At 39.5% G+C, this 288,358-nt stretch overlaps 2 protein-coding genes across 2 annotated transcripts; one reads left to right on the top strand and one right to left on the bottom strand.

Annotated features, from left to right (window-relative positions):
- Window positions 1-15,608: 15,608 nt before the first annotated feature.
- Window positions 15,609-26,728, bottom strand: qdpra (quinoid dihydropteridine reductase a). Its single transcript, XM_085469314.1, has 7 exons — window positions 26,572-26,728; window positions 26,395-26,487; window positions 25,484-25,580; window positions 24,575-24,715; window positions 20,785-20,893; window positions 18,702-18,785; window positions 15,609-16,810 (listed from the first exon to the last, which is right to left on the bottom strand). Exons 1-7 carry the CDS (start codon window positions 26,653-26,655, stop codon window positions 16,708-16,710), a joined length of 711 nt encoding a protein of 236 aa, XP_085325440.1. The 5' UTR covers window positions 26,656-26,728; the 3' UTR covers window positions 15,609-16,707.
- Window positions 26,729-67,902: 41,174 nt separating this feature from the next.
- fstl5 (follistatin-like 5) lies at window positions 67,903-268,825 on the top strand. Its single transcript, XM_085469313.1, has 17 exons — window positions 67,903-68,450; window positions 105,015-105,156; window positions 112,129-112,159; window positions 138,124-138,372; window positions 174,383-174,579; window positions 180,391-180,511; window positions 201,570-201,736; window positions 206,150-206,164; window positions 209,633-209,753; window positions 227,602-227,763; window positions 228,413-228,547; window positions 246,204-246,230; window positions 246,451-246,569; window positions 252,423-252,572; window positions 256,933-257,040; window positions 258,764-258,888; window positions 266,408-268,825. The coding sequence occupies exons 1-17, from the start codon at window positions 68,428-68,430 to the stop codon at window positions 267,108-267,110; spliced, it is 2,595 nt and encodes an 864-aa protein (XP_085325439.1). The 5' UTR covers window positions 67,903-68,427; the 3' UTR covers window positions 267,111-268,825.
- The last annotated feature ends 19,533 nt before the right edge of the window (window positions 268,826-288,358 follow it).

Here is a 288,358-nt window from a genome sequence, read left to right as displayed (position 1 = left end):
CCTGTGTTCAAACCCACTGGTCTTTGTATGAGGACTTTGCATGTTCTCCCTGTGTCTCTAAGTACTCCAGCTTCCTTAAGCAGTCTGAAAACATCCATGTTATTTAATTGGTTATTCTGAAATTGGCTGCAGGTATGAATGTAGAATGAATGGTTGTATGTCTCTCTGTGTTAGTCCTGCGCACCCCGCCTCTTGACCAGTGACAGCTGGAATAGGCTTCAACCCAACCATGAGCCTGAACTGGATAAGCAAAAAAAAGGAAAAGGATGGCTAGAAAAAAATTGCAGTTGCTGGATGTAACCCCAGTTCAATGAGTAATGATGATAGGGTTTCATGGCAGTGAGAACTGTGGCCACCACTTGGATCTGCTCTGAGTATTGTTCATAGGAAAAATAGTGTGAGCTAATAAGAACTGATCTGATGTGTTGCAAACACGTCCTGTCATTTTGTTGTGTCTCATGCTCCTTATCACTAGAATGGGTTTGCTGGGAAATTTAGTGAATTCATTTTCTTATATGTAATCTATGAACATGTATGCAGTTTTACAGCTGCTTTGCAAATGTATAATGGGTTAAGTTTAGATTATTACATCAAAGTAGTTTGTAACTTTCCTTCACCTCCAACCAGTCGTGCCAGATGGCTGCCTTTCCCAGAGCCTGGTTCTGCTGGAGATTTCCCTTCCCAGTGCTGCCTAGTGCTTGCTCATAAGGGATCATCTGATTGTTTGGGATTTTCTCTCTAATACTGTGGGGTCTTTACCTTACAGTATGAAGCACCCTGAGGCAGCTGCTGTTGTTTATTTGGCAGTACATAATTAAAACGGAATTGAATTGAATACATTTATACGATTTCGATGCCAAACTTATTTAAACTTTAAATTATTTTAGAGATCTGTTCTGATCCCAAATCACAAAAATAGTTCTTATTGAAAGTCAAAATCTTATTAATAATGGTCTCAACAGCAGTACCCAAGTGGTTTTAGCTATTACCTACCCATACCTGACATTGAGTGTATGCATAATTTTGCAGATAATGGTTTCAGCACTAACATCATAATGTTTTTTCTTTTTCTATTTGGCACATCTGTATTATTTTATTATTGAACATAAGCATAAATAACCTCTTTAACTTGGATTGTGTCTGTAGTAGGATGGAGGGATTACTTGTTGAACTCAGGAAAAATTATTTTAAACTGCCATTTAACTCTTTGTACACATGTATCATTTCCCATAGGATCATGTCACAGTTTTTCATGTAGTGTTCTAAAGACCTGTGGTGATCCTTTTTTCTTTTTTTTTTTTGGAAAACAAATGCTCCACTTGCTTTCTAACAGTGTCAGAGCTGTTAGGAACAAGAACCTATCAGGTATTCCTGGTCCCAGAAGTGACAGCTGTGATTAGATGGATCATATGTAATGCCAGGCCTCTTTAGCTTCACCCCATCATTGCTGCAGGCCTAATAATGAGGTTATTGCCTGTAATGGTAGCCTGCCTTTGTCCCCTCTGTTTGTTATCACTTTAGCTGTGTCTGGCCAGGGGCATTTACATTTTGGGTGTTATCCAAAGACACTCCAACAAAGTGCAACAGTACAAGAAACCTCCATTACTAGATTATCAACAATGCAAGCAACCAACAACTCAGAATACAGAAGGTCCCAGCATCAGTAGCTCAAATGTGTGACAAAGGAAACCTTGTTTGGCAATAACAGCTGCAGAAGAAAACAGAGAGCTGGTGTTAGCTCAGATACCCCGAGGCCCTGATTCTCAGACTCTGGACCTGCTCCTCCTTCATCTCCCCGAGTAACACATGGGGTCAAAGTGTTAGAGGGGAGGGGATGTGTGTACTAGAGAACATATGTACCAAATGGTTCATTCATTCACGGGTTTGACCTTTTCTTTTTTTTTTTTTTTATTAATTATGTGTCAGTTTTAATTAAGAGTGCAGGGTGACATGTTCATGTTGTCTGATTTACTGGCAATAATAAAAATAAAGCTATTTAAATTAGATGCATATATAATAGATAATTAGTGTGGGGCTGATGTTTAGTATGAATATTGTCAAAACAACCAATGGGGGTAACTCAACACCCACCACTGATGGCGGTCATGAAAGCAAGCAGAGAAGGCAGAATAGGCAGCGCATTCAATAAATGCTTAAAAATGCTTGAAATGTCACGAGGTAATATGAATTCAAATGTAACTAAACTCTACTGAAAAAGCGACTCAGTCTTATAGAAATGTAACTGTTATTAAGAACATTGGTGGTGTTAACTCATTGTGAAGCACTAGTTTAGGCCATATAGTGTCCAGTTTTTAAACAATTAACCAATAATCAAATCTTTCCTTTCTTTCTATTGTTGTACAATGATGTACAAACTGTAACGCCATCTGAGGAAAAGTCATTGTTTTTGGATATATGTATGTATATATATATAAAAACACCCAGCACGCCCCTGCGGGCGGTTTATCCTTCAAGCTCGGGTCCTCTACCAGAGGCCTGGGAGCTTGAGGGTCCTGCGCAGTATCTTAGCTGTTCCCAGGACTGCGCTCTTCTGGACAGAGATCTCCGATGTTGTTCCTGGGATCTGCTGGAGCCACTCGCCTAGCTTGGGAGTCACCGCACCTAGTGCTCCGATTACCACGGGGACCACCGTTACCTTCACCCTCCACATCCTCTCGAGCTCTTCTCTGAGCCCTTGGTATTTCTCCAGCTTCTCGTGTTCCTTCTTCCTGATATTGCTGTCATTCGGAACCGCTACATCGATCACTACGGCCGTCTTCTTCTGTTTGTCTACCACCACTATGTCCGGTTGGTTAGCCACCACCATTTTGTCCGTCTGTATCTGGAAGTCCCACAGGATCTTAGCTCGGTCATTCTCCACCACCCTTGGGGGCATCTCCCATTTTGACCTCGGGACTTCTAGGTTATACTCGGCACAGATGTTCCTGTACACTATGCCGGCCACTTGGTTATGGCGTTCCATGTATGCCTTGCCTGCTAGCATCTTGCACCCTGCTGTTATGTGCTGGATTGTCTCTGGGGCATCTTTACACAGCCTGCACCTGGGGTCTTGCCTGGTGTGATAGACCCCAGCCTCTATGGATCTTGTACTCAGAGCTTGTTCTTGTGCTGCCATGATTAGTGCCTCTGTGCTGTCTTTCAGTCCAGCTTTGTCCAGCCACTGGTAGGATTTCTGGATATCAGCCACCTCCTCTATCTGCCGGTGGTACATACCGTGCAGGGGCCTGTCCTTCCATGATGGTTCCTCGTCTCCCTCCTCTTTCTTGGGTTTCTGCTGCCTGAGGTATTCACTGAGCACTCGGTCAGTTGGGGCCATCTTCCCAATGTATTCTTGGATGTTCCTTGTCTCATCCTGGACTGTGGTGCTGACACTCACCAGTCCCCGGCCCCCTTCCTTCCGCTTAGCGTACAGCCTCAGGGTGCTGGACTTGGGGTGAAACCCTCCATGCATGGTCAGGAGCTTTCTTGTCTTTATGTCAGTGGCTTCTATCTCCTCCTTTGGCCAGCCTATTACCCCAGCAGGGTACCTGATCACGGGCAGGGCGTATGTGTTGATGGCCCGGATCTTGTTCTTACCATTCAGCTGACTCCTCAGGACTTGCCTGACCCTCTGCAGGTACTTGGTGGTTGCAGCCTTTCTAGCGGCCTCTTCATGGTTCCCATTTGCCTGCGGGATCCCCAGGTACTTGTAACTGTCCTCTATGTCTGCAATGTTGCCTTCTGGTAGTTCAATCCCCTCAGTTCTGACTACCTTCCCTCTCTTTGTTACCATCCGACTACACTTCTCCAGTCCGAACGACATTCAGCTGGATAGCGTAGTGGTTAAACTACACGCCTTTGGAACAGAGGATCGCAAGTTCGATTCCTGCCTGGGGCGTCTGTATCCAGTAAGGGTCCTAAGGCTAGACCCCCTATGCTAAGCAAGCCTACCGCAGACATGAGCGAGACAGATAAATATGAAGGCATGCCGGCTCGGACGTCGCCCGGATCAACAAGGTCCGCGTCAGGTGTTGAGGAACCAGGGCACCCTGACGAAAAGTGGGCTACTGGAACAAGAAGGCATCGGTGGGCAAGGGACGAAAACAGGGCGTTGTTGGAATGCTACTACGCAAGTAACCCCGGCGGAAGGGGCTACATGAATAGGATGAGGGACCTATGGATTCTTCGATACCCAACATCCACAATGACGGCGAAACAACTAGTAGCTCAGTGTTCCAACATTCGAAAGAAGGGACTGCTCTCACAGCTAGAGATTGACGAGGTACAACACAAATGCTACGGCAAGGAGGAGTCAGGACGCCAGGTCAGGGGGGAGATATCATCACCCCCACCCGAGATTGGGTACATAGCCCCAAGTGCGATAGGAGAAGGATCGTTGAGTGCGAGAGGAACTGACCTGAAAAATAGGATCATGGCCAAGCTTGAAACCTGGATCCCCCGTAGCCGGTTACCAAGATTACGTGAAGTACCCTCAGAAGGTCTGCTAGATGATGTTAATGCAGCACTACGGGCAATACCTACAACCACGATTACCGACACTAACAAGCTGATCTACAATACGGCAGCAGTGATCAGTGAGATGCTTGGCTACAAGTTGGCTACAAGTTGAACAGCCACAAGGGGCAGTACCCTCCATATATATATATATATATATATATATATATATATATATATAACTGGCTGCACTCAACCAGCTGCTAGTTGACGAGAGACACCCGGAATGGCTAACCAAAGGCCAGACAGTCCTGATCCCCAAGGACCCCAAGAAGGGACCGGTCCCATCCAACTACCGACCAATAACCTGCCTCAGTACTACATGGAAGCTCCTGTCAGGCATCATATCGGCTAAGATGAACAGGCACATGGGTCAATACATGAGCGGGGCACAGAAAGGGATTGGCAAGAATACCAGAGGCGCAAAACACCAGCTACTGGTAGACAGAACAGTCAGCCGGGACTGCAAGACCAGACTGACCAACCTGTGCACTGCCTGGATTGATTACAAGAAGGCCTATGACTCATTGCCCCACAGCTGGATACTGGAATGCCTAGAATTGTACAAGATCAACAGGACCCTAAGAGCCTTCATCAGGAACTCAATGGGGATGTGGCGTACAAAACTAGAGGCCAACTCCAAGCCCATAACACAAGTCACAATCAAGTGCGGGATCTACCAAGGAGATGCTCTGTCCCCACTGCTGTTCTGCATAGGCCCGAACCCGCCTCAGTGAGATCATTAACAAGACTGGCTACGGATACCGACTACGGAACGGAGCAGTTGTCAGCCACCTCCTGTACATGGATGACATCAAGCTGTATGCCAAGAGTGAACGAGACATCGATTCACTGATCCACACTACCAGGATATACAGCAATGACATTGGAATGTCGTTCGGACTGGAGAAGTGTAGTTGGATGATAACAAAGAGAGGGAAGGTAGTCAGAACTGAGGGGATCAAGCTACCAGAAGGCAACATTGCAGACATAGAGGACAGTTACAAGTACCTGGGGATCCCGCAGGCGAATGGGAACCATGAAGAGGCCGCTAGGAAAGCTGCAACCACCAAGTACCTGCAGAGGGTCAGGCAAGTCCTGAGGAGTCAGCTGAACGGTAAGAACAAGATCCGGGCCATCAACACGTACGCCCTGCCCGTGATCAGGTACCCAGCTGGTATAATAAGTTGGCCAAAGGAGGAGATAGAAGCCACTGAGATAAAGACAAGAAAGCTCCTTACCATGCATGGAGGGTTTCACCCCAAGTCCAGCACCCTGAGGCTGTACGCTAAGTGGAAGGAAGGGGGCCGGGGACTGGTGAGTGTCAGCACCACAGTCCAGGATGAGACAACGGACATCCAAGAATACATTGGGAAGATGGCCCCAACTGACCGAGTGCTCAGTGAATACCTCAGGCAGCAGAAACCCAAGAAAGAGGAGGGAGACGAGGAACCATCATGGAAGGACAGGCCCCTGCACGGTATGTACCACCGGCAGATAGAGGAGGTGGCTGATATCCAGAAATCCTACCAGTGGCTGGACAAAGCTGGACTGAAAGACAGCACAGAGGCACTAATCATGGCAGTACAGTACAAGATCCATTGAGGCTGGGGTCTATCACACCAGGCAAGACCCCAGGTGCAAGCTGTGTAAAGATGCCCCAGAGACAATCCAGCACATAACAGCAGGGTGCAAGATGCTAGCAGGCAGGGCATACATGGAACGCCATAACCAAGTGGCCGGCATAGTGTACAGGAACATCTGTGCTGAATATTGCCTGGAAGTTCCAAGGTCAAAATGGGAGACGCCCACAAGGGTGGTGGAGAATGACCGAGCTAAGATCCTGCGGGACTTCCAGATACAGACGGACAAAATGGTGGTGGCTAACCAACCGGACATAGTGGTGGTAGACAAACAGAAGAAGACGGCCGTAGTGATCGACGCAGCGGTTCCGAATGACAGCAACATCAGGAAGAAGGAACACGAGAAGCTGGAGAAATACCAAGGGCTCAGAGAAGAGCTCGAGAGGATGTGGAGGGTGAAGGTAACGGTGGTCCCCGTGGTAATCGGAGCACTAGGTGCGGTGACTCCCAAGCTAGGCGAGTGGCTCCAGCAGATCCCGGGAATAACATCTGAGATCTCTGTCCAGAAGAGCGCAGTCCTGGGAAGATAATGCGCAGGACCCTCAAGTTCCCAGGCCTCTGGTAGAGGACCCGAGCTTGAAGGATAAACCACCTGCAGGGGCAAGCTGGGTGTTTTTTATATATAGGAAATAGTCCACACTTTATTAGGTACACCTGCTTACAACCACATGTAAGCAACTCAGTGCATTTAGACACATAGGCTACGTTCACACTGCAGGTCTTAATGCTCAATTCCGATTTTTTGATCAAATCCGATTTTTTTTGTCTGCGTGTTCACACTACAAATAAAATGCGACAGCAAAGGCGCTCTAGTGTGAACGCTCAAAGCGGCCTGCATGCGCAAAAGAAGACTTCACACACAACGCGCTCTGTTTAGACCCAGAGCAAACAGTATTGTTTGACAGATGGCCCTTAATATAAAAACTTCGGACTTCACGTTTCCCAATTTTTGCTTTGAGTTATTTTGTTATTTACATAATAATGTAGATAACCTAATAATGATCCTTATTGCTGTTTTAGAGAGGAGCGGTGCTTCAAAGGATAGTTGCAGATTTCTGTCAGAATCTGCAGATTATACAGTACAAATAAAATGTTCACGTTTCTCCAACGTTGTCTTCCCAACAGTTTCACTGACATCTACACGGGATGGCCAGGAAGCGTTCGCGATGTCTTATCGGGCGCTGATAATTGGCTTCTGTCTTGTGTTGGTGACGTAAAAGACGGATTTAATGCGACATGACCGTTCAAACAGCAGTCGCTTTCTAAAACATCGGATATGTATCGGATTCAGTACCACATACGAAAGTGACCCAGATCGGATTTGAAAATATCGGATTTGCGCCGTTCACACTGTCATAGCATGATCGGATATGGGTCGCATAGGGTCAGAAAAATCGGATTTGATGCGCTTTCGCCTGCAGTTTCTTGAATGTAACAGTGAGTTCGCTGTACTTAAATGATCTCCAGTCCAACCTCCAATCCAACAGAGAACCTTTGGGATGTGGTGGAACGGGAGATTCAGTTCATGGATGTGCAGCCAAAAAAACCTGCAGCAACGTTGTGATGTGATCATATCAGTATGAACCAAAATCCCAAAATAATACTTCTAGTACCTTGTAGAATCTATGACATGAATATTAAAGTTAGTTCTTGAAGAATTAAAGGAGGGTCCACCCTGGTACTACCAAGGTATAGGCTATCTAATAAAATGAGCAGTAAGTATACTTAAGCTGAACACTGCATACTGAATAAATTTTAGCTTAGAAAATAGTTTCAAGATTATATAAAACTTGCTTTGTTAATATGACACCCACGGAGATGAATTGTAAAAAGGAGAAGAAAAGCAGCAGGTTGGTGTGTATGTAGGAGCCAGATAACAGCAACATGTGTGAACAGAAAACCATAAAACACAGCAAAACTAAGACGACAAGTAATGGCGTGTAGCGTATGTACAGATTTAGCAGCAGGTTTTACTTTCCTCGGTCCCATATGTCTCCAAAAATATCGCCTCCAAATCCTGATCATTCTGCTCTTGTAAATACAGATTTCCTAACATACAGTAGCCCTCCGAAAAGAAAGTTGGATACAATTTGTCAAATACTGTCAGGAAATATTCAGAGACAGAAAATAGTAGTATAATACGAAGTAGAGGTTTGACAGAAAGTATGTGCAAAGCAAGCCATCCCTGTCAGCCTGTCATTCCTACGAAAGTGACATCGCTGACAGGCCAGGAAAACATGTTCCCACATAACTTCAGAGTAATCACAAATCAAAGCTTCTGTTGTTCCTGTCTGTGTGCTTGTTTGTGTGCACGTGCGTGTGTGATTACTTCTGCTTTTATGTTGAGTAATTCAGAGATTTCATTATTGTGTGCATTGAAAGAATATCTGGAGCAGGTCTTCATTCAGCCTATCATTTATTCATTGACATGGATTTTTCAAGCAGTGGCTCACCTCTCACTGAGCAGGTGTTGAGTACCATCTCGAGCTGCCTTGATCTTAAAAGACAGAGGACCTGATGTTGAAAAATAAATTCTCTATCCACGTCGACCCTATGTTGTGAGTTACTGGCTTGAGGGGCATTTAATTAAATCAAAAACTTATCACTCACGTTTTAATTATTCTGCCATACATCTCAGGTTCACTTATGACTTAGTGCCATCTAGAGGCTAAGTTGGGTGAAACTATAACACTGATTTTAGAAGAGCGAGCAACATTTGTCTTCAGTACGTACCACACAGCTTTTTCAGACTGACTATATTGGATGATTGTAAATTTCTTTATGCAGTAACACAAAAAGACTGACAGCTTAAAAACCAAGTGAAGAGTATTGAGAGAAAACACTGACTCATTCTACTTAAAAAATATGGCCAAGTATGATAAGATGCATTTGTGGGAATATTTATTGGGGTAATTAAATGTTGGAGTGGGAAAGCCATGCCAGAAACATACCATTATATCACTGCATTTAAGTTTTCTGCCATTTTTTTTTCCTTATTCTGTACTCATTTTATTAACCTTAGTGCAGTTTCATCTTACTCTTATTTTTAAAGACTGGTCTTTGCATATGCAGTATGCACAGTGTCCTGAACTGCCACAACATCAAAACCAGGTGAAGCGAAAACTGCTGCAAATCCCAGTTCTCCTGGGAATCACTGTGTCTTGGCATTCATGTGGATGCTCCTTTAACGCTCACCCTAACTGCAGACCAAGCAGATCCCCGATCTCCCAGCCAGTAGCCCCACCCCCCCACGAATAGGACAATATGGCCATCTACACTGTAAAAACTGCCCTGGAATAGCTTAAGGACCAGCCCTAGGCTTTGACCTGGCCTCCAGACTCCCAAGATCCCAATCCAATCAAGGATCCATGGGATGTGGAAGAACAAGCCCGATGTATGGATGCCTCGACCCCATAAACCCAAATGACTCAATGTGAGCCAATGACACCACTAGGACATCACCAGAGATTCTGTGTCCCACTGTGGTGGCTCGGATCTGTGCACGAGAGAGACCTACTCAGCAGTGGGCATGTGGTTGTAATAATGTGGCTGATCGGTATATGAATACCTTTGTTGAAAATGTGGGGGAAAAAACAAACAAATAAATAAATAAGAAATAACAACATAAAAACAAGCATACAAAAAACCCATATAAATGTATTGTGACATATATGTGAATATATCATATATGTCTATATGATATATTATTATGCTAGTCATTATTAATACTGCATTGTCAGTGAAATGTAGCAGTAGTAGCACAAATACATCTAAACGATACTTCTTTCCAGAACCTGCGAGACAGACATTTTGGTGTGGTTCTACTTTGTAGTGTTCTCTTTACAATTGCATGTATTTTGTTAAAGATGACTCTCATATAATGGGTTAATGCAGGTATACTGTATACAGGATAAAAACATGAATCAGACTCTTAATAACATTGCCATCAGACCTCTAGATCCTCCCTGATCCTGTCTCTGAACTGTTTCTGTCTGATCCCATTTCTAGTTTGTTGTTTTAGATCCTCAGTTAAAGAAAACATCCCCGGACTGCTGAGAACAGGCAGTCAGGAAGCTGCGAGGCGGTTTCCTGGTTTTTGGGTGACTTATTCTCACGCAACACATGTGGCGGCTGGTCCTCGTGAGGCAGAGGGGTCCTCCCCTGCAGGTCAGGTTACCCAGAGCAGCCAAGGACTAACCACTACCATCTGGCCTTACCTTCCATGTTCACTGCCGCTCCAGCTCTCAATGGCTTCCACATGGCGCCCCGTCATCTCAGACATAACCTCTACAACAAGCAAACACACAGAAATACACATTTATATAACCAGTGCACATAAAAACACACAAACCCAGGCACATATGGTACAGCGACATGTAAACACACAAACACATAAAAAAGCCCTAGTGCCTTACAGAAAGTAGAAGCAACACTTTTTATGTAAAAATACACTAATAAGTTGACAATAAAGACAAATATGCATGAATTTAGCCTTATAAATCCATGCATACACTATGCAAACACGCATGTGCACACACTACACCGTGTGCAATTCTTTGGCATGTATCCAAAAACTGCGTACGCAGACATGTTATGTCACATGCACTACCCACAGACACACGCAGACATGTGCATATAACCCACATACAGCACATGTAGGTGTGCACGCTTGCACAGGCACAAAAACGTTCAGATAGGCTCACACGACTGCAGGGGTTTGGGGGAGGGGGATGGGTAGTGAGGGGCTTTAATCAGGAAATTCACCTCGAGGGGTTTCATCTAAGCAGGACTGGACGCTGCTCTTCTCCCTGCTTCAACACAATGAATTGAATCACCGAGACAGCCAGTGCTTGAAAGCCTCAATCCGCTGTCAATAACGCTAATGCTATCACAGGTTTTCTGTGAGCACTGTAATCTATTATATGGTTTCATATGCAGCATGTGGACCTGAATTCAGCCGCATATGAGACAGACACAACCATTATTCCCTGTTTGAATGAATCAAAGCATGTAGTCATTTAGACTTTTTAGAGGCATTTTGTTGGAATTAAAAGATTCTACATTAGATTTAATGAGACGCAAGTTTTAATTCACACACAGAAAATATAAACACTCAAAAATTCGGCCTACTATTGACAATTATGTGTTTTAACTGGTAATAAATTGTGTGCCTGTTTGGATCACATAATAGAACAAAGTAATAAACTTTACAAATGAAACCAGTTAGTATTTAATTCTTGTAGTACTAATAAATCCACAATGCTATGTTTATGTTTATTATTAGTGCTTATTTATTTCTTTATTTTGAGACACAGACATAACATTATGTTAAAATTATCTAATCCAAATGAACTGAATATTTCTCTTTGTAATTAAAATACATAACCATAACCAAAAATACATATTAGAGCAGAAGATGTCACTTCAGTCACTAATTTCACTCGCTGATTTGACAAATTGTGCCCACTTTCCTTTCATTTCACGCCAAACTTCCTGATATCAAAGCTTGCTTCACACGTTCTGCTTACGTAGCATGATTTTTGTTTGTGATCATTAAAACGTCAGTGTTTTTGTAATACACTTTAGGAAACTCTTCAGCCGACACATTTCTTTTTGACCATTTAGTTGGTAGTTTGGTTTCTGGATTTTTTTCTTCATCCGTTCAAATACGCAGGTTGTCTCTGCTCATGTTACAAATACCGGTTCTATATTAGTCATGGCGATTAAAGCTTTTCAGTGTTCAGTTTCCATACTACACACTACAGCCATTGTGGTCTCAAGAAACTGCACCTGGTTTCCTCCCGGTGAACAGAAACTCTCCCTCTTTTAATATCACATAAGTATAGCATTAAGCACGGTGAACAGTGAGTGGTAATAGAGACATTCATAATTAAGGAGGAAAAATACTTCCTTTGAGTACTTTGGCGGATGATTTTATGGCTGTCTGTGGACTTCATTTGTCAGTGAATTATTTTCACAATAATGCATATGCCGTCACAAAACTTAGCAGGTGTAAAGTTGAGGTCAAAATGAAGGTTGGGTTCAAAGATGGACGTTTGGGGCTGGTGTGATCCTATTGCCAGATGATATCTACAGTTATATTAACCCAGAATAACTGCCATTGATGTTTAAAAACTTGATTTGCGACAGAAGGATACGGGCAAGAGTGAAAAGGAAGGCTTATAAGATGGTAGCGAGACCAGCTTTGATGTATGATTTCGAAACTGTGGCACTGACAGGAGAGAAAAGACAGGAGGCTGAACTGAAGATGTTAAGATTTTAATTGGCAGTGATTGGGAGGGACAGGATTAGAAATTAGTGTATTAGAGAACAGCTGAGGTTTAGAGTTTTGGAGAGAAAGCTAGAGAGGTGAAGCTGGGATGGTTTGGATGGGTGCAGAGGGATAGTGGTTATGTTGGGACAAAGGCTGATGAATGTTGAGCTGCCAGGCGGCAAGAAAAGAAGACCACAAAGAAGATTCATAGATGTAGTGAAGAATGATACGAAGAGGGTTGGCTTGACAGATAAGGTCGCGAGGGACAGGGTAACATGGAGGCAGATGATCTGCCGTGGCAACCCCTAAAGCAGAAGCAACAGAAGAAGATGATGATATAGTGCATTCTTCTACAACATCGAAACCATCTTCCTAATGTCATGTAGGTCCCTCGCGTGCTGCAGATTAGGGGTGTTCAGGGACGCTCAGTCTGACTGGGCTCTGAGGAGTTTGGAAACTGGATCAATGCCTTGGGCTCTCTGTTTTCTTGAGCAGCTTTTAGCCTGCTGGGAGAGGTTGCTGCTGTTGGAGAGCGTTGTTGCCATGAAGGGGTGTGCTGGGTTCCCAACAATAGTTCAAAGTATCACCCACATGAATGTGAGGATCAAAGATTTGCCAGCGCAACACTGGATTGTAATGGCACATTATTTACTTCACCTGTCAGTTGAATTGTTGTATACTGATAGTAAAAAGTGATGGAAGATGCATATTTCCATTTCACTACGTTGCTTTGCCCCATTCCACTGTATGGTCGTGCTGACCTTATTAGAATTTGTTTGCTGTTTATGTGAACAAGACCTTTCTTAAATCACATTGGTCAACCTACATTTACACGCGCTATCAGATGGGATGTGAAAAGCGTGCCGCCGCAGCTTAGAGGAAGAGCACCGCGGATAAATTCGCTTTAGAGCACCGCGGCACCTGTGACATACAAATAATTTGCTTCTCAGAGGTTTACACTGCGCAAAACAATAGCACCTGTAGCGCTGGGTGACAACTTATCTGCCCCAGCTGAAACAGGAACAACATGCTCTGTCTCAGCGGTAATCTTTGATCAGCTGAAACGCTTTCTGTGATAAACATTGACTCGATCCCCATGGGCAATCACTCTATAGTACTGGCATCATGGGAGGTAATGTATGCATAGACGTGTTGAATTCGCCTTGGGCCCCTCGCACAAACACTCACACACACGCACGGACACACACCGTGCACAGTGAGATGAATTGCTACGCCACCTAGAATAAATACATATCAGCTACAGTGAGCTGGGGCGCTTTGCTCTTTCCTATTAATCCTCAGCATGGTGATTTATTGCAGCGTGCTTGTCAACAGCCATATAGTCCCCTGGAACTGTGGCCATCCGGGAGAAATAGTAGAGTTTAAGACTAAGGCCCAGCAGCTGCCCCATAGTCTATTTATGTGCATTCTGGTCTGGTCCACGCTGAGGGTGAATATATGGGTTGGTTGAACAACAACATTTTGCGCTAAGAGGAATGGGGCTGTAAAATAATCTATTTGCCATAATCCAAGTTTTAAATTGATGCCTTCCCAGATGTCACTGTTGTAGAGATTTGCATTTGCCAAGGTGAAAGGCCTGGATGCTCAGAAATCAGTTGTGCGCAGGAGAGTGAATGCTAAAGGGTCCTTCTGTAAGTTATTTTTATACTGTGTATGCATGGCACTGCATATTCAGCTCTGGGTGTTAACTCATCCGTTTGATTAATATGACTTCCACTGAAAAACACAAGAGTGGCAGTAAAGCAGTGGGACTCTTTATTTAACAGCACCATCTAGTGGGCATCTCTGTGGCAAATAATTCATAATTCAAATGACAAATGAGAAATCTAAAACTGCGAATTGATCCTGACACTAAAGACTTGATCAGACTTTATACATTGATCAATTTTATGTTCACTTATTTATTTGAAGACAAGAGTCCTGCATGTAAAAGGAGAGCAAGAATTGTCCTCATATAACCATGAGATTTGATTTCTGCCTTAGAATTTTAGTGAACAGGGTAGTGAAGGACTTATAATCCTGCTTTTAATATGTATATGAATAAGTAATAAGAAGGAATCCACCTTGGAAGTTGGTACAGTGCAAATTTATTAGACCACATGTCCCAGTGTAATGTTTATGACACAGTTGCTCTAACTTAAAAGCACTGGCAATAAAGTCAGTTTTTCTGCTTCTGTAATTGTTACTCCACCAATACGCAACAGCTCTTTAATGGAAATCACACTTTTTCATGCTAAAATATAATTGGTGTTATCAATCATTATCACAAGCGCCTTGAGGCGACTGTTGTTGTGATTTGGCACCGTATAAATAAAATTGAATTGAATCAATGAATTTACTTTTCTAAAAAGGCAAAAATTGCAGTTATTTTCTTACTTCCTGAAAAGAAAAATAAATTTTAGTGGTTGAATGTTAACCTTGATTAATTTTTGACTTCTCAGAGAAGTTCAGTATGCTGGCTCAAATTTGAAATGAATAAAGTTTGTGGTTTATGACATAATACATATTAATATAACTGTTAGTTTTAAACAAGTTTTTGGCAGATTTCTACAATATTTGTGTTTTGTTTTTGTTACATTTTAATACGTTTGTTCACCACTGTGTTTGCACACTTCTAAGAAGGCCCGATACATGCTCACTCGCTAAAATAAAGGCTTTTTGGTACTTTTCTAAACCTACCACGAAAGCCTTGCATAGATTCATTTAGTGGAAGGTTTTTGGGCATTGTTTTTAATTTTCTTTGCTACAATTATTCCCCATACATGAGTGCCACTGGTTTGAGGGACACCAATAACTCTATTATCTTCTTTTCTTTTTTTTAAAGAAGTTCCCCACTAATTAAAAGCCAAACAATTTATTTTAGACTTTTATCACTAATGAGTTTCCCCAGATCTGTGAAGAGTGGTGTATAGCTTACCTTATCTTACCAAATGTCACTTAAAAAATAATCCACAGCTACTTGAAGGAAAGAAATCAAGTAAATAAATTTTTTACTCTAACTTGTCTCTTTTCTGCCAAACACGTTACACTCACATATGACTTTAGGGCAGGATGTGAAAGTCTATATATCTGTAACTGATAAGACAAAGAACCAGAGAAACTACTGTGAAACTACTCGAGTGGGCCTCACATCTGAAAATACAGTATCAACTGTAATTATTGCAACATGAGCTTTATTATTTGTGTCTCACTAGATTTAAAAAAAAAAAACAAATATAATTTTACAAACACCAAAGCATCTTAAACTTCAACTGCTGTTTTCAAACAGGATGACAATTTTTTTTGGATTGATTTAATGTGAATATTGACAGTTACAACACATGACTCAGAAAACCCACAACAGGAACAGAGCACCTTTTTCATACTGCAGACGGCAAGGACACTTTGACTTGATAGCTACATACAAAAAGCAAATAAGGCCACTCCACTTTAAAGCGTTATTGTCCGTTTGAGAGAAGACAGCGGCTTTCTTTGACTGAGTTTCCGCAGTGGTAGAGGACCTAAACAGTGGAAACTAAAAAGGTCTACGGAGCTCACACATTTCACTGGTCACTGTCACATGTTACATTTTAGAGGGAACTGCTATGGCTAATGTAGGTGATTATGAAGTTTCCAATGTGCTTTTCAGAAGAATGAACTTTAAAATGTGGTAAAAAACAAAAAACCACAGGGTAGATAAGCCACTGCTCATTAATTTTCAGCAATTACCCGTATTAAAAATGTTATGACAATGAAATGGAAGGACATCACTTTAGTTTGAGTTTAAAGCTACATTAGTATATTTTATTACCTCTTGTTTGCATCCGATGAAATAAGCCTAAAATATTTATAACACTGTTTACTCTGAATGTTCAGTTACCACAATTTCACATCACTGTTCAGTGAGATTAAATCAAATATGCTAGGTAAGCCTTGATGGTCCATCCGTGAAGAATATTTCAGTTACTAGAGATTGAACAAAGTTGGATTGGCTGTTACAGTCAGATAGTTACAATGATTGACAGCTAGATGGCGCTGTGAGGCTGTATTTGCAAAGAAAGCCCCCCTCCTCCAAAACAAACCCATCTGGTCATCTCTGCTCCACCTACCCATTTTATTTAGCTCCTCTCTGTCTCCAGCTCTGTTCTTCACCTCTACACCTCATCACTCCTTCCATCTATCTCTCACCCTTCTCTCCTCAAGCCTCTGTATCCGTTTCCATCCATCTTTATCGCTTCCTCCCTACTAACCCCCACCCCCCACCTGCTCTGTCCTCTACTGAGCAGCAACAGCCTGGGTTTCGCCTCCGGAGGTCACCAGCTCCATGAGGCTTCCTGAAGATGGTCGGTTCACCCCGGTGGCCCAGCTGAAGAACATTCTGAGGAGGGAAAAAAAAGAAAGGAGGAAGAACTTTTTGAGTAGTTGAATAAAACCTTCAATACCTTTTCATGTTCATTCTTATATATATTATATATGTACAATGTGCTGAACCTTTTGGTTCTTAGTAAGTGTGTTTGCTTTTTCCAGTTTATTTGTTGGAGTCAAGGAGGCACAGATGTGTCTGGAAGATGAGCCACACCTCAATCATATTCCCCTGATTGTTTTATAAGATGCTGGCAGCGTCAGTTCTCTTTTGCTTTCCCTCTGGTGGGCTGGTTTTATTCCCTGGGCGACATCCTGCTCTATGACTGCAAATTCACAGCCTAAAATGGTACTGTTAACTAGGGCTGCCACAAACGATTATTTTGATAGTCGACGTAATCGTGACTAGTCGACTAATCGTGGCAGCCCTACTGTTAACTGCAGTTAAATACAACGCAATGGTCACAGAGTTAGTTTCTCACTCAGATCTGCCACTCGCTCAATACATGTGCATCTTATGTTGAAAACAGTCAGCTTAGAGCTTCATTACAGGATATCGCTGATCAGTGGTCGATGTCAAAGCTATATTTTTCTTTAATATACTGTCTGTAGTTGTAACCTTATTCTTTGCATACATTTACAACTCTTTCCGTTTATCCCCCGTTACACGCCAAATAACTGATCAGCATACCTAAATTTGTGGGTTTTTTTTAGTTAAATAAACCGGTAACTCAACACCAAAGATGCCTTCAAATACCACGTGAGCTAGTCTGTTAACTTAAAACAGTAACATAAAATCTAAGTAAAAATAGCTTATACTGGAAATCAGTTTGGTTTAATAGATGAACAGTGGCCAGAAAGGTAAGCACAGAATAACAATAGGTGCTAAAACAAACTAACCGCCACCTTCATTAATTTCGGGTCACATAGACTGTTTCTATTTCTGTCTCCAGACCCTCATCTGTTTCCTACGGGATTATCAAAGTGGATCAAATCCCATCTAATCTTCACTGGCCGACACAGACATAAACGCAGCCAAAGCCAAAGCCAAAGCATTCATTCAGTTGTACACCAAGGATTAAAAGAAATTAACAAATTTATCAAAGCTTTAAGTAAAGGCAGAGTGGCTCATGTAGCTCAAAGTTCTATTTGTTAATAGAAGTTTAATTGTCTCATTGCTGTTTAAAACCCCCCAGAAGAAGTCTATTTTGCCATCTTGTGGTGCAATTCTATATTTTAAATTTTATTTCTTTTTGGGTTAATGATATTCATATGCATCCAAACCTTCAGATCCTCAAAAGAAACCAATTCCAGTTCATGAAGATGTCAGAATACATAATATACATATAAACAAAACAAATCTGTCCTAACAGATTTTTTAAGCAGCTACTTGCAAAACACTTTGTATTCTGTGTTCATGCCTCCTCATTCTTGTGCATAATTAGACATCCTCAGGTATTTCCAGTCACTTTAATGTAACGTAGTTTGATAGCTGGAAGTGTTTCTGTGATCCCAAGCATCAAAGGTAAATGTGACGATTACAGTGTCAGTCCCTGAGAATCAAAGAGCTTCTTAGTCCAATGCTGAACAATCAGAAAGAAATTCTGTTTCTTTGCCCACACCATCTTAATAACAGTGTGAACAATTGAGAGTCAGCAGGGGGGCCGTTGTGAACAGAAACACGCAGAGGAGCTGTACAGCAGTTGAACGATATCAAAGCATTTAAGAAGTATATTAATTTAAAATGTGAATGCCCTAATAGAGTGCAGTTGGAATTTTGCATAATAGGGCTCCTATAAAACTGAACATCTTGAACATTTCACCATTTGAAAATTGATAAAAACATATACACACACCCCCAATCTAAATAAAAACAAAGAAGAGAAAAAGACTGCTTTGGCACTCACTCTGCAATATACTCCAGCGGTGTCCAGGTACTGAAATCTGCTTTAGGCATGAACTTCCTGTTCATCGGCGTATCCAAGGTAACGCTGCCAAATGAAGCCAGATGACAATCAGGGTGAGTAGCTGCGTCTGAGCAGCACAGAGGAAGCAGAGTGTGCAGACTGCAGCATCTCCACACATACTATATATCACATGCAGTTTCTGAGGGGTTGAAGTCATTTTATAAGCATACTAAAACTGCATTTTACAGGAAAATCGATTATTCCGTATAAGTTAGACATCAACATTCAGCTTAAAGAAAAAAAATGTTTAGGAATTATGGCAAAAGGCACAGGAGGCTTATTTTAAACTTGAAACAGCCATCGCTCAGACAATAAGGCTTGCAGTTTATGTGCTTGAGTGAGGACATTTGCATTGGGCGTGTTATCATCTGCCAGGGCAATCCTGTATTGTCAGACTGTGTATTCCTGCAAAAGCCATACAATGGGTAAACAACATTTTTATTCTATACTGTGCTTTGCAGAAATGTTCGGGTTACTATATGGTGGTGCCACAGCATCAGAGACCTGCATGCAGCAGGAATGCAAGTCATGGGGCTAATGTTAAACAGATGTGACAGAATGCTGGAGAGGCAGCCTGGCCCCATACTGGAGGAAAATGCAGCCAAACAGAGCGCGAGGGATGGATACACCCCCTAACAAGACATTTCTTTCTTCTCATGATGACAGTGCAAAAGCTGCTTTTATATCCAATAACTAAAGAGAGAGCGCAATGATGCAAATACAGCTGTGTGTCATTCATCTAAAGCATTCATGTGCAGATCCACCGCGTGGAACGGGCACCCTTATTCATCTTTTATTCCTGCATCTTATCCTCACCTCGTACTTATCTATCCAACATAATAAAGAATACGTGGCACAGCTAATTTTATAGCTTTCATCTTCAGTCCTTTCACCGACTGCTTGCCGTGCTGGTGTATTTAAAGCAGCTCTATACATGACTTTTATGTTATGGTGAATACAGAACACATTTTTAAACCTGCGTCTGTAGCACAAAAAAATGACTTGAATTCATCCTACCGGTTTGTCAGTCCTGTTTTATTAATAAAAGTCTGCTGCTGGATATGGATTAGAGACAAATCTGTTCCCTAAAAATATTAAAAACACACTAGAAGAAGCAATATACAGTATTACCCTGCAAGCGGAACACCAGCACACTATCCAAGGAAATCTTTTTTGTCATAACATACAGTACATGCTTTTGCTAATACAGGAAATCTAGGGGTTTCTGTGTTACCATAAAATCAACTATTTTTACCCCATAAAAACAATTCAGGTGGGATCTGAAAGGTTAGTCCATGTCAGCAGGACGAACAGGAGTGCAGAGGCACCTGCAGACAATTCCTTGGTAAAACCCAGTGTGGAAAAAGAAGACATGTAAGACATGCAAGTGTAAGATTTATTTCTGAGTAAAACCCAGGGAGCCACGTTTCCCTTTTCATTTCCATTTAAATTCTAATTACAAACTCACTACACACAGTAATGAACAGTAACTGTATAATATAATTAAAGCCACTTGTTTTCTCATAATAAAAAGAGCAACTTGTGTTTTGAGGAAAACACATTTGTGTGAATTGTACAGTCAAAAAAGCTTAAAAATATATTAAAAACTATTGTAGCTTCTTATTTTAAAAGGTTAATAAAATCATGCTAGGCCATATAAAGCTATTAAATTCTATTAGCTTCAGTTTGTTGCTTTTTGCTAGCAGGGATAAACCAGAGATTTTACACATAAAGTGTGCTCAGGATCATCTCGTTTTAAAATCTTTGAAAAACAGACTGGGGATGAAAGTTGGTAAGGACTGCTTTTAATTATTCAATACTGATAACTTTGTTTCCTGTAAGTCTGGCTTTCCAGTTGTATCTGCTGTAAATACAACTAATCTAATCTGAGGGTGAGAAGAGAGCAATAGACTTTTCTAGTTTTAATCTAGCAGAGAAGACTTTTTGTTGATTGTTCCTTTAAGGACAGCACATGCTAGAGCTGCTTTTGTACACCTTGATTGTGTTTTATTTCAGTACTCACGGTAGTATAGCGACAGCAGTAGTGTCGGCAGGCATCCCACTGTTTTTTGCTGCGAGACTCTGACACAGCTGGTGGACGGCTGCTTTGGCCATGCCATATCCTATCATGCCTGGGGGTTGCAGTGGAAACATTATTATTTTAGTATCCTGGAGAAAATTCAGCTTGCAAAAGGCAACGCACAACACAATATAATCGTTACACAGAAAGTGGACGGTACTGATTTGTTGAGAGGGGTCAAGTGGACAGACCAGACGTCTGTGAATCTATGTGAGGAACATCTTGAGACTTTCAAATGCTTCCCTGTCTTTTACATGGTTTGTAAATGTTAATATCGACTTAAGGCTTGACAGTCTGCTTACTTGCATACTGAATCTGTACATGAGCCCAGCCTGGGAGAACGAATTTTCTGACTCTTCAGCATCTGGAAACAGTAAGCGTCTCTTCCCCCTAAATGATCTTATGAGAGGCTTATAAATCCCCAACCAATAGAAACGAGGGGTGGTGGCATGACTTTGCTCTCAAGCTTTTGTTTTTCCTGCAAGAGCAAACACTAGTAAGGAATACCAGTCTTGCAAATGCATCCACTCACTGTATACTGACCAGATTAGAATGCGAATTTAGACAACCAGACATGTTCAGCCCATCATTAAAAAACAAAAATCTGATTTCTGGCTCTGTTGCATGAATACATATACATTCACCTGAAAACATTTTGGAAAGAAGGGAAAAAATAGAATTTACACTATGCAGACTCACATTATTATCTGCAATATAATAGTTCCAAAACATGTTGCGAATTTGCAATTTTGAGTTGTTATAGTTTGCATTAGACGTTTGATAACCGCTGCGCCATCATGCTGATCACCTCTCTCATCTGCTTTATTCTTCAATAACTAAGCTTAATTATTTAGTCTTGTAACAGACACACTCAATAGTTACCAAATGATTAAACTCCAAATCTCATGCTGATAATTTAGTGATTCTATCTAACAGCAGCTGCAACTGGTTGCAGAAAAACAAATGCAATAGGTGCCAACTAAGGTTTTTCCAGTTATATACTGACTCTAGGATTACCACTGCATCCACTGGAAGTCTCTTCATAGTGTCTTCATCTCTGTTCTGTATGAGAGACTGCTTTGACTACTGACTTATCATCTAGTGAATGTTAAATGAGGCCAGAATGGAGTTCTCCAAGGAATTTAAAAGGCTACAAGTTGCATATCTGGGAGGATAATCACAAACCATGAAAATTTCACGAGGCCAAGCAAAGAGCTCTGCATTCCTTTTGAACTGTCTGGGGTTCAAACTCTGCTCTTAAGCTTAACTGTGGGGTCAAATTCTCAAAAAGGGCAGTCATAAAATTTCCAACCTTTTCTTCACCTGCTGGCTTTTTGTTTTTTCTTTCAGATTTCTAGTAAATTGGGTTTGCTCCTCAGAGAAAGAAGCTAAGAAACAAGATTGATGTGCTACTGGGGTATGTTGAGCCTAAACCCAACTTTGGTAACTTACGCTGAACACAGAACCAAGTCGTGAGCAGGTTTGTTTTTTTTTTACCAAGTTTTGGGTTGAAATTGGCCGAAAGTGCCACATTTTTAGTTTCTTTTCACAACTTGCCCCAAATGCAGTATATATTCTTTACTGAAGGAAAACACTTTACACATGTTGGACCTTACTAACACCACCAAAATGAAGCTCTAAAGTAAAGTTACAGAAATGCAAACTACACAAACTGGAAATGTACAAAAAGGGAATTTTCATGTAGATGATGCAGAAAATGCATATTTTTTTGTGGTCCCTGTTATGAGGGTCATGCCCGTTATCTCTGACTGGGTTTTAGGTTTTGTCAAGACAGCAAACACAAAGAAAGCCTGGGTTTGTAAAATCTGCTGCATCGTAAATCCCTCTGAAAGACAACGAGTATGACAAAAACTTTTGACTACTTTAAACATTTGGCCAACCCAAAATCAACGTACATTTTCAGTGTATTAAACGATTCCCTTCATTTGGTCTGTTAGCTCACACACCTGCAGCATTTAACAGCCTTTTCATCCATTAAACTTTGATGAACAACAACAAAGTCAAAGTCAGTACAATTACTCATCCTAATATCCTTTCCTGTTTCCTCTTCATAGATGATCTGGATTTGGCTTATTAACTCTCCACTCATCTTGTTTGATCAAAGCACTCAAAAAAAAAAAAAAAAAAAAAAAAAAAAAGGATGAGTGTAGGTGCCTCTTAAACCAGTTTGTTACATTTCTTAACATTTGGTACTTGTTATTGCCTTGTGTTTATTTAGAATTTGAAGATTTTTTTCCCCACATGTTTACTATGCAGAGCTCTACCTAAGTGCTTGCACTACAGAGAACAACTAAAATGCTTTAGTCTGATAAGTTAGAACACTGCATGGGGACATTGTGTGAGGACCAACAACTGCTGAGTCACTGTCTTCCTAAGCCGGCAGCCAATGAGCTCTTCGGCTCTGTGTGGGCTGCTGAGCCAGGGCTTTGTGTAGCTGTAGAATTGGATCATAGCCCATCACATGGCCAGCTTGGTCACAGGAGGGGTTTTTACAAATCACATGGCCCTGGATTTAAGCCTTTATGGACACTACATGAGCTGAAGAGCTGGACCAGTATCACATGGTAACAAGGCTGCAACTAACAAAGTATTTGACTATACCAATTAATCATAGATGTAGACTTTAATTAATTAAGTTGAATAAAGTGATTTCTTTGGACTCTGTCTTAATTGGTTGTTTAAGTGGCTGAGTATTATACAACCCCATGGACGGCCTGTTCTAGTATGTAAATAAACACTTAGGCATAAAATCGTTAATTTTAGACACTTTGTTCCTAACACCCTGTCGCAAAAAACAAACTTAATTTGTTCTAATTTCATTAATTTAATATACAAAAACAAAGCCAAAGATATCACAGTTTCACAGATATAAAATGTGATTTTGCACCAACAAGATGAATGCTGAAGAACTATTAACCAAAACACAGGAGTGGTACATCTTAAATACTACCTACAGCATCTGAACAGGGTCTGACAGTCATATCGTTAAGAAGCAGGAAAAAAAAAATCCCTGAAAAACCTGACACAGGAACTGAAGAATGCATCTAGCCCTTCAATGAATCCATCTACTCCTCACTGAAGCCTCATGAGAAATTGTTTCAGTAGAAGGCTGGATGTCAAGAAGATATTATTCGTGAAGGAAGGCAAATGGCGAGAACCAGCCAAGGTTTGCCAGATTACAAAAAAAACTGCAGTGAAAACATGTTGTATGGAGCGATTAATCCAAATTTGCACATTTCAATAAATCGCTACACCCATTTCCCATTTTTTTGGAAAAAATTAAATTTAAATTTACTTTTGGTCTAATTTATCTACTTTCATTAACCTTATTTTTTATTTATTCACTCTTGCCCCAGATATCTTAAAACGATTAAGCAGGTCACGGTTGAGTCGATTGCTCAACAATACAGGGGAAGGTTTGTAGTAGACAAACATGCTGTTTTGGCAATCAAACCAATTACTTTTTGTTTGTGAAACAGACTCACTAACCAGTGAGCACCACTGCTGCCGCAGAGCTCATCAGCGATTCTGTCTTGCTTCTTGGATCAATGTTATCGACACATTTCGCCCCCAATCGCACACACTGCTGTGAGCAGGTGCGCCTCTGATCAGTGTGTCAATTACCCTGGTCAAAGTCTGTAACCCTGAGGAGCGGGCCATCAGTTCGCTATGATGAGAACAGTAAACACGCAACAAAAACTGTGTGCCTCACCTCCAGTGCCTGACTGGGCTGCTTTAGCTCCAGCCAGAGTCAGCAGTCCACCTGTTTTTAGGTGCAAGGCAGCAAGGTGGCTGGAGATGGTTGAGGTCCACACGCTCTGTTTCCACATCAAATCACTATTTTTGTACAAGTCTGTAGGAGAATACAGAGAACAACATCTTAGACTGGCTCTTCAAAGCAGTGCCGAAAGCTACGAGTACCTCTAAAAGGTTTGTTTGATCTGTACAAAAACTTGATTAAAAAAGATCAAATTACCATTTTTACAGGATTACTGTGTCAGATTATTTCTTGACTTGGACCAGAAACGTCCTGAAGTCTTACCAGACTGCCTGATAACCCTTCATTGCCAAAAATCATTGCTGGCACGTAACTCATCTATTAAATGGCGAATTGCTGTTTATAAACACTGGTATTTGTAAAGATTTAATACACTAAGTTGTTAATCTGAGCCGGGTAGACCAGCTGTTTTGAGTAGCTTCAATAATGCCAGCCTTTTCATCTTTGCCAGAAAGCGAGTGCCTTGTCCTCCAAATGTTTGAAATGGCTGAATTTGCGGCAACCACAAAATTCTTATTAGCTGCACAGTGCACATCAATTCTGGCACTTCAAGAGAACTGCTGCTTTCCCTTTGCTGCCAGGTACAACTATGGAATAAATACCAAAAAGCTAACTGGCAGAACAAAAATCTGGCAAGCTTTTGGCCCCGCAGAACAAGATTTAAACACTTCTAAGTAAATGAGATTCAAGAAAAAGTCTAATCACAAATATCCCTTAGACTTTATTTAATTACAAAGCAAATTGTTTTCAAGTTCACAATTATGCATGGGAGACTGCAGGAAAGCTGGCTGATTATTAACACCAAAACAAATAATAATAAAAAAAAAAAGGTTGAACTCTGACCTTTGGAACTACAGTTTCCTCCCGCCCATCCTCCCGCCGCGCACAAGATGGCATCCACTTTCTGTTCCCCTAGCAACTGGGCCACATCTGCCGTCACCTGCACAAAATGAGAGCTAACTGCTAACACAATGACATAAAGCCACTGGGCAGACGCACGAGCTGAATGGCATTTAAATGTCAACAAAGCATCAGCTGGAGAGTGTTTGTTCTGGTAAACAAACAAAGGAGGATAGCTGTAGAAATTATCCTCACTCAGTCAGTGTACTGTTAGATTTCTAAAAACACACTTTTCATTTTATAAAGTGCAAAAAATATCTTACCAAAAGCAATTATACAGAGAGAAAGGATGCTACCGATTTTTATCAAGGTCACATAAAATGGGCAAAAAGAGATGCATCAAATGATAAATATATTTCTGTGTGTCAAATAAGACCGCTCAGATCAGCTTTAATAGTTTTACCTACCTTGGGTTTTTATACCTCTCTACCCTTAGACGCTCTCAATGAACAGATTTGAACTATAAAAGCTACTAAGGGGTTCAAGAAAAAGAAGTACAGTTTAGATAACCATTAATGCTGCCTAAACAAATAAGAAAAAAAAAATCATCACAGTAATCTGACTCTATCATAACCTCTCTACTACAAAAACCGAAATCCCCACTTTCTCAGTTGACCTGAACGCAGCATTAGCTTACACACATTTTAGCAACTCTACTATTACTGAACAATGCAAATAGTTGTAATAATAATAAAAATAACAATAATAAATTTAAAAAACAACAAACAAATGTCATTAGAGTTATACCAAAGTCATATGAAAAGTCTGACTTTAGCTGTCGCAGTAACAGCCCTACTCCTGTCTGTTAACGCTTCAGTTTTTGCACTGATGAGTCAGAAAGATCTGCAGAGCACCTGTCCTGCTTGCTCGGTGAAAGACTCCGTCATCTTCACGATCACGTTTTCATTAGCCTCTTCATTTGCAACCATGTCGATGCTGGCGACCCACTATTTAGTGCACAGAGAAAGAGAAATACAGTTAGCTCACCGTTTATCAGTGCTAGCATGCTAGCGTTAGCTGTCACCACTCACCCATCCTTTAGATTTGAAATACTCGACACACTTTGAGCCCAGAGCGCCTCTCCCACCGTAAATGATCACCCGGTTAGCAGCCATGTTCACGCTCCAGTTACCCGTCAGGAGTGAGAGCGAGAGAGCTGCAGGGATTGAGCTTAGAAGAGCAGAAGGAGGAGGAATAGGAGGCGTTTCTCTGAATGAGCAACAAGTTGGTTGAACTAATGCTGCGTTCAACGACTGTAGGAAATCACCCACTCCAAAGTGAATCCTGAAGCGAAACAAGCTGAGAGCTGAAACCAAAAATTGCAGTTCTTGAAATAGGCACTGGAGAGCGAGTCAATTCCCACAGCCAAACTTTACAGCAATAAAAAGCACGTGGTCAATGCCAATACACTGAAAAGGAGTATAGAAAACTTAATAATAATAATGACTTTAAAAAATAACATGCTTATGTTACAGGTAAAAGTTTGTCCTCCAAGGATAGGAAGCTGTACCTGGTAACTCTCTGCTAATTTGAGTTACTGAACAGAACCTGACCATCTGCTGTTGGTGCATTTTTGTGAGCAAAAGTCTTTTAAAAATATTATTATTATGAACGATGGATTTAGATTTAGGTTTTAAAATTGAATTCAAGGCAGAAGTGCCTTAAACCTGAGCTGTTTTAACGGCCGACGGCAGGTGAAAGGCTGCTAAACTCTATGAAAAAATGGCCTTGTTGTTGTCTGACTTGTTGTTCTTTTACCTAATCAAACACTTTACAAAACACTTTTTAGGCTTACTCGCTGGAAAAACGTTAGTGAATGAACATGTGGCTTCATATCAGGGACTTGAAAACTCGATGGGTCACACCACAGCGGGTACATGCATCATCATATGACTTTGTCATTTGGCAATAATTAGCAAGTGTGTGTCTTACCATTGAACCCAGTGACTCTGGATGAAAACATACAGTTTCTGGATGCACCTTGCTAAATCTCCCTGTCTTCAAATGTGGTTCCTTTTTATGGACAAAAAGCTAACACTGAGAGTTCAAAATGTTAGTCCAGAACCCAGCAGGTGACGTTCTAGAGGACAAGTGTCAAACACAAGGCCCGGGGGACATAAATGGCCTATTAAAGACTCTAATCTGGCCCACTAAGTGTGTAGATTTTGATCTTTTAACTATATTTTCACAAGATTTATAGCTTTTCCAGTTGAGACAGACTTCTTTCCCCAACCCTGTTACCATATATACGACACCAAAGTAATTAACTATCACTTAAACAATTAAGTGAAAGAAAAGTGGCTGTTTTTCCGCTATCTACTATAGCTATAGACATTGGGTTTTTTCTGTTTTGTTTTTTTGTTCTTTGTTTATTTTACAGTGAGTCTACAATCAAATACTGTGTTTGGGAGGTTTGTTTTGTTTTTTGGGAAATTAACAAATGCTACATGTTTTATAATTACAGAAGAGTGTGGCTGAATTTTTAAAAGCTCGCTTATTTAAATGCTAAAAGGTTAACTGTATAGCTGCACCAAATGAAGCAGTTGCTTGTAAAAAGACTACATTCACATTCACATGGGAGTTTTAAATGGAGATTTTCTCTTTAGAATTTGAAAAATCTCTGTCTCAATGAAGATGCAAAAAAGAAAAGAAAAGGAAAGAAAAAGAAGGAAAAAGGTGGTGATATAACCTTAACTGTAAAGAAATGTTAGCCAATCAGCAGCCAGTAACAACAGAGTGCATGCAACAGCAGAGATTCTGGTGTCAAAAAAGAGAAAAAGATGATTTTCAAAAGCTCTGTTCTTAGTAACCAATAAAACTATTTACATGTACATGGCAAGCCATAAAAGGTAGAACAGAATAGCTGTTGTCCTTGACATTGTGTGTAAATAAAACATGTTTTTGTTCAGAAAAGGGTAAAAACATAAAGACTTTGTTTTTTTACTATACAGGCACACATAGCATTATTTCAAAATTTCATAGCTCATAGTGAGTCTACGCTAGATAGTCGCAACATTGGTGCCCTTAACCAAAATCCCTATGGAGAATATGAATGGGATTTTACTTTCAAGTCTCATTGTTTGAGTTTTATTGTAGAAAAATGTTCACGTCTGGTTTGAAAAAAGTAGATGGCCAAAATACCAAACCCAAGGCTTCAAAAACCACTTTTAAAAGTCTTTTCTACAGTTTGTCTATCACACAAGGTTAAAAGTGAAAATGTTGTTAGATGGTTTGGATTATTTGTAAAAAAAAAAAAAAAAGAAAAAAAATACACATCTTAATCTTTATCTTCATAGCAAAATCTTAGTTGGACAGAGTGATTCATCTTGTCTGAAGCTTGAAAATGTCAGTGCCCAAAAGCTATAATGGACACAAAGATGTTTTTAAATGACAAGTGCTTAAGTAATCTAATAGCCCAGGCTGCTCTGAGAATAGGTTTTCATTAAGGAAAAGTAAATGTCTACTGAGTTTTATCATACATGAATATATTACAGGCAAGCCTAGTGTGCAGTAATGCAGTTCTGCGTGAATTCACCTATAATGCTAAAATTTTGGTAATTTCCATTTTCTGTATAAAATTAATGCAGTAATTTCAGATACGTTACAAGGGGGAGAAACAATTAAAGGCTGATGTTTTTATATTTTGCATTTGAAAAAAAAATAGCATCATTTTCACTAAATTGTATAATAGAAAAAAACTTGCAAATGTTGCAGATCTCTTAAACCATTAAATTTTATATAGTGAGCACTAGGTGCTGCTATAAGGCTACAAGGTTTACAACATAGGACTGAGCTCTGTCTTTCCATTAGTTGCTGCTGTGCTGCCTGTGCTGAGCCAAAGCGGCATGCCAACGAGACATCCCTGCCTCTCATGAATTATACAAACAAGATGGCCCTAGTGAAGCCCCGATCTGTCACTTCACCTTGATATGACACACACCTCTGCTACTGGGAATAAGTGCTTGGTTTGTCTAGTCTGACATAGGTGTGTGTGTGAAGACACACACACACACACACACACACACACACACACACACACACACACACACACACACACACACACACACACACACACACACAGGAAAAAGAGGGTTAGAGAAGCAAATACACACCTTTCCAGTGTTGCAAACAAACGAATTACACCTTCCTTTCCTGCCTGTCTTCCTCTCTCCAGAGAAAATATATTAAAACAAACATGCACACCCACACATCTCCTCCAATGTGAGATGAGGAGAAACTGTGTGGGTGATGGGAGTCAGTGAGGCTGACCAAGTTCAATAGCTGGCTGATACAAAAGAACACATGATAATTATGACCCAGTATCTGGTTAGTTCAGACCTGAAAAAGAAATCCTGCAGCTTCCCAACATTCGACAAACAAACAGAATTAGAGCTGCATCAAAGGAACCTGTGCCAGGTTGAGTATTTGTCAGCAGCTTGGTATCTCATGGCATGAAGTGGACACAGTAATGACAACAGCAGCAACTGCTGTTGCAGAATGGGGTTTATTGGGGCAGTGGTGGTGCTTGTCCAGAGAGGAGAGATGATAACTGATAGGCTGCTAGTTTCAGAGCAAGGACAGGAGTTGGGGAAAAACTACGGCACTGGGAAGACAAATAAGACCAGAACTCTTGTGCCTTGAGGCGACTGGTGTTGTGATTGGGTGCTGTATAAATAAAACTGAATAAGAATTGAACTCCAAAATGAATGAAATGGCAACTTTTTCTTTTAAACTTTAATGATGTCTGTCCTTGGGCCTGAACTACTAAGCAAGTTTAATATACCCACAGTGTCTTTTATGTTATCTGCCTTAACTTAATGACTACCAGGCAATTACAACACAGTAGGTGTTGTAATTGCCTTAACACAGTGGTGTTAAAGTCCTGCGTTAGCAACATATGGTAATTGGCCAAAGCTGGCAACAATGTGTAAGTAACATAATCTTTAATGTTTACCTTTTGATTCTTTTCCAGTGCCTGTTATATTACTTAGATGCTCTGTTATGGTGTATACGTTCATTTTAGCACCATTCAGTCAGCCACAATCCTGTTGGTTTTAAGAACAGAACAAATATATCATCAGAAATAACTCAAAAAAAATAAACAAGCTTTCTTGCAAATCTAACATAGGGTCAGCAAGTTGCATACCAGGCTTTATGCCCCCATTTTTAGATTTATGTCATAGAGCGTTAGAGAGCAAAGAAATAGCTCTGACATAGCTTGGAGTCAGCAGGAAAAAAATAAGTAAGGAATAAGGTTCCCCCTGCTTAGAATCTGCATCCCCCATTGATGTTGGCTAGAGAAATTCTAAATGTTTAGGCAGTGTGCTAAAATTATAAAGCACTTTAATGTCTGTATAGCACTTTCTACTCCTCAGGAGACACTTCATTTATACTCTTTGATCCACCATCTTGGATGTAAACTGTTCTGGAGCAGGCTGTACATAACAGATAGACTTAACATCCAGGTCTCAGGAGTGACATCACCGCTGCCTTAAACCTGGATGAGACCTCTATGTTTTAAAAAGAAGTCTGATTGTGTAGAAGTCTATAGAAAAAAACAGCACTCAGCTCATTTTCCTGAGACTTTTTAAATACAGCATGATGTTAATTATGTGCATTATGGTCTCCATTAGAATCCAGAATGACAATAAAGGAGATCATGCTTCAGGGTGGGCCTACCTTGTGATTGATAAGTAACTGCCAGATGGGCGTGAATTGTCTCTACGTTCTCAGTGAGCTCCACTCTTCCCTCTTCACATCTGTTTCACAGCAGGATTTCAGTAAGCAATATGTGACATCATAGTAGCTACTTTTATTTTTATCATCTATGCCAAATATGCAGCAAAATACCTTTTTGATGGGAAAAACCTGGAATTAAACTAATTCTAAGCCTCATTGTACAAGCCTCTAATGTTTGTATTATACAGTACCATTGTTTTAGGGGGAAAATAACGTTAGCGGCAGTAGAAGATTTTAATCATGCTGCTTCATTCTCGTGTTTTCAGCTGTGCCCAGTACTGCTTAATATTTCATTTGATCTATTCTGTATAGATAACTTAATCAACTTGTAGTGCTCTGAAAAGTCCGCAGTGGAAATAAAACAATCCCCACTGTGCGTGACAATGTGCATTACTTTCTGCAACAATCCACAGCTCTGTTCCTAAAGATTTCCTCACATCTAAACTGTGGATTGAAGCAGCAGGTGAGGTTGTTTTTTCTATGACCATAAAAAGAAAAATAATTTCCACAGACATATACTGGTCCTAACGTAGCGGGATATATGAAATGTGTCCTTACGGTCTCTGATGTAGCGATTCTTCTCACTACATGAATCTTCCATTAAGTTAACCCGGTACAAAACAGCCTAAAGGGGATGCAATTCACAGTTCAACCAACAGAAAAACAGTGTGAAAAAAAGCTCAGGGTCTTTACCTTTTTAACTTCGTTTTACTCAATTTACATGTTTGCTTTAGAGAAGTGATTTTATTTTCATTTCCAATATTGCTCAGCTCTGCTGGCCTCTTTTAACCTTCCTAACCTCACACATTAAGCTCAGACTTTGTGATGTCTTTTGTCATCCCCGTGCCATGTTTTGTCGAGTAATGTTGATTGCGTGCGTTTGTCGTTGTAGTGCAGCACTTTGTGAAATTTGCTTTTGAAGCTACCTGTAAAAATACAGGATCACATTCATAAGTGGCTGTGCTCTGTTACCTTCTGGAATGTATTCTGTGCGTGTTTGAGCACACCGATGCCTTCAGAAGAGGATTAATACTGTATATAAATTCTGTGGTTATGCATAAAGCCATTACTCATGCATTTTAATGCATACATTTCTTGCTGAACTATTTTATACTTTGACTTGACACCCTACGTGTTCTGCCGTGTTAAAAAACAGAGCTTAAAGGAAAGGTTAGATTGTCTGAGTGAAACATTGGTCTAATGCAGGCTAAATTTGTACAAATATGAGTATTTATACATGCAGCAAAATCAGTTATAGAAAATATATTCTTGTACCTTCTATTTGGGAAGGTTAGTTTGTTAAAGAAGAAAAATGTTGTTTGATGTATGTTCAGTACAGAGCGATATAATGTTTGAATGCCTTTGCTATTCTTCAGCATGTGATAGTAATTCTGAATAAGTTAAACACACACATGAAATACTTGTGAAGACACGTGAAGATAAAACAAGTGTAGGTGCAGACAATAAAGCCACTGGTGTTTTGGCTTATTGTTACACTGTCACATCGTACTGAGATACTTGAATAGAGCAGGGCTCTATCGACTGTTATAACAGAACACCTGTGCTTTTCTTGCAGTGACAAGTTGAATTGCCCACCTCAATCTATTGATTTAACAACAGGTGGGTTAAAGGGCTGCTTATAGCAAGACTGGTGTTCTTAATCTGACACCCGTTTTCCATGTTAGAGAGTCGTACGTTCAGTCGTCAGAACAATTGAGCATTTTACACTAAAATATGGTTTCTACAGCATTTGGATGCAATTTTTAAATTGCTGCAGCATTTGTTTAACTTTTTTGTTAAATTTTTGTGTTTTTAAAACTGTGTTGAAGTGCTGTAATCTCTGTGGGTCTGGACACTGATGTTATACACTGTACATTCCTTGCATAACAGAGTAATTTAAAAGGTGACATTGTCTCAAATCAAATGCCAAAATTTGCAGTGTGCTTTTCCAGCATTACCCAGCACTCAAAGTGCTTTAGACTACAAGCCACATTTTGGTCATACAGCACTTAAATACAGTTATAGCACTTCATCTACCTCAGTAACCACAACATTTTATGCACAGTAGTAATGCTCAGCTCTCCTTAGTGAAAACAGGATACCACAAATAAAATAGAGTGCAGTCTTGACCCACCCCTCATTATTTTGCTAATGGGGGTGGTTGCTTATTGAAACATGCAAACGTACAAAGAAATATATTATGTAAGTTAAAAACTAAATCTATACAGTTCTAACAAGCTTGAAAGTCAATTCTTGGTATCACCACCTTTATTCTTCAGCACACTTCACTTATTCAAGCTTGCCTTTAACCTCTTCAAGTAGTCTTCAGGAGTAGTTGAAAGTCCAAGGGCATTCAAAGCTGCTCTTTGGATGTCGGCTGTCTTTTGTTCCATTCTCTGTCAAGATGATCCCACACTGCTTCCATAGTTTTGAGGTCAGGGCTCTGATTTTCATACATATATGACAATTTGAATCAAAAGTTTCACATTTGGATTCAGTCCATATAATTCGTTACCAGTGATTTTCTGTCAATTTCTTGTATAACTTTGAATGCTTCTGCCAGTTTCCATTCCTTCAAAAGTTTGACAGCTACTCTTCCACTGAGACCATTCCTGCTGAGGCTTCTGCAAACAGGCTTTTTTTCATGGTGTTTGAGGCCAAGACTTAAGATACTGCTCAGGTGTAGATATTTTTGGGGATCTGCCACTTCTTTTGTTAGCACCTTATCCAATTTCCTCAAGAGTTTCAACCTCCTAAGACCTGAACTCTTCCACGGCATGCATTTTAAATTTCTCTTTGATATTTGGGCATATTGGGACCCGATGAATGTAAAAACAAAGAATTACCAGATTTTATTTTATTTTTTTACCTTATTTTTGTTTTTAGGAAAACTAAGAGCCACATATGAGGATATTCATTTAAAATTTTGATAGAACAATAGCAGCATAATGTCCTTGTAAGTGGATATCAGGCCCTTGTAGAGGAAAATTGAGTACTTTTTTTTTTTTTTTAGCAGCATAGTGCTTTTTTCCAATTATTTTTTTAAAAGTCAGGTCAAGGCTCAAAAAGCCCAAAGGCGCTATAAGGGTGGCAGCTCACAACAGTTTTTGTTTGTTACATGTTACAACAGAACATAGCTGTCAAACAAAACCCAAACAGTCCTGACCCGCGACAATATGAAACAGGGAAATACCACCGTGTAATCCATTTATTTAAACAATGTAACTGTATTCTAAATACCACCTTTTTAAACGGTAACTGTAACAGAATACAGTTACTGATATTTTGTATTTTAAATACGTAACGGCGGTACATGTATTCCGTTACTCCCCAACACTGGATAGGAGTGACAGAACCTTCTTACTATTACCACCAACTACGGTGTTGGATCAGACCACAGACGGCAAATAAGGTTTGTTTTAGCAGCTATGACAAAAATGACCGTACATCAGTTGAAATGTGAATGTGCTGACTTATTTGTGTAAATGCACCTACGTCATCAACATAGCAAGCATACTGTGGAAATACAGAATCTGAAACACATTGCCAGTGAAAGCAAATGGTGTTATACGGGATTCACATCATCTTCACGCTTACCAGTCTGTTCAGTGACTCACTGTCATTATGTAAGTAACGTAAAAAAAATAACAAAATACTGGAATGGTAATGAAATACAAGTATTACATAAAATCCATCCACAAATGTGAAGTGAAGTATAATACTTCCCAAGTTTCTACAAGTTACTGCTTCAAAGTCTTCTTTTGAGCCCGGAGCAAGAAACACCTCAGATACTCTGATCAGAAAATCTTAGAGACTTGCTGGTGACACAGAGCTGCACTAATTCTCTAATCTAGACTAGAGATGGCACGATACCACTTTTTTATGTCCGATACCGATACCGATATCATAAATTTGGATATCTGCCGATACCGATATGAATCCGATATAGTGTGTTTTAATCAATAAAACTGTTTTTTTAAAAATATCTTGCTGCATTTTGTATAAGTTCATACTCAAGTTTAAAACAACAACTACACTAAAGCTATTCTGTTATACCTATATGCAAAAAAAAAATATTTATAGTTCAGCAATACTGATCAATCTAATAAACTTAAACCTACACCATCCTCCCTATTCTGGTATTTTAAAGAGTACTTAGCGTAAATATTAAGCAACCTAACTAATAGGGTTCCAACTCCCAGCAACAACAAAAATAAATAAATAAAAAATAGGGAACCACCTCTCACGCTCCACCTCATGATGCTTAATCAACGTAATCAATTTGATGCAGTGTGAAAAAAAAATGCACAGAAATCAATTATTTTTCAAGAAATATTAAATAGATTCAACATCTTTCTTCAACAAAATTGCAGACTGCACAGATGGTACCTTCCCAAAGGAAAAAGTACTATAGCTTACTAGGGTATATATATTAGACTTAATAGTCACTATATACAGTAATTGACTTCTATTCATTTTACATCAAATTAAAACTTTCGGTGTAAGATTCGGATAATTATTTATTAAAAGCTAGACATTTTAAATGAGAATAAGAAAGAAAAGTATGTCTTTGTGCCCCCTTTTCCCTGTTAATGCCCTATCGGCCCCCCTGGCTAAACTTTGCTAGATCCGCCCCTGCACAGTTACCAGCCGTCAGCTACGTAGAAAAAGATCCTTGAGTAGAAAGTAATATTAAATACATTCTAACAACAGCTGATCAAGCTTAAACGTGCTGCTGTTGTTTAGCCGCTGGTTTCCTCTTTCTGGTGCAAAGTGGGCCAAAAACAAACCAGAGAGATGGACTCGCGACAGAAAAGCCGATCAGCTGATCATTAAGCAGTTTCATGATTGAAGTAGCAGCAAGAAGAGGCAGTCGCTCCATATATCGCTTGTTAAGCTTAACGCAGGAATGCTTTACAAACATTCAGAGATGGACTTACACACTTGCTTTACTTCTCTCGGGGATAACTTTGTCGGAGATGAAATGCCGGGTTGCTAGCAAAGCTCCAAATGCTATCCAGACCACCGACAGGTGCATGCCACAGCTGCTCTATCAGGTGATGCCTACTGCTCCGACGTGCTAACTTTCTGAGGTGAGTTACGGCGTGTTGCAAGTTTTGTGAGGTGCTTTCGTGATATTTAATGGATCGGATTACATTTTTTATTTTTCTCCGATATCCGATCCAGTAATTTAGGTCAGTATCGGACCGATACGTAATATCGGATCGGTCCATCTCTAATCTAGACAGGTGCCTGGCCTGTCAGAACACAGAAAGTGAGGAAGAATCTCGAAATGCTCGCTAATTGGTACCCAGCCTAAAGCCAAGTGAAAGGGAGTTATAGTAAAGTGATCTACATAAAATAAAAGCACAGTAATTATCTAACTTGTCTGTCTGAGCCGTCAAGAAGTCCCAAATTATAGCAACAAGTATACTCTCCAATAGCAATGGTGTGGCATTGTTATCTCTATCAATTTATTCATGTAATCCATTTAATTTGATAACCTGTCTGTATCTCTTCCCCTTTTCTTAAAAACACTTCCTTCACAAAGCAATAATACTGCAAGTCCTTGCTTACACAGTGCATTGAAGAGGAGGACTCAAATTGTTTGTTGAAATCAAATTTCAAGTTTCTTCTGTAGCAGATAAAAGGTAAGTGTTTTGTTTTGGGGTTTTTTGTTAAATTGCATCCAATTCTCATAATGTCTCGTAGCTGTGGACAAAACTATGTAAAATCAGTTTTCTGTAGACCTCTTTGCCACTGAAAATTTGACAGCCAGCACCATCTAGCCAAATTGTTGTGATTCTGCCACTCTTGACAGAGAACATAGATACATCCTCTCACCGGGGTGTCTCCCTCATGGACTTTGATTCTTTTGAGACATAAATCCAGCTTTTTCAGTCATCCCCAGGCTGTGTCAAACACCACTTTGTGGCCATTTGAATTCCAAGCTTCACTGTTGGCGGTTTGTAAATAGGTGCTTGGAGAGTTTTGGTCTGCTGTGAGTTTTTTGATTGCAGTGATTCATGACTTGAAAATGTGTTGGGTAGCTGAGCTGCTTGGAGTGGTTTTATTAATGGGATCTAATCAAACAGGGAGAAGCAGGATAGGCAGATGGCTGGCTGGCTGGATGGCTGACATGAGCATATTTGGGATCCTAAGCCAGAATCCTCATTTTACAATGACCACAAAATATCTGCACATTGCCTGCAAAGTACTGCAAACTGATTCAAATGTGATGGGAAATGACCACAAAGAGACATGTAGATAGATTGCCTACAGAGACACACAAAATAACCAATGCCATTCAAAAAGATGAATTAATTTCAACAAGGAAACAGAAATATATGACTGAAGAAAAGATGCAAGAATAGAAGCAAAGAGAACTGACTGCCTTAGATTGAGCCAGTATCCCAAAAAGACAATAGTAACAATCTGTACTGACCTAAACAAATATAAATAGGTTACATGGTGGATAATGCTTCTAACATTGGAAATTAGATCATTATGTTTCTGCAGCCTCACAAGTAAAAATTTAAACCCAAGTATTAAAATTTAAACATCTATGAGCCTGACAAAGCAAAGCTCGATGAATTCTTTGACATCTGGTAATACATTCTGTCTCTGGTTTAACTCATTAAAGATTAATCTGTTATGATGGAATTACTTTTCCACCTTCACATTTCTTAACATGTGTATCTTTTTTAAAACAATTTTAATCTTTTTAAAATGAATTATAAGGTTGTGAGATCTCTTTCTCTTTTATGAGAAATAAAACATTTCAGAAAGACTTCGTTTCCTTTTCTCTGTGAACACTAGATGTCCCCATGAGTCTTTAATAAAAATGAAACTCAGCCCAAGCTCTTGGTGTTTCTCTTGGCCTGTGAAAAAGCACTGTTTGGGGGATCATAAATACATATTTTTTCTATCAAGACCATGTAATATAGATGCAAATTAAGAGATTACACAGAGATTATGCAAAGAAGCAAGTGTTAATGGAGAGTAAAAGACAAAGCAACTTGGCTAAATGCAGGGCAGTCTGTAGCATCACTGCGGCCTGCAGACAAAGCATGAGCTCAGAAAACAAAACCCTGTGCATTGTAGACCAGGTGATCCAAACGGGGAGGATTAGATAGTGAAGCTTGAGGGGTGTAATGGCTCAGATCTCCCAGCAACTCACCCTAAAGTGGATTATGAAGCTGATATTGGTGTCAGAAGCTTACTGGAGGGTGAGAGATGGAAGGAAAAGCAGGTCCAGGGTAATCTGTTGGTAGACAGACAAAGAGACATCTGCTACTGATGCTGGATAAAAGTACAGCTTGCCTCGAGTAAGATCAGCATGGAGAAGCAATAAAGTGATAGTGTGATACTGTTAGCGACTGGTGAGGGGGAGAGCTGGAAGAGAGCTTTCACACCAAGGTGAAGCTGTGATTAGAGAGAGATTGGAGTTAAAATCCCAGGGAATCTCCTGTGTCTGTCCAGGTGCTTATTGAAGTCTTACTTTTATGGGTGTGAGGGGAAACAATCAAAATGGAGTTGGGGAGAATCAGGAAGGGGATTGATACATCTGTGCCAGGGACTTTGGGCTTAAAGATGGAGGAAATACGCTTGGAAGGAAAGCGTAGTGTAAAATCACCAGCAGCTGCTTCTTCTTGTCCAAAGTAGTTATGATTTTTTAAATCACAAAAATCCCATCACCATCTATTATTCTGCTTATCTGAATCTTCTGATTAACTTAGAAAGCAGAAAAAAAAGCAGACTTAAACTTTCAAAAGTTTTCCAAGGCAGAAATGCAGATTTTTTTTATCCACTGTCTGCTGGTTGATGAAGCTCATTTAATTTGAAATAATCACGTTAAGAAAAGACTTCTCTAATTGAAGTTTGCACGCTGATAATTTCAAAATGTATTAGCAAAGTGACTGCACACACCAGTAGTCATGGGGGCACTGAGATGTAAACAACAAATAAATGCTTATTTTCTAAATGCTTATAGGAGATAGAATTGAAAAAAAGGAAATATGATGATAAAGGCGACATTTTCAGAGGTATAGTTCAGTCATGCAGAGAAAAGTCTTTTGCGAGAGTAACAAATGTCACCATTTTTCTACATCCTATTTCCATTCATCTCAGATTCATTTTGGAAAGCTAATGTTTGCATGTGTTGTCTTTTCATTTAGCATTTAAAATTTCAGCATGCAAGAAAGGATAGAAATAAAGGTGTCTGTGTTGATGGGGACGCCACACAACGCAACCGGAAAGTAAACACTGATATGAGTTTTATCATACAAAAGATAAAAGACGCATCTCGCAAAGGTTTCCTGGCTGATAAATATAAGTTTTATATTTATTTCTCTTCAGAGTCAGAAACAGTAAAAAGATGAAAACCTAGCTTTTGGTTGATGTTTGACATTTATGGTCAGATATCACAAGAAATCATCTTTGATGACTCAGATGTGCCGTGTGCTGCAGATTCAGACTTCTTTTCAAGATGCAACCTTAATGTTCATTAAAACGTTAAAATCCAGCTATCACTAGTTTAATTGTACAGTTGAGTGTCATGTATGTAAACCAACACACACACAAAGTACAGTAGAAAGAAAATAAATGACATAAAAAGAAAAAAGTCATACTTGGAGACAAATCTCCCTCTATCATTGTATTTCCCCTGAGCTCAAGAGTTTTTGGTAGTTTTTAGCAAATGTTCAAGGTTAAAATAATTAAGCTAATTAAGCTCCACTCTTATTTTAAAATATCAAACTTAACAACAGATATGTTCATATGAATATCTTTGTCTCTGTAGCTAATAAAACACTGAACAGGAACTGGATTTTAATATAACTCATTCATTTAATTAAAGCTTAAAGTTGGCGTTATTGCCACTTTGACTGAAAGACAGGTTCTAACACTGGTAGCTGTAGCTACTACTTACCTACCTGCTTGGCTTCAACGTAAATTCAAGTTGAACAGGGAACTGCACTCACATTGATTGATCAACTCTAGTCACAGTTTAAGTGTGTGAATGCGGTGACTAGAAGGTTTTGAATGATGAATAAAGGTGAGAGGTATTTCTTTGGTGATGTCAAGTAGGATGTTTTAAAGTTTGAAAGTGTTTTTAATTTGAGAGAGGCATGAGTGATGTTATAAGAGTTTGAGTTTCTTTTTCTTTCAGTTCAAGAACGCATAAGTACATACACTTGGTACACCCGTTTACTCTTTTACTTTATTAAAACAGACGGTGTATTTGAGTTTGAATTTCAGTAATTGTATGTTGATATGGTAATTTAGTTTTATGTTAGGTGAAGGAGATGTCCATCTCTGCGTCTTGCAGGATTGAAAGTGAAAGTTGAAGGTTGTGATGTGAATGCTGTGAGTACTCGATTTGAATGATTCTGTGTGATGTGTACAAAATACTAAATAATAATAACACTATGAAAGTTGATAGTAGAGTGAGTGCAAGGCGGTGTGTGAACAGAGGAAGTCTGAGAGAGAAGTGTGTGCGTAGGCAAAATGCAGAGTGTGTGCGTGAAATAAGGGAGTATTGTTTTTACATCAAGGTTTAGTAGAACTAAAGTAGAACGTCACAAACAAACAGATAAAAAAAGGTAAAATGAAGAGAGAAAATAACTGACAATTACATTAATGAATAGAAAACACACATACACAAAGTGCCATATGTGAAATTATTCTAGGAAAGAATCAGAAGTGAGATAGTTTAATATAAGATGCAATGAAGGAAGCAGCTTACACTCCTTTAATTTCCAGAGCCAGTGTGTTCCCTATGCTCATAGCACCCCTGCCCCCTTGGCCCCCGTATCAGGCGAGTATGGAAGGCTGGATAGCCCATGACGGGTAAGATCCCACCTCGAAACCCTGGGACAACCTAAGGCAGGCACAGTCACGATTACTCGGCCTCACTCAGTCCCTGTGAGCTCAGACTCACTGGTGAGATGAAGTGAAGAAGACGGGACCTTAAGGGTAAAGCCGCTGGGCTAAGGCGGAGGGGGTAAGTGGCAAGTGGAGCCCTAACTTCTGGCTGAGGACAAGGAATGCTGTTATTTAAGGGGAAATCAAAATGAGGGTTAGTAAATTTGGGAAAGAAACTGACGGCTTAAGTGGAGAATTATGAAGGAGTCTGACACACTGCAAAAGCAACATACACAAACAGAAAATGCATTAACCTTATAAAGACAAGACAAGCTCATGATGATTATTTGTATAGATACTGATTAAACCTGGCTTAGAACACAAAGATACGCAATGAAGATCAGTTTGCTACTTGTATGAGTGGTAGAATGGTGTGAATGGTTAATGAAATACACTTGAGTTTGAAGCTGAGGAATAACTCAAAGAAGTTATATGACGAAGGGAGTGAGTTATGAAAACAAAAAGTGTTTAAAGTAGTTTTAAAAGAGTGACTTAGGAGTGCTCTCTCGTACTGAGTGATCAAGTAGTGATCACTGTAGAAAGAAATAAAATGATTTAATGAGTTGGTAATGTTTCTGTTGTTACAGCAACTTCTTGAGATATGACTCAGTATGCAAATTGGTTGGAGTGAGTGGTGACGAAGGAGTTTCCTGTATGTGTGTGACTGAGGAAGTGACTTTCAGAAGAGGAAGCATAGCAGACACAAGAGAAGTACAGATTTGGGTAGGAAATTTATAGTTTAGTGATTATATGTTGTCGTAAGGGGGTCTTATGCTGAATTTAAGTATGTTAAAGAGCATAAGGGGGTGATTTTTGTGTGCAAATTGTGTGGTTTTAATGAGGCTTTCGGTGTATTGAGGAGGTGAAATTATGTGGTGGCAGAACTTGTGTGTTTAAGGTTGTTGAGGTTGTTGTGGTGAGGGGTTGATTCTGTCAGTTAGGTTGTTGTTGTTGTTTTTGTTTTTAATAGAGGGAGTTTTTGGAAACATGGACATGTCTGGGAGGGGCCCATTATTTTGTAACAGTGCACTTAAAGAAAACCTGTCAGGTGATTTTGATTTTGTTTTTATGAGCTAATAATCAGCTCTATTTTTTCTCATTTCTGTTCTAAGCAGGCCTGAAACAGCGCTGAAAATTTTCGGGAAGAGCAAATATAAGGGGGCTTTCCAGATTACAACTGGCCGAGGAGAAAGCTACCTGTGGGGACTATGGAAAAAAATGAATGAGCTCATTTTGCTGAGGGTGGAAAAGTTGCGCGGGACGCTCCACTATTAGCAAATATATGGTGTGAATGCATGTGAGTGAATGTGTGGCTGGATGAAGGAGGATGAATTAATGTGGACAAACAATTGGCTTTTACCAGAGAAAATTTTTGTTTTATTAAGTGGGGTTAGATTATGGGATTATAGTATATTGTTGGGAGAATGCCAAATGTTAAAGGGGACACATTTTTTGATATAACTCATGTTACCATTAATTGAAGAAACACATGACTGATAATTGTTCTGTTTTAAGTTTATTTTTATGATATAGATTGGAACATGAGTGGGGAAAACTGAGCATTTTTAGTTTTGTATAGTATTTTGACACATTTCATGTATCAAAATAAAGGGGGGTTTAGGGTGTATTAATTTAATTGTTTAATAATTTAGGATCATTTTAGGACTTTTGGGGTTTTTGATCATTTGGATATGGTAAAACTGAAACTGTTATTTTTATGTTAAGGTTAAAGGATTAAAGTGAACTGAATCCTGTTTAGAAGATACAATGCCGGTTTTTCAAAGCTGTGAATAAATCTTAGAGGGAAAATTAGTGAGGGTTGAAGGAGTAGAACAGGTTTGATTTCTTTTTTGATTTCTAGAAGTAGTGGTTATAATGTAGGCTTACACATACAGATATTACATAGGAGGTATTTTTAGGATAAAGGGGAGAGCTTATAAATAGAAATGATTTTTATACATATTGCATTTTTTGATATGAGTTATTGAAGTTATTGAAGGATTGCACGCGCTTACAGACACAGAGTCCATAAACACACATGACAGTATTGATTCCAGGCAAAAGGCCTCAAATTCATTTAGCTTTTAACTGAACTTAAAGAAGGACCAAAGAGGAAGGAAAGCATATATTTTGGTTAAGTCTGATAAACTAGAATTAGAAGGTATTGTTACATTAAAATGAGCAAAATGAAATAAAAGGCTATACCAAAAACAGGTTATAACATAGGAAATGTGAGGTTAAAATGAAGTTAGTGTTAACACACAGGAGTTGTTTCTCTTATATGCTTAAACTTAATTGATTAAAGTGGTTGTTTTCTTTTGGAGCTTGTAGTAGAATATATAAGAATATATAAATACAGGTTAATAAGTTAAGAACATAATTAGGATCAGGCTTTTGATTACAGAAGTCCCAAATATGATAAGTTAGGGAGGTGCAGGAAAAGGTGTTTTGTTTCCTTTGCAGAAGATCTCGGTGACCGCAGGGGGGTGAGGATCCTGGAGGTCCGAGGCCTGATGGACCACAAGAGAGGGACCAAGGAAACCTAAGCTTACACATGGAGTGTTCTCGAATGGGAGCGGGTGTTTATTACTGGACCAATTAGATGACATGAGGTTGTCTGATTTGCTGAGCGAGGACACAATGTATTGCGACCTCTGGTGTTCCAGAGGTCGAGAGAGGGAATGTGGAGCAGGGAAATTATTTTACTGTTATTGTTAAATAATTATTATCAGTACCATTGCATTGATAATATAATCTGCAGTATGATCATTGCTTTAACAATGTAACAGATAGCTTTAAGATGGCCTTAAGATGTTTATGATGATGTTAACTTTGTATTCCAGGTGCAGTTATAACTATTTTATACATATTGCATATCTGTGCTTATTTGAGTTGATGTTCAGGTTCTTTAAAGGTCTTAAGCTTCACTGACGTGACTGTTCAGGTGATACATGCTGAGGGAAAACTAGAACATAGAAGGAATTGCAATACATGCTTACAAAACACTTATATCAGGTCATTTCATATTAAGGTTTTAGTAGAGGTTCTTGGTTAAAACATTTATTTAGTAGAAGACATACACATAGTCTCAGTGAGCCTCTGGTCTAGTGAAAGGTCAGAAGTGCAACAGGTGAAGAGGTGACACAGAGAGCATGTGAGGTCGTGACACACACACATGAGTTAGATTTATTTAGAGGAGAGAGAGATTAGTCATGTCTGGATTGGAACTGCGAAAGTGTCTCGGTAAAAGAGGAACCGTTCTTGTCGTCTCGGCAAGAAAGAGGAACAAGACAAGAACTGAAAGGTAGACAGGAAGTGCCAGCCATGAAGATAGAAGACGATGTTCTTTTTAAACTGTGTTAAAAGTTGTTGTGGTTTTGATTTGACGTATGTGTATATATCCTGTCTGTGACGCATGAAGGGGCGTCAGTAAATCAAGCCCTGATGGTATAAAATCTGCGTATGCTTTGAGGAAGTCGAAGACTAATTGCTGTCTGCGTACAGAGTTGTCTTCCCACACGTGTGTAGTCATTAAAATCATTGTTTGACCAAGAGCTTCTGGACCATGGGTGGTTTGTACTCTCCTTCCTCAATTTTGAACCTTAACACTGTACATATCACAGTAATGATGACTTACCAGTTAGCACCATTTGTTTAAAAATCAGAGGTTGTCGGGACTAAACTGCTTCTTCTGCTCTTTCTACTTTCTAAACCAATGTGATTTCAAACAAGAGTTCTATATTAATGTTCTTTTTACCTTGTCAAACCCATTGTCTCTGTGGGTACTCACACGCATATATAATGTCATTCCAAGCCACACTAAGCCACACTGCGACTAAATATAACAAACCTGGGTGCAGTCAGTCAGACAGACTTGATTTGCATAGCACCTATAACACAGCTATAATGCAGATTAATAAGCCAATAATAAGACATAAAACAAGGAGTAATAAAATCAAATCAAACTGTAAAGTAAAACTTGAAAATGAAAGCAGGATAAGAGTACACTAAGTACAAATTAAGAAAAAATATAAAATAGATAAAACAGATTTAAACTAAAAATACAGAAAAAATAACAAATAAGGTATGGTAAGATAAGATGCAAAACATACAATAGTAAAGAAAAGAAAAAGCACCATTCAATAAATATAGAATGAATGGTGGTAATATTTAATATCTGAACTTGGTAGTAGTGTTTGTTAAAAATCAGCAAAATCCAAGTAGAGCTGATAACTGACAATAATTTATAGCAAAGTTACAAAGTGCAACTTCTTGGACTTTTCTGAAAAGGATACTGCAAGTCTCATTAGTGAGGTCAAAACAAAAGCCGTAGTTTCTCTTTAGAAAAAAGTCTTTAATTAACAAGTTGTTGCAGTACTTAACTGCAATGAAACAACAGATGGGCATAAGGACGGTGAGGACGAAATGATTAAAGGTTCAGCTGGCACCAGAGGAAAGAGGTTAAAAATATTTAACCAGCTTAAAAAACTACAGGCAGATGTTGTTTTATTACAAGAAACTCACAAACCTGTCACAGGTTTAAATGAACTTAAAACACCTGAGTTTCCTAACGTGTTTGCAGCTGGTTATAATTCTAGACAACGGGGAGTAGCAATTTTAATACATAAAAATGTTAATTTTACAGTACTCGATACAGTTATAGATCCAGAGGGTAGATTTCTAATTATTAAACTATCAATATTGAACAAAAAACTATGTATTGTTAGTATATATGGTCCAAATGTTGATGAACCCTCATTCTTCCACGGTTTTTTTGTGCACTCTCTGAACACCTTGATTGCACACTCATTCTTGGCGGTGACCTCAACCTTGGACTAAATGAAGAAATGGATAGGCTCAACACAACAGGAACTCAGCGTAATTGGCAGTCCACAAATATAATCAAACAGTATATGAATGACTTTGGTCTTTGCTATGCATGGCGCTCTCTTCACCCCACCAGTAAGGAATATACTTTTTTCTCGCATGTTCATCACTCTTACTCTCGTCTGGATTATTTTTTGGTCAGCAGCTCACTGCTATGTGACATTTCAGACACTGAGATTCATCCTATAGCTGTCAGCGATCATGCTCCTGTATCTTTAACACTAATGCACAAGAATAATACTACGCCAAGTAAAAACTGGAGATTTAATATATCACTACTTAAAGATGAAGACTTTATTAAATACTTTAAAAAGGAATGGACTTCATATTTAGACTTTAATGACACTCCCGGAATATCTGCTTCTGTTCTATGGGAAGCAGGGAAAGCTGTGATGAGAGGTAAAATAATTTCTTTCTCATCACACAAAAAGAAAGAAGAAAACAAAAATATTCAGGAATTAGAAAAAAACATCAAATCACTAGAAGAAGCCTACGCGTCCCACCAAGATCAGGAAACATTGAACAAAATATGCAAAACAAAACTAGAATTAAATGAAACTATTAATAAAAAAACACAATTCCTTATACAAAGACTTCGCTTGCAGAATTTTGAACACAGTAACAAATCAGGTCGATTTCTAGCTAACCAGCTAAAAATAAATAAAGAAAAAATAACTATATGTGCTGCTAAAGATTTATCGGGGAACACAATATATGATCCTGGAAGAATAAACAACATTTTTAGGGACTTCTATGAAACTTTATACTCACCACAAATAAACCCATCTAAAAATGAAATTGATCTGTTTCTTGACAACGTAACTCTTCCAAAATTACTAGACAGTCAAGCAATGGAACTGGATTCGCCACTGACGCCAAGTGAACTCCAGGAAGCCCTGATAAGTATGCCCAATAATAAGGCTCCAGGTCCAGACGGCTTCCCTGCAGAATTCTACAAAGAATTCTGGACAATTTTGGCACCAGTATTCCACAGCATGTTGCAGGAAATCGAGGAAAAGGGCAGACTACCACCAAATATGAATTCTGCCAACATTAGTCTCCTGCTAAAACCAGGCAAAGACCCTTTATTTCCCTCAAGCTATCGTCCAATTTCTCTTTTAAATGTAGACCTTAAAATAATCTGCAAAGCTCTCTCAAAGAGATTAGAGAAAATGACCGCCCTCTTAATTCATCCTGACCAAACTGGTTTCATAAAAGGTCGGCACTCCTCAACAAACACTCGTAGATTACTTAATTTAATAGACTACTCATACGATAAAAACATCGAAACCATAATATTGTCTCTAGATGCAGAAAAAGCATTTGACAGAGTTAATTGGAAATTTTTATTCGCAACTTTACACAAATTTGGTTTTGGAAACTCTTTCATAAACTGGATAAGAATATTATACAATTCCCCAACGGCTCGTATCAGATTTGCTTAAAAACTTTCAAATTAATTAAAAATCCCAGTCTGCAATTAATACAATACAAAATACTTCATAGAGTGCACTATACAGGTCATCGCATGTTCAAGATGGGCTTTACATCTTCCAACAACTGCTCACACTGTCAAGGCAATACACCAGACAATTACATCCACGCTCTTTGGTTCTGTCCACCAGTGCAAAAGTTTTGGCGCGAGATATGTGAAGACTTATCAAAGTGTCTGAAATGTAACATTCCAACTTCCCCCTTAGTGTGTCTACTGGGCAGCTTAGATAATGTCACTTCAGAAAAGAATATAGCCCATATGATCTTCACTGCCCTATGCATAGCCAAGAAAACAGTCCTCATGAACTGGAAAAATAAAAATAATCTTAATTCTAACCAATATAGAAATTATCTATTAGATTACATTAGTCTTGACACAGCCTCTGCCACCACATTAGATCAATTGCTCTGGGCCCCTTTTATCAGCTCCATCACCTAGTGGGGGTGGGGGGGTCATAGTTTGGTCCCGCCTTCACTGTTGTGATTGGTGAGGGGGTAGGGACAGGCTTAGGGCGTCGGGGGGTTCCCCGGAGGCATCTTCCTTGGGGGGCTCAAACCGGGGTAGCGGTCACGTCCGGTTGGGGGCTCTGTTGGCTCTCAGGTGACTGTTTCCTCGCGGCTGCGTGCAGCGGGGCTAGGGGAGGGTCTGTGCTGACGGACGTGGGTTACTGACCTGGCAACCTGACTGCCCCTGGGTGGGTCCGGGATGGGCGTGAGGTTCTGGGGGCGCTCCGTCTCTGGGCTGGGGCCCGGGCCGGGCCTCGGGGGCTTGGGTCCTGGTTGGTGTGTTGCCGGGGTTGTGGGCGGGTGGGTGCATGGGGGCCCGGCCCTGGAGCAGGGTGCCGCCGGTGCGTCGAGCCGCCTGGGGGGCTCTTCATCTGGTGGGGGGGATGGTCACATCTTGCAGGAGCTTTCTTCTCTTCAGGAACTCTCTGCGGGAGGGGGAGATACAGGAGAGGTGGAGGAAGATCTCAGCCTGGGCGTTTACCGTCTTATGTAGTCTGGAAGATGTGTGGATGGTGGGGTGGGTGCAGTTTTCTCTATGGTGGGGTTGGGTGGACTGTCCAGGGCTCTGTGGAGCCGGAGGGCGCTACTGCACTGGGCCCCGGTCTGATGGGCCTGGGCCCCCCTTCCCTGGCGGGTCGCGGAGGGTGGGAGTGCCTACTGGGGTCAGCGGGGGAGCTGGCCCCAGGGAGGGGTTACCTGCCCCTCCCTTCCTTCCCTCCCCATCTCCAGCTGCCTCCCTCTTCCCGCTCCTCCACAACCACCCACACATGCAGGGCCTTGGAGTGGGGGTATGTCACCAGGGTGCAGAGGAGGCTACCCCCCCCCTGTCCCCTTCTGGCTGCCTCTGCCTCAATTTTATCCCACAACTTAGACATTCACATTATTCACACTCTCATTACACATACATATAGGATCTTGGGGGTGGGCACAATCACGGAGTCCAATTTACCATCAGGGTGTATACCTCACCCCTGACGTCGTTGCCCACCTCTCAATTTTAAATACACTTAGTCATTGAGGGCTAGCAGGAGGGACTATGCGCTTACCTGCTGCTCCATGGCAGGTAGCTCCATGCCCTCCTGGGTTTTAATTGCACCTTAGAACACATATGCATCAACACTACAATGAGCGGGTGGAGGGAGGTTTGGAGTCTTCTCCCACCCCCATTCTCTGCGGCCTGCTGGAGCGGGAGGGCTAGTAGGAGGAGTTGGCCGTCCGACTGCGGTCTGGGGTGTGGGGCCTCCCTGCTGCTGCGGAGTCGGGGTGGTCTGCCTCTCCCCACCGCAGGGAAAAGGGTAACACCACCTGGGTCTGGGTGCAATTCCCCCCTCCAGGGGCAAGGGTACCTAGACCCGGTTTGTAGAGTACGCTTGGGGAGTGTGATTGTGTGTACAGCGTCTCTTTATGTCTGTCTCCACGTTGGTTGAGTGTGGAGTGAGTGCATATGAGAGCATGAGGGTGGGAATGGATGTTTGTGTCTGTGTGTGCCTGTATGTCTGTGTCTATATGTCAGGTTGGGTATCAGACGCCACCTCTCTGGGGACACCTCAGGCCCTCCAAGGTTTGGAGGCCTATCTCCACCCACCACCACTTCCCCTGCCGGTGGCGGACTCCCTCAGGTGTCGGTGTGTTGGTGGTTCTTTGTGTCTGGGGGTGGGCGTCCGGGTACACACCGGCTCACTCCTTGGCGGCCGCTTGTCGGGGCCTGGGGCCTGGGGCTCGCTCGGGCCCCTTTGGAGGTGGGGTGCCCCCGGCCTCTCGGCCTGGGGCTCGGTCACTCAGGCACAGCTGGGGGCCGGCGGAGCTCACGGGCGCGTCACTGCAACTCCCCCTGACTTCTGCTCCGCGGCTGCTGGGCGAGCCCTCATCTGGGACTCTCCTCAGCTCTTACTGGAACAGTGGCGCGGCTGCCCCTCTGTTGGTCTTCCATGGTCTCTTGTGTTCTGGGGGCCTCTGGATGTCTGGAGTTTTGATCTCCTCCATACCCACTTCACACCCTGGAGGACGGGGCTGTGGCCCCCCCACACTCCCTAGCAGATCATTACATGGAGAAACCTTTGGAATGCAAGCATGCTGATCCACACAGGTATGCACACATGGGTATTCACAGACGCGGACTAAAGCTTTCTTGGCTGCTACCTCAAAGCACACTGTGCGCTGTCTATCTTGCGTGCTGCACAATATCGTTTATTATTTAGTAAATATTGATATCTATGGCTAGCTAGTTTATTGTGATGGTGCTTTGTTTTCTCTATTATTATGTTGCTCTTTGTTGTTTGCTGTCTCCTCTGTTTGTTTTTTTTGTTTGTTTTTTTTTTTTTCTCCATACAGGTGACCCAGGAGTTCTTTTTTTTTTTTTTTCTCTCTCTCTTCCCCCCCCTTCTCACCGTCTCTTCTCCCCTTTGGTTTTCTTTCTTTCTCTCCCCCTCTTTCTCTCATTCATTCCCCCTGTCCTATTTATTAAAAAAAAAAAAAAAAAAAAAAAAAAAAAAATGACAAAGGATGAACTGAAGCTCTGCCATCACGTAATGTCGCATACTGCTGTTTCTGATGTCATTTAAAAAAAAAAAAAAAAAAAAAAAAAGAAATAAAGGTTCAGCATTTGCACTTTACCCCTTCAGTGTAGCGTTCACTTCATTATTTATCTTTTCAGTAATTTTTCACTAGCAGCTGAAACTCAGCCAGAGCCAAATCCCTGAACGTGACAGATGAGGCAATGAACATGTTCAGTCACACGACTCACCAATTAAGAAAAAAAACCAGTTTCTGGTTGTGTTAATTACAGCATAAGAAGACTTCCCGTACTGTATGTGAACTCAAATTTATTTGTATCGTGTTAATTAAGTTTTTTTTCCTTTACACGTTGCACTATTGCTGTAATCTTAAAAATCAATTTATGCTAAATTATTTTAGTATGAAAATGTTGAAAGCAGCACATGGGATAAGTGGATTTTTTTGAGTGTCTGGATATTGAGCACTAAAGTTAAACGAAAGAAGAAAAAACATAGAGGTACTACTGAGTGAAATATACAGTGGGGCAAGAAAGTATTTAGTCAGCCACCGATTGTGCAAGTTCCCCCACCTAAAATGATGACAGAGGTCAGTAATTTGCACCAGAGGTACACTTCAACTGTGAGAGACAGAATGTGGAAAAAAAAATCCATGAATTCACATGGTAGGATTTGTAAAGAATTTATTCGTAAATCAGGGTGGAAAATAAGTATTTGGTCACCTCAAACAAGGAAAATCTCTGGCTCTCACAGACCTGTAACGTCTTCTGTAAGAAGCTTTTCTGTCCCCCACTCGTTACCTGTATGAATGGCACCTGTTTGAACTCATCATCTGTATAAAAGACACCTGTCCACAGCCTCAAACAGTCAGACTCCAAACTCCGCCATGGCCAAGACCAAAGAGCTTTCGAAGGACACCAGGAAAAGTATTGTAGACCTGCACCAGACTGGGAAGAGTGAATCTACAATAGGCAAGCAGCTTGGTGTGAAAAAATCAACTGTGGGAGCAATCATCAGAAAATGGAAGACATACAAGACCACTGATAATCTCCCTCCATCTGGGGCTCCACGCAAGATCTCATCCCGTGGGGTCAAAATGATCATGAGAACGGTGAGCAAAGATCCCAGAACCACACGGGGGGACCTGGTGAATGACCTGCAGAGAGCTGGGACCAAAGTAACAAAGGTCACCATCAGTAACACACTACAACGGCAGGGAATCAAATCCCGCAGTGCCAGACGTGTTCCGCTGCTGAAGCCAGTGCATGTCCAGGCCCGTCTGAAGTTTGCCAGAGAGCACATGGATGATACAGCAGAGGATTGGGAGAATGTCATGTGGTCAGATGAAACCAAAGTAGAACTTTTTGGTATAAACTCAACTCGTCGTGTTTGGAGGAAGAAGAATACTGAGTTGCATCCCAAGAACACCATGCCTACTGTGAAGCATGGGGGTGGAAACATCATGCTATGGGGCTGTTTTTCTGCCAAGGGGACAGGACGACTGATCCGTGTTAAGGACAGAATGAATGGGGCCATGTATCGTGAGATTTTGAGCCAAAACCTCCTTCCATCAGTGAGAACTTTGAAGATGAAACGAGGCTGGGTCTTCCAACATGACAATGATCCAAAACACACCGCCCGGGCAACAAAGGAGTGGCTCCGTAAGAAGCATTTGAAAGTCCTGGAGTGGCCTAGCCAGTCTCCAGACCTCAACCCCATAGAAAATCTGTGGCGGGAGTTGAAAGTCCGTGTTGCTCGGCGACAGCCCCAAAACATCACTGCTCTCGAGATCTGCATGGAGGAATGGGCCAAAATACCAGCTACTGTGTGTGCAAACCTGGTAAAGACCTATAGTAAACGTTTGACCTCTGTTATTGCCAACAAAGGTTATGTTACAAAGTATTGAGTTGTATTTTTGTTATTGACCAAATACTTATTTTCCACCCTGATTTACGAATAAATTCTTTACAAATCCTACCATGTGGATTCATGGATTTTTTTTTCACATTCTGTCTCTCACAGTTGAAGTGTACCTCTGGTGCAAATTACTGACCTCTGTCATCATTTTAGGTGGGGGAACTTGCACAATCGGTGGCTGACTAAATACTTTTTTGCCCCACTGTAAGGTAAATGTACATATTTGGAGTTCTGAGACATTTTTGATGTTCTTGACTTTGTTGATAGTTTGATTAGATATGTCAGAAAACTGTCAGTGGTCTCAGAGCTGTCAGCCCCTCAAAAACATATATTTATTTAAACAGATTTGTACCTAGCAGCTAATCCACTGTGTGCACTGCCTTTTGCAATATACATATTGCTGTTGATGGGGTAGCATTTCTGTCACTCCCACATGCATCAAAACCAGTTGCCTACCATTTCCAGGTTCATTTAACGGTGGAACCATAGCAAAATTTCTGAATTATAGCATTCCTGGATTACAGCAGAAAAATGGACTTCTGCCACATGAGCCTCCATAGATCCAAATTCAGCACCTGTCCCACATTTTATCCTACTTTACAGTACTAATTTAATATTTTTGGGAATATGTCAGATGAAAGTACATAATATATGTTTAATTTTGCACAATGAAATCTTGGGCCAGATACCAGGAGAGAAAAACTCTACAAACTGGCAAAAGCAACACAATAATGGGCTAAAGAGAAATGTAACACTCACTGAAATCTTGTTGTCACTTACTTCTGGTGTTTTTAACTTATAAACTTGCCACAAAAATGAAAAATGTATGGTTACTTCAACAAAAGAAACCAGTGTGTCTTTTGTTGGGGTATAAGTGGTATGACATTATTCTTTAAAATGTAATAGTTCAGTCGAGAAACCTCCCATAAGCAGGTAAACCCTTTATCAACACAGTCTTTCCTTTTGCCACTTCTATCTCTTCTTAACAGAAAGCCATTTGCTGTGACAGAGGACCTACCTCTGCAGCAAAAGCAAAATTAAGTCCAAGCTGTAGAGCAAGAGCTGCCATGTTCGCTTGCTTTGCATAATGAGATCTGATCACAATATGGACAGAATGCAGGCGCGCATATAAATCATAGATGTAAGTATAAGGCTGTGATTTGGAGTGTTCATAAGCCACACAGCACATCCAGACATATTGCACGGTAATTCAAGATGAAAATCAGGCCTTCAGGTCACAAAGATAATCTCATGTCAAACACAGCAATATAACCTCATTAATAACAGAAAATCAAACTTTGGAATGAATTTAAGAGCTGTCCTTGAAGCATAAGACTCAAAGTCTTTTTGAATACACTCTAAACCTTGCTCCTATATCAGTTATAAGTTGGCACTAGGCAGAAGTTTCTAACCTTTGCTTTTAAAATATGTGTTCTTTTAAATGTCTTTGTGTTGTTATATGTGTAGGCCCTGACACCTGGGGGTGGAGATCTTGTAATATGCAGCTTAACATCCACGCAGTTATAAAATAACTTTAATCAAGCTATACTTTACATCCACACCATCATGTCTGTTTTTATACAGAGTTTCAGTCCATCTCACTGGTTTTATTTATTTGTGGACTACAGAGAAGAACTTCTACATCTTATATACATGTATAATGCTTAATTCTTTTTCCCCTTCATGCCAGCAATTAGCATTGATACAAATCTCTTTTCTCTAACCTCAGTTTATCTCATTCTCTGGTTCCCAGCTTTGACTTTGATATTCATTCAGTGTCTGGACTGTCAATCACCTTTTGATAGTTGTGGCAATTTAATTAAGAATGACTTTGAGGTCATAAACAGTATAAAAGATTATATGAATGACTGTCAGTCATTTGAAAAAGAACATTATCATAGGACTCAATGCAGTCCTGTGGAAAAACTAAGTCTACCCTTCTACTTCCATGGGAATTAAGAGGGCAAGCAGCAGCCAGGTGCTGCAAATCAAGTGCATTGATTAACTGATCATCGGCAAGTGTGATGAGAAATTTTGGCAGTTGTCTGATCTGGAGCATTCAGTTGTGCCATAATCTTCCCAGGAGTGGATGTTTGGACAAATTCACCATGAGGTCAGACCATGCGGCGTTCACAGAAACTGCAAAAAACCCAAGAACTACATCTCAGGCTCTACAGAACTCATTTAACATGTTTAAGGTTAAAGTAAATGGTAGTAGAATTAGAAAAATCTTCTACTCTCTAAAAAGCTTTTGATTGCATGGCTCTCAAAGCTACATCTAAAGAAGAAATGTTTCAGAAATTATCCCAAGTAAACCCACAAGTCAAGCCTACAACAGAATGGCTGAAAAAGAAAACAATGTTGTTGGAATGGCTCACTCAACATCCAGACTGCAATCCAGTTCAGATGTTGTGATGCGACCTTGAGAGAGGTGTTCATAAATAGATGCCAACAAACCACAATGAGTGTGAGACTGATACACTCGTACAAAAAACAGTTACTTTGGGTTGTGTTACGATCCAATGTCGTCAGTGTTTTGTGTTAGGCATGACTTTTATGTGTTTCCTGTTTTACTTCGAAGGTTTGTCTTATCTCAGTGTGTTCAGTTTACGCTTCCTTGTCTCGTCAGTTCTGATTTGCCCCAGCTGTGTTTCCCTCCTGTTGTCCATTCCCTGATTGCTCCCTCCATGTATTTAAGCCCTGTGTTTCAGTTTGTCATGGTCGCGATCTCCCCCCCGTGTTGTAAATAGTTGTCGTATATAGATGTAAATAGTTGTCGATACTTTTTCTTACTCGGTAGCTGTAGGGGTGAGAAGTAGTGATGGGCAGATGAAGCTTCATGAAGCACTGAAGCTTTTCATCCAATTGGTTCACCCCAGCGCAAAGCTTCTTGAAGCTTCATTTGCTCTAGTAGGACACCTACTGGACGTAAAAATATTAGTTGGCATGAATTTGAAGAGTGTGGCCTTTTGCACACAGCCTGTAAATGTCAACAACAAAAGGAGTGTGTAAAACATGTATATTGTAGTGATGGCAGTACACTGTGTATATTTATACTGGCAGTATGGAAAATGATTATTTGGAAATGCTTAAAATGGAAATGATCATTTACTGTGAGGTGAGGTGTGGCTGGGGTGTGGACAGTAGTTGTGCTTTTGTAACGTTGAGGTATGGACAGCTACACACTGAGGCTTTGTCCTGCCTGTTCACATTTTATTCTGTAAAAACTAAATTTTCACTGCTTTTATGACCTTTTTAGTGGGGAGAACATAGCTAGGATTTAATGATTTAACAAATCTTTTGAATCCTTTGTCCTATTGCACCATCAGTATTATGAAAATACATCTTCTGTAGAAATTTACATACCTTGTTGGGAGGAATAAGATCAAAATCTTCCCACACAGGGGAGGACATCCTCCTCTTCTTAGCTGGCTCCATTCTCTCCTGACTTTCTCTCCTCACTCTCATAAACCTCAAAACTCTCACTAACCGCAACTCTCCATCAAACACCTACATTTTGAAGGAAGTCTGAGGGGTTTATATCGCTGTCATATCTCGCGGCAAAGTTCGAACCACTTCATGAACCAGTCACGTGGTACAGCCGGGCAGCGAGGCTTCGGACGTCATCATTTTCAGCTCCTCCCATAAATGAAGCAAGCCTCGATACGCGCATCGCGGAAACGCCCCCTCCATTACTCGACACAAGCTTCGAAGCCTCGATACAGAACGTCACATCACTAGTGAGAAGCCATTTTTCTTTGGGAACCTTTTCTCCTGTTTTTGGTTAGCGAGGCAGTTTTCCCTGGGCTGGGGTGTAACATAAATGGGGGCTCGTCCGGGATTACCTGTGTTCTTGGTTGGTTCTTCCGTCTTCGCTGGAGGGTCCGAGGGGCCTGTCCGGCCTTCGTCCGTCTTCGCTGGAGGGTCCGAGGGTCCGCTTCAGCCTTCATCTGTCTTCGCTGGAGGGTCCGAGGGTCCGCTTCAGCCTTCCGTCTTCGCTGGAGGGTCCAAGGGGCCTGTCTGGCCTTCGTCTGTCTTCACTGGAGGGTCCATGGGGCCCATCCGGCCTTCGTCTGTATGAATCAAACATTTCACTTGGGGTTAAATGTTTGATTTTTGGGTGGGGGGAAATGTTACGATCCAATGTTAGTGTTTTGTGTTAGGCATGACTGTTATGCGTTTCCTGTTTTACTTCGAAGGTCTGTCTTATCTCAGTGTGTTCAGTTTACGCTTGCTTGTCTCGTCAGTTCTGATTTGCCCCAGCTGTGTTTCCCTCCTGTTGTCCATTCCCTGATTGCTCCCTCCATGTATTTAAGCCCTGTGTTTCAGTTTGTCATGGTCGCGATCTCCCCCCGTGTTGTAAATAGTTGTTGTATATAGATGTAAATAGTTGTCGATACTTTTTCTTACTCGGTAGCTGTAGGGGTGAGAAGCCATTTTTCTTTGGGAACCTTTTCTCCTGTTTTTGGTTAGGGAGGCAGTTTTCCCTGGGCTGGGGTGTAACAGTTGTTGCTTCTAAAGGTGGTTCTTCAAGCTATTTAATCATGGGGTGGTCTTAGTTTTTCACAGGACTGCATGAAAGCTTTTCATGGAAGGGTCTAAAGAACAAGAACAGAAGAACACCGATCAGACTTGACTTTGTTATATTTCACAGACAAATGTTGGACTTTGCACATATACGATATATCTGTATGAAAGTTGCGTGCGCATATGTTTTTAAAATACAATGGTATGTTGAAGATTTAAGAAGTGGATCTTTGCAGTTTGAAGGCAACAGTGTGTGGTTGGATTCCCCTGTCATATTTCAGATTTAAAGCAAAGAGGCACTTCCCCTCTAAATAGATTCAGTGGTGTTATTTAAACAACTGTTTGAAGCACTAATGGATAAAAGTATTTCATAAAAGCAGCAACGATTAGACAAAAGTCTAAATAACAAAACAGATCTGTTGGGCAGAATATTCTTATTCCTGGACTCAGAGTTATCTTGAACCCGTGTGCAGAGCTGTGACCCCCTCAGCTGGGAACTACAAACACTTTAGGCACATACTGTGTCTTTGCTTGGATTATTTTTACATGGATTAAGCAATACTTTATCCCCCCCTCTCTGTGCTTTTTATGATTTGCACCTACTGGAAAAACTTCTGTCTGAATTAAATGCTTACCTGTCTTCATTAAATTTAACAGCTTGCTTTGCTTCACCATCTTCAATCAATCTGACAGCCTGTTACCTGTTCGTTCAATGTAGCTTGCTATCGCCAGTGTGTGAATGTGTGTGTGAATGGGTGGATGACTGAATGTAGTGTAAAGCGCTTTGGGGTCCTTAGGGACTAGAAAAGCGCTATACAAATGCAGGCCATTTACCATTTACCATTCTGCATAATTCAGGATGTATATTTATTATTATATTTTCTGCTGCACATGATGAGCTTTCAAGCTTGCTGGATTTACACCTTGATGTTAATGTGGCTTAACTGATAGCATCACGAGGGGTATTTACTTGTGGATTTTATGGGTTTATGCTCTTTATATACAGGCTATGCGTTTGCCAATCACACCCCATCCATTAGCAGATAATTTTGAAAAATGTCAAAGGCAAATTTCATCTTTGCATATGTGTATATCCAGCATTCCTTATCAAGTCTGGCATGTGTTTCTTGCAGGTGTACACATAGTGTATACACACACACACACACACACACACACACACACACACACACACACACACACACACACACACACACACACACAGTATATTTACTGTCAAGTCAAAATGCAAGTATGAATTTGAGCATGTAATCTCAGTCAAATTTATCTCCCAGAAGATAAACTTGCACTGAAAAATTATAATCAAAGCTTTTTTGAACTCATTCATAGACCTGCTTTAAAAGTGGACCATGTCTCTTTAGGTCAAAAGAAGTGTTTTATGTTTTTCGTCCTGCTGAGATTGATTTCATACCACATCCTTTGGGGAACAATGTTTAGCTAAGAAGCACATCAAAAGGCTACAACACTCGGTTGTAGCATGTGCACAAAATTTTGATTAGCGGTGATCCACTTTTTAGTTCACATCCATTAGGCGGTAGTAGGTACTGAGATATCCAGCAACTACTGTTAAATGTTTCTGCAATCATGAATACGTCCAAAAGTAATAAAATATGCATAAATAATAACCTTAATAACTGAGCAGCATCCAAACTGTCTTTCCCATCAGAGTACAGTCTTTGTAATTCAAATATGTGTTAAGCACAGATTGTTTTACATAAATTCTGGGCTGAATTCTTTGCCAAGATGCAATCATTTGAGTGCTACAAACACTAGTCACAAATTGAAGTTGCAGTGGCCTGAAAGCAGCATGGTGCCGTGTCTTTGTTTGAGGTCTGTTTGGGTTTCTAGTCTCAAATATCAGAGCAATGTTTGGACTCTGACCTCCAGCCAGACACAAAAGCTTTCAGTCAAAGTGCCGTGACTGCTGCATGCATTATGAATGTAGCTGTAGAATGTTCCATTAGGAATGACTTAGCAACAACGTCCACTCATTTTCTAAGAATTACTTTGTGCATAAATGAAAAGAGCAAAACAACTGTGTGAAAAGGCTCTTGAAAGCCTCGAGGAGCGCGGGAAAAAAAGTCTGTAGCCCAAAACACTAAACTAAAAGGCAGATGCATTTTCAGATGATGATCTCAAAGGTGTTTGAACAGTAGGCTAGTATTACTTTGTACATAAAGTCATCACCTTGTGGACAAATGTTTAAAGCATTTGTAAGTGCATTCAGGTAAAAATGCTTATAAAAACAACAGATGTAAATCGATAGATTATTTAATGGACATTCAAATCAAGGAGCTGTGCACATAGTGCAGGAATCAGAGAAAAGAAGAAATATGATTGAGGTCCAGTTGGATTAGATCAAGTCTGAAGGGTTCTTAAAAGACAAAAAAATGTTTATAGTACAATGATTTCTCAGATAATGGAAAGATTTGCGGTAAATGCACACATTCCACTCCACAAAGCAGCGACTGGCTCTAAAAAGTTGAGCCTTTTTTAGTCATCTTTGTCAGTAATTGCGCTGTACTGAAGCAGAGGTCTCCTTGAAATGAATGCTCGGGCTAAACTTCTTTGATGAAGAGCTATTGTGAATCCAAACATGGTCTCTGAAATATGTTGTAAAATGGTGAAAAGTGTCCATCATACTTTCTCAAGGTAAAAAGTGACACCTTTTTTTGACACACACTTCAGAACTCAGTTCAAAGCAGAGAAAATCAACAAATCCACACAGGTGAGAGGCTGAAGCATGCAAACTGGCTTTCAATTTTTTTTGTGCTTCAGAAGCATTTTCCTTCGAGATCCCCACAGAGAATGATGTCCTTTCCACCACATCGTACAAATCACTCCGTAAAGAAATTTACTTATAAACTGTGGCAACTGCACTCTCTCTTTTCAAGTGTTTGAACTCTCACTTTGACTAAAGCATAGATCTATAAGTATTCTTTGTTTTAGCTTCCAGCACAGCAGCTGCAAATTCACCGAGGTTGAATACAAAGCCTCGGCTCAGAAAGATGGATCCCAGCTAACGTCCCTCGGTTCGAGCAGAGGCCCAGAGAGTGGCGAGTGGGAGCCATATGCTCAGTCCTAATGCAGCGAGCACAGTGAATGTACATCAAGTTGACATCGCAATCTGGAGTCGTGCACGACAGCGCGCAGTTTAACAGATAATGGGATGCGAAACTGGTCACATATCACATCTGTGTGCGCATGCTCTTGCTGACGCTGCCCATACAATGTGTCACAATCTATTACAGTCTCCACCACACGCCTACACACACGCGCGCACACACACTCTCTGATTATTCTCTCGCATCCATTATTTTCAAAAGAAAAGCCTGCTCACATATGAACAGATACAGAAGTGGAGTTTCTAACACTTCAGTGTGTGTGCGTGCGTGTGTGTGTATGTATACAGGCTCTTTCAAAACCAGGCTTACGCACAACATACCCACAACCTCTCAACGCAAAAGCCTGAACACACACAATGAATTTGCAGCTTGAGCACAGCAGCATGCTTTATTGCACCCGTGGAGACAAGTCCTTCCTCGACTTTCTTATTTAACATGCAGGGCATTAATTGTCTGCATGATAAATTACAGCCATCTCAGCTGCGCCCATGTGACATATACACACGGGTAGTTTATAAGCACAGATGTGGCAACATAATCTCTGGATTTGTGTGGAGAATGTCAAGGGAGAGCTCCGTCTTATATGCCTTAATGAATCATGCTGTAACTTCATTTCACACGAGCAGCAACACTTTTGGCATATGTGCTGAGTGAGCGTCAGCACGTACATCATGTTTGATTATGGTGATGTGACTGTTTACACATGTGATGTGAAGCCTGTGACATGTTTTGGGGATTTACATGAAGGCAAACATTTCAGCGGTTTAATGCTGGCGTGTTTTGGGCATCAGTGGACAAATAAATCCATAATAACCTTTCAGCATGCTTTAATTCAAGTGGTCTGAGAGGGAACTTGACTCCTCCACCTTATGTGGGCTGTTTTATTTTTTCGTGAAGTATAAAGAGCAAAAAAAAAAAAGTGTGCACATGAATTAAGCAGTGGTGGAGCATTGAGTTAGCCTTTTACCTGATGAGTGGGGAATGAATTTGTGCGAGACCAATTATTCTATACCTATGCCTCATCTGAACGCAGGGGCCAAGATGCCAGAGGAGGGCTGGCTATTTTCACATTTTGGCAGTTTTTAATGGGCTTTTTTTAGTCTTTTAGATTTAGACTTTCGGTTTCAGGCAAAGTGTGTCTCTTTCATGTGGAATCTACCAATTAAAACAGCCTCATGACATTACTGCCAGTATAAATGTACCTTAAATTTGCTACCAGTGAGAGTCAGCAGGTGCTGGCTCCAGAAAACTCTCTGGCCTGTGTGTGTGTGAAAAATTCCAAGAACTCTTTTCAGACATTGTTATGATGTCGGGCGCTTATTTATTTTTTGTGATGGTAAGTACATAAAGAAAATTCAAAACTGAATAATCACTTTGAATAACCATTTCTCTGTGCTTTAGGAGCGTCCACACAGGAATTGCGCATTATGCATCATTTTGTGATGGTTGGTCATTAGCAGACATTCCAGGCTTCACTTCTTGGTAACCCTCTTTTTACCCATACTGCTGTATTTACCACCCTGTCTTATGTCAATCCCCAATATCCTTCACTGGCAGCCATGTGAATCCCTTGCCCTGAAGCTGAGAAAAGTTTAACCCATGCCCTGCCAACTTCACATCACTAAAACTTCATCTAAGCAACCTGGTGACCAGAGACCGTAGAAAGTGGATTAAATTCTGTCACTTAAGCAACTACGTGCCACGTGCTGCTGACGTGAAGTGGATACACTTCACAAGTGAAGCTAATGTATGGATAAATTCAAATTGTTAATTTCTGTTAAATTTCACAGTAAAGTCATTATTTTACATATACTTTACTACTTTATCTTTTGTATGTGGGTTTGGGGATTTATTTTATATAGCTATTTTTTCAGTGTTTATCAGTTGTTTGAGACAAACAACTGTGCTAAATCCATCTTTTATATAAGGTCTATGGTTTAACTCAATATTCAGATCACTGCAGTTACAATTTTTCCATCAGTTAATTAGAATAACTCACTTTACATTAACTAGATTTTTTCAAAAAGTGAGCATTTGTTGATTTTTAAAAGGTTTTCATTTTAATACATGTTCTGTGCAGATTTACTGTTTAATATGCTTCAGTTTTTATGTCCATCTTTGTTTCTATCATTTCTGTAGCATGCAGGACAAACAACATGTGATTAAACGATTTAAAGTTTGATAATGAATGCTGAAGATAGATGCACGTGAGGTATTTTGTGTGTGCAGAGGAAGCCATCAGGTTGTTGAACTGAGGAAACAGATACAGTGGGGCAAAAAAGTATTTAGTCAGCCACCGATTGTGCAAGTTCCCCCACTTAAAATGATGACAGAGGTCAGTAATTTGCACCAGAGGTACACTTCAACTGTGAGAGACAGAATGTGAAAAAAACATCCATGAATTCACATGGTAGGATTTGTAAAGAATTTATTCGTAAATCAGGGTGGAAAATAAGTATTTGGTCACCTCAAACAAGGAAAATCTCTGGCTCTCACAGACCTGTGACGTCTTCTGTAAGAAGCTTTTCTGTCCCCCACTCGTTACCTGTATGAATGGCACCTGTTTGAACTCATCATCTGTATAAAAGACACCTGTCCACAGCCTCAAACAGTCAGACTCCAAACTCCGCCATGGCCAAGACCAAAGAGCTTTCGAAGGACACCAGGAAAAGTATTGTAGACCTGCACCAGACTGGGAAGAGTGAATCTACAATAGGCAAGCAGCTTGGTGTGAAAAAATCAACTGTGGGAGCAATCATCAGAAAATGGAAGACATACAAGACCACTGATAATCTCCCTCCATCTGGGGCTCCACGCAAGATCTCATCCCGTGGGGTCAAAATGATCATGAGAACGGTGAGCAAAGATCCCAGAACCACACGGGGGGACCTGGTGAATGACCTGCAGAGAGCTGGGACCAAAGTAACAAAGGTCACCATCAGTAACACACTACAACGGCAGGGAATCAAATCCCGCAGTGCCAGACGTGTTCCGCTGCTGAAGCCAGTGCATGTCCAGCCCCGTCTGAAGTTTGCCAGAGAGCACATGGATGATACAGCAGAGGATTGGGAGAATGTCATGTGGTCAGATGAAACCAAAGTAGAACTTTTTGGTATAAACTCAACTCGTCGTGTTTGGAGGAAGAAGAATACTGAGTTGCATCCCAAGAACACCATACCTACTGTGAAGCATGGGGGTGGAAACATCATGCTATGGGGCTGTTTTTCTGCCAAGGGGACAGGACGACTGATCCGTGTTAAGGACAGAATGAATGGGGCCATGTATCGTGAGATTTTGAGCCAAAACCTCCTTCCATCAGTGAGAACTTTGAAGATGAAACGAGGCTGGGTCTTTCCAACATGACAATGATCCAAAACACACCGCCCGGGCAACAAAGGAGTGGCTCCGTAAGAAGCATTTGAAAGTCCTGGAGTGGCCTAGCCAGTCTCCAGACCTCAACCCCATAGAAAATCTGGGGCGGGAGTTGAAAGTCCGTGTTGCTCGGCGACAGCCCCAAAACATCACTGCTCTCGAGAAGATCTGCATGGAGGAATGGGCCGAAATACCAGCTACTGTGTGTGCAAACCTGGTAAAGACCTATAGTAAACGTTTGACCTCTGTTATTGCCAACAAAGGTTATGTTACAAAGTATTGAGTTGTATTTTTGTTATTGACCAAATACTTATTTTCCACCCTGATTTACGAATAAATTCTTTACAAATCCTACCATGTGGATTCATGGATTTTTTTTTTCACATTCTGTCTCTCACAGTTGAAGTGTACCTCTGGTGCAAATTACTGACCTCTGTCATCATTTTAGGTGGGGGAACTTGCACAATCGGTGGCTGACTAAATACTTTTTTGCCCCACTGTAATCAAGAAGCTAAGAATATTGAGGCTTAGTCTATGTGATAGTCACTCACAAGAACTCTGCCTTCATGACAAAACGTCACCATTGTTTTTGTTCAAATGCTTCAAATGACCTGTGTTTACATTTTCCGAACAAGTGACCTTTTGTGTCTTGAGTGACTCACCTCTGCCACAAGCAACAGTGGAAGGATGGGAGGTTTGATAATGTCACAACACTTAGGAGGGAGGTAGTTCTGAATACAAAGTGGCAGACTTTGACTTGCATTGTTTACTCCAAACAGTCAGCATGCTTTTGTTTTTTTCTTTTGATTCTTGCAAGTTTTTTAGCCAGCAAACATACTCATTCCCTAACATTAACACTATTTAATTCCTATACCTTAAACCAGATGGCAGATCTGAAAACACTCCTATCATGCATACAGTCACAAAAAACAGTCACAGCTGTTTCTTATTTTATTTTTTTTTATTTTTTAGGTTTCCACAAAATGTGCTCTCTTTGTTCAGATATCATAGAAACATCTCAGTTGTAATCACGGGACGTTTGGAGCTATAGTCAGGTAAAATAAACTCTACAGGTGAACTTCTGGGCAAAAGCTGGTAAGTAAATGTTGATTTTGAATGTTTTTTGTCAAAGTACTATTTTTAAAGTAAAACTTTTTTTTTCTTTACATATTAGCATGGGTGAGTCCCTGTGCAAAGATGTATAAGACCCTCTTTCTGCAGCAATGCAAGACCTACAGACCAAAAAAGAGACAGACCACAAACTATGCACCTATCATGGTCTGTCTCCAGAATTACACCCCCTGAGCTATTTTGAGTAATATTATGTGTGTTTGTGGGTATTTTATGTCGATTTCGTTTTTTGTAGCTGTTTTGCACCTCTGTCTACAATCCATCTATGCTTTTTCTCCAACTTACAAAATTCTGGGTCACGGGGTGAAAGACGTCTTACACCATGGACAGGACGGCAATTTATCATCTATTTGTTATTACTTTTTTATTACTTTGTTTTACTCTGTAGCCTGTGTTTCTTGTAGTTTTTGCTTCTTCTTGTGGTCCTTCTGCAACTCATTTCACTTCCTTTTTGTGTCTTTGCTATCGTTTTGTTGTCATTTTTCATTTCATTTTGATTGATTTCTGTCTCCTGCTGCTTTGTAATGCAGTACACTTTCTCTGATAAGCCCATTAAACATTTCATTTTAATACATGATAGCTGGTCCTGAGTCACAACCTAATAAATTGCTGGTGATTTTTTGTTTTGTTTTGTAGCACCAGACTTATTCATTGAAATATATTATTATTCCTTTCCCTCCTCCCAGAAACAGACCATGTGTCACTTATGTGTGAGGATAGTTTACCGGAGAGACACTGGCCATGTATTTTTTTTAGCACCCAAGCAGGAAGTGAGAAAGTTTTTGTGTGCATGCTGGGTGAGCAGATGTCACTAAAATCAATAAACCAGCAAGTGCCGACTTCTTTTCTGTGTTTTACAGTACATCCGTAATTTCAAATCATTCTTCAGTTCAATAAGTAATCACTAGCTTATTATAAGCTTACTTATTCACTGAAGACTGAAGGATTGGTGACTCAAAGGCACGTGCAGTTCTCATAATAGCATGGATACGTCAGAAATATGTGCTTGCCAAACAGAATAAATAAATACAGTAGTCAGGTGGCTAGATGATAAATCAATAGAACTTTAAACCCATGACGTTCACTTTGCAAGTTTACTGACAATTTAATAATGGAAATATTCCAACAAAAAGAACATGCTGGAACAATAATTTGCTTATTAGGTCCAGCTGTCCTTCCCTACTACAAGAAAAGACAAACTCAAGTGAAATAGAAGTGTTGCAATTCCAGGCACTGATGACAGAGAGCCATCATTCCATTTCCTGAGATCATTTTTTCTCCACAGAACTGAACTTTTCTTGCACTGAAACAACCCAGAAAATATCTTATTCCCTGGACAGTTTCTAATGTGCTGAACTGTAGACTGGTCTGAGACACAGCCAAGGTTTCTACTGGTGCTGTTTCTTTCTTTGTCTGTTCAGTCATGAAGACTAATGTTACAGCGCTGCACAGTTCCTTCGCTGACTGTTCCCACTGCTGTATCAAGGAAATGTGCACCAGTCCTTTTGTGTGCGAAGCACCAAACATGCACCAGATGTTTACATTGCCAAATGCGGAAACATTTGTTTATTGTTTGCATTTCTGTTGCGCTTCTCTGATATGTGAGTATGTAGAAGTGGCATAGATTGCTACCTGCAACATTATTTTGCAGAGATGCTGTCCATTGAAAATCTTTCACAATGAGCTACAGTGCATTTTAAAAGTAGCCACTGATGCACAAAAAGGATAAAAAACGGTGGTGTGGTATGCTAGGATCATAATATACCAGCAGCAGCCTGCAGTGTGGCACACACATGAAGTAAGAATGGAATGTCGTCTCACTTTAAGCGTGCATCAAAAAGGGGGAATTTAAAACATCTAGAAAGTAAGCTAAACAATAGACTAAACAGAAAAAATATAAGAATAACAAATCAAGGAAAAGCTCAAATCACTGCATTTGTATATCTACTGATATCCTATAAACATAGCACACATATAGGTATCATAGTTGCAGTACAACATCAAGTTATTTAAAGCCAGAAAGGCTTGGCATAAGACCCCAAAGGCAAACCCTCTTGACATTGTTGTGTCTTCACTTATAAGCTGATGCAGGACATGACACCACAGACTGAATGTGGACAGTTGTGAAGGATGTACACTAGTTCTTTAAGTAGGAGGGCAAGATATAAAATTCAAAAATGTACTAAAATATTATGAACATCACCATTATTAGTAGTAATAATATATGCTTTTCTTTACTGTGCCACCAATTTAAAGCATTGTAGGATAGTTTAGACTTTTACACATATACATACTTGAATGCATGTTCTTTACATTTTCACTTTATGTCTGTGAAGGTTCTCAGTCATCCAGGTCATCGTAGTCAAAGGAGCTTGCAAAGAAAAGCGTCTGGACTTCTTTAAGTTGCTTGAAGACGTTTCACCTCTCATCCGAGAAGCTTCTTCAGTTCTAAGGTCAAATGGTGGAGAGTCCCAGATATAAACCTAGTGGGAGTGACCCCCCACAGAGGGACAAAAGGACCCCCTGATGATCCTCTAATCGCCTGAGCCAAGGTGGGAAACTGGGCGTGGGTCCCAATCAGCCAGAGTTTCGGGTGTGTTCATTGTGAAACCTGGCCCCACCTTATCATGCGAATTCCTGAGGTCAGATGGCCCAGGATGTGAGTGGGCGTTAAGGCGTCTGGGAAGGGATCTCAAAACTGGATTATAGATGGCAGAGAGTTGGTGTCGTAAACCCCTTTAGTTTAAAACCACTTTAGTTTAAAACCTAAGTATCTAAAAGAAAAAAATAATAATAATGTTTTTTCTGTTTCCCACTTTACATGGTCTGAAACAAAAAAGGAAATAAAGAACTAAGAAATAACCAAATCTGCTCATTTGCGGTTTGTCACATTTAATTCAGTATAAACAGAATTTTATGGAGCAGCAATAAGGTGATAATGAATGGAGTTTAATTAATGGAATATGTAGCACCGTTAATGCATTACTTTATGGTTGATATATGAGTCTGCGTGTGTATAAATATAAATACACATACGTGTGTGTGTCTCTGTGTGAGTAAGTGAGAGAGCGGGGCAGCCATAAGACCCGTCTCTCTCGCTCTCTTTCTCTCGCACTCTCTCTGCCCCCCCCCCCCCCCCTCTCTCTCTCTCTTTCTCGCGCTTCGCTTTCTCTCCCGTTTTAGTCAAGGACAGTTTCGCTTGGCACGGAGGCACTAAACCGCTCCACATCCACTCTGTCGGTGTGCGCTCGTTCTCTTGCCTATACTGCCTACTACGGGATACTTGTGATTGGTTCACCCCCTCCTCTCCTCCCTCCCTCCCCTGTGATTGTATGTAAATCCGGTCAGGACTGAGCCAGTAGGTGAGGTTGGGGCTGGTGGCTCCTACCTCAGTGGCGCACACGAGACCCGAAAGCGGCCGAGGTGAGATCGCTGCGCCGTCGGAGCTGTCCACTCTGTCGTGGTGCTGAACTCTACACCCTCCTCTCGCCTTCTCCTTCCTCCGTCGGCTCTACTGTACTTGGTGTTATTTTGGGAAAGGATTAACAATCTGCCCTTTGGCTGCTTAGAGGTGCAAACTTCTACGGAGCATAGCTCTCTGCCCACATCGGAAATTACCCCCAGACCGTCCGTGGATTTGACCCGACCTCGAGATTATCATTAATTGGTCCTTACTTTGTTGAGAAGTGTTGCTTAAATCCGTTCACCGCAACTGTTGTTCGGATTACCCTCCTGGATGGTTAACGTCTGGATTCACAGGTAAGAAAATGTGTGTTTGTGTGTTTTATATGCTGTTGTGGACTAATTGTTAAAGCCCATCCGATCTGAGCGCCTTCCCGAGGAAGTCCTCATTCATCTCTGTGTGACTCGCTATCAGACACACAGCTTAACCCCCATCATCGGTGAGGCGCCACAACTCTTTTCTAATAATCCACCGGGTCAGTCTCCCCGACTCAGAAAATATCTCTCAATCTACTGCCTTAAGCTTTTACCATTTTCAATTTACTTTCAGCCAGGTCCCGGAGACTCAAATCAGCTGATATCCGGATATCTGAAGTTGAGATTATAGTTGCTGTTATGCTGTCAGGGTGAGAGCACTGAAGCACAAACATTCCCCATTGTAACACAATCAATGTTTCTGAAACGATTGCAGGCACGCCGCCTTGCCCAGAGCTTTTAATTTATCCGCGTAGTACTTAGCGTGTTATTTTTTTCCCCCTTGGCACGCTAATCCTTGAGTGACACCGTTAGCAGCGAAGGGATTATACTTTTGTTTTTCATCCTCTGCTTTGCGCCTGACTCATTTGGCAGTACTATATTACGGGCTCTGCCGGGGATGGCCGTTAACTGTGTTGTCTGTCGATTTGCGAAAGAAAATATTTGGGGGTCATTGTTTTAATCTCTGCTGCGGTGCATCAGACGGACTTAAAAGTAGCCCAGCAGAAAACCAGATTAAGTTCTTCAATCGATACGACTTAGATTTTACATGTTAAATCCACTACACGAGGTTACTGTTGCAGGACGTGGGAGCGTCATCATTATTTTTTTGTTTTTTGTGTGGAAAAGTAGGACTCGTGCACATTAATATACAACAGAATTTGTCATGTTTCAAATTAATTTAATAATATATTCTGTGGATAAAAGCACATTCTTTTGAAGTTCATGTTTCAGATGACAATATAATTGGAAATCTTACAGGTTTACTTATGTTTTAAACACATTTATGCATCATCATTCGACACTTTAATAAGAGTTTTAGTTTTAGTGTTTTTTTCTTAGTGTTTTCTTGCCTTTAAATGATCCAAATACCTCTATCTGCACAGATCATACAAAAACTAGGCTAACTCTTCAATTTTTACCTTTATTATTCTTTTCTTTTTTGATTTGTGGACAAGACTGAATCCTGATTCACCCAGTGACAACTTTACTTGGTTACAGTAAGTGCAGTATGCACATCAAAGGGACAAGACAGAGGATGTCTTCATAAATACTTTACATTCTTGGTGTTTGGTCCTTCCCACACAATGTTGACATACTTTGTAATTCATAAGGTGCACAGATGATGCCAATCCCAGCACATTCCTTGACTAATTGCACCATCAAGTAAAAATCTTGTGTAGAAAGTACAAATGCTACAGAAGCCATGCAGTTTGAACGTTCAGCCATCTGCAGGCCTCTACGATCAAACTTCAAACACTCCATTCCCGCAATGCATCCACTTTATCTTTCAAAGCTCTTTGAAACCGCAAGATAGAATCTATTTCCAATGGTGCATTAGATGGATCTGTGAATCTGGTTTTCAAGGCTGCACTCACTAATTGATTCTCCACTTGAATACAAGCCAGGAACCAAGTAATGTATCATTTATGTAAGTTATATATTATATATACTGTGCAGAATGAAGTGAGGATATTTGATAAACCAGTCTTAATAAATAAGAGTCAGCTGTAGAGGGAAGCGGATAGTGAGATAAGACAATGCTCATTTTTAGAATGACTCTGTAGACTTTGTGCACTGAATGATGCCAATAATATCAGTGCACAATAATGTTCAAGATGACAAAGCTAAATAGCCGTATAAAACATTCTTTTTCTCCACCACACTAAGACCAGAAAAGTCTTTCTTTTTCTTCTTTGGACTCCAATTAAGCCATTTAACAAAAGATATACTGTAGGTGGCAGCTGAGCAGGTATAGTGTTAATGGAGCTGCTCTGCTTTTCATTAAAACGACTTTCTTTTGGGCACAGTAGGGAGGCAAAGGCTTTTGAGTCAATAATGCTTTTGACTAGAAGGAAGAATAAAATGCTAGGAAACTGATCAAGGCATTTCAGCTTTGAGAGGAAAAGCACACAATCTGAAGGTGTGAGCACCCACTGATGGTGGCTAGTTGCAGGGGGCAGATTTGGGGTGATATGACAATAAAGCTGTATGTTGGGAAGGAAAATTGCGCTGCCACTGAAAATGGTACCATTTTAGAGTTTTCACCGTGATCTCAGGTGTCCAGGCGTCGCAGCAGGTTCAAAAATCTTTAGCAATTATCCTCTGAGATGTCTTTATGGGCTATTTTAGAGAGGTAAATGGTCTTTGAAAGCAGATTTTATTCTGAGAGAAGTACTCTTGTGTCTTTCTGTGCACATGTCAGATACAACTGTTCATGCTGCAGCCAGGTCAGTTCGAGTAGGTTTTCCCATTAAACCAATAATGGTCTGCTCTGGCCTCTTTTGAAAACTGTACAAGACCACTGATCAAATGTGGGGGATAAAAACTGTAACACTACCAGTTTCCCGTGTTGAGGTTTCTAACATGTGACCTGAGCATGTGTCACAAGACAACATACTTGCTGTGCCGGTAAAGCTGCTTTAATGGGTTTATACAGTGAACGATGTGTTCGAGTCCCTTGCAGATGGAGGTGTACACACAACCTTTCAACTCTCAGAATTTAACACCATGCTTGATAAACACTTTTTCAAAGCTCCGTTTGATATCTAAAAGGTCTGTTCACCCAAAAGACATTAAAAGAAATGTTCTTGGTATCCAGTCACGCAGATTGTTTTCTTTGCTTTTGAAAAGGTTTAAGAGATAAATGCCTCTTAAACTTCTGCCTCTGCCCAAATATAATGAATATAAATAAATATGAATGTATCTGTGCTAGTTTGAGCCCATTCTATAACTCTTATATGGACTGTTTCTGGTTTTTGGCAGAAACTGGTTCATCTAAAGGGCAGAACATTATTCTTAGAAGTACATGTTTATGTTGATTTAAAGGGGAGCTTTTACGCTTTACCAAGTGAAGCCAAAAGCTGCTCTAAACGCTGCCTCGCAGACAGTTTCTTCTGCTCTTGGTCCTGTATGGTGTCAATTTGAGAGGATATCCCTAAACGGTCAGCTCTTTCTGTAAGCACAGAAGCCCCGCCCACCTGCTGTTCACATCTCATGTTTAGGAGGGGCAGCCAATAAAAATAAAAATGAGCTAGTCTGAGATAAAGAGCGAACTGACAGGGATCTTGAACCGTGAATCTAGCAACACTACCTAAACAGAGTTGAAGAATAAAATTAAGGAGCTTAAAATGAGAATAAAAGATCCCCTTTAAACATTTTAGTTCCATAAGCTTTGCAAAATAACTCTAATTCACCTTGGGCAAACAGAAATGAATCAGTGGAGCTAAAGTAAATGAGAAAATATATTTTAGAATTAGCTGAACCAGATAAAGAAAGTTCAGTGCTCAAGATATACTCTCATACTTTTTTGTTTTTACAACCATTTGAAGAAATGTTTTGACTGTGGAACCAAATTTATGGTTGACTAAATTAATTTAGTCAACCATAAAGTCGGGAGGTGAGGGAAAACATGAAGCAGATGTTTTTCAAAGCTTAAAAATGTACCTGCTAACACAAATCAGCAGATTTCTTAGCTAATTTGTTCATCTGATCCTTGGCTTTCCATCTAATATACGAAGCAACATTTTGCCTGTCACTATCAGTGCATCTTCACTCCTGAAATGGCAGCCACATTGTGACAACAAGACTAGGAAGTCACTGCAAACAGCTGTTGATGGCCAAGAAATGTCTCTAGCACATCCTGTGCAACACCAAAAATTCATTTAGTTTTTCAGTATTTGCAGAGTTATTTTAGTATAGCCAGATAGTTAGCGAGGTTTAGCAATACTAGCAGATGCAATTTTGAACTTTGAAAAGAGCTAGCAGCTTCTTCCTGCCTGCCAAGCTCAATGTTTACAGTGCAGACATAATAGTGGCATCAGTCTTCAAATTTTACTCTTGGCAAGAAAATAAGCACAATCCCAAAATATCTCTCTATTCCTTCAGTTTGAATTCTGTTATTTGTTGAAAGATGCCACCTGTACTGACTGAATTTATCAGCAACAGACTGTTCCTAAGTAATGCCTGGTTTCACAGTCATAATGACACTGTGTATATTCTGAATCAGAATCAGAATACTTTATTGATCCCTGGGGGAAATTATTTTTTGTTACAGTGCTCCATTTTAAACCAACATTAAGACAAGACAGACAATACACTAACTAAGAATAGTACAATATATACATATATATACATACATACATACATAAGTCACTCATAAATAAATAGTTGGAAAAGAAACATGTGTAGTTGTAGCAGCAAACAGTGTGTTAAGTGGATGCGTTGTACAGGGAGATGGCCACAGGCAGGAATGATTTCCTGTGTCGTTCAGTGGTGCTTTTCGGTAATCTCAGTCTCTCACTGAACGTGCTCCTGTGACTGACCAGCATGTCATGGAGTGGGTGGGAGGTGTTATCCAACATTGTCTTTATCTTGGACAGCATCCGCCTCTCCGACACCACCTTGAGGGAGTCCAGCTCCATCCCCACAACATTGCTGGCCTTACGGATTAGTTTATTAAGTCTGTTGGCATCTGCGACCCTCAGCCTGCTCCCCCAGCATGCAACAGCATAGAGGATCGCACTGGCCACAACAGACTCATAGAAAATCCTCAGCATTTTCTGGCAGATGTTGAAGGACCTCAGTCGCCTCAAAAAATAGAGACGACTCTGGCCCTTCCTGTAAAGTGCTGTGGTGTTTTTAGCCCAGTCCAGTTTATTGTCAATGTGTACTCCAAGGTATTTATAGTCCTCCACAATGTCAACACTGACCCCCTGAATTGAAACAGGGGTCAAGTGTTTCCTGGTCTTCCTGAAGTCCACGATCAGTTCCTTGGTCTTTGCCACGTTGAGCTGCAGATGATTCTGCTCACACCACGTGACAAAGGAGTCGACCACAGCCCGGTACTCTGTCTCATCATCCCTGCTGATGCATCCAACCACCGCAGAGTCATCAGAAAACTTCTGAAGATGGCATGTCTCTGTGCAGTGGCTGAAGTCTGTGGTGTAGAGGGTGAAGAGGAAGGGGGAGAGGACAGTCCCCTGTGGTGCCCCTGTGTTGCTGATCACCTTGTCAGACACACACTGTGGGAGACGTACATATTGTGGTCTTCCTGTCAGGTAATCAACAATCCAGGACACCAGAGAAGCATCCACCTGCATCGCTGCTAACTTATCACCCAGGAGGGTCGGCCTGATGGTGTTGAAAGCACTGGAAAAGTCAAAAAACATGACTCTCACAGTGCTCGCCGGCTGGTCCAGATGGGTGTAGACACGATTGAGCAGGTAGATGATGGCGTCCTCAGTTCCGAGACGAGGCTGATAAGCGAACTGAAGGGGATCCAGGTGTGGTCTTACTATGGGTCGCAGCTGGTCCAGGATGAGCCTTTCCAGGGTCTTCATGATGTGGGAGGTCAATGCCACGGGCCTGTAATCCTGGGGGCCACTGGGACGTGGCGTCTTTGGTACAGGGACGAGGCATGATGTCTTCCACATCACCGGGACCCTCTGCAGACTCAGACTCAGCATAAACAGTTTATGAAAGACTCCACACAGCTGGGGGGCACAGGTCTTGAGGACAAGGGGACTCACTCCGTCTGGTCCAGCAGACTTGCCTGAGTGAAGTCTCCTCATTTGCATCTCAACCTGGTATTGAGTGAAGGTGATGGGTGGGGGAGGGGTGTCAGGAATCTCACAGGAGGCAACAGCGCCATGTGAAGAGAGAGGCTGGCACAGTGGTGTGGCTCTGGATTCCAGGCTGACTACAGGTGAGGTTGTGGGCGTAGGAGCAGACACTGTGGTGTCGAATCTATTGAAAAACAGATTCAACTCGTTGGCTCTATTCTCACCTCCCTCAGCTCCCCTGCTGTTGGTTGGCCTGAATCCAGTGATGGTCTTCATGCCCCTCCACATCTCTCTCATGCTGTTCTGCTGGAGTTTCCACTCCAGCTTCCTCCTGTAATTGTCCTTAGCCTCTCTGATCTTGTCCTTTAGTAACACCTGGATCTTCCTCACCTCCTCTTTGTTGCCCCCTCTGAAAGCCCTCTTCTTGTTGTTGAGGAGGGCTTTGATGTCCTTAGTCACCCACGGCTTGTTATTTGGGTAACAATGAACAGTCTGAGCTGGAACAATGGAGTCGGTGCAGAAAGTTATGTAGTCTGTGATACATTCAGTAAGCTCATTGATGTCCTCGGCGTGAGGCTCACAGAGCGTTTCCCAGTCGGTCACCTCGAAACAGCCCTGTAGTTCTGCTAAGGCCTCCTCTGACCACCTCCTGACAGTCCTGGTGGTCACAGGTTCCCTCCTCACAATTGGCACATAGCGGGGGGTGAGGTGAATCAGGTTATGATCTGACCTACCAAGTGGGGGGAGGGAGGAGGAGCTGTATGCATCCTTGACGTTAGCATACAGTAAGTCTAAAGTTTTCTCTCCCCTGGTGGGACAGTCCACATATTGTTTGAATGTTGGTAGTGTATTGTCCAGTGATACATGGTTGAAGTCACCCGAGATCACAATAAAGGCACTCGGGTGCTGAGTCTGTAGCCGAGCTATGGCAGAGTGGATAGTGTCACATGCAGCTGTGGGGTTAGCAGAGGGGGGTACATAAACAGCCACCAAGATGACGTGAGAGAATTCCCTGGGTAAATAATACGGCCTGAGTCCAACAGCACACAGTTCAGTGTCCGGGCAACAAATCCTTTCTTTGATTGTTATGTTGGCAGGGTTACACCACCGGTTGTTAACTAAAACAGCAAGCCCACCTCCTTTCCGCTTACCGCTAGCGATGCTGTCCCTGTCCGCCCGAACAGTGTGGAAGCCTTCCACGGAAGCATTCTCATCGGGAATGTCCTGGTGCATCCATGATTCGGTGAAACACATCAGGCTACACTCTCGGTATTCCCTCTGACTCCGTACCAGTGCTGAGAGCTCGTCGATTTTAATTGCCAACGATCGCACATTACCCATCACGATAGACGGCAGACACGGTTTAAACCTCCTCCTCGCTTCGAGCCTCCGCTGTCTCACCGTCACCTTTTTTCTTCTCTTCTGTCCTTGACCTCTGCATCCCCGATGTGTTTTCCTCCAAATTTCAGCTGGTACTTCTGCGGGCCTGGCCAGCGAGCCGGCCGGCATCAGGGCGATCAGCTGATCTCTGGAGTAAACAGTCCGTGCGTGTAGGAGATGTGCCGCGGTCCCGTTCCTTGATAAAAGTAACAGTTCCACGGCCACCAGAAGAACAAAAACTCTCTCAATCCACATGATTGAGTAAGAGATAGAAAACGGAGGAAAATACAAGTCAGGAAAAAAAAGAATACGTAGAAAAAAAAAAGCTAAACTAAGAGAAAAGCAGGAGCGAATGTAACAGGCTGCACGCTGGTTGGCGCATGCGCACTAAAGATTCTCACCTGAGAGTTACCCTTTACGGGCACGGTGACTCCACTGGAGCAGTTTGGAGAGTAAAAGCACTTAAATTGGGTGTTAATAGGGTGTTTATTTCCAGAAATCACCTTTAGTAGTTTTTCCCTTGTTAGTCTGGGTTTGACCAGCAGTATGGGTATTGTCTGCCTACCTGTTTTTAACAATCATAATGTGGGCTATTTTAAATACAAGGGGCGGCAGTTGAGAAAAAACTGACTAAAGATGGTGAAAAAAACTGAGATTAAATCTACATTTCAAGTGTTTTCAGTGTATATTTTCATATAAAAATTGTTTGTTTTTATGTTTCATGACTTAATAGCCCAACCCATCTCAACAATGACACTTGTAACACTGCTCCCCCCCCCCCTTTTCCATCTCTTTTCTTCCCACTCTGAGCTAAGCTTTAACCGCTGCCAACTCCCATCTGTGTCTCTGTGTCTGTCTTTGTTGTTCCCCTCTTTAATACGTGGAATCTTTATTGTGCAGAAGACCCACACAGACTGACGTATGTTATTCTGCTAACATGTTTAGGAGACGCAACCTGCTCCTGACATTCTTTTCTCCTGGCAAGCAGCGGTTTGTTTGATGATGTGAAAAATATTTTTTCCCCCTCCGTTGTGCACGTTGCCTCTCTCTTTTATAGGACTTCACCATTGCATGAAAAGATACAAACAAATAGAAAACCTATTATTATCACATGTAGCTTTTACAGATGAAAACGGCTATAATGTAATTTTGATTACTATTTGCATTTAGCTTGCTGTAATGATGTGAGAGGATCCCTGCTCTGTGTGCAGTGAAATCAAGCTGGCAGCATTTCCACTGGATCATTTTTCTTTTTCCTTGCTTCGAAGATCAATATAAGCTAACAGTATGAGGCCGTGTCTCCTGACTTTTCAAACAGCTCTAGATTTCTGAAGCATGACCTCCTACATTCCATGTCTTGATTGAACTCCAAGTGGATTGTTAAATTGTTATTGTCATAACCTATTTCATGCAGTATGGCAGAACAAGGGTTCCGTGACTACTTTTAAGGCCAAGGCTTGGGGATATATTGAGAAGGCTCTTTGCAGATGGCCAGACCATAACAGAAGTAGAACAAACCTTCAAGGCAAAGGCCAACAGGCTGTAGGTTTCGGCTCTAATCCCGTCGAGCACAGTGATGACAAGTGTGGTTTGAGGCATTGTAAAATACTGTATGTTTCAGTGGGTCTGTTAGGAACCTGGCGGCTTTGGTCAAAGCCAGAGACATAACAGTCTGTCTCTGAAATAATAATGCTGTTGTTTGCTGGTTGTTGGAAGCATCTGATGCTCTGGGAGTAAGGGTGGTCTGGCCATGCGTTGCATTTTAATGATATCACAAGTCACAGTTCGCTGTTCGCTGCTTCTGTGGCCAAGTGTGAGAACATTGTTCAGGGCACAGTACAGTAGATCAGATCGGTCTGATTATGTAATGATTATTAACAATGGGAGAGCCATGTGCCTCTGCCAGGCGGTTTTTCCTGCAGTCTTGTAGTGGCAGCCTGTACTTCCTGACATTTGAAATGGTCTATAAATTAAAGAGCTATAAAAGAAAAGTCAAGGTCTTTGTTGCCTCTGTCTCATATGGAAAGACTCCCAAGACCATAAATGATTGTGATGTCAGCCATATAAGGTTGAAATCTTTGTCAAATCTTTCTCAGGAGTTGCTGCGTTGGGAGTATTTTTGTTGTGCTTCCTGGTGCTCTTGATTGTTAATAACTGTGGTTTTTGGATTAATTGGAAGGTACAACTGAAGCTAATAGTACACACTACACTGTTTATAATTCTCAGATGCTGTGCCAAACTCAACAGAAAGCCTGTGCAAAACATATATTAGAATCCCCTTCATTTTAGCTTTGGGTGGTTTTTTTCAGTGCTGCGATGAATAATGGACACACACTCTGTGGATGAATTAGTTCAAATTTTCATATAGTATAAACTGGCAGTCTGGGACTGGTCACAGTGTGCTATCTGGCATTTCTTAAAGGACTGGCTGTGTGGATCAAAGACACACGATATACTCTGAGAAATTCTCAAGCTTCTTTAGCAGGAACCAAGAATAGAGTCTTTCGATTCCCCTTCAAATGTCACCAAGTCCTGTTTTTTTACATAAAATTATTTTTGTAGGGTTTTATTATCTTTTTTAATTACTATAATTTCTTAATTCATACATCTTGAGAGAGTGAAACTCCAAAAACTTGAAGTGCATTTCTTATCACTTGGAGTTTATGTTTGAGCTTCAGTTTTTTTTTTTAAATTTTATGATAGAAATTGAAATTGTCACGGAAAGAAGGATTATGTGGTGGAAGACACTGGGCTTACTCCACTGCAATCCTTTGCTTTGTTTTTGGGACTTCCACGTTCGGAGCTACACAAACGTCCCGCTTCTTCGTCCCAGCCCGGCCCACCGAAAGACTTTTGGTCCGGTCTGCAGGAGGATTTGCAGTCTGGCTTACCTCCCTCTTCCCAGAGTGAGCGACGCTCACGCAGCCGTCGCTCCGCTTCCTCTGGACAATCAGTGGTGAGCAACAAAGACTGTTTTTCTCATGCTCCCCCTGAACTCATGAATTTAACAAACAATAAATCCACACCTAAGACCCTGAAGGCTACCTGCCATGCAAGTGAATCTAAATCTGCTAACTTAGAGGTAGTTGAGTCTGTGTTTGTTAACCCTGTAAACTCCTTCTCTGAGGATTTAAGAACCAGTTTTCATTCTGCACAATCTGAACCCCGTGTTAAAATGACTAAGACCACTTTACTTGAATCTGGGGGGAGAAATTTTCGGACTGCTGTGAAATTTCCGGAGGCTGCAAGTTCTGTTTTCAAATCAGCTGAAAGGGAGGTGGTTAATGTTTCTAAGCCAGCTTTTCAGCCATGTACTTTTCAGCAAGGGCACAGGCAGTTGGTAGGGACGGAGATTGCAGGCTGTAACTTAGGCTCTCTAAAGGAAGAGGCTGTCTGCTCCCCAAGGACATTGAAGGACTCTAGTTGCCCCTTTCTACAATCTATTGAGACTGTGGCTCCTCCTAGGGACTGTTCTGTATCCCTGTTGGATGTGTGTGAGGTTGCCCACTCTGCAAAGACTATATGCCCAGACCCAGTTGGCAATATTGTGCATTTTGAGGTCGTTCCTGAGCTTCTCTCTCTCCTCCTGTTCCTGCTCCCAGGGTAGCTCGGGCCCAGCGTTCGCCTCCACCCATTTCAGTTCCTCGGGTGGGAGGGGCTGGTGTTCAGCTGGTGCCAGCACCTGTTCCTGTGTCCGCTGGAGGCTCAGGTGAGCCCGTCCAGCAGTTTTTCTCGTGTTCAGAAGGCTCAGGAGGATTAGCTCAGTCACCTTCACAACCACCGTCACTACAACCTCTATTGCAGTCCCTAGCTCAGTCTCCACCTCCACCACATTCAGCCCCGCTACCCATAGCTCAGTCACTACCACAACCAGACTTACTACAAACTTTGTTACAGTCCATAGCCCAGTCAGTAGCTCAGTTGGTAGAACAATCATTAACTTTGTCATCAGTTCAGTCAGCCACACATCTTCACCCTCAGCCAGGGGTCCCAATTGCCTCTGGCCCTGCATCTGCTCTGGCTGGAGGGCCCGAGGAGCCTGTCCAGCTTCAAGTCTCGTCAGCTGGGGGTTCAGGAGAACCCAGCCAGCCTCATGTCTCGTCAGCTGGAGGACCCAAGGAGCCCGTCCAGCCTCAAGTCACGTCACTTGGGGTTCGGGAGAACCCAGCCAGCACATCCTCATGTCTGCTGACGGTCCGGGGAAGTCTGTTCAGCCGTCGCCTGCAGCATCGTCGCCTGCAGCATCGTCGCCTGCAGCATCACCACATTCAGGTTCCGCAGCCACCTCGCTGCTGTCAGGTTCCGCAGCTGCCTCGCTGCCATCTGGTCCGGCCTCTGGGTCTTCATCCACTGGGTCTTCACCTTCGTCTGGTCCTGCCTCGTCTGGTCCGGCCTCTGGGGCTTCATCCACTGGGTCTTTGCCTTCGTCTGGTCCTGCCTCGTCTGGCCCTGCCTCGCCTTTGCCGGCCACCTTCCAGGCCTTTATTTGAGCATTGAGGGCGGCCTCCTGAACGAGGCCTTCGGACCTGCTCAGTAGCCGCCGCCACCGGCTGCTCTGTTGCTGCCACTGCTGTCCGCACGGCCGGCCCCCTGAACTGTTTTGGCCCCGTGCGGTCTACCTTCGGGTCGACCCCCTGAACGTTTTTGTGGACTCGTGTTGGGATCCGGTCTAGTTTTGTTTGGATCATTACTGTATTCCTGGACTTCTGATTTCTCGGACTGTTTCTAGGTCTCCAGTGTTTTTGGTTTTTGAACTATTTTCCTGACCTCCCGTGTGTTGAACTGTTTTTCTTGTGTTTATGGACTGTTCTGGACTCTTGCTCCTTGTCTTTTGTTTGGTTTCTGTCCCTCCATCCTGGACCCCCTCCGCCCGTCCTGGCCTGGTGCTCTGGTTTTGTTCTGTTTTTTTTTTTCGTTTAGGACTGTCGGGAGCCAGCCCTTAGAGAGGCGCTACTGTCACGGTTCTGGGTCAGTTTGACCCAGTATTTTGAGTTGTTATGTTTGGTTTATTTATGTTTCTCTGGTGCTTTGTTGGTTTTTATGATGAATCAGTTATTCTGGTATGTTTCTGCATTATGATTAAGGTTCGGGTTGTATTTTGTTATTATCGCCGGTTTAGTTCAGTGTCTAGTCTGTCTCACTCCGTCAAGTCAGTGTCCTAGGAAAGTGTGTCGTGTTTCCTGTTTTACTTTGAAGGTTCATGTTTCTGTCTGTTGTCAGTGTGTTCAGTTTTACTGCTCCCCTGTCTCGTTAGTCTAATTTCTCCCTCCTGTTTTCCATTCCCTGATTACGTCCCTGTGTATTTTAGCCCTGTGTTTGTCCTTGCTCATTGTTGCGTCGTACCATCAGATTATGCCTGTGTGTTTCTGTTCTCAGTATTCAGTGTTCACTTCATGTTTTGTCTTCATGCCAGCAATAAAGCTGAGGTTTTGAGTTGTATTCAGTGTCCAAGTCTCACATTTGGATCCTCCTCTCCATCCGCCTGCACACAGAGCCCTGACAGAAATTTAAAAAGTTTTGTTTTTTAGTTTCTTCCCTATAAAGTAGAGGGGGCTTTGATTCTTCTTCATCAACAGATAACGTTTGCCTACTTCAGATGAAGTCATAAACATTAAAATATTTACTATTACAAGAAATATAAATGAGGACTATTTGATATTTAGGGAATTACATTTATTTACTTTTTGCCAAACTCCCAGGTCTGTATCATAAATGCCTCCCTAGTATCTGGTTAGATCAGGTTAGACAGCTATAAACTGCTTGCATAGGCAGACAGCAATGTAAATGCAAATTGCACTGAGGTTGTTCTTCTTGCCTTTAATTCTGTTTGATTAATTTATGATTAATGAAACATATTAAATTAAACTATATATAAATGATGGACGTAGCCTTTGATGTCCACCACCGATTTGTGAAGCTATATATTCAGGTTTTTTTTTTTTTATGTGTGTGTGTGTGTATGTCTGTGTGTGTGTGTGTGTTCCTGTCTAGCTATCTTTGTGAGGACCGAAATCTGCATTCTACTGTACTTGTGAGAACCAACAGTCACTTGTGAGGACACACAAACCCGGTCCTCACAAATTTGAAGTCATTTTTGAGGCTCAAAATGTGGTTTTAGTATCAGGGTTATGTTTAGGTTTAGGGTTAGGCATTCATTTTTGGTTAGGGTAAGGGGCTAGGGAAAGCATTATGTCAATGAAGGTCCTCACTATGATAGCTGAACGGGGTTGTGTGTGTGTGTAAAGTTTGACATTTTTGAGAGACTGCCTCAAGTGGCCATTAGAAGAAATGCAGTATTTAACTCTTTCTCAATGACTTCACTTTTTATCCCTGAGTGCCTGTTGGCAATATGAACGTGGATAGAGCAAGGACTCATGGGATTGTTAATATTTAAGTTAAAGAAATTAGACAAGTTACTCTGCAATTACTCAACTACTTTTTATACTGAGGATGTTAGTGGAACTACTTGCACAGTCCCACCAACCTTTCTGATAACACTGTTTTATAATAATACATTTTTCTGAGGAAAATAGTTGCAATTTTTTGTTTGCTTGTTTTTGTTTTTTGTTTTAATGTGAAAACACCCAACAATACATTTTAGAAAATATTGAGTGAGCTTAGTTCATTTGTGTCCAGTGTTTTCTGTTTTTGGAATAAGCGAGAGGAAAATTGAAGTGTTTCCCATACATTTGTACTGTATTTTATATCTATGAAAAATCTTTGTGTCTCTATCTGGACAGCAAAATTGCACACCCTGTTTGAGGAAAGGAAAAAAAACAGTTTGAGTGCCTGCAGGATCACTCAGTCAGTCTCAGCGATCACTGGAAGCCCACAGCCCACACAAAACATTTACAGTCCTGCAGAGAACAAAGCAGGCAGCCAAGTAAGAAGCACATGAGAGGCTCATTAGCGTTCCAGTGATTGACCAGCTGAACTCTACTTACCCTCACAACTTCCTTAATGTTTTAACTGCTGTAAATCTGTTCTCCTATGTACCAATATCACACATTTGGCTTCTCTGTGATTCCAACAGGACTCTTTTCATACGCCTAATGCAAAGTAAGACTCATAAGCAGAGTCAAATGAGATGCCAGTGTTCTCAAGGAGGGAATCTACCTGCTATGTTTCTCTTGAATTTTCTCTTGAAGTACCTACTTTCTGAGTGTGAGGATCATTGAAATTCCACATTTGATTTCAAAAGTTTCTCTGCCCAGATTTGGACTGCCTGCCAGGATTTATAGCAGATTAACTTTGAAAGTGATTTAGCTCTCAGGCTCTGCAGTCACTACCAGGGCAGAAAAATAACTTTTTCTCATCCTCTATCTCCATCCTCTCTGGCTCACATGTTCTCACATTCGCTAAATACTCCAAACATGCAAAATATGAATTGCTTGTATGACAGTGACAGTGAAATGATGAGTATAAGTTTAATATTAATAAGAGATTTGGGCGTGGAAATGCATTCACACGCAGGTCTGCAGAGGAATCAACTCATCTCATCGCTTGCACACAGCTCAATGTAAGCATAGCCCGCAAGCATTTCTGACATTCCTCCATCCGTGGTAAACGTGTGGTGCTTGGAGGATTTAGTGAGAAGACACAATACGCCAGCGTAAGTTCAAAGCACAGTGTTATCACAGTTTATGTGTATGGATAATATCTGAATGAAATGGATAACAGCCTCATAAAATGGATGGTGGGTGATGAATTATGTCATCACAACATGCAGCCAACAAATTTACACAAGGATCCATCTCCGTCTTTATCTGTCATCCGGTGGCACAGGAACACACTCCTGTTATCTGCTTGGCATTTGGAGTCATTGCCCTGTCTAATGAGTCGGGGATATCGGACCAGTGGCTTCCTACGGAGTTGAGAAGGAAGGCTGTAGACGGGAAGTTTCTTCTTTGAAGCCGCTTTGAACTTAGTTTGGCAGCGAACTCAGAGGCTTGTAAATGTAGCGACTGAGATTTGATTGATGGAGGGGTTTTGAATGATGATACAAGTCTCTTTGAAGTCTTTTTGTGCTGCAGTTTAATGCATTTAATCTTGCATTTATTCATTTTTGTTCACCCAAGGGCACTGTAACAAATTGAAATGTTATTATCATATACTTGGGCTGCTATACCTAATGTGTTAGTGAATAATTCATATGTATACAAGAAGCAACAAGGGGTAGCTATTCTCACACATGTGCTTTTCTAAACCTAACAGTCGCACATGTGAAAATGCAAATAGTCAGATTGAAATGACCTTTAACCTGCCGGCTCCCTTGTGCAATTTTTTGATTGCGCGTATGTAAGAACAGAACAAGTGTAAAATAAATTCACAGTTAGTGGGTGGATGTCACGGCCTCCTGCATGCTTCATACAGGCAGAGCCATCACCTAAACCAAAGTATTTTCAGTAGAGAAAACATGTGAAGAGCATTCTCCCCTGCTGCGTGCTACTGTACATGTGAAAAAAGGGCAACTTTTGATGTCATGATCTGATTCACTCGATATTACCGTGTGAAAAGAGAAACCATGTTCACCGCCTAAATTTGTCAGCCTCTTGTTTGGCCCTAAGCAGTGAGTGCAGCTGCTGCTGGAAATTACCAAATCATATAACAGAAAAGTTGTTTTTAGATTAAATTGCTAAAATTCTCTGTAGCAACTAAGAGTAGCATATTTTTTCTGGATTGTTAGTCAGTTAATTTGGGGGGGGGACTGCTGATTAGCAAAAGCTACAAGAGCACAGAGCTTTTGATCATGTGACCAAATCTTCATCAGGTGTCATGACTGATGTTATGTTTAATTTTTTTTTTTTTATTCTGTAGGGAATTCTTTTCCACATTGACTCAAGAGTTTAGATTCAAAATCACTTGTTGACCTTGAAAGCAGAACTTGACAAAACAATCTCAGCTGCACTCAGCTAGCTGTTCGGGAGATTTCAACTGTCAGTTTTAATTGTAGGTTGGGAGTTTAATTTCTATTTGGCACCATCATGACTGCCGTAGTGGTGGCTGAGTGCTTTTTCAACCCCGCGTTCCATTCACAAGTCATGCTATCTGGAATTATTAGCAGTTAAGTGCTCAAAACGTAAACATTGTTTGCCAGTTCGATAATTATTCTATCAAGTATATATAGTCAGAGGCTGGTAGTAGACTTCTTGAAGCTAGGTTGAGCTGAGCATGAAATCAGCAGCATGCTTCATAACACACAGTCACACCTGAGAGCTGCCCTGAGTAAGCACAGTTTTTATCTACTACTCACCATCAGCCCAGCGAGCACAAAATGGGAGTTAAGTTCACCTTAGTGGTGGGTAATGAGGTAAGAATATGTCACTCAGTCAGTCATACTCTGTAGTGTTTTTTGCTTTATCTTGTTTTGTCTTTTTCTGTTTTTCTTTCCTTTTTTGTGGTTGAACATATTTAACTGGAAGATTTGTATTAGTAAAAAAATAGACAGCCTTTACAATAACAGAAAAAAAAACGAGGAATGAGAGTGGAATATAAAACAGACTCAACAATATGATACAGAGATGGGCGCGTTACTGTAATCTGATTACTTTTTTCAAGTAACGAGTAAAGTAAGGGATTACTATTGCAAAAACGGTAATTAGATTACCGTTACTTTCCCGTAGGAAAGCTGTGTTACTGCGTTACTAAAACCGTGATTTTTTGCGAGAATGTCTCACGACAGTGACGTAAGCGAGTGCGCCATTAGTGACAACAGCTGTGTGCAGATCAACAATGGATCACATATCGATTGTGGGAGAGAGTATGAGCGTGGAGCGTTTAAAGCGTGGAAGTACTGACCTTACTTTGAGTTTGATTCCATAAAAAGTGACAAAAACATTAGTGTCCATCGTGCGTGGGAAGAAAACTTCTTTTTACAGCGAAAAAACCCCTAAACTTCCAAGCAAGCACCGAGTGCGCAACGACGTAATGAGAAATTCACAGAGAAACTCGTGGATTCTTCAACTGACCGCGGCACACCTGCACCAGGGTAAACCTCCGCCTACCGTAGTCCTGCTTTACAGGTGAAAATAGAGCAACAGGACCGCTGAGTCTTTGACTTTATTTATTTTCTGCTGTGTTTTACTTGCATCTATTTGAAAGAGTGAGTGTAAACACAAAAAATATTTTATTTTATGTGCTGGAATGTGCAGAAAATAGGTTTAAATGTTAAAGTAATTTATTCAAGTCAGAGAATGTTGCATATCATTAAATTTTTGCTTGATGCATAAAGTTAAAAGATTAAAACTGATAAAACAAGTTTAAAAAAAGATACTTTTCCATTTGATTACATTTTATATGATGGATTATGTAGAAAAAGTAGAATTGGGCTGAAAGATCTATCGCTTTATCACCTCTTCAGGTTGTAAATCGTGTTTTTAAAAAGTAACTAAGTAACTAAGTAATTAATTACTTTTGAAAATAAATAATCAGTAAAATAACGGGATTACTTTTTTGGGGAAATAATCAGTAATTAGTTACTGATTACTTTTTTCAAGTAACTTGACCAACACTGATATGATATCTACAAAACAAACAAAAAAAAAAAACCCCAAACAAGATTTAATAAAGTTCCACGGTCCAATAAACTCTTCCTACTCCTCTTCATCCTGCAGAATTGCAATTGCCTGTTCCTTTGATAACAAGTCCATGAAGTCATTTTGCCAGTTATTCATACTGAAAGAATGTGTTTATGTTATTTGCAGTTCATTAAAATTATCCTTTTAGTTGATAAAAGAAAAATATCAGTGATAAATCCATGTTTGGATCAGTGACATTTTCATATCTACTATATGTCTCTGGTCAAGGTTTGATATCTCTATTGAGAAAACATGACAGTTTTTCAGTAATATCCATTTAAAGGTGCTTAACTCAAGGATAGTACCACAGCAAATGCCTAAAGGTGTAATCACCTTTGCAACCACTGCACACAGTGTTGATGATGTATGATTAATTTTCTACAGTGTACAGGTTATGTTGTGGTTCCTATCTATTAAAAACAATAATGCTACACCACATTCAGTGGCTTACATGCTACAACTTGCCTTATATTATTGATTTGTTTTCCCTATTATCCATCCATTTACTTAACAAGTTATCCATGCAGGATACACCCTGGACAGGTTGCCAGTCCTGTGAGGGTGCACAGAAAGATAAGCAGCAATTCACATTTATATTCATGTCAGTTAAGAATCACTAATTAGCCTAATATCCATGTCCTTGGACTGTGGAGGGAAGCCAAAGTAGGCTACCAAAAGAACACCCATGCATGCACTGGAAGACCACTCCACCTCTCTACAGCAACATTCGAACCCAGGACCATCTTGCTGTGAGGTGACAATGCTAACTACATTTAAAGGGCATTCAACATATTGTTTTAAGCACATCTTGTTGGTTGTTAGCACCATGCTGTTTGGTAGTGGTCGTATTAGACCCCTTCCAGGTGGGAGGCTGCGTAACAATGTAGTAGAGGCCACTGGATGTCTTAAGCATGGACAGTCAAAATGGAAGACTTCTTTTACTTTAGTTGTGGGTAAGAGCTGAGTGTTTTGCAAATCAAGAGAGAAGGCTGTGCTAATGATATTCTATCCATGACACTTAACTCCAAAATCAAGAAAAAGATTTGTAGCGTATATTGTATATGGAGATTTAACAAATAAATATCTGTCTTCTGCTTCATATTTAAATGTTACAGTTGTTTGAAATGGGCTTGGATGTCCTTTTATAAAAGATTTTCCTTTCTTGCAAAAAAAGGTTATAACAGGCTGATGCACACAACCGAGCCAAATGTGTGAAGATGAAAGCTTTTTGTAAAGATCCTCTAGGTGATGTTAATTAATTGTTGAGTAAGCTGACCCATCCTCTACTCCATCCTGCATTTCTTCACTGTCAGGGTATTTTGACCTCCTGCCAACACATGGTGCGTAATCATGCACATGGTTTCTGTTTGTCATACCTTATATTCAAACTGCAGATCAGTGAGTGATGTGATTAATTTTTGAGTGCATAACTGCATACATTTGCATATTAATATAGAAAACTGCATTTTTGTCAAATTTGTTCAATTCTTCACTGCCTACAGAGCTGATATTAACACCTACAAATTATAAAATGACAATAACACTAACATGAAATGTACACAAATTAGTGCATTAATTAGCTTAATGAATTAGTCCATTAGCATAACTGGTCATATTTAATATATCATGGTGATTACGGCAGCTAAATTGCCTCCTATTTGGACGTGATCCAGAATATCTGAGGGATGATTATTAAGGCTGTGCCAGGTTTGGGCCTCAGCCTTTTTTAGATTTGGCTCAACTAGGACTCAATTTAAGCTCCACAAAGAAATCCCCCCTTTCTGAAAATTGCTCCTTAGATAAAATGAAAGAAATAAAGCAGAGGCATGCTTTTCTTTTTTTTCTTTTCTTTTTTTTAAAAAGAGCCCTTTTCAACTATTTTCTCACATTGTGGCTAGTATTTCTTCTCATTATCATGCTGTGAATAGCAAAAACCACCATACAGTTAATGAAGTCCAATGGCATTTTACCCGTTTAAACAGTAGGCTGCTGTCAAAGAGGTGGCTTAAAGGTGAGCTTGGGTTAGTTAATCTGTCATAAAATGCTCTTTCTTCCTGAATTTAAACACAAAGAAAGCCCAGAGGACCTTATTACAACTCCTCAGGTGCCACCGACACATATTTTTCACTCTTTAAGTCTCAGTCAGTCAAAAAAGTGTTAGTGACATCAGCATAACGAAAGGTCACGCATGACCGGCTCTGTGTAGAAACATGAGTTAAATATATTGAATACAAAATTATCTTCCAAATATGGAGATCACAGGGAAATTAGAGGCCGCACACAAACCAGAATCCATGTTAGCTGTCAGCAGATACAGCTGCCAGCACAGCTGGGAATCTGCAGAGGAAGTGCTCTCATAGCAAAAAGACGCTGCATATCCTCTCACCAACACATCTGTCACCATGTCATTTGAGATGAATGGCCAGTGATTACACAATGATGGTTTTGTCAGGAGGTGGCATCTAACCACCTAATTCTGGATAAATGACAAGAGGGTTCTTGTTGCCACATCCTTCTGAGACAAGACAGCATGGATGGGTTGTCAAATCAATAATATATATATTTAAGGAATCTTTTCCAGATATTATTATTCAGATATTTTATATTATTTTTTTTATATATATACACACTTGTAAATAGTCCCCTTAGAGCATGAGACAGCACAATGGAATAATAATTTGCCTCACCTGTGCTCAGTGGTTTTTGAGCACTGAGTATGATACACAGCTTGTAACCCTAGACTTGCATGTGGCCAGTTCTACCTTCTAAGTATTACCTTAGAGGCATCAACATTTCTGCAGGAAGGACCAACTTCAAGAAACTTTCCTTACTCTTGGACAGGATCCTCCTTAACACAGTGCTGCTTATTAATATCACAGAAGGCTGATTCGAAAAGATATTCCATTCATATTCATATTTGATTTTATAAACATCTGTTTGTTTTAGTACTTTTCTTCAAGTATAAAAAATGCTCACAGGAAGTATGCTTTAAGAGGGACTCATCCAGGCTGGAGAAACTGATCAGGAGGGCTAGCTCTGTGGTCGGCATGAAGCTGGACACTCTGGTGACAGTGGCAGAGAAAAGGACATTAAAGAAACTGATGGACATTATGGACAATGCTGGGCATCCTCTGCACACGGCCATAAACAATCAGAAGAGTCTGTTCAGTGACAGGTTGCTTCTCCCCAAGACAAGAACTAACAGACTTAAAAACTCCTTTGTCCCACACGCCATCAGACTGTTTAACTCCTCTCTGGAGGGGAGAGGGAGGGGAAACAGGAGGACAAAGGAGGGGGGAACAACTAAGCTGTAGTGCCTCTGCACCTCACTGTACAATACCTTGTGCAATACTTTTTGTAAATAGTCAACAGTGCAATAGACTCAATACTTGAAATGTGCAATTCACTTGTATTTTTATTTTTTATTCCTATTTATTCTATTTAACCCCTTTGTATATTTTATTTATATTTGTCTCTGTATTTATATATGTGTGTGTGTGTGTGTGTGTGTATATATATATATATATGTATATATGTATATATATATATATATATATATATATATATATATATAGTCCAGGATGAGACAAGGAACATCCAAGAATACATTGGGAAGATGGCCCCAACTGACCGAGTGCTCAGTGAATACCTCAGGCAGCAGAAACCCAAGAAAGAGGAGGGAGACGAGGAACCATCATGGAAGGACAGGCCCCTGCACGGTATGTACCACCGGCAGATAGAGGAGGTGGCTGATATCCAGAAATCCTACCAGTGGCTGGACAAAGCTGGACTGAAAGACAGCACAGAGGCACTAATCATGGCAGCACAAGAACAAGCTCTGAGTACAAGATCCATAGAGGCTGGGGTCTATCACACCAGGCAAGACCCCAGGTGCAGGCTGTGTAAAGATGCCCCAGAGACAATCCAGCACATAACAGCAGGGTGCAAGATGCTAGCAGGCAAGGCATACATGGAACGCCATAACCAAGTGGCCGGCATAGTGTACAGGAACATCTGTGCTGAGTATAACCTAGAAGTCCCGAGGTCAAAATGGGAGATGCCCCCAAGGGTGGTGGAGAATGACCGAGCTAAGATCCTGTGGGACTTCCAGATACAGACGGACAAAATGGTGGTGGCTAACCAACCGGACATAGTGGTGGTAGACAAACAGAAGAAGACGGCCGTAGTGATCGATGTAGCGGTTCCGAATGACAGCAATATCAGGAAGAAGGAACACGAGAAGCTGGAGAAATACCAAGGGCTCAGAGAAGAGCTCGAGAGGATGTGGAGGGTGAAGGTAACGGTGGTCCCCGTGGTAATCGGAGCACTAGGTGCGGTGACTCCCAAGCTAGGCGAGTGGCTCCAGCAGATCCCGGGAATAACATCGGAGATCTCTGTCCAGAAGAGCGCAGTCCTGGGAACAGCTAAGATACTGCGCAGGACCCTCAAGCTCCCAGGCCTCTGGTAGAGGACCCGAGCTTGAAGGATAAACCGCCCGCAGGGGCGTGCTGGGTGTTTTTTTTTTTATATATATATATATATATATATATGTGTGTATATATATATATATATATATAACAGTTCTGTAACTGTAACTTCGGTCGTTGCTGTGCTTTTTTTGGAAGTCGAATTTCCCAGAGGAACCCACCCGAGGGATTAATAAAGTTCTATCTTATCTTATCTTATCTCTTATGTTTCCAGGTGCTATAACAGCTTGCAGTAAAAAGAGAAGCAGAGCAGTTATCATGAACAGCAAATCTCACCATGACTTTATAGATAAAAGAGCACAAAAGTACAAAAACTAAAACTTCATCAAGAGAAAGTCAAAGATAAAAAAAAGGCAACAGCATGGGCCAGAAATTTTAAAAGACAAGTGATCTCCGGCATTGCAGTGCCAAATTTCTACAACTGTGATTATGTAGCTCTCCAGGTTCCTGCCAAAAGACTGTGCAAGCAGATCAGCACTGCAGTTATGTTTAACTGCGCAGCGATAAAAGACTGTGAGCAACTACAAGGACTAAAGATGTAAAATAACCAAAAAAAGTGGAATTTTAGGTCTTTAATGCTGGAAAAAGTAGTTTGGAAAAACGATTCCAGCTTAATATAGATCCAATAAAGAGCATGGGTTTTCATGCTGCATTATGCTGTGTTCTGGGGTGGGGTCCTCCCCAAGGACATTTTGACCTTCAGACACATAATTTCCCACACTAGTGGATTTTTTCTACCCTTTCAACCTTAGTTAGTAGTGAAAATGTCTTCAAAGGAAAAAACAACGAAAAGCTTACTAACAATTCAAAATATACCAGAATACGTTACAATAAGGTTCTCTGGCATTCTGTATTGCTCTCAAACAATTATGCTCAATTATGCTTGTTTTTTCTGATATTATTATCCTCTCTATGTCAACACACGTACAGACATAATTTGTTCTTCTGTCCTCCTTTGTGTTTGTCTGATTTCAAACATCAGAGTGTTCTGTTTGATATCAGGCTTCTACTTGCTTTAATGTGCATGTGCCACCTGTAGTCCAGCAACATTTACACTGATGTTCGAAACTCCAATTATGTCACACATGTCTGTGTTTTGGGATGATTATTGAGGAATCACGTACATGTCAGCTATGTTATTAAGGCTGATTTGCAACAACAAGAACAAGCAATTTTGGCAAACTACACTACAAACTCACACAGCGCTCTCAGCTTCCTCCTTTAACTTTTGCCTCACTGATAAATGTCATTATGTTTTTTATTTCCTAATGTTGCTGCTTTTGCCATATTTTTGTTATATGTGCTGTAGCCATTGAGGAAGATATTCCTCCTGTGTACCCAGTGAAATCTACACCTGTAGGCTCAGTTGCCTTCTTTAGTTTTCCATAGCACTTTTCTAAAAACGAATAGTAAATATTAATGATAATAATGAAAATAAAATAATAATAAAAGAAGCTCTGCTTCTAAATCAAAATCCTAAAACTAGCGTTGAGGAAATCTTAACATCTGTTGATGTCAAAATTGAGTGAAAATGAATCAAACTCGATGTGCATGGTGATGTTCACGGTGATGACCATGCATGAATTGGCTTTATTCTGTCAACGTTTAATTAGCAATATTTGACAACAAATGAACAAAACAAACAAACACTAGGCACTGTCTTGCTGTCTTGGTATGCATAATGAAAGCACCCTTGAAGACTGAATCCTGTGCATGAAATGATAATAAATAGAAGTTAGCGCATGACTGTGGACTTCTAATTCATAGGGGGCTGATAACACTTATGTTTTGCAAAGAAAGTGGAAATTTGTCTAGTGTGGACTCGGTGGAAATTTCAGGAAATACACTGAAAAGGTTGGCAACTGTTCTGGAAATTAATTATAAACAATCCCACATTTATCCGCTCCATAAATGAAACTCCAGCGCAAGCCTCTTATCAGTGTGGTAATTAAAGGCTTTGATTTGCACTGGCTGGAAGTGAACAGAGTCCTGGGATCACTGCTGGAAGTGACCTGAGGATTGTTTAAAGCTTTCGGCAATGTTATCATTTTTGAAAGATTCATATAAAATCAAATCCCGACGCTTTGCCATTGACACATATCTTAGTTTTAATTTATGATTTGGAGCCAGTATACTATACATGCTCAGGTTATAGCATGCAAGCCTATGCTGGGAAATATGAGACTTGTGAAATAAAAACCTTAATATGAAGGCACAAATCTCAACCTTTCCCAATAAAATAAAGGTCAAATGTAATATTTTCATCTTTTTACAGAGGGAAATTACTCTCTTGTTGATTCTGCTGACCAGTTTGTAGTTTCACAGTAGATACCTGGCTGGGACTGAGTACATTGCCCGGGGTGGATCTCAACAATATTTTCTGGAGGGGAGATTTTTGTCCTGTTTCTTCAAAATCCCATTTCTTTAAGTTCATCTCAGGATATAAACTTATATTCACCAGCCAGCTCCTCTAACCTCTAGGCAAGTGCTGCCCCTTTTTATGAACCCACTTTGCCATTTATTAACTGACTCACTGACTGCAAGTCCTGCAGAAGGAAATATAGTCTGTTTGAGTTGTTAGAATTCGTACCCCCGTATAACCATTAGAAAACCTAAGTGAAAAGCTTGTTTTTGCCCTATGCAAAACATTTTCAGCATGTCCCTTTCAAACCCCAACTGTTTCATTTTCATGCACATGATAAATGCATGGACTACAGAGGCGGCTAACATTTTCTTGATGCACCAAAACAATAACAAAGCAGTCAAAAGATGTAAGAAATTAAAAAAAAAAAAAAGATTCATACAGACACCATGCAGGGGCATAGCATGAATACCATATGAGATACCCATTTAGGCATGTATGACATTCAGAATGAGTCCTCTGTTCCTTTGTTGTAGGAAGTCCTCTATCTAAGAGATTGGCAGAGCATTTTCAGTATTTGTAAGGGAAGAACAAGGAATAAACAGAAGCACTACCCTTGGGCAAAGAGTGTTGCCTGTGGTTTTGGACGTGCTTTGAACTTGAAGGAGTCCTTTATCAGTAGACAGTGGTGTTGGGAATGTATGAGTATGAGCATAGAGTATATGAGAAGTGGCACGATAATTCTGCCACATAAGACATGCTTCGGCAATGTGCTTGGGCAGCAAACACACAACAGATGCTCCAGCGTTCTCCAGATATCTCAGAGACAAACTGTAGTGCTCCACTTAAACTGAACTGTACATAGCAATACTGCTGAGCGTGCTTAAAGAGATCTGCTCACAGGGGTCAAGGATGTGTCAGCTGAAGCATATGGTGGAAGAGGGGAGCTGGTGGTCTAGTAGTGTGGGGGATAGAAAATCCGTTTATCTGCTGACTAAAGTTACACTCCAGTGACCTCACTGACAATCTGAATAATTTCAAACAAGTCTCTGGAGGAAATCATTGGTTTGCCAAGCAAAGTGGGAGCATCCAAGTCCCAGTATACAGTATGCAATCAGCTGCAAGCTGAATCAGGCGCAAGTACCTCTGCTGCCATCCAATTTCTCCTCTGTATAGGTGGGTTTTATTTTGACTAGAAATTGCCCTGCTGAAGATAATGATTTTCCTGTGAACATGCATCTCAGGAGCTTAAAATATCAATATGTTTTGGCAAGTCTACTCATCTAGTCTAAAACGTTTTTTGGTGTTTTTGTCTATAATATGCAGCATTTTATATCCTGAAAGCCAAAATATGAAACCCCAATGAGAAAATTCTATTACATCAACAATAATTCTTAGCCAAATTAAAATAAGCCAATATAAGCAGTGGTGATGTATGTGCTTATTCCAATGCAAGCATATTGAGAACATTTGTTTGCATTTGTTTTTCACATTTACAGGATCATTTAGGGAGTGTAATATATGAGCAGGACCCTGCAGACAATACACACATAAAATTTAAAAAAAAAAGATCTGCTTTGCATTTTTACACAGAGAAAAGTTAAAGATATTGAATAAAATGTACAGTTTGTAATGAAACTCAATGACATGAGACCTTAATTTGACCTGAAATTACTAAATAAGCCAAACTTCTCCTCTTGAGGTGTTTTTACTGTGAATTATTCTTGTTATATAACATGTTATCTGTGTGGAGAAGAAAGGAGACGCTACAAATTAACTATAAAAAAAAGAATGGGGGTTGAGAAATGTCCAGTTTTCCACTCAATATGCTGCCCCAGTTAAAAAGATGTTTGTTGACCTTGGGATATAACTTTGGGCTATCCTGTCAATTTAAAATAACAGAGTTTTAGAAGTCTATAGAAAGGGGATCCGGTAACTGTGCTTTGCTGTAGGGGGCATTTTGCTGCCATTTGGTCAGCTTGTTCACTTAGAGCCAGTCCTCTGAAAGTGTGGCCCGCCAGCCAATGCAGCCTTCACATATAACAAGAAAAGAATCGAGTGCTGTGAATTTCAGTCATCCATATTTCACGTTTCACTACATACTGTAGCAGTACTTAACAAGGAAGGAAGCATTTCTCATCAATCTCTTCTTTTCTAGCCAGTACAGCACATTTGAATTCTGTACAATTGAAAACAGCCTCAAAACAAAACAAAAAAAGACAAAATAAATTAGCATAACATAAACTATAAACCTGTGGACACATTATAAACTCTAAAAGTGTTTGGTGTGACCCCTGATATTCCAAAAGGAAAACCACCTCACTGAAATCAATGAAAGGGAAACATTATTTCAGGAAATCTTTAAGGCAAATGTTTGAGATCTGCTTAAATATGGGGGAAAAAAACTTGTTTCATTATTAACTACAGCATGTTACAGCATTTGGCTGATGGCTAAACATCTGTCCTTTGTTCTGAATATTTTAACATCAGATGACTGAAATCATGCAGAGAGGTGACCGTCTCAGTAGTCATGTATAATGATGGTTTTTACAACTTATTTACAAATACTAAATATTATTTTAATCCTAATCCGTCTCTTAGTCAGTCTTAATTCAGTAAGGCAGGTCTGTACTGCAGTGGTAATAAAATTTCAGATAAATACACAGGTAAAAATTGAACAAAAAATAATTAGAGTTAATCCATATTCATGAATAAGACCATACATTTATTTGTAATTGGTGTCTGTGAATATTTATATTTCCCTAATTTTTCTTCAGGCATATTCTAGTAGTATAGTCTACATATATATGGGGCCACATACAGTACCTGCCTTGTCATTTCTAATTAAAACAGTTTAAATTAATTCAGCTCTATGTGTGTCATATTTGAATATAAATGTGGAATGTTTGCCCCTTCGGCTCAGTCAGTATGGGGCTCTGAGAAGAAGCGATGCCCACCACGCCCGCTGTTAATCTGCTTCCCACCAGCAGAGGCAGCATTGAGCTGTGACAGCACAATAACATTAAAACCACGTCGGTGTAACTGCGCTGCGGTTGTTAGCAAGCGTCAACGTGACGGTGAACTGTCTTCACATGTCCCCAGAAGTTCACCTACTTGTCCTTACTGTCTGTGAGTGCAAGACTAATTCTCTCGGAGTTCTTATCATTGATAAAAACAGCCCGAGGACACTTAAGTTGAACTGAGCTTATATACTTCGCATTACTTGGCAAAGCATTAACTTTAACATTACATTTCCCATGTACAAGGTGTTTGTAGATTTGGCGAGCTTGCCTCTATTGAAATGCTTAATGGTGAGAGCGGTGCAGCAAACACAGCTTGTGGTCTGCCTGTAGAGGTCCACATATGTGGAAAATGTGCAATGCCTTAACACGTAACCAACTCAAACGTATTAAACTTAAATGCATTTGGTGTTTCTTAAAAGATGTTACTGTTGATTGTAATTTAACGAAAAAAATAAATAATTACTTAATGTTTAAGATAGTTCTGTGCGAGCATATAGTACAGTCTTGATTTTTGAACCACACCTCAATTTCGCATATTTTACTTCCAAGGAGCGTGCCTTTCTTGTAATTTCAGAGATATTACCGCTAGCCAAAAAACAGACATATCTTTGCATGATGTGGAGTCTGTGCTTAGAAAATTTGGAATAACTGGAGGATGAAAGTTATTTTAGGCTTTCCAGTCGTTCTGTGTACAGCAGATAAACAGTATCTGAACGTCATGTCCTTAAGAAATAGGAAAACATCAAAGACCTGAAACAGGAGCTGAGAGATGTGTCTGGCACTTAAGTTGATCAATTTACTGTTCACCAAAGCCTCATCAGAAATGGCCTCAATGACCCACTATCCAGTACGTTCTGGAAAGCATCTGATTGGCAGGATTTTAATTTTTCAGCAAGACAATGTTACTAAACACACTGCCATACAGCAAAAGCGTACCTGGATAGAAAAACTCACAGGGGAACACTGTCAGTCAAGTTTGCCTAAGAAAGTTCAGGCTGTGTTGGAGAATAAAGGTAGTCATACCAAATATTGGCTTTCCAGTTAGTTACAAGAAACCATGTTTTTTGCTTTATACTCTATTTGCCTGACTGTTTGCACATGTTTCAATAAATAGCTACACCTGTTTTCCATTTTCCTAGCAAATTATAAAGAAATGAGGGGTGGCTCAAGACTTCTGCTTGCTATTGGATACATGTGGAGCAGGTGCTTTCTTTTTCTAGCATCTTTGAACCTTTAGATATTCAGTACAGGCGATACTCTGGAATTTTCAGAGTTGAAAAATAAATTGATATGAACCTTGAATAGTTCACCCAAAATTCACTTTCTGAAATTTTCTCAAGTGAATGATGAGAAAAGAGATAAAACATCCAGGGTACCCATGTTTTTTCTCTCCTATGGCATTAATGTTGAAGGCAGTTACAGTAAAAGTTATGCTGAACAAAAATGTTGTTTCGGCTTGAAATTATGACACTTGGAGTTTAAAATTCATTTGGTTGCAGTTTTTAACCGATGTGGTTTTCATGTAACTATCCCTGTTTACTTGAAGTTACAAGGCCTCAAAATTACCTGAATTAAAAACTGGCAAATATCAACTCAATGCTTTGTACTTCAAAGGCATGGTAAATATTCATAGTATTAAAGAAATGTTGCATGGCTACATCAAATATACTCATTACTATACAAAAACAAAAAGTTGATTCTGAGTTGATTCAGGTGGCAACTGTTTCAGATTAGATTGATTTTATGATGTGGCCCATTAGTGTCTTTCTGTCTGCTGGCACACTCGTAGTCTGTGTTTTAACATATTAGTGTGGATTTTGTGGTGGAGTGTTTTTTCCTGTTTTCAGTGGATGTGACACGTTGCATTCAAGTCATTTAAATAAATCAAAATGTGATCATGAAAATTCAAAAGCACTTTTGACTTTTTTAAGCATTTGAGCTTTAGCTAGGATTTTATTGAATCCTGTGGTTAAAATTTTCATGATTTAATGACTTTGATATAAAGCAAAAAAACCCCCCAAAAAAAACCCCACGCATGCCCAGCGAAGTAGAAAAATAAGAGTCCAAAAAAGTGTTTTTTTTTCCTTCTTGGATAGAAGAAAAGACATAGCTGTCAAAATGTATCTGCCACAGAAAGAAAGATGAAAAACTTCAATCATAATTTTAAAACTTGGCAGGTTTCAAACACGTTTTGCAAAAAATGGTATTTAAATATTGATATAACAGCAACAGATTTAGATTTTTTTTTTATCTGCCAGGCATGCTCACACCCTTTTCTGTTGTTTCTTCCACTTGTGTCTGTCATCATTTTGTTCTGTGGCAGCAAAATGGTAAAAATAAACCAAGAGTGCGATTTAAGCTGTATTTTGTAAATTGGATATCTAGCACTTCAAAGATGTTGTCGCCATGAAGCTTAACAACTTCTTAAACATTTTCTTTCTTTAACGTCTTCCTGATTGATTAGCGCCCATGAAAAAATGTTGAATTATCAAGTCTCCTTCTGTTAAAAATATCTTTATATTTAGTGTTGAAATGTCAGGAAGAGTTGCCCCCCTGTCTTTATATGCAATGTGAGAAAAGCAGCCATCACATTGACCTTGAAGCAGTCTCATGGAGTGTTTCAGTGGTTGTTTGGCCACGGTCCATTGACTTAGCATGCATGTTTCTTTCAGCATCGCCCTGTTCCTTATTCATAGATGTTTGCTCCACTCACAATTGGGAGCTGTGCAGTGCAACAGGGGGTTACTGTTTCCCACTTGGAGAGCTCACGGGTAACTGAGGGGAGTTGAAAGGTTCAGAACCTTGCATGCTGTAAGTTTCAAATGGCAAAGGAAAACCAATGAATTGAAAATCCACAGCCTTAAAGCATGTCATGTCAAAAATGCTCACAGCATGTGCACATTCTTAACAGAAACCAAAAGTTATTAAACATCCTGGAGTTCAGGTTTGTGTGCTATTCACTGAATCCAGCTGCTGCTTTAAGACTGTGGTTCCCTGTGAATGTCAGGTTTCCAACAAGGAGCGAACAGATAAATCTGAAGGCTTGGAAACTAAGCCGGAGGAGAAGAGAGCAGAATAGGATTTTTCATCAAAACAAATGTGTATTTATTACCGACATTTATGTAATCTTTGTTTTTTTGTTACTTTATTGCTTATTACTTTGAATTGCATCTGTGACTATTATTCAAATAAAATGCAACCCACACCCCGCGATTTCACTTAAACTGTTTATGATGCTATTACCTTGTCACACCCACCCCTAAACAAAGCATTAACCAAAAAAAAAAAAAGAATTATTGTCGGTAGTAAACAGAAGTTATGGGGGAATAATAAACAGCTGTACAATAGTATTTAAAAATTAAAATTGGTGAGTCCTCCTTATCAACCAAGTTCAGTTTGTTTTCTGAACATGGAGGGCTTTCTAGCATCTGGTGAAGTGGCCCTTTGCATTGACTTTATTTGTGGGCGTTAACAGAAAAGGCTTGTGTGCTTTAATGATAAAAACAAGCATTTTTTAAATGTGTATCTCTACATGATATCCTATCTTTCTCTGTGTGCAACAGTCTATTTTAACTTCTGTCTCCTCTGCCTAGAAAGTTGGCAGTTTGAATACAAAGTTAAAGTTACCATCAGTATGTCTGCTAACAAGGAGCTTTAGTCTGATGTTATTTGCAACTTTCTTTCTGAGTGGTCTTTTTACATGTGAATAAAGGTAACGTCATAGAACAGCCAAGACTTTAAGCAGAGTGAACGGGGTTTTTATCAGAGTTATTTTTTATAAAATCAGGACTTTGGCCTTGAGGAGAATAGGACTGGAAAATGTCTTTAAAGTAAAGGCTGGTTAAAGCCTTGGCTATTCTCTCTGTTGTTGCCCTAGTGAACAGTTGTGTGAACCAAAAGTGACTTCAGAACTGGCACGCACCACACTTCGGTGTAGTTTCAACTTGTCATCCACCTCTTGAATTTTGTAACCAGGCACATGGGGTTAAAGACATATCGGGTCAATCTTTATAGCCACTTCGCTGATATATCAGTACAAGAGCTCAGCAAATCCCAGCTCATACAGAGGGAGATGCTACAACAGCTTGAAAAGATAAAGTGGAGATCTACATTGAGGGATGAAAGATGAAATTGTCCGTGGTTGTTGGTTCAGAGATTTGAGCCTAAAACGTCTCCAAGTGTACAGTATTTCATTATGTTGTTATTCTGGTCCAGACCTTATTTTATGTGGGTTTAGAGAAATCTTAGCAGCTCTGAGAAACATTGAAAAAGAAATTGTAATTAGCAGGGCAAAACAGATGTTAGAAGGAAGCGTTGGCTGTGACTTTTGGTGCAAAAGTATTTTAAACAATCTGCTACAGGGTTTGGTGCCCTTTTGCAAAAGACTGAAAGACTCTTAACTTTTGCATTATGTTGTTCTTTGTGTTCTTTGTTTGTTTTGTAACACGAGCTATACTACAGCTTATATTTCGCTGTCTGACTAAAAACAGTGAGAGAAGAAAGTTGGGGATGGTAACAGTAGATGTTCAGCTATATTGAGAGTTTTGCATTTCTCAAGGGCTTTCTTTAATTATACTGGAGACAAGCTGACAGTAATTAGAAAGCTGTAAATTGAAGACTTATCAGCAATAAGTCAGAATTGGTCCAAGATTACTCATAATAATGGGGAGAGTTTTTGAGTAAAGGTCTTTTGGGGGAAACCATGCATAATGTCAGGAAAATGTATGGCACGCTTTAATAATATATTCCTATTTTCCAGAGTTATGGGTTACCACACATGCATGACAGTTGACAGTAAATTTCAAAATGTGCATTATTAAAATCTAGCCAGTGCCCAGTGTGGTGCAGTCAGTGTGATGCATACATAGAGCCAAGTATCTGTAAGGTGAGCTGTATGGGCGCTTATGGTAACTTGCCCAGTGCATGAATGGCAGAAATCTACTGAATGAGATGGAAAGTGTCTGTGAGCTTGGCAGGGCATGATTCATTGTGTACATAGTGGGAGATAGGTAGACTTCATTTCAAAGTCAATGCCAAAGCTTAGGTGTGCTCTAGGGGATTTAAAACCACATGCCGAAGTTATGATGGCAGCCTCTCGGGCATCCTGGGAAAAAGAATTGAGACTGTTTTTGTCTCTTGTGCTTTCAAGAGAAATAAATAAGACGTGCAGCATTTACTCAAGATTGCATGTTTTCCCTCACATACTAAGACTTACAGTTGTAGATCAGCCCTGCTGTGCCTGGGATATTTGGGGGATTTTGCTAAATTTTCATTGCCATATTTTGAGATTTGTTTATTTTTTTTATTTTTGAAAATGAGCTAAAATTCTTAATTTATTCTTAATTGGGTTTTTTTTTTTCACATAAAACATATTGGTACATACCAAAGATGTTTTAGCCCTCCATCAAAAAAAAAATTATGCCTGCCATTTAGAAAAAATTAGATTTAATTTACTCCAACTTAAATCAGATTTTTGTTTTGTTTTTAAGAAGAAAATGCAGAAACTGTGAGGTGAGGTGATAAAGATGCTTTACCTCGAGCTACATCCAGACAATCATTTTTATGTGCAGCGTTACACCCAGAGGCCCATTTTGAACCAAGACCAACCCACATTAATGTATTGTTGAGTAAGCTGAAAAATTTAGGCACATATAAATTGCACAGTGAAAATTAATGAAATTCATCAGTTTATTATAAAGAATATAATAGGTTTTTAGTAATTTTATCTTTAAACTGATATTAATGATTTATACTTCAAAATTTCTTTGAACTTTCCTTTCTTCAAGGCTCATTTGTTGAGCAGGGCTTATAGGCATATAGGCAGGGAGTAGCCATTTTCCTGCATTGAGGGCATTGTCTTCATCCATCCATCCATCCATCCATCCATCCATCCATCCATCCATCCATCCATCTTCCGCTTATTAAATTGAGGTTCCAGTCATCCCTCTGCAACCATTATTCAATATCCTTTTTTCATTTCTCTAAGGGGTTAGTTTGTTCAACCTTATGGCTGTTTTGGAAGTTCTGCTTTTTTAATTTTAGCACACTGAACGTCTTTGAGTTATAATATTTTCCTCTCTGGTCCTCCTGTCCATTCGTGGGCAAGATACTGAATACTTAGTTACTCTTTCCCCTCAGGCCAGGTATATTAAAGGCTGCATAATTTATTTTTCATTTTCCCCAAAGAATTACAGAGTCTGCGATCTATTTGTATGTGGACAATCCCCCTTTTCTCTCAAGCTCAAGGTTTTCTTACCACCTGGCTCGTTGGCCAGGTCGGTCAGTATTATTCAGATGCCTCCTTTGAGCAAGCTCCAACTACTGTTTGGAGTGGAACTGATGGTGGTAGTCCTTATTCTGTTCTGGAGAGCTGCTGCAGTTTGAAGGGCCAATCTAAGCAGAACCCACAGCAGGTTGAGAACCCCTTCGTGTGCCACTATGTCGAGCTCACCAAAGCTGAACGGATTAAAAGGACATTGCCAACTGCAGGTTGGATGGATGAATGCATGGATGTGTACCCCATTCGTCTGGTACTCACTGGAGGCTGAACTGAACTGGAAGCTGAATATATTGTTCTTATAATTGCATTATTTTGAAATTAATTTAAAAAAGGACACATGTGCTCCCCCACTTGTTTAATAGCTCAGCTGCTGTTATTGTTTGTGTGTGAATGGTCAAATCAACGCACTCATTGTAGTGATAGCGGCTTTAAAAGAAAATCTGGTTATTTTAATGAATTATAGGACAACACAGTTTTAAAACTGTCTGGAGCTCCAAGAAAGATTACTGATTATTCACTAGAAGGAGGACTGGAAAGGTGCTTGCTTATGCCGCAGTTGTGACTGATCATAATGAGTTTAATATCTCTGAGGAACTGTGCTGTATGGTGCAGTTAAACTTCTTAAAACTGTGCATATGTTTTTGTCTCTGACACAGCACTGTGCAAAAGCTGGTCCATTAATAACCCATTTAACACTGGGATACCGGAAAGAAGATGATTGATTGTGCTAGCAAATATGGTAATCCACCTAGTGTGGCATAAAGACTGTGTTAGCGGAGAAGTGGAGCAGCAGCTGCTGCAGGCAGGGTTCCTACCTGGATCTGGAGAGTTACGACGCACAGAGAATGAATATGAATATGATTGCATTAAAAAAGTGAGTGCGACTATTAATGCCCTATAGCATAAAAGGACCATAATATGTCCGCAGGGGGTTAGTAAGGCTGTTGATCATTACCAACATTTTAACAATTATTTTTCAGGTTCATAGATCTTTTGAATTTCTAGACTCATTGTTCCGAACAAAACCTCCTACTCGATTATCGAGGCACTTTGAATGTCTGTCCCTCACTACTGCACTGACACACACTGAGGTAGAAGACCTGGCACGACATTTCATTTACAGAGGCTTAAGCTTTGTTCACAAGGTAGCCACACTAAAGACCAAGGCTTTAACATACAGGATTATACGAATATGTTGTCTAGAAGTTTTTTGTTTGTAGTTAGACAAGTCTCTGTTTGGGGTGGGAGTGGGGTGGGGGGCAGGTGTATATCAAACCTTGAAAAGAACTGGATTGGTTAGTAGGGGCGCTGGCGATGGGTGTAATTTGTGTAGGAGGATTCAAGGCTGTTTCAGAGTTCGATAAAGAACATTGATCTTTTTTTCTTCTAAAGGCCAATGAAACAAAAAGTCTGAAAAATCTGCCAGAGAATTACAGTATACAACACAGCTGTTGAAAATATTTTTAATTAAATGTGTTTTCCACCAAAAGACCAAGTTCTTTATATCTCCTCCACATGACAAAAAAAAAGTAGGTTTGAAATAAAAGGAAGTAATTTCAAAGCAGAAATCCTGCAGGCATCAGGCAACAGAGGAAGGCTTTTGAAGACATGTAAAGTCACAAAAATAAAGTTTCAGTATCTCCTCTCTGTCCGGCACATCACAGTGACACACTGCTCTGCTGGTGCAACCTGCTGACCTCCAGTGAAAAGCGCGTGGACCCACAGAGCTGCCACAGCAGCACCATTGTTGTCTGACTTAGTGTCAGCCCCAAAGAACAAGGAAGCGGGGTCACCATCCTGCTGTCACTCATCTCCCTTCACTGGAGAATGGTTTTGGATGTCTTAGAAAGTGCAGCTCAGTGTTTGACTGTGAAAAAAAACAAGTCAAGTCTTGTCAGATTTATTTATAAAGTGCTTCTGATGGAGGAGATCTTTGCAGTGAGGTGCATAAAAAAACCCGAGGGTGTAAATGCAGATAAAGATGAGGGATAAAAATATGAAGGAACAAATGCACTGCAGGTTTCAACATAACAGTTGTTTAGCGTGTAAGGCGTGTAAGGCGGTATAAGAGGAGTGGTTAACGTATCGTCTTCTCTGGGGATGTCCTGTGCCTTGCTACTTGCTCGAACCTATCCGTTTCACTGACACAGACATTTCCACAGGGCTTGTTTTTTCTTTCCCCCCCCTCCTTTCCTCCACAAGTGTGATTTTGTTTAATTCATGTCATGCAAAGGTCAAACTTGTTTTTACACAGTCCAATGAATAATTGAAAATGCAGTCGAATTGGAGGTGAAAAGTGAATATTCTCACTTTTTAAAAAAAAATATTTCCAGGCTGCATCTGTGCAAAGCTGTGAGGAATCTGTTTTAAGATGTAATCTCTCCACTTCATCACAGTTGCTTGACTTAGACACTCAGCCTAATTAATCCAAAGCCCTCACTTTAATTGCCTTAATATATTGGCTCTTTGTCTTCTTTATCTTGATTTTCTCATGACGTCTATTTCCCCGTAATTGATTTGAAAGGAGATCTAATCTCCCTGCCGAGTGTGGGCCACGTATTGATAGCTTTAGTTTAAATCAGCGACAGTTTTGCGGTTCTCATTGTCTTCACTAATTATTGTGGGCTTGATGTATTGTCTTGGCCAACCAGTATTGAACCTGCAGAGTGTTGGAGGAGAGTACGCATTCACCATTCTTGTTTGGTTTTTGACAGGAAAAGACCAATGAAGACGACCAGATGGTGGTCTGCTGCGATTTTGCTGTTGGGGCTCGCTGCGCTTGGCACCAACGGGAGACCCAGCAAGGAGGGATTTGGGTCACCGCCCTATCGACCAGTCGTGAGATTTCGACACAAGGTATTGATTGCCTTTCTGTTTTTTCATGCTGTCCGTAACAGGTCTGTGTGCTTTGGCCAAGTATGAAGCTCATTACACCGGCACCGTCTTCCTACATCATATGACTCTCCTGCGGTTGTTGTTTTTCTGCCCACTTGATGAATCATTATCCCTCCCTCTGAGCCAGAAGACTGTCATTTCAAAAACAACATCAGATTAATGTGAGGAACAGATGAGCAAAGATGAAGACGAGCTTTGAAAGAAGATGCTGGCATGGCATTTTAGCTGAGTGTTTTAAGTAAAAGATGTAATTGAACGCTTATTGACTTAGTAATAGAGGGCAGGCCCCAAAAGCAAATTCCGCCGCTTTTATTAATTTCTTGCTACATCTTAAGGAACAAGATATTTTTTTAAAAAGTTTCTAAAATAAGTAGCATGCTCATTTTTTCTCGTCTGATCCAGTTACAAAACACAGCAGGCATGGATCAATTAGAACCAGACTAGGAAAGAAATTGACTGTTTTGGCAGATGGAGAGTTGAGGAAAACAAATTGTTTTGTCAAGAGGCATTAGTCAGATTGTGGTCCTTCAGTACTCATTTCCCCTAAGCCCCCTTTTTGCAATTATGTTTGCTAGTAAACACTTCTTTCAGTCCAGTCCATGATAAGAATTAGCAGTGACAACAATAGGAGAAAAAAGTTGTTTTCCTTTGTGGGTATTTTTTGTTTTACTTTAAGAAAATCTCTCGTCTCCCGGCTACATTTCATGTTTGTTTATGTCGGTCTGTTACAATCACGTCTGTGTGGAATGAATGGCAAAGACAGTGGTACTAAAGGGCGGGTAGGGTGAGAGGTAGTTAGAAAGAGCGGGAGTCAGAGTGAACAGATGGTAGGAACGTCATTGCGCTGTATCATAGTTGAGTGGGGAGCTGGAAGCGATGCAAAACTGTTGAATCGACACAATGGTCAAAATCACTTTGACCTTTGAAGAACATTTTTTCACAGCGATGCTTTCTAAACATGTAGACTACACATATCAGCTATTTGGGACTTGTGATTCTTTCTAGCAACATCTAATCTGAAAATTGAGTATTTTAAGAAAGTGAAGCGATTTAAACTTCAATACCCAAACATCTTGTAATATGGTGCCAATAAACTGCAGAGATAGCACTTCTGCCAGACTGCAGTGCTTTATACCAAAGGGAGGCGCAGCAAATGATCCATCATCCACCTCTGCATGGACAGGGATGGATTCCATCTAACACGACCTGGCAACTTTAAAAAAAATCCCCCCAAAAAACGTACCTCTCTAGCGAGTTATATGATTTGTATCTTTCCATATCCTACATATCCGAGGATGAGGCAGCGCAAGAAGAACTAGTTTCCAGGAAAGCAGATGTAATGTCATTTGCTTTAGCTTGTATTTACACTTGGGAAGGAAGGATTTCAGGGATAGGTGGTGATTTTTGAACTGAATTCCCAGACTCATTGTTAAGAACAAAAATATCAACAAGTAGGCAGAGTGGCTTCCAGGCGCCTAAATCTATAAGATTTACTTTTGAGGGCTTGATAAGATGCTTATTTTATGCACTAGTTACATTTGGAATAAAATGAAAAAAATAAAAATATTGTCTAATCCATTCCTCTTTTTGCAGCGAATGTAAAATCCAAAAGTGGAGCTTACTTCTATCCGGGCCTGTGAATAATCCAGAGTTACCTCATCTTACCTTGGGAATGGCTTGATGCTGTTTCATTTTAAAAATATAATTTTTCAGTTTGAGTGGAGGAAACAAAAATACACTCTGTTAAGATGCATTTAATCTGCTGGAGTTCAATCCAACAGTGCTACTGGGCTGTTTTTGTTTTTTTTGACAACATTGGATAATAAAGGAGAGAGACAGGAAGGAAAGGGAAGAAGGAATGACGCCAGCAAAGGGCTCATGGTGGAGAGCAACCCAGAGCACTGCAGTAAGAATTAATCTATGTACATAGTGATCTAGCTCTACCTCAGCACTTCCATTAATTCTGATAAAACAATATGCAAACAACAAATTTCTTTGCCTTGTTGGAAATTTGTTAAAAAAAAAGAGTTACACATGTCTTAAGCAGATAATAAATCAGTGGTAAACACTTCCTTTAAATATTAAGAAATGTTAATGTAAGTAATAAAATGCAAGTGTTTCAGTGATATCTAGTTGTAATGAATATGACCCTTTTCACTTGTAGTGTCTCTTTAATCTCTCCACTGCAACACAGTCCAGTATTTCTACTTTCCCATTACTCTCTCTTGTACTGAAGAGAGTGTACTTTCCAATGTTTTGCAGCACCATGTGAATAAGGCAGACATATTTTCTTTAAGTACTTTTAATCTAACCACCAGTACATTTTGAAGCTGCATGGTGCTTTTTTCTTTATTGTATTCAGCAGTACATTATCTCTTATTGAAACTAACTGGTTTAGACTTTGTCTCTTTTCGCTAGTGTGGTTTGGAACTGCAGTGACTTTAATAATTAAGGTAATGTATACCCACATGTAGCGGAAATCTGACGAGAAGCCACAAAAATGATATATGTGCTTTTCCACTCCAGTGAAATTAATGTGCCAGGCGCTGTGATTACATCTCAGAGGAATGTCATTACAGCATCTGCATACCATTACAATTCGTCTTGCGAGAGGACAGAGGTAAACTGCACTCATCTATCTGCCTGTCAAATGAGACTGTGGAAATTTACAGCCCTTTGGTGGAAAAAAAAGCCAAAAGTAAGCCCTTTTTCAAATTATGTCATTGGCCTTTTTGTTGCTTAGAGAATTTCTCAGCTCTTGTCTGGACTGCAGAGAGACTCGGGTCATGCTCTTGTCAATAAAGCTGAGCGAGCTGTGTTAACAGTTGTTTCAAAGTGAATTATTGTGGAGAAGTAATATCAAGTTGAAAAACATAGTCGGCTCAAAATAAAAGTACAGTTTAAAAGTAGATGATAAAGTCAATGAGATAAAATAACAATTTCATATTCTCTAATGTGCCTCATTTAAAAAAAAAAACTAAAGCTCTAGCAGTGAAATATAGGGATGGAAAATAGCGAATTGTGCTTTGCTTCAAGCTGGGAAGGTTAATGCGATGTCTTTTCCTGTGCTTCGAAGGACAGCATTTGGCTTGGGTAACGTGATCGGACACAACCTTATAAGCTTTCCTCACAAAGAGTTCAGTCACCACGTGGTCATAAACAGCTGGTCATGTGTTCTACTCCCATGTGTAATTCCCATGGCATTGTTTCAGAAATTCACTGTGAAATCCTTTACATGGGGTCAGGTATAGGACACGGATCCCTGCCTGTAGTTATTATGGGTTTTATTGCATACGCCATTTAAAGTGGTGGTTGTTGCTACTCTTAATCTCCTGATACTTTGAGATCTTTCAGCCAAGGTCTTACATGAAGAGTTTAATTGTAAGAATGATGGAGGGCTCAGTGTGCAATTTGTGAAAATCACGTAGAAGTGCCAGGCTTGCTCAGCATGAGGGACTACAGCAATTTCTGTGAGTTTTTGTCGCTTTGACATCAAGCTGTTATGTCAGGACAAACAAAATGGAAGCAAGGACAACTGTGTGTGCAAAGCCCCATCCATCCTGCACTGGCTTGGCCACATGGCAAATCTAGATTAACAGGGGATAAGCAGAGCGAGAGAGAGGGAGAGAGGGAGTGGGGGTGGTGGGCAAATTAGATTGAGATAAAGAGACGGGGAATGGGAGGAACAACAAGATTGAACAGCAAAATTCACAAGAAACAGCTTGTTGTACAGTAGCGTCAGTTAAAGCTGCAACAGGCAACATTTGGCCTAAACGTGACTTCTGTCAGTATTATTTCCCCCTTCGTCTTCCTCCTCCTCCCTCTCCTCCTCAGCTGGTCAGTTTGAGCCCCAACCCTTGTCACTCATCTTGATGAGCTGTCTGCTTTCAAATGGCAGCCAGCCCGAAACTGAGGTAACCAGCTTTTGTATCGTCTCCGCAGGGGCCGAAAAGGCAGAGATGCTGTACGGAGCCAGTCTACTAGAACAATAACAATGTGTTGACCTGTGGTTTTCAAAGTCTTTCTGCTACATGGTTATTTTCCCTGTTCTTTTGGTTTATTTATTAATAGTTGTTACTTGTCAACATGATGAGTCTTAGCAATACAACTACTGGCCTCACCATCCTTTGTCAGAAACAGTTTGAACACAGCTACCCACAGACAATTATAAACGGATAAACCATGAAAAGACAGCAACGGTGTTATGATGCAAAGAGGCAAAATTACACATTTGTTTTCTTGAACTTCTTGACCGTGTGAAGCATTTGTTAGAAATTTAAGTATTTATTTGTCTGGGCATGCTGTTGCAGATACAGATACTGTGCATAATTCTAGCAAGGTACAGGTGCTGGATCTGTGCATTACATTACAGCATATTAAGGAAAAAGAATGACTCTCAATTCATGGAATTTAAAATAATCTACTGGAATATGCACATGTCTGTTTTTGTTCACCTGTGTACATTGTTGTTGGATGACCTTACATCAGCCCTGGCAAAAATTGGATTCAGCTCTGTTGTTTTGTCACTCTTCTCTATTGGTCAAACAAATAAACCAGTCTTGCTCATAAGGAATAGTACTGCGTACCGTATTCTGGTCACTTGTCATACTGGTATGTTGCAATTTGTTGTCATATGTTTCCAGATGGAGTGTATTTGGAAGTTGGTGGTCTGGAGAAGTGAGGTTTGTGAGATCTGAAGCGGGAGAAAGAAAAGACAAGGGGGAGGTGTTGCTGGTGGAGTGAGGATGGTTGAGAGACAGTGAGAAACACAAAAAGGGGAGAAAGAGAGATAGATGTAGGCGGTCAGCCAGCTAGCTGTGACAGGAGCAGATGAAGCACGAGTTGTACAGCTGGGTGCTTCACTGTCCCCGGAGTCTCGGGGCAGAAGAGACAGGCCTGCCAGTGGCTCAGGAGAAATCACTCTCTTCAAACGAATGACGTGTGAACATTGTCTGCTATATGCAAATAAGCCCTATTTGATATCTTCCCTACCTGTAGTGCAATTCTGTGCAAATGTCAGCTCCTCTAGTGTGTGTGTATGTGTGTGTCTGTTTGGTGGGAGGGTTATACAAAGAATGTCAGAGAGCCACAGGTGTTTTCTCTGATTTGTATCTGATGGTCAGCAGTGTTTCCTGAAACATCCAGAAAGATGATGAGCAGAGAAAGCTGTTACCACATCACAATGTTTAACTTGAGCTTTAGTGATTGCTGGGTGATGTGCCTGCGCATCGAAGAAACCACGTGATGGATTTTCCATATAATGTCATAGCCACATTGGGGACTGTCAGAGTTATGTATTCATCCTCAACTTTCACAAAGAGAAGGCTGACATTTGTGGTATGTCTTGAAGACCATTGTCATTAGGAATGCATGGATTGCAAATTCTGGAAACATACCAGGGTAAAATCAAACTTGGACCCACTGCTAGTGCTTTGTAATAAACATGGTAAAGAAACTGTGCAGTTAATAGTAACCACTAAACACTAAGTTACTAATTTTTGGTAATTACTGGTACAGTTACATGTGTTATGTGTTCCTATTGATATTTATACATTAATATTTTGTCATTATAATTAAGAACTAAGAAAATGTAATTGTTTTTCACACTTTTTTGTATTATGTGTTTATTATTTTTTAATAAAAATCAGTTAACCTCTTTTAGATATTGTTTACAATAAATCACTATATCAATATTTATTAGATTATCAATCATATGGATGTTCTTTTGTGTGCGGTAGGGATTTCATTAACAGCAGGGCTCAGTATGTACAGACCCAGTATAGTCTAAATAAAAATATGACAATGTCAAATGTATACACATGGTACCCAGGAAGCAAGATAAGCTGTGCTACTCCTTCAGTCAGAATTGATATTTAAAGTCACATCTCTTGGATATGCTTACCCATATATCTTTAAAACACATTAAGTGCATAATATCCTGTTTTTTAATTGACAGGTAATTAATAGCGCATTAGGAAGAAAATGCACAGTAGGTCGATTTCTGTGCAAACTGAGAAAATGGGTAAACTGCTGTTTTCTTCATGCATTCAGGGACCACAGTTCATTATTGACTGTAGACCCGTTGCATAATGCATCTTCCTCATAACGCCACCCAGCTCGAGCTGCTAGAAAGAGAATCTGATTTTTCTGTACAAGAACGAGAAGGATGAGCTATGCAGATTTCACTGTAGAGAAATCAAATATTTATGCCTCTTTCTTTCGCATTCAAGGTTTCTGGAGAGCAGTTACTTAGAATAGTAGTCCTGATAGCAGCATTTTCTACAACTATGCTCAATAAGCATGCAAATCTGTTAAAGCGCGGCTACTCAGAAGGTCCTAGTTGTTTGCTCTTTGGTATATTTGTAATATGTTTTTTCTTTTTTTTTTACTGCATATTTTTTTCTGTTACACTACATTTATACATTTATTTGTCAATTGAAGAAGCATCTGGACTACTAATTTGGTTAACTTGTTCAAAAAAGAAAGTTAAAACACTTGGATACAATGATCTAAATAGATGTAAATAGATATCAGAAGCTAAAGAAACATATCTAATGACTAAAAGCAAGAAGAAGTCAATAATATGTATTAAATAATATGTAAGTAAATAAAATCTCAGAGCTTAAGGTTTGTCTGTTATCCGTGTAAGTGAGTCAAATTGCCGTGTAAAGGTACACTGTTGTTTGGGTTGTTTATGCAATATTATTTGACATTCAGACATTCAGAGTTCTTGCATTCAGAATGAAGTCCTTAGGCTTTGTGTGATGATTGAGATGTGAAACACCATTTTTCAGAAGAATGTTAATATACTGAATGGACTGCAGAATGTCATTCATCTAATACAAGGACATGTAACTGCACTCATTTACCTTAATGTTGTAGGTTTTGATCTCATAGATCTTATCTCTGTTTTCTTTTTTGCTTTTCCAACAGGATGGCGTTCCAGAGAACCTGAGAATAAAAGGTGAGTTTCTGCCTTTGATTCCTCCTTCTTCCTCCTTCCTTCCTGTATGTCAACATGTTGTGTACAAGGGGAGGGGTTGTTGAAGCTACAGCCTAAGTGAAGCACTTTTGCTTTTTTGTAGTATAAAATATTTATGTAGCCTTTTTTTTAACTAAAAGACAAAAAAAGAGCACATTTGATCAAAAACACCACAATAAGAAACCTACTGGGAGCATAACACTCTCTCATCTCCTCTTTCTAAAATTTTATCTCCTACACCAAAAAGATTTCATGCAATGGTCACATTCTTGTACAAAGCTTGACTTTTCACTTATCAAGATATATTTAAACCCTAAATGAATATTTTATGTTACTAAACTAAAATATACAGTAGCCAGCAGCCATTAAATAACAAAACTATCATCAGACACCAAACTGATAAAAGTCGTCGTTCTGAACGCAAACAGGAAAGACGAAAATCCAAAGACAACAGCAATTAAAAAGTTCTGTTTGGATTCCTTCAAAAACTGAAGTTATCAGGTCTGTGTGCAAGAAATCTGGTTGGTATTTTTTTGCTTGAAATGCCTGTGTCTAATTGTAATACTATGAATTGTGACTAAGCTTGTACAAATGTTGAAAAAAAAAGTAGACCTCAACCTAAACTTCGTCAGCTGCATGAAAACATGTTTTCAAGTTTTTGTTTGGAGACATTTTGCAGACCCTCCGCCAACATGTTTTGTATCTGCTCAAAATAGTTTTTTTTCACCAGTATATAGAGGGTTTTTTCACATTATACTATAGACATTTTTCACTCATTTAACCTCCTGCAATGCCAGGAGAATTAGGTCTGAGGGTACCTTTTCACACATGTAGCACATAAAAAGGATAGTCCACAAATGTATAGTCAGGAAGGGTTTAGGGAAGCGGTGGTGTGGTGAGTAGTAAATACAAGGAAGGGAATGCAGATCAACGGGTAGCTAAGATGACTGTTTGAATCAGACATGTTACATACAGCTCAGCTGAGTAATATCTATAAAAGTTCAGTGCTGCATTGCATGCTTGAAAGCAGATTAAGTGAGCACTAAATGGTTATACCCTTCAGCGTCTATAATGGGAGGTTTTCTCATACTTTACTTTCAGCTGGGTGTTTTTGTGCAATGAGATATGTTACTCTTGATATGCTCAGTCCATGAAAGTGATTGAATTATATTTCCATAACAAGGAGCCGTGTGAACAAGTTAAAAATGCAGCGCAGAGTTTTCAATAAGCCATTTATCTTTAACACCAAATGCAGTCGTTCTCAGCTTTAACAAAAAAATTTGTGCCGTGAAGGTCCAGCAACCTAAAAAAAGTTGGATAACCTTAACTTTAAATGTAATTTTTTTAAAATGTACTCAGGACACACACACAGTATATTAACCAGTTATTGCATCGATAATGTTCATTTGAGTTTAATGTGTGGTTCTGTTCATTTGCAAAACTTTTCTCTTGGTCAGACAAATCGAAATTTGAAATTCTCTTTGGAAAAACATGCATGTTGCATTCTCAAGACCAACGAGGAGAGGAACCATCCAGGTTGTTATCAGTGCTAACTTAAAAAACCTGCATCTCTGATGGGATGGAGGTGCAACCTGTACATATTGCATTCTGTTTTTATGTACATTTTCCACCGTGTCCCAACCTTTTTTGGAACTGGGTTTCTATAAAATGGTAGGAAAAAACTGATAGTTGCAGCAGTACTTGGCACTATTATCTCCAACCAGCTTCAACTACCTCTGTGGATCTGGACAGTGGTGATGCATTAATGCACCATGCTCTTCTTGCTGGTTGACAGATACATCTCATCTGTCAACCCGTCACCTTTCTAATGTCTTCTCTTTCTCCTCTAAACAAGAGTCAATGTCAGGCAAAAGGTGGTCCTGCTGCCCAACATGCCTGCCACTAAGTGTTTGAAAGGGGCGCTAAATGGACATCTCCCCATTTTTCCTTGCCAGGGAAGGTCGAAGCAATAATTGTAGAGGGCGCATTACCATAAAGGGCGGCCCCAGCTGTCTGCTGTGATTCACTTTAATGCACCATGTTCTGTAAGCCGAGAGGGGAGCTCTCACTTTGGCCAGTTTTCAGCAAACTCATTTCCAGCCGCGATAACGAGAAGGCAAGCAAACTGTAGGGAAAATCATAAATTATTCAAGTATCACCATGTACATTGGAGCCTTCTCGTTATTGTGAAACTGAGGTTGATTTAGCATTAAAAGGCCCAGTTTTAGAAGCTACGTCAAAATTAACGGATTGAATAGACATCTAGCAAGTCAAGATCAGAATAAAAGTCCCCCCCACCAAATTTAGTTTATAAAGCTGTTGTGGTTTCATGTCACTTGGTCAACTTTGAGGTAACCAGCAATCACATACATTTATTAGTTTTAAGATGTAGTTACAGGGCAGACATCTGGAGCAGGGCACTTACCTAATTAATGTTTCCTTCACAAATATAACTTGATATTTCTTACTTTAATTAACAGAAGCCACACCGACTCTTCCTGTATACTAAAACAGATGAAAAAGTGTGTTTATTATTCAGCTTTACCCTCACAGAAAATAAATATGCTAGAGTAGAGTATTTTAAAGATGCCACTGTTTATCTCTGGGTTTTCTACAGATCCACTGAAATACAACAACAAAGTCTAATATTATCCACAAACATGGTTATAACAGGAAAAACCCCATGCTTTTTAATTGTGACTCTTTAACGTGTTGTACTGATTGATGTTGTTCTAATACATAAAGTCATGGTAATGCACAGTAAATCTGACAAATTGTAATGTATAGAAAATATGTTGAATATAATCATAAGAATACAAAAAAATACAGATCCAGAAGTTGAATTTGACTTTTTTTGCAGTTGTAGCTTTTATCTTAAAAACCGAACAGTTTGGTGTAGGTATACCAGTAGAAGCTCTAAATAGTGCAAATAGTTAAAGCACAGATCAAAGTGGTAAAAGTGTCTTCAAAATCCTTGGTTTGTCTGAGCAACAGTCCAAAATACAAGACTTTACTGTCATGTGCGATAAAGAAATTGTCAAATATTGCTGTAGATATTATTGCACTGATGAATAGCTTTTCTCTCATAGTTTATATCAGTAACTACTACGTTACTGATATAAACTGATATTTTATAAAATGTCCAAAATGTATTATACAATCTCATCATTGTTCAATATGAATTCTCATTTTTTGATTTTAAGAAGAATTATAAAGGTGCAAGAATCCTATTTTAAAATGCTTTCCCCCTCAGTTTCACAACTAGTTTTGTTGTGTGGTTTATTGAGAAATTCTCTCTGTCTTTTTCCATGTTCATACATACTTGAATGTGTTCTCTTGTCTGAGACTGTTAAATTTTCTTACCCTGTGATATACTGGCGACCTGTCCAGCCCTGAACAAGATGAGCAGTTTGTGAAATGGATGGATGAAAATTACATTCCTGCATTTACTGTGGATGCCAAAGCAAAACAAAAAAATCATAGATGGAATGAATGAAGCGCCTTATAAACTCGAACTGAATGTCAGCAAGGAAGAGACAAATGCCAAACGTATTCCAGGATGCTCGGTAATTGGAGTCCCAGAACGAGCACATACCACACTAAGCGAGCTTGTTATGCATACTACAGGAAGACCTTGGGCTGCTGGTGAAATGCAATTTTACAAAATAAATGGGCTGATTTAGTCATATGAAAAATGTGATTGAGCTTTTTAAGATTGTCTTCCCATTCTCATTACATGTAAGAAATGTCATTGGTAGCAGCACTATTAAGATTAATGACTTTTGCTGGTGTAGTGTATAAACAAGACACAGTAAAATAAACTTGCTGGTGTTCAGAGAACCTTGTTTTATTTAGCCAACAATTGATTTTCTTTCATATTAAGATGTATGATTCCGATATTAAAAAGCTTGGTCAGAGAGAGGGGAATAATGTTTTGCATTGGGGTATTTTTGTTTCTCGAGATTTGCCACCTAACACATCCCAAAGTGTCCTTGGGAAAGTTGCTTAACTCAAGTTGCCCCACATGGTGAACAGAGTGCTCGTCAGAATGGGAATGAGAACCTCTAAGATTAAATTTACAGCATGACTAATAAAGGAGTTTTAAAACTAATACAAATATTTGGTGATATAAAAACCTAATATTCTGTTATGTTAGCCAATTTTTTCCTTCCCTCCCTTCTGGCACAAAAACATAAATGGATTTTCCTGAAATTGGTTATGTGTTGTTATTTATTAATTTACTTGTTTATGCTCTGCCCCGACTGTAATTCTCACTTAGCGTTTCCTAATAAGTTTAGGGTTACAATTTGTAGTTTCATGTTTACTGTCGTATAGGCTGGCGAAATGGTCACAACATCAAATATTTATTACATTTTTTAGCCCTGTACAGATTCTCGATCCACATCCTTACCCTTACCTGTGGTCATGAGCTTTGGGTAGTGATTGAAGAAAGATTGTGAATTCAAGCAGGAGAAATGAACTTTCTCTGATTGGAGGCTTGTCACTTCCTTTGATTCAGTCATTCGGGAGAGCGTCAGTGTAGAGTGGAGTTGCTTCTCCATTTTGAAAGGACCCAGCTGAGATGGTTAGGGCAACTGACAAGGATGCCTCCTGGGTACCTCCTGCGGGAGTTCTGGTCATGTCATACAGGGATTAGGCCCTGGGGTAGACACAGGACACATATCACTCGACTGGTTCGGGAACATCTCTGTGTTCCCACAGGTGAGCTCGGGGAGTTGGCTGGGGAGAGGGAGGTCTAGGTTTCTCTGCTTAGGTTATTGCCCATGCAACCTGGCCCACCAGATAAGTAGAAGAAAATGGATAGATGGATGACTGACAGACGGACACAATCAACACCCCTTCAGCTGTGTTGAACACTCCGTTACATGTGCTCAAACACACAAAACAAAATACAGGTCAGTATTGATCTAGTTATAGTGAGCACATCCTAGGTTTAGAACCTGTATTCTCACTTGGCACCATAGCCTTGTTCTGTGAGGAAAGCTTTGGAGTTCAGTTGAATCAAACCCAGGCCCACCGGTTAATTATAAATGCATTTTAAAGCAACTATGAATATCTATGAATGTATATCATGAATATCTCTCCGGTGCTTTTCTGTTATTCATATTAATTTTACACGAGTAGTCACCAGAGTCCAATATAAACAACCACACTTTTGTGCTTTACTTTGTATAGTTATTGCTACTTACTTGATGTATATAAACACAAAAATCAAACAATAAAAAACCAATCATGTAATACCATTGAAGTTTAGCAGATGAGTCAAATCTTATACCTGCAGAAAATGTGTTGATTTATGTATTTTTGTTGAGTGAACAGGTGAAGTGCTGACGTGCGAATTTGGCTGCTGATGAAAGATTTCCTTACAGACGTGGACTATTCCTATTAGTATGTTACAGCCTTTCAGATTTGAACTCTGCACAAGAGCAAACATCTTGTTTTGTTTCCTGGCACAAATGTTTATGTTCTTCTAATCTATGTCGTCTTGCGTAATTTATTCATTTGTATGCATGGCAACTGCCTACTGCTTACTCCTACCAAACCCGAGCCCATAGCAGTACATTTGAATAATTCAAAAGCTGCAAACACCAAGCTCTAAATTGTATATTAATTCTAAAATTACACACCACCCCCTGGGACTGGGTTGCACTTTTAATAACTCGTCACAGCTGTACTGAGGAGAGGTGAATGCTGCGTTCCTCTGCACCTTTCTCAGACAGAATTATTGGAAGACTCCCTGTTGTTCCATCTAGCGTCACTGTTTTGCCACAATTGAATTTGTAATGGCTTTCATACAGTAAGTCTTAATCAAGTTATTGTAGATTCATGAAGTGCTGTCTTTTCCTGGGCAGGGAAGGAAGCAGTTTTAAAGAGATGCTATGGGACTACACTGCACCATCTGCTTATGAGCACCCCAGTCAGTCTTAGATGAGTGGCTGGGTTTAAAAAAACAGAAAAAAGGCCCTATAGGATTTGCCTTTTGAATCCCCGCAGGACCTTGTGGCTAGATTTACAGGCCACTTATGCTCCTTGACCCACTAAGCCATTAGAGGACACTCGTGTCTGCCCTAAATACTGTATGGTACAACACTTTCACCTTCTCAGGGGAAAAAGCCAGCTGTACCTTGCTTGGTCACGTTGCACTTCAGAAAGCGTTAGACTGTGTTTGCACTGGAGGTCTTCATGCTCTGTTTTAAATTGATGCCCAGATCCTTCAATATAGCTCATAGACTGTCTGATAGCAATATGACCTTAAAGGCACAGGTGAAACACTCATCAAAAAATGCATGATATTACAAGTGGAGATCTTTTATTCAGTTCTTTTTTTTAGGCTCATCATCCTACTATAAAAAAACAACTTTAAGGGTGTCTGAAATGGGTTTTCCATGTACAATATCCTGTTATAGAACCAGTGACGTAGCTAATGAGCCTGTGTTTATAGTCTTAACAAGCTGAGGCCTGATATCCTGAATAAGGAATCCTTTTTAAAATTTGTATAACACAAAGCCAAACACTGCGGTTCATCTAATGGCCGCCTAAGTCAGTTCCTGTAGAGTCCCAGCTGTTTCTGATCGTTACAACAAATTTTCCCTGTCATGACAACGACTGCATTAAAAACAAATAAAATAATAAATGACTGCCTTCAGTGCCAGGTGGATGCCAACAATTGCACTCCTAGTTGACTGTACGACTTTACCTCTGCCAATTTAAGTCACTAATTTGGACCTCTTGGCCTTTTTGAAGATTTTAATTCAGTTAACTGACAAATATAATGGATTGCTGTTTGGCTAATTGTACTAACAGCCTGGCCCTGAAGTCTGTGCTTAAGATTTGGCGACTGAAACTTTTGTTTTATTAATATAACTTTGTGTCTTTGTGATGCTACCTTACTTAGCTTTCTAGTGTTGTTAGCTGATAATTTTATCCTCACAATGGCTTCAGAATATCGTGACGGAAATGGCAAAAATACTAAAATCAAGGCTTCAAATACAAGTTTCCAAACAATGGGTAATGTCATAATGGGTATGTTGTTCTGTTGTATACAGTCTGTATTAAATACTCTGAGGAATAGTGTTTAGCAGCTGAGTAACAATTATCCCTGTCCTTCTAATCTTTAGTTACACCACCTCTGGCATTACGTGTAATACAAAATAACTGTAATATGGTCATTTGAAGGCTTATCACTGTACAGTTGTTTCTATTAAGCAGGACTTTTTAAAGACTATGTAAAGTTATGGTGGCATTTGACTTGATTATCCTATTATAAACCAGTCAAAGTATTTTGTATGCCGCAGAGTGCTTAACATCAGATGGGGTCATTGTTTTGTTTGATTGGCCAGGGCTGCTGAAGTTATATTGAATGTTTTTTCTAGGCATGTCTGGCCTCCTGTGCCTCCTTGGGGTCAGGACTCCTGCTACCCCAGTGTAGACATGTCAGTGAAATTAATGGGGAAGCTGCATTTTTTTGTCACATTAATTTTGCTGTCCTGACCCTTGACAACAAAGATGGCAGAAAAGGCTAAAGAGCATCAAACAAGCTATAGCACAAGCATTTAGAGGGTGGGCTTACCAACACTGTTAAACCAACACACACACAATCCAAGATTAAAAAAAAAACACACTAAAGCAAATTTAATAATTTAACAATATTGTTTTGTTTCATTTGATAAGTTGTATTTTTGTGGGCAAAAGCAACAACACTAAAACTGACCATTTATTTTAGACCTACATGTAAAAAAACAAAAGACAAAATAAAAAACTAACCAAAAAAAACCCCTCAAACAACAAACTGGTGAAAAAAACAAAGACAAACCACAGCATTCAAAACGTTTCATGATTGTCCATCTTTCAAGAAGTTTAATGTACTCTTAATTTAAAACTGCTTATTTCAAAATAATGTGATGCAATAGGTACAGACATCCACATTAGTAAGAAGTCATAAACTCAGTTTGCTTGCTGGTACTTGTATACTTTTTGTGTTAACGTACTACTATTCTAATATCTTCAGAGAGCAGTCTCACTTTGTTTCCTGCCAGGGACAAATGAGCAAACTAGAAACTACAGTGTGTTTACTCAGCTTACACTACTGCAACCTGTAGACCGTTATACAGTCTTGCCAACAGAGTTCAGATTAGTATCAGTTTTCCCCCTCTTCTTTCAGTCCAGCCCTTTGGTAAATTGCATTTAACTTTAAATTAGTGCTATTTTATGTTGGTATCTTGTTTAATTCAAATGATTTATCTTTAAATGCTGCACACTCAGAATAAACAATCTGGTAAAAGTTGAGGTTTCTTAAAGTTTCTTAATTGTTTTGTGTCGTTTTTTTTCTGTGAAAGCGCATTTGTCTTGTGCTACACATATCAAATTGCTTAGCATACTGGAACATCTTAAATGGAACAAACACATTACTTGTGTGATATGAGAAAGGTCGATTTTGTCATGGGGAGAAAAAACATATCCGAAATTAGCTTGATTTTAAAATGGCTTTCTACAGCACCCTGGTATTTCATCCTACATGCTTGTTAATTGCGCTCACCTGGCGTTCCAGGTGTAAGTTAGTTCCTAATTAGATGACTAAGATGTAAACCAGCAGGACTCAGCATAGTGTGAACCACTCAAATGTTTCCTGCTGAGGTACAGACGTCTAATGAGCTACTACCCATGAAAACACATTGGCTGTTCTAGGCCATAAGAATAGCATTTATGAGCCATATCCTAGTATACTGTTATGGCATGTAATTTATTTTCTGGTCTTTGAATTGCTTAATGAACTTTCAAAGAACGTTAAACTGCTTATTTGAAAATAATAACAGACACAGGGTAAAAAAAAAGAGTGATGGGTGTCATGGCGATCATCAGTGCTGCTGCCAAAGGAAGCATAACGTGCTGCACACTTAGCAAGATCAACAATATTACCATCAAAAGTCATCTTGAGTGTATAAATGACTCCCTGGATGTTGATACCCATAATTTTTGGCAAACCATATCCTGAATATGTAGAATTAAATGGAGTGAGACGAATCTAATTGAGATTCATCAATAATTCTTAGTGATCTGCATGAACCCATGCTACTTACAGCGGATAATGATGAAGGCTTGGCAATAGCGGTGCTTCTTTTTCCATCTGAAGGTCAACACAGTAATCATAGGAAGAGATATTATCCTGAAGGTCGGTTCCGGCTTTCAGCCTAGATTAACTTTAATGTTCCTTTTATGTGAATGGCATAACTGCAACAGTGCCCAAACATGTAAAAAAATATATATACTTGACCCATTTAGGTATAACTTTTTTTTTTTTTATTGTTTTTTTTTTTTAAGTTCTCACCCAGCTTTGTTCCATTGTACTCAACATAATCTCAGAGCAGTGACAGGCAGTCTTTATATGCAACAGTGTGCTTGTGTTAAACAGCTAAGGTCTTCTAACACACTCGGTTCCCAAATTAGCTTTCAGGTGTTATTTTGTCTTTCTCTGCTAATTTCATCACATGCAGATTGAGATAAGAAGTTGATGTGAGTGAGAGTACACTGGACTTGTATGATTTTAGTTCGATTTAGCTGCAGTTTATTTGACAAAAACACCCACATTTGTTTTTCTTCTGATTCTAGAAATTTCACAAACTGACTTGTTGCACCTTATTACAGTGCATGCAAATTCACTCAAATCCAGTGAGTTTTGTTTTTATAGCATACCAGAAGATGGTAAAGATGGTAAATAGGAGAGGTACCTACTAGAAAGCTGTAGCGTTTGTTACAGTGACCAACTGTCTGCTAGAAATGGCCATAATCTTGGGGCTTTTTAAGAGTTGATGTAAAGTCAAAGTCTTTGCTGTTTCTCTACAGCTTATATTACTACTGTGTCATATATGGATTTTAAGATAAGCAGAAGAGAATAGTTAAGAATAGAAGCAAGCAATGAAAGGCCTTCTTTTTCTGTTTTAACTTCTAAGGGAGTTGTCATCAGAGTTTGTGCTGGACAACAACTCATCAGATGGTTGGTAAAAAAGCAGATGAATTTTTAAAAATACATGAAGTCATCAGTCTGTATAGTGATTTGCAGTGAGCATGCCTGCTGCTTCGTTGTATTAAAAACAAACAAACTAAAAAAAACAAGTTTTTGTCTTTATCAGGTGCTCTTTCCATATTTTCCTTACAGTGGTTCCTAGTATTTGTTACTGAAGTGCAATAGTTGGCAATTGGTGTGCTCATGCAGTAATGTTTTAACTCTTGATTTTTTTTTGTATGCTTTTATTATTATTTCAGAGTCTGTGAAATTGCATTTTCCTTTCCTTTGATCGTGAGTTGTTGCCGCAAATCCAAAATAAATTAGCAAGGCAGAGCTAGACAGGGGTAGAAAACAGCCATAGTCATATGCATTAACATTACAAAGCCTGTTTTAGTTTAGACTAGGATTACTTCTGGTTGGTACATCAACTAAATTCTATTCTGAAGACTCAGCTTAACAGTTAGGTCTAATAAATACAACTCAGTCCCCCTGGTCGCTGGTCTTCGGTGAATGGTAGTACATACAGTAAGCTGGAAATATCCAGCTTTGGGAAAGAAGAACTCTTACTCCTGTTTTATTGTTCAGCATAGAAAGCTGTTTCTTGATTTTGAAGAGTTCGCCTTTTCGGTTTGATAGTTTCTTCACAAAATATGTCAAAATTATTTGGTGCAAGTAGTAAGAGTCAGGTTTGTATTACAGTCAATATAAACAGAAACATTTCTTTTTGTATCTCTTTTTGTATGAGAGAGACGTGTTAATCTCTCTCCTCTAAAATATTACCTTAAATGTCAGGAGTGCGTGTAATGCTTTGAGCAAGAACATTTTACATTGGACTGAATTTACTTAAACAGTTTTTATCTTTGTATGTCAATATTTCACCCAGAGATATAGTAATGCAGAATCAGCCATACAAAGTTCATGAGAGAGAGAGGAAGAGGGAGAGAGAAATGAGGTCTGAAAAGGAAAGCTGCTTGTCTTTTTGTTTGCCCACCATCCAGCCCACTGTAATGTGAAGTAGTAATGGGAGTAGCGCAGGGTGCTTACAATTAGGCGGCAATCTCTGATAAATGGGGTTGTTGGTGGAAACGCTCTCAGTGCTGCATCCTGATGTGGACAGACTGAGAGAGGAGTCTGGCCCACGTTCAGTCATTAGGCCAGGGAATGAAATGGGACGGAAAGTTGCCAAGTGGTTACCAGGTGCTCTCATCCACTCTTACACGTGCACTCAGCCAGGAACCAGCACACATACAGATACTATAAGTGCCTAAAAGTAACACACTTCTCTTAGTGTTGTCCCTGAAATTGAATGCTTTTTCTTTTGGTCTTTTTCACATTTCACACATTTCACATTCACAGCACAACTTGCATAACATTGATGAAGGTATACATCCTAAAATGAAAATGTAATGAGTATGGTCACTGAATAAAAACAGGTGCACATTAGAGTGATGGCTATCTAGGCTAGCTATCTTTTCTTTCTTTTTTTTATTCTTTTAAGTGTGCATCATCATCATAAGTGGAACTGGGGTTGCTGCATCAAATCAAATCAAATCAAATCACTTTTATTGTCACATCACATGTGCAGGCACACTGGCATAGCACATGCGAGTGAAATTCTTGTGTGCGAGCCCCACAAGCAACAGAGATGTGCAAACACAACAACACAAACGAGCAAAATACAAGAATGGCCAACCTGAAACTAATAAATATATGTACAATATATAATAGTGTATGCATTTCTGGATGTGTATACTAAATATTTTCCTACGTGTGTGTGTGTGTGTGTGTGTGTGTGTGTGTGTGTGTGTATACACATTTTTACAAATTAAATAGTAAAAAAAATAAATTAAAAAAAATAAAATAAATAAAAAATAATAATAATAAAATATATAAAATATACAGAGTTGAATATGTGCAAAACAAGTGGCATTTATATACAGTGTGGAGTGCATAATGTTGAAGTTCCAGTAGTGAAGCTGAGGTGTCTATGACGTGTTCAGCAGTCTGATGGCCTGATGGAAGAAGCTGTCTCTCAGTCTGCTGGTATGGGACCGGATGCTGCAGAACCTCCTTCCTGATGGAAGCAGTCTGAACAGTTTATGGCTGGGGTGACTGGAGTCCTTGATGATCCTCCCCGCTTTCCTCAGGCACCGCTTCCTGTAGATGTCTTGGAGGGAGGGAAGCTCACCTCCAATTATCCGTTCAGAGCACCGCACTACTCGCTGGAGAGCTTTGCAGTTGTAGGCGGTGCTGTTGCCATACCAGGTGGTGATGCATCCAGTGAGGATGCTCTCAATGGCACAGTGATAGAAGGTCCTGAGGATGCGGGGGCTCATGCCGAATCTTTTCAGTCTCCTGCCAAATGCCGGTTGCATTTGTGTCTCTCTGTGTTTGTGTAGCTATTTGGCTGTAAAGAGTGATTTTGGGTATGCAGCCTATGCAAACGTGCTTGCCTCTGGTCCACCGAAAAGCCAGAAGCACTTACTTCGGTGTTGACAGGAAGGGAGTGAAAACAGAGGTTACCATGAAAAAGGAGAAACATGATAAAATATTCAGTGGTCACATAAGCAGCATTAAAAGCATTGTTTTTCACACCCAGTACATGTCAATCCAAAGATTTCTTTTGTGTGTATAGCGAATTAGGACTTTTCTGCATGCTAAACTAAATAACCAACAACAGCACAAGAACAAGGAATAACAAACAGACCATTTTTTTCCAGATATTTTTGAAATTTCCCGCTGGTAAGAGTACCCACCTATCACAAAGGTCTTGGTTCTCGACAAAGGCTGTGTAATCGCAGCTAGTCAATTAGCATGGAGGTCTGTTGGTTCTCTCTGTTGCTGCATTCAGTAACTATAAAGGTGGATAAAAATTGAGGAAAAAGAGACCAGAGATCCACAAGGAAACCTTGCAAGTCAGTAAAGAGGTTTTGTAGAAGATTTGCTGATCTAAAATATATGATTCTGAAACAGTTAATGCGATAATTTTGCTAAACTGATTGGATTCAAGCTGAAAGTCTACTGCTGTTAGTTTTTTAAAATCCACAGTGGTGGTTTGCAGAGACAGAGTAATTTGTCCAAATACTTGCGGATAATACTGGATATGTTATACACAAAATATGTGCACATCTTGCACAATAGCATAATTTTCATAAAACAATATTTGTCCCTATATTTGAACAACATTTGCAATTATTATAAGTGTTGAATCTCAAAATGAATTGGTGTAATTTCTACATAAACAGTGCAAGTTTTTTTCTGTATTAATTAAAAACCATGCCGGGGGGAAAAAGGAGATTTGATGTTTTCATTCATAAAGAGTCTGTTTTCCTTTTGATAGTGTGGTTTGATTAATTTACATTCCTTCAAAGCAGTGAAAGTCTTTTTAAAAAATTTATTGTAGGGGTGGGGATTCTTTGATTAGCCTCTGCTGAGCAGCTGTGATGTATACCTTTGTACACTGTTGACAAGCTGGGGAATATTTCATGTGAAGTTTAGTCATATAGTTTTAATTTGTATTTACACTATGTCCTTTGTACTCTGCAAAGTGGTTTGTGATGAATATGTCAGACAGCATTTTATGAATAAGTTGAACGTGAGTTGACTTCGGTGCTCTTTTAGATTTCATAAACACGAAGCACAGTCTATTCATGTGCTGTCAGTTGTGTTTGTAGAGGGCGACAAGATAGATGTTGAGTAGTAAACACCCCCGTCTGTATCTCCGTCCTTTTACCTGAACTGAAAATGTCCCTGTCTTGTTTAGACGTAATGCTTTTTCCCCCCTGCAGAATTTCTGTATCTAACAAGTTTTCATAGTATGTGATAATTCAAGGTACACTAGAGCGTATTTTGCAGTTATTCTTGTCAGCACGTAGTGGCTTTGACCCTTGCACTTTCTACTCTGGCTGCTTTTACTGTTAAAGAGGAAATTGGATTTCACTGTTCGGTTGTCTCGTATAAGAGTTAAATGTCGAAAATGTGAATGCAAACGCTTTCTCTTGAACATAACTGTTATATATATATTTTTTATACGACACTTAGAGATGCAGAGGTTGGCAGGGTTTCAGATCAGCAGGTTGCAGAGCTCAGCTTTTATTAAAATGGAATAGGCTTTCCCCTTTATAAATGATTTTAAGGATTTGTCCTCCGTTCCTTGTTGAGTCAGACTAGATTGAATTTATCAAACAGAACATGGGAAATTAAATTTAGGAATATATAGTCCAACCATGTAACAGTATGAAACAGAGTTATATGTTGACCTGCAGTCACACAGTGAGTAAAATGATAAAAAGGGAAACATAAGAAGTGACAATGTTTTTTTTTTTCTTTCCCCAAGACTTTGTCTTTGTATTTTAGTGAAAGGGCTGTGGAATGAAGTCATCGAGGTGGAAGGGAAGTCATCAATGTTTTAAACATAGTGTGTTGCTCTGCTTAAAAGGCTTGAAAAAGCTCTTATACCTCAAATAGATACTCATAAATAGTTCAAGAGTTGTTTATGCCACCAGGAGTAAAAGTGTTGTCACAATGTTGCAATTAGCATTTGGTAGGGGAAGAAGTGCATTTCAGCAAGTGATAACACAACACCTTAACGACGCTGATGGATATAGGTCTTTGAGCAGGTCGTTACCTTTGGGGCTGACAGAAACAAGTCTTTGACGTGCCATGTGTAAAGCCGAAGATAACAATGCTGTAACAGCCTGCCTTTTTGACACCTTTTATCACCAGAAAACAATTTGTAAACGAATGGGAAACCATGCCAAATGTACTTCCAGTGTAGTTAATGCATCTGTCTCTATACACCTAGACAAATTTGTAGTTTGTGGAAGAAGGAAGACAAAAAACAAGAGAACAACTTTAAATCTGATTCTGATATTTCAAAACCCAGGAGCTTTCTAAATTGACAGTGTTCTGGTGAAAAATTGATAATTATGCACATTTACATTCATATCAATTTTGAGCTGTATAAGCTGTTCATTATCTGCAAGAGCTGATTTTAAACATATTGATATAGTGTGTATTTTAAGTAAACCCTTAAGTAGCTAAATATAGAAGGGAGAAAATATAATTCAAGCTTTATTTTCTTATAGAGTGCATCTTTTTGCGCTGCATGTGTTTTATAGTACTGGGAATTTTTATTTACCCAGCCTTCCTTAGCTTCCTCACGAAGCTAACTCCTGGCCACTGAGAGCATAGGTGTGTCTATTGCAGGACAGGTCCTCTGACAGTTGGACACTGAGGAAGTTTAAACTGGAGACCCTCTTGATATATAGTGAGTTATGGTCTGTTCTCGTGGACCTTCTGGAGTCCATTGTTCTGGAACAAACTGTTGTCAGAAGCCCAGACTGCCAGTGTAACCAGCCTGTTCTTTTTACCTTTTAAACTGATGTTTGTTCACTTATGAAATGTGGAGATAATCCATCGATCCATTCTCATCTACTCATCCTTGTCAGGGTCACGGGAGCACTGGAGTCTATTCCAGCTACCAAGGGGAAGGTTACACCCTGGACAGGTCACCAATCTGCGGGGCTAACACAGATTGAAAGACTATCATTCACATTTACACCTATGGGCAGTCACCATTTAACCAAATGAGAGATGATGAGAGATGAAATTGCCTTTATTTGTCAGTTGCAGGTCTTTTGCCCACAACCGAGATGACAGACCTTGCCGATCGTACATACAATACACAAACATCACATTGGGGAGACAGGTCAGGCTAGGTAGCGAGGAAAAAAAACATCGAAATGTGTAACACAAAAGGATAATGGACAGTTGTCAACACACCATAGCACAATAAAACACAGACAAGCAACATGGGAAAGTGTTCCAGTGTGTACATCTGATCTGGGACCGCTGCAATCTTCGACTGCGCCTTCAGCTGACCCGATGTCCACATCAGAGGGGAGGTAAGCGTTGGATCCGGGGTAGGGAGGGTGATGCGTCAGTGAGTGCTTATCAGTATCAGTATATGTGTGCGTGTCCATAGTTCAGCTGAGACAGTGTCCTTCACCCTGCCAGGCTAAGTAAACAGTCTTCCAGCCAACCCAGGTGTCCATGTCACTGGACTGAGAGAGAAGCTGGAGTACCTAGAGAGAGCCCACACAAACACAAGGAGAACATGCAGAATCCTCAGATGACAAAGTCAAACCCAGGACCTTCTTGTTGTGAGGCAACAGTGCTAACCACTGCACCACCATGCTGCTTTAGTAAATCATTTAGCACTGAATGTGAAGGGGGTCGCAGTGACCAGACTTAACACCTTTTCCTGGCAGAAGATTCATTTTTGAATAAAGAGACAAGTTTGCGAGCTTAACAAACACATCGGAAATTGAGCCTGAAATGAATTTATCTGGAGTCAATCCATTATAAGATTCAAAATTCTTTCTATTGGTTAAGGTTCCTGTCTTTAGGTGAAAATTATTCACCAGTTGTTTTAAAATGAAATCTTCAAGACTATGCATGCCTCCGGCTCAGGATGGCTGAAAATAAATCATGCTTAGTGCCATTAAATGTCATTCTCCATAAATATGTCACAAATAATGCATTGTCAACAAATTGGTGACATTCAGGAAATTGCTGTTCCTGAGACGCTGCTAATGGTCAGACTTACATGCAACCATTGTTTGAGAAAAAACGGCAGGTAATGGCAGACTGGATGATGTCAGATGTTTAACCGTGAATATGTTACACCTTTTCTTTGCATGACAACAGGTTGGCTAAAAATACACTTTGCTGCTGCCGCTGCTAATGTGCACGCTTGTGCCTTCCAGTATTCGCAGCGCTCCACTTAAGAACTTGCTCACCGTCTGAGATTTCAGATAACTTATTTGCACGAAGTGTCAGTTGGTGTGAGGGACTGTGACATTGTTTATGCGCAAGTAAAGTTTTAAGATTGTTGTAGTTGTTGTTTATTCCAATTTGCATCTCCTTTTTCTTATTCATGGGCCTTGTGGGCCAGCTAAACTCTGCACTGTGTGAGCTAAGCGCCTGACTGTTGTTTACCACGCTTCGCTCTCTCCCTCAGGACTCGGAGCTGTTGTAATGGAAAACATCAGATACAGGTACTACAGCAACAGTTTGAGTTTACAAAGAGAATAGAAAGCATTCGCAAAAAAAAAAAAAAAAAGAGGTACGGAGATGCCTGTCCAAGGAAAAAATATGCTTCAAAATGATATTGCTTAAATGGATGTCTGTGTGTGTGTTTTTTGTTTGTTTGTTTGAGTCAGCATCAGGACCAGAGTTATCAGAAGCTTGAATGGCTTTACAAAGAGTGCAGGTTGTTACACTTTGGGGAAGACAATTTCCATAACACTATTGGGTTTTTTGTGGTTTTAAAGCTTGTCTTTTGGTGCCATAGCAATGCTTTGATCCATCTGCAAAGACAATCTGATTATGTTGGCCATGTCCAAGTACGTCTGTTATCCCTTTACACAGTGTTCACCTCGTTATGCATGCATGGAGGGATGATGCCCTTCAAATACTGCACACTGGAGTCACATCTGTCAGGACCTTGGTGTTGCTTACACGCTCTGACTAAAGGTTAATGTTTTACCTGCACAGGGCATATTTTCATTTGGTTTTTAATGAGATAATTCTGACTAATTGTCTTTGCATCTTAAGCCATTCGCCACACTGAGATTTCAAAACACAGAACTCTATCAAACAAGGTTAAGAACAAAAGTTTATTTAGCTCCCGGAAAGATTTTAAAGGTAAATGTTGAATCAGGGATTTTTTTATTTCATTTTTCTTTTTTTTACATTTTTGATTACTTCAATATTCAGCTGCAGTTTTGCATAAACAGCTGTTGTCAGTGCCATTCTTTCAGCATATAGCAAGCATACAGCTGGTGAACTGTTAAGTAATTTCCAAGGTGACATTAAAGCTTGTCATTTTAAACAGTCAGACTCCTTTCAGGGTCCTTTCTGTCAGAGTCAGGGTCCTTTCAGTCTGTGATGCAAACAGTAGTTCAGTCAATTACAATGTCCAGCTGTCCACAATAGCACTAACGTAACTTTAACTTAATAACTGTCGCTCATCAAACAATTTCAGACAACTTCTCTGCAGTTTAAAGTTACTGTAATACCTGTCACTAATTGACAATTATGCAGCTGTTATCAGTGCTAAATGCTTCATTTGCATACCATGAATATATTTGAATGTAACTTAAAAGGCTAAAACATAACATTATCCTAATATTTTAATGAATGAATAAATGACTTGCATAAAATTAACCCAAATTTTTTCTTTAATCTAATGATATCATATTTTTCCTTTTTTCTTTTCTTATGTATGTTTCAATGGTGCATACTACCAATTGTGGTCAGAAGTTGAATGCAATTTTATTAATTTCTTTATACTGTTCTTTGTCCAGCGTGAAATGATTTTACATTCGAATTTTGAATAAGTGATGTTGAAGGTTCTGTAGTGTCTTTTAACTTGATCATGCCAATGCCTATTAACTTCTTGTTAGGAGTCATGATTTACTGCTACTGGTAGTTTCTCTGTTTATAAAAGTCATTAAAGATTTTGCTGTTCAGGCAAAAGAACAATTCAAAGAAAAAATTTAAGTGTTTGGAAACTTTTTGTAAACTAATGTAAACTTTTGACCCAATAAATGTTACCAAAGGGTTTTTGTTTGTTTTTTAATAATCGCCAGTTCAGAGTGTGTGTTAGTAACTCTAACCTCTGGCTGTGAACACAGAAGCCCCACCCACATGATTTTCAAACCGTCTGTTGATAATGGGTAACCAATCAGACAAAAGCTAGTTTAAATGGAGTGCAAAAAGAGCTAAATGGTTTGTTTCAAACAGAAGATAAACTTGAGGGCTGCATTAAAGCCTCAATGTAAGATAAATAGGAATTATGTTGAGCTGTGGCTCATGAAAAGCTGCTTAAGTAGAAAGCAACAATGAAAAAGATGGAACTGAAAGTGAGGATAATGGGTCTCCTTTAGTGGAGAACAAAGATGGATTAATTATAAGGCTTAGCTGAGTCAGATGTTTTAGATCAAGAACGTGGGTTGAAAAAAACTTTGGCGATCACAAATTTTGCAAACCCCCCCCCCCAGTGTTTTAGTTTTACATTTTTCCTAAAATTCTTTGTACCTTGCTTTCTTTATGATGAAGACAGCTAACAAATATTATAAATCTCACAAAGGCATTGTTTCCCAGCGTGTTTGACCTGATCATCAAAGGAAGCTACTTGATATAGGGCGTCTAAGATCCCTTTGCTTTTTCTTATAAACCTCATGTTGCTGCACTGTTTTGTTGCAGTCTGCATAAATATACTTTCAGTTCTCGAAACTATGCAAAAATGATCTCTGTTGGGGAGTATGTTAATGACAATTTCTGGGTTCTGACCTGCTGACTTTGGCCTTTTTGTTCTACTTTCTGCTAAAGAATTTGTGCTCACTGGTTTTGCTTAGTCAGCCTTGGCTGTGTTGACTTCACAAATATTAATTTCTCTGCTATCCAGCCTCATTCTAACTGCAGTTTAAAAAAAAAAGGAAATTCCGGTGAGCCAGCTGACAGGAACGACTCTTTCAAACTCGAAAATTGTTGCTAAAAACTTTTATTAGCATGTGACTTTTATATAATTTACAGTCTGCTATCACCACTCACATATCATGACTATTAAGTCCACCCATATGTCAGTAGTTATTGAGTCCTTTAACAAAACTTGCATGGTGTGGGAGTCTGTTGTCATTAGGTCAGATTTTTTCAGTTTCTCTTGTTTTCTTCTTGTTTTTAGTGTAGTAGATGCATGGAAATAAAAGAATACCACCTAAGCTGAGGTATTGTAGCAGAAGTTGTGGTGTGTTTACAAATGACAGTTCATGTCATAGCACGTTACAATAAAAATATTGTACTACTCCGTGATAAAACAATAAGCAGAGGAGAAACAAATTGACTGGCTGCTCTGAAAAGAAGCATCAGCTGCAATGAAGTTTCACAGAGCGAGACTCATGCATTATATTTCAAGTAAACAGATTGTATTCAGCCACTGGTAGAACATGATCTATAATCTCAGTGGGTGTATACAAGACAAGTTACATTTCTACCCTAAGGGTCCCATTGAAGATTTGGCATCATGGATTTCTGTCCACATTTTGAAAAACAATAGGTCATCAATAAAGGAATTGCTGTGTACGATCCCTCATTTGTCTCTGTTGTCAGCTGATGGCCAGACAGTTGGATGTGCATACTGATAACAGATGACTCTGTCCTTCGCTGACCCTGCTGGTGACGGAGGATGCCTCGCTGTGCGACGCAAATTCACTGAATAATCATTACGCCAGTGCACCGCGGGGAATTAATAAACTAGCAAATTGACTGGCTCCAATCAGGTCACAGTGTACACACTTGTATCCCGTCTAAATCCTCTGTGACGGATAGAGCATAATGCGGGCTATGTGTGGGGGGATTGTTTGGGATATGAATGAGGCGCACCACTTTAAGTCATTTTGTTTACCCTGACGTGTGACTGCTAAAACTGAAGGCAGATATTCATGAAGGCTTCTGATTGAAAGCCTCAAAAGTGAAACTGTAGAAGTCTTTCAGCTGATTCTTCTGATGTTCTAGGAAGTTTTGAAATTATGCAGTATGTTTTTTTTAAACATCTCTAGACTCATTGTCTTTAAATACATATAATTATACAAACTATTATCATAAAAACAAAAGCCTGAAACTATTGTGATTTCCGCTCATATCCATCTCTGTAGAAGGAGACTTTACAAAAGTAAAAGTTGTTTTTAATAAATGGAAGAATAAAGTGATGCTAACGACAAAGAATGTAATGGATCCGGTCTCAGAAGCAAAGCTATTTCTTTAATGCATTTCTATAACCATCTGCTGCGGTTGTCTGTGAATAGATGGTGTTGATCTTGGTTTCTCTGTGAATGAATCGAGCACTATACTGTCCCGCTCAAAGCTAAATATGTCATAGATTGTAATTAATGCAGTGAAGCACCTCTCTGTAGTCAATATTTATTGGTTGGTAGTGAACAGCTTGTGTGCAGCGTGAGTAAAATCTGTGCATGCTGGTCTGCTTACACCTTATTTTGTTATTTTTCTATTTTACTTGACAGTTTTCCAGTTAAGTTGGGCATCCTTATGTGGAGGAAATTAAGTGAAACTTTGTGATCTACGAGTTGTGATCGTGTGCAGCTAATTTGCATTGGGTAATATGGTTCTGAGTAAATGAAATGCCTAATGCAGTATGTTCACTGGCAACTTGCCGAAATAGCTATGTAAGAAATAATCTTGCTTTAGGAGTGGATAATGGGAAGGAAAACAAAAATGCATTGACATTATATATTTTTTAGATATTCGGTGCTCTGCAGTGACAGTGGTCGGAGAGGAAATTACATTATGTGAACATTACCAGTAGAAGCCTAGTTGTTACGATAATTCTCAGGCAAAGTAGACAAAATGTAGCTCTTATTTTAATATTTAATCTACTTTTTTAATAATGCTTTGGAAGATTAATAGAGTTGATAGCTAAATATGGGTTAGAAGTCAGTTCGAGTATAGGTATGTACTAAAATCTACTCTTAAACATGAACTGGAACTAAAGTGGTAAAGACTGTAGTATTGCTAAACACCAACATTTTTGTTTTCTTTGCGTTGTTCTTGATAGCTATCATGCATTCTCATTATTCCCAATACAGAAGAGAGTGTATGTAAGGGGGGGTGAGTGTCTTTCTCGGCAGCAAAGAAATGCTTTGGATGCTGTTATTGACTTTTATCTTTTCTGAAACCCCAATCTGCTTCACAGCTAAGTCATTTCAGCTGGTTGTAAGCCACTTAAACTTTATCAAATGCTATAGTCACAAAACAGTAACCGGAGACCATTGCATGGCCAATATTATAATGACTCTGTGCAATGAACTTACGATCTTGTCCTTTTAGAAATGGTTGCTATGAAGATGGGCATCAGAGTCTGTGACAACTTGCCATGAGTTGCCATATTAAAAGTTACTTTGATGATAGGTGGTGATATAATGACAATAAGGTGTAATCAGTCATCTGTGTATGATTGGGGTCCTGCTGTACTGTCTGCATCCAGAAATTCTCATTAACTACATAGATTCAGAGTCTAGCCAAAACCTCATAGATCTGAAACAGAAAAAAAATCTCCATAAATAGCAACGTAGTTGTTAGGGAATTTAATAAAAGTATCACATTGATGATCAACAACCTTGCTTTTATATAGCAATTAAACCAGAGTACAACCAGTTGACAACTAGTGAAGTCAAGTTGGACTCATTGGTGCAGAATGACGTAAATCGATTGCAGCATGTTGGCATTCTGCCATCTGTCCGCATTTATCAATTTGATGGAATTGTTTGGAGACTTTCATCAGACTTTAAGTGATCACAATCAGTTTTAGCTCAACTGCAATTTTTAGGTTGCCTCCTGCTTTTTGCAGCAGCGACCTGTGCAATCACCTTGCAGTCTCAATATCTGGGGGAAGAGTTGGTCGCTGCAACTACTTGGTCATTGAATGTGAAATTTTTTTTGCATCCGCAAATTCTTTTTGTGGGGTTTCCTATGAGTTGCAGTGAGATTACTGTCTTATTTGTATTTGAGTAGGACTGAGCCAAAAAACAAAATTGTCTCAAATGAAAATTAGATGTAGTTTTAAAAACTATGATTAAAAACCCAGAACAAGAGCAGATTCTCAGAATTGAAAAATGTTTCTATCGATCACATAAAACATTTTTAAAAAATGTCATCTGTTATGAGAATAATTTCCATTTAATTTCATGTTGAATATTTGAGGAATTTCTCCAGCTCTCTGATAAAGCTGGAGAAAATAGAAAATAAATAACTACAAAAAAGGAAGATACAGCTTGTTGTGACACATAGTCTCTTATAGTGTAAGGGCCTCGATAGGGAAGTACATCAATCAAACAACTGTATCGCTATTGGCTCTTCTGTATTGTGTGTGTTTGTGTGTTTTCATAGTCATAAAGCCAGTTCCACCTCTTTAATATGCACAAGGCATGTTGCGATTGTGTTCATTAAAACAGAATTCATGACACTCCTCCATAAGGCTGTTTGCCATGGTGGGCTTTCATTCATTAACACCAGTTGGTGGTCTGTATGAAGGTGTGTGTGTGTTTAAATATGTATGTGTTCTTTTTATTTATTTTGTTTTTTTTATTTTATATTTTATTACAGCCTTTATGATGTCCCTTTTGTCATGTGAAAGAAAAAGGTTGAACTATATTTGCAGGGTAGTGTTATTACTTTGGTAGTTTTTAAATAAGGGTACACTAAGGCCTATAAATACAGTGACATTTTCTCTATTGGAGTAGGTAGTGGACAAAGCTATAATCATTTTCCGTGTAGTCATTGCCTGACTTCCCTTACGTTCATCAGGGTGCAGCCTTGAGAGGTATGATTGAGGTTATTTTTTTCATTTTTTTTTCCTTCTGCGCTCAACATACCCCTCCGCCTCTTGTGGACTATTCCAAAGGGCAATGTAAGAGCGGGCAGGCTGCTATTAGAAAGCCAATATATTTGATATGGTTCATGGGTTACTGTACGGACTGATCTGTGGCCTGTCAAGTCGTGTTAGTGTTCATACAGGTTGAAAAGGCAGACCACAGAGAAAATCACACTAACCTTGCACTCATAAAACCCCTTGTAAATGAAGTCATCCTCACAAATCACACAGCTTCATGATTTTATTTATGTTTGCTGCTGAATCACCATATAAGCTGTGATGTTTGGCTCTCTTATTACGTCTTTTCCTCCTTTTTTCCCCTCCTCCACACAGTGGTCAGAGATCAGGGTTTGTTGCAGAACTGCAACCTTATAGTCTTCCAGAAATAAATCTGTTACTCAAGGACACCTTTCACACATACGGTTTTTGGTTATTTTTTCATTTTAAATCCTCAATTCCTTAACCCTAGAATTCAATGAATACTGAATGACATTGTAGCCCTTGCTATTTTAAGGGTCACTTTATTTGAAAATACATTGGTTACTGCAAAATACAAGCTGCTCCATCTCTTCTGGTCATTCAGTTCCCACTTGCAGCAAGGTGGAGGTACTGCACATGTACACTGAGGGGCACATTGACCTTGTAAACAAACCCTCTCCTTGTGGTTTCCAATCAAAGTTATTAGAGTTTTGTATTTTTCATGAGTTTTTTCTTTCCATCCATTTTTAATTTGTTAGTTTCAAGAGTGGGTCCATTTAATATTTATTGTTTGAAATATTTAGTTTTAGTTCGTTTAGTTTAAGCTTTCAGTTTATTATGATATGGTTAGTGTTTGGCATGGCAAAATGTTTTACGTTCAGACAAACACTGATGCCTTAACGTACTGGACTTGTAAAAGTCATGCTTGTATTTTGTGCATAAAAATAATTTTCAGACTCACCTCTTATGCAGCCATTGACATGCTCATCTGTAATGGCTTTCACAGTACAAAAACCTGTCCTGTAAACATGTCAAGTGCCAGTAAACATCTGGACCAAAGCCTCCTCATCCTTGTTCTGTTGCCACATTTGATCAAACTGACAAAACCTAAAGCTAACAAGAGTTTGTCTGCATTTTAGTTCATTTTAGGAACACAACAATGTATCAGTGCTTTTTTCTTAAAATCGAGTTTTCTTTGGGTTTTTTTACCATTTAAGTTTAGTTTAGTTTTAAGTATACTGACCTTGTTTCTAACCTTGTTTGTCAACTTAATTGGTAGGGAGCTGTTAATTCATTTAGGGACTTTTCTTAAACAGTTCATAATTTATTTTAAAAGATCCAAATGGTTAGAAAAATATAATGAATACCAACAAAAATAATACTGGAAAAGTTTATATATTGATTAATTATGACATTATCACTAGTCTATATCTTGTAGGAAATAATCGCTACGATTGAGATGAAACACCAGGTTTTTAAAAGATGTTCTCATGGTTACCATGGTTTTGTTCTACAGAACAAAATGATATTTAGAAATGAAATAATAATACCGTGTCACATATTATACTATACTATACTGTGAATGACTCTCATTGTTCCTGTTCCTGTTCTTTTGCACAGTTATAGTTACATTCTCTCTTGAACCTCTGTGCACATGTATGTTGAGTTTTGCCTAAGAAGGGAGCACACAGGGAAAATTTCCCATTATGATAACCTTAAATCAAAAATTTGAAACGAGTTTGTGTAAAGGATATTGATCTTTTTTAGGTAGCTCTTGCACTTTTGCCAATGTTAGATGTTAGCTTAGATAGGCCACGCTGAAAAAGGTTTAGCCTAGGTAGTAGACCAAGATCATAGAAACCATCAAAAGACCATAGAAATTCTGTAGCTTGTATTGACGACAATGAAAATATTCATTAGTGAAGCAAAGACGGTGAATCCCAAATTTATAGAACTGCACTGTTTCCTTGTCACATTCCTAGGCTTATAAAATATTTGAAACCTCAAAGCAGAGAAGTGGAATAAAAGAGCTGCTGGATCCATTCACCATAAGGGTGGAGTCTTTGAACTACTAAAGTTAACTGATTGATTGATTGACTGATTGATTGTTATTGTAAATATGCTTGTCTAGTTAATCATTTTCTTTCATCAGTCCACTCAGTGGGAGGTTTTCAGGACACATGGGTGTAAATATGAATTAAAAAAAAGAAATGTATTTCTTTGCTTTTTCCTACTGTGAATGGTTTACAGTGAACTTGACTTGCATAATTTATGGATCTCACTGACACTTTGAGTTGAGAAAAACACCTTCCTGTATTGATGGGAATTCCCCGAGGGGCTAGGGGACAGGGAAAAAGCCTGAATTAGATCCAGCCCTTGACAGGAGCCTAAATCCAGGCTTCCGATTTGTGTCTGGCAGGAACCTGTTTAGATCACGAGTTAAAGTCAGACAGAAGTGTAATGCTCTACGCCCCATTGTGTGTTTTCTAGGCTTTATGGGGCACAACAGCTATCCGGGTCCATGTGAACACAAGTACTGTGGCTTGGGACGCCATTGTGTGGTCAATCATGAGACCGACCAAGGGGAGTGCAAGTGCTTGGATCACTGCAAACCACACTACAAGCCGGTGTGCGGTTCAGATGGGAAACTCTACCAGAACCATTGTGAGCTCCACCGAACCTCGTGCATCAGAGGACACAGGATTACCATCATGCACAGTGAAGAGTGCTTCTACAAAGGTAAGAAGCTTTGTGACATATTTCTCATGACAGATGTGTTATCTAGTCCACCTTGTACCTTTAGTAATGAACAGTATATGAAGTCAAAATGGCCCCGTCACTTGCAGGATTTAACATATTTAAGTTGCCATTAGAAATACCTTTGGATACACCCACTGCTTATTGTAACAATGTTTTACATCAGTAAAAAGTCCTGATTTGAGCAAATCTTCTTTAAGCAAATCTGTTCACTTGACAGTCATCTTGGTAATACTTCTGAGAGGTTATTTTGGCAATGTTTTTTTAAAGGCAGTGCTTAAATATGGTGGTTACCTGGCGATAAAAATTGCATGTGTAGGAAACGTCTAGAAAAACTTTACATTTTGTCTCTATCTTTGCTGTTGTGAAATTCCATCCATCCATTTTCTTCCGCTTATCCGGGGCTGGGTCGCGGGGGCAGCAGCCCAAGCAGTAAAGCCCAGACCTCCCTCTCCCCAGCCATCTCCTCCAGCTTATCCGGCAGAACACCAAGGTGTTCCCAGGCCATCCTTGTCAGATGCCCGAACCACCTCAGCTGGCTCCTTTCGATGTGGAGGAACAGCGGCTTTACTCTGAGCCCCTCCCGGATGGCTGAACCTCTCACCCTATCTCTAAGGGAGAGGCCAGCCACCCTTTGGAGGAAACCCATTTCCGCCGCTTGTATTCACGATCTCGTTCTTTCGGTCACGACCCACAGCTCATGACCATAGGTGAGGGTAGGCGTAGACCGACCGGTAAATTGAGAGCTTCGCTTTTACACTCAGCTCTCTCATCCCAGATCCGGAGTGGAAATTTCCACATAGATTTCAACTGATGATTTTATGGGGTATTACAACATATAGAAATTTGTTGTTGTCATTAATATGTTCTCACAAAAATTGACTGTGAGTCAGAGCCTGTTTAACGAGCCATGGTTGGTGTAGGTAAAAATGTACACAGTAAAGCAGTTATCCAGTATGGCATCTGCATTTTCATCTTGTCATAGAGAAAATAGTGATGTTGTTGAATTCATGTGGGAGTTTTATACAAGCAAACATCAAAAGCAGCATAGTAATTAGCAAGATATCAGCAGAACAGTTATGGTTGTGAAAAAGATGCATGCTTTGCTTCACATTTAGATATGTCATGTCAAAATTCAAGCAGATGATGTTAAAAAAAATCTGCCTGAATAACCAAATCAAAATTAACACATTACTGAACATGCAGACATCCATGACATTTTATTTACATTTACACTACCGTATTAATACCGCATAGTGAAAGGAGCTTAACAAAGAGGACGCTACCTGAAACCAGTCATATAGCTCTCTCTGGTTTGCAAAGCACACTTTAGAGGTAGGAGCAGGTGGTAGTGCTGTTGTGTTCATATTTCCCCAGAGAAGGCTGACTGCATTCTACCATTGATTGTATAAACATACCAATTATTCTTAGTCCCCGGAAACAGGCTCTTCTCCCTTCACAATGCTAGACATCACTGAAGTAAAAGCTCCTGACACTCTGCACCTTTTCCTTTCAGGTCAAAGGGGATTGATGAAAAATCCTTACATACAGCATATGCATAATATTCATGAGAGACTGCATCTGCATTGATTTGACAGGGTTTCTCCACATACTTGTTAACTTTGAAAAGTAACTTCACAAGAGACTAGGAATGGTGCTTGGATCTATATAGTGTCGCACATGAAACTCTCTGCGGTCCTCCTTACAGAGAGTTTTGAGGACAACATTCTCGGGATGTAAAACCAAAATAAACCAAAACAAAAACAAACAGCACATCCTCCTTACCCAAGTATGCCTTCTTCCACTACTGAAATGTTCAATTTAAAGATGAACAAAGCCTAAGTGTAGGTAGGAAAACAAGCATTTACATCAATTCCCTTTACAATACAAGAGCCGGCATACAAACCATCTTAAAACTGCAGCCTCATGACTTGGAATACGTTAAGGGAGCAAAAAAGCGATGCAGGTAAGGCAGTGTTAACACTTGAGCATGCATTTTATCCTAAAAACACAAAACGGCATCTAGATCAATGATCCTCCTGTGAGTGACTGTCCTAACTAGCTTGCCACATGTGCCCTGTCCTGTCAGGCTATCCCCTCCCCACTCATCAGCATCTGTTCGGAATGCAGAGTGGGATATTTGACCAGTGTCAGGTGATCAATATCAGATCAACAAGAGCCAAAAGAAGGGGGGGAAACAAAGGCTCTTTTTTTCCCTTCTTTTTTTAAACATTGCATCCTTTGTTCAGTCCGGATAGTTTTTCTTTCTGCTGTGACTGATATGTAATCAATTTCTCATCGGATAAAAGCTCCAGGGAGAGGACACAGGAGCCTGTTGGAGCGATTAGTAATCACAGTATTATTTTTCTCCTCTGCACTTTAAAATATTTAGAAATTAAACCATAAATTATATTTTTAAAAATTGTTTGTGATTTTAAACTTTACATTGGAAAACAAAGCGATTGCTTAAATGTTAGACAGCTTCAGGGAATTTGTTCTTTGTTGCAAGTACAAAAGGCAGCATAGCAGCGAGAGGAAAGGAATAATTGAGCAAATGTAATAGGGCTTACAGCCAGATCTAGATGTAATTATGATCCAGGGATTATTAGTGGGTAAAGCAGAATGTGCCCTCAATGGCATGTTAAATATGTTACTTGATTATTTGTCCTCCAGGTAATGGGTCCAATTTATGTAGCAACAGGAAGATATATACTCATTATCATAGCATAATAATGACTTTTCCTCCCTTCTTTCAGCATTAGCTGCCTCTAAAGCACTTGCTTGGGTCCAGACCTTTGAGACTGTGGACTCAGCACAGTTTCTAAAAAAGAACAGTCATCAACTTGTCGGTTGACTAACAATTAACCAATCAGAACCATGAGTGAGATTAAAGCTGTATTAAAGCTTTCATTAGTAGAGGGTCAAGTTGTGCTCTGTCACAGGGATGATTTAAATGGCCAGTTCTTACTTAAAAAAACAAAACAAAACATCCCCAGATATTGTTACTGAACAGTTAATTGGGGAATGGAATTGGACTGGTGTATATGGCATTTTATTTACCACAGCATTGCAAATTTAGAATTGGTAATTAAGTTTTTAAGCATCACTTGCACCACTGTGCTGCAAACTGTAGTAAGGTGCACATTGTACTTCTTTTTTTGAAATTGCATAAATTCAGGCTGATATTTATTGCTTGGCTAAGGAAAATCAAGTCCCTTATCCCATGACATTATTGATTGTGCACAATGTAAGACTGAAGATCTGACAAATCTAATGTTAGACTAAAGAGTTAAAGTTACCTTATTATATACAATAAAGCTTTCATTTAGATTTGGAAGATAGCTAAGCCATTTGTGAAAAGCTTCTTTTTCTTCTTTTCTCTAATGAAGAAAGCTGTTTAAACCAAAGAATTCTTACAAAATTGGAGGGACTAATGCTAATAAACCTGCCGTGCTCGGAAACAATATACATTTTTCCTCTATTCGGTTTGTTTTTACCATAAGCAGTATATAGAAAGTCATTTAGAAAAAATCAGATTATAAATCTGAATAGACAAGGAATAATGACTAACTATAGATATTGGCAAAGATATGCACTCCCTTCATGCTTCTTGGTTAACACTTTCAAGCATAATCTGTCATTCTAAAGTGAAAAGGAAAAAAATCAAGGTAAGTAGTTCACAGTTCCAATATTTGATCAATAAACAATGAACTGAAACTAAGTTTACTGGGTTCATGCTGCTAGGATCTTAGTGTTGAATTTGAGGAGGTGGTTTATGATGAACATGTTTGGCGCATATTTTTCTAAAGGCTTTTTTAAAACTGATGCTGCCCTTGTCCTTCTTTGGATGCGAATCATAGGTATTATTCAGATATGCTATATTGAATTACTGTTGAATATTGAATTAATACACAGAAGGTTTATCTTATACAGCATAAGGTGCGGTATACTGTTCAACATATTAATCTTGCTGTATTAGGTGACAATTGGTTGTTTACTTCGAAACACAATGCTATAACTGTCATGACATGCAAGAGCTACTAACGCTTTGTTGGCTGGGACAAATTGGTTCATATTTTTGTTGCTGTTGGCTATACAGATGCTGATAAAATGATGACTGTCAAACAGTCATCTGCCAATCACATACCAACACACATTTGTTAGTCTAACTATCTATATTACTTATAATAATAATTATAATGGATTGCATTTATATAGCGCTTACTTATATATTCAGTTTTCCCTTGAGTACTGTATATGGTATATGATAGTTGAGAATTTAAAAAAAATCTAAATGCTGATCTGAATATGTTCATCAGCGTTACCCATGATGCCATGGTGCCTTGATTTATTAATAGATGCTGTTAAACTGTACAGTTATTTAAATGTCATTGTGATGTCTTAATGAGACCACATATCATCAGCAGACAAGCCCAGGATCTCTTGATCACTGAAGAGATTTTGCTTCATTTTAATTTGACAGACAGACAATTAGCCCTCTAGGCCAGCTTTAACATAGAGCCATGAAAATGATTGCTTTTGAACTGACATCCATATGCATAAAAAGTTGAGTCACTCTTGGTTCTGGTCCTAGCTGGATGGATCTATGTTGGAAATGGACAGGGCTTGTCAGCCAAACATTTGCTGGGCCTTTTATCTATTATGAAAGACAGGATAAAAAATGACAGCCATGTGTTGACTGAAGCTTCTCGTTAGCACCGGGGAGAACACATGACCCCCATTTTCCTCTCACACTGCACGGCAACTTAACCAGGATCGAATCTGATTGAAAATTAAGTGGTGCACAAAAGCCTGTCCAATCTGTGGAGGGCAATGTGGGCATGAAGACGAGCAATCTCTGCAGCGAGCAATTGCCACAAGTGGAGACAATTAGGGCTACGGTTGCGCCACATCAAGCAAGTGGTTACAGTGCATTAAGTGCATCCAATTATGTGGGAGATCATACATTGAGGAAAAACTTTAGACATTCAGCTTCCAGTAAAATTCCTGCACCAGTCCTTCTTAATTTTTTATTTACTACTAACTGTATTGTTGCATTGCATCACTTACTTTGCTGTTGCATGCTGCAAGATGGATGAAGTTTTACTCTTTGATCCTGTCTGTGTTTCAGCTTTGGGGATGAACTGATGTTATTACTTGACATCATACCTGTATGAAGTGAAATGGTGTGCTGGAGACTTCTGGCAGTTGCATAACATATTGGTTTGAGCATTTTGGAAGAAGACACATTTTTTCTCTGTGATTTGATAGAGTTAGAATTATTGCCATAGGCTCAGAATATAAATGAATTCTCCATTCCTGTGATCATGTGGTTCAGTCCAGCGTTTTTTTCAAGGTTACTGGATTAAAAAACAAAACAAAAATAAACCGAACAAATACATGACCATGTTTCAGAGTTACAATTTTCCAGTATTTGTTAATGAACAAGATATACATTATAATTTCACAACTCCTTCTCATACTAGAATTAGTGTCAAAATATTTTAATTGAAATATATTCTAGATGTTTAATATTGTTTTATTATATCGCCTTACCATGGTATTGTGATTGGTGATTATTGTTTTTATTCTGCTGATAATCTTGAATTTTGAAGCAACTTGCTGTAATATAGTAATTATAACAGATATTTCTTGTGTAACTTTAATTTTACCAAACGATTAATATAACATAGGCTCTCTAAATAGGATTTACGATTTACGGTTTTAGAGACTTCTTATACGGGCAGAAGTGAAACTGTCTAAAAATGACTAAAATGTCAGCTTCAAGGTTTTACACACAAGTTTCAGTTTCAGGTTTCAATATTTGGTATATCACCAAGTAATAGGCTGTGTTATATTTTCTGAATGAAGACCCAAGAGGTGGCATACATAATAAAAACAGAATTAGAAGAATTAGGCCTGAATTTACCATGTCAGAGAGGCTGTTTTAAAAGGGAAGTAACCAGTGGCTGAAAGCAGGATCATTAGTCGGACAAGACTTCCATGAAAGTTGAACCAATTTAGGTCATGGCCATGGACAATAATACCCAGTCTCATAGTCCACAGATTAAAAACATAGAATCAGAATCAGAATAAGAAAGGGTTTTATTGCCAAATGTTGAGCGGGTTTACAACATTAGGAAATTGCTGCGGTGCTTCAGTGCAAACATACTGTTGTAAATACTGTTATAAATTAAGCTTAAATAGACATGAAAATAAAAATGAGAATAAGAATTAAAAGTGCTGAGATGGGAGTCTGCAGCCAATAGCAGTGAGATCAAGCAATACAAGAATGGAGTAAAAAGTATCAGCAATGCGTAAAACATCATTAAAAAGCCATGAAATAGCAGATTCCATGCTGCGGTATAATTTGAGACCACTTTGAAACACCATGACTTCAGACTTCAGACAATACAGTGCATAGATTGGTTAAAATTTGACTGATCTCTAGCACCTACATTGTTATACATACACACATGGACATAATGCTGCATGTTTAAAATATCGTTGCGCTAAATCTGTTAAAAGATGGGAAATTCTGATTGTAAAAATCCATGACCCAGTTAAACAAAATAGCTTCTTGAAGCACCCAGAGGGACTGATTTGTGATATGCACATATTTGTCAACAGTTAGTAAAACGTGAAAGGTAGACGGGCTCAGATTAATTAAACCAATTAGATCTGAGTAATCTTAACTATAAAATATATAAGGGGCACACTGTATGTGTCAGAGCAGAAGGCATACATGATAGTAAGAAGATTTGGGGTAAGGGGACTGATGATAGAATTTTTGTCTCTGAAGCAAATTCTTGGCTTATGAGAATGATTTGTAATTCAGTCTGAAAAATATTTGTTTCGTGTAGCCTTAAAAGCATTTTGATATTAATCATTTGCCAAATTTGATACGACACTCAAAGACTGTCTTTTTCCCATGTCCACTCTGTTCTCCTGCCCTGCTGAGTGCCAAAGTAGACTCATTCTATCATATTTTATTATTATTACTATTTTATTTAATGCAGGACTGTAATAGTTACACTTAGGCTCTGTTTGTAAGTTTACATTAGCATCATTTGTGCTTCAGTATATGAAAAAATGGGAATGAGGCTGCCCCCCAAAAGTGATGTCAAAATCACATGACTTGGCACCTGCAGTGATTGACAGTCTTAAAGAAACCGACTAGGATAGGGGAATGTTGCATGGATGAGAAATGTATGATGTTACTGATACGTGGCACTGATATGAAGATGTTACTGACTTGCTTGGAACGTGCAAGCAGAGAAAACTGGCTGCCACTGGGTCTAATTTATCTACTGCTTCTTTGTAAGGAAAAAAGAAGAGTGATTAGGAGCAGCACACCATTTGGATCATCAAAAAGATTTTAGGTGTCCCTTGTATTTTTGCATCCATGCATAGCTTGGCTTATAACAAAAGGTGAGAAAGAGTTTTCGCTTTTAAACTCCAGTGAATAACAAATATCCCCCCCCCCCAAACCTAAATTGTTAAGGACATTAAATCAACTCTTAATATTGTAGAGCAATGGTACATATTGTCCTTTGCAGCAATATCATGTAAGGCAGCAGAACTATGGTGAACATCTGTAATTAGGTTATGTCTATAAAAGTAGGGCTTGTAGAAGTAAAGTGCTTCTGTTATTAGCTGCTTCCCTGGCATTCGTAGTACAACAAACTCTTTGTGGACAACTCCCGCGGGCTCCACCAAGAAAAACATGCTCATGAAGCATCATAGCTTCCGGCCTCTAGAGACATCCTACCTTAATGATGTGTCTGCGCCTTTCCCACTGGAGAGTCACTCCAGTGAGATCAGCTTGTGTACAGGGTTTCAGAACCTCCTGTGTGTTCTTGCTTTCTTTTAATGACTCTGTGGCGCCATTAATGCTGCGACCTCTCTACAGGACCTGGCACTGTCATCGGCAGCAGTGCCAAAGAACAAGCTGCTCATTAAAATCTAGACCTGTGAATCATTAAGTTCGCAAGGACGTCCAAACCATTGTCAGCTGCAGGGTCTTGGTGCCAGTCAACTCTAAAGTTAGTCTGTTCCCATCTTGATATGCTTTGTTGATTAAAGGTTGTTTTCGGAATAAGACGGACTCATTCAAGTCAGTCACAAAAAAACAAAAGAAGAATATTCCGTTTAATAAAACACTGGAATACTTAATTATCATAGGGATGTAGTTTTGAGATGTTTAAAAATACTCTTTTCAAAGTTTTCTGTCATATTATTCTATATTTGACATATAGATGAGACAGTATGTTGTATTCTGCAATACTCAGGGCAGAGGAGATTAATGTTCAAGTTCAATCTATCCCGATTATGTGCTTAACTGATGTGTATTAAATCAGTCAATGCAGGATCACATTTGTCTTTTTAGTCACTAAAAAGAGGAAGACAGACACACAGATATACACATACACATCCACAAGGCCTCTGTGTGTGTAAATTGACACAATAAATGACACGTCTATGTGCCGTCACACAGTTTCTCTGCAGTTTTTACACTGAAAATGGATATTTATGACAAAAACCTTATCACAGTCAAGGAAATATAGATTAAGGGCAAACAAGTCATTATCTGAAAGATAAAGAAGCTAAGAGAGCAACATATCCTGAGACATAACAATCCACACCTTGCATGAGACCAGTGGCAGCTGGCTTTTTCTTCTTAAATGGTCAGTAAGAGAATTAATGTTTGACATTATGCAGAGAATGGAGAAATACAAGGCCAGGTTGAAGGCAATATGCTTGAAAGAATGCACTGAAATTACTTTCTACCACAGGAATAAATGTAGCCTCTATGACTTTGCCACCTTTTAAAAGGAGACACTGAGAAAGTCTGCTGTCTGGAGCCGTGATAATGCCCATTCATACTTCCCTAAATTGACACTGCACAAAATTTTGTTATTGGACAACTTGGAGAGCAGAACATAGTCATCCTAAATCAGAGTTCAGGCATTACAGCAAAACAGAGATGTAGCTTTTTTATTGATTTTTTCCCAGCCTTTTTCTCTGACACAGTGATCTGCTAATGATAGTCATATCACTGAATACATGGCAGCGCTGACCTTCCTTATTATAACTGAATGAAAACAGATTCAGTAGAAAAAAAGCGTGGCTGTATGATATAGCTGTAGGGATTAGCACTAGCCCATTTGCTGAAAACTGATTGGGCAAATTTAGAGTACAATAGTTTCATTACTCTGTTGTGGTTAGCAGGAACAGCTTTTCTCCTGCACTTGTTGGGAAGGATCCACTGAAGATGGAGTGTAGAAAAAATGTTAAATAATTGGATGCAGAGAATTAAAAAACAGTGGGCTGAGGGAGAAATGTTACCTCAATGTAAATCAAACATGCTCAACAAGAATACATTGGAATCTGCAAACGTATTGTTTTATGAGTGAAGGCGCCGGTTGTATATTGAACACTTACCTTGTACGGTTTGGCAAAATGCATCAACTTGTATTTGTTTTACTGGCATTGTCAATCACTGAAATCTGCAGTCTTGGACTGAGTGGCATAATATCTGTGGTGTTATTTTGTACAGTTAAGGCTGAAAGATGGGAAGACAAGAGCATGGAGTGACTGGAGATGGCGAAGGCAGTCAATATTTACCGAAGGCTACAGGACCTAAAGCTGTTCTTCCATGTCAAGAGAAGTGATCTAGTTTTATAGGCTGCAAGTTTAGTTTGTTTATACACAGCCCTGACTCCTGTCAAAGTGATAAAACATTGAACCCTAAGACTTAGCAGCTAATTTAGCTGGGTGGGATGGCAGCTCCTGCCATAAGTAGGTTTCACTACAAGCTGTATCAACAGTCCAACAGCAGCTTCCTGAGCTGATCAAATCACTCATGTTGAAGGCCTGTGTCCCCAAGGGCAACTGAAAGTCATGAGCCCTTCATCTAAATGCAAAAAAATGTTCCACTTTAGCCCCTAATTAAAGGATCTGTTAATCTGATACTTAAAGGAGATACCAGTCCAATACAGACGAAATATCCTGGACTAGGTGTCAGTGAGAATCGGCCAATCGCGGGGCCTTGAAAGTCGTATCAATTCAATTTAATACTGCTATGTTATCCTACTTTAGTGCAATGCTAGACTCACATATTTTGCTAGAAGGAAAGCTAAACAGCATGGAGGAACTTAACAACAAATGCTCCACAGTCTGGAGTCATTTCATGCTCACTTCACCCAGAAATGCTGTTGGTTTGTGATTTTTTTTCTTTTTCAATAGTCTGTGAATTAATTGTGATTTAATGGGAAACAGCAACTTGTGACTATGCTTTCACTGTTGGGCTCTTTTGTTATGCTAGGCTGAAAGCTCATTATTTACTTTAGGTAAAATTATGAGTTATCGTCAGCTTGATTAATGTCACCTGTCTCTTGTCTGTTCTGGACTGTCCATGTACGGAAGGGTGTACGTGGTGAAAGAGAGAAGAGAAACTCTGCATCTGCAGAACACAGTGCTATGTCTGTGTACTGATGTTATTTAAATAATAATAAGTACATTTTTAAATAAGAATGATTCATTAACACATTCATTTTTACACTGTTATTAAGTCAGTACTTTAAGCAAAGTCACATGCCTTACATTGCTGTGTCCTTACATTTCATATCAGGAGTACTTTTGTACCCAGCCCAGTAAGGCAGGAGCCTGTAGAGTTTGTACTATGTACAGTAAACTTCTCATGTTAACATAAGAATACATTTTCTTCCTGCAGTTTTACAGTTTGGTGCATGTGGTTCATGATAGTAAAATTGCATTTTTGTAGAATGAAAGGGATGATTTGTAAGTTCCCAAACACAAAAATAGATGAACATGAAAGAAACTTGGGGAGCTTTAATGAAATTCTTTAATAATTTGCTTGATCTGTTTTCCTCTGGGTTGTTTCTGCACAGCAATCTGTCACTTTACTCTTCCTCCCTTTGGTTATGTAAAGGCTCCATCAACCGTAAAGCAATGATCTGCAGCGTAGCCATGATGATGATGATGATTATAACACAGCACTGTGATGGAGAGCTGTGTAGTACACTGGACATTAGTGATGTCATCTCATATTTTAATTTGATCCATAGCTGACAGCGTGCCCTTGAATCCAGTAAACATGATAGGCTTTACTGGCAGTAGTTTCTGTGATGTGATTTTGATTTTATAGGGCAAACACACTCCCTGTCTTTATCTGTGGTTTTCAGTGTCCTTGTATTGTGTTTATCTGTTTTTTTCTTTTATTTTGTATGTTTTCCTCTTTATTAGAACATTTCCACTTGCAGAGTGTGTTGATTTGATGACAGAGCAATAACACCTGCATGGACTTTCAGAGTTTTTAGTCTGGAAACTTAACAGCCAATCTAGCTCAAACAATAAACACAGTAATTGAATCACACCGAGCTTACTTTGTTATAAGCTACTTACTTTACTTAGACTATTAAATTATATATTATGTAACAATGGCTGGAAGCTGTGATGCACACTGTACTTTTTCTATGCATCACTATATTTCATGTGTTTATATAACACTGATCAAATAAATTCCTCGTTATATGTATTCACTGCAGTCGTGGCTATATACATAGTCATAGTTTTTCTCAGCATAAAATCCAAAGAAACAGCACTGTTCTAAAATTATATTTTTAAACAGTTTCCTTAAGATTTATTTAAACATAATTGTCTTTCTTTTGACTGTGTATTTGAATAATAATACAAACTCCATTTATGTCAGCTACAAAAGCACATACTTGGTGCCTTTACTGCATGTGTAGTTACTTGCATGGTCAGCCTCCTCCAAAGGCTCACTCTGAGCCAGGAAAAACTCTGATAGGGTGCCATGTGTTGGTGAATAACATAATAAACTTACAGTAGGTGTTTGCATTTTGTTGGCATGAATGTCATGTTATTAAATGAATTCTAATTTGGATTAATGCTTGATCTATAAATAATGATTTATACGGGTACTATTTTAGTGACACAGAAAGGAAAAGCCTTTGAGAATTTACCCCACAAAGAGACTTCTAATTTATACAGTGTTCATTTATGAGTGGTATTTCTTCCTATTTATTTATTTTTTCTCCTCTGTGTGTGTGTTCTCCTGCGGCACACAGTCTAGACACCTGAGGCTTGATTTACCCTATTTATACAAACAATTAGCACCATCTGCTATGGACTGTATAAAAAAAGCAATGCTATAGACAATTCTGATTTGCTGCAGTGTGTTTGTTTATAGTGCTTCTTTGCAGACAGGTCTGGGAGAAAAAAGCTAAAACATATTTAAGAAAAGCAGAACATGTAGTCTATTATAGTTTTAACAGAAAATAAAATCATACTCTATAAGTAAAAAGTCTTAGGCCACTCCAAAAGGTCTTAGTCTGAGAGCAATGTCTGTGTAGGCTGGAATTTTAAATTGAACAGTAACAAGGATCTTGGGAAGAAACTGAGCATAGAAGACAAAGAACATGGTGTTGGTGGAAATATGTTTTCTTTTTTCATTAATTATTAACTATTAGAGTGAAAATGGAAAGTATATAATGTACTTTCTGATGAAACATCACCACAGTCAAAAGAACAAGCAATTTATAAATATTAGATGGAAACATTGTGCAGCATTGATTTGAAGGACAAGTTTGTCTTTGATATCAAACCATGAGCCTTTGGAAAAAAATGTTTTAATTATAGTACCCCCTGCTAACGGAGAAGAATATGAAACTATATCTCTCTTTTCATGGTACTTTTCAGCCGTATAGAAACCTACAGAAGCGGCACATCTATTTAGATGCTGCACTAATTAGCACTGTTTAGTGCCATTTTTGGTACAGTTGGCTCCCCTGTACACAGCACACACACCACTGCAGGTTTGTGAACCTCAAGACAAGAAACTGGTGTCTTTGATCGATGGCTTTATTTCTAACTTGGCCAGCTTCAAAGGAACTTATAGTCATTTGCATGTCATTATGTGCCCAAAATGGCCAATTATTCCATCAAAGGCGTGTGCTGAGGACTAGGCCACAGATCCCAAACAATCATGTGACAAATTAGCCAATTAAACATGTTTGATGTTACTCTCCCCTGTAGTGCAGAATAAGAGGTTGTCAGTGCAGAATAATTTCATTAATGTTTACAGGAGGACTTTCAGAGATAAGTTTAGCTACCTATAAATAGTAGAATTGAGTTAACCAGGGAAAACATAAGGGCTATACATTTGTAATTTAGTGAGGTTATGACTTTTTCAGTAACAGATTACTAGATTGTGCATTTTCAAGAGATACAGTTTGGACTATAGGTTTTATTAATTTATTAATATTCTTTTATAATATAAATATAAACTTTTAAGCTTTCTTGTTGGTTTCCATTTGTTTTTAATTTAAATTTTATTCTACCCCCCCCCCCCCCCCCCCCCCCCCCCCCGTCCTCTAAAATATTCCAATGACAACACAAGCTTAAATAACCCCTTAAAAGCTCTGCAGACTGTTGATGATTCAGTCGGGATTCAATTGGCCGATTGAATCCCGTTGCAGGTTTGTTTACTTGAAGTGAATGGGTTCCAAAACCATTTTTGCAGTCTGCGCAACATGCCTTTCCATTAAAGTATTGGTTAAAAGCCATTTTCCTGCATGAGCCATTATCCTGAAAAGTTTTCTTTTTATTGCTCTCTGCATTTTATTCCTCTTTTGTTTCCACCTACTTTGTCCTTCCTGGATATCAGACCTTTGTAAAATTTGCTGAAATGAAAGTGAACAATAGCTGCCAACATTGCTTGAAGCAGCGTTTGTGAGTAAGTCATAGATACAGAGATGTACAGAAGAAGAGGAGTGTGGGGGGGAGGTTGACTGGGTTACAGCATTGTGGGTGTTTTCTAATATCAAAGCATTGACCTCATTCTATATTTAGTGAAAAACATGTGACCCAGTGACATGACAAATGTGTTGGATTTTCAGCTGCTGGACAGTATAAAGTGAACAAGCTACTTTTTTATAAAGGAAGAGAGGAAATAGAGAATTGCTAAGTGATGCGAATGTAAGGACTTGTTTTTTCACTAGCATAACCAAAACAGAGTGATCCAAACAGTTATTATGGGATAGTGTATACTGTAATTGCAATAGGATAGTGTAATAAACAAATCATTTTTAAAATTTGAAATTCTGGTGTTTTCCACATGTAGACTTTATTTAGACTGACTGCTCAGGTATATTAAGAGCTGCCTAAGTAATATTTGGAGACCGGTTTTAGTCTTACTTCAGAGTCTGATGTATTTACGTTACAGGACAACAATATCCTGGGTAGTATTTTGAAAGTTGCTGCTAATAAGTTACCACCAGTCCTTCCTGTGCTGTGTTTGCCTTCGAGCTAGCCAGTTTAGCTGCCTCTTTTCAGAGTTTTTCATCTTGCAGTCAGACAGAAAATCCTTGATCTCCTTAGGGAATCCAATGTGAGTTAGATGGCCACTCTATCCAGAAACTGCGATAGGCGGAAGGCTGGGTTTTGTACTACAAAACAAGTTATCTTTTTGTTATGTGGCTTTAAGCACCCTAATATCAGTATGGTTAACACAGGGTTTGTCAATCTAGCTTTAAGCACATTTACATAAAGGGGGTGGTGTTTGGCAGCATTCGCTCAGTCACAAAGATGATATAAGTCTACAGCAGAGCAGCTGATTTTACACAGGAAGATAAAACTATAATGTTATCTTTTCAGAAAAACATGAAAGGGTTAAACAAATAATCAGACTGAAAGAGACACAGCTGCTGCAGAAAAATGAGTGGAATGAGTGTATTTAACTGCAAAAGCACTGTACAGTATTAGTATTAAAAGTGATGTATGAATGAGCCTATGCTTTAAGCACTTTGGTCAGTAAGGCAGGACAAGACACATGGACAAGTTGTGACTGTGTAACTTAACAGATTTATCAAAATTAAAGCTCTACTAAGCTTCAGGAGTATCTTCTGGGTTATTATTATTACATTAAAGGAATATTTAGATCTGCATAAGTCAGTTAGCATTTAATGGTCTGAGAGTGGAAAATGAATATAAAAACATACTTTCGTTGTAGGCGTCTCCTTACAAATTTAATATAAGGTCAGTAAGTACGAATGATAATTCTTTTCCACTAGTACCTACTCAGCTCCACTCAAGGCGGCTTGACTCAACTCGGTTTTGGACGTTTTCCATTGCAATCGAGTACAGTCTGTAGCGGTTTTAGATACGGGCGACACGGGTGGTTGCCCGGGGCGGCATCGTGGTGGGGGGCGGCATCACGGGCATTGGCGAAAAAAAAAATGTACTCAAAAAACTTGTACTCATGCTGCCCCGACGTCAGCCAGGGAATGGCACAGGCACCGATCGGTTTTCTATCGCCCATTTGCTGGGAGTAAGGGCGCCCTCCTGCTGCTTCTGACACGGGGAGGAGAGGGCGTGGCGGCGGGGGATTCTCTGCCTGGCTGGAGCAGCATCTAATAATAATCAACTCGCAAAATAAAACAAAATAAAAACAAACCAACAAACACGAAAACACCAGACATTATAATACAGACTTATAACTTGCACTGATGTTTTTTCGAAATTCTGTGCACGGAAAGTGAGCGCGAGAGCCCTTGGTGCGCCTGCTTGCTGCTGAAGTCAAAGTAAACTTTATTGTCCGCTACATACAGTGCAGTATATAAAGAGACAAGACGACGAGGCTCTAGTTACAGCAGTGCAAGTAAACAAACAATATATATAAGAAGCGTAAGAAAATAAATATACACTTTAGGACTCGGGGTAAAGGGATCAATAACAATTTAAAATTTAAAATTTACAGTTTGATGATTTAAAGTCTCAAACACAGCCCGTCGAAAGGGGAGGGAGACCTGCTGCTTCCAAATAGAGCACATTTCATTTATAATGTTATAAATCCGAGCCCATTATGTATTCATGATTTGAACCTTGGGTTGTGTGAAATCCCTGAAATAAACCCTAGACAAAGTGAATCTGTGAACTAAGGTTTAGGTCTGTTAGATTATGTTGTGGTGATCCTCGATATGGGGGATTTGTGTTCATACTGGAGTGCAAAATTAAAACCAATGGAAGATGGACAAGAAAAGTTCAAAGCCATCAGGTGCTCAGTTTAGAAAAAAGAGAAAAGAAGAGGAGGAGAAACGAGCAATAGACACAGGTAAGCAGATGTGTCATTGGATAATGGCAGGTCATCCTGAAACAATCAGATTCAGAATACTTTATTAATCCCTAAGGAAATTATGTGAGTTACAGTTGCTCCAAGAAGAAATGGTAAAAATAGCAACAGCAACAGACTAAACTCCAAACAATACATTATATTACAGATTTTAATATTAATTAGTCATTGTTAATTGTTGATTTGCCCTGTTCTAATTGTATAACGAATTATGATGCCGTTTTGGTAGCTGTTTGCATACTATGCATACTCTCTCTCTGTCTTCACATGTGTGTGTGTGTGTGTGTGTGTGTACAACAGTTTTTTGTTAATGTACAATCCTTAATATGTTTTGTGTGTGTGTGTGGGGGGGAAGTGTCCTATGTAAGTAATATTTTATGATTATTGTAAGAAAGCATGCTGGCCCTCATATACATGTGCCCCATGCCACAGATAAAATCGAATACATTATCCATCCATCCATCCATCCATCCATCTTCATCCGCTTTATCCAAGGCCGGGTCGCGGGGGCAGCAGCCTAAGCAAAGAGGCCCAGACCTCCCTCTCCCCAGCCACCTCCTCCAGCTTATCCGGGGGAACACCAAGGCGTTCCCAGGCCAGCCGAGAGATATAATCTCTCCAACATGCCTGGAACACCTCACCCAGGAGGCGCCCAGGGGGCATCCTTGTCAGATGCCCGAACCACCTCAGCTGGCTCCTTTCGATGTGGAGGAGCAGCTGCTCTACTCTGAGCCCCTCCCGGATGGCCGAACTTTTCTCCCTATCTCTAAGGGAGAGGCCAGCCACCCTTCGGAGGAAGCTCATTTCTGCCGCTTGTATCCGCAATCTTGTTCTTTCGGTCACTACCCACAGCTCGTGGCCATAGGTGAGGGTAGGGATGTAGATCAACCGGTAAATTGAGAGCTTCGCTTTTACACTCAGATCCCTCTTCACCATGACGGACCGGTGCAGCGGCCGCATTACTGCAGCTGCAGCCCCAATCCGTCTATCGATCTCCGGCTCCCTTCTCCCATCACTCGCGAACAAGACCCCGAGATACTTGAACTCCTCCACTTGTGGCAGGAACTCATCCCCGACCCGGAGTGGGCACTCCACCTTTTTCCGGCTGAGGACCGTGGCCTCAGATTTGGAGGTGCTGATCCTCATTCCCGCTGCTTCACACTCGGCTGTGAACCGCTCCAGTGCGAGCTGGAGGCCTTCACCCGATGAAGCCAACAGAACCACATCATCCGCAAATATCAGAGATGAGATTCTGAGGCCACCAAAGCGAAAGCCCTCCGCCACTTGGCTGCGCCTAGAAATCCTGTCCATAAAAATTATGAACAGAACCGGAGACAAAGGGCAGCCCTGGCGGAGCCCATCACCCACCGGGAACGAGTCCGACTTATTGCCGGCAATGCGAACCAAGCTCTTACAATGGTTGTATAGGGATTGAATGGCCCTTAACATTGGGGCAGACACCCCATACTCCCGCAACACCTCCCACAGGACACCCCGAGGGACACGGTCGAATGCCTTCTCCAAGTCCACAAAACACATGTAGACTGGTTGGGCAAACTCCCATGCACCCTCAAGTATCCTCGAGAGGATAAAGAGCTGGTCCAGTGTTCCGCGACCAGGACGAAAACCGCATTGTTCCTCCTGTATCCGAGGTTCGACTAGCGGACGAACTCTCCTTTCCAGCACCCTGGCATAGACTTTCCCAGGGAGGCTGAGGAGTGTGATCCCCCTGTAGTTGGAACACACAAATATTTATTGTTATTAAATGCTACTTAGTATTTAGCTGGTGTGCAATGGAAAATAATCAGACAACATTTGATGTCATAACTCACTCAGAAATAATCTGTGTTGGTGCTGGAATAGACAAAATCGTCTTGTTTCCATCCATACTGAATGTTTTATGAGCCGATCAATAAAGGCTACAGAAAGCGCTGTATCTCAGCGCAGCAGATCTATAGGAATTCAACTCTTTATGGTTCCCAGCTATGAGCTGAGTGGCTAGATAGATGATAATAGAGTCCTTTAACCTAATGCTGACCCCACAGTGCAATGAAAAGCAGGAATCTATAGACATTGTGATCAGAGTGTTGGCCGTATTGTTTGTGTGTGTGTGTGTGTGTGTGTGTGTGTGTGTGTGTGTGTGTGTGTGTGTGTGTGTGTCTGTTAATGTCGGCACTATAATACAAGCCAGTACATAAAGCTGAATAGAGTACTGTATGTCTTCAGACCACAAAGCAGACTTCTGGCAGACTAGAGTTTATTCATGCAACACAAACATTTCTCAGAGGCTGAGCTGCACTGGAGAGTAAAATAAACTCATTGGTTGAGGTAAACACTGATATGCTGAACCAAACATTTTCGTTGTGCAAAGTCTCTTGCTGGGTGGAATGTAAATGCCATTAGTCTCTAGATGTCAGAAATTGAGTTTCTAGGTATGTGCTTTACATACAATGAAAACAACGAAAAAGTATCTGAAATTGAGGTCAGCTTCTGGACTTTTTCAAGAGTTTTAGACTATAGTTAATTACATTTGAGTGATGCTAACCAAAGACAGATTCATGCTTGGGCATAATAGATACAAGGTCATAACTGACCTTAAGATATTTTTAATTAAATTAAATGAAGTGATTATAATACAGTGGGGCAAAAAAGTATTTAGTCAGCCACCGATTGTGCAAGTTCCCCCACTTAAAATGATGACAGAGGTCAGTAATTTGCACCAGAGGTACACTTCAACTGTGAGAGACAGAATGTGAAAAAAAAATCCATGAATTCACATGGTAGGATTTGTAAAGAATTTATTGGTAAATCAGGGTGGAAAATAAGTATTTGGTCACCTCAAACAAGGAAAATCTCTGGCTCTCACAGACCTGTAACGTCCTCTGTAAGAAGCTTTTCTGTCCCCCACTCGTTACCTGTATGAATGGCACCTGTTTGAACTCATCATCTGTATAAAAGACACCTGTCCACAGCCTCAAACAGTCAGACTCCAAACTCCGCCATGGCCAAGACCAAAGAGCTTTCGAAGGACACCAGGAAAAGTATTGTAGACCTGCACCAGACTGGGAAGAGTGAATCTACAATAGGCAAGCAGCTTGGTGTGAAAAAATCAACTGTGGGAGCAATCATCAGAAAATGGAAGACATACAAGACCACTGATAAGCTCCCTCGATCTGGGGCTCCACGCAAGATCTCATCCCGTGGGGTCAAAATGATCATGAGAACGGTGAGCAAAGATCCCAGAACCACACGGGGGGACCTGGTGAATGACCTGCAGAGAGCTGGGACCAAAGTAACAAAGGTCACCATCAGTAACACACTACAACGGCAGGGAATCAAATCCCGCAGTGCCAGACGTGTTCCGCTGCTGAAGCCAGTGCATGTCCAGGCCCGTCTGAAGTTTGCCAGAGAGCACATGGATGATACAGCAGAGGATTGGGAGAATGTCATGTGGTCAGATGAAACCAAAGTAGAACTTTTTGGTATAAACTCAACTCGTCGTGTTTGGAGGAAGAAGAATACTGAGTTGCATCCCAAGAACACCATACCTACTGTGAAGCATGGGGGTGGAAACATCATGCTATGGGGCTGTTTTTCTGCCAAGGGGACAGGACGACTGATCCGTGTTAAGGACAGAATGAATGGGGCCATGTATCGTGAGATTTTGAGCCAAAACCTCCTTCCATCAGTGAGAACTTTGAAGATGAAACGAGGCTGGGTCTTCCAACATGACAATGATCCAAAACACACCGCCCGGGCAACAAAGGAGTGGCTCCGTAAGAAGCATTTGAAAGTCCTGGAGTGGCCTAGCCAGTCTCCAGACCTCAACCCCATAGAAAATCTGTGGCGGGATTTGAAAGTCCGTGTTGCTCGGCGACAGCCCCAAAACATCACTGCTCTCGAGAAGATCTGCATGGAGGAATGGGCCAAAATACCAGCTACTGTGTGTGCAAACCTGGTAAAGACCTATAGTAAACATTTGACCTCTGTTATTGCCAACAAAGGTTATGTTACAAAGTATTGAGTTGTATTTTTGTTATTGACCAAATACTTATTTTCCACCCTGATTTACGAATAAATTCTTTACAAATCCTACCATGTGGATTCATGGATTTTTTTTTTTCACATTCTGTCTCTCACAGTTGAAGTGTACCTCTGGTGCAAATTACTGACCTCTGTCATCATTTTAGGTGGGGGAACTTGCACAATCGGTGGCTGACTAAATACTTTTTTGCCCCACTGTATAATGACTTAGACTCTTAGTCAAAGTACTGCAATGTACTCGTGCCTAGCCTGTAGTGTTTCATCCTGCTAGTCCAAGTTCAGAGTAAGACGGAACTTGGCAGTAGAGTAGCAGTGAGCACCAATACACTGGGAACAGTGTTGGCTGCACCCTGTGACATATCCTGTGGAGGCCAAAAGTTGTTTGATGATGGATTGGATTCATCACTGTCCTAACATATGCATTTAAAATGACAGTCATGTGAAAAAGAAAGCTTTTAAAGAGATCTTATACAGTCCTGTAAAAACACAACAGAACACAAAAAGAAGCAAACCAACAAACAAGATAATCAACCAAATAAATAAGAAAAACAAGTACAACCTTACTACTTCCATAGGAATTAACAGGGTAAATACCAACCAGGTGCTGTTAATGAAATGCATTTATTAATTGATAATCAGCAAGTGTCACCATTTCTATGTAAGAGAGATGTTTTGGTAGTTTTCTTGGCTGGATCAGTTAGGTCTATGTTAACACAATGCTGCAGTCATCCCAGGGGTCCTGTCAGGGACCAAGCAGTAAAGCATAAAGGACACAGGTGGTTTTAATTCAAAAAAACGGGTTTTATTGACCCAAAAATATGAAAATATATTTAACAAAGCCAAAACTTAAACAGGCAGACCAATAAAAGAGGTCAACTCAACAGACTAAACTCAAGATAATAATTAACAAAACCTCAACCAAACATATGGTAAACTGACCTGCTGAAATGACACACAGGGGGACTTAAATACTGGTTTAGCTAAACCAAATGACACACACGGGGAAAACAAGATGGCTGCCATATAACCAACTAATACAAAACATTTAAACAAACATGAAACACCCCCCAGGCAATGAAGCATGTGGTGCAATCCAATTAGGCTGTCAGCAGTACTTCAGGTCTCCCAGCCCTTTGCCACACCTTTTGCCAGACAGGAGGAGACACCAACCCCCAGGTAACTCAAACAAAGAAAGCTGTATTAATTAGTGATGGGCAGATGAAGCCTCATGAAGCACTGAAGCTTTTCATCCAATTGGTTCACCCCAACGCGAAGCTTCATGAAGCTTCATTTGCTCTAGCAGGACACCTACTGGACGTAAAAATAATAGCTGGCATGAATTTGAAGAGTGTGGCCTTTTGCACACAGCCTGTAAATGTCAACAACAAAAGGAGTGTGTAAAACATGTATATTGTATTGATGGCAGTATACTGTGTATATTTATACTGGCAGTATGGAAAATGATCATTTGGAAATGCTTAAAATGGAAATGATCATTTACTGTGAGGTGAGGTGTGGTTGGGGTGTGGACAGTAGTTGTGCTTTTGTAACGTTGAGGTATGGACAGCTACACACTGAGGCGTCAGTCCTGCCTGTTCACATTTTATTCTGTAAAAACTAAATTTTCGCTGCTTTTATGACCTTTTTAGTGGGGAGAACATAGCTAGGATTTAATGATTTAACAAATCTTTTGAATCCTTTGTCCTCCACAATGCTAAATGGCTGGGAGTCCTCAATCACCATGCTAACCAGGTCTTCATCTATTTGAGATTGTTCTCCTGAGGAAAGACAATAAAGACAAAGCACAAATATAAATATCACACACATAACTTATTGCATTGTATAATATTGTTATATCATTTAGTAACATTACAGCATGCTATATTATCATGGCATTTGATGGCTCACCTGGTTTTGCTCCACAATCGGTGTTCCCCTTATTCTCATGCATAGCTCTGTAGTGCCTATGCATGGATGAGGTGTTGTTGTTATATCCCAGCTCCCTGGCACATAGCAAACACTTCACCTTGTACAAAAGTACAGACAGCTTCACATAGGTTTTATTGCACCATCAGTATTATGAAAATACATCTTCTGTGGAAATTTACATACCTTGTTGGGAGATATAAGCTCAAAATGTTCCCACACAGGGGAGGACATCCTCCTCTTCTTAGCTGGCTCCATTCTCTCCTGACTTTCTCTCCTCACTCTCCTAAACCTCCAACCTCTCTCCAAACTGTCTCTAACTCTCTCCAAACTGTCTCTAACTCTCTCCAAACTGTCTCTAACTCTCACTAACCGCAACTCTCCATCAAACACCCACATTTTGAATGGGGTCTGAGGGTTTTATATCACTGTCATAGCTCGCGGCAAAGTTCGAACCGCTTCCTGAACCAGTCACGTGGTACAGCCGGGCAGCGAGGCTTCGGACGTCATCATTTTCAGCTCCTCCCATAAATGAAGCAAGCCTCGATACGCGCTTCGCGGAAACGCCCCCTCCATTACTCGACACACGCTTCGAAGCTTCGATACAGAACGTCACATCACTAGTATTAATATAACATAAAACAGAACTTTGACCTTGCAAGGTTAATATGTGTGCACGCCATATAAACATTGGAAGGTGTGATGGAAAAATGAATACATTTAATAAAGAAACGATATTGAACAATAAATAGAATATTTTAAAGTAGTGACTGTAAATTAAACTAAAGTGAATCAACGGGTGGTGAGGTGTGGAGCTTACCATGTGTGGCATGCCATCACAGGTCCGAATCCCAGCAGATTCACCCCAAGGTCAGACCGTGCAATGCTCAGAGAAAAAGCAGAAACTCTGAGAGCTACATCTCAGACTCTGCAGTCCTCAGTTAGCATGTTAAGTGTAAACATTCATGACAGTACAATTAGGAAAAATACTGAAAACAGTGTTGGAGGGTCGATGAGTTATGAGCCATGCAAGTAATGGGAGATGCACAACTTGAACCACAATTTATTAACCAAGAAAACCCAAAAAAAAACATAATTAACTTTGTGAGGTGTGTCAGTCATTGTCAGTGTGTCAGTATTTAGATGAATGAATGTTAAGTCTGTGATGTTGTGTAGTGTAAAACCTAAAATAATCTGGCTGTAGTCAACCAAATCAAAAACATGGTCCTGGGTCGATGGAGAAAGAGCTGATACAGACACCTGTTAAGTCCTCCAGGGACACTGGCCAGGTCCTCCCAGTTGTACTAATTAACCCCACCTACTAGGATACTGCACGATAACACAGAGGGTGTACTCTTAAGTACATCAAAACTCTCTTGTGTTCAGCATGGAAGCACCATGTTTTCACTGTTTTTTTTATTTAGTTTTTTTTGTTGCAGCATGTTTTAAGTGCAATATAGATGATTTGCTGGGATGATATATTTGATATGTGCAAGTTGTTAAGACGTATCTTAAACAACTGAATGAAGCACAAACAGTGCATCACATTGTAACAGGAATGTGCATGTATTCATCGGGTGAAGCGGATAAATTATAATGTGCTGCTAGGTTTCCTTTAAACTGCTGGAATCGCAGCTACAGTACTACAACACAGACCAAAAATACCTGCCCAGTCAACAAAATAATTTCACTTGATCTTACTACAAATTAATGGAATGTCCACATCTTCTTTATTATGCTATGGGATAGTAATGTTTAGTGTTTACAGCTCTATACCTTTAGACTAGATTATTTAATGTGGTGCAGTCACCTTATTTGCAACAGTGTTGCATTTTAATGTCATAGTTTGTGTTATGTAAGGATTTATCATCTTCATCTGATAATATGATAACTCTGATTGGAGTAGTTGACACTCACAGGGATCACTTTTTTCTGAAGCAGAAAGCCACTGAAGTAAGGTCAGCATGCCTAAAGGGTAAATAGAAGCAAATAGAAGGCTTTTCACACCAGCACACATCTACCCATCTATTCCAAATCCATCTTGACTTGGGGCTACATAGTTAACCTCGCAACACCAAAAGCCTTTCTGACTATTTTAAACTGTAAATGTTACTGAGGTTACTCCTTATTTCTTTGCTTCCACCACTGGGTTTCAGTCTAACATTATTAACTCAGGTATTGACATCATTTATGCATCAGCTATACATCTGAGAAATATTTCTATTCTTGTTCAAGCTCGCTGATCAAACTGTGGCCCAACTGTGAAGAAATGATATTCCTCAGCCTGTCTGCAGTAGACCAAATATAGACCTGCAGCAGTGTTGATTTGATGTCTTGGCCCCTGGGTCACTGCCTTCTATCATGTCATCAACAAGACCTGCCACTGAAGGAGTAAGCTCTGTGTAATCAAGCCTTCTGGGATCATATTTGAGAGGAAAACAAAGCCTTCCTGTTCTCACAATCTCCTTCTCTTCTCGTTCTTTTCTTTGTCTTGTATTTCAGTCTAGCTTCATGTCAGTCTGGAAGATTAGTCTAAGCCAACCTACATTTCTTTTGGGAAAAGAAAGGCCTGTTCTTTTGCCCCCCCCCTCCAACAAAAAAAGACCTACAATAACCAACAATTTCAAAGTATTTAAATTATACTTATTCTTTATTCATTTTTGACCAGTTTCCATTTACAGTCTCTCACTTATACATGTATTGGATTAATTAAATTGGCGCTCCAACCTGTAATGCTTTATACAATGCAGGAGTCAAGATGAGTCACATGTTTCACATTCACTGAAATTAATAATTAAGATAATCCATCAGAACATTCCACAAAGCCATCATGGCCAGGATCCAGCAGTGCTAGAACAAAAGGCCAGTAAAGTCAGAGTGTTCAGGTGTGGGTGTACTGGAGTATATAGTAGCAGATGGCACAGAAGTTGGGCTTTTTTTTAATAGGGGAATTGAAGCTCTGAACACCACCTGGGGATTCTGTCAGTCGAGTGAAAAAAAAGGAAAGCAGTAAGGCTAAGTTGGGTGGATGGAGTAATGTTTGAGTAAAGTCTCCTAGATGATAATGATTCCATTCAAGGTAAGAGAGGAGGGGTGGGGTGGTAATACATCAAAGATTAAGACGTGAGGAAGAGCAGCAGTCTTGATGAAAGATTGGAAGGAGAGGATTACACCTGCATCTGGGGAGGAAACAGTAGTGACAGAGACTGAATGAAAGGGGGGGGATCTGTCTTGTGCTGTTACTAAAGGCTCAGAAAGTTACTAAGTGGTAAAGAAACAAAGTGAGGTTTCCAAAGAAACTTTTGTATAGAAGTTGTCCTCTATATGAAAAATACACAATTGTTATTTGGTAAAGACAGAGTTGGAATTACTTATTTATTATTTTTATTATCATTTTGTTATTTTTATTTTTTGCAAAACATCTCATGGAGGAGGCTAGTGTGGGTTTTTGGTATATAAGACATCAGAGTTCACCTTTGGTGACTGTTTTAATATACTGATATATTAGCTATAAACACAATTACTTGGTTGTTTCTTTTATGTCTTTAAGCATGTAGACAGTACAAAAATGGGATGGCACCCATGGGTTATGAAGTCATATCAGCAAAAATGCTCATCCTCAGGGTGAGTGTTTTTGCTATCAAAAATCTCGGTGCTTTGAATCTCAGCTTTCGAAGGGTGTGTGTGTGGCCCAGAAACTGCAGAACACTTCATGCTCATTAGCAAATGACTGTGATAATCGTCCTTTATGACTGTAATCGTAGCCATAATTTACAAAATTCTACTTACCCTATTAAGCCATAAGAGAAGCCTTTACTGAGGTCACAGAGCAAAGCAGCCAAGGGCTATTTTTCTATATTCTTCTGTACAACTAGCAGTTTGTTTTACAAACTGAGCACTCTGCCCCTGGCCATTAGCAAGAAAACAGGTTTATGGTACTTGTGGACTGACTTTACATTGCATACCCAGAACCTACTTCCATATTTTATATGTAGTCTATTAATCCCAACCAAATGGTGTGTGTGTGTGTGTAGCTGACAAATATATCAGTAATCATTAGTTTTCAGATGACTGTGAATGGTTTGAAACAAATTTTACATGATATGTATTTGAACAAATACATATCATGTCTTTTACCAAGACTTTTTCCGGTTTTCCTTTTGTTATTTGTTACGTTATTTTAATTGCCTGAACTTAATAAAATATCAATAGAGGTGACTGATAAGAAAATGCTCCTATAATTGACTTCAACAGAAAGCTTGTGGGTTTTTTCTCACTAGCTTCTGGTTTTAATAATTAAACAACAGACCAATCATTATCTCCAAAGGATAATTCAATAGATCAATCCTGTTCTTTGTACAGATGTTATTAGATACTGTAAAACATTCAGACATCGGGCCAAACACAAGAAATCTGTTCATCAACTCTAGCAGCCACTTTGACATAAGTCTAACAATTTAGAGACCCATTCCCTGTAGAAATTGGACTGGCTTGTTTCCAGATTTGTTCTTTACTTTAATTGCCATGTGACCACAGATGGAATTGGTTTTTAGTACAGCATGAAAACAAAATTTCAGTACACAATGTGAGCAGCAAATCATATAGGCACATGTGACAAAAGAAAAGCAGCTCCATGACAGCTGGGTAAACTCAATCTGCTAATAAAGATCATGGAGTGTGATTAAAAGATCAAGAATATCTAACAAAAGGACCTTACGGTGTGACTGTGTTTCAACTTGCTGTTTCCAAGGGCAGGAATGAACTTCAGTTTTGTATTTCTTTACTTTTCAGTATGGATGCAAAAAGCCTCAGTGTGACTGAAATCTTTTATTTTGAACTCCGAGATATTAGCAGGAGTCTCTTCTCTGTGCCTGAGGTCTGCTGTGAGTGTTTTGCATTCATATCGACCTGGCCAGAGCAGCTTTGAGGGGTTGCAGCTCTACTGCCCAGATATCCATTTCAGATTCAGTCAGGTGTTGCGGCACTGACACCTCCAGTTGCTCTTAAAGATTGCAATCAGTGACCTCTGATTTGGTTAGCCCAGTTGTCATGCTGTGCTGTCTTGATGTATTGTGAGCAGCGGCAGTACCCAGGGCCCTGGAGACGGAGATGGAAAAGCTGCAAGAGATGGTTGGTGGGGGGCAGGCTTAGTCGGGCAAAGATGGGACAGTTTCAGTGGAGTTGACTCTAGCTATTCCGCTGAGCCGCCTTTTTCTTTTTATAAATAAAACAGTAGGGCTTTTAAAGGGGCAGGTTGAGGTAGCGAGGGGGGTTCAGTCACTTTTACGGTCTCTGTGGAGAGCATGTAGAATTTCTGTTTTCTTTCTCTGAGTCTACTGCATGTTCGGCAAAGGATTAGTGTGTATTTTCAGCTCGAAAAGTAACTTTTCATTAGTGCCAGCTGGACTTATATTGGTTGCTAATGCAGCAGCTGCTTCTCCATGCTGTTTGGCACAATACACGTTTGAGACTCTTAATTTCTTGTGCACAGTAGTGTGCCTCTCAGGTGCTTAGAAAGCAGACGTTTTTCACCTGTACAATATTTAAGTTTTCTACACTGACGTCATCTGTATGTGGAAAAGTTCTTTAAAACAGAAACTACTTTTTTTGCTTTTAGTCTTCATGCTTCATTACATTTGCTCACCACAGAGTGTACCACCATTTCCCTGTGCTTGCATGCTGTTATACCCATGAGAATGGCACTTTTGTATGGTTTGAATGTAGGGTTTTGTTGTTGTTCTTTGGATACACTAATCTCCGGGTCATTGAGTCAACAGCAAACAGTAAAAGGGTGTCTTCCTTCACGTGGTATTGCCAAATTATCAAAAATTAACACTGGCTTCCATGAATACCTGGATGGCCTACATTTTGACTAAAAGCCACTTATTAACCAATTGCACACAGATGAATAGTCACTGTGAAAAGCTAAATTTTTTTGTCACTCTCACTAAATTGTTGCTTTCTCTGCAACTCTGTCCATGAAAAATGTCATGTATTCCATCCATGGATAATATTTAGTTTTGTATTACAACACTTTTCCATGTCCCTGAATATATTATTTACTAATCATATGTTGTTTTCAGGGTGTGTTCTTAATAAGGAGACTGTGAATGAAAGGTACAGTTAAGCTTGCACTGGGGACAAGGGAAGATGAAATTATAAAGCACTAAAATCAAAACAAACACGTGGAGAACCCAGTGTCAAACATTAGTTTAAATTTTAGATGTTCTTTCTAAGGCTGTAACTGGCTGTTCAGTTTGTTTGTGAATGTCACTAAATGTAGAAAAAGCTGTCGGCTGCATAAAGCGGTTAGACATAAAGATTTTGTTGTTTGATCACTATTCATCACCATCCATCACTTTTGCTGCACAAATGCAAAATGTCCATCGATACCACTTACATAAAACAGATAAGAAGAACAGATGAAACTACATTCCAGCTCATCTTTAACACTTAGCATTTAAGATGCCATTGCTATTCAGTAGGTAAGGCTCAATCGTTTAAAGGCCTTGGTGTGAGTCGCCTAGTAAACAAACGTAACTTCGGTTAATGTGATACTATTGCAAGAATTGCTCTCTCTGTGTCCTCGAGGTCTTCGTCTTGAAGCTATTGTACAATACTCTGTTGTTTACCTCTTTTATATTTGCTGTTTCTTTGCTCTTTTTGTTGGCACAGGTCACTTGACCATTACCAGCACCAGCTGGAATAACTCTGAACTGGCAGGAAGCTTGCACACCACATTAAGCTTTTGCTTGAACCTTGTCCCTTTGTTTGTGTCATCTTATCCATGCACACGAGTAGCTATACTTGTGTAACAGCTAGATGGACCATTTAGTGGAATTTGCATGTTCTCCCTGTACCTGCGTGGGCTCTGGCTGCCTCCCACAGTCCAGAGATATGCATGTTAGGTTAACTGGTGATTCTAAATAGGCGAAGGTGTGAATCTGAGAGTATATGGCTGCCTTTCTCTGTGTGTTGTTATTGACTATGTATTTGTCCAGAATGTACTCTGCCTTTTTGCCCATTGCTTTGCCTGCTGACAGTGTTGTGTTATAAATCAAGCACACCCATTTGCCCTGCTATAAATGCTCAGACTCACTGTTTACAGCCGCACACAAGATGACCAAAAGAGAATCTTCGGTCAGTAAGATCAATCTAGAGGAAGCTCTCGGGGTTTCATAGTTGAACCTGTTGAAGGATTATTAGTTGCCTGCAGCTGTCCTTGTCCCTGGATTTCTCTGAGTCTTGCAGCCTCTCCACTTTCACAGTAATCGGTATCAGTTGACTGTTGGCTCTCTGTCAGTTACCCTGTGGCTACCGTGTTGGTCTCCCAAGGCATGGAAGTCATTGGAGGCATGCTTGCTGTTATGGTCAGGGTCTTAAACTTCCTACTGAAGCAGCCTGCTCTCCTACCACCAAATTATTTAAAAATAAAAGGATAAGGTTAAAGGATTATTTAACATCATTATCATTACTGTAAATAAGATTGTAATGTTGATGGAACAGTAGAACTCCATTTTAAGCCTTCTACTGATATCTAACATGATCCTCCATCAAAAACAAAACAAAAAAACCCAAAACAAAGCAAGCACCTCTGTTCTTCCCTTGTTCTTCCATTACAAGTAATTTTGAGTCCAGACGAGGTTTGCACAGTTTTATAACCCATCCTGATTTCCTGTGTCTTTGTCTACAGTAAGACTGAAAAAAGGCAGATGATTCAATTAAGAAGACAATGTTGGAACTGAGAACTCATCAGTTAGTGATGATCAATTTAATGATCAAAGTTTTAATGGGAAATGTTTTTTTTTCTTTTCTTTTCTTTTTTTTCTTTTCTTTTCTTTTCTTTTCTTTTTTTTTAGGATAACCCCAGCAATTGCACAGGAAAAGCAGACCCCATTGATGCATCCCTTTGAGCTCAAAAACCACTTCTGTGCCTGAGACATTTCCATATTTACAGGAAACTTTGGATTTCACGAAACGGAGAGTTATTCTTTCAGCATTCAGTAGATCTTAGTTTGACAAAGTGGATTGGACTGAATAACACAACAGCTTTTTGCTGAGTTTTTACTTGTTCCCTGAAGTACTGTTTTGACTAAGGCATGTTGGCATAGTTAATTTGACAGATTATAGTCGCCATTGCCAAATTATTGCTTAAACTCCCCTGTGTAGACAAGTACTGTTTGGATATGTTGGAGTGTTTAAATGCATGTTTTTGGGTAGCAGTTTGTCTATAAGTAGTTTCATTTACATCCACGTGTGGACCTGCATGCATGTGATAGTTCATGCTTCTTTTATGTAGCTGACCTTAGCCGAGGGTATGCCAGCAGCCATTTATCTTTTATTCATTTTACCAGCCATCTGTGACCAGGGCAGCTTCTCTGCCACTGATGCTTGTTAAAGCAGAACCCGCTCCAAGAGGTGCAGCATTCTGCAGTTGGTACACTTTGGAGGGCAAGTTACTTTTTTGATTCCCTAGAATTCACCAGCCATTATCACTATTTTGACAGCCAAAGCAAATTTTGTCATTGAAAAGAGCTTCCTGTTGTTTTGTTACCTGCTGCGGCTGCTAGAAAGGCCTTAGCAGTCACCACTGTTTTTGTTCACACCCTGCTAGTTACAGAGTGCTTCTGACTGAGTGTGCAGCTCAAACATCTGTCAACACCTCAGTTTGATAGTTATAGAAGCCAGACCATCACTGAGAGACAATGTTCCAGTGCTTCTTTCTCTTACCTAATTTTCTCCACCTGGCTAGGTTATGATTTCCTAATTTTGGTACACGAGGTCATCAGAAAATAAAGCATTTATAGGAGTAGAATTACACTGCTGACAATGTCTTTGGATAAACAAAACAAAAGAGACCGTCTTAAAACACAACACATAGATTACAGGGAAAAAAATCTTTAAAGTGAAATATGTCCACAAGCATCTACGGTAGATGTGTTTTTTTATGCGTCTTGGGACCAAACTGTTCCTACAAAATATAAACCTTGTTTTTCAGTTTTTTTAATATTCATAACTACAGCAGAGAGCATGATCTTCAATATGTTGATCCAATATCTCCCACAGTAAACATTCGTGGTTGGAGTTGGTAACTGTAAAGGTCATCGCATGCGATTCACATCAATTTTACACTCCTCAAACATTCACTTGAACCCTTCTGCCCTGCATGGAATAGCAATGATCAGACACTAATGGCCTTAACTTTTCCTTTTCATTGCAGCGCAGAGAATGTGGCAGTTTTTAAATTTGAAAAGGAGAGCGCTAGTATCCAAATAGCACCTGTTGTCCATGATATTGACATCTGTATTAAAGAGAAAATCTTATCTAACAAGCTTGTATGGAAGAATCTATATTTGTCGTGTTTCTTGTTATTTGCTTTTCTCTTTTCATTCATAGATAAAGGTATTTCTTCACTTTTTCCACCAAGAGAATAACAGCTATCACGGAAAACTGCAAATCTCAGTAAATCATTTCTAATAAGTTAAGTGTCGGTTGTACATTGTTGTTTACACTGAATCTTTACGCTACCATATTTTTATACTTAATTTTTATACTTTCTTCATGATAATAATAAACATTATATGAATGCGAAGAATAGAGTTTTTACGCCTTGGGGACTTTACAAGGTTACAGAGAACTGAGATGAAAATGATAGTTTCGGTGAAAGCCAGTTTATTTCCCTGGCAGAGTTTAAGGAGAACTTCTTCAAGGCTGTCATATCCAAATGATGGCGAGCGTCGGGCTTACATCAAGCATCTCATTTAAATGCTCACTGATTGCTCAATTTGTTTCTATAAAGGAATGCTTGAAGACATTTACAGTACAAAAATGAGATCCCAGGTATCTCATAATGACATGTCATTGGTTTCTGGGGTCACTCTGATTCTACTTAGCTAGTCATCAGCTTTCGGTGAGAACCCAGTTCTACTGTGTGAAATTCTCATTACCAGACTCACTAAATCATTCCTGCTTGATCATCCCCAACAAAGATCATTTGTCTCACATGAGATTCTGCAACGAAGCTATTATTCCATACTTGTCCCATGTTGATCACGCAGTAAGATGTGGTATAGATGTCAGCGTCCTCTCCAGAGACTTAAAAGACTTCCCAGTGAACAGCAACGTTTTTCCCATGTGCTTGTTGACATCAGCTAATATAACTGTTATTAGTAGAGAGAGACTTCCAGATTTAGCAAGGAGAAGCTGATTTGACATGTGTCAACCTCTAGTTTTAGTCCTTATTTTTCTCTTTGGCTCCACTCTACTCTGCTGAATCTTTCATGTAGTTTACGTCTTTGATCTGGAGCCTTTGATGGTGGATTGTAAATACAAAACCAACGTGTTTTCTGTTGCTGTCAGGGTTAGTGTTTGACACCTGTGTGATGGATTTGTTCATCAGTTTCTTTGTGTTGAAGAGGCTCCCGCTTTCTTAGTTTGAGGCAGTGAAGGCAGCGTGTCTGTCACACTTTGTGCTCCCCTCGGGAAAACAATCTTTAGCGTTTGTTATTATGAGGAAGACAGTCAGAGACCTGGGCCCTGTTTCAGGAAGCCGGTTTAGAAAACTCAGAGTGAAAAACGATACGCAGGGTTGAGTAACCCCGAACTGTCCAACTCGGAATATTCCGTTTCAGAAAGGCTGATAACAATTAGTTCAGTCATCGCGGAGTTGCTTTAACCCCAAGTGAAGCGCGCGGACGAGGATACATAAAGCCCTGATAAGCGGAGCACAGATTAAGCGAGTCACCATGGAGACGGAGGGAAAGAAGACGCGGTCAATGTATTTTACAGCGCTTGAGGCCGAAATTCTGATGGCAGCATATGCTGATAACACGCAAATTCCGCGGAAAAAAGTAACACAGCCACAGCTGCGAAAGACAGGGAGCATGCATGGCAAAACATAGCCGACAGAGTCAATGCGTGAGTGTTAATATAAACATTGATCTAGGGATTTCCACCCATTTAACACGTTATTTTATCATATGTTATTTTATTTGTTATTTTATACATTTTATTTTGTGATGTGATGTGAGCGCAGGTGCAACCCAACAGGCCCCAAACGTTCCTGGCAGCAAGTAAAAATGAAATATAAAAATATAGTCCAAACAGGTAAGGTGTAATTGTATTATGAGCCATAGTGCTTGGTCTGTTTGTCCGATGTAAATCAATTGCAGTTAGAGGCTACATTAATTTCCTTTCTGTAAGCACTTATTGAAATTATCTGAGCACATTACAAGTACATATTTGCTTACTCTGTATGCTCAAATGTGACCCCGTTATGGCCACTAGAAAAAAAGCAGAGGCCCGAAAAACAGGTGGGGGTCCTCCACCACCACCACTCACAGAGGCTGAGCAGTTGGCCCTCAGCCAAAACAGTGGGCGCCCTGTGGCCGAAGGCATCTCTGTGGGGACATCCTCTGAGTCAATAACCCCGCAAGACACAAGTGCCTACATAAGGGGGTAAATCCAAAATAATACATGATGTGCATACATCCTTTCTTCACAGTCACCTTTGCAGTGCGACACATTCATTTGATAAACTCTTTACCATAATGGATTATTTTGTAGTGAAGTTATTTTCCTACTGATTTTGCCTTCCCTCAGCCTTGGTTGTCTTTGAGAGCATAATGACAATGAAGTGTAAGGTGATTGGTATATGTTTGTTAATTGCCATTTGGTCCCTTGTAAGTTATAAGTGACCTGTATAAACCTCATATTCTATCAGTTGATGGTGGTGGTGTACTGCATCTGGTGCAGCCTCCTGTTGAGCCAGACCAACATGCAGTTGTGAGTAATACTCCACAGATTATATGAGTTTACAGTAGAACAGCAATGTTGTTTATTTCTTTACTACAGGAAAATAATGAAGAAACATTGACAGCTGTTACAGAGGAGGAAGCAACAGAGACACTTTATGAGGTTTACATCTTTTAATACTTTGTGTACAGGAAACACAGGTGACCAATAAAGCCAGTTGAACAAAAAATCTGTTTATTCTTCTTTCAACATGTTGAGGTGATGGGTCAAAAGAAATGATTGTGACATATGGTGTCTCTGACTGCGCTTCCATCTTGTATGTCCGTGGGAGGGTCAGGATGTTCATGGTTTGGATCACTGCTGATGTTTGGTTCAGAAGGACAGTGTTCTCCTCTAATTGTGGCAATGTTGTGAAGAATCACACATGCCACAATAATGTCACATGCCCTTTCTGGGGTGACCCTGAGTCTTTGCAGGCACTGTAACCGGGCCTTAAGCATTCCGATAGTCATTTCAATTCTGGCTCTTGTCCTGCAATTAGCCAGATTATATCGCTGCTGTGGGCCCGGTTCAGGGTCAGGGTAAGGGGCAAGCAAATAGGGTAAACATGGAAACCCACTATCACCAAGCAAGTAGCCAGTGAACTCTCCTAAGACAGAAGGATACACTTCAGTTCAAATGTCCCTGAAGCAATTGGTCTTTATATATTTTAAAGTATTCTCAACTCACCATGTCCAAATTTTGTGCTCAGTGTACATTCACGGAATATTTGTGTGTCATGGACAGAGCCTGGCTGCTTGGCTTCCACATTTGTGATAATGTTGGCAGCATCACATATGATCTTCACAGTGCAGAGAACACAAATTAGCATCCATTACTATGATGAAATAATTTGTTAGTTTGAAATGCTACAGGGAACTATGTACCTGTACATTAATGCTGTGGAAAGACTTCCTGTTCACATAGTCTCCTTCATTTACTAAAGGAGCAATGACTGGAATGTGAGTGCCATCTATACAGCCAATCACGCCTGGGAACTGTGAAAATAAATGTAAAATTTAAGTAGTAGTCCAAGTAGCACCACATCATAAATTAAGTTTTGGTCATCCTGATACCTGCAATTTTGTGGCATCCCTCTTTGATGAATCTTGGTGGATGAATATGACCGGGGAACACCACAAACGAGTACAGGAGACGTTTCAGTGCAACTGTCACATTCCTGACTGCCCGACAGACGGTAGCCTTGGAAACGTGCTCAGCGTCACCAATATTATACAGAAAGCTCCCGTATGCAAAAAAACGAAGTGCAATACAAATAATATGTAATGAACTGAGAGCATGTCCGCGATGTGTCACATGCGTAATATATGGCCTGAGGATGTTATTCAAATAAATTATAGATTGTGCTGAGAAACGGTAACGTTCGCACAGAAAATCATCAGGAAATGATAAAATGTCCAAACGCGCTCTAATCACTCTCTCCCGGCGGAGAGCTCTGCGGAGAATTTGGGCTTCACGATCTACTGGCTCTTCAAGGAAGGGACACGCCATGTCCGACACTTCCTACTGTCAGGTTTCCGACAAAGGGGCGGAGACAGTCAGGGTTAGTTGTAGTAAACCTGCTAGGGGGCAGGTTAGCTTCACGGCGTGTGTCGTCATAGTGACTCACTCAGGCTTCAGCTGAACTCGCTTTGTGAAACCGAAAACCCAGAGTTTTCGTTAACTCAGGGTGTACTTACTCAGTTTTTCCACTAAACCGGCTTCCTGAAACAGGGCCCTGTACAGATTTGGGTTTTGCTGAATATAAACAAGAGCTAATGTTTAATAATGTGAATCTTCAGGGGGATTCTACTTTGCTTGGATACTAATTGGCTAAAAATGTGAAAACACTACATCCATTGTTACAAATAATAAGTTCAATGTTTTTAATTGTGCTTTGTTCTGCACTTGGGAATAATTTAGATATTTATGAAACATGTTATCGGATAAAATAAACATGTACTTTCCCCTTAGCTCTTATTGCATTTTTTACTACAAATAAATAAATAAACTCTCCATCATCCAACCAGTTTACCTTTTCTTTTTCCCCCCCAGATGATAACTGTAGACTGAGCGACTACCGACGGCTGAAAAACAAGATTCTGGATTTGCATGAGAAACGATACATGGGGCCTGCCAGCCATGGGAAACACAAGGACAGCATGGTGGCCAAAAAGCAACTGGTTGATGTCATGTTCAAACGCTTTGATACAGACAATAACGGTCAAATAGATGCCAGCGAGCTCTCACAGGTAAGAATATGGGAGTAAAAATGAGCTTGACTATGCCACTACATATTCCCCCTTTCAAAAATGAATGTGGTATTAGTGTGTGTTTGGCATGAAGGTAACATACTGCTTAACCTCGACTCACAAGCTAACACTGGTCTTAAGGTATTTTTTAAAGCATCATTTAAGTACAGAATAAAAAGATTTGCTTCCCATTTCAAGAGACTTCACAGTATCTGTCATGTCTGTCAAAACTTGAGAGCCATTTCATTTAAATATCTCATCAAAGGGGGATAAAAAGTGAACAAACCATCTGTGCGCTCAGGTGTTTAAACTGTCCTCTTTCATGTGTGCCAGAATTGTGTCCGTTTTACTCCTTTTACCCTTCCCTCTGGTAGCTGTTGTGCATCGCTCAAGGTAAATCTTTTGAAAAGCAATGTGGGTCAAAGGAGCCATGAAGCTTAAGGGAGGCTACAGCCTTTGACCAGCACTACCAAGAGGGATGTTGTAAAAAAGACCTTTTTGTGGCTGCCGTAAGGAAGGAAGATATTCTGTGCATATCAAATAAAGTCTCCCAGTACCCCGGGATTGAGTTAATATAGAGCTTATTTGAATAATTGAAGGGGTAAGCAACCCGCAGTGGTTTTCAAAACCATCATATCAGTTTCTTTTCTTCTGTTATCTTCCTGCTGATCCAGTAGGAAATCCTGCGTGTACAGAGGTCACCTTGGTAAGCTTTGTCAGTGCCCTTTCCTCTGACTCATTAGATCAATATTTTAGCACAGGAGGTTTATGGCATATGGCCACAAAATAGTGATATTTTCATATTATTTACATATTTTTACATGTTTTAACATTAAATGGTACTCCTTGCCAGCTTGAGAGAAATCAATGCTCGGTGAATAAAATACATAGTCAACAAACTATGTTGGATTGGTATGTCTGTGAAGGTTCTCAGTCATCCCCCCAGGGGGTTCATGACCCTCTTGGGGGACGCTCCCCTAGGACTTCAATCTGGGACTCTCTACCATTTGACCTTAGAGCTGAAGAAGCTTCTCGTTGATAGGTGAAACATCTTCAAGCAACTTAAAGAGACGCTTTTCCTTCCAAGCTCCTTAGACCGTGTTGGACTGGGTTTTATGGAAAAACATTGCCAATATACCCCAAGTGTTAATTTGAATATGCCCTTTCAACCTATTGAATATTACTTTGGCCTGGTTTTTAACCCTGTTTGTAAATGAGATGTAATCTTTTCCTCTGCAGAGTTGATACCCCCACCCCCACCAGGTGTTTTGAATCATGCAGGCTAATAATATATGTCCAAATGGAGGAACTGTTTTCAGGGATTCCTCCAAGTCTGTTTTTAGCCCTCCTCCCATTTTTGTTGTTTACATATATGGGAAATTTGGCATATTTCATGCAGAGCCAGCCACATAAACCTCATTCACAGGAAAATGGAGAGAAGGGAGCACTTTTGGGAAGGGCAGAAATTGAAATATCAGTGAATTGCAGGTGGCCCTTATGGGGGTTTCAACTGAATTTATTATTTTTTTGTTCATACAGATATGCTTTTTTTCATGAGCCTACCTGACTTTGGGGTATGCATGCAGTAGTTAACCAAGAAACTTTTTTTCATTTGTTTTGTTATTTACCTTGGAGAAAATATTGTCCAAAAAAATCCATCAATGCAACAGTCCAAACTGTATCTTTGTTTGCCTGTAGTAAGTGAAGACTATTTACATGTTTACTTTACAGGCATAAAAATGTTTCTGATTAATTTAATTCACATCAGAATAACTACACAATGACAGCAGGACAAATATCGCTTCGAAATAGGTTTCTCCATCTAATCAGTCAGTTAACAAACAAAGGCTCTCATGGGTTAATAGCGCTTCACCATCATGGCTCCTATACCAAATTAATAATTTGTTTTCAAATGGATTCTCTGCTTTATTGAGTAGTTCTTCAGAATTTTTTTTCAGAGTAATTCATAACTCAACTTAAATGATGTAAGTTACACAGTAAGGTTATGACTCTCTTAACTTGTACTGGCAGGGCTGTGCATGTTTTCTTAACCTCATCTGCTTGAGCTGGCACTGAGTTCTATCTTATTAAGAAATTATAATTTTGAAAGAAGAGATTAATGCAAATCAAATTTGGCCTGAACAAACCTTCAAAAATAACTACATAAGCAATTCACACATTTTTCATCAGTTTAAAATTACAAAATTATGGCTGCCACCCGCATGGCCTAAAGCACCTTTTATAATTGGAGCATTCTCTGATCTCATTTGAAATTCTAGGACAGAAATCCCTCACTTGGACTTACTCAATGTGCTAGAGTGTGCACATGAAGTGACACAGTGAGCAATTGTTCCTGCCCTTTTAGTGCCCTTTTAAAATGGCAAATCAAAACATATTTTTTCTTCATGCATTCATCGTATCTATCATTGTACCAAAGATAATATTTGAAGATTTATCTTTTACTAGAAAAAATAAAAATAAAACACTGCTTCTTGTCCAGTGTTGATCCTGATATACCGTTTATTGTCTACAAAAAGCATGATAAAAGATGCTGTAGAATTTGCTGTAAGAAGAAACATTATGTAAGTCTTTTTTTCAACTTGCATCTATAAACTTTTAAATATAGTACAAATCTCAAGGTTCTAACTAATGGAAAATTGCTCTTTTAAATCTCTGCAGAAGTCTAGTCTGAGTTGTTATCAGGTCTGCAAATATTTCTAAAAGAGCTGAATTCAAATTAAGAGGAGTGCGAACAGGTGACTTCTGATCCCTATTTTGGGATTTTGGGGGGCTAAAATAGATATAAAAAATAGATATAACGAATTTGCAAATCTTTTGAAACATTCATAGCACAGTCACTGAAGATCTTGCTTCATAAGTCACACATCCTAGTATGAGTCCTGCAGTATTGTTTTGTACTGCAGTACCTAATTCATCCTCTTGACAATACAAAAGGTTTTCTTTTTGTTTTTTCTTTGCAGATTAATGCATGCAGGGTTTACAACTACCCTCTTTTCACATGAATAACACAGAATCTTATTTTGTTTGTGTAAAAAAATAGTAAAGGTGGATAAAGAGGAGACAGATGCAACTTTAAAACTTTTGAAATTGTAAGGGAGATGATGTGTAAATTGTTATGGTTATGAGGGAAGAGCAGAGTCGAGAGTGAAGGAGATGAAAGCACGTCTGGAATGCTGGAAAATGTTCACATACAGCAAGGTTTCCACCAGTGTATTGCAAGCCTGGAGGCGCAACAGGGGGTTAACTTAAGCATCCCAGCTGAACAACCTTTCTAGCAGGAACCGTATAGTTATGGTACATAATGTCTGTATTGCAAGAATAGGTTCCGTGTAAGTAAAAAAAAAAAAAAAGAAAACTCAGTGTAACTGCTAATTGTAAGACATATGTTCTGTCTGGGTAACCAGCCAATGTTCCATTGGCTTTGTAAATTAAGGTTCAATTTAAAACAGGCAGAATCTCAATACACATATATCTGGTTAACCTATTGATGATTTGCCTCAGATCATTTAGCTCACATGGTCCACTGAACATGTGCAGGATATGTTACTGCTTTGTTGTTCTCTTTTTCTCCAGAGGAGTCACTGGAAAAACACTGTAGAAACAGAAATGGAGTTTATGCATCAAAGCCTGCAATTCCAACGCATAAAAGTCTCTTAAATGCCACATCACTCCAGGTGATGAAAAGACCAAAAAGCAAGCAAAGGAAGGAGCAATGAGTAAAGACTGTTTTTGAGTTAAAATCATCTTCTTTTTAAAAAAAAATTCTAAGCCCAAGAATGAAAAGAATGAAAATAGAAAATTTGTACATTGAATTCTTTTTTTTCAGTGATTCAACATTCAAATTAAAGTTAGGTGTAGCTCACATAGCATCACAGGTAACTCTTAAATTTTGGGCAAGTCATCTGGGAAAGGGAAGTGCACTGATCCGATGGACAATGCATGATGTATAAAGCCGTCCCTTGTGATCAGCATTTTGACAGCTGATCTAGTATGATGGATGTTTTACTGCCAGGGCCATGCAGAAGGTGTGGAATACGATCATGTTTTTATCAGGATGATGACAAAAACTGCAGTATTTTGGACCTGTTCATCCACTGTTGTGACAGAACTTCATTGACTTTCAGTTTGGCTACAATGCAAATGTTACCGAACATGACCACAGCCTTCATAGACTGACACTTTACCTGAAGGAACTGTAGAACTTTTAAATATTAATCTGAAAAGCCAATGATTAACAAAACTGTCTACTATTTTGTAGTTTTGTGACTGTACGGTTCTACAAATACTAAAACCATTGTATTTGTTTTTCAAATTTAAACTTTCAATTGTTAACTGGCTTTGTCTGAGTAAACAAGATGGGGGAAATGGCCTGACATTGCGTAGTTTTTCCAGCAGAGGGCACTTTGCAACTTGGCTTTTGGCAACACACATGTTTGAAACACAGCAAGCATAAAAACTACATGATCTAAGCAGATTTGGCCAGTGTAAATCACTAAATAAATAACTATGTATAAGAAATGCTAGCAAAATTTGAAAATGCGCAAAATTTTAAAATCACCAAAATATCAATATTGGCCTTAACAATCCTATGTTTGGGCTTCGGTATAGTGAGTGGAGAATTGGAGAATATAGTTGATATCTGGGCCATTACTTCCTTTTTTGCGCATAATTACACGCTGGTCACGTCATCATTCCAGCACAGAGGTGGATTCAAACCCATCATCTTGTTACTGTGAGGTGACAATGCTAGCCACACAACTTGTCAAAGAGTAGATGCAAATAAGGTTAACGTAAAAAACTTAATTGACCTGAGATAGTACCCGATGGTTTCGACTTTGCATTTCAGCCAGTGCATTCCAGTTTTAGTGAAACCGTTTTCTTGGCAATTAGATATATGGTACTCAAATTTTCATTTTGTAATGACATGTGTAATCCAAGCAACACCTATTGTTTCTTAGATTTAAACCTGGGGTAAACAAATTTTTTTTGCATCAGTGGACAAAAGATCTATAATGATCTTACCACCTACTCACATCTTGCATCACTTGATCTCAGTAGGTCACATGATAGGGTGAGACAAGGTCTCGCAATGTTTCACCCGGACCTCTGCTGATGTCCTTGGCTCATGTGATGAGGCACATGATCAATAGCGGGTCAACAACCATCTTAAGGGACAACTCGCACTAGGGTTTAAATACCTGGGACTCTCCACCATTTGGTCTTAGAACTGAAGAAGCTTCTCGGATGAAACGTCTTTAAGACACTTAAAGAGGTCCAGTCGCTTTTCTTTCCAAGCTTCTTAAATTACCATGACCTGGATGATTGAGAACCTACACAGACAATCCATATTAGCCCTTGTTTGCCTCATCCCACTTAAAATGGACTTAAAGGCAACTGGACATCTGTCCCTCTACTGTGTTCAGCTTATTAGGATATACATGTCTGGTGGGCTTAGAGCAGAAAGCAAGTTTAAACCTACACAGATATGTGTTAAACCTACACTTCTCTGTGTAGGTTTAACTGTGCTGATTACTCACTGTAGACTGAATAAGCAGTGCCATCACTGCTGTGGTTTACTTTAAGAGACATCAAATCCTTTGGTGGAAAAGAAAAATGTTATTAGTCAACATCTGGCTGATTTGTTTAGTGGCAACATTAATTGCATAGAGGTTTTGTTTTATTATAATTTCTGGAACAGTACTGAAAAAAACCAACAGACACACACAAACAGAATTAAAAAAAAATGCTCTTAACCTTCTTTAACCAACGATTGATGTATTCTCATTGAAGGTCATCAAGCAAGAAGGTCTATCCAAGGACATCTCTGAATGCACATTGTTTGACTTGCTGAAGTACAACGACGTGAACGATGATGAGCACCTTACAAAAGAGGAGTTCTACACAGCCTTTGGTGAGGATACAGTTTTGTTACTCCCATCGTCTGTTTACATTGTTCAGTAAAATATATATCAGATGTGACAGAAATGTATTTTTAAATTTGCAGTTTTAGTCAATACTAAATAATAGCTCTTGTCTTTAAAAAAAACTATATTTTAAAGTTGATGGTTCATATTGTCCTAGTGTGTAAACATTACGACAATGTTTACAATGGCGTTCTTTTTACCCAGTTGTTAGTTAATTGATTTGGAAAGTAGTGCAGTAATTATGAGTATTATGAGAAAACAGAGAGTAAATTGAAACCCTGGAAAAAAAAATCTCTCAGATGCCACGACATAATTAATGTGTATACTCATATTTCATTGATACTGATGCTCATTTCTTCTTTATTCTTCTTTTAATAGCATAAAAGTATAGAATAGCCCTTTATTTGTCCTTGCACACTTACAACAAGTACACATACAACTGTGCTGGAATAAAAAATAAATAGTAGACAGCAGGAATAAATGGCAAATAGGAGAAATATATACAATCAAGAGGGATGTATACAAAACAAAAGAAATATATACAAAAATAGGAGAAAGGCACACATTAGAGAACAATGAGTGCAAAGCAAAAACGTAGTCTGAATAGAGTCTGTGTGTGAGGTAGAGCTGGGCGATATGAGATTTTTTCATATCACGATATGTTTTTTTCATTTCAGGCGATAACGATATCTATCACGATATAAGCCAAATAACTATATTTGTAAGATTTAAATGTGCCGTTGCTCACAAGTAAAATGTGAAATAATCAGCAGCTTGTTTTTATTTAAATATTTATTTCCCATAATAAGTTCAACAGGGTAGATGTACTTAAGGAACATGAGACTTTTTCAGATAAATAAAGGCAAATATTGCAAACTACACAAAAGGCAGCTGCTAAAGCGTTTAAGTTTCAAAATAGAACAAACGAAACAGACTAAATTGTCAATTCCACTTAGAAACAAAATATTAATTCTAAAAATAAATCTTAGTTTGTTTTACAGAAGAACAGACAAAATTGACTAACTTTTGTCAATATCAAATAAACTGAGAACTAAAAGGAAATTCTCAATCTCTCCTTGTTGTATAGCTGAGCTTTTCAAACAGTTTTAACAGTTACTTTAGTCTGACAAAAGCCGAATGATGAATTAGCGCTTCCAGTCAGACACTGAGGCTACGTCCACACGTACACGGGTATTTTTGAAAACGGAGATTTTCCGTTTTCGTTTTAAAAAATAATCCCGTCCACACATAAAGGCAGAAATGAAGGAAAACGCTGCTATGAACATGCCAAAGCAGCAGGTGGCGCTAGATTCCTAACCGTGCAGAAATGTTGGCCAATCAGAAGTCTAGAAGCCTCGGTGGGAAAAAGTAAACAAAGCTGGGGCATAGAAGCAGAACCGAGTCGTATGTGTGGAGGGACAGTAACTGTGTGTATATGTAAGCATTTAAACACTGCAGAGAGTAGAATTAACAGTAACAGTATTGTAGAAATTCATTTCACCGAAACAATAACGTGGCGCACAGTGTGACGCATGCACCAGTTTATTGTATTTCCAGACTTGCTTTCGGCACATTTACAGTGCACGCTACTCTGTTTTTTGTCAGACTTGAAATAGCCGAAATACCTTCACACTATGGAACTTCTATGGCTCTTCCGTTCGACAATCTCTCCGGCATTGGAACCATCATCTGTTTTCTCTTCGGTCACGCTCGGTTGATTTTTCTAGTCGGCACACTCATTTCCTCCATTACGCGCTGGCTCCATTACCCGCTGGCTGCTTCCCAAACAAACACACGTGCGGCTTGGCACTTGTGCTGTACGTAACAAGTCACGCGACGTGACGCTGCGGCTGTGATTGGTTCGGCTCTGCGCTACTTGATTTGGATTGGCTGACCTTTTTTTTTTTTTTTTAAGAGGACAGGAGCGGCGAGGTCTATCGCGATAGCTTAATTTCTCTATCGAGTAAAAGTTTTATCGTGATACATATCGTTATCGTTCTATCGCCCAGCTCTAGTGTGAGGGGTCTGAGTGATGAGGGTTCTCAGACCATGGCTTAGATTATTGAGGTGGGTGGGCAGGGGTGGGTTGTCAGGGATAGTGTTTATTGAAAGTCTGCATGGCCAAGGGGAAGAACCTGTTTACGAGTCTGGAGGTGAGGGACCTGATTGACCAGAGGGCAACGGGTCAAAAAGGTGGTGAACGGGGCGCACGGGGTCACCTGTGATGGTTCTGGTTTTCCTGGGACATAAGCAATTTTTTTTAACGTGTGTAAAACCTTTGGTCTTCATAAAAGAAATATGATTGATTGGTAATTGTTACGTCCCTCTGCAGCTTCTAATCCTCTCAGTGTTTTCAGCTGGTGCTAATTGGCCATACCTAGTCAGGTGTGGATAAAAGCATACCTGAGGCAAGCTTTCCGGCAGTGCACTAGTCTTTGCCTTGGTGGCACCAGCCATTTTAGCCAACCTGGTTTTCCATTTTAGGATGAAACCTCTTCTCACCCACACTCTGTTATTCATCTCCTTTTTTTATGTTGCGGCTTTTGAGCCGGGTCGTAACATAAGTGGGGGCTCGTCCGGGATATTTGGACATTTTAGTGGAGACTGAATGTCAGTTTGTTTTGCTTTTAAGTGGGTGAGTGATGGTGGTCACTGTAATTGTGCAAACTCCCTTTAGTAAGTGTGTTTCAGCTGGGTGGCTGTGCTGCCCTTCCATCGAAGCACTTGTTTGTTGTTTTGCTTTATTGTTTTAGTTTATTGTGTTTGGTGGCTATCCTGGGTGGGGGTACGCTTCAGAGTTTGGTAGGAGACTGTATCTCTGGTCTGCTGCCTGCTCTCGAGTTCGCGTTTAAAGTTGCCTCGAGCCTGGTACACCACTGAAGACTAGGGTAGGAAAAGTAAGGGTTTTGTTGTTTTTAGTGTTTTAGGCTGGGAGTTGCACATAGTAAATCAGTGGCACCAAACTCGGTAGGAGGTTTGAGACCATTCATGATCATGGTCTGTAGCTGAGGCAGGTAGGCTGTTTTTAAGTTGGCATTGTGTGTACGCCATGTGTGTGCATATGTCAGTGTTGATGGATGCTAATGAGATCCTTGTGAGGTGAGTGTTTTGTGATGTGACCTTTTAGTGTTGTGGGGAATATGGCTATTTTGTTGGATCACTTGTGAGTGTTGTTGGCCAGGTGATGGCAATAACACTGTGGGGTGCTGAGCCACCCTTGATGTGATCATTGTGTGGCCATAGCTCTCCAGTTTGTGGTTGGTCACTGGTGTGCTTGATTTACTGAACTTTTTGGATTAAAGTAACTTGTTGTGGTATAGGGCCACTTGTATGTGACTGTTTGTGTGGTGGAGACAACAGATCACTTGGTTGTGATTATTTGTTGCTACTTTTGGTTTTGTGTTGTAGCAGATCAGGTAATCATTTTGGGTTTGACTGTTGTGCTCCTTTGTGTTGGTCACATGTTACTTTTTGTCTGTTCAGTGTGGCAACTTCAAATCCTCATGCCCATCCATGCTTAGAGATGCCAACTATAACGTGAACACTGTGCTTCTGTTAGCTTTAACTTTTATTCCAGGTTTGTGGGTCAAGGAACTGAAGGCTTCAGAGGGGCTTTTAATAAATTTAAGGGTCCTAGAGGAACCCTTTTAAGGGAGGAGGTGTTACGTCCCTCTGCAGCTTCTAATCGTCTCAGTGTTTTCAGCTGGTGCTAATTGGCCACACCTAGTCAGGTGTGGATAAAAGCATACCTGAGGCAAGCATTCCGGCAGTGCACTAGTCTTTGCCTTGGTGGCACCAGCCATTTTAGCCAACCTGGTTTTCCATTTTAGGATGAAACCTCTTCTCACCCACACTCTGTTATTCATCTCCTTTTTTTATGTTGCGGCTTTTGAGCCGGGTCGTAACAGTAATTTATTTCAACATGTGAACAATATACAAGTACATTTAGAAAAGAAAATAAGAAAGAAAAAATGCTATACAAATTACATACAAAAAAAATGTTCTGATTAATTTACATGTTGAAAGGGAGTGGGAAGAAGTAAACACTTATTTAATCCCACCCCTTTGCCATAAATTATCAGTTAATATTTAGTCAGCTTCCTTACTGATATAATTTGTAATAAAAATAGTGAACAGATTTCCGATATACTATATACTATAATATCACATCATGAGTTTTTTTTGTTTGTTTGTTTTTTAAATGGAGACATTCACTTAATTTAAATATTTTCCTTTTCTTTATAGTTCGAGAAGATCATATTTTTTATAACTCTTTTTGAACAGTTTTATGTATGCAGTTAATTAGGCTTTGAGTTTTTCTTTGAAATCTGAGAAGGACCTAACTTGTTATTAACATTTGAACTGACAGCCTGTTTCTGTTCTTTTGGCCATTACAAAGTTAGGATTGTGGTAAACCTCGAGAAATATGTGATGTCTTGCCAAAGTTTACTCACTGAGACCTGCAGATTGTTGCCAACTGTGTTGTACTATTGAAGGAGTTCAAAGTGGAAATGGTTCAAAAGAAAGCAGGTCACAACTTCTTAGAAACAGTAGTTCAATCCAAATCTCCATCATTAGGCAGCATAAAGACAACAGGTGCTGTGTGATATCTGAGTCACACTAACACATGTGCACCAGTTTCTGTCTTTTGTTTCCTTCCTATTCACGGTTCCTCCCTGTCTGACATTTTCAGTCAGCTCAATATCCTCTGACAGAATATCTTCTGACATTTGGCTGGCTTGACACATTTAGCAGAGGGAGAGAATTCATAATCAACCTTCATCTTATCAGCCCTTTGTATTTGAAGCATTTCCTAGAGGAATGGTAAATGGTAAATGGCCTGCATTTGTATAGCGCTTTTCTAGTCCCTAAGGACCCCAAAGTGCTTCACACTACATTCAGTCATTCACCCATTCTCACACACATTCACACACTGGCGATGGCAAGCTACATTGTAGCCACAGCTGCCCTGGGGCGCACTGACAGAGGCGAGGCTGCCGGACACTGGCGCCACCGGGCCCTCTGACCACCACCAGTAGGCAAACATGGGGTTAGTATCTTGCCCAAGGATATTTGGCATGCAGCCAGGAGGCAGCCTGGGATCAAACCACCGACCTTCTGATTAGTGGCTGACCTGCTCTGCCACCTGAGCTACAGCCAAGAGGAGACCAAGAAAAAAAAGTCACAGGAGCAAATGACAAAGTGCAAGAGTCTCATCTAGTCTGCTGGATTCCACATCATACATGAATGTGTGGGAGAGAAACCCCTTCTGGCAAGTCACAGAAACACAGAACCCCATTCTTTGAAGAGTTGAGTTGCTCTGTCTCTTCCTTTTTTAGGTTTCAGAGGATTCTTTTTTTTCTCAAGTTTCCAACTTAACTGCTCACAAGGAAATAGGATATTTAATGTGAGTAAATAAACTCTGTGATGGAGTTTCTTTCAACCTGCCTTACTCCTCTTTTAGACTTTTTCATTTTTTTTATCCTTGCGTGCCACTTTATGTTACTATTTAGCGACAGCGGATAATTATCCAAGTGCAGAATTAATCTTTGGATAAGCTATTTTTTAAGACGCTTTACTGGAAATTGCTTCTATATTGATGTTAATAGTTACAGAGGCAATCAATAAACAATATGCTTAGCACAGCTGAAGTAATGTGTCTTTGTCAACAACTCAGGATTTCTGAGTATATTAATATAGAAAACAAACAGAAATAAATCCACAATACTTTCAGTGGTAAAAGTTCTCATGTAACATACTCATTTTCCTGTGTATATCTCAGTGTGAGATAGAAATACATATAAAGCAAAAAAGATTTTTGTTTTTTTATTCCATCCCATGTGGGCAGTATCAGATTGCTCAAAGGAATTCAACTCTCTTCACCGAACACTCAATATTGAATACTTGGTTTACTGACGTGCATTACATACCTGGAGGTCATGGTAGTACTCAGCTTGTGCTTCTTCACTCTATTCATGTCCAAACCTGTTTCTCTCTCCTAAATACTTCCATCCTTTCAAGATAGGCCCACAGCTCAGAAAGAAATGATGATAAAAAGACCAACATCTCTAGAGACTTAACAGCGTGACTGAAGAATTTAGTTCTCCTAATTTCTATGTAAATGTACTTATCTATCATATAGTCAGTAGAGAGAGGTGATAGTAACTCTAGTGTAGTATAAAGTGTCTTTCTTCTAGATACTGACCAGAAAGCCAACACCCCAATCCACTGCCATTCCTTCAAGTTGAGAAGCAGCGAAGTAGTTAATTTTATAGAAATACATCTTTCTAACTATGGAGGAATCAATAAGGGGAGCTAGTATTAAAATATTTAATCACAAACATTTGATGCAAACCCATCGTTTTGTTCTGTAAGCAGACCTGAAACATGACAAAAACCGCTCAATTCAGAAAAGAGCTTCAAGTGCTACTCCTAGTTGGTGTTTAGGGAGTAAAGGTTTAAAACCATAGGCAGTATAAAAGATAGATGTAGCAAACATGACATCAGACATTGGTATTTTGATCTTTTGGAGCTGGATCTGACAAGTGAAGGATGGATCTGGCTATGGAACCTTACGCTTATTGGGTAATGACTTGTGAATATCAAGTGGTTGGTAAATGAGGACATCCTCCTTTCTCATTTTTTACAGAGTTCACAGAGCAAGGGAGCCAAGGGTCATTTTCACGTTGATCTTTATACAACTGGTCTTTTTGCGAGTCTTTTAAGTCACTTCCATTTGCGCTTTACTTTTCAAACCTGAAAACCTACATCCATCTTTTTTGCAATGTAAAACCAAGTAACATGTGATCTACTACAGCAGATTTTTTTCTTTAAGCTTAAATGTGACTTTGTTAGTTTGCTAAGTAATTTCAAGGTGATGTTGCGTGGCCTTCTAGCTTTCAGTCAGCGTCAGTAAAACTGGGGAGATCAACATATAAGTATAAATAAGTGTATATTTAAATAAAATTCATCTCAAACTGAACAAGTAAGATATTTAAACAACCTCACAGAAAAACAGAATCTCTCTTTTCACACCAGAGAGAAAAATGTGTAAAACCAGACTGGTTGGCAAGTGATTGCTGGAGTTAGGTTTGATTGCTAACTTGCCAGTTACACCGGTGTAACTGGAGAGTTAGCTCTGAAAAGCTCCTTGCAATTGCTTTGATTGGTAGAAGATTGTCATGGTGACAGTAGTCACCCTTTTTCACCATTTAATAAAATCCAGATTTGAGGTAAAAAAAAAAAAAAAAAAGTCTTGTTGACTTTTGAAAAACAAAACGTGGGACATGTCCATTATACTGTGTCTTGAGACGAGGGGGATACCTGTTCATTCAACTGGGAAGACAACCCAGACTCCCCAAAATATATATTTCAGGTAGATCACCAGGCTGCATACTGTATTTTGCCCTGATGCTCACAATCATGCAACATAAACGCTAATTGGAAAAGCATTATTTTTTATAGTATATTGAACTTACTAAAAACACAAATCAATCAGTTTTACTGAGCATGGCTAATCTATTTTATTACTGCTGATAGTGTTCTGTCTGTGCACAGGTAGAAAGCAGCTATATAATGAAACATACTTAATTCTTTTCTTCTTCTTTTTTTAATCTGAGTGGGCTGGTGCGCAGCTGCTGATAATGCTGCAATAACAGGCATCTCCAGTATAAATCTGAGTCAGAGCACTGAACATTTATTTCAGTGACTTGTAGGTTGTAGCCTGATAGAGCCTGGTCACAGAGCTTGGGGTAAAACTACACTGTAAAGTTATAGTTTCTCACTTCATTGCCAACATAATATCTATGCAAATACCTTAAGCGCTATCGTAAACTGAGCACGATCATAAAGTAAATCCGTTGGCTCAGTGTATCCAGAACTATGGTGTGGCTTGGAAATGAACAGCAGTAAAGGCAGAATGACTCTCCATGAAAACGACACCTGTCTGACTGCTGCGCTAATAAGGACCCTTTGCACACCTTTATGGAATATTCAAAGTATTGCAACATTGTTTGTCAGGACAGAAGATAAGATTCTAATGTCCATGCATTATTCATTCCTGCTTTGCATACACTGGAAGGGGGTTGAGAATCAATTTGCTTCAGCTAGCAGTAAGGAAACTGTCTGGCAGAAGTGATGTCTTTTAATTAGATGATGTTACAGATATGAATGATGTCTGCCATGCTGCTGATAGTGAGTACCATGTCATCGTTGAATAATTTGGTGAATGATGGCTCAGTGCATCATGGGTAAATAGATAAGGTGTCATCTATCACAAAGTGTCATTAACTTTTGGCGCACGAGTGACAAAATACATTGCACAGACACTGAAGCACCCGCATCATGCTCATTACCAGGCACCTTGATTTTATTTTGGGGTCTCATAGAAAAGTTTTACATGCTTAAACTATGTTAGTTATCTTTTACATACTGTACCACATCTTGCCATCCTTTATCTGCAGCACTCAGTTTTAGAGTCTGTTTCTTTAATATCTGTCTTCCAAAAAGCCCAGTCTGCTCTGATTCATTTTGGCATTACAAAAAAACTCAACTTTTTGATTGTTTTAAAATGCTGCAACTGCAGCAAATAGTTTCATTCACATAGTGATGGAGACAGAAAAAGACCTGAACTACAAATGAGCTGTTTTAGTCCAGCAGCAATGTTTCCTTTGAGAGAAGAAGACTGTTTAGCATTGGCAGTGCTCTTTTACATGTGCAAAATGATATATACAGTAACATCTGTCATATTAGAGTAGAGCAAAATATATAAGGAATCTTATAGCAATACAACATGAAAATAAACTCAACTATGGTAAATATACATGTCTCACTAAATACGAATGTCAAGTCAAAGTCATCTTTATTGTCAAAAACCATATGTACAGATCAATGTGTTGTAACAAAATCTATAATACAGTACATACAGTAGTTATACCTGCACTATGGCATTTGTTGTAAAGTGCAAATTTTATGCCATGTTTAGTCAGTATACAGTAGCAGCACTTGAATTATTTTATTTTTAAAAGAAGACGCTGCTGCCTGCACATGTGGCAAATGTATCACGCTTGCTACTATATATGTAGTTAGTAGGATACTTTCTGCTTTAATGCTAAGTCTGATACTTTCCTCTGTGGAATAGCAGAAGATAAATATTCCCCGTATTGTGGAAATCCATCTCTTTCTTTGCTTTACTCAAATTAAACAACTACCAGAAAGAAAAAACCTCAGTAAGCAACTGAGGACAGCAGAAGGTGCTACGCCAATTCAAAAGGCACATAGAAAAAAGTACTACTGTAGACTTTTTACACTCTTTTGCGCACTTGCAAATAAACTTTTGTTGTATTTAAATTCAGGAACCAAATCCACAAGCTGAAAGAATGGACAGTGTCTAAAGGGTGGTTTAAGATTAGCCAAGTCGGGTGCTTTTAGATTGAGGGCTTTTGAAAGCTGATGCGTGCAATTCACACAGAGACTGAATCCTTGTGTTAGTGAGCTTTTTAAGCTCTTTGAAGTTGGCTGTACAATCACAATGTGCTTTGCCTGTGCACCGCACACTTTAAATGTTATTAGTTTGGGAACACCTACTGAATGCAATCTTGAGGCATACTGCTTGGCAGACAACAGTGAAAATGAATTTGAAAGTATTTGGAAAGATCTCTCTGGATGAATGCAGCCTGAGGCAAACTTTAGTTTGAAAATCTATCTCTAACAAACCCCCCTCTCAGGTCCATAGACATTATACAGATTTGAGTCCCTTTCTTACATTTCAACTGTAAACTGTATTTGCCCTACTTTGGGTTATCAGAATCAGAATCAGAATACTTTATTGATCCCTGGGGGAAATTATTTTTGTTACAGTGCTCCATTTTAAACCAACATTAAGACAAGACAGACAATACGCTAACTAAGAATAGTACAATATATACATACATACATACATACATACATACATACATACATACATACATACATACATACATACATACATACATACATACATCACTTATAAATAAATATTTGGAAAAGAAACATCCTGTTAGCATGATAGAAATAGGTGGTTTATTTAAAGAATGTGGGATGCAGTATGTAGTTAATAGAATATACAATAGTTGACTGATTCATAGTAATGACATACTCCAGTCTCCTTGGTTATCAACATATTGATCTGAACCATGACACCTGCTGACAGAACACACATCCAATATAACCACCTCTTTGATTTCTGCTGAGACTAAAAAGCCTTGGAGTGCCCGCTGGCCTCCTGAGGGATTGGTGGGAAGCTAAGATGGACTGTAACGTGAGCTATCATATATTACTCTTGTGATCCTCACACAGAAAGAATTTCTACTGTCTGCATCAAAACACATGATGTGTATTCATGTAGGGGTTATCCACCATATCCAACTACCTACAGCATGATTTTTCCTGGTTCAAAATGAGCCTTGGGCAGCTGACTGCATTTTAGCACGATTGATCAGTATGTAGTTAAGGCAATAAATCTGTGTTACTTTAACAAAAGCCTATTTCTGTCCACTTGTTAAACAAAAGCGTTTTATATTATAAAAACATTAAAAAAAGAATCCAAGCCTGGTTATTGTGCTTTGGGGGATGGTCAAAATTAACAATACATTTTTCGAGTGCAAGAATAATCCAGACACATGTTAACACACCTGAAGTAAGCTATGAGTGCGTTTTGTTATATTAGTGCAATATCCAGTTGTGTTCTAAGATAATGCTGTGGTACTATATGGCGGGGCGTGGCCTGCAGTGCCGTGCAGGGAAGGCGTACGCACCTGCACGGCATCTGCAATCATGCCTCGCCGACTTAAGTATTGCACCGGGTCCTGTTATAGTGGTTGTTGTTATGTTGAGCTGGCAGTGGGAGAGCTGCAGCTCAGTGTGTGGATGTACAGCAACCGTTTTTGAAATAAAGTGTGCTGCAAAGCATAAATATGTCACCGGGTCTGCCGTGGTCATTCACATACTGTAATATTTTGCCAGCCGTAGACATTATAAAAGATGTAATTACATAATGTTATATATTTTTTTCTGAAATCCTTTCAGTTAAATTTTATCGACATAGCATCACATTACAACAAATCAAAAGGTACTTTATATACAGTGCATCATGGGAAGCACCTGGCTGCCTAGGTCTATTCCAGCATACCTAAGGCAGGATTTAGGGTCACCTGATCCAGCCCTAGCTATATGATTTATCAAAGAGTTAAGTTTTAAACCTAATCCTGAAAGTAAAGAGTGTGTCTATCTCCTGAATCCAAACTGAAAGCGGTTTCCACAGAAGAGGGACCTGAAAGCTAAAAGCTCTGCCTCCCTTTCTACTTTAAAAGGAACCACAAGTAGGTGAAAGGCACATTCTCTATATCGGTCATATAGTATCAATAGGTCTAGATAAGATGGGGCCTGATTATTCAAAGCTTTGTGCGGGAGGAGAAGGATTTTATTTATCTGTTTGAAACATCGAGATGAGTGTTTCTTTCATTAGTAGAGTCCAACCCACATCAGATTTTTAAGGCAGAAAATTAGTGACTTAAAAATATATCAGCTCATATTTTTGTTATTTTAGACACATAAAACATGAATAGCCTTCCGTAATATCTGTTATGTGTAGTTATTTTTGAATCCTTAATAAGATGAGTGTCATTTAAAAAATAATCTTGTTTTTTTTTTTTAACTGAGTCATGTATTACTCCTTACCCAACTCTTTACCCAACTAAGCTGGTTGTTGTGTTGGTGGCATTCCAAAAGCTTGTTACCTAAAGGGAAATTGCAGAGTGGACTTCTTGGTTTAAAAAAAATAGTTGTGACAAGGACGAGTGTTTCAGTGAAGCTGCTCACTTAATTGTTATAACGAAACATTGCTTGTGTAATACCTTTATTTTTTTGACCCAATGCCAAGTTCCTTTTTTTTTCTTTGCTGTATGTTGCCAACCAAATATTGTCAGTGAATTTAAAAAATATAAATCAATTAAAGTTAACCTAAGTTTGAGCAAATACTAGATTCACTTGAGAAACCATTTCCAATTAGCTGCTAGAGTGAATGCTCAAACTTATTAGCCTTTTTAAAATTGATTTGGAGGAGCATAACAATTCTGGCTGTACAGTTGTGATTTCCTTTTGGTTTTTATTAATTATCTTTTCTTGTTTCTTTTTTATTATAATTGTTTTTATTCACATTCTTTTTCTTTTTAACCTAGTCCACCTCTAATCATGTGTTATCCCACGCGTGGTGTAATACAGACTTTGCCAGGCTTGAAAATTAGTTGACTTACACCCTTTACTTCTCTGAAGATTATAATTAGACATCCAAACCATCAGCCAGGCCTCTTCTAGGAAAAGCTGCTTCCATTAAGTCAAGTTTGCTGTTAGTCAGCACCCATGGTAGAGTGAGAGTTAATGGATAGTCTGACTGTTGCTTGTCAAAACCCCTGCTGAGTATTTCATTCAAGTGCTAAAATGGTTTCATAACTTGTGGCTCATTTTCAAACATGTTTCTGCTATATCTCCAGAATTTATTAAAAGAAGAAGTTGATGTACTTTTTAAATTTGAAGTAATCCTCGAGTAAAGTACTTTTTAGTCCATTAGTGTGGTATAAGGCAGCACGGTGGCACGGTGGTTAGCACTGTTGCCGCACAGCAAGAAGGTCCTGAGTTCAATTCCAACATCAGGCCGGGATCTTTCTGTGTGGAGTTTGCATGTTCTCCCCGTGTTTGCGTGGGTTCCCTCCGTGTACTCCGGCTTCCTCCCACCGTCCAAAGACATGCAACTTGTGGGGATAGGTTAATTGGATAATCCAAATTACCACTAGGTGTGAATGTGCGAGTGAATGTGAGTGCGAATGGTTGTCTGTCCCTGTGTGTTGGCCCTGCGACAGACTGGCGACCTGTCCAGGGTGTACCCCGCCTCTCGCCCTATGACAGCTGGGATAGGCTCCAGCGCCTCCCGCGACCCTGAAAAGGATAAGCGGAAGCGAATGGATGGATGGATAGTGTGGTATAATTTGTCTATGTATGCGCTCCCATTGACATGACTCATCACCCTGCAAACCAACACTGTGGGGGGACAAGCGAGACCAGCCCCCCCTGCCACCCCAATACATTACCAATTTCAGTATGAGCTTTGCAGTTTCACTATGCTGATTCAGTGGGCACAAGGTACTCAGTAAGTTTACTTGTGAAACATGTTTCTCCATGGCAGCTAGTCCTGTGCACAACGAGGTTGGAAACAGTGGGGTTTCAATGAATTAACTCTTCACTACTGTTCATGTGCCACTGATGGGTCAGGTTTAAATTCCCAGTGAGGAGAAATTTCTTACAATAAGTTCTACAGCTCTCTGAGCGAGAAAGGTTCAACTTGCTTTTCTGGCTGTCAGGAATGTTTCAGCATAAACGGGTTGCTGCATTCATTTGCTTCTCTCAGCATTTAACATCTCCTGTCATCTATTTGAAGGTGTAGGCCTGGCTGTAATGTTGCTGAAAAACTAGCAGAAACCAAGACAGTTGGGTGGAAGTGTATACTGCCCCTTTAACACACAAACTGGTGCCTGATGTTTGTCAGTAAAGTGCATCAGCACATACTGGAGTCAGCAGCATTAGTGGCCTAGTGGCTTTTATATTTAAGAAATAAGAAGTCATTGAAATATAGCCTCTCTTATGCTGTAGCTTAAGTGCCGTGTGATTTACTTATAGCAGGAAGATGGAGGATTTTTTTCATTACTTGTTTTCCACAAGGTAGCTGTGATAAAATTAGTCCAATTAGACATCCTCTTAAACTCTGTAGCATACTAATGCAGGCCGTCCCTCAGGATCTCTACCAGCAGCTTGGAAACAGACTAGAGGCTGATCAGCCAGAGGTAATGCACTCACAAAGGCCATTTGTGACTGTTTTAAAGCCATCCTGATGTTTAGAATGTTCGTGGGAGGAGGGTTGAAGGTGATAATAATAATATTCTCACCTTTTACCTAATACCTGTAATTTTTTTTGCATATTTAAGATGGTTTTAGCAAGCTGCAAAAGCACAGTTATTTATCCTCCTTCACAAGATGGTGAAAGGTGACACGAGATGCTGAGACGCCGCCCCTATAGCTGTGCATTATATAATCATCTCTTACAAGCACAGATTCATCATAAAAGGCAGCTCGTTGTTCTTTGACCTGAAGTTGAGCTGCAGTGTTTTCCATGTAAACAAACCCAAATTTATTATTTATTTTGCAGAATTCACCTGTGCAAACGTTAAGTACAGCTGCCTCTGACAATATCGATTACAGTTATCAACGTCTAAGCTCAAAAGATCTGCTCAGAAGATCTTAATTACAAGTACGTGATGATGAGTTAACAAGTCCCATGTCTGCATCTGTTTATATTTTCCTGTCTGCTTATTCATTCTTTGAAAAATTATTAAATAATTTCCCCATTTTGCATAAAGAATTAAGGACAAAACACAATGAAAAGCAATTTTGGAAAAAGCAAGGCATCGCATAAGACACAGTAATGAAAAGCAGCTCTGGTGGAATAAGAAGACACTGCTACTGTGTACACATACTTATTAATATAAAGAATATACTGAAATAAGAGAGCCATTATTACTTCACATCCATCCATCCATCCATTCTCTTCCACTTATCCAATTCAGGGTCGCAGTCTCTATCCCAGCTGTTTTAACGTACTCTCGGGACAGGTCGCCAATCTATCTATGGCAGTTTGGTGAGAGAACTGTAAAAAAATGCTTCATAGTGTCATAATATAAATATTCTGTGTAAGCTCAGCCTTTTTTGAGCTTACGTAAGATTGTTTTGGAATAATTGGTTTTTATAACATGCAGTCAACTTCTTGTAGGTAATCTTGTAAGCTGTAATTTTCTTCCGACTACATCTTTTTCTCCCCTGAACAACAATTATGGTTATGTTAAACCTTTCATTTGTACTCTCTCACCAAGTTTTCCCAGTGATGTCAAAAACTGCTTTTTGGTCTTCACAGCTAGGTTGTTTCTGCATTACCAAGTAAGGAATGAAGGAAAGGCGCAATGTTTCCCTGTCAGCAATGTGGGTTTCTCTTAATAAATGCATAAAAAGTCACCTGATTAGTGTTTTGTTTCTTATTATACAGGGAACGATTTATTTTCTTTAAGTAGCGCAATAAGCCACAGCAGTTCAACATGAAAAGCAAAACTACGAATCTTCTTTGGGAAAACAAAGGACATGGGAATGTTTCACCAGTCAAACTATTTTCTGTTTCTGCCAAACATCCAAGTCCACAGAGTCATTCATGCGCTATATCAAAAACACAGAAGCAGAGACTCGATTCTTCTTGCTTTGGGAGAAAGTTTACACAAATCAAGTCAACCATCCAAGATCAGAGAGCATTCAGATGAATGTGTATTCTGTTTTTTGGGGGGGTGTTTTTTACCTTTGAGTCTATGCATATGATCTATGAATACTGAGCATCAGGGAAAAATACTTTTATCTCCTCTTCAAAATGTCAAACTCAAAAGCAATTGGGGCTACACAGACGTTCAGCTTTGGTAATATTGAATGTCATTAGGATTGAGCGAGGGAGTAAGTTAGAAAGGAATGAAAGACTCGGTGAAGAAAGACAACTCGAGTGAGCATGTATTTGAAAAAGAGGGCGACAGAGCATGATAGAGGATGGAGTAAGAGGGTTGGCTAAGCAACCTTGGTGCAATTTGTCTTCATGCAGCTGGTCCTTTGCAGCGTCCTCTAGGCAGAGCCTATTTTCCCTGACAAGCTTGTTGCCTCCAGTGCAATAGGTGATTTACCTTGTGCCGTGCCACTGACCAACATCCCCTTCTGAGAGCAGAGGAGAGTAAATCAAAAGTCTGGACCTTACCGTTAATCACTAATTACAGGTCGAACGGTGAAGGTTGATCCTTCTCTGGGGGCTGAGTCCCTCAGGCCTCAAATCAGACCAAAAAGAGGAGCCGGTGCCACTTCCTCCACTGATAAATCTTTAACACAGGAGCTCCTGCACGCTGAAGGCTTTCAGCTGGCTCTGGCCGCCCAGACTCCCCTTTCTCTGAGGATTTTCTCATTCGGGTCGGATCCCTTCCCTTCCATCCCACCCTTGCTCCACCCAATAGCTAAAGCTTGCCTGCCTGTCTGCCTGCCCACTTTCTTCTTAAAATTCTCCCTATACCTTCACAGATTTCTATCCCCCTGGGGATCAGCAGCAAATCGAGTTTGTTGCTTGCAGCGTATTCCAAAAGCATTACGATACAAGGGTGCTATAATTGAATGGTTAGGGAGGACATTATTGAAGGAGATTTTTGTCAGTGTATCCACCCACCACCACCTCAGCACCATGTAGAGCACCAAGTAGCTCCTTGATCTGCTGGCTATATTGTTATCAGTGTCAGGGTAGGAGGAGGTATGTGGCCACGAGTGACTGAGGATCCACTTTCCTTAAATCTTTGCTTTCTGCATGAGGGTCATGTTATTGTGTTTTGTTTTCCTTGCTTTGTTTTTCTTCTTACTTTCCCAATTATGTTTTCTTCTGGACATTGTTAATTTTACCTGACACCTTGATTGCTTCATTTTGGGTTGCTATGACTATAGTTAATGTAACATGAATTTGGTAAAAGTACACTCAGACTCAGCCCATTATTTTCTCATGAACTTTGATTGAAACAAAGTTGAAGTAAAATAAATAACCATTTATTACAGGAAGGATAAACATAAACCAGACTTACCAAATTGTCAATAAAAATAGAATGCAATGATCTCTTAAATTGGGCAGCACGGTGGCACGGTGGTTAGCACTGTTGCCGCACAGCAAGAAGGTCCTGAGTTCAATTCCAACATCAGGCCGGGGTCTTTCTGTGTGGAGTTTGCATGTTCTCCCCGTGTTTGCGTGGGTTCTCTCCGGGTACTCCGGCTTCCTCCCACCGTCCAAAGACATGCAGCTTGTGGGGATAGGTTAATTGATTAATCCAAATTGTCACTAGGTGTGAATGTGCGAGTGAATGTGAGTGTGAATGGTTGTCTGTCCCTGTGTGTTAGCCCTGCGACAGACTGGCGACCTGTCCAGGGTGTACCCTGCCTCTCGCCCTATGACAGCTGGGATAGGCTCCAGCGCCCCCCGCGACCCTGAAAAGGATAAGCGGAAGCGAATGGATGGATCTCTTAAATTATTAATGGTAGTAGTACAAAGAGTACAAATCAAATGTTTGAACTGATAAATGTCTGTTTTAAGCATATATAGTCATCTTAAATTTGCCTGCCAAGCATTTGAAAGAAATTTATGACGGAAGGTAAAAAACCAGTGGACAAATTGTGTGATTCTTAAGCAAAAACAGTGACACACACACCCCCAAAAAAACCTCTTGTGGAACATCTGAAAAGTAATAATTGGTGAACCTGGCAAAATGTCACCTTGTCTCTTAGATACTAATAGCTTTAAAAGCAGAAGCAATTCTTCCATTTTGACAACTTCTAAGTATTTAAGGCGAGTGACACGAGCTGGAGCTGCTGCTTCAGTTTTCATTGATATAGCCTGCAGTGTTCTTAAGAAAACACAATGAGGGTGCAATAGGTCAACAGTTGCATCAGTAGCACTTATTTACAGGGTTGTGCACTATGAGTTCTGCTGTAATGTCCTCAGGCTCTTGAGAGAGAGTATATGGCAAACACGACCAGTGCCACTGGGTCGTTGTGTGCCCGCAAACATCACAATGGAAACAGTTTTTTTGGCCTTCCTACACAATCTTTACTGTCTACCAACCCTGCGCCATACTTAGGGTCCTTACAACTTTGTCTTATATCCTAAAATAAAGGGGGCGACATAAATTGTTATGTTAGCAGACGTTATATGCTACCTGTGGCAGTGGATCCACTTTGCTGAAACATGAAAAAATACTGAAGAGGTGAGCTAAAGAGAGCAGTGCATCTGTAAGCCCTGAAACAGTGTTTCCCTTGTTGACCTGAAGTTGTCCGTGTACATCAACACTGCATAAAAAACATGTCTAATGAGCTGTTATAAAACTAGTTTTTGCTCCTAAATGTTTTTCCATTTCCCTTCAGTCATTATTATTTATTTCCATCCATGACAGCTCTCATATCACCCCCGCTGACAACTGTTGTCATGTCTTTATTACATTGAAGCAGTTCTTAATTAATCAAATGTGTTCCATCAAATGACTGTCATATTACGGTGTCCACAGGGGAGATGTTCCAATCGTTTATGAAGCTGGTTATTGCTTTTCATATATCATTTACACCATGCTTTTTCTAAATCAAAACAAGTGGCAGGTTTATTATTTATTTCCGTCGAAAAAATACTGTCTGTGCTGGGCATCACATGACATTTTATCATTAACCAACAAAAGAGACTGACTAATGAGCAAATATGTTTGCTTTTTAGGTTTTAGTTTGAATGTTTTCTTTTCTTTTCAACTTCAATATTTGTGTTCAAGATCATTTGTTATTAAGAAGGAAACACTTTAATTTTCATCTCCTAGGGGATTGTCGTGCTGACACACATAGGAATATAACAAAATAAAAAACTATTAAGAAATCTAAAGTTTATCCTTCAAGTTTATCTACTGAAGATAGATAGCAACTACTGTTGCCTTTATCTTCTACATCTTTACTATCTCCTCTCTCAGCCCTTGGTATACCTCTAGGTTTGCGAGTTCCATCTTCCTGAAGTTGTTATGACAGATTTAGCTGACCATGTCAGCTGGGTATTATAGCTACATGTATCACTATGGCCTTCTGTTTGTCCACCACTACCGGTTGGTTAGCCATCACCAGTTTATTTACCTTTATCTGGAAGGCCCACCAGCTCTTAGCTTGGTCATTCACAACCACCCTATGGGGTGTATCCCATTTTGTGCGAGGAATTTCCAGGCCATGCTCCGCACAGATGTTCCCGTATACTATGCCAGCCACTTGTTTATGGTGTTCTGGTTATATATAGACTTTGAGCATCTTGCTGTTATGTGCTGAATTGTGTCAGGGGCATCTTTGCACAGCCTTCACTTCGGGTCTTGGCTGCTGTGGTGGACCCTAGCCTCTATTGATCTTGCGTTGAGAGCTCATTCCTGTACTGGCATCATTAGGGCCTCTGTGCTGTCTTTCAGCCCAGTTTTGTCCAGCCATTGATAGGATTTTACGATATCAGCCACTTCTTCCATCTGCTGGTGGTACATGCCGTGCAGAAATCCATCCTTCCATAATGGTTAATTTTCTTGCTCTTATTTCTTGGGTTTTTGCTATCTGAGTTATTCTCTAAGCACATAGGTCATCTTCCTGATGTAGCTAAGGAGTCTTTGTTCTTTCATCTATCCAATGCATCTATTCAAGCACAGACTAATGCAATAGCCTAATGGTATACGGGTCACTGACTCACTCCAATGAGCTATAGTGGTAGTCAGTGTTTTTTTAATCGCTTTTTCAGCAGTTGAATAAGAAAAAAATTTCTAGAAGAAACTGCAGCCTTATAAATTACAGCAGAGTTTGTTCAACACTTCACTAACAGTATAATCATTTAAACTTAGTTATTCTTCACTCAGAAGAAAGGGCTCTCATTAATCCTCTAATTTTGATGTAATCCTAGCAGTGATTTGCCTGGGCTTAAACAGGGTTTCATTGGGCCAAATGTGAGATTAGAAGTCTTAACTCAAAGCTTCCCACTGAAAAGAAGTATGAGTTTTCACGCGGTCTCAGTGTGATTAGCTTGGATCTAACACGCTAGCCAAGTTCACAGTTCAAAGACACAACAAGTGGACCAAACACAGCAAATGAGTGAGAAGGTTAAAAAAAGCAATCAGCAGACATTGGTAAAAGGGCCACAGGAGTCATGCTGTAATTGAAGGTGTTCTCATCCTCATTCTCTGGGCTGTGACAAGTGAACACTGTTGGACCTGCTCTTTCATTAGGTTTTGTATTTCATGCCCTTAGGAGCAGAACAAATTGAGTCTCTGTTTCCTTTTGCTCCATTGCTCATTACCCAAGAGAAAGATTAAAAGGCATTCTTTCACAGGCCACATTACATAATATCAGCAAAGTTGGACTGTAAATTGTACTTGTTGTCTCTTCAAAATACTGGACGCACCAAGGCATTAAACAACTTCAGCCATGGTGACCTCTCGCCAAGCTACCCGAATCCCGATCTGACTTACTTGCAGTATTCTCTCTGTGTTGGTCTCATCATCATCAGAATGAGGTTTTAAACACTTTGGTGTACTGCAGAAATACTGAAGCGAGCAAAAAACTAACTCTGGTTGAGGTGAGGGGTTGTGTTCCTGTGGGGAACCTCTGTGAACATAGAGAATTTTTTTCTTTTCCTTTTTCTTTTTTGATTTCAATGTTACTTTCATCAGAAAGTGTGTACTCCTGGGCTTTTACAACAGCATGGAGATGTTTTAAACTCTTAGAACACTGAGCATGTTAAAAAATATTCCAGCTTTAAGTTACAAAGCACCACGCTTCAGTTGAGATTTTAGTAGTCAGCCGACGAGTAGTACTGGTGCCTCCCAAGAGTGTCAGGTTTGTTCTTTTAGCTAAAAAAAGAAATACATAGTGGTGGACACAGACTCTGCAGAGAGGCTGATAAAGCAGAACTTCCATTAAAGTATCTTCACATAAATTATGCAAAGTGTTTACAGAACGTTAAACTTAATTCCCTCTCATTACTGTGCAAAATGCAATAATTGTGCTGCCTCGGTGCATATTTAAAAAAAGAAGTGTCTCCCGCTATAGCACGGTAGCAACTAATTGAGACACGCTTGTATTGTGTGTCTTATTTTTATGCTTCAAGAAAGATGTGAGAAATCCATGAATTTTGAAACATCTCAGTGGGTAAATTGTGAGCCATTAGAAGAATGAAAAGCCCGTGAGTACTCAATGCAGAAAAAATATAGGATGACTGAGTTGAATCATATTTTTTACTGTTAGCCTTCATGTTCATAGTTTAGAGAGGCTACTTTTACTCAGAAGGTTAAATGTTTCAAAAATCATAAATTGAGCCAAAGACAGTCACTCAAACTTTTCTGTTTATCTCATCAACAGATGCGTACCTGCTCACCCTTCCAGAGGACCAGAAAGTCAGCGTGACAACAGTAACCGTGGGCCAGAGTGCTGTGTTGACTTGCGCCATCACAGGTGAACGGAGACCTCCTATATTGTGGAAGAGAAACCATCAGGATCTGAACTCCTTGAATCTGGAAGACATCAATGTAAGAGCTACCTGTCAAAACTGCCTTTAATTTATTGTTTCTAAATAGATGCAATCTAGTTAGATGTGCATAGAACTTTGAATAGTTCTAATTATTGCATTTTCACAGCAGCAAGTCTCACCAATTTGCAGTTTTTGCAGGGCTGTCACTTTTTTCCTTTTGGAAAAAAAATTACACAAAAAAAATCCCTCCTATATTTTCTTCTCATCATATTTCAGCTTTATTCTTTTGGCAGTGGCTCAGATTGTCAGCGCATTTTATTTGACTGTTGGCACTGGCTTTGTATTGTAGGCCTGACAGTAATCCGGAATGTCAGTTTGTGTTCCTGGTGTCTGTGTTTAGAGACTGCTGGGAGGGGCTGGGATTTCAGACAAAGACAAAAGATGAAGGGGGATACCGAAGGGGTTCAGCCCTAGAGGAAGGACCTACTTTTACAACTTGGTGAAAGACTGCGTGTGCGTATGTGTCGGCGTTTTAATCTGTATGCACGGCCCCAGACAGCCCTCTGTGTCACTTTCATCCACATCAAAAGGAGCACGGATACTTAACGTAGCGAGATACACAGAGAGGTACAGAGGCAGCTCCTTTGCTTTACCCTTTTCCTCTCCATGTGTCTGGGCTGACCAAGATGAGTGTGATACTGCTGTGCATAATTAAGTCAACACTGTCGAAGAAGATAAAGGGAAACCCAGCGAAGCCACTAATGTACCATTAAATCTTGATGACCCTTAAAATGAGTAAGAGGCGCCCAGCTGTCGCCAGTCATCCTTGGCACCATCAACTGGCTTTAAACTAGTGTGCTGGTGCTGGATGGAGGTGATGTGCAACTATTATAGAAACTTGTGCCAACCCCATACGTAAGTCAGATTTTTTTCTCAAGAACGCTTGAGAGGATTTATGGAAGTGAAAAAAAGTGAAATGCAAGTTTTTGTAAGGTCAACCTGGACTTTGATCTTTTTCATATGTCTTTTTCAAGAACTGTTTTACTGCTTTGTTTTTTGTTTTGCAAGATTCAACAAAACCATTTTTTGTTTCATCTTCTTATTTTGCCTGAAGACACGGCAGAGTTCAGCATCTCAACGAGAGGTGGTCTTTGTCTGCTTTTCATGCACTGTCATCCGTTTCCACAGTGACCAGTATCAGATCTTGCCCAGGTGTAGTTTCAATTCAAATGTCAGCTCAGGGATGAAAGCTTCTGCTACTGAATGAGGTTCATTATGAAGAAATGCTTTCTCTGGAGTTCATCAATAGCTTGGAAAAATGACAGCATATAGACGAAGGAATAAAAATGACCTATTTTAAAACTGTTGGGCATTGCTATGATTTTACATCAGAACTTAGATGAAAAAAAAATCTCTCCACCTTTTCTACTCATACATTTTTTTCCCATTATTGTGAGAGCAGGGAGGAGAACAGGCTGTGCTGGTAATCAGAGTTCTGCCTTTTGTGGTTTGCAAACGTCTTACTCTTAGAGAAAGCATCAAAATTTGATGTCCGTCCACAGAACTCAAGGTTTGAGTTGCACATCATGGAGAAAGCGGAGTTGACAGTTTGCATTTTAATTAACCCTAACCCACTTTGGTACCCCCAGGGCTTCATAGTACTTGTGGTAAATGTTGACACATAAATTATACTCGCTATGCCTCTCGCTCTATGGTGCACACAGCCTGTTGGGTTGATGCCAGTGCAGCTTCATGAAGTGAAACTGAGTTGGACAACTACAGGGACTAATCTGGCACTTCATACTGAGAGAGCTTGATCTAGTCTGATCCTCGGGGTATGCGATTGTCAGATTAGATTTTTTTTATTGGTACCTAAAAACGCCCAAGTTTACAACCTCTGCTGTTGCTCAGATTACCTCTTCACTTACACTAAACAGTGTCAGCAAGACAATCAGCATGAATGCTAACAGCCTCTTGCTTTTTAACAGAATACTGTGTGAAAGCCACGCAGCATCAAGAGGAACTACCAGTGGAACAGGCGCAGCTCATTCCAGATTTATTTTTGGCCCTCAGACATCCAGTCAATCATTGTTGTTCTTTCCAGAGAGGAGAATGGATTTTGCCTGCATTTGGCATCCACAAGCCCTAAACCCAAATTGCCTTGCAGACAATTTCTGTATAATTGCTGTCTGTTAATATTTGTGAGCATCTGATGCCAGCCTTAATTGGAGTTATATTCCTGTGAGTACACATGGGAGATTTATGCTGTGTAATCTCGCAGGCCCTCCCAATTTTAGAACGTTGTTATTTTAGATTTTTTTTCCCTCAGACTTAGTGAATTGCACATTAATCCCAGCGGGGCGCTTGTATCCTGGAGTTCAATAGAGCCTCTCTGAATTCTGACAAAGCAGCTTACTGTAATTCCGTGAAGTTGACAGTTGCTGGCTATTGCATCATCATCCAAGGCTGTCAGTATTTCAATCCTCCCTGAGTGGCCAAGCCAAAGACACAGTTGTGTACTGTGCATGTCTCTGTGCAAGAGTTTGTGCGTGTACCTTCGTATTTGCTTTTGGGGATGATGACTCTTTGGTTTTGGCAAAAGTTCAGATGATGACATTTTTGTAATTTTTCAAAAGTTTGAAAATCCATCTATTTAAAGGAGTATTTAGAAGGGATTTGTATACAGTATTTCTCAGCAGCTTTCAGAGTAGTACGTCCTACTTAAACTAGTGCTTTCACAATAGAAACATATCTCATTAGGACCAAAATCTTTGATCTGAATCATAAAAAACATGCATATGTTTAAAAATAGACATGTTTTGAAGACAGACATTAAAGCTTCAATAGGAGAAGATGAAACACAGGAAACAGCACAAGCTTATCAGAATGTTTCTTATTCTCCTTTCTGATCACATGCATTGAAGTCGGTATTTATCTGATATAATTCTTAAGCAGCTGTTTTTTTTTTTTAATTGAATGCAACTCCTGTGCTGTTTCTAACAGATGATTCAATCAAGTTTTGTGATAACACATTTCAGATAATACATGAAATAACTGAAACTCAGTGTCCTGTTTTAAAATAGCTACAAAAACATGTAATTTAGCAAAGCAATCATATGGTCTGGAAGCTTAGCTCATATTCTGTACTGTCTGTTCTGGGTGACTTGCTGCCGTGTCAGTGTGCATTCAACAGACAGTTTGCTGAGAGAATAGCTGATATCTCCTAAAGTGATGCCACAGTTAAACACTATAAAACAAGAAACAAATTGCAAAAACTGCAAATGTTCATATTTGAGACAAGTGCATTTATCCTTTTTTACTAAGCCTTGATGATGCAAGAGTTAGCACTAGGGCAGGTTAATAACTCCCGATTTCCAGAAAGTTGATCGAATTTATTTGGATGCAACATTTTCAGTGGTACAAATGTTTCATCACTCATCCAAGTGACTTCTTCAGTCTCAGCTGATTGCAGGTTTCCCCAGGCTTATCAACAGTACAGTTGCATAACGATCAAAACTACCACCACTGCATAACGATGAGTTACGAGATCCAAGAGAAAAGGAGGACACTCGCTGCCCAAGTGAAAAGCATTGTTGATCTCATATATGTCACGAGTGTTGGAAGAGTTGAGATGCATATTTTTTAAAACTTTGTGTCTCTGTGGCTTTCAAACCCGAAATGCAATGCACAAGAAATGGTCCACCTCAAGCAAGCATCAGGTTCACAGCAGGATTACTACTTACTAGTGCCAAAAGCACTGAGGAAACCAAGTAACCACTGCTAAGTGGTTGCAATCAATCATCACTCTTTAAATGAAAGGATGAGGAAGGAATTCTGGTTTGAGCGGATATTTATGTAAAAAGGAATGACCATCTCAGAGTTCAAGCAGTCTGTGATTTCAGCCATTCTCCAGTTCTCTGTGAGTAATGCTCATGGCCACTGATTAATGCTCATGACAATTTGCATGTCAATGATCAGGAAACCGAGCTTGTGGCTCATTGATACATAATGATGATAATTTTGATCATTATGCAGTTGTACTGTTTATAAGACTGGGGAAACCTGCAATCAGCTGAGACTGAAAAAGTCTCATGGATAAGAGATGAAATGTACCTAAATTACTGAGCACGTGCCAAGACAAATCTCCTGGTTGTGTGTATATATTCTCCCTGTCAATGTGTGGGGTTCTTCGATTTGCACCGGTTTTCTCACACAGTGCAAAGGAATGCTTGTTAGGTTAATTGGTGATTTTAAATTAGCCATTTTTCTCTGTCTGTTACTCTGTGACTGGTGACCTAACTTCCACCCCTTGACAGCTGGTAGTAGGCTATAGACCCCATTTGGATAAGTGGCTAAGAAAACGTTGGTACTTTATTATTTGCTTCCCTTTTTTGGTTTGGAATCCATCTCTTTCATAAATGCTTTGATTAGAAATGAACCTCTAAATCTTTGACTTCTGTTTTTCTTCCAGCAGATCCCGTCTCAGGTACGGTGTTTTTGGTTTCACCAAACTGACATCAATTCACGTTTTCTGTTATTTCATCTCAAAAAAAGCCCACAAAGCTGTAAAGTGCTGACAACAAATCATGTCTGTCAGCTCAGGGATGGGACAAAAAAGTCTGAAAATATTACACATGAACTGTCATGCAAACTTTTATGGGACAGTTAAATCTAAAGAAGTAACCTTGCCTAAATAAAGGTGTTAAGCTAGTAGAAGATACTAGGATTATTAGCATAAGTAAGGTTGGAAAGCAAATTTTACATGCCTATTATACTTTCACCTTATTGCTATTTTAAAGGGTAATATATTCCAATAAATACCTGGTAGTGGTCAGCCGTGCAGATAGGTATTTTATGTCACATTTAGAAATATGTCTCTCTGACATTTACAGCTTTTCCCGCTATGATAGAGGTGACTTGAATTTTGTTTGCAATGGGTGCAACATCAAAACAAATTAACTTCAGCAGCTGTATTTCTCTCCAGGAACTGTCTTCTTAAGTTAGAGAGTGAGCTCTGTGGATTAAGTCAATCCATTTCCAACATTTTCCTTTCCTCTCAAAAGGCAATTCGAAGCAGTGAATCTGCAATGAAGCATTCATAGATAAGTCACCTACAAACATAAAAACAATCAAAATACAAAACTTTATATAAGGAGGAGTTGAAACAAAAAAGTGTTTCTAGGAAAAGATGCACCTTTTTTAAATGTCAGTTTTGTTAGCTCAACAGATTAGTACCATTCACCTCCATTGTGCTGGGGCGCAGGAGTAATTACAACAGCTGAAATCTTATAAACATAGGCACATAAAAATGAAAATATTTGCATGGATAGAAATACAAAGAGGTAAGTAATAAAATGGTTCTTTGTATAAAATTGAACTGACATTTTAATGGCGAACAGCCTATTTTTAGCTGGATTGCAAAACATTTCCGTCTTTGTTTACACTGGAGGGTATTTTTACTCAAAATGTCGTGTTCTTCTAACAAAGTTTCACGAGGCTGAGCTAGAAACGTCTTCAAAGGCCATTGTCTGAAATGCCTCATCATACCACAGGTTAGCTATTCAATGAGGTGGCTCTTCAATGTTCTTTCAGAGGTGACTGGGCAGTGACAGCTTTATTAATTATAGTTTCTTGAGGACTATGGCCTATTTGTAAATCCACCTCTGCCTGCCCTTGTCTCCTTTCCCTACGAGTAGTCCTACCCTTGCCTGTTTCGTGTGCACAGAGCTGGGTGCTGCTGATAGCTGAGGTTAGGGTGGTGAGGTGAGGTGGAGGAATCTTGTCGACAGCCTCCGCCGTGGCTCGTTCCACCCCTGTGAGTTTCATTTCTCCCCCCATTCATTTTTCATTTAAGAAGGTGACACAATATGCTCTGAGCCCAAGGGGCCAAAACGCACCATCGATTTCCCCTCATATTGTGGAGCTCTGATGCTTCACTCAGCCCGACCCGTTACCAAGCTTGTACGTTAGATCGGAGCACACCGGGACGAACCGATAAACACGCAGTTTGCCTGTAAACACGAGGACTGCCTGTCCTCGCTCATCTGCAGACATTTAAGGGTAAGCTGAATGTCAAGATGTAAAGCTGGCAGAGATGTGATCAAAATGTTAAAAGCTATTTAATGAGAAAAGGTACATTTCTTCTTATGAACTCTTCTGATAGAGGGTTGTAATTAAGGCTGAGTCTTGACAATGCTGTGTACAGGTATAATAAACCAGAAGCACTGAAGCAGAATCAAGGATATCCTTAAGAGCAAATGTTCACACTGCTAAAAGATATCTGAATGATTTTTTTTAAGCGTAGCAGCAATCAGAAGTGAACACGTTTTGGCATTTGGCCCTCATCAAGTTAGATGGCAATGGTGAAAACTCTAATGAAGGCAAAGTGCCGCAGCACGCTCATTTCTGAAAAGCCACTGTGCAACACAGTGTTATTGTAAGAACAAGCACTTATTTAAGTAGTCCCAGAAGATTTATAATGTATTCGCTTGATTTAGATGATACGCTTAAAGGAGTGTTGTTATATAATTCAATGTACGTTTATTTTTTCCTCTCAAATATAGAAGCAGATTCTAAATATTAATGTCTTCTTTTTAATAGTTACTACCTTAAAAAACTGTGTCAACAACTTGGAATTCAAGAGTGAAATTGCCAAACACAATAAATAGTTACACTAATACTAATGAATGAGTCAATAAATAGGAAATAAATAAATAATAGTCAACCATAATATCCCAGGTAACTTCCTGTGCATTAGCATTATTAGCATGTTTACGTCAAAAGTAAACTATTACATTTCTTTCTCCTTTAGGGTTGTAAAAACGAGAAAAACACTTTTACTTTTCTTTCAAGCAGAAGAAGTCTTTTTATTACTTTATACGAATCCAATGCAGAAAAAGAGCACCTCTTTAATTAATTTTTAGGAGTAGATTATTATATTACTCCAGGGCTCAACGTAGTACCAAAATGTATTATAGTAACTTGTGAAGATGACTTTTTATTGCAGTGTGATCTTACCAAGAGGGCAGACATTCACTCTTTGCCAGCACACCATCAACGGGCTCATTAGCTTTGGGGGCTTCTTTCTGTGCTGCAGCTTGAACAATTTATTCCTCTGCCTGCTTTGCTTCCATGTCCGGCACCATTTTCTTTTCCTGTTCTCTGGCTTAATAACCACAACACAGCATGAATTAATCATGTTTCAGTTGGCTTTCATAGATTGGTTTTGGTTTTGTTTCGCTTGAAATAAACCACATGAGCATTGCTTTGTGTATTTGTGGAACATGCATGGACACAAAGTGTCAATGTTTTGCCTTTTTCAAGGTCAGTTACATTTCAAATGAGTGTCTTTTGTTATTTTTAATATTTCATTGTTTTTTGTTTGTGAAACACTGTAATTTTTGTGGGTTTGAATCCACTCTGTGTGGAAATTGCGTTTATCAGTGGGAGGTACTCTAGCTCCCACAGTCCACAGATATGCACGAGGTTAGGTTAATTTGTGATTCTAAATTGACTGTAGATGTGAACGTGAATAACCTGTTCAGGGTGTACTTCTTACCCTACGACATCTGATATAGCCGCACCACCGATGGATGGATGTGTAATTTCTACAGTAATCATCTGTCACCTCAGCTCCTTTCCATCAGATTTCTTCCACTGATTGGAAAAACTGAAAACAATTCTTCTTAACTGTGTTCTGTGGGACAAAATGGCTTCAACTTTTGACTTAGATTGATGGCCATTAGCTCAGCAATGTGCCTTTTTGGTTGTCATGTGGTAGTTTTAATTTCCTGTTCTATAAACGATTCTCATCTGCACGCCACAGGCTTGTTGCATTTCAACTGACACGATTCATTTCAAGCTCTCAATGCCTAAAGCCAAACCTGCTGCTTCTGGTAGCTTTCTGTAAGTGATAAAAGCTGTTATTTATTTATTTTCCTTCTATGTGTGGCAGGATTTTGGGGATGACGGTTCACTGTACTTCACCAAGGTCACCACTACCCACATGGGCAACTACACCTGTTATGCTGATGGATATGAAAAACTGTTTCAGACCCACACTCTTCAAGTGAACGGTAAGAGGCTTACACATACATTTGTCACACTATTTGTAAAACAATAGCCCTGTTTAATGCTAAGATTTCATCTGAAAATCGATATTTGGTAAATAATAGTAACAAAGTGGAAAAAACACATTCTTGCCAGGTTTAAGGCAAATTTACATTTACTGTTAACATTTAGAGTTTTGTTATGATCTCACAATGGTCATTATAATCTTTGTATTTGTCCCCACAGTCCCTTGTCACATTTGTGGTTGTATCCAGTCTTTGTTTATATTGCTCTTAAAAAGTCATGACCATAAGTATTTGAACAGTCAAACATTTTTGTGTTTTTTGGGGGTTTTTTGTCTTGTTTTTTTTTTCTCTGTACACGACCACCGTGGGTTTTAAATCAAAGAACAGAGATGTGATTCAAGTGCAGACTCTCAGCTCAAACTCAAGGGGAATTTGCCTTGAAAAACTCCTGGGTTCCTTTTCCAGTATGCTTTGGGTCGTTATTCATTTGCACAGTCAAGTGCCGTCTAATCAGTTTTGCAGCTTTCGGCTGAATCTAAGCAAAGAGCCCTGCACACTTGAGAATTAATCATCCTTTTTCTGTCACCAGTCGCATCATCAATAAACACTAGTGATCCAGTTCCAGTTGCAGCCATGACATATGGCATTAAGCTATGCCATAATACTACCTCTATTATGCTGGGGAAGGTTAGGGTTAGGGTTTGGGTTTGGGTTTAGGGGTAGGTTAGATCATGAGCTGTTCTAATCTGGCCTTTTTGTTGAGTGTAACCAGTGGTTTGCACCTCTTGGTAAACCCTCTGCAATTGCATTCATGAAGGCCTTGACAATGATACACCTCCCTGAGTGTGTTCTTGACTTGATTCGATTTTGTGAAGGCGTTTTTCTTGCATCAACATTTCTTTATGTTGAGAGATTAATTTGTAATGAAATAACAAGGGAACAGGTTGTACCTGGCTAGGAATCTGATTGTCAGTCAGTTGTCTAACTATTTTTGAGCCCCTGAAAATGGGAGGCTATGTGTAAAAATAAGTATAATTCCTAGAGGAATAATTTTTTTAATAACTTGAATTAAAACTGAAAGTCTCTTATTCAATCACATGTTCATTGTTTGAGTTAAAATCCACTGCAGTGTTGTACAAATCAAAATTACAAAAATCATTGTCCAAAAATGGACTTGTGGACTTGACTGTAGCGGTGCATTTAGAGCCAATAATGGGCTTTTAAAACAGCCTCTAAAGAGTAGAAAAGTAGAAATTCATTTCTGAGAAAATTGTCTTTTTTTTTCTAAGTATTTCTTCCTGGAACAGTCGTCCTTTAGAAAAATGTCCCTCTGCAAAATCACTTCAAAACAATCATTGTGTAGGGCACTCTTTATTAATGGAGACTGTAAGTAAATGGGTAAGTGGTAAAATATCATGCTGCACTCAGGAATAGTTGTCACCATACCTACTGCTTAAAACTGCATGCCAGGTTCTGCTGTGGTGGGGCTTTTTTTCTTAGCTGGTTCTATAAATTTATAATATCTCAAAACTTTTTGCTCCGTAATTAATGGCAGGATAACATAAGGCAGATGTTTTTCATACCGCATGAGTGCATTATCCCAAAAGTAAAACGTAGTCTTAAGATGTAGTCACACTAATACCAATTGATAGGAAAAAACTGTGGCAGACTGAAAGAGCTAGCTTTTTATCTTATTGTTTAGCAGCCTGAGCGATTTCTCTAAAAGTTGGTTTGCACTATATGCTCAGGACTAAAAAGCAAACACTAAAAAGCAAACTACCTGGTGGCGGCATTGAACAGCTAAAGATTCAGACACTTCCCAGAGGAGAAGTCAGTCCAGCAAACAGTGCTGGAATTAATATTTAACTATTGATCAGAATTACAATTCTAAGACATTCTTACTTCTTACTTCTTGGTGTAATGCCTAACATGAGTAAATAAGCAACTGTTTGCAAACAAGTCTGCCTTATCCAGTAATGAGTTCATTAGATGTCTGTTGCATTTATAGCTTCTTCCTGCAGCCACGAGTGGCCATGCAAATCAGTTATTGTGTATTTGTAATTTCTTTTGTCATTTCACTCAAATAAAAGTCCAAAAGACTGAATGCTAAAATCCAGTTTATACTCTAGTGAGATCTCTATCTGCCTCTGCTAGACTTATAAGTCTGTTCTCAAAAATAAATCTTTGAAACAGGTGTGTTCCTCATACAAGGCTTTTCTTGGCTCACAATGGGCCTTTGGGGGTGACTGTACACCTAAGCACAACTGGTTCAAGTATATTTAAGGCAAAGAGTCTATGTTTCCTGTCTTTCAATGTTTATGTATTTTTCTGCAACTTTTGGTCATTTCATACAGAAAAAAAGTGTTTGGGCTTGAGTAAATTAACCCCCACTTAAAGCGAAATAAAAGCCATATTTCATATTCAGGGAAACCCTGTAGTGATGATAGTATTGGCTTTTTGATGGTGCTAAACTAAAGTCACGTTTTTTAAATATTGTGTCAACAAGAAAAGTAGTACATAAAATTTAAGGAAAAGTTGACACATTTTTATTCCTTCAAGGAATTCTCATGATTTTGATAAGCATGCTAATGTTTCAAATAAGTGGCCTTCATCATAAATTAAAGAAAATGAAGGTCATGTCATTTATGTACTAAATGTTGGCAGGTGTCACGTAGTATCCTGATAGAAAAATTATTATTATGTAATAGAATAGAAGTGTAGCTTTTTGAATGTGAAAATTAGCAATTGATTGTGAAGAAAAATCCGCATCAGCTGATTAGTCTCCCGAGTGGCAGAGAATGCAAAACCAGACTACTTCTATGTTAACTGAGTACAATCCACCCAGGATGGTGCATATTGTATGCAAAGTCAGAGCAGCTGCATATTGCTGCAGGTGCAAATAAAAGAAAGTGCTGATTGGTTCACAGAAGGCAGGCAACCCCCCCCCCCCCCCCCCCAAAAAAAAAAAAAACAAACAAAAAACAAAAAAACAACTGGACCAGAGTGATGACGGAATTAATTTTGGCAGTGTGGGAAAGTGGAAGTTGAGTAAAGAACAGACTAGAAGCCCCAGTACCCAGGATTCCACACAAATGAGTAAAGACAGAGCAGCCTTCTTGAATCGTGACAATGATAAAATGAAGCGAGGTGGTATAATTCTAATGACAGTTACTGATGGTCAAGGCTCTGTTATGTATGCTCTGTTGCTATGTTTTTAACCCTCTCGGGCTCAAATTAAACTTTTTGTTGCTAATGCACAACCAAGTCCTGCAGTGGTACTTCTGAGTAAAAAAAACTCATAAAATATGTATGTGGGGTAATCAGGTTGTTAGTTTTTAACTGTTGCAAATCGGCAACGCCTGCCTCGAGAGGGTTAAACTTGTTCAGAGAAAGCATTTTACAATAAAATCATTGTTCAGTCCAGAAGGTGTCATTATGTAGAGTCCTGAGCTCCACTACATATCTCTCTGCAGCGTTACTCTTGATAGATTGCCCCACCTCGGTGGAGGATTTACATGTTCAGGTCCAGTGGAATGGCTGTAGGGCCATGCTTGGCTAACTGATCGTTTCATTCTCACAGATTTATTTTTTATTATTTTGTGCACTGCCACCCTTTTCAGAGTATTCTCCTTTTATTTGTGCACTAGTCAATGTGACCTCACTTTCATTTAGAAATAGTACCAGTTCAGTATATTATCTACTTTTTACTAATTGGTTTGGGATAGTCAGTACAGGGAATAACAGTGCAAAGACTGACACGGGAGCAGTAAAGAGAGGACAAAGGTGAAGAGGGCAAGTTTGTGTGAATGAGACACTTTTCTTCCATACTGCTCCTAATGAGCTGAATGTATTAAAAAAAAAAATCACAATGTGTCAGTGTGGAAAGCTCAAGATCTTCATTACTTTTGACAGACACTCGGCTCATTATCATTCTTCTAAAAGATTACTTTGAGGTTAATTGCAAAGAAACACGGGCCCTAATAAACCCAGTATTGTGTATATGGAAAATGGGGACCCTCGTGAGGCTGGTGACTTTTGGTTGTAATTAATACTCTAACTTCCACATGACCTTTTTACTGAAGACTATGAGTTTCACATGCTTAGTCTGGGTGAAGCCTCAGAGGACCTGCTATCATCCTGCCATGGCTACTGAGCTTTTCTAAAACTCAATTAAAAAACAGCTGAAATAGGGTAATCCTGGAGAAGTGGATTCAGAATGCTGTCCATCACTCTTGGGGCCGCAAGAGAATGGCAAGATATACATTTAGAGTTTTATTCTGAGCAACTAATGAAATTTAGACTGGACGCACATTTAGGGGAACTTTTTGATTTCCCAGTGAAGACGTCTGAGAGCAGAGAGGTTTCTATATTGTAAGCTGAGTGCAAAGTGTGGAAGATCATTAAGAAGTTTTGGTTTTGATCCCTTTTTACCCACACAAACTGACTCATCAAAATGTCCCTCATGGATTTTATACAAGCATCTCATCTATTGTCTGCATGCTTTTATTGACAGCTAGCTGCCTCCTATTGTTCACCCCATCTTAATGAAGATACTGCAATGCTATCTTCAGTGTACACTATTATCCTCGAGGTGTTTATTTTGTCGTGATTATTTGTTGTTGGAACTCTGTTGCAGGCCCTTTTTTTTTGTCTTCCTTTCTTTCTGTTTTGCGGTGACCCCACTTTACCCACATGAATCAATAGAGCTGAATCTCATTTATACTGTGGCTGCAAAGTTTGCCCACTCTCCCAGGCACTTAAGCAGAAAACAAATTGTTGTTTGGGGTAAATTAATGAAAGTCTTGGTTGAATCGTCAAATACACCAACCAATTTTCCTCCTGGAAAAATACATTTTGTTTCCCTCTCTACAAAGCTGCTTTCATTCTGGAAAAAAAATAATTTCAAAACCTATGTAGTGTTAAATGTGAAAGGTAGTATCTTTTGTCAAAAGTTGGCATGTGCATTTTGTGTATGAATGGTTTTTACTTTTATCCAAGAATGAATTGATGATACCATCTAACATTGTTGTTTATGTGCCCTGTGACCCCTGGAAGTCATGTTGTTGGGGGTTAAGAGCTCGTGGTAGGGTGTATGGTACGAAAGGGAGGGCGCACTAATGGGGATTCAGAGACCTGCTGAACCTAACATATACCCATGGGGTCTTGTTATGAACCCTGAGTTTAGCTATAGGTGGTAGGTGTGGTGTGAATCTTGGTGCGCTAATCCCTTGCTCCAAAATAGCCCCTCGGGGCCTGAAAGAAGTCATATTAGATTAGATTAGATAGAACTTTATTAATCCCTCGGGTGGGTTCCTCTGGGAAATTCGATTTCCAAAAAAGCACAGCACCGACAGAAGTTACAGAGTTACAGAATATTATATATATATATATATATATATATATATATATAATACACACACACACACACACACACACACACACACACACACACACACACACACACACACACACACACACACACACACACATATATATATATAAATACAGAGACAATATAAATAAAATATACGAAGGGGATAAATAGAATAAATAGGAATAAAAATAAAAATACAAGTGAATTGCACATTTCAAGTATTGAGTCTATTGCACTGTTGACTATTTACAAAAGTATTGCACAAAAGGTATTGCACAGTGAGGTGAAGAGGCACTACAGCTTAGTTGTTCCCCCCTCCTTTGTCCTCCTGTTTCCCCTCCCTCTCCCCTCCAGGGAGGAGTTAAACAGTCTGATGGCGTGTGGGACAAAGGAGTTTTTAAGTCTGTTAGTTCTTGTCTTGGGGAGAAGCAACCTGTCACTGAACAGACTCTTCTGGTTGTTTATGGCCGTGTGCAGAGGATGTCTGGCATTGTCCATAATGTCCATCAGTTTCTTTAATGTCCTTTTCTCTGCCACTGTCACCAGAGTGTCCAGCTTCATGCCGACCACAGAGCTAGCCCTCCTGATCAGTTTCTCCAGCCTGGATGAGTCCCTCTTTGCTGTGCTGCTCCCCCAGCACACCACAGCATAGAAAAGTACTCCAGCAACCACCGACTGGTAAAACATCCTCAGGAGCTTCCTGCAGATGTTAAAAGACCTCAGCCTCCTGAGGAAGTACAGTCGGCTTTATTTCTGAGAAATAGAGCTAGAGGTGGAGCTTACCTATGTAGAAGCTCAGGAAGCATAAACCTTGACTGAAACTGGACTGTCTGTTTTTCCGCTGTTGCTCTTTCGATGTGTGAATACTTACAAGCCCCTAGCTGAATGCTGCTGTGTTGGAGTTTTTCCTAGAGAACCAGTGGGTTGCCCACACACTGCTGGATTTTGATGAGAGAAAAGGGTCTGAGTGTTGCTGTGCGTAGGTGCTGAAGAGCAGTTCAGAAAGAGTGTACAGACGTGTAGATTTGGAGTGTCTGGTTGGGTGTTTTAGGGGGGGGGTTTACTTGTAGAAGTTATGGTTCTGCCAAATGGATACAAGTTGTTAGGTTTTGTATTGTTGATTGTCATTTATGCTTAGAAATATCTACTTATATATGCTTAGAGTTTTATAATTAGTTTTAGATTGGTAGAGGTTTGATCCTTAATAGTCTGCAAACTTTGTGTGCACACCTACATCCTGGGAGCATGGGAAGAGGTTGTACCTTGTCTTATTGTTTTATGGTAGGATAAACGTATCTATATCTGTTTTAGGCTAAGTGCCTTTTGTTTAGATGAACTGCTGGACTTCCAGACCAGCAGGTTTAGGGAAGTCATTTATGGGATCACACTCTGGACCCCCCCCCCCCAAACACACACAAACACATACACAAACACACACACACACACACACACAGGCAAGGTACTCTTTGTTTGTATGTAGACGTCGTATGTTAATGAACCTATGCATATTCATGTAACCTCAATAAAAGAGCAGTGTTACAGGGGAGCGGACGAGAGCAACTGGGGTCAAGCGAAGGAACGGTGTTTGTCCGGTTCTCTCCCGTGCACAAGAAACATGAAGAACTTTGCCTACTTCGTGTCTTGCTTGCTGTGTAATTATATTGTCTTCAACGTTCCAGCGAATAGGTTCAAGCTACAAACCTAATAGTTAAAATAAGAAAGTAACATTTTCAAAAACATCCCAGCTTGGTGGTGCTTCCTCCGGGCGTGCAAATCACATGTCTCTCTGCAGAGTGGTTTAAGTTCTTCAGGGCGTCATAAATGTCCCTTCCAGTTGTTTCCATCATTGTCCATAGGACCAGAGAATGTAGAATAAGCATTCAAACATACCAGTTGGTTTTGTTGTTTGGGTCTCAGTTATCTCCAAAGCTGCAGACCTCTTCGGCACTCTAGTTTTATGGCCTCTACCAACCCCCATCACCTCACTTCAGGCCTTCGTCCTGCGAGGGGGATACTTATGACTCCTCCATTGTCCATGCTCTGCAGAAAAACCCCTCTGTGGAAAGGGTGCTGGGTCCAGTTATCTTACTGCTGTTATGATCCCAGCAGTCTTCAGAGTGTCATCGTATGCACAGTATAGTGACACAGCATTAGGTGATGTTCATAGGAAACTGCTGTATGGATGTTGCCATACCTCAAACTTTTAGTGAACTTAGTGAGACAGCATATGAGAGCTGTACAGAAAAAATGCACACGCTGAACAAGTTAAGTTATAAACTTACACATTTAGTTATCTGTGACATTTCTGAACACTAAATCTATGATAATGATGGCTGGAACAAGCTGGTCCAAGGCTGTTTAAAATTTCCCACAAGCCTAATTTTAAGTATCTTGGGCTGAGACATGACTGTTCAGTGCTTCTTTTAAGTATTTTTTGTTTCAAAATAAAAGCTTCTGGTACAAATTACAGAAATAAAATAGCAAAACAGGTGTCATTCATATCAGCTATTTGCATTTTACTAGAACTGAATTTATAATCAACGAACTATTACAACTATTATAATTCTAGTTGTATCTTTCCACAGAAAAAAAGACAACCCAAAACATCTGTTCTTTTTTAGTTTCTTTGTTTTTGCTTTCTATTGTTATGTTCAGCAGGTGCCCTGTGGACCAAATTCCCCTCATTTAAATTGTATTATTTAAATTCCTTGTTGTAAATAATGAATCAGATAGAAAACACACAATGAATGAGAAAAAAGTAGCCCAGCCCCTGTGCACACGTACACTCATTACTGTTTTTGAGACAGAAAAGAAAAAGCATATAAACACAGCATCGTGGTATTCCTTAGAGATCCATTATACTTAATTTCCATTCCAGATCTTTTTTTTAATAACACTCCTAGCAGTCTTACTTTTGTTTTACCCTTGGAAAGGACTTTTTCAATCGCTTTGTGATTTTTCACATAGTGCACTGGATTCAGGCTCTGGACCAAACTGTTTTCTGAGCATGATTACTTCCACATATCGATGGGAGGCATGCAGGTGAAAGGGTAATCACAACCGAGAGAGAAAGCTTTCATCGTGGTGTGCATATTTGTCCTGGTGTGTGGCTGTGGATGTGTGTGGACAGTATTTCAAGGTGGTGTATGAGTCGGTGTCATAGGGAGATGTACAGAGGCTCATGTGTGCTATTAAGAGTGTGTGTGTCTGTGTGTATTTAATAGCATGAGCCACAAGTTCAATTTGACTGAAGTTCTGTACCAAGACTGCCAGGCTTAGTTGGAAATCTCCCAGTCGTGTGATGGTGAAGTGGTCTCCTGCCATGGTGTTTGTGTGCTCCACGCTTGTTTGTGTATGTGTGTCTCTGCACGCCTGCTCATCTTCTGCAGCGCCATGGCCGACGGGAGCCTTGCTGAGTGATTGACGACTGGCTGGGGAGCTTTATGATGGAGCTGTCAGCCCTGCTGTGTCGCATTCTCCTGGCAGTGGCTCTCCTGACACTCTCAGAAACACATCAGAATGCAACTTTTCTCACATCTTGTCTGAATTGAGTTTTGAGTGGAAAAATCCCCCTGCTTGCCTCGCTCTTTTCGTTTTCACGAATGTCTGGGCAAAGAAAATGGTGATTTGCACGCAGGAATCAAGTACGTGCATATGCATTGATGGACTGTGTGAGAGAGGGATTTTCGAAAGGATGAGTGTACACTTTCTGTTGTTTTGGGGACTCTGGTGAAAGAGCTGGATTTACTGTGAGAGAAGGCAGGCTTTGTCAAAAGTCTTTAAGTTACATTTTGTGTCATTAAATATCACTCTATCAGAGTAGCTATACTGTCAAAGCATATTGTCAGGCTTTCAGCTGACATAATCATTGGCAACAAACAAAGGTGTCAGAAAGTAACAGCTAACAAACAGGAAGTTGTGTCTTCAGAAACACCCAGTGCTCTCAACATCAAATAAATTGTGTTAATTTCATTTAAAACTACATTTAAAACAAAATACAACTCTGATATTCTCTTTCTTTTTTTAAAGAAAGAGAGAAAATCACTCTACACGCATAATTTAAACAAAAAAGAGACATTTTAACCATTACTAGTATATAGCAAATGTATAGTGAGACTTTCTTAAGCAGAAATTTTGTTTACGCTCCACAAGAATGATTCTGAGTCCTACTGAATAAATTTCTTCATCTTGTCCTCCAGATTGAAATGATGGCGGTCAACAAATATTAATTGTTGCACTAGAGAAGATATTGATACTGTAACACTGTTTTAACTATTCATTTAAATAATAAGTACAATAGACGTAACATTGTCACCATAACGATCTTTTGCATCAGCAGCATTTATTTTTCTGTTCCGTACAAATCCTTGGAAGCTCAGCATTTCCAGTGCACAGCTCACTGCACTCTTGGCACTCTGAGTTGAAAAGTGTGATTTTTAGGAACATGGCCATACTCAAGACGTGAATGTTTTGTAACCAGAAAAGAATAAACACTCAAGTGTGTAGAAGTGCTCTAAAAAAATGGGTCCGATGCAAAATCCAATGTGTGTGGACACAGAGCCTAATTGATGGAATTGAGCAATCAGATGGCACACCTGGTATCATTGCCTGTTGCTTTGTAAGCACATCCAATTATTCCTGACGACAATTTTAAAGCCAAAAGCTCGAAGCTACATATGCTCTCATGCCTCTACTCTTTTTATCAGGGGAACTCCTCTTTTCAGGTATCTTTGGTGTTTTGCTGGAATGGTAACACTGGGAGAAAACTGGGTACAACATGCAAAAATAGTCCCCTGGGCACTTATTAAACTGTAAAGGAATGCGCTGTAATACTTTACTTTAAATGATTATATTAGTTTAAAAGTTTCACCCATTAAACTCATACAAACCCACACACACATACACACATGCACAAACACACTTTGTAGTTAATTGCTATTCGTAGCAAACAGTGCTTCTCCTAAACTAACAATTATCCCAATTCTCCCGATAATATTAGCTACATTTGTTTTGAACTTAATTACATACATTAAGTATGACTTTCAGTTATTGCAGTGCCACAATTCAACATTTCAATTTGCTCTTATCCAACACCGCACAAAGCTTTCCCTCTTTTTTTCTATAGATGTGCACGGTTGGCTCACCACATTTTAATTAATTCATTCTACCTCAGGTGGGAATTAAATAACTTGGTGGACTTATCGAACGCTACCAGTGACCGTAGGGCAGGATGGGCTTTCTCCCCCACATTCGTACAGTCACATGGGGAATTCACTGACATGAGCTTTTTCTCAAATAATAGGCCTTTAACTAAGCAGTGACCTTTATTGGGCTCTGTGGGCAGCCACTGGGAATTATGGCAACATTGATAGAACTTGGCACCTCCTACGCAGGTTTTAGCCCCGCACACCTGCTTTTTAGCTCAGAGTAACAACTGTAGGCTGTAAATGATAGACAGCAGTCAGATTTTTGCAGTCTTGATGCATAAGCTGTATATTTGAAAGTGTAATTTGCAAGAGGAAATGCACTGCTCTGCTATTTGAATAGCTTTTCTGGTCTAAAGAAGAGGTGAGAGCTGATATCCCCCATTGCTAAATATGACTTATGACAGGTAGAAATCCCATTTTTATTAATACTTATTCATACTGATATATCCTCAGAAACTTTGGTATTAGAAATCTGACACAACGCTGCAAAGTCACAGTATGCAGTGTTTTCAAATGTTATTTAAGTACTGCACTACAGCACGTGTAATTTTATTGCAAACATCCTTTAGAAGCTGTTTGGAATTTGAAACCATTGCCACAAAGTCAAGGTTTCCACGACCAAGAATAAACACTAAATCTCTTTTTAAACGATGACTTTTCGAAAAGACAAAACCTAAACATCTGCAGCCCAGATGCAGTTGATCCAGCTCAGGATTTGGGAATTTTTAGATATAGCACAATGAAACATTTTGCATCATATGTTCACAAATGCATATTGGAATAATATAAGGAAAACTGGAAGACAGTGTATCAACGTTCTCAAGTAAAATATCCCAAAATAATTTGGATACAAATCTTAACAATTCATGCATGGGGGGAATTTTCAGCCTTACGTAACCTCAACCTGCTCTTACATAGTTAATTATGTATTTATGTTGTGCTGAGCACCTTCATGAATAAAAAAGTTGGAAAAACTAGGCTAGGTTACAAAGATTTTGGCAGGCAGTGATTCCTTCCCATCGCAGATGTTTAGTTGAACTAGGTCCATGAAACCAACAGAGGACCCACTCACATGGAACTGCTGGTCTGCCTGCACAAGCCACTGTATACCCATTCACAGCACTGATTAGTCCCACTCTTACTTACTGTGTAATAGCACCTGTACATGCTGAAAGTATGCTTTGACTGTAACCTACTGGACTCCAGTAGTGTTGTTACCAGCTATGATTAGATCGTAGTTCAGAGACCTCCAGCTGAAAGTGCCAACCAGTTCCACCTTCTGAAATCACACAAGCAATTTACTCAAAAATTGGATGAGATGTGAGCGCAATCTCATCCTATCCACTTTCCATCAGTCTCAATAGTATCAGAAGATATTTCTATATACTGTATTGGCCTTAGCAAAAGACCACCCTGATCACAACCTGGCTGCCACTTTTCAACAGCTGTTTCAGACTGAGAGTGAAGACTAAAAAAATGTGATCACATCATATTTGGTATCTTTGAAATCACATTAAAATAGCAAAAACGAGTTTTGCTAGTATTTTTTAATGCAAATTTATTTATAATCCTATTTTAATTCTTAAAGATGATGATAATGATAAAGGAATAATAGTTGTAAAGTTGAAAAAAAGTGGAGTTAAAGCTTTATTGTATCAAAAAAGAGATAAAACATATGACACACTTTGATGACTCAAAACTTAAAACCTAAAATAAGACAAAGAGCGACTGTGTCTGATCTCCTCAGACAGCTCGTTCCTGAGTTGGAGCGCCTGGCCTCTAAAGGCTCAAAGCCTCCACCTTTGAATTTCAAAAAATATCTCTGCTGGACATCTCAGGGTGTATTAAGGCTTATAAAGGTATTGTTATGCTGTAAATCTAATAAATGTCTGTCTATCAGAGACTATAAAATTAAACTATATGGAGATTGTAAATTACATCTTTATTGGTTTGAGTAGTCTTATAGCAGCTTTATTGACCTGTTTAAGCATATATATTTTATACCAGCTGAGACAGAAATAATGATAGTATTGGTTAATTTTCCAAAAGCATAAATTACAGTATTAACGTGTGGATTTGTTTATTAAACCATCACTAAACCTTTGTGAAGCAGCTGATGGAGCTACATTACTGTATTTTTTTTCCTTTTTCCTTCACAGTCTTTAGCACTACTTTCAGCTATCAGTAAAATACCACTAAGTGCCTAATGTAATTTTCTTCAAGTCCCCAACTTTTGCAAATGTAATTAACAAGAAACATCCTGTTGGGTCTGGGCCAGTAGAGAGCATCATCAAGCAAGCAGCATTTAGAATACATTTGCATTTGTACTTCTATGATGTACTTTAAAGAGCTTACGCTTGAAACTAAGTGATATTATTGCACTATGAGTAAAAGAAATTGAGCGTTAATGCCTTCAAATCAGAGGTGTGGGATCCACTTCCCCAAACCTGGCATGAGTGGGAGTCTGTGAAACCTCAGTCGTTTTCAAATTTATGCTGGTAGACCTTGTGATTCACAGGCATTTACACATTTTATTCTTCACCCCTCTCTTACTTTTCATTTTTGTTGCCAGGGTTTGGACTTGTGTCTTTCATGGCTCCAGAGGTCTCAACACACTTTATCCTTTCATTTTAGACCCTTGCATTTCTCTGCAGTAGTCGCAGATGGGAGGATGAGAATGGTATCTATCTATCATTGCTTTTTCCTCGAGAACCTACCAATGCTGGAGGCAAAGGCTTTAACTGACATGGCTCCAGACCACCATGGCCTAGTCTTAATGTCTACTTGGGATTCTGTAGGTGACAAGTCCTCCACTTATAAAAAGCACTCTGTGTCATAGTAAGCTGCTTTTCTATCTAGTCGTCCATCTTTCTGTGACCTCGGGATGTCACAGAGCAACTCCTGCCTCAGACATCCATACCTGCCCCCTTCCACAGCCCTGTTAGCTGTTATTTTCTTAGGTTTTTAAAAGCCTTGATGATCCTTTTTTTCTTCTTTTAATTCCAACACACTAATTAACACAGCTTTGTCAGACTGCCTGAGAGGTTTTTAATGATGGGATACTCAGGGGAACCTGGCTGATCCATGCTTGCGCTATACAGCTGTTGATTAATGGGTTGTTGTTGTGGGCCAGGAACATGCCATTTTTGTCACGACCCTCTTTCTTTAACACCTCCACACAAAAAATACATCCCGCCACTCAGTCTAATATGCACCAGTAGAAAAATCTATAAAGAAATTTAACATCTTATAATTTAACTACAATGAATTCAGGTTAACAGTCAGAAACACAGCAAGAGCACTGTGAGGAAATACAGTGGCTTCATTTGCATTTTCCAATACTAAAATCCATTCTATTTATTCAAATCATCATTTCATACTTCACAGTGATTAAATTTACACTCGCAATGACAATGATATGACAATGACATTAGCACTGTACATAAAGAAACCTGGTTAATTAGATCCTTCTCGTGTGCTTGATGTATTAGCTATGCAATGCATTCCCCCTTCATATGATTATTTTAAAATTATTTATTAATTTATCAAAAGAATTTTAATAAATGCCACCTGAAGTATTATAACTCAGAAAGATAAAGGTTGCAAACTTCTGAAACCTAATATGATGCCAGACATGACTTGGTATTTCAAAATGTCAATTATAATCTCACTGCAGGTGTGTTTGTACACACTTTACAAAGTATTACAAAGCTGGACTCTTAAATTCTACATTGATGCTAGATGGGATTATAAATATACATTTGAACTCAAACGTACAGTTTTTAAATTTAATGTTGCTGAAACAACAAAGGGATAAAATAATAAATCTATCTGATCGAGAAATCACTCATCTTTGGAAAAGAGAGTTTATTACAGAAATGTCTCTTTCCAAAATAAAAGCTATACTATACGCTTCTTCTGGGCTATATTCTCAGCAGCATATTAAACATCGGGGGTTGGGGGCCGCTGGTCTAAATGACTCGGGTAAAGTTTGTAGCATGTGTGCTTGTTGTTTTTGTCTGCTTGTCTTTGCACTAGGATGATGTCGGAGTAAATATGCAGTCATATTCATTGTGTTCCCACTAGTGCTGTCAGCGTTAACCTGAAATGACGTTAACGCCACAACACGGCAAATCTCCGTTAACGAGCTACCGCGGATCGCCCCGTGGATGGGGCTGGACGGCGTCAACACGTTAACGAGCTAACTGCGCTAACGCAATAGTTCCCACCATGTAATTGAGCATTGCATCCGACATACTGTTTTACTTTTGTCCATGACGCGCTTACCTTCAGGATCATACTTCACATGAAGACCAAAATAGTTCCAAAGGCCAGATCTGAATGAGGGTGGGGGAGGTTCAATTTGCCATGTTGCAACGAGCTTAGCTTCTGTCTTGCTAGCTTGCACTGCGCTCAGTGGATCTGCGCTCGACAGTGCAGCCTAGGCGGAGTAGTTGAACGCAGATCCACTGAACTCTCAACACAGACAGCATCGTCAGAAGAAAAGTTGATAAAATAAATTAAAAATTTTGTATTGTTCGATACATATGCGTACTGAACCGAAAGCACTGTATCGAAAGGTTCAATATCGATACAAGTATCGTTGCACCCCTAATAAATATATATATATATATAAAAACAAACTCTCTGCTGTTTGGATTGCTTGTTGGATATCTCGTTCTTGCTCCTTGCCAGGTGCATCACATGCACATGTTGCAGGTGTAGCTCCACATTGAGATGATGGTTTGTGTCACAGTTAAGCTTGTTTTCCTGCACTTCTGGACATTACCGTAGAGCTTGCCATTGACTGTTTGATTGTGGGGTACATAGTTACGTTGAACAGCCCTGTGAACATTGAAAACAAATAACAACCATGTTCATGGTCACGCTTTCTGCAGCTGACTCGTCTCCACGGACGATTTTAAAAATGGGGTCAGTTTCATACAAAATCTGATGTTCAAGTTCAAGGTTCTTTATTTGTCACATGCATAGTTATACAAGTATAACACACAGTGAAATGTAGCCTGACACGCTCCTCGACATGTGCAAAAATTGGGGGGGGGGTGTAGAGGAAGAACATTATCTATATATATATATATATATATACATACATATAGTATATACACTGGGTGAATGTGCAGTAGTAGCAGCAAGCAGGTGAATTCTGTACATTAATATGAATAGACATCTGACTATTTTACATGTTTGTGCTTTGTTCAAGTTTTGAGGTTCATGGTAAAACTGCACATGGTCAGAACAGGACTTTCAGGGTGCAATTGGAATGTAGCAGGAGTTATAGGAACAGTTTATGGCTGCAAAAAGAGATAAGATAAGATAAGATAACTCTTTATTGTCATTGCACAGTCATACATAGTATAGTAGTACAATGAAATTGGAAAACTGTCCTACGTCGGTCAGATAAACCAGAGCACTGACCAAATATGAATCACATATGATTGTTATGCTTTTTAGAGGTGTAGTAGTGAGACTCCAATCGTAACGTGCTAATTGACATAAAAGTCACATAAAATGTGATATTTAAAAAATGATTTTTATGGTTGGTGTATTCAGGATGATTGATATAAGGACACAGGTGTAGATTTGAGCTTCCTTTTTAAACAGCTTGTATTTACCGAGTAAAAAAGTTGTTTCACCAAACAAGGCACTCACAGAGTGATTTACAGTAAGCATATGGCACAAAAACAGATAAGCAAGGAGGATTGTAAAACTTATGCTCTTCACCCCACCCCAACTCTTTCTCTCTCACACACACACACACACACACACACAAAAGAAAGAAACAGATCTTTTGGGGGATTGTGTGCGCATCTGTGAGGATATTAAGCCTGAGTAATAAACTTTATTCAAATGATTGTACAAAATAATTGTCTCCCAGAGTTCTATGCAATCAGCATTGTAACTGCTAAGAGGCATTGGCATAAGTGGTGTGTCTGTGTGGCTGTGATTGGTAAGGTAACCTGAGTGCCATAAGAACCTTTGTGGCCCACTGTGGACAGTGTGTTGGCAGTTGGGTTGACGGGAGCTCCAAAGCCCGGGAGTGCTGTGGTTACCAGATGGCCATGGCAGTAATCTTCAGTCCTTTCACTCACCTGGCTGAGTAAAGACTTCCTCTAACCCAGTGCCCACAGGAAATGGTCTCTACAGCACGTCTGCCTTCTCTGCTTCTGCCAAGAGTCTTGCTTCCATCCTCCGCTCACATCTCTGAAGTCTGTTTCAGAAAAGAGAGGGGAAAAAAGGAGGTGCTGATTTGGGCCACAGAGGCTCAAAAAGGATCGCTCAAAACAAGATGGCAAGATGGAGAGATTTGATGTCTCTACTTTAACTGCTGCCAGGTTGTCATCCTTATATGTGACAGGCTGTTGTGGAATGAATCATGCTGTATTTTTATGGATGCTCTGTAAACAGTTCATTGTCACTGTCCAAGTTTGAGTCACCATTCCAGTGAAAGGGTCTCCTCAGACATACTGCTATGCCTCTGAAAGGATTTATCATTGTTATGCTATTCAGAGAAGTCTTCCGTCTATAAAGAATTATTCAAATTCATTCTTCTGATATTTTCCATGTTTTGTGGAGCAGGGCTCTAACAAGTTGGCCCCCGGGTGTAGAGCAAAATTTGTGGCATAATTCTCAGCCAATGCATAAATGCATATTATTAATATATTTGTGTGTTTTATAGATTTATGTTAATTTATGGTTCTTGGAAGTACAATATGTCGGAGAGATATTTTTGTTTGTCTTTGCTTCAGGGTAGGGTAAACAAGTGAAACGGCAGCATGACAGTAGCACTGTGTGCAGAAATGTGCCAAGTCAGCTTTTGGAACAGTTTGCAGAAGAGAGCGACATTTAGCTTTTACCTTTTTTTATTTATTTTTTTTTATTTCTGTACACATTTTGTTTTCTCTTCTTTTATCCCCTCATCTCCTTCCTGAAAGGAGGTTACAGAAAATCAATAGCTACCAAGTGAACAGAGGTTCCCTCCCTTATTTATCTGATTTGTTTGGCTTTGTGGAGCACATTAACCTTATCTAAAGGCATTCGGTAATGCTGCAAATGCACTCAATCCTATTGATAGTTTATGCTAATTCTGAGCCATAAGTTCAGAACTTGTTGTCTTCTTGAAAACGTCTTGTTCAATAAGGTTATTCAGCTCCTCAACTGATTCTAATGTAAACAGCAGTAAGGGATGCAGAAGCATTAATTCATTTCTGTATGCTGTCTGTCTCTTTTCTCTTACACCATCTTTCAGTTCCTCCTGTCATCCGAGTTTATCCAGAGAGCCAAGCCAGGGAGCCGGGTGTCACTGCCAGCCTCCGCTGCCATGCAGAGGGCATCCCCAGCCCCCAGCTGTCCTGGCTCAAGAATGGCATGGACATCACAACCAAGCTGTCCAAACAGCTCACTCTGCAAGGTAAACAGGAGTAATGAGTTTACTGCAAGTGCACCTGTGTATTTACTTTTTCTGTAATTGTTTTTACCACCACTCTCACACTTTTTATGCTAATATCTGACCATGGTTGCCATCACTTCATGTATCAAAGAGGACTGGGTGACATAGATGATCACATGTTTTTCTGATATTCTCACACATTTGTCCTGTTAGTTCAGTGGCTGCTTGGTTGGTTCTTGTGACTAATTTTACTGTAAAGCTGTTTGTTTGAACCGGAGGCATTGTTAGATTGATGTCACCAAAAGATGCACAACGTCAAAGTCTTTTGTTCAAATTCTATATCGAACGCTCAGAAGTAAAGTTATCAAGTGTCACTTGATTCTCAGAATAAATAGTGAAGATTGCTTTTCCCCTCAAGTTGCTTTCAAAAACTACAGAGCGGAAAACTGTCCCAGATCTCACAGAAACACAGCATGTGCCACATTCTAACTTTGAACTCCCACCTTTTTGAAATCTCCCCGAAACAAACCTTTCACCCTTCTTCCAAACACATAACTGTTATATAATGGTAGCAGAGGATGGTAACATTGAAGTCACCTTTTATCTCTTTCCTGAAGGAAAATTGTCTTTTTATTTTTGTCTTTCCCTCCTGTTCTGTTGTCCCTCGCAGCTAATGGAAGCGAGGTTCACATCAGCAACGTACACTTTGAGGACACCGGCGCCTATACCTGCATCGCCAAAAATGAGGCCGGCGTGGACGAGGACATCTCTTCGCTCTTTGTTGAGGACTCTGCGCGCAAAACTTGTATGTATAAGTCATGATGTCAGTGTCTGCTTTTTTCTTTTTCTTTTTTATTCAGGGGGAAAATGGAGCCATGCAAATGGAGCCCTTAATAATTTATCCTGTCAGCTCTTAATAGTTTATATCCTGTGATGCTGCGATGAAGGAAGAGGAGTAATGGTGATACTATCTTTACTCTCTGTCTCTTGGCTTGAAAGCAGGGAGAGTTGTTCTTTTACCCTTTCATCCACTATCATGCCATTTTTGTTCCTCATATTGCATCTGCGTCTGCCTTGATACACTAGGGTTCAAACCAATCATAATTTCTATTAGTGCTGACAAGAATAATTTAATTAACTGATTAATTATTAGTTCCAGAAGTGACAAACATGCCTTTTCTACTTGCACTTTTTTCTGAAGAGATAAATTTCACCTCGGGTGTAGTAATTTTTCATCATTTTGAGACATTTGCATAATAAATAGTTGATTAATCTTAGAAGAAATGGTAGATTAATCGGTTATGAAAGTAATAAGTGCAGCTGTAATGTATTTATGAATAAATTAGTTGCTGTTTATTCTATAATCACAAGCATAAGGGAAAATCTTAAAATAAATCTTTGTTCTATAAAACACTACGTAAACCAAATACATTACATTTGCAATTATGTAAATGTAAAACATAATTTTTGATCCTGAAATTTGATGAGGGGAAAACATCTAAAACCATTATCCACATCACCAGGTTTTTTGTTTTAATACCTTTATTAATTGATAAGGTAACTGTCAACTGTCAGCATGTAACTTGAGGACACTGATAATCATCGTATTCGTATTTGGAAGCTTTTGCAGTCTAAACAAACTCTTCTAATTCCTCTTCGTGAATGGAATCACACACTCTAATTAACGTTGACCTTCTTAGAAATGTCAAAATCTGTCTTTGGGGTCTATGACCAGTTGTTAGTGTGTTGTATTTTCCTGTGGGTAATTAGAGTTCCCAAACAACACACGCTTCAACTTTGCAATCCGGTCACACATCACACACAAACTGTCCCACACCGTCACCTGCCAGACCCGGTGCGTTTAGATGCGATCCCTACAGTACGACACTTCCTCCGCCCCGCCTGTCACGCATCAGAGGATCATACTTGGTGAGGTCAGAAGTCACTCCTATGCTTTGAAGCCTTTGAAGCTCTACCGCGGGCAAAATGGTGCTATGAGTTAGATATAGCAGACCCTTTTGGAGTGAGTTCAAAGGGATGTCAGCTGACAGGCAGACAAGGTTGCACTACTACATTACGAAAGAGAAAGACAGGAAAAGACAGACTTTACTAAACATGCTGTTGTCTGTCTTGGATATCTGAAGACTGCATTCTTGACCTGTTCTGCTTTTCCCATGAGATTGTCCCCTTTATTTAGATACCAGTTAAGTGAGCAAATAGAAGCTGACTGTCTATTTTTCCTGAACTGGCTGCCTCTATGAGCCTGAGGCTAATGTGAGGTGTCAGCTCACAAAGCCTTCATTCCACAAACACAAACCTCTATTTCTAAAACAAATACACATCCATTTCACACATAAGGGGACACCCAATTAAAATTCACAAGGGAACTTTAAAATGCATGATTGTCAATTTTCATTGGCACTTAAGGTGTGGCAAATACACAAATGTCATTCTATTGATATCAGTGATTTCAGCATATTAATGGTCTATTTATTTAGTCAAAGACCACAAAGAATAGCCTTAAACCTGCATCTTTGCTAAGTGTCACTTCTATATAACCAAACCTGTTTTTACAACTAGAGAAGATTTTTTTTTTTTTTTAAATATATTAAAAAGAAGATGCTCTTTCTGTTTGTAAAACTTGTCTAGTTTAGACTGGTGGCTTTTACCTGTAAAGTTTTGCTGGAACTCAGCTATTTGTTACCTTTTCTATTCTGACGTCAGGAAACACTTTCCTAATAGGTTTATGGGCTCGGTGGCTATTTACAAGTGTTATTAAATCTAACATGATGCTTATTTTGTCAGTCATGGTCCTATTATGGCATTCTAAGTGCTGCAAATCTCTCGAATTCTCAGGCAGGTCTACTCCCTGCTTGTCATGTCTGGTATGAAAACAAAATGATGGAAATGGGGAAAACGCCAAGCTGAGGCTTCAGAGTAACCTCTTGTTTTATGTCCGCCTATTATGTAGGGTCTATACAGCCATTACAATGGAGGGAGTCATTCATTTGTTTTAATAGGTTTTTATTCCTTTGCACTAGCATCCAGTATGGCAGCAGGTAGCATTTTCCCTCATTGGCAATTATCCATCCATCCCATTGTCCTGCAAATATTATTTTATTGACACCACAGACTGCAAGAAAAAAAATGGAACTTGAACCTATGGATCTACTTGTTCCTTGTGCTTTTTGTCTTGGTCTTGTTACAACTCATATGGAAAAGAAATAGTAAAAACTTATATGATTTACTCATGAAAGTGGCCACTTTCTCATTACTTTCATATATTGTTTTAGTAAGTATCCAAAACATACAAGTTTCGTTATATAATTTTTCAAGGGATCTTATATCTGTTTTCATTCTTGTATGCTTTTCATACAAGTTTCACACAAGACAGATACAAACTTTATAAGATTTATATATATCTTTTCCATATGGGAAGTTACAAAGTGTTGTCACATGCCTGCAGGCCGGATATTGAGAAACTTGCAACTGAAGGATGAACTGAGTTGATTTTCAAGTTTAAAGACTGAGCTTACTGTAAGTCCTTTCTGTTCTTCTGAATGTGATCTCTCAGGAACTTCTGAAAAAATACTTTTCTTGCTATTATTCAACACCAAAACGCAGGAATGGTAGGATGTAAACTTTGCCTTCAGTTGACAGAGGCATACAATCCTGGGGTGGCAATTCTACAAATGTACACTGTAAGACAGAATTACTTTGAATGTATAGAAAACACTTGATAGTAGGTATTCAGCCTTACAGATGTAATTAGAACAGTTGAAACATGTCAAGTCAGAAAAATCCCTCATGCATGCAAACTATAGGATCATTAAAATAAAGTAACTATCTTACAAAAACTTCAAAGATCACCTGTAAAACTGGATTTTTTTCAACCCTTTTGTCTTTAACAGCCTATCATAATCCTGTTAGTTAAATTCATCTTGATAGCTTCTCTTCCCTTTGCCACCATGGTGTGCTTTATGGAGTATATGCAGCCATTATTTTCCAGACTGATTGCCATACTATATTAAATTATTATCTTTGTGCTTCTTTTTTTTTCTCTTTTGGACAGTTGTAGCTCCAGTTTTGATCACAGGTGATTTAGTGTCTGCAGAGATGTGAAAGTTGTCTAATGTTGCTTTGAAATCTTGGATATCAAAGAGTTGATATTTCAGAAGCTGAAAAATGTGTCTAATTGGCGTCAACTCTGATATAACTCCCCTTTAATATCATTTGTACCTTTTGTTTAAGTTATTTTACATTTATGGCCAAGTTAGTTTTATGGGATAGACTTTATTGGTTGTATTTACATTGTAGTCAGCACACCATAAATTGTTAAGCAACAATGCTTATGAAACAAAGGTTAAATATCATCATTATAAAAGCTGCAATGAGCTGTAAAAACCCTAAAAATCCACCAGTTCTTATTTAAAAGTGTGTGTGTGTGTAGTAGTTTTACCTTAATATCTGTGAGAACACTACTGTGGGGACAAATGATGTCAAATATAAAAATACCAGCAAGCTCTCTGAGTGGCCCTAATGTGATGAACACTGGCACATTCACATGACTAATGGTTTAACAGTTTATTCCAGCCGCTTTTTTGTTAGTCGTGCTGAGGTTGTCAAGCCAACAAATCTTTGCAAAAAAATTAAATCAACTCAATTAATATAAAAAACATTAAATAAAAATAATTAAATACAGACTGTTCGACACTAAAACATCACCTCAGCTTTCTTAGCAACAACAGCTTTTGATGGTTCTTTTTGCATAGGGACAAACATCGCGATAGGACACATCTCTTTTTTTTTTCCTTACCTGACCAGTGGGCACAGTGGGCAACTGTCTTATGCAGCAGGATCAGATATGAATCAATTTTAAATCTGACAGTCAAAAGAATAGTGTAAGAATAGTGTAAGAATAGTGGAGTTAATAGTCCGGTAGATTTACTGGTAGCAAGGAGATGCTCTTTGTTGCTTCATATGGAAACTATAAAGAGAGCTCCCTCGCCTAAATTGCATACTAGTGGAAATACATCTGAAGCTGATAATTTCCTTCTGTGTGAAAAGTGACAATTATGGAAACTAACCTTCATGCATTATTCAGGGATAGATCCAAGAGGTTAACAATACAGGCATGTGCAAACTGGACAATATATACGCGCTGATCATGAGAATTATGCATGAAACAATAATAAACTATGATCTTGGTAATTCCTCCATTCATAACTTAATACAGCAGACCAATCAAAACCAGACATCATTCATCAATTTACACTGTAGATAAAACGCTGTCTTCTTCACAGAGAAAACACAAGTAGTCTGGTATAAGGGAAAGACAAAGAGGTATTGGATTCTTTAGCTTTACAAGTGTAATTAGTTTAATGGTCACACGAGGTCATGTCAAGTCAGATTTATTCCTAAAGTGCTTTTAACGCAGATCCATCACACGGTGCTTTACAGCTGACAACTGTGTGTTTGTGGAAAACAAAGTAAACTATTAAGCTGTTTCCACTCCATCTAAAGGTTTTCCTGGCTTGAGGGAAAAGGCGTGTAAGGTGTTGACTAATTAAACAGATTTAAAATGTGTTTTTAAAACAGCCGCATACTGAAATTAACTAACTCAAGAAAAGAGAATACACTGATACAACAAATGTAAGATATATGCACGTAAAACAGAAAAAAAACTATTATATTTAATGTTTCACGTGCAGCCTGTTAAGAAATAATAAATGAATTCGTCCCTGTGTTCAGATAATTTAATATCTGAGCATAGAGGAGAAAGGCTGACTAGTATAAGTTCAGACTTGCTTGTGTCTGTGCAGCTGTGTAAAAAGGTGAGACAAACACAAAACTCATTAAATCTGTGAGGGGGTTGCAGGTTTGAGTTTTGACCCCCTGTTGTCATTTGCATTATCTTGGTATTTGATTAGCCTCTGCAGATGGACAGATATTCCTATTGGGCTCTCCAATCAGAGGCTGCCACGGGTGATATTTCAGAGGAAAGCTACCAGCTGTTGTCAATACATCAGTGTTTAAGGCCAGAACACAGACACCGAGGAGTCTAAGATGCTCATGTGTATTGTAATCTACAATGTACTTGTACTTTAACACAACAAATTTAATCAGGTTTAGCTAGTGTCGTTGTACACTGCACCTGGTTTTACCTGAGAAATTGTCTGAGTAAATATTGAAATGTTTGTCAAGCAGCTGTTATTTAAAAAATATCATCATTGATTTACCGCGGCTTTATAATGATTAGTGCAAACAGATAATCCCAGGATTCATGCTTGGAGCACGCAGGGTTGTCTATTTTACTTCTAATGTGTGTGTAAACGGCGGTACGTGTGCAGTTCTCAGTCCCACTTCATGCTTACGTGCTCAGTTGACAGGCTTCAGGTTGAAGTTATTTAGCATATATTTGTCTATTAACCCATACAGGTTGATACTATTTTACATTTGTGTAGCTATTAGATTAGAATGTAAGCATATAGTACTTTGATACACTATTAATTCTCTATTATTAATTGATGCAGCTAAGGGACTGCTTGACAGCTGTCAGAAATAGTTCCCAGAAAATAGTTCCTGTTTTGTCAGACAGACGGGTATCCCTTTTGAATAACAGAATACTTTGGTATGCAGACTAGTTCACGTCTGCAGGGTCCTTTGGCTCAAATCATCATACTTCCACCACAACCATGTTGACAGTTGATATGAAGTGTTGCTATGGTGTTGGTGTGTGGCCGGATATCTCTACTTTGGTCTTGTCCGTCTAAAGGACATTGTTTCAGAAATTATGAGTTTGTTCAGATGCTACTTTTCCAACCTGCCACTTTCTTTTTACAGAGAAGAATCTTTTTCTAATTGTTTTGTCATTAACTTTAAATTTAAAATGCCTATTTTTTTAAGGATTGCTTCCTCTGACCTTTAAAACACAACTGAATGCTCCAGTCCAACAAAGTACCAAAACTTGTAGTTTTATAAAGGTGGTCACAGTTACTGATGATCAGTAAATCAGTAGCAGCATCAGTCTCTTAATTCCTATAGAAGCAGCAAGGGTCTGCTTAGTTTCTCCATGTAGAGTTTGGTGGAAACTTTAAATTTTTCATTTGACGGTGTCCTTCTCAGCCATCCAGTATTTAATCTCTGTCTCCGTTTTACAAGAGCATGGTCACCCTTTTCTTCTTAAGCATGGAACTTTCCACCTTAGGCAACACAGTTTGATTCTTTCCCCTTCATTTCCAGCCAGCAGAGACACTGGCAATTAGACAAGTTGGTTAGACTTTACCTGTTCACCCCTTTTATCTTTTTGTCTCAAAGATCTTTTGGTCTGTCACATTGTCTTCTGAGTCTGAGCTTATTCTCCACCTTGATCTTCATCAGCAGCCTGCCAGTCTCTCTAATAGCAAAAAAAACCTGCCACAAACTTTTCACTACTTTTCAATTGCAGCAGCTGTTTGTAATAATAAGTAATTTTAGACTGTTTAGATAAAGTTATGATTAATGACCATCTGTGCCACCCACTTATGCCACATAAATCACAGTCTTTTCAGTTTTTTCCTCATTTAAACCCACATGCTGTAGTACATTTGGAGTGTGAATCTAGATTAGCTCCATGTGATATCATGTTGGGCCAGAGAGGCTCTCTAAAGTCATTGGCAGTTATTACCTATCCAAAAAACAGCATCTGGTTTCATAAGATAGTTTCAGGGAGACACTATGGGGATAAATTCTAAAGGGAAATTTTATAACTACTGAAGAAGTATTCTGTACAAAACCAATCCTAATTCTTACTGTGATTTAAATTTGCATACAGGTTTAGTCATTCTCAATTCCCTAAAGCCATTTAAAATAATGCCTATCCATAAATATACAAAGTAAACTTACAACTCAACTTTTTTACAGACCGAGGATGAGGATTTCTTAAAGGCCACAAATTATTCTCATTTTAAGTAGACTTTATTATATGTTTTCAGAGGTGACATACACGTCAGTAAGCACAAGTAGTCTGAATACAGTAAAAGCAAGTAGTTTGTGTTTCATTTTTTGATGTATTTATCAAATGAATTACAACTATAACCTTTGAAGTATGGTCATTTCTAATAAAATGTACTCATTGTTGGCTCTTTTAACTGCTCTGTTATCAGAGTTCACTGTACAAAGAGAATGACATTGGCAGGTAAGAGACAGATTCACTGACCGCTTCGTGGTGAAGACATTCCAGACCCGAAGGCAGTGTTAAGAACTTTGAGTGCCTTCTTGATATGGGGAGGAAAACTTCACCGGTGATTCTACACAAGCATGAAACAGTATACTGGAAGCCAAAGCCAAGATAGAAAATTCCCTCCATACCGTGTATAAATGGTGTCTCTGGATCCAGATCAGTTTGTGCTGTCTTGAGCAGGACATTCAGTCATATTTGTTTGGTAATGGAAGATCGCATTGCAGAAACAAGTTAATTATCCAGTTCATAGTAACTTAGTGTTTCTGCAGTGATACAGTTAACTGCTCTGAGTAAGGTCACTGATCCTACTGATGGAGATTTACTTCTGCCCTGATGATTTTGGAGAGGATATCCTTAAGAATGCAAGTCAGACTTCAGAAACTACTCGCTCATGTTTCATCGTTACTAAAAAGAGCTCATCCATTAGCTTGTACTGCTAGCTTGGAAGGATGATTTCACTTGAAAAGTGCTAAACAAATGGAGATCCTGCAACGCCAACTGTCACATTGTGTAGTGGGGCTATTTATTCATGTGTGGACTTTGGGAATATCCAAATTTCCCACTGTGTTGTTAATTTAAAGTCTCTGTTTTGTGACTTATAGAATTATGTGATTGCAGATTAATTTTTTTTTTTTTTGTAAATGAAACAATAAAGTAAGACGAGCCTTTCACCCTTTTAAAGCATATTTTTAGGCTCTGGCGCCGACTCTGAATTTAATAACAGCTGGGCTGTGTTAGCTGAAGATGTGCATTAAAAGTTTTGGAACACCTGCTATATGTGTGTAATAATTCATATTTTTCACTAATCAAAAATTGGACAACCAACTGCAAACACTGTGAATCATTTACATACAATACTTAAACACCCCTAAATAAAAATACTTTTTCACATATAATTGTAGTACTTCTGGTTTTCTAACTTTTCGATGTTCATAAGTACTGACTTAATTGTGTTTATGCTCAGGGACAACATATGCACATTATTAAAACAGACGACATTTGCCTCAAGTGCCAGAATCAAGGACGCTTTCAAGCAAAAGCTCAATACTCTGATCCTACACAGGATGAGATGCTTGTGGGCATGTTGTGGCAGCAGACTACCCTTGATCTACCAGCATTGATCTGAAACAGACAGAGATTTAAATGACACGTTGAGATTACACTTGGAAATGTTTTAGAAACCTTCCACATTACTTTTGTGGAAAGTAATGATCTCTTTCTGTGGAATCATTGTTTATGACCCGCCTTGGGCTTCTCATTCAAACACTTCAATAAAAGAGAGAGGAGAGCTGAATAACTAACTAAGGCAGTTGTCAAAGGGCTGAATACGGTATTAAGCAGGAGATGAATTGAAAAACATGATTTGATGAGCAAGGCATGAGTGATCTTTTTTAGATGAATCCACCAGAGGAGCTTGGAGGTCAAAACCTTCTCTTCACAGGCGCAGCACTGAATTGTTTTTCTCTCAGATTTATCCAAGCACTTTGTTGTTTGGGAAAACCTGAGCAGTCACTATTCTGAGATCTGTTTAACAGAAGCTGTCACCAGCAGGCAGAGCGCCATCCATCTCTGACAGTCTGCCGCTAAACTGGCATAAATATCTGCCCTTCACAATGTGCCAATTATTTCTGCAGTGTCAGAGGATCTGCGAGACTCAAAGCGAGTGTTTGTTGCTTTGGTCTCTCCACTTTGTTATGTCTCCACATTATGCTGCACTTCATACCTCATATCAGGGACTTACAATACTCTACAGTGAATCTAGTGGCCCGAGTTACTGCTTCTTTACCTTCATTGAAGTGCACTCGTGGACCAAATAAAGAACTTTTAATTATGCAGTTATTACTAGAAATAATCTTGTGAGAAAATCTGCCTTGCACCGTTTCAAGGGCCGATCATATCGTTATCGTCTAAAGCAAGCCACATATTAACTTTATTTTTATGCCCACCAAGGGGTATATGTGATTAATTCAGTGTCTCTGTGTATTTGTTAGCGAAATTACTTAAAAGTTTGCAGGTGGATTTTGGAGTGATTCACGATCTGGATCCAGGAATTTTTGGGAGCAAAACTGGACGATTCATGTCATATCTTCATTAATATGAAATTGAAAAGTAAAATAAAATGGGAAACATGATCTTGGCTTTCTCAAGAAAATATCACAAAGTATCCACTTGGCTCCAGTGACTGAACTATTGGATAGTGTGGTGGGAATGTTGAACAGAGGTTTGGTTTTGGTGTGCTGTTTTCTGTGCATGAATAGCTTTTGTATACGTTGTTAATCAAGGTAGCTGCTCTGCTCAGCAGCTATGGTTTGATGCAGCTAAAGTTCTACTATTTTTGACGAGTTTTAATTAGAAAGATAATTAACATATAGAACACAGCGTGGTGGTAGTAGTTGTCTTCTGTAGCCTTGACCCTTTTAAAGTGGCAACTTTCAGCTGTTTTACCGTTAATAAATGAGTCACCTTACATTGCCTTGCCAAGTGAAAATATTTGCTTACTATAACAAGACAATTGTTTCCTTTTGTGCCGACTTTCCTTTTTTCTGTCTTACTTTGTGGTGGCTGTGCTTAGTGTATAGCCTCCCTCTAAAATATGTGACTATTTAAGAAAAACAAGAAACTAAAGGAAGCATTCAAGTTTTTTTTAATGCAAAGAAAGAAGCAGCTGTTTAACAGGTGGATGGAATTTTTAAAATCTCCATTAAATATTTTTGTATCTGAATCTTTCATTTTATATAATTTATTAAAGTTACAAGTAAGTTTGTTACTGTTACAATATTTTTAAACTCACTTACAGGATAACGTATTTTGTCAGATATGTTTAGTGTTTAATTGCAACATGCATTTTTCACTTGTCTCTCTGTTAGCACAATAATTACATTTACGTTTTTGATACTTTATATATATATATATATCACCCTGGTAACCCATTAAAGCCACATGTTTTAATACTATGGCTGTTTGTGGCATGGTTAAGAGCAGATGAGGTGAATAACATTGATGGTTTCATAACAGTGCAGTGTTCTGCTGGGAAAACATCGGCTCCTGGCATTCATGTAACTTTGACTCGTACTACTCACAGATATTAGCCTCCCCAGCAGCACCTCACTAAACTGTAAAAACATCTAATCATCTGACATTAGCCAGTCCCATTTCCCACATTCACAGGACCCAAAAGAGCTGGTGCAAGTACCATGGTACCAGATAGTGCATGACACCCACAGAGGTCCTGAAAGGGTCATAGCTGTTTTGGCAGCTCAAGAGAAAGATGGCTTTTAATGTTCTGGCAGGTCAGGTACATCCCCATTTTTCTCTTTACTCTGGTTTTGACTCACAATTCCAGTATCTATTTATTATTACTATATTTTCTCTGCTTTATATTCTTTCCTCTGTACTCGTTGCTTCGTGACTCACTGTAAAGGTTCATTAATTAATGTATGACCTTTAAATACTCCAGCAGGAACAGAGAGTCTTGAAATTCGAGTGGGCTGAAAAGTGAGTTAAGCATTTCCGCTGCGAAACATCTCCACTCAGATATGATTCACCTATTGAGTCCTAAAACCATTATTTTGTGGCAAAGCTGCAGACAAGGTACAGTTATTTCACCTGTAGGGTACAGACAAATTGTTTTGGAGAAATTCAGACTGTCTTCAGTCTGAATCAGTCTGGATATTCTCCAGTCTTGAGATTTTTAGGGCTCTGTTTTCATGTTTATTTCGCACTGGTGACATTTTGTGCTTATTTCTTCAATTGGCAGTTGGGTATCTTGAGCCATTTCCACATAAGCACTGCAGCCATGAATTTTTCTAGGGCTCAACCAGCGGAGGTGCAGGTAACACAGCGAGACTGAACACTGAGCCAGTGTTTAACCTGCCAGCTCCCTGCTACAAAGTCAGTGTAATATCAGGCTGTCTCGATGTTTTAACAGAGCATCTAATTGTTCTGCACATTCACCACTAGTGAGTGGGCGTCACATGTTTTTCTTCCTTTAAACTCTATTGTAACAGTGTCCTCATCTAAACCACACAGAGCCTTTTTCGTAGTATGTCCCACATGTGGAAATTATCACAACCTAATTTTCCTAATTTTGTACATGTGTGAAAATAAAGATAGTGACTCACTGTGTGCAACTGTAGGAGGTGTGATGTGATTCTGAGGTTGATGCTATGCTGAGGTTTATTGCTTAGAGCACTTGTATTCCAGAATGAGAAATTTTAATGCATTTTGGTAATTTTTTGCAAAGTGACACCCACAGCTCCCTTTATTCTTGTGTTCTTCATCCCACTAGTGTAGTGTGTTTTTCAACCAGCTAAGTATCTAGATTGAATCATTAATGTCAGACATAATAGAGCAATTTGTGATGCTTATCAGCTTTTTAATACGCAGAAATAATCAGGCAACCTTTCCTGTTCCACCTCAATAGTAATGTTGTGTTGGTGCGAACCACAGTTGGCATAGAGGCTATTTAAATTTTGTGCAAGTAAACAGACTAATAACTACAGATACCTGCTGATCTGCAAGATAAGCAGAGAGGTATGTGACCAACAATAGACCATTAAAACTTCTCGCACAGTCACTTACTGCTGGTCCTCATCTGATGTCTGTATCTAAGCCATCGAGTGATGAGGTCTTAGGATCGTCCATGTTAGATCTCAGTGTGGTCCTCCAACAAATTCTTGTTTAAAGTAACTTAAACTTTCAGATATACACCATGAAAAGAACACTAGACATTTTTACAGCCCCACAGCTGATATCTACCTGTAGGTAAACATTTATCACTGCAAAACTTCATGAAAAAAAAAATTATGACATGTCCAAAGTAAATTCAAAACTGAGATCATTGGTCATGTGCATTTCTTAATAACCCCATAACTTTTTTTTAATGTTATTAAACCGATAATTATGTTAGACTGTTGTCTTTGCTCCATGTTATGTCCTCTTCTATGCCACTTTTTTCCTCCCTCAACACTTGTCTGCACACCTTGCTGTTTTTATTCTGTCACGTTTTCTTGGCCATTTTATCATATCTTGCAGTTTGTAAGCTTTTGTTCCAATCAAACACGCCACTGCTTGATTTTACAGTTTCAGATGAAGGGGAAGATCTAATCAGTGAAACCTGCTGCTCAAGTGATTGGTTGGAACAAAGCCCTGCAATCTCCTGGGCCTCGGCGCCACACAGATGAGAACCACCGCTGCACACCGAAGTCTTCACAAAGCTGTTTTAATGCTATGCTGTTCGCCGTGCTGTCTGCTTCATATCCTCTGAACACAGAAGATCAGCTCGAGCCAAACTAGCGTCCATGTTTCCATCAGTAGCGTCCCTCCCCATCACAGCAGGCTTTCACACAGCGTTGGACACGCTGTCAGCAACAAGGAACTCTAACCAGGCAGTGACGCTATCTGCAGTGTCAGCAGCCTACTGCCTGTCGACTGAGTTTCACGGTGAAGGCTTTCCGAAATGAATAACGTAAATCCAGTGGAAAGTTTTAACACCTTTAAGCCCCAGCAACAACATGACAGCTTATGAATATTTGTGATGATTTTTTTGAATGCTAATGTAATAATACTAATCATGAGGATAATGATCATAATCAGTACAAATCATGAACAGCAGAGGACACAACACGAACACCACTTAAAATCTATTTACACTTGAATGATTATAGTGATTACATTAAACCTGGTTTGTAGAACTAAACTGGCTGAAAGGTTGAATGGATTTAGTTGCCATGACTTTGCAAAGTATTATAAATGTGATAGAGCATGATTCATTTAGTGATGTAATAAAAATAAGAACCCACAAGGGTTTTTTTGTTCATAATTATAGACGGATCACATTGGCTGCACTGCTACAGCGGATATTCATCCGTGTATGTCTCCCATAGCAGCCCGTGTTTGTGATGAAGCACAATCAGTTAAAACAAGTTTTATTTTTCAAGTTTGGATGTTTGAAGTGCTTTCCAGTAACTCGTTTTTTTTTTTTTCTCCTTTCTGAAAACTCTCAGGGATTAAGTCTTTTGAATACTTTTCATCCTAAAGAGATGATACAGCCTTCGGTCGTCCACAGGCTCCCAGCTCTAATTCAAGTGCCGTCAGACCTGTTATTTTGAAAGCTTCCTCGCTCTACCTGACTTTAAATAGTACTGCTGGGAACTTGCTGTTGAAGCACAGAGCTGCTAAAAGCAACGGGGGAAGAAGAAAAAAAAAAGCTGTTAGGAAATCTAAAGAATTTCGTGACTGAAGAATGGATGGGTTAAATATAAAAGCTAAAAGACTTTCTCTGTATGAAGTCGGACTTGATCACTAGGTGACTCATAAGTGTTTGTAGTGCAGAGAGAAGAAGCCAAGTGAGAAGCACAAGGCTCTGAAAATGATATTGTTTCATCCGTATTCACTTTAACGCCAGAGAGGCTGAGCCACCATCAGTTGATAGCCACTTTAAATAAGACATGAAATATCTTGGCGCTTAAAATGACCCTTCATGACTTTTCTTCAGCCGTATCAACCATCATTTTTACATTTTGCAAAACACGCAGGAAAAAGATACTCTGCTTACCATCTGAGAGCTACAGCTTCATGACATTTTCTCTGACCTTTGACTCACAAAGGTGCATTGCTTTATAATTCTCATTTCCTAGAACTGGATAAAGATTTCTGCTGTGGCTTTTCTTTGTAAAGCATACGGCTCATGATATGAAAATTGCCCCCTAAAAATTATACTCTGTACTTCTCATTGTGTTAAAGGGCCTGCACATTGGTAATGATGTCAGACCTCTCAGTAGAAAGACCAACGTGTATATACTGAAAGCTGACTTAAAAGCATTTAACTAGTTTTCTGTAGGGATCGGCATAAGCATAAAATTTTAAATTATTTGTCTGAGCACAATTTAGAACCAGAGTATGGGGAAAAAAAAGCCTCAGTGTGACTCATGTGTCAAAGCTCCACTTCCATCAGTTTGACATGTTCATCTGTCAGAAAAATGTGCGAGTGATGATAGAAGCAGTTGGGGGCATACAGTCGAGATAGATTGGACAGTTTGGAAGCAGGTCTCAACTCGAACTGTTTTTTGATTCCCACCCTGCGCCCAGAGCGTTGTCTGATAAACTGAGGGTTAAAGGGACAGTTCACTCTAAAGTCAGATAGCTATGGTGTGAGCTGCCAGTTGCAGCGGTATCTGCCTTCTCTTTTATTTAATGGAACTAAATGGCACTCACTCTTTGGTGCTTTGAAAGTAAAGGAAAAAAATCTGGGATTACATCCCATCCAATTTAATATTGTATATTATGTGTATATTTACATACTTTTGGGCTGTCACTACCATGAGCACCTTGTTGTGGATGAACACTTTCTTCTTTATTGTTACATATTTGGCATACGTTGTTGCATTCGTTTTGGAAATTACTCAGTTCTCAGTAATGGTGTGCAGTTTTGTGAGTTTTTCTTTTTTTTTTCACTTAAACTGCAGCAGTATGAGACAATAACAGTCAATAATCCAATAGATGGAAACTTGGTTTTAGTATTTTACCCAAGGACATTTGGCATGCATACTGGCACGGCGAAGGATCAAACCACCAATCTTCTGATTAGTAAATGACTTGCTCTACCTCCTGAACTCCCTCCCTAGATTTATAATTGACTTCTAAACGAAGTTTCAGGTAAATTCCTGAGCTTTTTTCACTTTAAATCAGAGACATTTAGGCAAAAATCCAGATATCTCGTGTGGCAAAACCGATGTTTTTTATTCATGCTGAAAGTCTAAGGAGCTTGGAAAGAAAAGTGTCTGGACTTCTTCAAGTTGCTTGAAGACGTTTCACCTCTCATACAAGAAGAAGCTTCAGTTCTGAACTGAAGAAGCTTCTTGGATGAGAGGTGAAACGTCTTCAACGTCTTCAACGTCTACGATGACCTGGATGACAGAGAAGCTTCACAGACATTCATGCTGAAAGTACTGTATTCTTCACTTGTAGGCAGCGTCACTCATAGTGTAGAGCAAATTAAGAAAATAGTCTTTCTTGAAAACACCTACAAGAAAATTGATCAACTACCTAATTCTAAAAATCAGCACAGAGAAAATTCTAAAAAGAGAACATTTTGGGGTTGTAGGTAAAAGGAACATGCATTTACCTATTCATTTTTTTTTTTTAAGGAGCATTTGAAAAGTAGTATTAGACACTGTTCATTAAAGACAAATTTCTGCTGATATCCAGGTTTACAGGGCTTGGCTAAGAGCCAAAGGAGAGAGTCCTAAGACATCTTGATCCAGGCCTCAATGTACTGCAAGTGGGAGTTGGCAGGCACATGCAAAAATCTTTTTGGCTTTACACAGATTTGTGGGGCTATCAGTGTTCTCAAAAGACTTTTGTATCAGTGTAGATGATGAAAGAAAGAAGAGGAAGAATGATATTTCTGCCTGTTTTCTCGAGCATTATTTTTTCACTTTCTGAATACATAATGCTAGAGCAGCGAGCAGGATTTGTACTTCCAAACTGTTGAGAAGGTGTATGTGTGTAGAGCTTATAATTAAAGCATAAGTCTTGGGTCAGTTTTTCCAAGAAACTTCGTAAAGAATACCTGGAAAGAGCAATAAAAAGCTGAACACCTAAGGCAGTCATCCTGAATTTCATTATACATTTGCATCTACTGTGACCCAATTACTTTAGCTGTATTATACTGTCTTCTGCCATGCCACTGTGGTGAACACCACGGGCTGTTTGGCCCACTGTCGCAGCAGCGTGCTCTTGTAAACAAATTGAATTTATGTAACCTTGCTGACGGGTAGGAACTGCGGAGGCCAGACTGGCTGGTGAGCGTGGCGTCCCCGATGTTTGTAGCCCAGTGGAAACATAGTTATTACGGCCAGAAAGAGTGAACTCACTGCCTACAGTGGCAGCCAGCTTGTTTTGTATTATGGATGATGAAGTTGATGTATGGGCTCCTTGTATGCGCAGAACAGCCACAGTGTTTCTGCCAAGTGATGAATAGCATCAATACTGTGGACTATTGGAAAAGACCGGGGCACACAAGATCTCATCTCAGCTCCTCTTTTCCATTTTCCATTTTTGGCAGATCTCAAATAAATTGTATTGTTTTCCTTTTTGTTTTGTCCTTGCCTTCCTTCCTTCCTCGATCCTCCAGACCACGCTATACACCCCGCTCCTTTTGTGGAACTTTTAATGAGCTAAAAGGTATGCAAGAGTGCACAGGAAAGACTTGACAAAGCACTTTTGAAAGATTAAGGCTGACTAACAGCACAGTGGTGTCTGGTTGGCTTTGTCTCAGCTCTTTTCTTTCTCTGCATCCGTCCACCTGAGCAAGAGGCTGCGGGAATGAGCACTGCACTAGAGGCGAGATTAGAATCGGATGTGAATTGGCCTGGAGATTGGTTTGTAGACTGAAAATGCATGAAAATGGAAGATGGAATGGAAGCAGAGAGAAGACTGGGGGACACATGAACAATGAGAGAAGGTCACAGTTAAAAGCCAGTGTGAGATGATAGTGGTGGTGGTGGTGGCGGGTTGGGGGATGAGAATGATTGAGTGGAAGAATTTGCTCTTATCTTTAGATGGAAAGTATATAATAGCTCTAGATTTTCTTCTCACTATTTAGTCTTATGATGTCATGTTTTCTCTCAGAGTATCCAGCGGCTGCTTTGAAAGCCCACTGTCAGTCTGTGTCTTAGGTCGCCAGTGAACATTCAGGGTGTTATGTGGCTTTCATCCCACATTTCATGTCATTAGTCACTTCTAAGTGAATTTAATGAGAAATTACCTGTTATAGCAGCCAAAACAGGTTTCATGCCACTGAAGAAGCAGCACATTAATCCTTCCTAATGACTTATGATAATCATCTGAGCCTGAAACCTGTGGACTACTCATGGGTGTCTAAGGCAGCTTACCCATAATGCTCATATTGATAGATGATGATCTGAGGTCTAAGGTTTTTTCTCCTCTCTCTTCGTAAGATTGCAGCATCCAAAAATCATAAGCTGTTTTACAGTACTTGTTGTTGCCTGCACTCCATTTTCCAGTGTTTGGAATCAAATTATTTCCAAGCAGAGGGCTCCATCGATTGTTTGTTGCACTTGGTGTCAGACAGACAGCTTCCATAAAACTTTCATGTGGTCTACTTTCCTCTTTGCCTCAACAGGAGTCAGTATTTGGGTGTTAGTTCTCACAAAGGGACACTATTGATTCTTGCATTTATTTTCATCTGTGCTTCCCTCTTTTTCCTTCCTTGCAGTGGCAAACATTTTGTGGCGGGAAGAAGGTACGTCTAGACTGCTTCTGCTCCACTATAGCATTCATTAAACTGAGTTAATTGAATTTCTGTAATAGGGTTACTGAACTGTGATGAGAAGGATTAAGTGATTTGATGCTTTGAGAGTAGATAACAATGTTATATGCTTATTTCCGTTCCAAATGTTCATACTGTGCAGTCTCATAAGCTTTTTCACGTATATAACGGCGCTGTTGTTACTCTCTCGCAGGTCTCGGCATTGGCAACATGTTCTATGTGTTCTATGAAGACGGGATCAAAGTCATTCAGCCGGTTGCATGTGAGATCCAACGGCATATTAAACCCAGTGAGAAGCTGCTGGCTCTGCAGGTGAGTCGTCAGAAAACATTTACGATTCAGTGACTTTTTTTTATATTCCATCATTAAAAATGTACGTAAAGCCCAAGTCCAGTCAGAAGGTGGTAGTAATGCTGCCAGAGGTGTTTCGTAAGCCACCAGTAAAACAGCAAGATGTGTAAAGACGTCTAACTCAACCAGGCAAGGCTAGCATATCAGAAGTCGACCATAGCTATATGTAGCCACAAGGTGGGAGACTGGAGAAGGTTGCCGTCTTCAAAGAGCAGTGAAATAGTTCTCAGTGAATATCTAGTGTCAGTTTTGGGCCTTGCTGTTAAAACAGATTATAGTTTATAATGCATTTCTAAAGCAGTGTGTAGAATACTGTAAATTGTAATAATTTTTAAAACATTTTTACAGAAGACCTGAACCAACAGTGGGTTTCTGGTTAGAAACACTGTTAATGTATCCAAAAGTATAAAGTGTAAAAAAAAGAAAAACACTTGTGTGAGCCCTATTGTGCTTTCTCTGCCGACATGCAGCATAAAAGGAGACCTCTATGGTGTATTTAACAGGGTATTTTCCTCTTCCTTTGTATAAGTGTCAGATCTCCAATGTTGAAAATTAATAGCACCTAACCTAGTATACGTCAAGTTTAATTGCAATAATTTTAATGACATTATTTAATATGAATTCATGCCTCTCCGCAAAACCCATTTCTTTTCCTAAAGTCCAAAGACTGTTATGATTTGTGCCTGCCAGGAATTCGCAACACTGTGAAATGTTTTATTTTAACTTTGGAAGATCTTGTCAATGACCAGTTAATTTAATGAATTGGAAGCAGAGAAGAGGTGGTTGAATAGTCTTGTAAGCCCTTGGCTTGCATAGATCAAAAATGTCAGTGTTTGCATCTTAGTGTTTTACAGTGGAGTCCTGTGAACAGACAGGAGTGTTTGTTAATGTCTCTGAAAAAGATGTAATGTGTTATTCACTATTTATATATGTAAGGGCAGGGATAGCTCAGTAGGTAGAGTGGTTGCCCCATGATCGGAAGGTCGGGGGTTCGATTCCCCTTAACAGCTACCCTGAGGTACCCCTGAGCAAGGTACCGTCCCTACACACTGCTCCCCGGGCGCCCAATGGCTGCCCACTGCTTCACTGAGTGAATGGGTTAAATGCAGAGAGCAATTTCCCCACGGGGCTCAATAAAGTACAATAATGTACACACTTTCTTCAATAATAATATCCTACACATCAAGTGCCATGCTATCCAACAGAGTGACAGCTTCTGTGAGCAGTTGGATTTATCTGAGGTTCAGAGTCAGCTAAGCTGCCGAACGCTCAACAGTTGATAGTCACTAAACTGTCCAATATTGATATGAGTGATTCCAAATATGATTTAAATGTAGATCTGCATTTTCTCACACACTTGATAAATGATAGTGTAATTATCTTATGTCAGCAAGAGGTAACAGGTATGTAGACATGCAGCCAATTTACCCATGAGATGATGCGCTCCATCATCTCCTCCCCATTTACCAGATAATTTCATTAGAGCCGTTTTCACTGAAGTAAGAAAAACAAACATGTTCTGTAAACCTGTAAAAACAACAGGCTCAAACAGTCATTTTTATAACATTGTTCAAATAAATATGTCATTATTTTTCCTTCTGTCAGATAACTAATGGGGGAAGAGTAAAGCAAGAGATTGACAGGCAGGCCTGGTGCAGTGTACTGATGTGGATGCAGTACTGATCTGAGGAGCTGAGTTTGAAGATGAGGCTGTCGATTTATTGGTCAGTCTGGGTTCCTAGCTTCACTTGTGTCTACAACCTTCAGTGACAGAAAAAAGTAAATCAATGTTGCAGATTCAAGAAATTGGCTTCTTTTAAAGGGTGTCTGGGCATAACAGAGGGTGAGGAGTCGAGTCATTCTTGAGTAAAGCCTCCGCTTCTCCGAAAAGGGCATCTAATTAAGATGCCTTCAAGGTAAGGTGTTTTGGGCATATCACCAAAGTGGGGATCAAGGGGAATACCCAAGAAAGCTGGAGAGATGCATCTCTTGTTTGGCCTGGGAATGTCTCAGTTACCCCCCAGAAGAGCTAGAAGCAGTGACTGGTCTAAGCATCTGTGTTTGGACTGCTGCCCTACGACCTGGATCCTGATAAGTGGTAAGAAATGGACAAATGGATGGACAGTTGAAGAAAACAATGTCCACTAGACACGTAGGGTACCCACTGAGCCATGGTGTTAATTCACTAACATAACTCATGCAGTCAGAGTGAGTTTCAGATGGCAGTGGACTGTTTACACCAAGCCTCCCCTACTGAGACACCGTTTATCACTGAAGCTTTCAAGCAGCAAAACATTCAGAGCACCCAGCTGATAGATACCTGTTAGATTTACACGTGTTCTCGAATAGCAGCTTTCCTCTGAGCTGCCTTTCATCCAGGAGCTCTGCACTGATTGGACGGCTGTTATACATAAAGCGATGCCATGAACGCGCAACAATCAGCCAAGCGTTCCTCTGAGAGGTGTTTGTATTAGGATATCAATCACTGCAGCACTCCACTCTTGTCTTGGTGGATTGCGGTGTGAACACATGAGGCCGTTTCCCAGCACAGTGCTCACGTTTTCTCCATCACAGAGGATTGATTGCTTATGCACAGCCAATCCATTATCCAAATCCACCAGATAGACTGCTCAACTGCGATACATGTCGTATGGAAGAAAACACAATAACGTCCAATTCTGCTTCAGGAAGCATCTTTATTTGGTTTCCTGTGGAACAAAGGACAATCAGATGTGTTATGAGTTTTGTTTTGTTTTTTATTACATATGCTACAAGGTTATGTTAAGTGCGGTGGTTGTCTTAATGTTTACTGTAAACAATAACAATAGCTTATTTTTTATAGCACCTTTTAAAACATACAAAGTGCTTCACAGTTTGGTGAAGACCACAAATCAAAGATAGTTATACATGTCTAAATATACAAATGTGAGTTAAAGATACAGCCTTAGATTTTCCCCTGCACATTAGAAGAAGAATAGTTATGAAAAAGGACAAAAGGTTAAAAACTAATGACTGCAGAAAACGTTTTCTCTGCACTTGTTTAAAACAAACGACAGATTTAGCCTGTTCCAATATGTAGGAGCTACAACCTCAAAATGATCCCCTCTGGTTTTAAAATAAGAGCATGGAACAGTTAAAAGAGTGTGTACAGATTATCGGAGAGGCCAACTGCCACAGTAATGTCTCAGCACATGTCCCTGTATAAGATGGAACTTGGGCCATGTAGGGCTTTATTTAATAAAAATTTCAAATGAATTCTGCATTTCACTGGAACTGAAAGCTTGTAAAGGCAAAAATATAGCTAGTTTTTGTTAGCAGCCTAGCTGCTGCATTCGAGAGCAGTTAAAGATGGCCTATTGCTGAGTGTGGGATGCACACCATAAGTGAGTTACAGTATTTAAGACAGAAAAAGGCAGGAAAAATTCAAATGCGTACTAAATGTTCCACATTTTTGGGTGTTGGTAAAGGTTAAATCAAAGAAACACGGATGGATGCGCTCAGATGGATGCAGTTTGCACTTTACCATCATGCTCTCGGTCTTTTGTACAATACAAATAATTTCCATATCCACGCAGTAGACTGCGCCACTATTTTCCTACTCCACCTTACTCATTCCTACTCGTGATGACCGAGTAACAGAACCGAGTAATAGAACTGGACCAGGAGGGTGTGGTGTGACCATGAGGACTGAACAACGAGTGGAAGAGTAGCTGTTGGTGTTTCCAGAGTAGAAGGAGCATAGAGAACCCAAATGCTTAACTTATGTAAATGCATTTTGTATGTATATAAACCTCACATTTGTAATGACAATTTTAATCATAAAACAGTCAAAGGGTAAATAAAATATAGTAATTGGAATTTTAGAAACGCCACATTTATTTTAGAAAACTGACGGGACTCAGTCAACAGCTTGAACACTCTCTCCATATTTCTCTAATTTTAACAGAAGTGTTTTCTAAGTCTTATGTATTCCAAGAGGACCTTGTTTACTCTCAAGGGTGATAATTAGCATGCTAGTTCAAAAGGAAAAAAACAAAACACTTTAGGGTAGTACTAGCTGGAACTCACCTGTAGCTTTTTGAAAAAATTTGCTTGGAGAATTCTCTAAAGGCTTTAGGTCCAACTAAGTTATGAGTACATGTTAAAAAAAAATATTGTGAAAGTTGCATCACGTCATACTATAAGACTACAGAAGTTTGGATTGAGAGCTTGGAGGAACACCTCAAGAGATTAGACATGATTGTGCCGTGACTTTACCACAAAGTTTCTCTTTTTGACACTTTTGGATGTTGCTGCTTCACTGTTTTCGGCACTTTCCCTCCCCACAGACGACTTATGTGTCACAAATGTACTAGCTCTACAAATCATCCGGCGGCTTAGCTGGAGAATATCAGATGCCTCACATTTCTCACAGCAGCTCTTTAAATGTCATCATCCACATTCACAAGTGTAGAGGGTAAAAATCCTCTAAATATAACTTCACACTAGTATTTTTTTAATATCTTTTAAAGAAATACAACACCGCAGTGTGAATTCACTGCAGCATAATGTCCTACTGCAGTATTTGATGAAAAGATATATATTGTTTTGTATCACACTGTAGTCATTTCCATCATAAAGAAGTACAGCAAATGTTTGCAGTCTTTAAAACCTGTCAGTTACAACATAAATTGCATACATCGATTGCACCCACATATATACTGACATATGCAACACACATATACAGAGAGGATTACAGCCGCCTCCATTCACACCCTCGGCTGGGCATCAGATGTTCGATTTCTCACTTCTTAAAGGTGCAATAAGTTGGATATTGGCAGCCCCCCTAGCAACAAAATGACCACAGCGTAGGTCTGCAGGGGTGTCGCAGGGTTCAATAACAATGACTCAACGATTACTTCACAAAGTGGAAGGATTTCTGACTTTTAAAACTGACTCCTCCAACCTGTTTTGGAATAAACAGCAATAGATGGCGCTGCACCTGGACAATGTAGTCACAGAGAATTGAAATCCTTGTCTTTCTGGCTCTTTCAAGCCAGAAAATTCAAAGCAGTGTCATTGATTTAGTGATTTAGCTTCTTGAAATGACCTCTTAGCTGGATGTTTTTGTTTGCAAATTAACCTACAGAGAAGACATGGGCGACATCACTGGGGAGGTCGGCAGTAGAGTTTAGATCCCTCCTCTCTGTTTTTCCCCATCATTCTTAATATAAAGTTGAGTCAAGTTCATACATTAAAGAATGCCCCTCGAACCAAGAAATTTTGGCCAGTGAAAAGGGACCTGTCATGGGCTGCCTCTGTGGTTGTAAATATGAGAGAAAGAGTTCATCCCGACATGCCGGAGTCATCCTTGCAGCTCCCAAAATTGTCCCACAGAGTCTGAAATGGACGACTGGTCACTGCCTGGAGGATTGGATGACTAGGGAAGGGGGTGAGAGGTGGAAATCTCCTGAGCCATAAGGCTGGTTGAGTTGCCCGTTAGCCAGGATGGCGAGAGCTGCCAGGAGTGGAAGCTGAACAGCCGTAGACTGTCCGCGGGCTTTGTGTTGAAGAATATGTGCGGACAAGTGGGAGCGATTACAGAGATTTCGCTGGACCACGTAAAGCTCATTTATCCAAGTTGCCAAGATAGCACGACTCACATCAGCATAGGTGATAAGACTGCAGGTAGTAAACAACACAGAAAAATGACGAGGTGAAGGTAATTGTTTTTTAATGAGACGTATTTCCCTGTAATATGAAAAACAATATGCTCACTGTCGGTGTGTGTCTGTGTGTGTGTGTCTGTGTGTGTGCGCGCCTTTGTTTTTGCAGGAGGAAGTGTGCCCCACCTCACCAGGAGAGGCGGTTCAGAGGTGTGTGTGGACATCAGCGGTCAACATCAAGGACAAGTTTATTTATGTGACACAGCCAACCTTGGATCGAGTGCTCATAGTTGACATCCAGTCTCAGAAGGCCGTCCAGGTAATTGTCGGGCTAAACTGGAAAAAACAAGTTCTCGTCAGTTTTGCCAGAAACACAGAGAGAGGGTCTGACGATAACACAGGTCAAGAAAAAAAAAAGATTGAATAATCTTTCCTGTTTGTATCTTTGTAAAAGTGAAAAGTTGTTGTTTACAGTAATTGACTCCATCTGTGCCAAAAAACTTCAAGGTTGCTCGGTGTCCCCATGTTGATTGAACGCAACATATTTCACAAAAACCTTCAATACATCATTGCTCCATATGGGTATTTTCTGTGATTGATTTTGCTGAATGAAGGACACACATGTTTTTTTTTCCAGTTCCATACATCATCCTCCTTCATGAAGTTCAAATATATGAATGCTTTGGGCCTAAACTAAAAATGACCTGTATCCTGTTATTTGGGAAACGCTTGTATCAGAGGTGTTGGAATATTGTACTTAAGTAACTATTTAGTAGAGCATTAATACAAATAAGTGAGCGCTGTGGTGTGACGATGTATGAGGAGTGTAGTCCAATGTAAATTCAATATTGCCAGGCTTTCTTTATGTCATCTGGCTCAACAAAACAGATCATTAGTGAAAGGTATCAGAATGGTGGTTATCAGCTTTCTTTGTTATCCCACACTTCCTTCAACCTAGTATTCTGGGTAATAAACACCAGTAGACTAAATAATTTTCCAGTTTATGGTCTATTAATCTGAGTAAAACACCACCAAGCAAAAAAATACATTTTCTGATTCATTAACTAAATGCACATAAATTAGTGTAGTAACAAACTGTAGTAATGGACATTGTAATACGTACATTGTGTCTGATACTGTGCTGTATCAGGTTTGACAACCTTTGGTTTTCAGCCTGCATAAAACGTAGCCTCAGGTTCATGTTTATAGCAGCCAGCATTAGTGACACCTGCCAATGTAGCCCATCGGCTTCAAGGTTCAACATGTTTCACATTCAGAGATACTGTTCTGCATACAGAACAGCTAGTTATTTGAGTCAATGTTGCCTTCCTATTAGCTTGAAGCTGTCTGAAGCAGTCTTCTTCCCCAATGTCTGACACCAACAAAACATTTTTGGCTATAAACTGCCTCTCCCTGGTATTTTTCTCTTTTTCTGATCATCCTCTGTAAAATCTAGAGATGATCGTGCCCATCTGGCACAAAAAAAAAGAAAACGTTAAAGAAGAAGACACGTTTCTTTAATATTTCAGGGAGGATGATTTTTGTTATCTTGCTTGAAAACAGCGTGAAACATCATCACTGCTACTTGTTCTATTCTGTTTACTAAATACTCAGAGATTTTTTGCATGTACAGTAGATTTATCCACAAGCTTACATTGATGTACTGTCCCCAGTCCCCAATCTGAAAGCCATAATAAAACATTTAGCTTGCATTTCTTGAGGTTGCACATTGTGGAATTTGAGGTGCGTTTAAGGTCATTTTCCTGCAACAAGAACCCAAAGCATGGTCAATCTAAAATGGTGCTACAAATGGTGCTGCAGTTTGAGAGTTCTTTTCATGAAAATCTGCACTTTTTTGCTCCAAATATATCGTTGTTCAGTGTAGCAGTCTGCCATTCGGACTTCCGGTTGAGCTTTGATGGAGTAGGACGCGATTAAATTGTTATTTATTTGCGCTTTTTGGGCATATTTCCAGTCCTGTTTCGGTTTGTGGATTGTCTTGTTGAGAAGTTTTACTCGGGCCGGCGTAAAATGGCAGCAAAAAATGTTAAAACCCGCAGTACTATTCAAACACATCTGAGGCCTGGTTTGCAAACCGCGACCACACCCTCGAGTGAGCCGTCGTCTCCTGCAAAGCCCCCCACATCTCAAGCTAATCCTGATATTGAGGCGCTCAAGGTCGAGTTGCTGGCTTTGCTGAGGAAAGATATCGCCGACATCTTTAAAAAGCAGTCTGCCATTCATCTGGTTTGTTTGGATGTTGTTTGGATGCCAAACTTCTGATTCCATTAAGGTTATTTCTATGAAATCGTGGAGACCTACTCCAAATGTCTATTTAAGAAAAAACTATTTTTATTTGGTTTTCTAGCAATTATTCAAGCAGCTCTTTCAACCTGACCTCTACTTTCTGTTTACCATGTCTTAATTCCATTACAAAGTAAGAAAGCTTCTACTTAAAAAAAAGCTATTTTCTTGTAGTCAAGCTTTGTGGGCATCAATTATTCTCTGTTCTTTAGAGTAGTAGGCAGCTGCTAGTTGTTGGGACAAGGTTTTAGGAGTCTGAGTGTTTATTAAGATGTGAAATGTGCATCCCCAGGCCTTTCCATAATTCTGACCTAATACGAAAATAGGCCTAACAAGCAACTGTAATCAAGGTTGGAAACCTTGGCAAAACTTATGTGAGAGGTCAAATCTTCTGGGGTGCCCAAACTTTTATTTTGCACCAAAATTATATAAAACAGAAAGTGCTCTAATCTTGCTTAAAATATTCAAAGTAATGTTTCATATTTGTCTTTTTAGACATCAGTTTATTATCTACTTACACACAACTATTCACAGTAGCAGTAATTTTGACCAGGGGTTCCCAGCCACTACTGTCACCACTACAGAGAGATTATAAAATCATTCTGATAAGCAACGTCAGTGTCAACAGCAGAGTGCAGGGCTTTGTCTGCATGTGTTGAATTTTTCTACTTGATGAAGTCTGTTTTGTTTCTTACTTGCTTGTTCCACTTGAACCGCTAAAGTGCTGCTTTTTCAGCTTTAAGATCAGCTTTTGTTTGACTGCTAATCCCTGACCTGACCCATTTCATACAAACTGCAACCGTCAAGACCCACAGTTAACCTTAGCGTCAACGTGATGACCGAGTGACCCTGAGACCCACCTCTTCAAGGATACTGTCGCCTGGCAACCCTTCAGAAGTGCTTTAAAATGGCAAATCCTGCCATCTTCCTCACAGATGGTGTGAGGAAGCCGCCCCTTTAACACTCCTTGCTGCACCCGTCTCTTTTCCTGGTGGATTTTTTTTTAATGCAAGGCTTCCTCAGGAAATAACAGTGAGTGGTGGAGTTGAATCATCAGTGTCAGTGGGTTTTTTGGGTGTGTCAGACTAATTCCGGGCTGTTCAGATCCCTGCAGATGTTCCCGTGATAGCTGTTTACAGCTTGCCAGCCTCTCAGGGACCTGCCAGTAAGCAGGTTGGTGTCCCAGAGTCTGTCACAAGCTCATTATTCAGTCGCCTGGAGGTTTAGCTTCATTGCATTATATTACCAGTTGTTAATTACCCACCTGAACCCGTCACTCGTCTCGAATGGTAAGATACACGCAAGTTCTGGTTTCCCAGATTTTCGTGTTCTCATTGGATTATTAATATGATTGACATGCCGAAAGCAACAATAACAAGCGATTTGCATTTTGAAATTTGCAACCAATTAAATTGTTAGTTAACAGTTTTTAATGAGCAAGCTGTATTTTGTGCATTATAACTAATGAATTGCAGAGTGCATGCGGATACTTGTGTGCAAGTAGCTGCAATGTTCTCCGCGCTTCATCTCTGACAGATCTGTAGAAGTTACTAGAGCATATTGGCTGAGGATCTTTATAATCTTCCTCAGCCAGAAAGAAGTTGTCAGTCGAGAGGAAAAGAACAACGCGAACACCTGTTTTCTCTGATGACTACATGCTCGGAGATTAGTTAGGATTCAACAGATATTCTCATCTTATTTGCAATAACTCTCTTAGGAGAGGTTTACTCTCTCAGTAATACAGTATATATTTTGCCAAGGTAAACAATACCATTAGGATTTTGTGGCAAAACAAATATTATAGAAGGAAAGCTGCAGTCAAAGGGGGTTGTGGGAATACAGGGTTGCAATAATTCTTTTTAAAAAGATGATTGCTTTTTCTTGCTGTTGTGAGGAGTAAAGCTACTGCATGCTCTCGCTTCCCCTGAGATTTCCGTATTCCCTTTGAGCCGGGTGTCTCTCTGCACTCAGGTGGACATAATGCATGAGGAGCGCTTTTCTGTCACATACGGCTCATCTATTGTTCTGGTTGGGAATATTGCCGCTGTGTGTCAAAGAACGGATAAAGACTGAAAGCAATTACTTCAGTGTGGTAAAGAAATTGTGTCTGTCACCACTTGATTTGAAATGCAGCTCAACACCAAACACACCTTATACATAAAAAGCACACCTCCAATCTACCTTGTTAAAAGAAGACTTGGACCTGTCAACCCGCGGTGCATTAGTCTGCAGGAAAACCTTTCAAAAGCATTACCATTGCACATCAAAGAGGGATCTCTTCAAACACAAGTCTAGTTTGCCTTGCGGTATTATACCATGGCCCTGCTGTCTTTGGGCTCAATTTGGTTTTTGATCGGTTGTGTGTTCTCTTTCAGACGGTCAGCACTGACCCGTATCCAGTGAAGCTCCACTATGACAAATCTCATGACCAGGTGTGGCTGCTCAGCTGGGGAGACATGGAGAAGAACTTTCCTACCCTGCAGGTGTGTCCGTGGTTCACTAGTTAATTATATTTCAATGTTTTTCTCTCCTCTGCAGTCCTTGTCCATTTTCGTCCTTGTAAAACGGTTGAAAGCAGTGAGTTATATAAACAAGCACAGAGATGCAGACTATCAAGGCAAAGTTCGGATAGTTCACATGCTTTAAAATGTATTATGTTCACCAACTGTCAGAAAATTGTGAAAAATACCAATCATGTTGTCCCAGAGTCCAAGGCTGCTCATTTTTCCTTTACCAACAGTGCCAAATTATCTGGTCATTAATTTTCTATTACTCAACGAACCCTTTCAGGATTCTATAAATAAAAAGAGCTGATAGAGGAACTTAATATCTTCCTGCTGATTATATTAAATACCCTGTGTGAAGATAGGCATGTGTAAGCTGTAAAATCAGCAATAAGGAATAACTATTAGCATAACATTACCAACAAAGCCAATCCAGAAAGCTACAGGTGATAAAAACAAACAAACAGATCTTTTCTCCCTACAACAAATTCAGTGACTTCAGCTGTGCATTATTTGACAGTTGAAAAAAAGATTTTATTTTTATTTATTTATTTATTTTTTAGAAAGAGGGGCAATACATATTAATGAACATTTTAACAAATGTAAATATGCCAGATTATAGCCTTGGGCTAATTTCCATCTGCATCCCACCTTTACTTTCATTGCTTCTCCCTTAGAGTATATTTTAAGTTAATTAAATGCACTTTGAGTGCAGCAGGCATTAAGGCTGTAGTAGTTTTTGGTTCTGAACCACTACACATAAATCCAGGCACATAAACTTCTGACCACAAAGGTAGAGTGTTGTATCATTAAAAAGTTAAATTAAAATATATATATCAAAAGATGGTGCTTTTATTGCACATCAGGATTGGTCCATCTCATTCACACTGCTCTTTAGATATCCTGTTCTGACCACTTGTGTCTCTGCGAACAGCAAACATTAACTTGTTGGGTCAACATCAAAATGACCCAAATTTCATGTAATAATTTTTAACATGATACTCAAGATGAAGGGTTGCTGAGCCAGTGTAGCACATATTGCATACTTCAAGTGGTAAAACAGGACCTCTGGGGAACACACTGAAAATAGCACTCGCGCTATTATAGTATTAACTAAATCTGCTGTTTCTTTCTTTCTTTAAATTCTGGAATTCACTACACTTATTGATTGCACCTTATAAATACTCTTTGTATATGTTCAATTTTGAGGCCTTTGCTATAAATGGAACAAATATTTAATGAGTGTGTTTTTTAATTGTTTCCTTTGAGTCAAATTGAGCGGTTTCATTGGAAATTCTAGTTTGTCATCAGGAGCACAGAGATTTGTAATGCAGGGATTTGGTCTGTGGCAATTTGCCTTCAGCATTGTGGTACAATCAAAGCAAACCCTGCCTACACACAACCACATGTCTACACGCTTCCATGCATGCATGATGATTATTTAGACACCAAGGAATATAGCACACATCACCTCCTACTGAGAAGCTCCAGCTACTCAACAGCACGAGGAGAGGCTGAAGAGTTTTATCTGTTAAAAAATGCTGGAAACCTTTGCAGCTTTCTGATATTAGTCCCTTTCGGTTCATTGTTAGCTCCAAGTAAGTATGATTTAAAGACTTTAATGAGGAGAAACCAGCAGCACTGAGTGTATTCATCAAGCTCATTTTAAACACCCACCTGCTTCTCTGTTGGTCTTCACCAGGTGATCAATCAGGCCAGCGGAAGAGTCTCCCACCACACCGTTCACACACAACCGGTCGGCAGGCGCTTCGACAGAGTGGACGATTTCTTCATTCCCGCCTCCAGCCTCATCATTAACCACATCAGGTACATCCAGCATGATCCAGCAACATTCCTAATGTAAATTGATTTGCAAATTAGGTTCACCCCTTTGGCATTTAATTCACTTTACTTAAAATCTCTTCAAGACTCAATACAATAATTTGAATGAGCATTGTTTTGCGCTACTTGAGTGGGTTTTTGGATCAAGGCCACACAGTTATCTGATGAAACTGAACTGGGCACCCTGAAACTGATTATACAATTCCTTATTTTTTAAATAAATTCAAAAGACTAACAAGAACCAGCATAAAAAATCACAAAAGAGTTGCAGAAAACAATAAATAATATAAGCATATTATAAGTATTAGAAATTTTAAATATGTCAGTGTACTCTTTGCTTTACATTTCTTGGCAGTATCTCAAAGGACACTTGCTGAAAGTCGCAGAATCCTTACAACTGTTAAATATCCTTTGACTGTTTAAACTCTGGTTTGGCCACGAAGAAAAAGGCCAAAGTTACTGATTTTTTTTTAATCAAATCACTCGGTCATAAAAACTTCCAAAAACAAAGAAAAACTAAATAATCTTAATTTTTCCAACCAACAGATTACCAAAAATATTCAGTTTTCAGTAATAAACAGCAAGTGGCAGAAAATGATCTGCATTCTTCTTGAAAACTTTTTGAACAGTTACCAGATTTCAGTACAGTTGCAAATACTGAATTAATTTCATCAATTATTATTTTATCTTAAATGTTGCTAGGTTGTTTAAAATCAAGTATTTGTCGGCTGTGTTCCTGTGCAGGTTCCTGTGCAAAGACTGTAAATATTACACAGTAGCTCTGGTAGATCTTGTACGCAGTGCTTTTCAAATGCTCAAAAAATAAGAGGACTGACAAATGCAAGTGACTAGCGAGATAGGCATATCACACTGGTAAATTTATAATCCGATTCATTTTTTATAATTTTATAATTCTGTAGATTTAATAATACATCATAATAGATTCTGAATCTACCCCTCAGGGCATGTTAAGCTGTAAGGCATCTTCATGCCTACTTTAAAGTGTCTGGGAGGCAGAAGCTCAGCCCATCCAACTGGTTCACATTCCAAGCCATCAAATACTGCTCTTGGTCAGAAGTCGCTGGGGTGACAGACTTAAACATGTCAAAGGTGTTTAGGCATCGGTGCCCTGATGCAGGGGCTCCTGCAGTATTAGACTCTAAGAAGTATTGTGTATCAAATTCAAATAAAGGAGACACAAGGGCGAGGTGGAGGTCTAGGATAGAAGATGCTAAGGCAGGTTGCAGTTAATCTCCCATTTAGAGCGTTGCTTTTTTACTCAGTGGTTAGTTAAGTTTAGGAGTTTATTATGATTTTCGTCACTTGGTCACAACATTAAGGTGAATATTAAAAATGACATGTAAGCAAATAATCGTGCAGCAAAAATAAGGAGCTGAAAATGAACATCAAAGAGGATTTGTTTCTTTAATGGCCACTTTGGCTCCAAAAGTGAGTCCATCTCTGAAGGAAGCATTTTTGTAACCGGATACAAAAAAACTAAAAGATTGTGGCCTTTATGAATAGTAAACACCCACTCCCTGTTAGGGGTATAGAGGTTTTGACTGACAGATGGGACAAAGGAAAGTGGCTACAGCTGACGGCTGCCTGCTAGGCCCTACCTTTACTAATTTGATTGAAATAGACCTTTCAACCGTTCGGACTCTTTTCTTTTTCTTTTAAGGAAATAATGTAACAAATTTCCGAGCTTGGTGCTAGACATTACCAGTAAATGGTGATTACTTGATAAATCAGCAGCAATACCTGAGGCTTAGGTTTATTTCCAGTTCTGTACAGGATGTCCACATAATGTGCATTAACTTTAAAAACAATTAAATAAGCTATGCCGTTTATAGCTGTTGAAATTTTCCTTTCAGAAACATCATGACCAAAACAGAATAACAACAATTAAATGCAGCTGCCTCTTACACTGATAAAGATATCCCCAAACTCTTTGTGTCAAACGGTTAAAGAGTGGTTTTAAGAATGAATCAGCAATTAGTATTATCATCAAATGCCACTACTTACAGGAGTCATTAGTATTTTCTTTGTTCTCACCGAGATCAAATAAAAAAAAACAACCCAACAAAGTCAGAGAGTGGGGGGGCAGTTTGGCACCTCACCTGCTCTTTATCGCTTTAGTTCATCAACAACAAAGCATAGACCTGCTGAGTGCAGAGTCCATCGAAACGCTGCTTCGGTTTTCACATGTCACGAGCAGCTGTCACACCCAGGCTTAACGCGGATAGAGAAAAGCTTTTCCCAAACGCTTGGCTAATGTCACGGAGAGGCCAGGAACAAGCAGGAGGTCTGGAGGATTTCAGGAAGTTAACGGTCTCCTGCCGAGGAGGAGCACGCAGTCCGGCGTGTGTCTGTGTGGTGGGAGTGTGGGTGGGGTTGCTGGCACAGCTGTAATTAGATCCACTGAGACCTGCAGGGAAGATTGCAGGAAAGTGTGACCATGTTTTCTTTCTTTTTTTCCCCCACAATGTTGTGTGAAAAGTGCTCTCTTTAACAGCTACTCATAATTAAAAATAAGCTTTCTCTTTGGAGGTGCAACTATTATGAATGTTTTTCATATGGCTAAAATCGGACAGTACCTGAGGCTGAAGCCGAGTACTCTTCTGGAGAATGTGTGACAACATGTGAAGCAGGACAAAGCTTTGGATCTATACACATTTTTTATTTGGACAACTGTTTTATTGCAGATAATAGAGAATTAACTGCTACCCCGTGGCTCTGATTTTTCTTTATATATCTGGTACTCACACAGGCATTTATCTGCTGGCAGGAACACAGCATCGATTAGTCGATTAAGCAACATGAGCAGTGTGCGAACGGCCAACATATATTCAGCAACTTCCAGGGATTGTTTAATGACTGGGGATTCCCTCGGCAGCTACTATAAAGCAAACAGGAACTTCCAGGGGCTGTCATTCATTACAGCCATCGACTTGTAGCCAAGCAAATTTACATGTCAGCAAAAGGAAAGAAAAAAAGTGGTTGTTTCTTATTTATGCCCACATCTATAGCACCCTGCAGCTCAAGCTACCCACACTTCTTTTTTTTTTTTCTCCACAAATTTCTAATCATTGCACAGACTCCCTTTTGGCAAAACAAGTCGAGCGAGATGTTGGTTTGATGTTTCTTTTTGTGCTAGAGGATGGGTGAACAAGAATTGCTGTGCTTTAGATATATTTTACTGTTCAGCATCCATTGTCGCTGCTCACGAGCTTTACCCTGAGGATCTTTTACTGAACTGCATAGCAAACATTACTCTGGGGTTAAGTGTTTAGACTCAGCCATTTCTAAAGTGAAAACACTGACACAGAGATGAGTTAGCATGCAAAGCAGCTAGTTGAACATAGCCATCTTGTGCAGAATTGGGGGAAATCTTTTATGCATTAGTCATTGGTACAAACGACAAACAGCAGCTGTCAGTTTGGCACAGAGCAATCCGGGTCTGCACCCCAGCTGTGTTCACATCACAGCAAGGCCAAACAATGTCTGATTATCAATTTTTCATACATGAAAAAAAAGTCAAACCATTGAGAAAAGTATTTGTTTCATCGCATCGACCTTTTGCTTCCAAGCATGTTACCAATATTTCACAGCATTTGTGCACTAGTCATTGATCAGCCACAATATTGATAATAATCCATGGCAAAACAATTTCAGTGTTGTTTGATAGGCAGAGTTGTATTATTGGTCTGTAAATCACCAGCTCTGCCTGCCAGTGGGTGAAAATGGTTTTTCAGATTTAAACTGCACAATACATTTTTCTGATGATTTTCTTCTAGATTCCCCCATCTTTCTTCAGAGCTTATTTTTTAATATAGGTGAGGGACACTATAGTAGAATCAAGAACCAACATGTTTAGTGACGGAGGGCTTTTTAATTGACATAAAACCGCTTTGGTGGTTTCACAGAATTGATTGAATGATCATAAATCTTTGTAAGACTCCAGTGAATCGAATACAACTTATGAAAGTTAACCAGTGTATACTGCCAACAAATTTTACAGTCTAAATTACTCATAAGTCCTGATTGTATAATGAAAACTTTGTCTGATTAATTCATTTGAATGGGCATTTTAATTCTTGGCTGTTCTGAGAATTTGGCTGTATTCACAAGCACTTACTGAGAGAGATGCTAGAGCTTCTTGTTAGGATACAGTGCAGTATTCACAACGCTTCGCTCATTCCACAATTTGTCGTATTACAGTGGTTGTTTCTTATTGAATCTTAGGATTCAATTCATTTTTCACCCTTAAAATTCTACAAATACCTCATAATGACAAAGTGAAGAAGGTTTGCGCACACAGCCACCAGTATAGACCAGTTCGGAGCCAGGAAAAAACAGCAAAGTGTGGTTCATTTCAGTTTGATGTCAACTCCAAATAAAAGTTTATTGTATATAATCATTAGTTAGGCTAGCATTGACTCTGCTAGCCTAACTAATGATTAAGAGAGAAATTCTGAAAGGCTGCTGATATCACTGCTTGCTTCTTATGGAAGTAACACATTCACATATCTGAGCAATAACAACTTGGTAGGATGAGTGAACTGGTCCAGTGTTAGACTCTAACCTTAAATAAAAGTCCAGTCCAGGTAATTAATTTGGATTAGATTGTCCAAGTCTCTTACCGTTTCCCTGCAGCAACCTGCCTACTCTGACCTGTTTCCTTTGTCTTTGCTTTACTTATTCTGAAATTCTTGGTTCCCCTTACAGGGATTAAACTAGTTGTTTTTCAGTGGTGGTCCTCAGTTTCCTTTCAGTCTTAGACTTGGCTAAATCATAATAATAGATTTTTGTATTTTTATTAAATGACAATGAGTAGAGAGTAGCTCTTTAACTGTATGAAGGGGGTGGAGTGCAGAACAGAAAATGGTCAAATAATTCATATTGCAAGTTCTTACAGTAACACTGAGTTACAAAAGGAACAATTAAATCTGCTGTCTTCCTGATTAAATTGGAAAAAAAAGGATTTTTAGTTGTGAAAATGAATGAAAATAAATGGTCTGCTCCACAATTTTTGTGCTAAATGCAGACAACTGTTTTGTAGCACAGTCTAGACTTGGCAACAAAATATGAAAAACTGCTCCATTAATAATAAGACAAGCTAATTAAAGACTATTTAAGATGCCAAAAGCCATCGATCGTTAGCAGCTCCAAACCAACGGCAGGAAATTTTTAAGTAAAAAAAAACAACCCAAAACTAAATGCTGATCACATAATAAGTGAAATATAACTAATTAAGGAGTAAAGCCAGCCTCGCACACGTGAGAAATAGTTGTTATCAGTTTATGCTCACATGTTACAAACCAAAAACTCTGCTTTAGTTGTTTCTGTGACCCTGTGCAATCTCCTGCCTGGCCCCAGTGGACACAATGATCTCTGGATCAATGATTCCCTTCACAGTGATGATAATGTGCTGTGTGGCTTTCAAACAGCCATTTTCTGTTCACAGGTACAGACAGTGTGGTGTTCAAACGGCATAAAAGATGATGAATGACGGCAAGATTGAAGCGCCTGTCAGCATCAATCACCTGGTATTCGCATTTAATTGAGGCCTGTCCGCATATTCCAACTGTTCAGCTGTTAAAGTGTAATGTGCCATTAGGAGGTTCTTTGGGTTTTTCTAATGAGTAGCATTTTCACTGATTGTTGCCCACATATAACACTGCTATGATTCTATTAAAGGGGAAAGTGTAGATGATTTTAGACAGCCAATATGAAGATTGCCAGAGGGCAGAAGATGGCCGTTTTAGTGTTTTAAATGGACCTCTCAGATATGTTAAAGTTTTGCTCCTGAAAATTTATTTAAAATTATGACAGTCCAACAATCTTCATAATTACCTAGTAAAAAAAATCAATTTCTTATTTCAGGTTGACCTTGCCTTATCATCTGCATTGTGCTGGTCGATTTAAGATTTTTTTTGCACCTGCAGGTTAAGCTTCTAGGGGGCATTTTACTGTCAGATTTCTTTAAAAAAAATCAAAAATTACAGAACATTTTCAAATACAGTGCATGACTGTTCAAAGCAAATGACTTGAGCTTTGAACTAACAAGATGTCCTTCTGCATTAATCATCCAAAAAGGCCGGGAAGCTCGAGAAGACAGCCTAGAAACGTATGATTTTGCCCCTCAAATTCAGCTTACAAGCACTAATTGCTAGTCAGTCTGTATTAGAGCACAAATTATAAAGAGTGTAGAACTAAACACAGCTGCAGCTGATAGGATGATGTAGTTGGTCATAAAACAAAAAATTAAAAATGCAATTTGATGATGGTCTAGGATGGAAAAACTAAGAATCATCAAGATTATTATAATTAACATGGGGTGCGATGACTATATACTTCAAATTTCATCAGCAGTTGTTGAGATATTTTATCTAATAGTATGAGTGCTAGAGTTAAAGGTAAAACTCTGGATTAGCAAAGTCAGAAGCTCTTCAAGTCTGTGAAACAAAATTCAAAAAAGTCATGCAGCAATCCAAGGAAAAGGTGTTTAAAAACCCCCTCAAAGTTCTAATGTACTGTTTTTGTGTAATTTTGGTCAAATTTGTCAGCACAACCAGACTGAGGAGACTGTATGTTTATTTATATGGGGATGAGTTTCCATTGAAATCCCTTTTACAACTGGTTTTCAAATGAAAACCAAGTTAAACCCAAAATGTATTTACTTTACCCCCCCATTGGTTCCAAGCAGGTCATGGGAGAAATGCCACCGGCGGTCAGAACTACAATGGTACCTGATGGTCTTCTAATCTTAGCAGAGCAACACAGTGTTGCAGTGGCTAGCACTCATGCCCTACAGTGAAAAGGTCCTAGATTTGGATTGACTGACAGCTGAGCTTTTTTTTGTGGAGTTTGCATATTCTGCCTGTGTTTGAGTGAGTTTTCTCCAGGTACTCACTCCACTTGGTTTAAAGGAAAGCATTGACCAATTACAATCCATAAAGGCTAAAAATGCAAAAGTTGCAGCATCACTAAGGAGGCAAATTTCACCTGCTGACTCGCTAAATCTCATTCTCAGCAATGTGTGGACGTGCTGAGTTGCGGCATTTTGTCAGATAGCCGAGATGTTTGCTGGATGGGGATTATAGGGAATACATTGTGCATTATTTGCAGTTTATGCATCAGAAACTGTATATAGAAATAATATACAACATTTAAACTTGCTTCTACGTTTGTGTTTTGTTTTAACACGGGGTCTGTGGGGATTCATTTGATCTCGAAGGAAGCCTCAAGAGTTTATTAAACAAACTGCAGATTTGGGCAGTTGTGCATTACTGCTTGGACAGTCTTAAATGAGAAAAATGTATCGCTAAAGTCATGCTCAGGTAAACCGAAATATTTTGGATATGTTCTGACCCTACTTTTGTACAAAGTGCTCAACCAGTCAACTGGGTTGGCAGTTTCTTGATTCTTAATTTGGATTTCAGAAGAAAAATGTGATATTGATTAAATCTTTTCTTTGTTTTTCTCTTTAAATTCTCTGCAGATTTGGCCTCATCCTTCATCGAAATGAGCCTGTCCTACACAAGATTGACCTGGAGACGACTTCATATGTGAAAAACATCAGTTTATGGGAGTACAGCTGCATCCCCAAGTCTGTAGCCTACACCCATCTGGGTGGCTATTACTTTGTTAACTGCAGGCCAGACTCTACCGGTGCCACGCAGCCTCAGCTCATCTTAGACAGCGTGACAGACAGCGTAATTGGACAAAACCGTGACATCACTGGCACTCCCTATGTGTCTCCAGACGGCCACTACTTGGTCACTGTCGATGACAGTGATGGCTTGATGAGAATCCAGACGATCTCAGAGCGAGGGCAAATCCAGGAACCCTTCGATATCCACACCAACTTGCACCTATCTGATCTGGCCTTCCAGCGCTCCTTCACCGAAGTCCACCAGTATAACGTTTTCGGCAGCTCCGGCCGTCAAACTGACGCTCTGTTTGTGGAGCTGAGCACCGGCAAAGTCAAGATGATCAAGAGCTTGAAGGAGCCGACCAAGTCCTTTGAGTGGCCGTGGAGCAGCAAGAACAGGATCATGGCGGGCAGCGGACTGTTCGGACAGTACCTCATGACACCGTCCAGAGAGTCCCTCTTCATCCTGGATGGACGGCTCAACAAGCTCAACTGTGAGATCACCGATGTCCTCAAAGGCAACGTGGTGGTGTGGGTGGGAGAGTCTTAGGTCATGACGATGAGACCCAGTGAGCTTTTTCCTTTCAAAGGTACTAATGCACTGAATTCTGTTGCAGATTCTTTAGTTTTGTGGGAGTCCGATAATGAAAACCACAGATTCAGAAACCAAATTGACTTCATCACACGGATGAGGGACTGTCATCCGAAAATGAAAAAAATAAAATAAAATAAAAAATGCTAAAAAAAAGAACAAATATGTGAGGGCATAATTGATTGATATTGTCTTGAAGCCAAGTTTGTTTGTTTTCTTTTCACCTGGGGGTTTGCCTCTACATCAAAGTTGCTTGCTAGTAACATTTTTTTCAGGAAAATTGGTATGAAATCATAAATATGTGCAACTTTGCATTATTATTCGGTTGTATTCAGTGTGTGGGAATGCTGTAGATAATCTCTTAACAAAAACAAACTAAAGTGAATCGGCAGAAACGCATATATACATATATATTGTATACACCCAGATTAAATCTTATAATTTCAATTTTCCCATTCCCAACTTTTTTCCTGTGCCTTCAAGGAAAATTCCCCTCCATCAGAGGAATTAGCATAATTATTCCCAGTGTGACTGCAGACTAATACCTCTTTCTTTGACCCCTTCATTCATGGTGAGTGTGAGTGGTTCCTCACAAATCTACAGCTCTCGTCCATCGAATGCAGCCAAATCTGTCTAATTAAAACGAGCCCTTGCTGTGATCCCATCCTGTTTGAAGTGGAGACTGAGTGGTTCATTATGGTTGTGTGCTCTGTAACCTTTGATCCGAAATTATAACCAGCTTTGGAAGGTTTTGAATTATATAGTTTTTTTTTTCCTCTTCTTTTCATTTATAGTCTAAAGCAGAAAAATGAAAGTCAGTGGTGATGTTAGGTAAATATTGCCAGCTTTACACATTGTGAAATTTAAAATATTTCAAAAATGTTCCTTAGCTAAGAGTCAATAGAGCACTCGTGTGTGAAGAAAATTCTGTCATAATTTTAATATCCCTGGACCAAATAAAAGAAAAGCATCTTAGAGTGTAGCTGAATGTGGAGCACATGCGTAGTCTGCTCTGTTTGACAGCATGTTTCAAGTGAATGTTTTAATGTGAAGTAATGATGAACTAGCACACTGGGGACTGGGGTAGATGTGGTTGTGCCGTGTAGAGGGTCTTTGAGCATGAGAAGCAGCTCTTTCTAGATGCTACTGCAGTAGTCAATGAAACCGTTTCCTAGCTGGACACATTTCTATGCATATTCACCCTAGCACTCTATGACTCTGAATCACAATGGGCAACTGTATCTCAAATTTAGTATGAACTTTTGATGTGTACAGATTATATATAGTCATTCTGTCTTTCCAGTTAAAGCGTATATACTTTGATTTAAATTTTCCTGTTTTAAACCCCGACTCTGCTGATGACGACCTCTGACCTTTCTCTCTGTTAATGTCCTGTACATAGCGGCTGGCTGTGACTCCATTCGTTTCTCATCAGTGTACAGATTCTGCCAGGTTCTGTTCATTTCAGAAAATCAGCACACTCCTTTTTAAGAATGAAAAACAAAACACACAGCTATCATTATGGACATCCTGTTCCCAAGCAGCACATTGTGATCACAAAAACTGATTCCACTTCCCTATAGCCATGTCTCGTATGTTCTTTCATGTGATTGTTATTTATATAGAGAAAACACGCTTGTCATTTTACCCAACAATAAAAAATATATCATGAACCAAGTGTATCGTTGTGTCTTTTTGTTGTTAAAGTGACCTTCTATAGAGGCCGCTTTACAGCTATGGAATAAAGGCTCCTTTAGGAGCCAAGCTGACCGTTATTTATTCTGCAACAAGAACAAGGTCACAAGTCTGTTTTCCCTTTGGGTGCATTTATCTTGCAGCAAAGAATGCTTAAGATAACTGTAAGAAGCAGAAAAAAAATACATAAATTAAGACTTTTTAGTTTCATGCAAAAATGTGTGTGTATTTTTGTTATTGCAGGCCTCAGCCACACAGAGACCAATCAGCTTCCCTAAGCCTGCTGGGAAACAATGTGTATTCCCCCATGGTTCGTGAATGATTGCTGGAGGTTACTGGCTGTGTCAGCTGAAATCAGTCACCAAGAGCGTCCTGCACCAAAAACCTCCTTGTGATTGCTTTGGTCACTAACAGATTACCGCAGTTGCCCATAGTGTGCATGGAAGACAACGATTTATCTGCAAACACTCGCCTGCTGCTTACTGAGAAGTAGTGAAACTTGAAAAAGTGCGACCCAAACCAGAATCGGAGGGGGAAACCCCCCAAAACAATTGAAAATGCATGACTTTTACTATGAAAGCGAACAGTCTTTGCAGACAAGTTAGCATCTTTCATGAATACTGCAAGTGAATGTGACACTTACAGCTAGAAAGAATTGCAATTGCAACCCCTGTCTTCTAGTGAGCAGTGGTTGCCAACAGGTCTCTGTGTGACTGGATCTTAGCTCTCAGGTAAAATGTGAAATGTATTTGACTAACTGAAGGTAAAGAAAGTATATTCTTTGTGTATTTTAGTGATATAGCACCAATATTTGCTTTTCAAGTACTCATTTGCTTAAAAAAAATATTTGTACAAGAAAGTCACTGCCTCCAAGTGCCTGAGGCCATGGTTCTCTACTGGGCAATCGTGGCTCAAGAGTTGGGTGTTTGTCTTGTAACTGGAAGGTTGCCGGTTCGAGCCCCGGCACACAGTCGTTGTGTCCTTGGGCAAGACACTTCACCTACTACCTACTGGTGAGGGGCCGATGGCGCGATATGGCAGCCTCGCTTCTGGCAGTCTGCCCCAGGGCAGCTGTGGCTACAACTGTAGCTTGCCTCCACCAGTGTGTGAATGTGAGAGTGAATGAATAGTGGAATTGTAAAGCGCTTTGAGAGCCCCGAAAAGCGCTATATAAATGCAATCCATTATTATTATTACTTCAAGCAGGGGACTTCAATTATCTTGTTAACAAGTGATGAGCAGGTGGGCTGTGATTTGGACTAGTGGATTGATGAGGCTTCAGCAGCAATGTGGCCATCGTACCAGACTATCGTGGTAAGAAGAGAGCGGAGCTCAAAGGAAAGTTTTCATTTTACGAGTCAATCTGCACCCCAACCCTCACCTATGTTCATTGAGGTACTTCTGCGTCTGCTTAGGATGCCTTCTGGACAATTTCCTTTGGAGGTTTTCCATGCACACTGAACTCAGAGGAGACCCTGGACCTAGAACCCACTGGAGAGATTATATATCTCGTCTGGTCTTTAAGCGCCCCAGGATCCCCCAGGAGTAACTGGAAAGTATGACTAGGGAGAAGGACATTTGGAAAAACCCACTTAGCCTATTGCCACCATTACCTGACTTTAGATAAGCAAATAACAATGGATTAATAGAGGGTAAGTATGTTCAAAATTGTTCAAAATGGCATTAAAATTCATTTTAGTATTTTTTACAAAATCACGTATTATTGAAAACTTCGTATTTGTGTTTACTACATACTTAAGTTGATCCAGTTAGAGCTCATTTTGTATCAGGTGATTTTATAACTTAATCTATAAAATCATATAAAGTCACGTTTTGCCAGCTTTTCATTTGGGAATCACCTACCTGTGAAGGTAAAAATACTGCCATTTAAAGTGTGCTGCAGGCAGAAGACATTTAATGAAAATGAAACTGAGAAGTCCCTGAGAACAGAGTGAATCTCCATCAACGCTGATGAGGCAAACTATTCTTATGCAAATTATGGTGTTCTAATTTATAAGAATGAAAGGCTTTTCCTGATTTTTTTTTTTTTTTTAACACCACCACATCGGCAAAACTGCCTGGGTAATCTGCAGGATTTTCCTGCAAAGGGAAACTTGGGTTATAATTTTTGAAAACACTGAGAAATCTATCAAACAAAGATTACATTTATTTTTTGATGTTTGGACTGTTGGATGGACAAACTGGCTCGTTTCAAGAAGTCATCTTGGCCTTTAGGAGATTGTAAGGGACATATCTGGAGGGATACAACCATTTGATTAATGAAGGGGGAAAAACTGAAGTTTTTGGATGCAAATCTAAACTCTAATTTGGAACTTGTCATTATCTTCAAAGGAAGATGAAGAAAACTTTAAGAATTTTGTTTTTTTCTGATTTTTTTTCTATATTAAAGTCATATCCTTGACTTTTTCAGTGGTTCATCATTGAAATTTCCTTCCCACTGATATGTGTTATGGAAGAAAAAAAAATATTATAGCCAGTATATTCATGTTTCAGCACAGGTAATGTTTTCTGGCACTGTCATATTTTTCTCTCAGGGCTTATTCATCTTTAAAATGTATACAGCTGCAGGTTCAGTCGGGTGTTTTGGATAAAAGGATCCTCCAAATTGCACAAGGTTGAATACTTATCTGTGAAATCCATGTGGAGAGGTACTTCCATCTCAACAACCCCTACAGCAGATAAGCCTTTTTTGTCCACAGATATGAAAAACTTACCAAATTCAACCACAACTACGACACAGAAAAGTCTCACCTTTTCACTGCCTGAAATATATTTACTCTGTGATGAACTGATTATACTGATGCTTAACGAATGAAATGCTTTTCTGCCTAATGTTCTTTAGTACTATGTAGCTTGAAAAATACATTTTCTTCAACAGGGGATTTAAACTCTTTTTCTTTCTTTTTTTGAATCATTGAAAGTGATGAAGCTTGAATGAACGAAGACTAATATGCAAAAAAACTGCAGCTGTGTGACTTTTTTCTGCAGCAGCGATTTAAATATGTGAACATGCAAACTGCTCAAAAGCACCTTTGTTGCTGATGACATGCGTTTGTTAATTCACCGGAGCTCGACACAGCTTCATTGGCAAAGTGTGGAGCCCATTCTCATGATCACCGTGCTCCACTGTGCTCCTGATAAACACTCCCTAATGCATTCCTCCACACACCGGCCCCAATTTATATTCATCTGAGTCACACGGGCTGTAGTTTATATTAATATTCTTCCTGACTGAATCCCCTTTAATAATACAGCCATGTGAATAGAAAAGAGGTCCTGGCAGTTCCTTAATTATCTATTGTCAGTCTTTTATCTTCTCTCGGTCACATGGGAGGGCCTCGGACTCCTCCCCACCGCATACTCATGTCTCACCTCCATCAGGAGAATTTAGCACCAGACTATGCCTCCCTCTATTACTCCATTCATAAGGCGAGCAGCGTAATCACACCGCTGGCTCCTTAATCATGCTGCTGGGGGCTGCCAGCACAACAACCTCTCTGCTCCATTCGTGCTGAGGCACCTCGTGACTGATTGAGGCCACTGGTGGTGCTTGCACCTTGTGTCAGTTGTAGGTCCTCATCCTGCATTCTCCTGCCCGCGCTCCCGCTCTGTGCCTCCGGAATAATCAGCGTACTTGTGTGTGGCGGTGAATGGTAGGAGCTAGAAAATGGATTTTCTCTCAGACAAAGAAGCCTTCCCAAAATGCTAAATGAACTAGTCACAGTGGTGAAATAAACAAAATGTAAACATACGAAGGAATTTAATTACTATAGCAAACATGGACTTTGAATAAATTACACATTTCTCTTCTGTGGGGTTGCAGAAAATGAGCAGAAAAAAATTCTTAAGGCTGGGAGGATAGCTTTGAATAGTGACAGAGGTACAATAAGAGTCTACCAAGTTTGTGTGCTTTTATTTTAAACTGAACACAAAGTTTATGCTGATAAGATTTCCACTTAGTGCTTCAAACTAATGCTTAACTTTAGTGATCACACAATGTACACACTAAACAACTGGATGAATGTAGCACTTTGACCAAACACAAAATATGTGCAGTCCAACAAATCCATACAAATAGCGCAAACACTGTACAACAGATTTGGATGGGTGGATGGATGTGTATTTGGGCTAAGTTTATAAAAAACTGGTCTTTCACTCATCACATGTCCTGTGTGTCTATTTACTAGCTGAGCAAACACTGGCTCCCTGCTGTCTTCCCAGCAGAAAAATAAACCTGGAGTTCTGCGACATGGATTTAAGGTGCAAGTGATGATTGTGAGGATCTATTGGGTTATATCATTTTTTGTGGTCTCTGTTAGAAATAAGAAATGTGCCTGCATGTTTTCTTATATGATGTGATGATCACAGTGTGGTCAGAGATGTTGCAGAACCCAATGAACTAACATCCACTATTTCCACTATAAAACACTTCCACCCAAGTCACACAGGCCGGGCCTACAGAATGGTTGGCCATCATGGTCAATGCTTAGTTTGTAATTTGCTGACTGATTAAAGTAAGGCAAACAAATTATTATAATTTTTTTTATTGCTAAAAAATGGTTGTTCAGTCTACAAAATACAAATTTCTAGAATCCACACTGGAGAAGCAGCAACAATCAAATCTCTGGAGTGGTTCGAAATCAGCACTTTTTCAGGCCAACATGCCAGTTTGCAACATTTAGCAAAACTGCTTTGTTAATATTCCCTTTTAATAGTCCATAATATTCCTTAGGAAATTAACCAAATATTGTCTCCTCGTACATAATTTCCTTATGAATTATTAAAGTATTCTGATTCTGATTCTTGTAATCATCAGGACATCTCGTTTCTTTTTAACAGATGGGAGTTTTAGGGGTTTTGCTTCTTAAGCCAATGTTCAGCAGTCCTTCGGGGGAGTTCGAGGATCTGCACACCAATCTGCAAATAGCAAAACTTTTTAAAGGTCATTTCCTAAATCTTTGCCAAATGTCTAATTTTGACAGGAGATGTTGAATATTTGTATAAGCATTTCAACATTGTTTAAGTAAATTTATATCAGCGTCGAGGTGAAGTTTTAATAGTTCAGATTTTGGACATATGTTGATGGCAGGAGCCCAGGATTTGGTTTTAACTGCTGACAGCAGACGGCTTGTCCCCTTTAGTTGTCCTATTGTCATGCTGAGCTGGCTGTCATGACACCGAGGCCGAAAGACGCCTGTGGACACTCTGCAGTGATGGAGACGCAGGCAGTTCTGTCATCCAGACACAGACGACTGATCCCGTCCTGATAGCACCCAGGTCGACTATGACAGGAGCCACCACCTTCACTTAACATGCACCTTGTCTGTCCTTTTGCTGTTCAGTGTGCTGTGAAAAGGCAGCAGAGGGAGGGCTCCTCAAGGTTGACCCAAAAAGAAAAACTAGCAGCAAAAGGCTCCAAAGTCAAACTCAGGATTCCTCAACAGTTTCTGCATCTTTTCTGACACATATTTGTCATATTGCTGAGTAAAATATGAGTACTGCTGGCTCTCAAATGGACGAGCATGGTAGGTTTCTCCTAGCTTATTCTAACTGCATCACCTCAACCATAAAATAAAACTGAAACCTTCGATATAAAGTAGTAAAAAAAAGAGAGAGAGATTTTCCCATTGGTGTTGTATGGTGTATGCTTAATCAGATTCTTTGTCTTTGATACTTTTCATGATCATCAAACATCTCCACCATAGTAAAGAAAGCCTAGCGGTCACTGACACATCAAATTGCAGTTCCACTAATGACCACTTGAGGCTGGCTCCAAGGGATTCAATCCCTGATGTTAAAACACAAAGCATCAGCCATTAAAACAATGTTTTAGAGCCTATTTCTTGCACTAATTAGCAGATAGCATGTGTCTGTGTGCTGCAGCCATATATACTGGGAGTAATTGGCTGGTCCTTTTGTGCATTTGCATTATCAGTAAATGATCAGAACCCAAAAAACTGACCAGAGGTGCCATAACTAAGCTTAGACTTAGCTTGCCTTTAGCGGTTGCTGCTGCCATGTAGCAGGTACCTGTATTTGTCAGTTTATAGATGGTTGGTTTACTAATCATTTCTCAAACATAGTAAATAAACAAATAAATAAAATAAAAGGAGGCCAAAACATTAATGCAACAGGCTTAAAACTTCAGTTCTTGTTAACTTCTACTACACTGTATTCGGACTGAAAATATCAATTGATAATGGACATATACACCCCAGGAGAAGACTCTGCAGCTGGTGATCAGAATCTCCCAGAATATCACCAGCACCAATGTTGTACCAAGCTTCTGAGATACCAGTGAGGTGTCAGGGCCTAAAGCACATGAAAAAAACAAAAAAAAAACAAAAAAGCAACACCCCTGTTCACCCTGCTGCTGTCTGACAAGCAGACGTATCTGCTGTCATCCCACAAGACTTCACAGCAGGTTCTTTCCTCAGGCTGTAAGACAATGAAACCTCCGCACTTAACATGAAAAACAGATTTTTTTAAAATTACTAAATAATTTCTTCATTTTTTGTTGTTTTTGAGTTGCATAAAGGGACTGCATCTACAATTTTGTTGTTCAGTCATGTGTTACATAATGATAATAAATCATCTAGAATTGTTTACTCTGATCCAATATTTCCCCAACTGAAAGTCTTCAACCATCAAAAAAGGTTATTATCTAGTCACTAAAATGGATCCATGTTGAAAACAAGGTATTAAACCAGCACCAAGGCTGACAGAGGGGTGGAGACAGCTGTTACTGTTTAGGTTTTTGTTTCTTTGTTTTTGTTTGTTAGCTTACTACAATATAATCAGGGATAGGCATGAGCACTCAGATAGTCATTAAACTATTCAGAAAAATGCTAATTTATGCAACATTTTGTTTTTATTTTGTTTTTACTTGTTTATTTATTTGCCCAAAAACAACTATTTTGCACTTTTTCCATTTGGTAGTATGTAATGCACCACTACAGCCTGAAGGTGGTGGTAATGCACCTACTAGCTGTTTGATGAACATCAATAAACAACCAAAATAGTGGAACAAGTTACTAACTGACATTAGATTGGGGGCGACCGTGGCTCAGGGGGTTGGGAAGCGTATCTGTAACCGGAAGGTCGCCGGTTCGATCCCCGGGCTCTCTGTCCTGGTCGTTGTGTCCTTGGGCAAGACACTTTACCCTACTTGCCTACTGGTGTTGGCTAGAGGGGCCGATGGCGCGATATGGCAGCCTCGCTTCTGTCAGTCTGCCCCAGGGCAGCTGTGCCTACAACCGTAGCTTGCCTCCACCAGTGAGTGAATGAATAGTGGCATTGTAAAGCGCTTTGGGTGCCTTGAAAAGCGCTATATAAATCCAATCCATTATTATTATTATTAGATTGATAAAATGTGTCAGATGCGGTGAGGTTAGCTGGTAATGTACAAAAGAAGGATAAACAGGCAAAGACAAAAACGGGATCATCAAGTGCACTAGCTAAAGCTAGCATGCCACATGTTTCCACAACTGTGCAGTCATTTGAGCCGACCGGGGTGGAGGATGAATAATAGAGGAACAGGTTCCAGTAAAATAGCAGAGATAACAGTCAGTATCGGGAGGAAGTGGCTAAAACAAACATGGAGGGATTGGAGAACAAAAAGCACTGTCTTTGTTTAAATCACTTATATGGACTTATTTGGGATTTATTTATTTTACGATGGATAAGACAAAGGAAATGAATATGACACAAGGGATTTGCAAATGTTGTATAAAAGGAAAATATTCTGAGAATACAACCAATATGAAAGCTCATCTCATGGGTCATAATTCCAATTAACATCAGCTGAGGACGATTAAGCTAACATTAAGTCTACTCAAATGAAAAGCTCACCAACACTAGAAACGCTGAACATGGAAAAACTACATCACACTTCAGCAAATCTATCACCTTTAAAGATTTCTCTCTGCATACTGTAGAAGGAAAGAATAATTGAGGAAAGTTTGAGTACAGCACAAAGGGTTGCATCAACTTTTCAACATTTTCACTATCACGTTATTATTAGACCAAAAGAGCTCATTATATCACAGAAAACTGGCGACTGCTGTCCCACATTCAAAATACTTTAATAGTAAAGTAATCTACTGTGGTATCGCAAGAACTTAGTTGTTCATATAAATATATGGGTATGCATAATAGTTATTATTCATAGATACATACATCCTAAGTTCCTGTTATTCATCTGAAAGAAACAGATAGAATGAGTGTGTTGTTACAATGGTAATGCCAGGAGAGGCAGTATCGGCTCTGTGTCACATTAATGTTTGTAAGAAAGTGGAAGAAGAGAGTGTCCTGTAGGAGGCAGTGAAACGGACGCTGATTTTCTGAATATGTATTGAAAAGAAGGTTCAGTAAACAAGATACAAGATACGATACTCCTGTGTAAGGCTCAGTCATTTTATCATGTGGATGCAATATTGTTGACGGGTTTTATTCACAGGGTTGGTCAGTCGTTCCATTTGTAGCAAAAAGACTAAAAAAATATCTTAGACATACTCAGTTTTGTTCAGTTTACCACTTGGAAGATTGCAAAATGTTTAAAGCTGCAATGATATCACTTTGTGAGCTGAGTATAATGATGATATTGTATTGGGTCTCTCTCTCTCGCACACAACTATGTTTTTTAAAAGTAAAACTCTGTTTCAGTGCTCATGAAGAAGCAACTTTGATTACCAAAATCTATTCTGAGTCGGATGTTCGTCTCCATACTGTTTCTGTACATCAGACGGGCTCACAGACATTTAAGGAGATTAAAAGCCTGTTATTTCCTGTTTCAAAAGATCAGTCCCAACTTCTTTTAACAAGGAATCTTTGAACGGAACTGTCATACAGAGCAAGTCAGCCCCTGCACTTCTCCAAACAAATTTCATCAAACTCTTCACAGTGATAAAGGAGTGTGTATCTGTGAGCCCCAAAAAGGCATGAAATGACCATCACATTACTGCAAGCAAACTCTGGAGTATATTCAAGGCGCTCATTGTGCTTCTGTATCTCATGACAGCAGACTTCTGACTACAGCAGTTTTATAACACTCTCAGTGATATCCAGCTGAGATGTTTGTAGGAAATGAGGTTGATATGCGTTAACTGTCTATATGTTGGTACACTGCTAACAATCTCTTTGGGTGTATTTGTTTGGATGTTTTTAGGCAAAGTCTTTGATGTTTGAACTTCCTCAACAGAAAATCTAAGTTTCCCAGATGGCAACTCTTTCTTCATTCAGCAGCAGAGGATATTGCTGGTAAGGCTAATCATCATTTTTTTTATTATCTAATCTTTCTTTTTTTAAATTACTGTTATTGCAAACAAGATAATGTGAGAGTAAAAAAAAAGGAAAAACAGATATTTATTACAAATGATAAACACATTAAGTTAATTTTTGGTTTCTTATCAGTTTTTGGAAAATATACACTTATTGTCATTGCTGCTGTCTTTAATTATTCCCTAATTTAAGGAAACGAAAACATTTTTTGAGGACATTAATTGAAATGGCGCTTAAGATTTAGGGCTGAGGAATGCTAAAAGAAAAATAATCTTATCAGAATTGTCTATATTTTAATATCGGTGATGTTAATATATACATCAAAATATAAATCAAATTTGATTTTCTGTCCAGCTTAGAGGTTTCTTTTTACTCCTAAGTGAGATGTGATAATATACGGATACGGATTTTGGTTTAAATATTTAGGATATATGCCTATACAGTAGATATAATATACTATCTAAAAATTCTCTAGTAAAAGTTGAAGTATTGATTAAATTTCTTTACTCAAGTAAAAGTGAAAACGTACAGGCTCTGAAATGTACTCAAAGTAAGAAAGTAAACTCTTTTGAAGACAAAAGATGGCTGCTGCTCCCTAAGCCTGGTTCTGCTGGAGGTTTCTTCCTGTTAAAACTGAGTTTTTCCTTCCCACTGTTGCCAACCACTTGCTCATAAGGGGTCATATGATTGTTGGGGTTTTCTCTGTTTTATTACTGAAGAGTCTGCCTTCAAATAATCAGTTCTGTTGTGAGCGCCAGTGGATTTTCTTTGTGTACAAGCTATGATCAGCTGACCTGCAGGTTTACTGCTCTTTATGGAGTACACACAACTGAATTCAACAAGATGTAAGCAGATGTTTCATGAGTTTTCTTGGCTGATGTTCATCCTCTACAATGACAGTATACTGTTTATGTAGTATACCGTCACATTTTAAGACGATATAAAGCTTGTATGAAGGTGGAATTAAATGACTGAATCTCAGAATCATCAGCTTAAATTCATTTTCATTCCTGTTACCCTTAATGTAACCCAACTCTGGCCATGAGCACCACTGTGCACCAGTCCAACATGTTCTTCTTTACATTAAATCCAACACAGTCTGCCAAACTAACCCGTTCACAAAAATGAGCATTTTCATGCAGCCATTAAATAACACAAAGTAAGTATACCTCAGGTTGTTTTGTAGGACATTTTATGATATGAAGAAAACTAAAACATAACTTTGCAGTGTATACAGATTCAATATCTTATTTAACAAATGATGACTTATGCATAAGTTTTAAATTTCCAGTTTATCAAATGCACTACTTACTAATATTGCTGATATTTGATGAGCTGATAGAAACAGTGCATTTGAAATTTCCTGATACTAAAAAAAGTTACTCCCTTTATGCTCTCTTCTCTTCTGTAAAGCTGAAATGCCGCTACCACAACTTATCACAAATTAACAAAACAAACCAATGAAAAAACGGCCCACTGTAACCCCTATGACACTATAAATAATGCATAAATTATATTACCTCTTTCATGTCTTTGGATATGATAATCTTTGGTGATTGATACACCATTAGGATTGCCTTTTATGTGTTGCTTTTCAGGCTCAAACCAGTTTGATGTAATCAGTAGAAAGTACAGATATGTGTTAAAAATAAATACTCAAGTACAGTAACAAAATATTTGTACTTCATTACATTCTATCTCTGTATTTCTGTCACTGAAGAAGTAGTAACAACAACAGAGCTTGAACCAGAGATGAGACTTAGGAGGTTTATGAGCTATTATAATTGTGATTTCAGTGTTCACAGAAAATTAACCAATGAAATGACCAGTTTCCAACATTGTCAGACACAGATTTACGCCCTGTGGAGAACGCTAATGCAGCAGGCATGATTATTTACTACAACTTTGACCAAAGAGAAACTAGAACATCCAGCAACAACAGAATCATTGATTTCTAAGTTTTATTCCACTTAAAAACCTTGCAGATACTTGTAGTGTATGAACCAGCCCTGAGTTAAATCCCTGCTGTCTTGTATCAATCACTATGAACATATAGTATCCATCATGTAGCTGACCTACCGTCCATCTGGACACAACAGCTTTCAGACCACAGAGTGTGACCTTGGAGAAAACTAGCAGAGCTAAACATGCAGCAGCAGGTTCAGTCTCAAACCTTTCTCATTTCCATTCAGGCACCCAGTGAACCCCCCCAAATGTGTTCAATGTTTCACAAATCATATAGGTCCCCATATTTGGATTTCTTTCTCTACTAGAGCAGGATGCCAGCTTTACACCCAGGCCCTGGTGGATCAGGCCGTTGGCCAGCCAGCCGTCATTAGGAGAATTTAGCTCTCACTGCCTGTCGCTGTTGAGTGCAGGACCAGATGTGATGCCCGTCTCCTGGGTTGCTAAACACAGCGAGACGCATCCTGCACGGGGGGAAATAATTCTAGAGAGCAGCTCTATCACTGCCAGGAGGAAACATCATCCAGCTCTTGCCAGCTCGACAGCTCTTAGCCAAAAAGCCAGCTGTTCAGAGAGAAAATCTGAGTGCACAGAAAGAAGAAGTCGTCCTGTGGTTTTTAGGCCAAGAGGGACTCCTCCATAATGCAAACCTCTCAACTGAAGAGCTAGACTACAGAACTGAAGGAGGACCTTCACTGCAATCTGGCTCATGAATTTAAAGTTACTTCAGTAAAACTACAAGGAAAAAAACAGATTTTCTGCCTTTCTGTTGTTATTTATAAACTCACACTTCACACATTATTACAGCAAATTGTTGGAGAAAAATGTCAGAAATCTCACTTTGCAGTTGAGTTTTTCTTCTGTTTCCACTTAATTAACAGTGACACCTATGAACTGATAGGAGTATTTTTAGCATAGAAGCGGTGACAAGTGCATTGTATTGCTCGTTATCATGTTTATACATATTTTTAGGATGTGCAACTCCAAGTAAGTCTTTGAAAGAAAATTAAAACAGGTTTATTTCTCTGGCCTAGGATTAGCCACATTGCTATATTCCTTATAACACCACACCCACTACTGTCTGTCCACTTCTATTATTTATATAGAGCCTGTACAGAAATTAAGATGTGTCCCTTCACTTTGGGACAAGTTAGTCCTTCTTAACCTGTTGAGGATGATAAGCCAAAATAATAGTAGTCATTACAAGCATAAAAAGTCTCAGTCGGTGTGGCTTTGTTTTGAAATGGCATAATTGGGTGTAAACATCTTCATATTCTGGGCAGCTGGCCAACAGGAATATATCACCATTACTGGGGAAAAGACAGAGCTGCAAGAGGGGAGATATTTTTCAGGAATGTAGCAATGTACAAGTGTCACATGAATCTGGTTTTTTTTCTTGTTTTTAGTTATACAACAAGTTTTAACAAATACAGGTTTCATAAATCATAAAAGTAAACACTATAAATAACTTTTAATTTGCTAGCAACTTTGGCGAATGGAGGTTTTCTGGATCAGATGTTTACTCAGAGTTGTTAATGAGACACTTTGTATACTGAAGGCAGACGTGTTAGCTGAAACCTTTGCGGGTTCACTTGTTATGGTCTAATTTTACCTGGATGTTACTCACAGAGCACTAATCCTGGCTTTTACATGATTTTACGTGATGCAGATGTTGACAGCAGAGCAGCAGGTAATTTGTGCCTCTAGAAGAATCAGTTTCTGTCTTTGTTAATTAGAATCAAACTCATAAGAAGATTAAGCGTAAGAGATTCTTCTTTTGACCTCACAAAGGCAGTTTATATTTTAATTACATAAAAAAAAAAAAATACAGCCATATGCTTCTGGGTCAACACGCTAACATATTAATATCCACTGTGGCTATTTGGGGTTTCGCAGCTCATGCAGGTTCTCATCAGTGCTTTGTGTTTTGATATTTAAACTCTAGTGATCCAGGTAACTTTAATGTGAGTAAAAGTATCTTCACAACATAAATGGCCACTCTACCTATTAATGTTTCTGCTTATTTTTTTTTTACTTGATTTTTTTGTTTGTGGGTGTCTTTGTGGTGCATTTTGTGCCCTTTAAAAGGTAATGGGTATCAATGCAAAATGAAAGTTTACTTCATTACTGAAAAGAGAGGATTGAGGAATGGCACACACACGTGAAGTTACCTCACACCCACCCTATTCCAGGATTCATTGCCAATCCTAAGCTTGAAGAAGTTTTTTGGAAAAAATGGTGGATGGTTGAAGTGAAGCAGTCCAGAAATGAACTTTTAAAAGTAAGCACTGAGTTTTATCTTTCTCAAATATCCAATGGAACAAATGTTAGCATAAGGAAGAAAATTGAAGTTAAATTTACCTAACTTTCAGCCAAGTTATGTGACATTAGTGATATCGCCACTTAACATACTTTGGCTGGTTGGCTATTTAGTTTAGTTTTCTGTCAAAGTTGGGCCGGTTTGTCTTAAACGTTTTAGCAAAAACAAACAAACAAACAAGCAGACAGTTCACTTTTTAAACTAAGTATGTTTACTGGGCCAAACATTTGATCCATGACTGCGATAAGGAAACAGACTGACTTAACCATCATGTGCTAAAGTCATATTTACATGAGCTCTCATCCTGTATAGCAGTGTTTCTCGACCTTTAGGAGCCACGGCACATATTTCAGGTTGGAAAAATCACGGGTACATCACCAAAGATGACTGTTATGTAATGTCATCTTGTCTTCTTCTGTTTTACTGGCAGTTGGCAACCCATTTAATTAGAGCAGGTAGTTGTACTGCTCTCTAGTGGAAGAGAGTGTAAATGTTCAGCCATGCCGGTCACTTACAGTACTAATCAGGTGGAACCAGATAATCTTCCACGGCACACCTGATCATTTCTCACGGCACATCTATGTGGTTGGGAAACACTGCTGTATAGAGCAACTAATAATAAGACATGCAGTAAATGCACAATTTTTGGCATGTTTATATCATACAATCTGGGCCTGTCGCCTTTGTTGTAAAGCCCAACATTTCCGCAGGATTATATGTTCCGTTTCCCCTTTTTAATTTTATTTTTGTCTCTAATTTGTCTCTGATTGAGGGGTGACCGTGTTTCCGGGGGTTGGGAAGCTCATCTTGTAACCGGAAGGTTGCTGGTTCGATCCCCAACTCTGTCTGTCTTGGTCGTTGTGTCCTTGGGCAAGACACTTCACCTACCACCTACTGGTGATGGCCAGAGGGGCCGATGGCAGACTCGCTTCTGTCAGTCTGCCCCAGGGCAGCTGTGGCTACAACTGTAGCCTCCACCAGTGTGTGAATGTGAGAATGAATGAATAGTGGAATTGTAAAGCGCTTTGAGGGTCTCGAAAAGCGCTATATAAATGCAATCCATTATTATGATTAAAATATAAAAAATATATACAGGTGATTCTAAGAGCAAATTGTGTTTTCATCCGATTGTTAACAGAGACTTGATAAAGTTTTCAGCTTTTGTTGTTAATCGCCATGGTTGTTTTCCTTCTGTGAGTAGAGTCAGGAGAGACTGAGAAACCCACCGGTGAGAGCTGAGAGGTGAAGGGACAGAGGCATTTCACCCCTGGACAATTTCGGCAGTGTTAGGAAGAGGAGCCAACAGCAGCTTAGAGATGAAGAGGAGAACAGGGGGAGAACAGATATCTGTTCTCTGTAGTTGAGGGACTGGTGGAATCATTTAAAACAATTTCTAGATATTTGTTTCTTGTATTTGCAGAGGTATCTCTAACACAAAACAAAACAGCTGCATATAGAGAATCACAAAAATAAATTTGTGGTGAATCACTGATGTTTATCCTGCAGGACAGGACAGGGGGAAGGACAAATAAAGGAAACCACAGACAACTTGATAATGCTTTAATTTATCCAGAATATATATTTAGCTAAAATATTGTTCTCATCAAAGTGAGATGGTGTTCTTCACGGCCGAGTCCTTGGAACGATGCAGCCCTTGACCTGACAACAGTGTCACCTACAGGAAGCTTTTCTCTGAGGCACTTTGATCTGACACAGCAGACGCAAAGATGGACGTAGCTTCCAGGTTTATAAATTGAAGCCAGCTCATAAGTGGCTTAAACCTGTATTCTTTTTTGTGGTCAGCAGGAGGGGACTTCACTTGTTGGAATATACAGCCTATGGTTGGAACCACTTTCAGTGGCCGTATCCCCTCACCCACCCCACCCCTCCCCTCATTCCTTTTTCATTCATTTTTGTCTTTATTAGAAATAACTGTTGATGATTGGACAGGAAGGCAGGAAAAGAGAAGGGGGCGGGTAAAGTCTCTGCCCTTGTACAGTTCGTTGGTTTCATGCTCTACTAACTGAGCTATGGTGGCAGACCGCAAAGGAACAGTTTGCTTTATGATGGATATGCAAGCCTCTGAAACAAGGTAGGATCATTTCTTATTTTTCTGTTATGGAAATATGGAAAAAGAACAATACTGAACATAAGAATGCAAAAACAAGGTTGTAACATGCTGAGCTAATTACAGGTGTCCTTTGATTACACTGGTAAATACAGCTAAGACTGATTTGGATAAAAAAGTTAAATGGTGAACATTAATAGTGCTTTTCTGGTTTTAACAAGTACTAAAAGGACCTTTAAATTACAGACTACGTTCACGTATTCAAACATACTCACATTCATTCTGCACACACACACCACACACAGTTGGATGCACTGGGTGTTCCCAACGCTGACCCTGCGCTCCACCTCCTGAGTGCCAGCGAGCACATCCCACTGAGCTAAAACATTGCCCACTGTTCTTAAACAAAGCTACTCTGGCTGTCTGTTAATTCACCAGTTTCACCACAGGACAGATCAGAACGGGTTTGTAATGTCTGTAAAATTTCCAGAGTGTGAAGTCTAGTCACTTAGATGATACCTTAACTTTTCATGCAGCACCATTATCAGTTGGGCAGCACTGTTGCCTAACAACAAGAAGGTCCTGCGTTTGATTCCACCACTTTCCTTGTGTTTTTCTGTATGGAGTGCTCTTTGCAGGTTCTTTCCATGCACACCGGCTTTCACCCACAGAATTCCACCCATAGGTATGAATGTGAGTGCGAAGGGTTGTCTGTTTCTCTGTGTTAACCCTGCATCTGGCGATCTGTCCAGGGTGTACCCCACCTCTTGCCCTATACCCTGATAAGGATAAGAAGAAGATGATGGACCATCATCTGTTTACGAAAAAAAAAAACCCCTGCAAAACTGACAACATTTAGCACTGTCATGACTTTAGCATGGTGATGTTGAGGCTCCTTGGCTATAGATTCTTGTTACTGACAGACAACAACACAGCCCGTCTCTGGAGATCTTTTTTGCTCTATTTAATTGTTCTACAAGGTTCAAGCACAGACGTCATGGCCATACTAAATACAATTTTCATATTTCAAACATATCATGAAGGGAATGTGCATACACAAACTAAATGACTGAAGTCTTACTCTCAACCTTCAGAATTACTAAGATCTGGAATGGAGCCCCCGTTGCCGCCATTCACATCCTTCCTACTAGTGACAGCTGATGAAATAATACCCATATTATGGATGACACACCAATATTAACAAAATAGGAAAATTCTAGCCTGACACTATAATTGTGTAACTAAAGCAGGAAGTCATAAACTGGCAAAAGGCCTGCCACATTCTGCCCTCTGCAGCTGCATGTGCTGCCATTTGTCACAGAAATTCAAACTGAATTCATTTTGTCACCTCACACACAATCAAACACACACACATGTGTATGGCGCTGACCTTTTAATGCATGTCACTTGCTGGAGAAATGATAAATAACTTTGTCTATCACACTGACACATTAAGCTAAAAAAAAAAAAACATTTTTAGTGCGACACTCAACTTGTGTCTGCTCTGAGATGCATTTCATCCTTGCCTGATTTAATTACATTTAGCAAATCACAATACTGAAATAAAGTACTGTGCAAAAGTTTTGAGCCACCCCTCATTACTTTACACTTTCCAAAGAAAAGGGGAAATAGGTGCAGAAATTTCTTGAAACATTTGCAGACATAAATGGAAATACAGTTTTTAAGGCACAAACAATTTCTACAATTCAAAAAGCTTGAAAATCTATATTTGGTATGACCACCTACATCTTCAACATAGCCTGAATTTTCTGAGGCAAACTTTCTTGGTATTTCTTTAAGTAGGGTTCAGGAATATTTCTCCAGGCTTCTTTAAGGACATCCCAAAGCTCTTCTTTGGATGTTGGCTACCTTTTGTTCCATTCTCTGTGAAGATGACCCCACACTGCTTCAATAATGCAGAGGTCTGGCCTCTGAGGAGGCCAATTCATGACTGATAGTATTGTATTGTGTGCTTTTTTTTTTCCAGGTATGCTTTTAACATGCCATGCTGAAAAACTGAGGCCTTTGTATATCAGACACTTTCCAGGTGGTATTGTGTCTTTCTTCTTTTGCTGCTTCCTTTAGTGGTCAACAGAGCGAATCATGTGCCTCCATCTCAATGTATCTTTAGCATCGTTTCACATCATCGGTCTGCATGTCATAAAGATGGTATTTCATGGTGAAACTAAATCTCACTGCAGTTTTTGTGTTCATAATTCCATCAATTTTGATAGCCTTGACCCAAGACCATCGGCTGAAATGCAGCTCCAAACCATAACAGAGCCTCCATCATGTTATACAAATGACTGCTGTTGTACAAAGATTTTACCAGAACTTTAGATTCACCACTTATTATCAGCACAGTTCTCATGTAATCTGACCTACTTCAGCCTTTTCTCCATGCTTCTCCTTTCCACTAAGACCATTTCTGATGAGGCAAATAGTAAATGGCACAACTTAAGGTTTCAGATGGATCTCTTAGGTTCTGTGTCAGGTCTGCTGGATTTTTTTCTTGTACTTAAGAACATGAATTTCAGATACTAATAAATATCTGAATTTGTCAATTTGTCCATTTTCCTCAAATTTTTTAAGGGCATGCTGCACACCATTCCAAGATATGCCAAGCTTTTGGCTAACTGATTTTTAGAAATCATCTATGCCCATGAAACTGTGCCATCTTTGGCATTTTTGATGATTCACCTGAAGAAACAGGAAGAAATTATGTGGTTTTGCCACAGGTTGCTACTACCTTAAGATACAATTTAAAATTAATTATTTGCTGATTATTAGTTGTCTGTTATGGGTAGACAACATCGTTCATTTCTAGAGTTTTGTGCTTGAGTGATTCATAGGTTAGAGTTACATGTTTACGTGGCTTAACAAATAAAGAAATTAAAAATTCATTTGAAAATGGTCAGGTACAAGGACAGAAAATAAGTGAAAAAGCAGGCAGTGTCACAAATTTTATAAGACTTGGCCTGGAGAATTAATGTACAAGACTACTTTCAAAGATTACCACAAAATCTGGCTTGATGGAAGCAAAATATAAAGACGTCAATACTTTTGCACAGTTCTGTACCTCTGGGATACAAGTAGAATCTCAAACATGAACTATGAGTATTTTTAATTGTTCTACCTTGGTTTACTTATCATCAAGGCTGAGACAAAGACAGTACAATTAGAACTCACCCATGCGAAGTGTAGTCTTTGATTACATTTTCCCTCTGTCATTAATCCTGTTTAAATGATAACATTTCTGCTTTCCCAAGACTTCCTTTCAAGGCTCTCCGTTTCACTTAGCTGAACAAGACAAACACACTGATGGTGAACTTTGCATCAGCCTTCAGCTACTGATAAAAAAGACCGTAGGTTTGTTATCTTTATCAGAATATCACCCTACTGTCCTGTTTAAGTAAACAAAGACTGTCAACACGTAACATGGCAGCCTTCCTATTAGGGATGACCTGGTGGCACAGAATTGGAAATTTACTGTAGACGTCATTCAAAGCTGTTAGTCTTCTTTGCAGTGATTGTGTACTGCAGAAAAAAGGGGCTGTGGTTCAAGGTTTATTCTCACTCTTTAAAATGGCCATAACAAATAGACTAGATGTCAAATCTGTCAATGCTGTGAAGGTTTCAGGCACACAGCATAATCAGCCATTGGACTCTGTGCAGTTGTGCAAAAGTAAACTTTAAAATTTTCAGCACCTCAAGGACTTCTTGTTCATTCTTGACAGCTGTGAAGAAGGGACAGAAGAAGCAGAAGAATGAAGGAAGCCAGATAAAGAAGAAGTGAAAAAAGTACAGAAAAGAGTCAGGCAGATAGAAAAATAGACCTTGGAGTGAAATTATTTTATC

This window comes from Copadichromis virginalis, linkage group LG2 (assembly GCF_057382275.1).
Source record: "Copadichromis virginalis isolate Kocher_CV1m ecotype Utaka linkage group LG2, C_Virginalis_male_GT1.1, whole genome shotgun sequence".
In the NCBI taxonomy this organism is placed as follows: Eukaryota; Metazoa; Chordata; class Actinopteri; order Cichliformes; family Cichlidae; genus Copadichromis; species Copadichromis virginalis.
This window is presented reverse-complemented; position numbering and strand designations above follow the sequence as displayed.

Excerpts from the sequence above, each read along its gene's own strand:
- qdpra (XM_085469314.1), bottom strand. The coding sequence starts at position 26,655 with ATGGCTGCTAACCGGGTGATCATTTACGGTGGGAGAGGCGCTCTGGGC. Across the intron at positions 24,716-25,483 it reads AGGAAACTGTAGTTCCAAAG|ACTTGTACAAAAATAGTGAT; the intron begins GTCAGAGTTCAA and ends ATTCTCCTACAG. Across the intron at positions 18,786-20,784 it reads ACTGCTGTCGCTATACTACC|CGTTACCTTGGATACGCCGA; the intron begins GTGAGTACTGAA and ends TTCATTTGGCAG.
- fstl5 (XM_085469313.1), top strand. The coding sequence starts at position 68,428 with ATGGTTAACGTCTGGATTCACAG. Across the intron at positions 246,570-252,422 it reads AGAAGCTGCTGGCTCTGCAG|GAGGAAGTGTGCCCCACCTC; the intron begins GTGAGTCGTCAG and ends TTGTTTTTGCAG. Across the intron at positions 258,889-266,407 it reads CTCATCATTAACCACATCAG|ATTTGGCCTCATCCTTCATC; the intron begins GTACATCCAGCA and ends AATTCTCTGCAG.